This window comes from Stenella coeruleoalba (assembly GCF_951394435.1).
Source record: "Stenella coeruleoalba genome assembly, chromosome: 19".
NCBI classification, from domain to species: Eukaryota; Metazoa; Chordata; class Mammalia; order Artiodactyla; family Delphinidae; genus Stenella; species Stenella coeruleoalba.
Genome location: NC_137165.1, coordinates 11294013 through 11574964, shown reverse-complemented (window position 1 = coordinate 11574964; position 280952 = coordinate 11294013). Strand labels below are relative to the sequence as shown.

The 280952-nt window shown below is 48.2% G+C and overlaps 12 protein-coding genes and 3 pseudogenes across 33 annotated transcripts in view; 6 read left to right on the top strand and 9 right to left on the bottom strand.

The window, feature by feature from the left end:
- MYBBP1A (MYB binding protein 1a) overlaps positions 1-5891 on the bottom strand; it is a 15405-nt gene extending 9514 nt beyond the window's left edge. The window contains exons 1-9 of the mRNA XM_079904512.1: positions 5372-5891; positions 5080-5178; positions 4266-4349; positions 4102-4176; positions 3902-4009; positions 2722-2897; positions 2394-2561; positions 2170-2287; positions 624-919 (exon numbers count right to left, since the gene is read on the bottom strand). Of these exons, the coding sequence (XP_079760638.1) occupies positions 624-919; positions 2170-2287; positions 2394-2561; positions 2722-2897; positions 3902-4009; positions 4102-4176; positions 4266-4349; positions 5080-5178; positions 5372-5635 (1388 nt within the window). The 5' untranslated portion in view covers positions 5636-5891. The remainder of the gene's footprint in view (positions 1-623; positions 920-2169; positions 2288-2393; positions 2562-2721; positions 2898-3901; positions 4010-4101; positions 4177-4265; positions 4350-5079; positions 5179-5371) is intronic.
- A 974-nt stretch (positions 5892-6865) lies between these two features.
- GGT6 (gamma-glutamyltransferase 6) lies at positions 6866-20859 on the bottom strand (the record flags this gene model as incomplete). The annotated part of the gene is given in 11 exon segments (XM_079904499.1): positions 6866-7043; positions 7045-7089; positions 7091-7322; positions 7325-7458; positions 7460-7547; positions 7550-7743; positions 7745-7811; positions 8139-8252; positions 8334-8506; positions 9065-9408; positions 20809-20859. Coding segments are annotated over 11 exon segments (1620 nt in total).
- TEKT1 (tektin 1) lies at positions 11062-39393 on the bottom strand. Of its 4 annotated transcripts, XR_013825101.1 has the most exons (10): positions 38459-39392; positions 36949-37155; positions 33491-33656; positions 31246-31374; positions 30564-30707; positions 28183-28405; positions 23051-23247; positions 22392-22613; positions 11854-11998; positions 11062-11302 (listed from the first exon to the last, which is right to left on the bottom strand). XR_013825101.1 is itself a non-coding variant. In XM_079905314.1 (9 exons), the coding sequence occupies exons 2-8, from the start codon at positions 37136-37138 to the stop codon at positions 22406-22408; spliced, it is 1257 nt and encodes a 418-aa protein (XP_079761440.1). In that variant the 5' UTR covers positions 37139-37155; positions 38459-39392; the 3' UTR covers positions 11806-11998; positions 22392-22405. The 4 variants fall into 4 exon arrangements, 3 of the variants coding, with proteins under 3 accessions (XP_079761440.1, XP_079761441.1, XP_079761439.1); XM_079905314.1 differs by lacking the exon at positions 11062-11302 and having other exon boundaries at positions 11806-11998; XM_079905315.1 differs by lacking the exons at positions 11062-11302; positions 11854-11998 and having other exon boundaries at positions 22101-22613; positions 38684-39393.
- A 137-nt stretch (positions 39394-39530) lies between these two features.
- Positions 39531-79475, bottom strand: SMTNL2 (smoothelin like 2). Of its 2 annotated transcripts, none has more exons than XM_079905484.1 (8): positions 79041-79475; positions 71709-71799; positions 70971-71207; positions 70226-70301; positions 69128-69307; positions 67661-67778; positions 67204-67355; positions 39531-39805 (listed from the first exon to the last, which is right to left on the bottom strand). In XM_079905484.1, the coding sequence occupies exons 1-8, from the start codon at positions 79428-79430 to the stop codon at positions 39781-39783; spliced, it is 1269 nt and encodes a 422-aa protein (XP_079761610.1). In that variant the 5' UTR covers positions 79431-79475; the 3' UTR covers positions 39531-39780. The 2 variants fall into 2 exon arrangements, with proteins under 2 accessions (XP_079761610.1, XP_079761609.1); XM_079905483.1 differs by lacking the exon at positions 39531-39805 and adding an exon at positions 59566-60638.
- Positions 79476-86725: 7250 nt separating this feature from the next.
- On the top strand, positions 86726-101286 carry LOC307177394 (proteasome maturation protein-like; annotated as a pseudogene). Its single transcript has 2 exons — positions 86726-86741; positions 100754-101286. The product of its transcript is annotated as a proteasome maturation protein-like (transcript).
- A 10944-nt stretch (positions 101287-112230) lies between these two features.
- Positions 112231-121006, bottom strand: FBXO39 (F-box protein 39; the record flags this gene model as incomplete). Of its 3 annotated transcripts, none has more annotated exons than XM_079903753.1 (3): positions 112231-114103; positions 114481-114657; positions 115536-116574. In XM_079903753.1, 3 exons carry the CDS (start codon positions 116559-116561, stop codon positions 113975-113977), a joined length of 1332 nt encoding a protein of 443 aa, XP_079759879.1. In that variant the 3' UTR covers positions 112231-113974. The 3 variants fall into 3 exon arrangements, with proteins under 3 accessions (XP_079759879.1, XP_079759880.1, XP_079759881.1); XM_079903754.1 differs by adding an exon at positions 120937-121006 and having other exon boundaries at positions 113962-114657; positions 115536-116603; XM_079903755.1 differs by having other exon boundaries at positions 113970-114083; positions 115536-116561.
- XAF1 (XIAP associated factor 1) lies at positions 116582-201180 on the bottom strand. 3 transcript variants are annotated; one of them, XM_079903756.1, is made up of 15 exons: positions 200867-201180; positions 194363-194526; positions 136573-137169; positions 135432-135566; positions 134531-134768; positions 131436-132816; positions 131063-131136; positions 128361-128496; positions 128038-128166; positions 127765-127821; positions 127210-127405; positions 125957-126042; positions 122749-123090; positions 120937-121009; positions 116582-116641 (listed from the first exon to the last, which is right to left on the bottom strand). In XM_079903756.1, the coding sequence occupies exons 7-14, from the start codon at positions 131092-131094 to the stop codon at positions 120953-120955; spliced, it is 1035 nt and encodes a 344-aa protein (XP_079759882.1). In that variant the 5' UTR covers positions 131095-131136; positions 131436-132816; positions 134531-134768; positions 135432-135566; positions 136573-137169; positions 194363-194526; positions 200867-201180; the 3' UTR covers positions 116582-116641; positions 120937-120952. The 3 variants fall into 3 exon arrangements, with proteins under 3 accessions (XP_079759882.1, XP_079759884.1, XP_079759883.1); XM_079903757.1 differs by lacking the exon at positions 116582-116641 and adding an exon at positions 120764-120823; XM_079903758.1 differs by lacking the exon at positions 128038-128166.
- SLC13A5 (solute carrier family 13 member 5) lies at positions 149042-173607 on the top strand (the record flags this gene model as incomplete). Of its 5 annotated transcripts, none has more annotated exons than XM_079904673.1 (12): positions 149042-149143; positions 155160-155288; positions 155569-155705; positions 158100-158236; positions 159215-159380; positions 160874-160996; positions 164239-164454; positions 165292-165392; positions 166459-166577; positions 168504-168665; positions 171709-171846; positions 173005-173607. In XM_079904673.1, 12 exons carry the CDS (start codon positions 149042-149044, stop codon positions 173128-173130), a joined length of 1656 nt encoding a protein of 551 aa, XP_079760799.1. In that variant the 3' UTR covers positions 173131-173607. The 5 variants fall into 5 exon arrangements, with proteins under 5 accessions (XP_079760799.1, XP_079760798.1, XP_079760800.1 ...); XM_079904672.1 differs by having other exon boundaries at positions 158049-158236; XM_079904674.1 differs by lacking the exon at positions 155160-155288 and having other exon boundaries at positions 158049-158236.
- A 6-nt stretch (positions 201181-201186) lies between the features above and the next one.
- LOC307177393 (uncharacterized protein C17orf100) lies at positions 201187-201564 on the bottom strand (the record flags this gene model as incomplete). The annotated part of the gene is made up of 1 exon (XM_079904498.1): positions 201187-201564. One exon carries the CDS (start codon positions 201562-201564, stop codon positions 201187-201189), a length of 378 nt encoding a protein of 125 aa, XP_079760624.1.
- On the top strand, positions 201562-208756 carry MED31 (mediator complex subunit 31). The gene is made up of 4 exons (XM_079903759.1): positions 201562-202027; positions 202928-203005; positions 203475-203571; positions 208359-208756. The coding sequence occupies exons 1-4, from the start codon at positions 202000-202002 to the stop codon at positions 208549-208551; spliced, it is 396 nt and encodes a 131-aa protein (XP_079759885.1). The 5' UTR covers positions 201562-201999; the 3' UTR covers positions 208552-208756.
- Positions 208757-209793: 1037 nt separating this feature from the next.
- TXNDC17 (thioredoxin domain containing 17) lies at positions 209794-212720 on the bottom strand. The gene is made up of 4 exons (XM_079903760.1): positions 212317-212720; positions 211664-211745; positions 211161-211236; positions 209794-210020 (listed from the first exon to the last, which is right to left on the bottom strand). Exons 1-4 carry the CDS (start codon positions 212459-212461, stop codon positions 209952-209954), a joined length of 372 nt encoding a protein of 123 aa, XP_079759886.1. The 5' UTR covers positions 212462-212720; the 3' UTR covers positions 209794-209951.
- A 145-nt stretch (positions 212721-212865) lies between these two features.
- Positions 212866-273672, top strand: KIAA0753. 7 transcript variants are annotated; one of them, XM_079905911.1, is made up of 20 exons: positions 216375-217092; positions 217763-217925; positions 225110-225734; positions 227732-227838; positions 229911-229973; positions 230377-230592; positions 232502-232712; positions 242171-242406; positions 243652-243818; positions 245906-246025; positions 247092-247181; positions 247427-247516; positions 250738-250816; positions 251870-251953; positions 254812-254997; positions 256111-256192; positions 261377-261497; positions 261998-262222; positions 271730-272867; positions 273112-273672. In XM_079905911.1, the coding sequence occupies exons 2-19, from the start codon at positions 217830-217832 to the stop codon at positions 271845-271847; spliced, it is 2916 nt and encodes a 971-aa protein (XP_079762037.1). In that variant the 5' UTR covers positions 216375-217092; positions 217763-217829; the 3' UTR covers positions 271848-272867; positions 273112-273672. The 7 variants fall into 7 exon arrangements, with proteins under 7 accessions (XP_079762032.1, XP_079762033.1, XP_079762034.1 ...); XM_079905906.1 differs by lacking the exons at positions 216375-217092; positions 247092-247181; positions 247427-247516 and adding an exon at positions 212866-212903 and having other exon boundaries at positions 273112-273669; XM_079905907.1 differs by lacking the exons at positions 216375-217092; positions 247092-247181; positions 247427-247516 and adding an exon at positions 213459-213547 and having other exon boundaries at positions 273112-273669.
- On the top strand, positions 213211-216205 carry LOC307177392 (uncharacterized protein; the record flags this gene model as incomplete). Its single annotated transcript, XM_079904497.1, has 2 exons — positions 213211-214616; positions 215496-216205. The coding sequence occupies exons 1-2, from the start codon at positions 213224-213226 to the stop codon at positions 216203-216205; spliced, it is 2103 nt and encodes a 700-aa protein (XP_079760623.1). The 5' UTR covers positions 213211-213223.
- LOC307177352 (large ribosomal subunit protein uL1-like) lies at positions 220385-224241 on the bottom strand (annotated as a pseudogene). Its single transcript has 2 exons — positions 224235-224241; positions 220385-221426 (listed from the first exon to the last, which is right to left on the bottom strand). The product of its transcript is annotated as a large ribosomal subunit protein uL1-like (transcript).
- Positions 267475-268339, top strand: LOC307178149 (small ribosomal subunit protein eS1-like; annotated as a pseudogene). Its single transcript has one exon. The product of its transcript is annotated as a small ribosomal subunit protein eS1-like (transcript).
- Positions 273673-280952: the final 7280 nt, after the last annotated feature.

Here is a 280952-nt window from a genome sequence, read left to right as displayed (position 1 = left end):
AGCCGTTTAGAGGTGGTGAAAACAGTGCCCCCTTGCCCCGTCTTGGAGACAGGAAAACCAATAAAGATCCCCCAACGCCCTTATCACCAGCACGGGGCCACGTATGAGAAAACCGAGGCCTTTAACAGCGATGGCTCAGGGGCTTCCCTAGCAGTGCAGTGGTTAAGAATCCGCCTGCCAACACAGGGGACAAGGGTTCGATCCCTGGTCCAGGAAGATCCCACATGCTGCAGAGCAACCAAGCCCGTGCACCACAACTACTGAGCCTGTGCTCTAGAGCCCACGAGCCACAACTACTGAGCCTACGTGCCATAACTACTGAAGCCCACACGCCTAGAGCCCGTGCTCCACAAAAAGAGAAGCCACCGCCATGAGAAGCCTGCGCACATCAGCGAAAAGTAACCCCCGCTCGCCACAACTAGAGAAAGCCCATGCGCAGCAACGAAGACCCAACACAGCCAAAGATAAGTAAATATATAATATATATATATATTATATATAAAAAGGAAAGAGTTAAGGCTTAGATCTTCCCCACCGCTCCCCGCTTGGGGAACCACGGTACCATGCGAGGGAGGATCCAGGCCTTTGGGGCCAGCAGGCCCCTCCCCACCAGGCCCACTCACCCGTGGAACAAGGCGTCCTGGGCTTTCTTCTGGTTGTTGGTGCTGAAGTCCACCAAGGAGTCCAGGTTGGGCTGGAGAAACATGTCCCGCAGCCAAGCCACGTAGCCCTTGAGGGCGGGGAGACTCAGGAACTGCGTGACCCGCCAGAAGGTGGGCACGACGGGGAGGCCCTGGTTGGTGACGGACGTGAAGCCCACCACCAGGGCCAGCTGCCGCTCGGGGTCGTCCTGGCAGCCCTTCAGGAAGGCCCCCACGTACTCATTCATCTCTGGAGCAAACTTGAACTGGCTCGGGAGCTGCGAGAGGTGGGCACAGCACCGGGGTCACCAGCCAGGAGGGATCCAACAGCGCCCCAGCTTCTTCCACAACAGGCTATACTGAGGCCCAGGAAGCCCCTCCCTTGTACCAGCTGGGTTGCCCAGGCGCCCCAGAGTTTAATCTTTGTAACAACCCTTTGCCCTGGGCCCCTCTCTTCTGCAGATGAAGAAAACGAGGCACAAAAAAGCTTGCAAGTAACTTCTGAGGGTCACGGGGCTCCACGTGGTGCAGCTGGGATCCGGCTCCAGTCAGTCTGGCCCCCCAGTCCGTGCACTTAAACTACTGCTCTGTCCTTTCTAAGCCTGTCCTTCACCCAGGAGAGAGGAACAGCAGCTCTCCAAAGCTGGTTATAAAGATGAAACGAGCTACTAACAAACCCAGCAGCACCTCCTGTGAACAGGGCACTGCTTTAAGCGCCTGTGGACAATATGAGCCTGGTCATCCTCACAGTGACCGAGGAGGGTCCTGCTCCTCTCATCTCACGGGCAAGCAGAAGCAGGCACAGAGAAAGGAAGCAAGCTGCGGAAGGCCACACAGCTGCGGTGGAGTCAGGAGGGAGCCTGGCCGACCCAGGTCCGGGATTCCGTGCTCTTAACCACCAGCTGATTCTCCTGTGGCGCACTTAGCTTAGTGTGGGGTGCACAGACTGCTCAAAATGGCATCGGTGATGATGGCTGTTCTCACTGTAGCACTAGCTGGGGGTGGAGGGAGGTCTGGACAGACTGCTGGTGGGGTATATAGAGGCGGGGGAGGGGTATACAGCTATAGAGGCAGGGAAAGGGGTATACAGCTATAGAGGCAGGGGGAGGAGTATACAGCTATAGAGGCGGGGGGAGGAGTATACAGCTATAGAGGCGGGGGGAGGAGTATACAGCTATAGAGGCGGGGGGAGGAGTATACAGCTATAGAGGCGGGGGGAGGGGTATACAGCTATAGAGGCGGGGGGAGGGGTATACAGCTATAGAGGCAGGGGTTGCGGGGGGCGGGGGTCGGCCCTCAGGTAGCTCACTTTACAGAGAGAAGGGACACCCAGGTCCCAGGTCCCTCCCAACAGCAGTTGTGCTTGCCCATCCCAGCAGGACCACTGACATGGAGAGGAGAGCAACCCTCTCTTCTGGAAGCCAGCTGACCCCAGAGGCGGCCCCCCCCCACCCCAACTTCTTGGCAGGAAGCAGCCCAGTCGCCTGGCCCTTTCTGGCAGGGCTGGGCCACAGGGGGCAGCGCCTACCTTAGCAGTGACCATGTGCTCCCCGTAATGGCGGATCAGGTCCCCCTGCATCACCAGCTGCAGCTGCTCCTTGGACAGCAGGGGCAGGGCCGCGCCCAGCAGGCGGAAACACAGGTAGCTAAGGGGGCGCAGGACAGAGCCTGGTCAGAGCCCTCGGACCCCTGGCCCATCCCTGCTTAACAAACCTGGGAGAAGGGATGGAGAGAGGTCAAGCACTCACGCACCTGGCCGGCCAGAACTGCTTCTTCAGGAGCCCTTGTTCCACAACTTCCTTCCAGAACCGTGGGAAGCGGTCTTCCTGGAGCGCCAGGCGGAGCAGGTCCAAAGCCACAGCAGGCAGCTTGCGTTCCTTCTTCACAGAGGTGGCCGCCATCTTCAGCACAGTCACCAGCCTGCAGAGGAAGGCGGAGGGGACTCAGGGGGCACTCCCTAAACAGACAGGGCCAGGGGCCTGGGGCCACATGGACACCCGACCCCAGGCCACGGCGCAAACCCGTGGATGGAGAGGCAGCCCCGAGGCCCAGAGAGCCCATCTCCCCGCCTTCCTCACACCTGGGGATGCTCTCATCTGAGAACAGGTTGACCGGTCCCATCAGCTTCTCCAGCTTCTTGGGCACCTTCTGCTGGGCCAAGAGGAAGAGCTCCAGGTGCTCAGGGGAACCAAGTACTGAATTCAAGTCGGGCTTGAGGACTTTTGGCAGGACCTCCTGCAACATGGCCTCTGGGACCTGGCGTGGGGACATGGGTTGAGGGATGGGGGCCTCCCTCATAGCACCCTTTGTCTCTCCCCAGGGGGTGAGTCCTTTGGGCCCCGTTCCACCTGCCAGCCCAAGGAGGGACAGCCACAATCCACCTTGCCAGGCATCAGAGGGTGTTCCTCAGAAAGCTCAAGTTCCCAAGTCCCTGAAGCTGGGTTTTAAACAAGCACCCCACTGATGCTAATTGGCCCTGGACCACCCTTTTAATTATTCCTCTCTTGGGTTTTGCAGAACTAGCCCATTTCTTATACAACGTGCCCCACATGAAGGTCCTTTTGGCTCTGTGGCCAGGGCTGTGCAGAAAGCCTTGGCCTGGGATGTACCGGTCCCTGCCTTTTCCTCAGCAGCAGAGGATTCTAGGTACCAGCCCACCTCCATTTCCCACATAGGGCAGTGGGGGCCCCTGAGGGGCCAGCTCTGCCCAAATCAATGGCAAACACGTTGAACCCACCGGGCACATGCCAGGCACTGTTCTAAAACGGCACCATCCAATATGGCTGCCACTGGCCACATGTGCACCCCACGCACTTAGGATGTGCTAATCTGAATGGAAATACACCGAGTGTTCAACACACTAGATTTTGGAAACTCAAAAGAACGTAAACTACCTCTACAGTTTTTTTGTACTGACTGCACATTAATACTTTAGACACAGTAACATGTTTTATTTAGTCTAGTAAACCACACCTATTTCTTTCTCACTTTTTTTTTTTTGCTGTACGCGGGCCTCTCACGGTTATGGCCTCTCCCGTTGCAAAGCACAGGCTCCGGACGCGCAGGCTCAGCGGCCGTGGCTCACGGGCCCAGCCGCTCCGTGGCATGTGGGATCTTCCCAGACCGGGGCACAAACCCGTGTCCCCTGCATCGGCAGGCGGACTCTTAAATTTCCGCAGGACAGTGCTGTGTTTCCACGCGTAAACTCGCGTCGTCTCCGTTTCCCTCTACAACAGGCAGCGTTACCCCAGGCCCCGTACCTGCGAGAGGATGTCCACCAGGGCCTTCTGGGGCTGCTCCTGCAAGTGGCTGTAGTGCTGGCCCAGGATTTGCAGCAGCTTCACCGACTGCATCAGTGCCTCCGAGTCCTGGTACCCCCAGAGGCAGAGAGGGTGTGAGCAGGGCATGCCCCTTTCCCCCCACCACTCCAAGCCAGTCCACACACCCCCAAAACCCTTACCTTCACCAGCCTGCCTGACTGAAAGAGGGCTAGCACCCCAAACAGGTTTCCAAAGAGAGCAGGTCTCACCATCCCCTAGAAAAGGATTCCAGGCACTGGTGAGAAGGATCCAAGTGTTCCCCAGCCCTGGGGCCGCTGACCTCCCCGGGGCCACTAACTCTCACCTTCTTAACCTTCTGCAGGTCATATTTCTCTTGTATCTGCTGCAGGATGCTGCACAAGGGGATGTCTTCAAAAGCCTGTAACAGCTGCCAGGAGGAAAGGAGGAAAGGAGGGGTTCTGGGGGAGCGGCCCAGCCACATCCCAAAGGCCTCCATCGCCTCCCACTTCTCCCTTCAACTTCTGCCCAGAGGCCGTGGACCCCCGCTCCCACCCCAAGGATGCCTCCTAAACTGCCTACCCGCTTCTGAGCAGTGCTGATGATAGAACACAGCTGCGAATGGAACTGAATCTTGCCTCCCTACCCCATGCCCAGCTGGGGTTCAGAAAGTACCTCCTTGGGCCGCTAGATTGCTCGACTGCGATTCCCAAACACTCTGTCCCCACAGCCTGCTCTGAGCTCCCCCCAGGCAGACCCTCAAGGACCAGGTCTCTACAGCCCTTCCATTTGTTCAGACTCCTTAGAGATAGCCTATAATTAGCTGAAGTGCCCCTTGGGAGAAGAGGGCCCCGAACCCTGCAGAGGTAAGAGAACTCACCCCAAAGCTTACTACCCCCGGTTAATGTACCTCAGGCTGGTCAACCCATGTACCCCAAAGCGCACTCAACCTTCCACTGCACCTGCCTGGGCTTCTCTGCACACAGGCCGTGCTCATGCAGTTTTCTCCGCGTCCACGTGGAGACACCTCCCATCAACTCGGATGCCACCCCATCAGTTTCTCAGCTGCCACTTCTCCTACAGCTGGGACATCTGCCCTTCTCACTCCCCCACCGTTTTGATCAGCAAGGCTGAACCCATTCCAGGAAGCACCACCTCACCTGCGCCAGGGCCAGACTGTAGCAAGGCCGGGCTGTTTCTCGTCCGACCCCGAGCCCAGTGATTAGGCGCTTCAGGGAGTACTTCAGCTCGGATGATCCCTGAGGAACCAAGCACATACCCAGGTGGGGCGGTGAAAAGAACCGTCCGGCACCCGCTCATCCCTTTTCCTCGGCGCGCGCTCACCTGGGCCTCCGCGTTCGCGACCACATAACCCCGGGCCCAACTCCTGGGGCCCGCCGCTACATCTTTGCCGGGAGCTATACAGCCCCGTCCCAGGTCCCGCCACCATACCTCTGGCCTTGCGCGCAGATACTCCAGCAGCTTCTCCGTGGCCTCAAGCCGCGTCTCCTGCTGCGGCTTCGCAATGTCCCAGAAGAAATCCAAAAACTCGCGGCTGTGCTTGAGCAGGCCATGACGGTCGACAGGCCGGGCGCCACTCTTCGGGGCCTCTCCCGGAGCCGGAGGCTCAGCAACGTCCGTACTCTCCGTCTCCGCCATGCTTGTCGAACACGTGGGCTCTGAAGACTGCCTCTTCCAGGTCGGGTCGCGGCGCATGCGCACTGAAGTGGGTCGGCTGGGGGCGGGGCGGCCTGGCTCTTCTGTTCTCAGGGAGATCAGGAGTTTGAATTTTATTCTGATTGTGATGGGGAATCACTGGAGGGTTTTACGCAGGGACGAGGCTTGATCTTACTTGCACTTTTAATAGATTATCCTGCTGTGTGGAGGACGGATTGTAGGAGAGCTGAGTAGAAGCAGGAAGACCAGTTGGATCGGACCAAGGTAATGTGAGAAAATTCCAGCTAATTTAGAGCTGGTAGTGGGTGATGCAAAAGAGGGGGATGTTAGGTTTGGGGCTAACATCAGCGGGTAGGCTGTGGTATCACTTAAGCTGGGGGAAGAATTTTCTTCGTTGTGGGGAGCAGTAAGGGGGAGGTGGGGGGGTTGCGTTCTTTAAATCAGAGATACCTCTTACAGGGCGGCTGAGGAGTGCTACTGGCCACGCCTGTTGCTTGGCTTGAGAAGCTGTCCCTGGAGGATTGTCGTTCAGAGGCCCTGGCGCTCTGGGATGCGGGGAGGTGAGGGCCAACGCTGGCCTTGAAATTCCACACACCCAGCTCCAGCCCCTTTTGTAGCCCGAGACACCCAACTACTCATCATCTCAACCACTTCCTTGCTCTGCTGTTTCAGAAAGTGAGAATAAGTGGTTTACCTTGTACATGTGGTGCCCCAGAAGGTGAGCAGAAAGACAGCAGCCCGGCTCTGTGTCCCTGGGTAGGGGTCTCCTGTGTCGTCCATGGGCGAAGCCCAGACACCAGGTGCCTAAAAGGCTGATGCGAAAGTAACCAAGAAGTAGGAATGGCACGTGGCGTCCAGGAGGCTTGATCTTTATGTTGTTTCCAGCCCAGATGAGGGAGATCAGTGGAGTGTGGCCTGAAGGGGAGCACAGGGATGCCAACAGTGCGCCAGGATCTGCCTGCCCTGCCCGGAGGCCCAGAGCTTAGGGAGGGGCGTGGCTTTTTTCCACCTGTCCTTCCCGGAGCTGGATCAGAACTCAGGGCCGTCCCCAGGCCCTGGTGTTCCTTCCTCATTGTCCTCAGGTTCCTTAGCTGAAAAAACTCAAGTCCAGGCGACTGATCAGGCCAGAAGTTGAGGGCCTAAGCCAGCAGTGGGCACAGGATTGGTGCACACTCTTCATGTACTCCATTGGTACTGGGCCTGCTCTGCCCTGGCCTCCAGGCTTGAGACCCCCTACTCCCACCCACCCCTGCCAGGCACCGCCCCACCTTAAAACCCCTGAAAGGAGCAGCAGCCACTGGGGACACTGGAGACATGGGCATGCTCTGCGGGGGCTGACACCTGAAGCAGGGTCCCTTGGCCACAAGTTCCGGGGCTCTCTATTGGTCCTTGCTGGGCCTGGGTTTGGGGCCCAGCCAAGTGGCTGAGCAGTGAGTGAGTCATGACTGGCAGCTGCAGGGGTCCCTGAAGGCATGAGCCCCAACATGTCGGCTTGTGTCATCTGAGCTGTCAAGAAGGATGAGGGGACAGGCCCAGGCACTGTTTGCAGACTCGGCCACCAGCTTGCTGAGTAGAACCCCGGCACTTGGGGACAGGCGTCCAGAGCTGAAGGAACTGTTGAGCGAGGAGGTAAGGAGCACAGAGCCGCTGCTGTCCACGGTGGCCAGGACACTGCTCCCAGGGCTGACGGCAGCTTGTAGGGGTGCTGGGCAGGGCTGTGCCCCCCGGACTGTAGAGCTATCTCCAGTAGTTCCAGGCCAGCTGAGGGGCTGGGGGTGGTGAACAGGATGCCCTGGGGCACAGGTAGCTGCAGTGCTGGCTCCAAGGTGGGCATGGGCCTAGCTGAGGGGCCCTCCAGCCCGCAGACTCAGTAGAGCATCCCTGGCAAGGTCTGGGGTGGGAGCAAGTGCAGCCCGGTGGAGCACAGCTGCCAGTTTGGGGCTGGTGGCTCGGGCCCCAGGGGAGTCCCATCAGCGTGGCAAAGTAGGGGACAGAGGCCCTTTGTGCCCTGGGCTGCGTCTACCAGAAAGCCCTCTTGAGCCAGCATGGCGGGGCCTACCAGCAGGTGTGGCGAGGGCAGGCGGGCAAAGCCTGTGTGTGGCAAATGCAGGGCAGGCAGAGCCGAGGGTAGCCCCAGGCCGGGGGCCGGGGTCTGACGTCAGGGCGGTTGAGTTGCCTGAGGAGCTACTATGGAAGAGGCCCCAGAACACAGTGCCTGGGAGGAGACAAAGGGGTCACACAGGGGTCCGGGGCACTGACTGGTGTCAGGGGCACTCAGTAGTCCCAGGTGAAGGGTCACTGACTTAGCCTGGGGTTAGTGGTTACTGACTAGGCCTGGAGACAGGCATCAATAACCAGGCCTGGGGTCAAGGTCATACTGATCTGGGATCAAGGGTCACAGCCTAGAGTTGGGGCTACTGCCCAAGTCCTACGTCCTGCTCACCAGCCAGCCTTGAAGGCCAGGGGCCACTGACTGCCTGAGTTCCAACTTACTGATCATGCCCAGGGTTGGGGTCGCTGGCTGGGGTTGTGGGTCACTGACCTAGCCCTGTGGCATGAGGATGCACCACCGCCAGACACAGAGCTGCTCCAAGTCCAGCATCCATGACGTTGCCCCCGGCAACAGACAGCTCTCCACCCAGGTGGGAGCATGTGGCTGCAGCAAGAAAGGGACTGTCTTGGGACTGGGACCCGTGACCCCGGCCCTCCCCTCCCCCGAGCTGCTCCTAGCACTGACCTGTAGGGCCGATGATGCTGCCGCGGTGGTACACGCCAGGCCTGTGGGAGCGCCCACTGGCTGGAGGGGCCCCAGAGCCCAAGGTTCCTGGAGAGGCACAGCTCTGTGGAGTTGCCTCACGGACAGGGAGAAGCCAACGGCCACCAGCCCCGGGCAGACTGCCAGCCTTGTTCCTGCAGAGAGGGATGTCCCGAGCCAGGACCAGGCAGGCAGACACCCAAGAACCCAGCAAACAATTCCCAAAAGGTTTGGTCTTGCTTGCAAGGAGGAGTATAAGTTTGCCAAGGAGAAAGGGCCTCCTGGCAGAAGTCACAGCCTGTCTGGAGACACAGAGATGGGAAAGAGCTTGGGGGAAACTGAGTCTCTGGAGAGGAGGTTGGAGGGACGCCTGAAGGGGGCTTGGCAGGCTTGAGGAGCAGGGCCCGGCCAGGTGTAGCCAGGACCAGCCTGCCCAGCAGGTGCCTCGTGCACCAGCGGGTGGGAGCTGGGAGCCTTCGGCAGAGCAGCCGGCAGGGCCGACTTGATACAAATGTCCCTTCAGATGCACAGACCTTGAATTGACCGGCACAGGCCAGGCCTGGGGCTGCAGCCGGGGGTCCCCCCACTCAACCAGAAGTTTCCTAGAGCTGGCCAAGCACGGGGTTGTCTGGCGCTCCTTAGGGGCTCCAGAGGGAGACACTTGCCAGCCTCAGTCCTGAGTTGCTGGGTGCCCAGACCCCTCCCTGCCTCACCCAGAGGAGTCCTGGGGCCCCGAGGGATGTGGAATGAGCTGCTCTGATATCTCACCCTCTTCCTCCTCAGACTCCAGGCTTGGTTCCCAGACCAGCAGCTTCTGGTAGAGCACAGGCCCTGCTATGGGTTCCACGGCCCACGGTGCCGCCCGCCGTCCGGGCTGAGTCTCTGGAGGCCCTGCCCAAGCCTGAGCCGGTGGGGAGGAGGTGGAGCCACCCTTGGGGAAGGGTGGTGGGCAGGGCACGGGGCCAGGGAGGCTGTGAGTGACCCTGCCCCACCAGGGCACAGGGCCCGAGGAGCTCTTGTGGCAGGGGACCCCGTCAGGGGAAGGAGAAGCCCAGTCCTAGGGCCACAGCCCCTGAGACCCAGGGCACCCGCAGGCCGCTCCTTTTAGGGGATGCTGCCTTTGGATCCCGGTCCCGTTAAGGCTCTAATCTAGGGACGGGAAGCTTGAGTGAGAACTGCAGTACATTGGCTTGGATCAGGGCTCAGCATGTGACTAGTTTCTGGTCTCTGGCTTGGGTCAAGGCTCAGCCTGAGGCCACTCCAGGGGTCTGGGTGGGGAGCAACTTGGGTGGTGAAGGTACCTACCTCCCTGGGCGCGTCATGCGGCCCTTATCCAGCAGGTGGCGCCATAGGGCTCCTGGGGAGCTGCAGCCTCCTTCACTCTGGGTTTCACTTCAAGGAGTTCTGTGGGAAAATCATAGAACTCCAAAGAGTGCTGCAGTCTCATCTGTTCTCCAGTCATCTCTCTGCTGACCACGCTCTGCTATGAGCGCCTCAAACCCCAAACCCTCCGCTGTGCTCTCAGCGGACCATCTGTCCTCCCACTTCACATATCAGAGCCAACACAAAAAGCCCTCTAGATCCACCCCCAACTACAAACCCACCTTCCACCCCACTCCAATGGAAAAGCCTATTCCCTGCCTCTGGTTCTGGCCCCGACCTCTCCCCCACTTCTTACCTCCTGCTTCCCCAGGGACCTCACTCAGTGACCCCCTTCTCTCCCGTAGCTTCACATCTTCTCTGTGGGTTCCTTCGACAACATTGAAGTGTCGAGTCTCCAGAAATTCCTCTCCTAGGTATGCACCCAACAGACATGTACTAGAATGTTCATAGCCGCACTAGTTGGAACAGCCCCAAATTGGAAAGCTCACACCCCCATTATCAGTAGCACGATTGTAGTTACACAGTGCAATACTTTGCAGCGGTGAGAATGAGGGGTCTACCATTGTATGCAATGATCTAGATGGATCTTACAAAGACACGACGACTGAAAGAAGCCAGGGACGAAAGAGCACACCCTAATTGCTTCCATCTGTATAAAGTACAAGAGCAGGTGAGCCTAGTTCCTGCCATTACAGGTCAGGAGGAGGCAGAGAGGGCTTCTGGGATGCTTGATGTTGTTTATCAATCTGAGGTCGGTTGCGTGGGTTCCTGATTGTGAAAGTGCATCCAGCTGTACGTTTGTGACACGTGCACTTTTCTGGAGGTATATTGCATTTCAAGAAAAAGTTTTTTAAAAAGCTGGAGTATTTTCTCCATTAAAACCACAGCCACACTCGGTGCTTTGTGACCGCCTGGAGCGGTGGGACAGGGAGGGTGGGAGGGAGGGAGACGCAAGAGGGAAGACATATGGGAACATACGTATATGTATAACTGATTCACTTTGTTGTAAAGTAGAAACTAACACACCATTGTAAAGCAATTATACCCCAATAAAGATGTTAAAAAAAAACCACAGCCACAAAAATCGTCCTTTCATCTCACTTGGCTCTCCAGCCACTTCTCTTTCTCTCGGCCTCTTCACAAGCAGGTAGAGTGGTTAACTTGGTGTGCATTGGGAGTTTTTAAAATCAGATTGCTGGGCTCCGTTCCCAGAGGTTCTGACTTTGTAGGTCTGGGGTAGGGGCCAGAAATTTGCTTTCGGAACTCCCAGGTGATGCTGCTGCTACCAGTCCTGAATGAGCACTGATCTACAAAAGATACACACCTGCTGTTGCCACTTCCTTGCCTCCCATTTTTTCCCCCTCAGCCCACTACAAGCTGGTTTCCATCCCCAACCCGCCAGAGAAACCTTCAGTTTCTAGGCTTTCTGATTTCTTGGACCAATAACTTACCAACCAACTGGAGATACCAGCATAGGGTGGCCAACTTTTTATTTTGCCATGGATTGGGTGTGGGAGGGTCACAATTACCATCTATGTTCATTTCATAAAATAATTTGATTTCACTTCCTGTTAATACAACGCGGGAAGGTTATAGTGTCGGAATGAAGGTCAGGCCTTCCTTCCTGAGAAAACGCAGCTGGGAACCTTATGTGTCTATATGCCCCATCCTCAGACTGGCCTCTGCGCTCCTAGCACTGGCTCCCTTTATCCAGCAGACAGTCTGTGGCACCTGTCCAGCCAACATTCCTCTGTCCTTAGAGCTATGCCCTGGCAAACTCTTTGGGACCAAGACCTCCACTGACTGGGTCTGGGAGACCTCTCCCTGTGTGGCCTTTCTCATTCCCACAGCTCTGGGCCGGGATAGCACTGCCCCACACCTCCGGAGATGCCTATTAGCTAAGCTCCAGTTAGACGCCAGACAGGCTTCGGGGGTGAATAATGGTCAGGCCAAAGGGCAAATGGTGCCAATCATTTCAGTGGGAGTTGGGAATGGAACTAGGTTCCAGAAACCTGGGTCTGGTCCAATCTACAAGCCTTAGCAATTGCCCAGGTATGAGACCAAAGAGCCCGGAGACAGTGACAGAGATGTCAATGATTTATTGGGTAGGGAAACTTACAAGTCTGAAGCAAAGTCCTGGAGGGGCACCCCACCACGGATGGCGGACGGCAGGCGGGCGGGCAGTCACCCCACCATGGAGAGCGAGCGGCGAGCAGGCGGACCGGATACGACAAGCTTCGTTACTCAGGGAAGAAGGAGGCTACCTTTTATAGGGGGAATTGACGTCAGGTTGACTCATCAGTTACCAGGGAAACCAGCGGCTGGGGCAGGGGGCAAGTATGTAGGTAGTTACTGATTAAGTAACTATGATTAAGAGGATTGGGTAGTCGTGTGAGTAGGGTGTAGGTTAAGCAGGGACTGGTCAAGCAGGGGATGTACAGAGAGCAAGAGAAGCCATCTTGAGTGGCCTGACCACAGAGCCTCAACCTACAATGCTAAGATGATAATGGATAAGCCTCATCACTGCAACTATACACACACACGCACAGGTGTCTGAGTGTGAAGTGTAGGACTATAGGTTGATTCATGCCTTCATCATTTATTTTTAAACTATTATTTATTTTGGCCACACTATGCGGCTTGCGGGATCTTCGTTCCCCAACTGGGGATTGAACCCGGGCCCTAACCACTGGACTGCCAGGGAATTCCATATTTTTAAAGTTTTTTATTAAAGTATAGATGATTTCCAATATTATACTAGTTTCAGGTGTGCAACATAGTGATTCAATATTTTTATAGGTTATACTCCATTTAAAGTTATTACAAAACAATGACTATATTGATGATTTCATTCTCTTAAAAGTTCTCAACTTTATCCTAATGGTTCTGTACATTAGAATCACCTGTAAGCTTTAAACGCTCCTAATACCCAGGCAGACCAATTAAAAAATTAAATCAAACTCTTTAGGTTGGAGATTCATCAGTTTTTAAAAATTAATTAATTTATTATTTATTTTTGGTTGCCTTGGGGTCTTTCTTGCTGTGCGTGGGCTTTCTCTAGTTGCGGCGAGCGGGGGCTACTCTTTGATGTGGTGCGTGGGCTTCTCATTGCGGTGGCTTCTCTTGTTGTGGAGCACAGGTTCTAGGTGCACAGGCTTCAGTAGCCGTGGCACGCGGGCTTCAGTAGTTGCGGCTCATGGACTGTAGAGTGCAAGGTCAGTAGCTGTGGTGCGTGGCCTTAGTTGCTCCACGGCATGTGGGATCTTCCCGGACCAGGGCTCGAACCCGTGTCCCCTGCATTGGCAAGTGGGTTCTTAACCACTGCGCCACAGGGAAGGCCCTCATCAGTTTTTTAAAAAGCTTTCCAGGTGTTTTCAACGTGCAGCCAAGGTTGAGAACCACTGCCTTATCTAGCCCGCTAGTTCAGTGATTTCTGCAACTGGAATCGTTTCCAGGGACTTAAAAATGATACCAATGTGCTAATCCCTCCCCCTCTCCAGTCCCACACCAATGGAGTCAGTATCTCTGGAAGTGAGCCTCAGTTATCAGGAGAGTTTTTAAAGCTCCTCAGGTGATTCTAATGTGTAGCCAGAATTGAGAACTGCTGCTTCTATTAATACCCTCCTAGGTGCCTTTACCAGGCATTCCCTGGGTATCTCTTCTGTGCTGGGGGAGGGTGGGGAGGAGCCTGGGAACAGCCAGAGGTTGGTTGTCCTCCAGCAGCCCTGGCCGCTCCTACAAAAAGAGGCAAGGAAGGATATGGGCCCAGCAGTCAGCTTTTCTCCAGTCCCCTCGAGCTGACGTTCCTGCTCATCGTCTCTGGCTCAGACCTGCCGTGTGTGTGCATGCACACGTGCACATGACTTTATGATTGGACCCTGGGACATGCTGAGGTTTGACTCTGATTATAAATTTGGAGGCAGTGAAGTGTGGTAGGCGTGGAAGAATTGGCTTTTCCTTGCAAGGTGATTCTGTGATGTGACCAGAATATGGGTATTACAAAAAAAATTACAAAAATCAGCCCCGGTGATTATAGTTGCAGATATCACCAAAAAGGGTTTCTGAGCAAGCCAGGAACAGCCTCAACAGGCAGAGGAGGCAGTGTTAGAGTGGGTGTATTTGCTGAGCCATTTGCTAAGACAACTGTACACTCGGGAAAGACAAATACCTTTTTCTTTCAGGGATTATTAGATGCTGGCTCTGAGCCAATAATACCTAAATCGTTATTGCTGTGGTCCACCTGTTAAAATGAGGACTTATGACAGTTAAAGGGAAATTTGACCAAGATAGAGCTGGTGGAATTCTTCACTCATTCTGTAGCTATTTCCACACTTTCTGAGTGCACAGTTGGAATAATATACTCTGCAGCTACCACAATCTTTACATTATTTCTCAGATTCATAGAGTAAGAGCCTTTATTGTGGTAAGAGCCAAGTGGAAGCCTCCCTCTTCAATGCTCCCTCTATAAGCAGAATACTCAGATCAATACTGGAAGAATTGCAAAGATGAGTGCTACCATTAAAGACTTGAAAAATGGAGGGGTACGGATTCCTATTTCAACTTAATTTAGTGGTCTGTATAATGCAGAAGACAGATAGGTCTTGGGAAATTACAGTAGGTGTAGTAACAAGAGTTAAGTCAAATTGCAGCTGCTATTCCAGGTATTTCTTTATTGAGGAAAATGAACACAGCCTCTGGCAAATGCTCTATTCTCTACCCCAATAAGCAGAGAATCCAGAAGTCTTTTGTTTTTACCTGGTAGGGATAGCAGTACACCTTCACCTTCTAGCCTCAAAATGATGGCAGCACGGCTTCTAATGTTCAGGGTCAGGGATACAAGCTGGGGCATCTGGTTCCCAGATGAGATGGAAACAGTGGTGCCTTCACCAGACATTTCTGCCCCATGATTTTGAGCATTAGCCTCTGAGGCAGTTCTTGAACAGCTCCCCACGTCACCCAACCACTTTCTGTGCCCACAGACCTTTCATAAATTTCTTTTCTATTTAATGCAGGCAGAAGTATGTCTTTTGCTTACAACTAGTAACACTGACTGAGGCACATACCTCTAGAAGTCCCTGGAGGGCAGCAAACATCCTACACGGCTTGAAGTGGGGACCAGGGACGTGTCTCTTGATAGAACCAGGATTCTCATCTCCAAATACTGAAGTCACTCACGCAGATGAACAGACGTGAGGTCAGTTATCTCACTGGCTGAGCTTAGGCCACATGTGTGCCCCTTGCCAGTAGAGGAAGAGTATGTCTTAGAGCCAGACTTAGAATTGGGGAAGTTCAGCTCCAGTAAGAGGTCATTACTTGGTCAATTTCTTTTCTGAATATTTCTAAAGCAAGAAAGCCTGGGGGCTTCCCTGGTGGCGCAGTGGTTGCGAGTCCGCCTGCCGATGCAGGGGACACGGGTTCGTGCTCCGGTCCGGGAGGATCCCACATGCCGTGGAGCGGCTGGGCCCCTGAGCCATGGCCTATGAGCCTGCGCGTCCGGAGCCTGTGCTCCGCAACGGGAGAGGCCACATCAGTGAGAGGCCTGCATACCGCAAAAAAAAAAAAAAAAAAAAAAAAAAAGCTTGAATCAGGAAGCACCTCCGTTGCCCCTTTCCTGGCAGCATCTAGTTCTTTATTCACTGCTTTAATCTCTGTCAAAAGTGTTCCAGTTGCCTCTGGGTACCGGTCTTCTCCTGGTGCCGAGAGCCTCACATATCTTTGACGATACTTCCTGTAGTGGGTCTGTCATGTTTTCGAATGCCTCCTCTCTCCACTCCTTCCTAATTGCATCCAGATTTTCTACTGGGGAATTATTCCTCCCCACCCCTCATAGCGTGGAGTCCTAGTGAGAAGTGGTGGTAAGTTCAAATACCTGGGACTGATCAAGCAAAAAACAAAACAAAACAAAACAAAAAACTCGTGACCACTAGATGGTAGTGGCACACAATGAGCTGTATGAGCGTGGCTCTGGGACAGGACTGCGGTCACGGGAAGTCCCCCATAGCGGGAGAGGTTCTAGGGATAGCAGTGCTGGGCCACCCCTGGAAGGGAAGAGGGCAAGGGACCTCCCGGGGGAGAAGGGACTCCAAGAGGGGGTTTATGTGTCTAGGTAGGTCTCTGGGTCAGACAACTCCAAAGGGCAGCAGTGGCTTGGGGTCTCTTATAGCTCTGGGGTTTGTCTTATCTATGGCCGGCAGATGTTGGGTGAAGTTTTGCAGGGTGTGTAAAGCAGGCAGGTGCTAAGGGGCTGAAAATATGCTTATTGGGGCTATACTTAAAGCAACTGGATGTGTACAAATTTGAGTTTGGCCCCCGGAGGGGGGGCTTTTGAGCAATGGATCCCAGCCTGCTATGAAGTAAACACCATAGGGGTCACCACACAACACAGGGGTTATCTATAGCCCTTTTATTGATATATGACAGGCTAATAATAACGAGTGCCTGGCTCCCGCCTCTCTCTTCCACTACAGAAGGGGAGGGAGCAGATCTTTCCTCAACCCACCCTGCTGGTATAGACAAGGGGCACTGTTTTCTGGGGCTGACAGTTGAGAGAGACAGAGAGAGATACAGAGAGAGAGAGAGACAGAAACAGAAACTAGAACCCTGTACTAGCTGATAGGTCTCTGGGTCCACACTCTAGCTCTGAGATGGGGTTATCAGTCAGGCTACATTCTGGTCCAAGCGTCAGTGCATCCAACAATGGTTTGAACAAATAAGGGCTGATTTTTCTCACTAGTTTAGAGTTAACCGGCTGCTGCTTTTGCTCTGGGGCTCCCCAGCGTTGGGACTAATTATCTATGTGCCCTTCTTGGTCTTTCCCCATGGTATCCAGGGGCTGTTTGAAACACCTCAGCCGTTGCCCTGGCAGGAAGGAGGGGAGGAAGGGACAGCACCAGTGGTGGAATTTCCTGCTGGATGCCCCCGGCCGATTTCTGCTTTTGCCTCTGTGGCCAGAACTGAGTCACACAGCCACCCCCACCAGCTGCAAGGGAGGCTGGAAACGTAGTTCATGGATCCTCTGTAAGGGAGGAGAGTGAGGGAGAGGCTGGGGGCTGGGCACGGCTGTTGGGTTAGGCAGCCTGTGTGCCCCGCCTCGGGGCACTGTGTGTAGCTGATCATCCTGGAGCACGAAGTCCAGGGGCTGTACGGGGGCCCCAGCCCTTTACTGACAGGATGTGTCCCCAAAGTCTAAACCAGGTTCAACAAGTAGTCTCAGATGCAGGTGGTTAGGAGATCTAGAAGGCAATGATTGATTTCATGATTTCCCTAACTCTTCCACATTTGGGAAACTGAGTCCCTGGCTGTGGTTCCTCAACACGGAAGACCACTTTGGGCATTATTCACCTTGGACCTGAGGTCACCAACCCCCTTCCAAACTTAGAGGCAAAGAGTAGAGTTTAGGTCATCACAGGAAACAGACTTCCCAAGATCAATTAAGGTATTGATCTCTCAGGTCTGATTTGGGAAACTTGAGCTCAGTCTCTAAATCTGGGACTGAATCACTCTGAACAAGTTATTAACTCTGTGCCCAGGTTTTTCCATCTAAAAAATCTCTCCTTGCTACTAAATGATGGGGCATAATGGTTTCAGGAGCGCGTGTGCTAGAGTTAACCTGCTTGGGGGTGAATTCTGTGTGACCCCCTCCAAGCCTCAGTTTCCCCACCTATAAAATGAGCATAGTAACAGTTTGCATAAGTAACTCATTATAAGCACTCAACACGTTAACAGTTGTCATAACTGTTGGCATTACCAATGGTATACCTGTCTTGCAAGGCTCTATAATAAGTCCTTTTGGTTTTGCGATCGTAGCATCCTTTATAGAGACCTACACACAATTCCTCGGGAAATATATTCAGCTCTGAGACCCCTTGCGTTTGTGTGTGCTGTGCCACTGCCTGGAATCCACCCCTGCCCCAGCTTTCCGCCCAGCAAACATCCATTCCTTCATCAAGATCCCACTCAAGGGTAACTCCCTTCATTACCCAGCCTTCTCCGCCCACTTGTCCAGCTGAGTGGCATGGCCTGTGAGAGTTCCAGCTCTCCTGGGTGGCAGCCACAGAAAAACCACTGGGCATCACTGAGCAGTGTAAGGATGCTTGAGTGTCTCGCGGAACCCGAGGGCCTCAGAAATGGCCTGGAGCCCAGAGAAGCAGGGCTGCTGGAAGCACCTTCTTCTCTCTTTCTCTTGGGGAATCAGCTTCTACTTTTTCTCTAGTCGCAAACTGGCTGTTACCCGTCCACATGATAGACAGCAGCTGTCACCCACCCTCCAAAGCCTACATCTAGAGAGCAGCCGGATGGAACTGAAATCTCCTGGTCCTACGTCCAAATTCCTCAGGAGAGGGGCTCATTGACCCACCTTCCGTTAGCTGCTCACTGACCCAGCCAGCCGGGGCGGGGCGTGGGGAGGAGCAGGGCTAGATGGTGCAAATACGGTGGTTCCTGCTGAATTGAGTTGAGGGGGGCAGTCTCTGAGAAGGGAAATTTGTGCAGGAATTTGAATACAAGCAAGAAGCCACCCTGTTGCCTACTTAGAGCCCTCTGCACATTCAGAAGGTGTGTTGCCCGCATGCTCTGATCCCAGCAGGGCTACTCACGCTTTCCTTCAAGGTGTATATATATATATACATATATATATATTTTTTTTTTGCGGTATGCGGGCCTCTCACTGTTGTGGCCTCTCCCGTCGCGGAGCACAGGCTCCGGACGCGCAGGCTCAGTGGCCATGGCTCACGGGCCCAGCCGCTCCGCGGCATGTGGGATCCTCCCGGACCGGGGCACGAACCCACGTCCCCTGCATTGGCAGGCGGACTCTCAACCACTGCGCCACCTGGGAAGCCCTCCTTCAAGGAATATTAGTTAAGGTTTTTAACTGAGCAAACTTATCAAAAAACTTCTGAGAGCTAAAGCCAAGAGTGGGACTATACTGGGGCATCTCATAGAAAGAGTTGGTTGTTCAACTCTTTGCATGAGAGGACCCAGGGGAGCTCTGGGGATGTGGCCACAGGAGTTAGTGACCCTCCTCTCTAGATCTCTAGATCCTCTAGTTATTTCCTGCCTCTATGCGTTTCTGTTTCAAAATCCCGATTCCCAGGAGGCCGACTCTGACCGGCCCTGATGGGTTGCTGAGCAGTTTGGCCGGGGAGGGCAGGGTATGTCTATCACATGGACACGGTTGTGGAGCCCTCCCTGTGTATGCTGGCGTGCAGTTCTCAGAGAAGAAGGTTTTGGGAGCTGGGGAGTTAGTTCAGGCCATAGTGAGAAGAGCCCTGAGTTTGGGGCCAGGCGTTCAGCCTTGCCTGAACCTTTACAGGGACCTGGGCAAGTAGCTTGCTTTCCCCCAGTTCCCTGTGAACCTGTTTCCTCATCTATAAAACTGGGGAGTTGGGCTGAAAGACCACAGGAATCCCATGACATTCTGTCCATTCACACGTTCTCTTTTTCTGGAACTCACCACCCAGTAGCTAAACTTTTGAGACGTCCCCAGAAGGGTCTGAGAAATGTAAGCAGATTCTTAGAGTGATCAACTCCTGCCAAAGACTTAGCCCTCAGGGACCCAGCACGTTTCACTCTGTGCTGCTCACAGATGACACTTATCCACGAATAGACCTCAAACGCTCAAATGCTAAGGATTTTCCTGTGGTATCAGGAGATTGTGAGAGAACAGGGTGCGTACCAGCTTGAGAAAAAGGCGCTCTTTGTTTTGTCTTACTACTGACAGGTTCATCTCTGTTAACATAAAGGCATCCTTTCCTTAATTTTAACTGTCTCAAATTTGAGGGATGCTAACTCCCCCCATTAAAGAGTCTTCGTACCTAATTGAGATCGTCCACTTAAGTGCCAATTATGACCTAAGGAATGCAATGGGAAATAGTTCATAAAGAAATTGTCTTCTTCCAGGATTTCCAGAACATACCAAGGGCCACAATTCTTCAACAAGGCTCAAACCAAGCCAGCATCTGGTTCTCTGTGATAACTTCATTACGTAATTCACGTGTAAAGGTAAACACAACAGTAGGTGTGAATGTTGCAGGACAGCTGAGTCTAGCACTCTGCTACTTCCTTTCTGGGCTTCAGTTTTTCCAGATGTACAATGATTGAGTTGGACTAGATACTTTCAAAGTCTGCACTCACAGCTTCAATGTTTAGGACTTCCAAGACACACTGATTTTTCAAGGACACAGGCCAAGTTGAAAGAAATTAACATGGCCTCTTACTGCCGGCTCATGTGTGATAAAAGAAGAAATGTTTCCCTATTTCTGCTCCCACCTCTCGGCTTCTTGGTCCTTGGGGCAGAATGCGTACCAGCAGAGAGCAGAGGTTACCAATTTTCTTTCCAAAGACATCCTGAGATAAGATAAGCATCTTTCAAAAATCGGCATCTACACTTCTTGACTTCCTCCAATCCTCTATTGAAATTGCCTTTGGCAAAGTGTCATTGGGGATTGCCCAGCTGCCAGACCTAGAGGATGTTTTCCTTTCTTGGCCTACGCTGGAGCGTTTGACCCGCTGACCACCAGTGCCTCCGAACATTCTCCTCCTGTGGCACCTGTGATGCTACGCTTTTCTGGCTTCCTTCAGCCCCTCGGAGGTTCTTTCTTAGCCTGCTGGTTGGTCCGGTTCTTCGCTCAACCGGGAAGTACTGGTGTCTTCCGGGGCTCAGGCCCAGACCCCTCCTCCGAGCTCTTCAAACTCTCACGCGCTGCTTGGCTTCCACTGCCGCCTGTCTGCAGATGTCTCCCCGCCCTCTGGCTGCCGCTGGACCTTCCTCCCCACCACAGGGTCCTCGCCCTCAACGTGTGAGCTCGTCACCTTCACTCCCCGACCCCCACCCTCACTGCCCAGCCCTCTGCCCCCTAAGTTCCCTCTCAGCAAAAACGGCGCCCCGATTCGCTCTGATACCCAAGCCAGAAACCGGGGAGCCGTCCTTGGCCCCTCTCCCTCCCTCGCCCTGTATATCCAAGCGGTCCCCAAGCCCCGGAAGCCCTAGACTGTCCGGACTCTGTCCCTCCTCTGCTTGCTGCCCCCCACCCCCGGGACGGGCTCTGTGTGAAGCGCTTCTCATGGGTTATCTCACCCACAGGCGCCCTCGGCGGCGGGTGTGACGGGAGAACTTGAACTGAGCCATGTGTGACTCCAGAACCCACACTCGTAGCCACTGACTTGAATCTGTGGCGAGAACGGGAGGAATTTTTTTTTCTTTTCTTTTACTGTCACTTGAGTGTTAAAAAAACCACTACGAATGATTACTACCTGGTCAGAAAACCGATGTCAGATGGTTTACATTCAGCAAAGAAAACAAAAGCCAGAAATCCTTTTCACGCGGTGGTGCGACAGGACGGCCCACTGGAAAGGCTTACCTACTGAGCCCGGGAACCTCGCCTTCCTCTTTCCCAGGCTGGCAATCCCGAGACTAAGGTCTGAATGGATCTGAGTGCCTGCCCCCCCCCCCAAGTAAGGGCACCTGTGACTTGTTTTCGCTCCCTCGTGCTGCAGCATGAGGCCCGATCAAGCCTTGCCTGAATTTCTCGTCTGGCCTTTTATCGACTTCTAGTGATTAAAGAGTCCAGGGCCCCGAGTCAGTAACCATGACCCCAGAAAACAGCAACCTGGCTCACCCGCTCCCCAACCCCTAACTTCCTAAGAGCTGAAGGGCCCTTGGGTCCTATCCCTCCTCTTTCATTTTGTTACTGACACAGGTTAATCAACAGAAATCAAGAAGAAGTCAGATAAGAGACAGGCGAGGCTTTACTGGGATTAGCGCTGCAGCACGAGGGAGTGAAAGCAAGGAACAGGTGCCTTTGCTCGCTCCCCGAGGGGGCTCAAGCTGCTTCCTTAAATGGGTAACAATGGGGGTGGGTCAGTGGGTTGGGACAGACGGCTGGCTTAGGTGGTCTGCCCAGCCCCCTTGGTGGTGCCTTGGGCAGGGATCATGCTCAGTTCCCTGTTTTTGTTCCCGGCACCTCAGAAATAGCAGTTGGTTTGTGGCCTTTTTGTGCAGAGTTATTTTTAGGCCCTTCTAGTTTCTTTGTATTCTGTTGCTCGGGGAGATGTTTGCTCAGGTGCAATCACTCCACTAGAGGGTCTCAGGTCCCAGCCTGTCTCAATTACACCCGAGAGAAAGAGGCCCAGAGAGACGCCCACAGGTGTTGGGAAGGCTTACGGGGATGGGGGTGGGGAGACTCCTGACCCAGGGCTGCTCCTCTCTCATCTAAGTTCCGTATGAACTGAACATGCATCCCGTGGACCAGCCAGGGGTCTAAGTCAGCAACCACCACATTGTTTTCTAGGGAAAAGGAATCTTGAGGGCCAGGAGAAGTGTTCGCCGGTCCTCTCCTGAGTAAGATGGGCATGGTCTGAGTAGGGGATCCAGCCCAACTTCTGAATTGACATAAATCTGAACTAAAATGTCTTGGACCCCTCCCCCAGGCCTGAAGTCCTGTGATGAGAATGGCCTGTGCTAACTCATGGAACTTAACCCTTGAACAACCACAGCACCACTAGCAGTAGCAGAATAGAGCTTTGCACCCAAATCTCAGGCCCCGAGCAGGCCTGGAACCCCAGCCAAGGCTTTTTGGTGGGCTGACTGGAAGTTCTGCCCACCTGAAAGGAGAGTTCTGTGCTACGGTTTTATGACTCTGTTTAATGAGAGTGGCTTACTGAGAATCCGACTTTCAGCAGACAGTGTCCGGGTCGAGGTCCCCGGCCCACTTCCCGTGGTCATCCCCGCCCCTTGGAGGGATGGACTTCCTCACACGCATACACAGCACTTCGTCGATGTAGATGGTATTCTCCTTGACTTGGATCTCCTCCTGCAGGGCGAGCTGCCTGCCATTCAGGCCTCGCAGCTCTACCTGAGCTTGGGCTAACATTTCCTTTAATCTAGGAGAAGAGGAAGAACACTAGGGAATAACTTATGGCTCTACGTCACTATTTCAGGGGGAAACACGTATTCATATATTCAGCGCAGGATCCAAATTGAGGTGTCTTCCTCCTTTCTCCTCCTTAAGACAGAGATTTCAAATTGGCGGCCCTGGGCCATGTTCACAAGGCAGATAAACCCATGAACTGCCAACATTTAAAACTGTAGATTGTACCTAAACATCTGGAGTTGGACTTCAGGAAAATGTAAACATTGGGGTGCATTCCCTGCATGGCAGCAACTGGCGGGAGTTAGGAGAGACCGTCCTCTAGAAAAGAACCCCTCAAACGCGAAAGATGCAAAGGTCTTTAGGCCCGCCCGGGATCACCCACGATGACATTGCCTAACCCTGCTCACGGGCCAGGTTTAAATGGAGCCCCAGTAGCCCTGTGCCTACCTTGCGACGTTGTGGGTGATCTCATCGACCTCCTTGATCAGCCTGTGCTGTGCACCGTCGTGACACAGCTCCACATTAGGCCGATGTGTCCTGGTCTCCAGGCGTGTATGAGCCACCTTGGCAGGTCCTTCTTGGTCAAGGATGGCTTTTTCAAGAACTGCGATATTTTTCTCCTGGGAGGCAATCTCTTCCATGACCTTACAAAAAGGATTAGAGGAGGTGAGGCCAGGGTGTGTTCCTCAAAACTCAACAGCAGACACTCGTAGGAGATTAGGAAGAGGGGACCTCCGATACCTACCCGAGCAGGACCCCAGAAAGAGTCTGATTCCTCTTCACTACAGCAGTGATTGCTCATGGGCAACGTAACTCACCCAACCCTAGAACCTCACAGAGGGAACGGACACAGGTGGCCACTGTTGCCTTCCCAGATATGTGGATTCCCTCAGCAAAGGCTGAAGGCTGCCCATTTACCTTGGTATAAAGTACCTTTGTATCATGAGCGGAATGCTGCCTATTTCCTTACCAATCCACCCACTAGTACTGTAACTGAAGGTGGGGTCCGGCTGCTCGCCGCTCAAAAACCATTAAAGAGGCCAGGTTGGTGGAAAGGAAAGTTTGCTTTATTTTGAATGCCGGCAACCAGGGGGGCGGGCGGGGAGGGCAGACGCCTGTCCAAAGGCCAACTCCCCAGCACAACCAGACGATCAGTGGGCAAGAGCTTTTATAGACGGAGGGAGGGTGCTACATGCAGAAACAGCACAGTCACCTCTGACAGTCACCTTGGTATTGGTCATCGGTGGTCTGACCAGCGTCATCTTGATTGTTTTGAGCACAATTCATCTTCAGTTCCAGGGTCGGTTTGTTCCCATTTCCTTGAGACCAATTCTCAGAATTGCGGCAGCTTATGTCATGGCTACAGTCTGATCATCATGTCGTTAACTTCTTCCATCTGCTGGGGGTTTCAGTACCTACAAGACAGCTCACAGGCTACGGCTCAGAATATTATCTACAGCCCTTGAGGAGGAACTAAAGGTCCTTGACTTTGCTTAATGACTAAACTATTATTATTTGGTCTCCTTTGACTGTTTTCCTTTGTTTCTGTATCTTCTCACTTCTCTGATTAAACTTATTCTTTGGCTCAAGTTTTTCCACAGATAGATGGCAGGCTGAGGACACAGGGGGAGGGGAGCAAGGACCATAGGGTCCTGCTCTGTTTCAGTACCAGTTCTGCCCCCTAGAAGCCTGAAGAAAGGGTGAGCAGTTTAATCCGAGTTTTGCTGGTTTCTTTGATGGTGGCTTTGTTCAAAGAAAAGATTCCTTTGAAGCTACTCGGGTTTTTAGATTAATATTTCCCTAGTTTAAAATTTTATTTCTTCCTTGTTTTTCTTTTTAAACTTCTCATCATGGGAATTTCCAAACATACATGAAGGTAGGTAGTATAATGAACCTCATGGACCCCTCATCAATTTAAGCAATGATCAATACATGGCCAATCTCGTTTCATCTATAATGCCCTCTATGCACCCCTGCCATCAGCTTATTTATTTTAAAGGAACTCCCAGATATTATATCATTTCAGTCTAAAATACTTGAGTATGTGTTTCTAAGTTATAAGGACTCTTTTTTTTTCTTTTAACATAACGACAATACTTTTTATCACACACAAACGAAAGAAGGATTCTTTATTATTATCTAAAATCTAGTGTTCAAATTTCCCTCAGTGTCCTTTTTTTTTTTTCGGTAAGAGTTGGTATGTTTAAATTAGAATTCGAATGAGGTCCACACATTACATCTGGTTTTCATAATGTTTCTTTTTTTTCTTTATAAATTTATTTGTTTTTATTTTTGGCTGTGTTGGGTCTTCACTGCTGTGCGCGGGCTTTCTCTGGTTGTGGCGAGTGGGGGCTACTCTTCGTTGCAGTGCGTGGACTTCTCATTGTTGTGACTTCTCTTGTTGCAGAGCACGGGCTCTAGGCGCGTGGGCTTCAGTAGTTGTGGCACACGGGCTCAGTAGTTGTGGCTCGCAGGATCAGTAGTTGTGGCACATGGGCTTAGTTGCTCCACGGCATGTGGGATCTTCCTGGGCCAGGGCTCGAACCCGTGTCCCCTGCATTGGCAGGCGGATTCTTAACCACTGTGCCACCAGGGAAGCCCGTCCCTACCCTTTAATTTGGAGGCCGTCGCCTCCGTTTGCCGAGCCTCTTCAGGACCGCGGAGGCTTCTGGCCAGGTGATACCCAGCTGGAGCCTTTTCTCATAGAGCCTAGGTTGGTATCTCCAGGTGGGGGCAGGGAGTCTCACCCGATTTGTTTCAGTCCATCATTTGAGCCTGTCCAGACCATTTTGGATGCTCATTTTATTTTACTTTTTAAAGACATTTATTTATTTATTTTTAGCTGTGGCACGTGCGATCTTCGTTGCGGCATGCGGGCTCATAGTTGCGGGATCTTAGTTGCAGCATGCGTGTGGGATCTAGTTCCCCGAGCAGGGATCGAACCCGGGCCTCCTCATCGGGAGTGCGGAGTCACACCCACTGGACCATCGGGGAAGTCCCTGGATGCTCGTTTTAGATGTTGCTGCCAAGGCCTCAGCCACACAGCTCCCAGCTCCTGCAGGATCTCCTCCGGCAGGACGGGCCTCTGCAAAGCCCAGCTTCTTGCCTCTTCTCTTACGGTGGGGACCCTCCTCCCCGCTGCCTTCCTATCTCAGATTCATCTTTCAAGGCCTGGACTAAGTTCTTACTCCACCAGGAAGCCTCTTGACTAGTCTTTGGCTACGTTTATCATTATTACTATTATTGTTGTTGTTGTTCCTATTATTAGCTGCTGCAGCAGCCAATTTTGATTATCTATTATATTGATTATATGTATAAACTACGTAAATGTACGTATATATGTGTGTGTGTGTGTATAAAATCGGTATGTGCCAGGCATTGTTCTAAATATTTTATTTGGGTTGTCTAATTTTACCCTAACCAACTCTGGGAGGTGAGTACTGTTGCTGTCCCTATTTTATCAATGAGGAAACCAAGGAACAGGGAGCTTTTTTTTGTTTTGGCCGTGCAGCGTGGCATGTGCATGCAGGATCTTAGTTCCCCGACCAGGGATTGAACCTGTGCCCCCTGCAGTGGAAGTGCAGAGTCTTAACCACTGGACCGCCAGGGAAGTCCCAGGAACAGGCAGCTTAAGTGTATTATAAATGTTTTAAATTTTCTATACATTATGATGTTCTGACATCATAAAAAACCTTTCTGGCTGGGAGAAACTGCCCCTCCCTGGGCTCTTCGATACTTAGAGACGGCGAAGGACCAGCCTGAGCAGGCTTTGGATCTGCAAGCCCAGAGCTCTCCCTCCTCTCTCTGCCCTTTCAGCCCAGGAGGCCATCTTGCTCTGCCTCAGTCATCCCAGGACCGGGTGCCAGGCACCTGGGGACCATTCCATAGCCCAGAGCCCACTGAGGTTATTCACACTAGCTGATCCTAAAGTGCTACCTTTGCCCTGCCTTGGGGGTCCTGAGGAAACCCCAATAAAGGCCGTGGCCTCCACCTTCCCCTTGCTCCTGTCATCTGCCGCCTGACCACCCTAGTGTGTTCTCCACGTGGCCCTGCGTGGGGAGCCCTGCCTCCTGTCTCTAGGACCTGTGAATACGATATAAACTTTGTTTTTTCCTGAGCCCCCTGTCTCCTTATGGCTACACTTGACTGACCATCTCATAAAAGAACACAAAACGTTAAGTAGCCTCCCCAAGATCACACAGCAAGTGTTGAAGCCCCATTTCGAACCCAGGCTGTCTGGCTCCAGGCTGTACACGCTTACCCACAAGGCTCTTCTACCTGTCGTTTTGAGGACTATTGCAGTATAACTTTTGATGACATTCTGGTTTGCCCTGCTCATCACAGAGATAAATCTTTTCTGACAATTAGACTCTGGGCTCATGGAAGGCAAGGGAGGAATGCAGCAGAAGGACAAGGTTGTGGTAGTTGAGCAGGCCTGGGGCTAGAGCAGTGATGCACCTGCCACCTGGGGTCCCTTCCGCTCTCCATGGCTGCTTCACCATCAGTGAAAAGCAAGGAGTGGGCCAGCAGTGGCCACATCGGGTAGCTGTAGCTGTCCCAGGGTTACAGGTGAGGCGGAAGGCTCAGAGAGCTTGAGGCGTCCGCTTAAGCCACTCAGCTGGTCTGTCGCAGGACTGGAATGTGGGCCCACAGATCCTCAGTCCAAGTTCAGCCCCTGTTCCACTGGACTCTACCCAGTGTCCCTGAGCTTAGCCTGCGGATGGTCCCATATGCTCAGGATCCAGCGGTCCTTGCCGGTGAGGGACACGGGCTACAGCCAGCTGATTGGGCTCCAACTGTTAAGCATTCAGGAATTCTGCCAGACCTGTGTTAAATGGGTAACTTGAAACTGACCATGGTGGAAGAATTTACACCACAGAAATCTGCAAATTCTATACAGCAGGGGCTTTTTTTCTCCTCTGGGAGCCAGTTACCAGCAAACGGCTGGATAACCAGACAACAAGCCAGAATCCCAAAGTTGCATCTGGGTTTGGAGAAATCGGTTGCACTCAACTCACGGAACTTCAGAGTCATACAGAACGTATAAGGGACTTCCCTGGCGGTCCAGGGGGTAAGACTCTGCACTCCCAATGCAGGGGGCCCGGGTTCAAGCCCTGGTCGGGGAACTAGATCCCACATGCATGCTGCAACCAAGAATCCACGTGCTGCAGCTAAGTCCGCATGCTGCAACTAAGAGATCCTGCACGCCGCAACGAAGGTCCCGTCTGACGCAACTAAGACCTGGCGCAGCCAAAATAAGTAAATAAAAATCAATCTTTTTTTTTTTTTAAAAAAAGAACGTATAAGAGCATACGGTGCATCTCTATGCTCCACAGAAGGACGAACTAAGGCCCAGAGAGGGGAGACAGCCTGTTCTTTGCAGCAATGAGTACGAGAGGCCCAGAGCGGGGCCAAGGCCCGCTCCAGTCCCCCAAAGCCCAAAGCCTGCTGCTAAGATGAAGAGAGCTGAGTGACCTCTACTCCTTAGTACACAGGATCACAAGCCCTGAAGGCCATTCTAGGTTTACAGGGTAAAACCTTCGGAAGGTGCCCTTCCATGGTCCCCCCAGGGAGCTCACCTTGGCCAGATGAGCAGCCAGCTTGTCCCTGGCGTCCTTGGTCTCCTTCAGCCCATTCTTGAATGCGGTGTCCACCACGTCACATTGCCTGCTTAGGTCGTTGGCCGTCTGGGACAAGGTTCGGTCCACGAGGGCCTTCAGCGTCAGAGAGTTGTTCCTCTGCTTGTCAGCCTTCTCCACGTTGGTGTTGGAGAAGTCCATCCAGTCTTCCAGACTCACAGAGCTGAAACAGGACCCATGCATTCGTTCATAGCATGTTTGGGCTGGGTGTGTGGGTATGGCGGTAGGAGAAGCTACTGGAAACCCACAGGAAGTTAAGCCTCCCTCCACCATCAGAAGCACCTAGAACGTTTCCCCATCTCTAGGCAGAGCGAATGGTGGTCTGTCAGTGGCAATAACTGTCACTTTGGGGAAACCTACTTACTCTGTGCCAGGCTCTGGGCTGGTACTTTACAGACATCCTCTCATTTAATCCTCACGATGGCCTAGTGAGCTAACTTTCATACCCCCATTTGACAGATGAGGAAAACTGAGGCTCAGAAAGACGGAGTACCTTCGTCAAGATCACATAGGTAGAGACAATTTAAGTATCAAAGTAAATTATAATAGTAACCGATTATAACACACTGAATAAAATAGGAGAACATGAGTCCATACTGGAATGCTATAAAGAAATGAATAAATTGCTAGTTTGACAAGGAACTGCTTTATAGAACACTTGAGGAATCTCAAAATAATGTTGACTGGAAGGAAAGGGACACACGAGATACATAGTACATGATGCTATTTACTAAATGCAAAAGTAGGCACAAGAAACCTATTAGAAATCAGGAATGTGGTTCTCTTTGGGGAGCAGAGAGGAGGTATTCATCAAGAGGGGACAGGGTGGAGGTTTTGGTGTTGGTGGTAATGTTTTATTTCTTGGCCTGGTTGGTGGTTACATGGAGACTGTTTGCTGTGTGACTAGAGGCAGCCTCTGAGATGGTCCCCAGTGACCCCCTGTGTCTCCTGGCGTTCACACCTTTGTATAGTCCCCTCCCCTTGAGATGCGTGATGAACTCATTGATTCATCTCTCCTGAATAGACATAATGAGAGGTTATTTCTAGGATTAGGTTGAAAGAAAATTGTGGCTTCCGTCTTGGCTGCCCTCTCTCTCTTGCTTCCTTTTGGATGACTCGCTGTGGGAGAAGCCAGCTGCCACGTCCTGGCACAGCTCCATGGAGCAGCTCGGGTGGCAAGGCCTGTCATGACCACACGAGCCAGGTCAGAAGTGGATCCCCCTCACGGTTGTGCCTTCAGATGAGACTGCAGCCCCAGCAGACCCCTGGACTACAACCTCATAAGATGTGAGCCAGAGGCGCCCAGCTGAGCCGTGCCTGTGCTCCTGACCCACAGAAGCTGGGAGGTAACACACGTTTATTGTTTTTAAGCTGCTAAGTTTTGGGGTAACTTGTTATACAGCAAAAGAGAACTAAGACAATGATAAGTCGTTAAACTGTTTACTATTATTTGTGCATTTTTCTTTTCTTTCTTTTTTCTTGGCTGCACCGCATGGCTTGTGGGATCTTAGTTCCCCGACCAGGGATTGAACCCGGGCCCCGGCAGTGACAGTGCCAAGTCCTAACCACTGGACCACCAGGGAACTCTTGTGCAGTTTTCTATATGTATGTGTTACTTCAAAAAGAACGTTTTAAAGATTAGAATGAGTTAGGTCTGTGATGTAATGTTACTTGAAAAATGTAAGTTAGATGTTACAGAAAAGGTACATGGTACGATCCCATTTTTGTAAAGAAACAAAATTTATTGGTGTAGGTGAGTGTATACATATGTTTGTAAGAACATAGAGATAACACTGGTTATCTCAGGGGGTGTAATGATAGAAAGGAGTACACATGGGGAAATTAGTAACTTGCCCTTTCTACATTTTTAAATTCTTTTACTTGTTAAAAATGCAAATAGGTAAATGAATAAATTTGAAAGGTTTAAAGATTTTATATCAGGGACTTCCCTGGCGGTCCAGTGGTTAAGACTCTGCGCTTCCACTGCAGGGGGTGTGGGTTCAAACTCTGGTCGGGGAACTAAGATCCCGCATGCTGTACAGTATGGCCCCCCCCACCCCCCAATTTTTTTTATATCAGACTTTCTTAAAGTGGGGGCAACCCGGAGGACCGAGGCGCCTGTGGGTCCTGTGTCAGGGTACTCACTGCTCAGCGCCCGCTTTTGCCCCAAGCCTGCCTCTTCCCAGCTCTCAGCCTGCATTCAGGATGATGTGCTAGGTCCTGCCTGCCTCTCTGAGAAGCACTACGATGACACGCAGCAGGGAGGAGGACACGCAGCAGGGAGGAGGACAGCAGGGCCAGGCCAGCAGGGACCCACTCACTTTGCTTCAACCCTCACGACGTTCTCAGAACATTTGATGTCTGGCGAGTTGTTGTTGAGTGAGAAGCAGATATCATCAATGGTCAGGGCTGTAAACTTGTCCCTCAAGTCCTTTTCAAGACTGTACTTGGCAGCGCGGTTCAGCCTGAAGGGAGAAGGTAAACTGGGTTTCTCCCTCTGGAATGCCGAGGTGGCACCTATACCAGGTTCTTGGGACACCATGGAAAATGAAGCCAGTCTAGTGCAATATGGTGACACTTCCTCCCACCTTCCCATCCCCCCAACACACACACACACACACACACACACACACACACACACACACACACACCATTAGACACTTGGTGACAAATTAACATATCCAAGCCGGGACTTCAAGATCTTCCCTCCAGATGTGACATTTTCTGATGTCACCACTGTGGCATCCTGTTTGTGAGAGGTCAGCTCCAGTGTCCTCCAGTTTACAATCAGGGGTGAAATCTGGCCGCACCCCAACCCGCCACCAGAGGGTGACTGTCACGCATGAGAGGTTGTCTTGGTCTCATTCTGAGTGTTGCCGGGCCACCTTGGGGCATGGGAAGTGCTTGTAGGGTATTAAATCCCATTCTTTCTGGGCCATGAAGCACGGCCTTTTCTAGATAACGCCCAGTGGAGATGCGAGGGCAGGCCCTGCATGGCCATACCTGATCTGCTCGGACGTCTCCTCCAGGGTGCGGGTCAGCAGGGCCATCGCCCCCCGGATGATCTCCGCCTCCTTGATCAGCTCCTGCTCTACCTCATCGTGGACCAAGTCAATGCCAACTCGCTTCTCCCTGACCGAGAGAAAGGGGGATGGTCATCCCACGCGCGGAGGAAGGCAACGCAAAAGCTGCTGACTTTTAAAACTGTCTGGACAACTGGACCAGATCCATCCGGATGATGTGATGGGGGATGGACATTAGTTGGTGTCTATGCGACTTCAAAATATCCAAAACATAATGAGGAAAAATTAATCGGTGACTGATTACTTGGTCTGAAGAATCCCAGCTGGACTTTGGGCCTCAATCTGGCCATCGGTTCTGAAGCCTTTTACTTTTTACCTGTTTATTGGAAACACTGTCTTCTGACTTAGAATTTTAAAGACATGTTTCCTTCCTTGATCCTCTGACAAGGATTGAATCCACAAAGATGCTCTATAGTAACAATAGTAATAGTCATAATGATGCCAAAATTAATAGTGCCCCCGCCACTGAGCACTTACTATGAGACAAGCATCGTGCTGAGCTTTTCATGCGGATGTTCCTTCTCACGTAACCTCTCAAGTACAGGCGAGGAAACTGAGTTTCAGAGAGATTACGCAACTCACCCCCTGTCACAGAACTAACTGGGCATCACTCATGTTTTTAACCGCTTACTCCCAAAATTGATCAGTCACTGTCTGACAATTTATTCGTTTCCACCTGCATGACAGTGCTAGGGAGGAAGTCTCCACTCACCAGCTGTGTGACCTCAGGCACGCTGTATAACTTATCTGTGCCTTGGTTTCCTCATCTGTGAAATGGGCATAACTATTAGTACTTCCTAGGGCTGTGGCAAGGGACAAAGGAGATAAGAAAGCAGATGGCACTGTACCTTCCCCAGGGGAGCATGTACTCAACCCATGTATGTCCTCTGCATCCTAGTTACCCTTAGGTGTAGACTTGAGCCAACTGGATGTTGGCCTCTTTGATCACCTGCTACTTCCCTTTGCCTCACAAACTCTCTACATCTGGCTGGGAGGTTGCTGCCTGGTTGCTGCAGAGGGGGTCCTGGCTAAGCTCACTGAGGTAACAGGGTTTTCTGGGAAGGAGGAAGAGTATGGACAGAGTCACAGTGCATTTGGGAAGCCGCAAGCAGCTCAGCACCCCTAAGTACCTCTCACTGTTGGGGATGAGATATGGCCCTGGAGGGATCACTGGGGCCCCAACCATGATGGACCTTGTTTTTGAAGCTAAGAAGTTTGAATTTTATTTTGAAGGTACTAGGGCAAAGCATTGTAATGAAAGGATTTTAAGCATGGAGTGACCTGGAAAGATCTGCATTTGGGAGGGTTTGCTCAATAGCTAGTGGGGAGGATGCACTCGATTGGAGGGGGCTGTGCTGGCAGAAGGGTGCCCCACCTAGGGCTGTGACAGGCATCAGGTCTGCAAATCAGCATCACCCCAGAGCAGAAAGGATCATCCTACTCATAGGACTTACCGGAGGGAAATTATAGTAAGAAGGTATGTTTGCACAGCGCTCTCTGGATTACAAAGTGCTTCCATGTGGCTCTGTGTATAGGAGCAGACTTGCCCTCTAGTAACTGTACCTGCTCTGCCTGCCCAAAATAAAGACCACCATTTCCCAGTTTCTATTGGTGTGGCCATGTGACTAAGCTCTGGTCAACGGGATACAAGTAGAAATGGTGAATGCCAAACCCTTATTATTACTACTTGTTGGCATGTAGATGTAATGGCTGGAGCTCCAGCTGCCATCGTGAATCATGAGGTAAACTTGGGAGTAAAAGCCACGCACATGGAGCAACAAGATAGTGGAGCAACACGACAGAAAAGGTCTGGAAGCCTGACACTGTGGCACACCATGCCAACCCTGAACTATCTCCAGACTCCTTAAATGTGAGAGAGAAAGAAATTATCTAAGTTCAATGTTATTTTGCCCTTTTCTGATTACCCACTGCCAAACCTAGTCCTAACTTATATTTAAGTTAGTCAAGAGCAGAGTTTAGACATGAGCCAAGTCCAGTGCTCCTCCCACTGCCCAGCACCCTGGGCATGCGAGATAATTTCAGGCTCTAAAAGAACACTTGCCCATTTGTCTCATTCTAACCCATCACCTAGCACAGTCAGCTTTTACCTCTTCGCAATTCATTGCTTACAACAGATGATTCATTAGAGGAACCTTCCCTCCTACCTGTATTCCAGACACTTCTCAGTGATGTCCAAGGGCTCTTTAAAGCTCTCCAGGGCTTTCTCCAATCTGGTCTGATAGATGAGTAGATCTTCGGTCGCGTGCACCAGCTGCTCAAGTTTGTCATCTAACTCCTTCTTCCAGAACCTGACTTCCTCAAGCCTCTGCTCTGAAGCACACAGAGAAGTCACACCAGGATTAATCTATTTCCAATGTAGCCAACTCTTAGATTAGAAACTTGAAGATTATTGTAAACCTACCCGAGATACTTTCTTTTCTTCTTAGGGTTGTGCTACTTGGGGCATTTTTACATCTCTGAGTTTATTAGAAAGAAAGAAGGAAGGAAGGAAGAAAGGAAGGAAGGAAGGAAGGAAGGAAGGAAGGAAGGAAGGAAGGGGGGAGGGAGGGAGGGAGGGAGGGAGGGAGGGAGGGAAGGAAATAAGAATATATTTCTTCTTACATTCAACATCAAATTAACCCAAAGACCATTCTAATTCACCACTCTAATTCTTCAAAACCCATTGTTTTTAATAACTTTTAATTTTGTCAAAGACACATATATTGTTTGAAAAGTCAAATAGTTTTGCAAGTATTACAATTCTCTGACCCACCCCTACCCACTCCCACTTTCTGGAAGCAACCTCTTTTTAAACACTTTTAGTATTTCTTCTGGCATTTGCTTACATTGCTATTTATTCATTATCAGTTTTAAGATTACCTATTGATTTCCTATGATGAAAGATAAGAGTTTGCTCTTATACGACTTATACAACACACTTCTGATCTTTCAATCTTCCCAATATAGCTGCGTCACCATGTTGTTAAATAATAATTTAATGTTTGTTTATATTATTGTAGGTATGTAAATATTATTTACACCCAAACCATGATATCATGATACTATGATAAATTTACTTTCTTATACAACTTTTAAAAAATTTTTTATTGGAGTATAGTTGATTTACAATGTTGTGTTAGTTTCAGGTGTACAGCAAAGTGAATCAGTTATACATATACATATATCCACTCCTTTTTTAGATTCTTTTCCCATATAGGCCATTACAGAGTACTGAGTAGAGTTCCCTGTGCTACACAGCAGGTTCTTATTAGTTATCTATTTTATATAAAGTAGTGTGTATATGTCAGTTCCAATCTCCCAGTTTATCCCTCCCCCCCCATCCTCTGGTAACCATAAGTTTGTTTTCTACATCTGTGACTCTATTTCTGTTTTGTAACTAAGTTCATTTGTTAGATTCCACATATAAGTGATATCATATGATAATCTGTCTTTCTGTGTCTGACTTACTTCACTCAATATGACAATCTCTAGACAACCATGTTGCTGCAAATGGCATTATTTCATTCTTTTTTATGGCTGAGTAATATTCCATTGTATATATATATACCACATCTCCTTTATCCATTCATCTGTCAATGGACATTTAGGTTGCTTCCATGTCCTGGCTATTGTAAATAGTGCTGCAATGAACATTGGGATGCATATATCCTTTCAGATTATGGTTTTGTCCAGATATATCCCCAAGAGTGGGATTGCTGGATCATATGGTAGTTCTATTTTTAGTTTTTTGAGGAACTTCCATATTGTTCTCCATAGTGGCTGTACCAATTTACATTCTTGCCAACAGTGTAGGAGGGTTTGGAACGCCTATAGGTACTGAGCCTCCCAGATGGATCCTCTAATTTTGTCTTTTCTCTCCTGTTTTCTATGTAGCTCTTTGTCTTTTTTTTCTGCTTTCTGGAGATACTTCAACTCTATCTTTCAACCCTTCTTTTGACTTAAAAAAATATTCTGCTCTCATATTTTTAATTTCCAAGAACACTTTCTTGTTCTCTGAATGTTCTCTTTTTTAAGAGTCTTCTTGTTCCATAGATGCAATGTCTCTTCTAAGTTCCCTGAGGATCTTATAGTGTTATTTTTTCTTTTGCTCTGTGTACTTTCTTTAGTTTTGTTTGTTTCAGTGTTTGCCATTTTAGAACCTTCCCTCACATGTTTGGTGATCCTCATCTGGTCATATTTGAGAATAAAATGCTAAAATATTAACTGGGAGCTCTGTCTGCAGGGACACGGCTTGTCAACCAGAATGCTTTATTGTCTAGTGTGATCAGGCCTATCTATAGGCTGGTATCAGGAGTAAGCATCAACCCATCAGGAGAAGCCTAACATGTAACCCTGCAGGCCTGAATGAAGTTTTGGTTTATTGGAGGTTGAAAACTAGCAGCCCTTAGACCAGGTTTTGCTTATAGATGTGTTTGTTCATCCTGCCCAGTGTTATAAATATATCAAATCAATTGCTAGCATTTAAAAAGTGGGTAAAATTCCAGCTTTTCTAAAAAAAAAAAAAAAAAAAAAATCAGGGAACTCGGCAACACTGGGCCCATATTCTTTCTTGGGAAAAAATGGGTTGAAATTGATGGAGAACATGTTCTCCAGGAACCCTCAGTCCCCACCACTCCCTATTGTCTTAGGGGTCTTATTCAAACCCTTATGTTACCTGCCCAACTCTGATAGACTGTTGAGTTTGTGACCTCTGGTTTATCACTTTTCGGCATTTGGGACTTTTGTTTGTTTCATCTTATTTTTATTCTTGTTTTGCTTATTTAAGGGCACCACCTTTTACATTGTGTTCATAGGAATGGGATTGTCAAGAGAGCATTACTCTTTCTTTAAGATTCAGCTCAGGGCTTCCCTGGTGGCACAGTGGTTGAGAATCTGCCTGCCAATGCAGGGGACATGGGTTCGAGCCCTGGCCTGGGAAGATCCCACATGCCGCGGAGCAACTAGGCCCGTGAGCCACAACTACTGAGCCTGCGCGTCTGGAGCCTGTGCTCCGCAACAAGAGAGGCCGCGACAGTGAGAGGCCCGCGCGCCGCGATGAAGAGTGGCCCCCACTCGCCACAACTAGACAAAGCCCTCGCACAGAAATGAAGACCCAACACAGCCAAAATAAATAAATAAATTAAAAAAAAAAAAAAAAGACTCAGCTCAAGTGTTCCTCTCTAGGAGGTCTTCCCCAATTCTCCAGGCAGACTCCACCCTCACTTCTGTATCCCTTCCCCCAGCTCCTATCTAGTTATATTTTGATTATTCATTTTTCTATCTTTCTCCTCCTCGATCCAGGAGCCCCTCAAAAACTGAGGCTCTGATCATCCTCTGTGATATTCCCAGGGCTTAGTCCACAGATGCTCTTAGACGCTCAACAGATATGTATCGAATCAGTAAAAGAATGGCTGATGAATGGCTGAAAATCAGACTGGGTTACCATGTCTCTACCTTAGGGCAGTGAACTTAAAGACAGAGCCCAGAGAATACACATGTTTCTCCCTAATATTTCAAGATAATACGTTGCCATTCCTGAACATGAAATGCAAATGACAGTACCACCATACCTCAACAGTATCATCCAAACATGTTCCCAAATATACCAAATATGTTATCTTACCTAGTTTCTTGTTCACATCGCTTTGAGATTTTCTTGTGGTCTTTTCAATTTCATTCACAAGCCTCTGGCTTTCTGCCACCAGGCGTTCGGATCGGGACCTTTGGGCCTCTGCTCTGTGGTACTGGTTCTTGTTAGCAATGTGCCACTCTGAGGGCAAGAACTTGGGTGGATGTTGTAGTAGTTTGGCCATTTGAGGTTTCTAAAGTCCTGATTAAAAGCAGAATTTTTTTTTTTAGATTCATTGAAAGCAAGTTGTCCTTTTTTTAATGTCAGTTTTTATTAAAGTGTGACATTCAGACCAAAAGGTACATAAATCATAATCTGTACACAAAATGAAAACCTCTGTACAGCCAGCACCCAGATCAAGAAATAAGCATTACCAGCACCTTACGTCTCTTTCTGATCACTATTCTTCACCCCCTCCCCCCAACAGGAACCACTATTCCAACTTTTAACACTGTAAATTAGTTTTGGTATTTTTGAACTTAATATAAATGGAATCACTATGTACTCTTCCATATCTGACTTCTTTTTGCTCAGCCTTATGCTTGTAAGACTTATCAGTACTGTTCATATACTTGTAGTCTGTTCATTCTCATTCCTGTGTAATATACCATTGCATGATTATACCAAAATTTGTCTCTCTTTTCTACTGTTTATGGATATTTGGGTTTCCAGTTTGGTGCTATTATGAGAATGCTATGAATATTCTCATTTAGAGACAATGTGTTTTTTGGTGAACATATGCTCGCATTTTTATAATGCATTAGAATTGCTGGGTCATAAGGCAGTGTTCAGTTTTAGTAGGTATTGCCAAACAGATGAACCCAGACATGTTTTCTTAAAAAAAAAAAAAAAGAACAACTGTGACATCTGTAAACTGACAGCCGGGTGTTGAGCCTGTTCAGCAGATGAAAGAAACAAAACCTTCCCAGGACAAAGAAAAGGAGAGAACAAGGAGAGGAACACATGAGGAGGCAGCAGGCAGAGACCAGCAGCAGCAGAAAGACCAACACTTCCCCACCTCATCTGCACACAGCTCTGACTGTGAGAACTGCCGTCCTCAGACAGGGCTAAAAACTGCCCCCACCAACATCTCACCCAAAATATATACCTGACCGCCTGCTCTTAAAGGCTTCTGGATCTCTGAAGTCCTTCAAACATACAAGGAGCGACCCGGAGTCAGAGCTTGACCAGGCTGAGCCCCAGGCCACCCGGCTCCCTCTGACAACACGGGGTCTCCTAGTCCAGTCCCTCCTATGGCTTCGGCCAAGTGTGAGTGTGGGGCTCAAAACTTAACCCAAGATTTCTGGATAAGTCTGAGTAGCTCTCAGAGAAATCTAAATTAGGGCTGAGGTCGAAATTAAACCTAAATTCGGGCTGATACCAATGGGCACAAGGTATTGGGTAGGTCTGTGCGCTGCAGTTAAGGGTTGGTGGTGTGGGGCCGGGGTTTACCCTCAGCGCCACAAAAAACCACTACACAACTTCGGGATGGGAGCCTCCTTACCCCAACCGGAGCTCCGGGTTCTTGCAGAACTGGGCTGTAAACAGCGCAGTCTCCATGGCAACCGGAGACGCGTCACCAGGGCAAAAGGGGCGGGGTCTGCCGCGAAGCTGCTTTTTCCTCAGAAGGCTCTAGGCAGGCGCGAGTTCTGTGATTTCCCCCAGCGCCGGGGACAAGGGGATGTGGCCTGGGAGCGCTCAGGCCAGATGCTCGGCTATCTCAACCTACCACGAAGACGCGGGACACCAAGCTGGGAGTCAGGAGACCTGCAACTGGCCTTGGTCCTGCTGCGGGCTGGGCCACCTCGGGCCGCACTGCTCTCACTGGGTCCCGGACTCCCCAGGTGTACAGCGATGTTGGGCTGGACGATGGCTTCAGGTCCTCGCAGCCGCAGGCCGTCCCGGGACCACTAAGCCACAAGCCCGGCGCTGCGTGGAGTTAGCCACGAGAGCTTCCTGGGGTTGCCCGGGCCGCGAGGAATTAATAGGAGGAGATAGGAGGCGGGGTCGGGTCTCGCATCCTGGGCCCGCCCCTCAGCTTCCGGCCGGGGGCGGTGGCCGAACTCAGGCTAGGACTCAGGAGTAATTTTTCCATCTAGAAAATGAGTGGATTGGAGCTCTCAAACTAAGAGTACAGTGCTCGGAATATGTTCTTTATGGTTGTAGTGCTGGTAAAAAAAAAAAAAAAAGCACTTCCGCACAGCCTGGAACACAGAAAATGGGTATTCAAATCTCCCGCCCTATGCCAAACTTGCAGCTCCACCTTTCACACCCCACAATCGAAGGCAACCTCCAAGAACAACCAATCAGAGGAGGCTTTGCCTCGTGGAGCCCGACCCCCTAACATCTCTTGATTCTTTTGTTAGCGTCCTGAAGGCCCACGAGGCGTCATGAATATTAAACAGGCCGCCTGTCCAGTGGCGTCTGGAGGAGCTCGTGTTGCATATTCATATTCCCCATCCCTCAGAGAAGGGGCTATTTAAGGAGCGAAGTGGCCTCGCCCGCCACCCGCACACCAGCGGGAGAGTCGCCAGCCTTGGCTACCAATGGGTATTCAGGGCCTGGAGCCCGGGTTTCCCACTAAGGGAAGGCGAGCCGGCGGGAATGGGCCAGAGTCCCAGCCCCAGCAATGCATTCCAAGGACACCTGAAGAAGGTGGTCTGGCTCCTGAGCGTGCGGGGCAGCTGGGCCTCGGGGGAGGTGCTCGCTGGTGGGCGTCCTCTCCTACTTAGGCGAGAAGAAGGGGCGGCATCCTGATGGAGCAACCCTGAATGACCCCTGTGGTTACCTTTGGAGGCCCCGACCCTGGCGTCCCCGCACCTCAGGTTACAGAAGGGGAAATTTCTTGGACCTGTTGGGAACATGATACAATTGGCCAAAGTACATGAAATTAGCTATATGAATTATGATCGTAGGTCACCATTGTATTTTGCATCCGTATACAAATTTAATCCTCTCCCCCTTCCCCACGGCATGGAGAGGGATAGAAAAACCTTGAGACCCTCACCGAAGAACTAATGCTTGTAGTTGAGGCCAGCCAGCTGGACTCTCTTCTGCTGGTTTTGCTCTCTGAAAGGCCTAAATTTGGATGCTGTTGCATCTCTTGATATACTTAAAAAAAAAACCACTCTGCAACTATTTATTTATTATTTATTTACCTTAATTAATTAAAAATTTACACAATTTTGATGGGCTTCCCTGGTGGCGCAGTGGTTGAGAGTCCGCCTGCTGATGCAGGGGACACGGGTTTGTGCCCCGGTCCGGGAAGATCCCACATGCCGGCTGGGCCTGTGAGCCATGGCCGCTGAGCCTGCGCGTCCGGAGCCTGTGCTCTGCAACGGGAGAGGCCACAGCAGTGAGAGGCCCGCGTACCGCAAAAAAAAAAAAAAATCAGGTATTATGAACTTCTTGTTTAACTTTCCTACAGTGCTACCATGACCCTTGAACTGACCCATGACCCTAGCTGCAGGACTAGGACTAACTCTTACTCTGCCCAGAGTGCCTAGCCTCACTGCACATATAGTGTGTGCCCAATAAATGCATACTGAACGAATGTGCTCTAGTCAGTTGAACTGTCCAGCCGTTATGAGACTGAGCAGCATTGACATAAGAATGCAGCTCTCCTAAGTGGAAGGGAGATGTCTGAGAACACCCTGTTGCCTAAATTAATATCAGGAAACAAGCTACTCAGTAAAAGAACGCAATGTGCCAGCTCTGATTTATGTTACCCAATCACTGCTTGCTTACTTCTTATTAAGTACCATTTTATTCTATATAGGAAAAGCTATGGAAAACAGATTCTCTTTTTATGCTTGCTTTTGTTCTCCTACCAAGAGTCGATTTAATTATAAAGATGTGACAAAGATTATTATACATTTATGGATCCCAATCATTAAAAAGCTAAAATACTTTAAGACCTTAGAAAGCATACAATTTGAGTGTAATTTAAAGAAATTGCCCCTCATGATTACCTATTTGGGGCTTGTGAAAATCAGCAAAGGATGCTACTGCATTGTTCTTTGTCCCATACTCCTCTTATTTTGATGTACGTTTCAGATAGCTTAGATACATCTTAAGAGTTCTATTCCTTCAAACTTTTAAAGTATTCAGTGTATACGGTACTAGAGTTTCTACTCACCTTGATTCCATTATGCATGAAAGAATTTTGGAAAGCCACTTTGGTAGTTTTTAAGCCTATAGGTTTACTTCTGAATTTTTGAGTTATCCTTTAAGAGAATCTGATTCTTGGAACTGCAAGGAACTTGAACAATTATCTGGTCCAACCTGATGCTGAAATATCCTCTATAGCAGATATAGAGGATGCCAAATCATTGTCCAGTGCTTGAACTCTCCCAGTGATGGGGAACTCATCACCTTTCAAGGCAGTCCTTTGGATGCAGCTGTTCAATTTTCCCAACATCATTTATTGAAGAGACTGCCCTTTCCCCATTGTATATTCTTGGCTCCTTTGTCATATGTGCGAGTTTACTTCTTGGCTCTCTTCTTTCCACTGATCCATGTCTCTGTTTTTATTCCAATACCACATTCTGTTTGATTACTATAGCTTTGTAATATAGTTTGAAATCAGGGAATGTGATACCTCCAGCTTTATTCTTCTTTCTCAAGATTGCTTTAGCTATTTGGGAGCTTTTATGGTTCCATAAAAGTTTTTAGATTGTTTGTTGTACTTCTGTGAAAAAATGCCTTTGGAATTTTGATAGGGATTGCACTGAATCTGTATATTGCTTTGGGTAGCACAGACATTTTAACAATATTAATTCTTCCAACCCATGAGCATGGAATATCTTTTCATTTATTTGTGTCTTCTTCAATTTCTTTCATTAATGTCTTGTAGTTTTCAATATACACATCTTTCACCTCCTTGGTTAAATTTATTTCTAGGTATTTTATTCTTTTTGATGCAATTGTAAATGGGACTATTTTCTTAATTTCTCTTTCTGATAGTTCATTATTAGTGTATAATAATATAAGGAACACAACAGGTTTTTGTGTATTGATTTTGTATACTACAACTTAATAATGTTCTGTAATGACTGTTTCTTTTTTCAGTTTTAATATCTTTTATCAAGGTATAGTTGATTTATAGTGTGTTAATTTCTGCTGTACAGCAAAGTGACTCAGTTATACATATATATATACATTCTTTTCTAATATTCTTTTCCATTATGGTTTGTCATAGAATATTGAATATAGTTCTCTGTGCTGTACAGTAGGACCTTGTTGTTCATTCTATATATAAAAGCTTCCATCTGCTAACCCCAAACTCCCCCTCCATCCCTCCCTCAACCCCTTCCTCCTTGGCAACCACCAGGCTGTTCTCTACGTATAATGACTATGTCCTAATGTTCTATTTAAAAGTACAGTTCAGGACGTGAAACATATGTTTATTGTTTATAAATATCTATCTACTAGCATTTACATGGGCCAAGCAAAATCTGATTGAGCCAAACCCTGGAAAATGTAATTATACTTATCCTTTTACTATATTGTCATGGCTTCGTGCTCCTGATAATTTTAATGGTATCTGCTATTGAATCTTGGCAGGCACCATTGAGTATTTCTCAGAATGTGGGCAACTCTCCAGTAATCTGCATCAGAACCCCCCAGGAATGCTTGTTAAAGTATGGATTCTCAGTCCCCAGCCCAGACCTGCTGGATCAGAACTTAAGTTTAAGAAACGCTGCACCTTTGTGGGGCCTGCTGTGTCCTACCAGTGGTCTTCCCTTGGGTTTCACTTTTCCACAGGAAACAGAACATAAACCTCAAATTGTCTTTGCACTTGGACCCGTTCCCTTTGTTGATCTGATACAAGAATAGCTTTCTGTGCTGCAACAGTGAGCTTGTTGAATAGATCCCTTGTATTTTAGGAGAGGAAATTTAGTGCTTCATTGCTCACCATCCCTACTGGCCCGGGTAACTCTAAGGATAAAGTAGCTTGGGTTTCACCCTGGAGGATTAACATTTCATAGAGCACACAAAGCCCCATGAAAGTCAAGATGAGGCAGAGCAAAGTGTGCACTGGCTTCTTTGTGTGGTTGGTTTCTTGTCTTTAGCCATTTGTCAGGCACAGCAGCTGAAGGTGCTGAATTGGATGAGGTAGTAAATTCAAGAGTCAAACCAGCTGCCAGATGCTCCCTGGAGGCTTCCTGGAGGGTGCAGCAAAGGCTGCTAACCCACCTCCTGCCCTTTTCGCAATTATCTCCACACCTGGGATTGCAGGAAAGAAAAAAAATGTTTCCTCTACTCTCTTATATTCAGTATCTTGGTACGTGCAAACTAAACTGACAAAGTTTAGCAGAAGAAAAGGCATACGATTTTTATTGATGTTAATATTTTTGTGTGCACAGGAGCTTCACAATAAAAGAAGTGAAAACTCAAAGAAGCAGCTAGACTTGAGGCTTATATACCATTTTAACAAAGGGCAATAAATTGTGAAGAAGTGACTAGACAAAAGTAAGGAAATGTGAGCTTCTAAGGGTGATAAATTCTGGGAAAGTGACTAGGGAACGTATGGGGAAACTAATGGAAAATAAGGGTTATTTAAGTAAGGTCTGTTTATACAGGTTCATCTTGGTGTGACCCCAGTCTCTGGTGAAAAGAGTTAGTTTCTTCTTCCTGGTACAGAGGGACATCTTCCTCCAAGGAAAATTTATGCCCTACTTTTAGGCAGATAAAGGGAGGGCAGAGAACTTTTCCTGCATCTGTTGTTTCTCAGTTACCTCCAGCTCCGAATAATCCTTATGCCAATGTGGCATATTTTAGGGTGGCATATTCTGATCCCCTTCAGGATCATCAGCACATCCAGCTGGGGAGAAGTCGGACAGAAACTGGCACAAAAGGATGATTTCAGGCAGTTTCTTTGAGTTCTAACTGCGTCCCCTGTGCAGAGCAATTGGCCTGGGCCCTGTGAGGCCTGCTCTCCCTGCTCCATCAGAATTGCTGTGGACTAATTTGAGAGCAGCCCTCTGAACCCAGAGGAACCATAAGAGTGAGATTGATGTGCCCACCAGGTAGAACAGCTCTGCAGGAAGGTAGATTCTTAGACGGAGAAAACCAAGCCTCATAGTTCAAAGGACTGAGAATTAAATCATAAGTAATTTTTTTTAAAGTTTTGTAAAATATGTGGATAGGCCATATCTTCAAATGAGCCTAATACTATTAATAATAAATAATAAATGGGATATACACTACTGTATATAAAATAAACAACAGGACCTACTGTATAGCACAGGGAACTATATTCAATATCTTGTAATAACCTATAGTGGAAAAAAACCTTAAAAAGAATACATATATATGTGTGTGTATATATATATATATATATATGTGTATATATATATATATATATATATATATATATATAAAACTGAATCACTTTGCTGTGCACCTGAAACATTGTAAATCAACTGTATTTCAACAAAAAAAAAAAAAGAAAAAAAAATCTGCAACCTAAGACAAGGAAATCATCATGTTCCGCTAGAGGGCAGTGTGGCAACAATCTAGAAACTTTATAAAATAGGCTCGTGAGAACAGAGGGAGCTTGTTATTCGTTTATAAATTTATGATGAGAACTGCTTTGGGCAGAAACAAAAATCAAATACCGCTTTCAGCACATGGGGTTTGTCTAGATGACACGAAACCTACTCAAGTAGTTTTTTTTTTAAGTCAGGATGACATTAAAAAAAAACGCAAGTTGACTGACTTGAGCAAAACGGAATTGCTTTCATTAGTTGCTATGTTGTTCTGTTGCTATGTGGTTTAGTAGAAGCTATAAACAAAATCAAGGAGATCACATTTCCTCTGCCTCAGCCATTTGAAAAGCTTCAAACCCCTAAGAGTCCTCATCTCCAGTTGTGCTCGAAGTAACAAAGTTTGCCCGAGGGTTTAAACTGGGCATGATAATAAGAGTTATACCTAGCTTTTTTTGAACGCTGAGTTCAGGCTGGGAGATTCACATGGAGTATCTCTTTACTCCCCAGAGCAGTTCTACGAGTTTATTACCATCTCCACTGGAGAGATGGTAATTTTAATGGAGACTAAGCCCATGGAAGATTGAGTGCTTGCCCCTGGGACACAGCTAATCAGTGGCAGAGCTGGGCTTCAAACTTAGGCAGGTTGAATCTAGATGCCTCGTTTGAGCTACTTCTAAGCCATCAATGGCAAAGACAGAACTAGAACCCAGGTCTCTTTGTTACAAATTAAAGGCTGATGTTCATGTTGAAAAAGATGTATATGAGCAGGAATAGGAAGAAGAAAACTTTAAAAGAGGGCTGAGAAGAAAGACAAAGTGTCTGTGTTTGCAAAGAGATGGGTTCATGCCAAAAAACAAGAACATTTTGGGCTGAGCTGGGATGCCCCATATATGCCGATTACTCACGGCCAGAGTGGCCAAGGCCAGAGGGATTTCCCCACTGCCTCCTCAAAATCCAGAGCCCCGAGACCCATGGCTGGTGGATCTCCCAGGAGAAGCTCACAGAAGAACGCTCTTGCTTCAGGGCACAGAAGAGGAGAGTTGGAAGTTCACCTAAATCCTCAGAGCCCTTAGTCAAGTACATTCCAAATGATAAGAATAATTATACTTTAGGACTCAAATGCCAGGCACTGTACATTTTACTTGTCTTAGTTCACTGAATCTTCATAACAGCTCTAGGAGGTGAGTCCACCACCTGGGAATCGGATGGGCTGGCCCCTCGTGGAAGGCACGTGTGGATTATGAGCGAGAATGCACATCCCGCACGTAAATGGAGTATTTTAACCGCCCTCTCTTATCTTTGAGCAATACAGCCAATTCTGTTATTAGAATGCAACCCGCTTCTTAGGAAGCATGGCAGATGGCTGACTTCCCACTTCCCAAACCTCCCTAAAAGGGCAGCAAAGGAATAAAAATATATACACATAAGCCTGTAAGGGAGAAAATGGGAGAAGAGACAACATGGATAAGACAGTTCCACAAACAGTTGGAAAGATGGGGAGGATGGTAGCTGATCTGGTGGAACTGGGGATCACTACCTGGGCCTCTGCAGACAAGGAGACCAACAAGCAGAAGGGGTTGGCCTTGCGCAACTCTATGTTCTGGGGACTTGGAGGCACAGGTGGGAATGAGGAATGGCACTAAAATCTGGGGGGCTAAAGGGTCTGTATAGGGGGTGGTTAGACCTCCTTCCACTTTCTGCTTTGAAAATAAGCAGGCGTCACAGGCAGGCTTACCCCAGCCCTCTCCACACCCCCATCGTGCCCCTCTCACCCTCACTGCTAGAAGATTTGATAAAAGTTCTCTCTGGATAACTCAGAGAAAAGAACTCTCTTGTCTGACATTTTAGAGTCCCGCCCCCATTCAAAAGCCAGTTTGAGGCCCAGTCACCTTGTAGTAAGTCTTTCCCATTGACAAGCCCACCCACTCCCTCACAGCCTCTGTTCATCTTTTTAGCGAATCAGGCTTAGATAGAATGAGCAGTCCAGGACCACCCAATATTTAAGGAAAGCTTCCAACTTGAAAGATAGAGACCCAGACAAACAGGAAGAAGGAATCTGGAGGAAAGAAAGCTTATGGGAGCAGGAAAAAAATGTGAAAATAAAAGTCCTTTCAATAATTCTTTCAGAGAAGTAAAATAAGATGTTATAGACATTAAATGAGTTGGATGTTATTTTTAAAAGGATTAATGAGAAAACAAGAATGAGATTTTGGGGAATTCCCTGGCAGTCCAGTGGTTAGGACTCCGTGCTCTCACTGCTGAGGGCCCAGGTTCAATCCCTGGTCACGGAACTAAGATACCATAAGCTGTGCAACAAGGCCAAAAAAAAAAAAAGAAAGAGATTTTGGAAATATTTTAAAAGGAGAGTAAGAATAAAATACTTAAAAGAGGGACTTCCCTGGTGGTGCAGTGGTTAAGAATCCACCTGCCAATGCAGAGGACACAGGTTCGAGCACTCGCCTGGGAAGATCCCACATGCCCCGGGGCAACTAAGTCCATGCACCACAACTACTGAGCCTGCGTGCCACAACTGCTGAAGCCTGCGTGCCTAGAGCCCGTGCTCCTCAACAAGAGAAGCCACTGCAATGAGAATCCCGTGCACCACAACGAAGAGTAGCCCCCACTCGCCGCAACTAGAGAAAGCCTGCACGCAGCAACGAAGACCCAATGCAGCCCAAAATAAATAATAAATAAATAAATAAATTTATTTTAAAAATACTTAAAAGAAAGTTCAGGAGATAAAGTAGAACAAAAAGACAAAGAGATTTAAAAATAATAGTAATAACTGAGGAAAGATAAGAATGAGGACCATTCCAGGATGTCCAGTTTCCAACTAACAGGAAGGAATTCAAGAGAGAACAGGCGAAAAGAGAAATGGAAGGAAGGAAATTCTAGCAAAAGCAATACAATTTCCCAGAACTGAAGGACATGAGTCTCCAGATTGAAAGGCCCCCCTAAGTGTCTGACACAATGAATACAGACGCACCAAGATTCATCAGCACGAATTTCAGAAGACCCTGAATAGAGAAAAGATTTTCAAAGCTTCCAGAAAGGAAAAAGAAAAACATACAGAAGATCCAGAAGGGCATTAGACTTCTAAGTAGCCACAGGGAAGTTAGAAAATAATGGAGCAAAGCCTTCAAACTTCCGCGTGAGAATCATCTTCGGCCTCAAATACTTGTAACCAGATGATCAGTGAAATATGGAAGTGAAATAAAACATTTCAAACATGAAAGGACTTAAATTTTACCTCACATGTATATCTTCTCTGAAACAGCTACTGCAGGATATACACCAACAAAATGAGAACAGAAACTAAGAAAGAAGACGTGGAACTAGGATTCGTGGGATTCATGTTTGAGGACAGTGAAAGGAGATGCCAGGATGACAGTGGCTAGAGAGCAGCCAGTCCAGCGGGGACCAGGAGGGAGGCACTCAAGGAATAAAAGAAAATGACATGTTTGAGGACATAGGAAATAATATCCAGAAATACTGAAGCGCTTGGGGGAAAAATAAGCAATTGGTATATAGAATGCTAAGCAAATAGAAAACAAAAAGTAATTACTAGTTCCAGGAAATAAATGAAAAGAATGACTTGTGTAAAGGGCCTAAGGTAGAAGTGAGCATTTGAAGACTAGCAAAAAGAATGGGGCCGGGGCTTCCCTGGTGGCGCAGTGGCTGAGAGTCTGCCTGCCGATGCAGGGGACATGGGTTCGTGCCCCGGTCCAGGAAGATCCCACATGCTGCGGAGTGGCTAGGCCCGTGAACCATGGCCGCTGAGCCTGCATGTCTGGAGCCTGTGCTCCGCAACGGGAGGGGCCACAACAGTGAGAGGTCCGCGTACCGCAAAAAAAAAAAAAAAAAAAGAATAAACTGTAGCAGGCAGAAAGGTAGAGGCAAGATGCTACTGCAGTTAGAAGGCTATTGCCATGATCCAGGTAAAAGACAACCATGATGACCCAAGAGGATGATGGTGGCTTGGACCAGGGTGTCAGCATTGGAGGTGGTAAGAAGTGAGTGGACTCTGGGTTGACTTTGAAGGCAGAGCCAGAATATTTCTTGACATAATAGATGTGAGGGGTGAAAGAAAGAGAGAAGTCGAAAGTGCCTCCAAGATTTTTGGTCTGAGCAGCTGGAAAGATGAAGTTGCAGTCAAATGAGATGGGGAGACTGAAGCTGGAACAATGATCCTGTTATCCATTACTGAACCAACCCAGACTTAGTGGCATAAAACAACAACCATCATTTATTATCATTAGCTGGGCTCAGCTGGGCATGTCTCACTTGCTGGTTGGGGCTAGGGTTACTAGAAGATTAGAGTAGCTGGAGGATGGACAAATTGGGGCTCCTCAGACATCCACCTCTCTCTCTCTGTCTCTCTCTCCATGGTCTCTCCACATAATCTCTCCAGCATGGTGGCCTCAGAAGAGCCAGACTTCTTACACAGTCACCCAGAGCTCCACAGGGTATGTCCCAAGACAGAGAGGGAAGCCACGTCACCTTTAATGACCCAGCATCAGAGGCAACACAGCATCCCTTCAGCCACCTGCTATTCCTTAGAATCAAGTCACATATCAAGTAGGCAGGGGATCCGTTTCCCCTCTTGGTAGAAGGAAAGTCAAAGGGTTTGTGAACATGTTTTAAAACCACCACGGCAGGTTTGGGGAAGAAGATAATTCAGTTAGGGGACGTTCTGAGATGAACACTATTAGCATAGTTGTGACAAAATAAACACCGACCATTGCTTTAGCCAAAAATTATGATGTGACCACATTGGGGGGGATTGATGGGGAGAAAGTGATGGGATCACAGTGTGGGAGGGGCACCTTATCATCCCCTGTTGTGGGAAGTCAATGGATGTATACAAAGGGAAAATCGAGAGAGAGGAGTGAAACAATGTCCATTAGAAATACAGGGATAGGGGAGTTCCCTGGTAGCCTTGTGGTTAGGATTCTGGACTTTCACTGCCACGGCCTGGATTTGATCCCTGGTCAGGGAACTTAGATCGTGCAAGCTGTGTGACATGGCAAAAAAAAAAAAAAAAAACCCAAAAAAACAAAACAAAAAACAGGGATAAATACAAAGGGAGATATATAGAAGAAGGAATCCCAAGATGGGGTGAGGCTGTGGGAAGGGAAGGGGGCTAGTGTTTTTCAGTATGTCTTTTAGTACCCTTTGACTTTTTAACCTATGAACATGTACTACTTTGATAAAACAGTTTTTTAAAGGATGTAAATTTTGTTTCACTAAAATTGATTTCTTTGTTTTGGCCGCTCTGCGCAGCATGCAGAACTTCCCCGACCAGGGATCGAACCCATGCCCCCTTCAGTGGGAGCACAGAGGCTTAACCACTGGACCACCAGGGAAGTCCTAAAATTGATTTTTTTTTTTTTGCTTTTTATTAAAAAAAATTTTTTAAACATCTTTATTGCAGTATAATTGCTTTACAATGGTGTTAGTTTCTGCTTTATAACAAAGTGAATCAGTTATACATATACATATGTTCCCATATCTCTTCCCTCTCTAAAATTGATTTTTTATTTTATTTATTTATTTATTTGATTTTTTAAGTGTACAGGAAAAATACCCAATCCATAATGCAAGGGCAGTTTTAGAAACTATCCCAACCCAGCCACCTTTCCACTCTGCCTTCTCCTTCACGTCTCTGGCCTGAAAGAGCGCTGAGACCAACCCGGGGCTCCATTCCTGTCCACACTGTCCCAACAAGGACCACCGCGGCTTCCCAGGTCTTGGATCATCTCACTAATCCCCCTCTCCACCCCTTCCACACCAGCAGGGCAGGGCTGATGCCCATTTGAAAGAAGAGAAAAGTATGGCTTGGTGAGTTCACCTAGTCATTAAAAGACAGTAGAGGCTTGAAGCCAGGTCTTCTGGTGTTACTCTCCTTCAGGTGTTATGGTCTCTCCACGCTAAACATGGTGGTTGCCATCACCGAGGGTTCTCCTGGCAGCGTGAGATGGGGGTAAGGGAGAGAGAGAGGGAACGTTCTTGGAAGGAAAGTGCATTATTTTTCCTGAATAAAAACACACCTGTCATGAAATCCACCTCTCCAAAAGATATTTGATACAGTGACTGTGATGGCCCCTGACTGAAAATACTCCATTTCCCCTTAGTCACTCTCCTTGGGTCAGCGTAAGCCTGCTGGATAAAGTAACAGAAAGAAACAAACAGATCTCCTTTGGGATGAAATTCCTATGCCCAGAGGAAGACTGTGGCGAGGGTGCAGGGGACACAGTTCGGGGCAGAACCTTGGGTTTTCCTCTGTGGAATTGGTCCCTCTCGGGGGGCGGGCCTGGTGTGCTGGAGCCCATCCCTGCCCTGGGGAGCAGAGGGAAAGTCACCAGTGGGAGGCAAGACCGTTGTAAATCAGTTACTCCTTCAGAGACTGAGGACTGCCCGCAGGGCTGACTAATTAACCCCTGATCTGTGGTTAGTTCTGCGCAGAACCTGCTCTAGTTACGTCAAAGCCTTTATTAGCGGCATAAAGTGGCCTGGCGTCCACCAAACTTGCCAATGTGCAATGCGATGGTAACCATGACAGTGGAGTGGTGTCAACAGGTGGGCAGGTGACCTGTCCCAGTCAGGTCAACAGAGCCCGCTGAGCACCTATGTGCAAACTCTGTCTGAGGCCAGGATGGCAGTGGGAACGGATGGGCACACAGCTCTGCCTCTGTCCCCGGGGGCTCAGTGGACCAACTGAGTGGCTCAGGATACTTCAGTGTCATCGGTAGGAGTTCGCTCTGTGATTCTGCCATGTGCCATGTGGTTAATGCCATTTGCTTAACTACGCTAGGACTGATCTGATTCTGGGCGGCGTTTTAGTCCCTGGAAGGTGCCACCCTGTGGGTCCTTCTGGGGGTCCCAGAGCCAGGGGAGGGGCTGTGGTCTGCTTTCCCCTCCCCGGCTTTGCTTTCTAACCGATCACAGCAGATGCCCCGAAGTGTTCTCAACCCTTCTCTGTTCTAACCGAACTGGATTTTCTTTCTTTCCAGTCTCGTGATAATGACTGAAGGGAAGGTGGCCTTCGTAGTGGAAAACCCGTAACACTGATCACCACCCCTCGTCCAAGGCCGTGACGCTGAACTCTGGGGGCCGAAATCTGAACCTCTGAACCGACGGTGGTTCCAGTCAAGCCTGGAGAAGCTCAGTTACAGCTTGTTACCTTCGGCTTCATGTATCAGCATCACCTCAATAAACAAATGCCTGACTCTGCTCCTCCCGTGGGCGCTTGAGAGTCTCTGGCGATTGGAACTGAAGCAATATTGGATTAGAATGTCCCACTGGAAGGAGAGGCAGCGGCACCTGATTCATTCTGAAAGGAGGCACGTGACCTTCAGAAACTTGGGCGGGGTCCCGGGGCCCAGAACAACTGGTTCATTTGGCCTGTTCCTCCTGTGCTCGCCCAGCTCAGAGAAACCTGCCCACCTGGCAGCACTGCCCATCCGTTCAGAAAGCACTCGTGGAGCACGTACTGTGTGTCAGGCTCTTGTGAGACCATGGGCACCCAGTAGGGAGCCGGGCCCACTCTCTGCCCTCCTGGCACTTACGGTCTAGTGATAAAACAAGAGTGGTGGGTGACAGGACAAAATGAGTTTATGGTGCTCTGGGGACAGAGGTGGCGGAGGGCTGTCAATGAAGGCCTCCCGGAGGAAGTGATATTTAGACTGAGCTCTGAGCATGAAGTAGGAGAGATTCAGGTGAACAGGGCAGAGGGAACAGTGAGGGATGAAGATAGAGGTGAGAGTTGGAGCCAGGTTGGTGGTCTTCAATGCCCTGTTAAGGAATTGCTTATCCTAGGGATGACGGGAATCCATTCAGTGGAGGTGGTGATGCAATCAGATTTGCATTGGAAGATCACTCTGGTGGCTGAGGGCAGAGAATGGGTTAGAGAAGGCCAAGAATGGAGGCCTGGAGGCCAGTTCTAGGAGGTAATTGTTCTAATCCAAGTGAGAAGTGATATGCGTTACATAAGGTTACCAGGCAGAGTGGATGGAGGAAACTGGGATCAAGAGATAAGAACCCCAATGTTCACAGCAGCACTATTTACAATAGCCAAGATATGGAAGCAACCTAAAGGTCCATCGACAGATGAATGGATCAAGCAGATGTGGTATCGGGCTTCCCTGGTGGCGCAGTGGTTAAGAATCTGCCTGCCAATGCAGGGGACACACGTTCGAGCCCTGGTCTGGGAAGATCCCACATGCCTTGGAGCAACTAAGCCCGTACACCACAACTACTGAGTCTGCGCTCTAGAGCCCACAAGCCACAACTACTGAGCCCGCGTGCCACAACTACTGAAGCCCGCGCACCTAGAGCCTGTGCTCTGCAACAAGAGAAGGCACCGCAATGAGAAGCCCACGTACCGCAACGAAGGGTAGGCCCTGCTCACCGCAACTAGAGAAAGCCCACGTGCAGCAATGAAGACCCAATGCAGACAAAAATAAATAAAATTTAAAAAAATTAAAAAAAAAAAAAGAATCTGCCTGCCAATGCAGGGGACACAGGTTCGAGCCCTGGTCCGGGAAGATCCCGCATGCCCTGGAGCAACTAAGCCCGTGTGCCACAACTACTGAGCCTGTGCTCTAGAGCCCACAAGCCACAACTACTGAAGCCTGTGCGCCTAGAGCCCGTGCTCTGCAACAAGAGAAGCCACCGCAATGAGAAGCCGCGCACCGCAACCGACAGTAGCCGCCACTCACCACTACTAAAGAAAGCCTGTGCACAGCAATGAAGACCCAACGCAGCCATAAGTAAATAAATAAATAAATAAATTTTAAAACATGAAGATGATGTGGTATCTATATATAAGGGAATACTGCTCAGCTGTAAAAAGAACGAAATTTTGCCATCTGCTACAACATGGATGGACTTGGAGGGCGTTATGTTAAGTGAAATAAGTCAGAGAAAGACAAATACTGTTCAATATCACTTATATGTGGAATCTAAAACATACAACAAACTAGTGAATATAACAAAAAAGAAGCAGACTCACAGACGTAGAGAACAAACTAGTGGTTACCAGTGGGGAGGGGCAATTTAGGGGTAGGGGATTAAGAGGTACAAACTATTAGGTATAAAATAAGCTACAAGGGCATATTACATCATATGGGAATAGAGCCAATATTTTGTAATAACTGTAAATGGAAAGTAACCTTTCAAAATTGCATTAAAAATATAACATTTTAAAACATTTTTTTTAAAACCTTTATTTTATTTATTTATTTTTTTTTGCGGTACGCGGGCCTCTCACTGCTGTGGCCTCTCCGGTTGCGGAGCACAGGCTCCGGACGCACAGGCTCAGCGGCCATGGCTCACGGGCCCAGCCGCTCCCCAGCATGGTGGGATCCTCCCGGACCAGGGCACGAACCTGTGTCCCCTGCATCAGCAGGCGGACTCTCAACCACTGCGCCACCAGGGAAGCCCTAAAAACATTTTTAATAAAATAAAAATTTAAAGAAAGAGATACAGAAATCTTCCTCATATAAAGAGTTCTTAAAAAATCAAGGGGGGAAAGAGAAAAGGGACAAAAGACACGAACAGAGAGTTCACAGAAAAAGATACAGAAATAGCCCATAAGTATAAAAATATTCTCATCTTCACTCTTCAGCGAAATACAAATTGAAATTATACTGATACCATCCGTCACCCATGAGATTGACAGAAGTTCCAAAGTCTGACAAAGTCTGGGGAAAAAGTGAGCTGGAGAAGAAGCAGGTACTCATGGTGGGAGTGCAAAATCCACCCGTAGGGAGGGGAATTTGACAATATCTAACGAAGTAGGCATTTACCCGTTAACCCAGCAACCTCATTTCTGGGATTTAACCCTGAAGACACACCGCCACAAGTATAAAGCAGCACATACACAAGGCTGCTCACTGCTCGTAACAGCTGAACATCAGAAGGACCTGGATGCCCTTACACAGGAGACTGGCTGAAGAAACTGCCACTACCCACACAGTAGAGGACCATGCAGCCACCTTTTAAAGAGGAGGACGAGCTCTATGAAACGATTTCACTTGCTAATGAAAATTAAAAAGCAAGGTACATAGCAAGTATTGGCTACGCCATCCTTTATGTAAGAAAGAAAGGAAAATAAAAACATAGCTATGTATTTGCTTATTATTGTGGATGGGAGGGAGGGAAGGGGAAAAAAAGAAGGAAAGAAAGACACAAAGGGAGGATGAACCAGAGAGTAAAGGAGGGAACAGGAATGGATGGGGGAACGTGAATGGGAGGATACCTTTTCATACAGTTTTGATTTTTAAACCAGGGAAAGAATTTGCACATTTAAAAAATAAACTAAACTCATGGAAACAAACCCTCCATTGAATGCAAACAGAAACAGATGAACCTAACTATATATCAAATTCATAACATGACTTCAAAGAGAAAACAACTACTGCAAGCAGCTTTTGAGGGAAGTATCTGTGCACCCTAAGAGCATTTATTCGGGGTGGGGGGAGGGAGGGAGGGCTGCCAAGAAATCCTGAACTTTACTTAGTGGATTCGTCATTGGCCTCGGCATCAGTTTTTAAATTATGGAATTCTTGTCTGTGTATTACAGCATAGAAGACAGTTGTAATACATCGAAATTGTCGGGGATCAGGATTGTTGGAGAAAAAGAAACGTAAGTATGGAATAGAGGAGGGTGCAGATGAATCCTGTGGTCTCGGATTTGCTGGTATGCTTGGAGGCATTTATACATAAAATTTCTTAGCTCTGTTCACTGAAAGGGCTTAGAAGCAAGACACCCAGTAGCAATGAACATACCTGGTTCCCGGATCCTGACTGAAAAATACGACTCCCCACTAAAAGAGACCAGGATCCCTTGCTGCTGATTCCAGGATTACGGCAAAGAAAATAAAAGGTCAGCCTGGAACACCCTGTGCCACAAGGCAAGGAAGTGCTCAGAGGCTGATGGGGACACATCAAAAGGACACAAGAGCTGTCTTCTCCCCCTGGACAAACTGGACGGTTTTGAGTATCAAAAATAATAATGACAGGGATTTCAACACATTGCATTTTTTGAAAAAGAATCATAAGTCCCTAGTAATACTCAAAAAAAGGAGATATGAAGAGAGAATGGCCTTCTTTACAGAGGAGTGTCAGCTATTAAATATAGAAGAAATGATGGAACTCAGAAATCACCGCTTTCAAGAAACGTATGGTTACCAAAGGGGAAAGCAGGGTGGCGGGGCTGGGCAGGATAAATTAGGAGCTTGTGATTAACAGAGACACACTGCTATATATAAAATAGACAACCAACAAGGACCTCCTGTACAGCACAGGGAACTATATTTAATATCTTATAATAACCTATAATGGAAAAGAATCTGAAAAAGAATATGTATGCACAACTGAACCACTTTGGTGTACACCTTAAACTAACACAACATTGTACATCAACTATACTTCAATTAAAAAAAAAATCACCCTTTTCAACTCCCAGTCTAATCACAGATTCAGGCAAAAATCATCAGCTGATAATTCTAAAGATGTTGGGGAGAAGGATACTCACAGGGTCCCAAGAGCATCACCCAGATTTCTAACTAGTTACAGGGGGAGAGGGTGCAATGGAGAGGCCTGGTGGACACCCTTCCCCACACCATCAACCCTCCCATGGCCCAAAGGGGGCTACCCCGCACCGTGTGCTCCTCATGTGATGCTATGGAAACATCCATCACCTGGGCTGTATTCGTGCCAAACACGTTTCACGTGAATCTACTCAGGAGGAAACAAACGACAGCAGAGTGGGCAACAGTCTACAAGGCAACCGGCCTGGGCTCTTCAAAAGAGTTAGGTTAAAAATAGGCAGTAAAAAGTGGAGGGACGGTTTTAGATTAAAAGCAATTAAAGAGACACAACCACCCAGTGCAGTGTGTGAACTCTGATTGGATCCTGGATTGTTAACAATTTTTAACAGCCTAACAGGCATGTGGAAACAATTAGGGAAATGTGAATGTACACTGTATACAAGTAAATGTTCCGTTTCTTAGGTATGCTGGTATATCGTGCTCATGTAGGAGAATGTTCTTATTCTCGGGAGACGTCTGCTAAAAAGGTATTCAGGGCCAAGTGTCATAATGCACCTTACTTCCAAATGGCTCAGAAAAATGGAGACAGGACACAAACATGGCAGAATGTTATCAAGACAAAAGAATACGCGATGTTCACTGAACTCTTCTTTCAACATTTCTGTACATTTGAGGATTATCAGAATAAAACCTTGGGGAAAACCAGTAGCTCTGATGCGTCAGGACACTCAATAGAAATCATGAGGCTCTGCTAGCAAGAGTTTTGCAAATGCCTGGTGTACGACACACGAAAGGAAACAGGTGAACTGCTTTGGCAGTTGGTCCGTGATGCCCAGGGACAAGGTGGCTTTCAGGTCCCTGGCATAGACAATGGGTAGTGATCATGCTGCCGTTTGCTGACGCAGTCAACACTGGAGAAGGAGCCAGTTGTGAAGGGAAAAGGAAGGGAAAACATTCTATCTGGACATTCAGGCTCCCAAAGCCCACACCAGTCCTGGGTTATGAACCCCTGATGTGGAAGACAGGGCACAGAGCAGAAGACACAGCACAGGGGAGTGACGGATGGAGGGAAAGGAGGCCATGGTGGAGACTGGGAAGAAACAGCCGGACAGGTGGGGGGAACCTGAGAGTGTGGGTGAGGTCACGGATGCCAGGAAGAGGGGTTTAATAACGCACATATCACCGAGATATCAAACACGCTAAGGACACTTGTAACTGTGAGTGATGAAAAATTTGGTTTGTAAAAAATATAGATCTTTGCCCTTTGCCTATGTGACAGCATTGGATCAACTCAAGGGACCAGGGTGGAGTCAAGATGCACCCAAACACTGGCATGTCTCGGGTGTCACCACCCATATCGTCTTGCCCTACTGGTTCGGGGCCTCCATCAGCTCTTCATTACACCCAGTCGGACGGTCTCCCTCCTGCAGAGGCTGCCTGGATACCCCAGAGAGCGCAGCATTCTTGGTTCGTCCTTCCCAGGTGTTTTTTGGTTTGTTTGGTGCTTTCTAGGGAAGAGGCAGGCCTATGCATTTTTAAGGTGCCCTTTCAAAGGACGATGAGGGCTGTTTGATGTCAAATCAAGTCCAAAAACCAAGAGATAAGACATCAAAGGCTTTAAAAGCAAGCCCAAACCAAATCTCAAAAGCGAGACAGATAAGACGGATACTAATCCTACCGAGAACATTCGTCACTCAGCAGAAGGGGATGATGGGTGGATGTGAGAGCGTAGCTCGGAGAGGGGAACAAAGGCAAATCAAGTTGGCCGTCTCGACAGGCATAATCGATTCACCAGGATGCGTTGGTCACCTGTCCCTAAGTTCGAGAAACCCAATTCAGAGTTGGTTCTTCTGGGTTGCACAGATGTCCCACCTAAAACTGACCAACTTACTCAGCATTTTTAGCATGCCATCCAAGTGCCTGGAGTCACATAGACCTGGGATGGTAGAAAAGAAAATATCCTCTCACACATGTCTCCTCCAGTTAGAGAGCACTGACCGCTGCAGCAGGGAAAACTGAGAGCTTTTCGTCATCGAACACATTTGCGAAATTCGTTGGCCTTCACAGACTGTTCCCTGAACACCTGGCCTGAACGTTCTCCTCTAACCAGCATGTACAAGATCATATTCAGAAAGTGCTTATGAGCTCTCCCTTGGCTAGAAAAATCTCCATCAGCTGTCAGAGAAGCTAAAGCCCATCTTGGCTCTGGAGAAACATTCCCTTCAGGGAAAAACGCACAAGCCAATCTGGTCACTTAATAAGTTTTAACAAAATCCAGGTGATCTGGGATCTGGGAAAGCAGAAGAATCTTATGGAACACAAGCAGCTCTGAGAAATCATTCCTCTCGGGAGGTGTCGTGGGGATGGGAAATAAACATGTGAGACCATCTGTACCATGGTAGAAGGCGACTCGACGTCCAACTGCACAAATGGGAACTTTCCGTGCAAGACTGATCTAAAACGATGGCTTCCAAATGTCTTGAGACTGGGCGGCTTGCTCGCGTTCCGCCCACCCCCCTACTTGCCCCACACCTTGGAACCCTCAGGCTTTGCCTTGGAGATAATCAAGTTTCAAACCCCTTAAAGCTTATGAGCCCTCATTTGCCCCTCCCCCCCAAACCACAGACGAGAACATTACAGGACCTACTTTAAAGATATCTAGCCTGGATTACTCTGAATGTGAGACATGAGGGACACCACGCCTCAATTTAAGAGAAATTGTTCATTACGCCAGCAGGGTCTGCTCTATTTTATGTGCAGAGGTGCAAGACCACGTGTGCAATTCAGGAGCGCTCCGCTTAACATGTGCAAGGACTCAGGAATGTATAGGCGTGCTTTTTATAAAACCCCTGTGTGCTTGGATTGGCTTTAGGTTTGAAACCCTAAACTTCAGTAAGAAAAAAAAACCAGGTGCAGTGTCTTTGCTAATAATAGGGCTCACCTTCCCAAGCCTCCACGAGACAAGAGCTGGAAAGGGAGTGGTTCCCACTGTGGAAGAATCCAAAGGATGGGACAAGGCTGCAGCCCGAACAAACAAATCTGCTGAGACTACCAATCACCCACTTGGCAAGCTCTGCCGTGGTCCTCCCGACACCCCCAAAGAGCTCTGTCCCCCAACAGAAGGGACCACGGGTGATTCTGAGAAGGCACAGATGCTGGTGGTTAGAACCCACTGCACGAGCTGAAGACATACATTAACTCCTTAAAGGGAAGTCCTCCAAGTTCATGGCTAAAATCCAAGCCGATTAGAAAATGCTTCTTGAATAAGAATAAGCTAATGGCGGCGGCTTTATAGAATCTAAAGATGTTCTACTAAAACCCTAACAGCTTTTTTTGTACCACCGAACAGCTGTGAAAATAAACCAGTGCCCCTCGATGGGCTCCCCCACGTGCGGGACCACCCCACTGCCGATCACAGATCTGTCAGTCAACTTCCAGGGGACAGAACTGCAAGGGGGGACTTTCTGTTCGTGCTCCTTCCATGACACGGAGACGGGTGACTGACAGGCAAACGCAAGAAGAGCAAATGTGATTTTGAACTTTCTGAGTGGTGATGTTGGTACAGAAACAGTTAAGTGGGGGGGGGGGGGGATGTAAGCAGATTTTCATTTGAAATGGATGACAAATCTCTTATTCCCAGGCACCCCATCTCCCAAACAGAAATAACAAATCCCAAGCGAAGTGCGACACATCTTTTTATGTACAAACGGTCAGTGGTACAGATGGAGTTACTTTTTATAAATATCTGCAGCGAATCCCTTAAAAGAAGCTGTGACTAAAAACCACCTCGCAGCACCAAATGCCCGTCCTTCCCTAAAAGTGTTAACTTCCCGAGGGCCTATTCTCAGCCAAACACGTGCGGAGCCCTCCTGGGAAGGACAGGACCACTTTGGGACCCGGCGAGAGCCCTCCCATTTCCCCAGAGAGCCGAGGTGACTTGCAGGTCAGCTGCTGCCCAGGACCTGGGAGTGATTAAACAGTTTCTTCCCAAGACTTCAGTCTTCTTTGTCAAGCTGCTGATTAAGCGTCTCTATATTTCCTGGCAGTGGCCCAGAGCGCGGGAGGAAAGGAACCTACAATAGTGTGAGGAAGTAGAAAACTCTGGGTGTTTGGATTAAAAAACACTTGGTAGTCAATGCAACCCTGTAAAGCCAATGGATCCAGTTCAGCAGAGGGAACACTGATTCAGGCTTCCAGAATCTACAGACAAGCATTATTATTATTATTATTTTTAAGGAAGGTAATTATTTAGCACCAATTTCTCTCTCTCTGGGAATACTTCCTTTTCCTTGGAGCCCCTGGCTGTGATCAGTGCAGTCAGTGCACGCAGCTCAGCGGTACTTTCCCATCAGGAACGCAGCCGGGCAGGTTGGGGAGCGCGGTTACGAGGCACAGAACAAATAGCTCTCTCACACCAGAATGCAACTCTGCTCGGGGGGCATCCTGACTCCGGGACACAGGCGGCCCCACCGACTCCTTCGGGGCTTGGCTCTCCAGCCCCGAGGGGCTTCACTCAAAGCGACGCAGGTGGTTGTACAGAGACTGGACGTAAGTGAAGACGCACATGGGGTCTGGCTTGCGGCCCATCACCATCATATCCTCCACCTCAATGAGGCGCTCACAGTTGGCCAGATTCCTGAAACACAGAAGTCGCATCAGAACGCCGGCCCCAGCCATCAGCCCGGAGCTGGAGGCTCCCAAGTGCTCTCCAACTGTGAATTCACATCACCCCAGAAGAGCCTTTGCGGTTGCTTTCTCTAATGCAGTGTTTCCCAGACTCCCACATCCAGGAACCGCCCTTACGACTCGTGTTTTTACATAACTAGACTTACTTTAAAATTTCAGTGAAATTCAGCTTCACTTTAAGGTTTCACTAAATTAAGTTCTGCTAAAAAATTCAATTTTATTAATTTAGACAAACTTATATTAATCGAAAAGGTTAGTTTCATTAATAAAAATTTAGCTCCAAAATTAAATTTCACTAAAAAAATTCAACGTGTATCAGCAGTATATGGAGAATCAGCACAGGCTATAAATGTAAAATGAATAAAGTAAAAAATAAATTCACCCATATACTTCCTAAAACAGTGTCTTTGGGCTTCCCTGGTGGCACAGTGGTTGAGGGTCTGTCTGCCGATGCAGGGGACACGGGTTCGTGCCCCGGTCCGGGAAGATCCCACATGCCACGGAGCGGCTGGGCCCGTGAGCCATGGCCACTGAGCCTGCGCGTCCGGAGCCTGTGCTCCGCAACGGGAGAGGCCACAACAGTGAGAGGCCCGCGTACAGCAAAAAAAAAAAAAAAAAAAAGAAAAACAACAGTGTCTTTCACCTTTTTTTTAACCATAACCCATAGTTAGAGGTGTTTCATCGTGATTCATTCAGCACGCACATACATTTATGTGGAAATAAAGTTTCATAAAGATACTGACCTTTTCTACTACTCATATTTTCTCTAGATTTCATCTTTATTTCTCTCCCCACCTCCTTTTTTTTGTTTTTCTGTTTGGTTTATTTTAATGCTGGTCATGAGCCACTAAATTGATTTTATTATCTACTCAAGGGTCACAACAACTCAAAGTTTTAAAAGTTGCTTCAAATCATCTTGTGAGCCTCCCCTCAACCTCGCCCTGGGCCCGCCTCATGCTCTGGGAAATACTGGTTTAACTTCTGGCCCACTGGTGTAGATGCACGTGGAAACTGGGGCCTTTCACTGCGCTGCAAAAAAAAGCTCTTCCCTCTGCCGTTCCCAGCTGGGAGGGGGACTGAAGTTCCCGGCTTCAAGGTCTCATGGAGGTGGGAAGACGGGCATCCACCTGGGAGGTAACAGCAGGGACCCTCGCCAAGCCCAGCAAAGCCCCGCCCTGTGCCGAGCCAGACGCGTCATCAGGCCGAACCCAAAAGGCCCAAAGCAACTGCACTCGGTCCAATCAGCTTCAACAGCTGTGTGCACTCTTGTGGTTCCAGGGTCTCCGGTCTTTTTGCCCCCATATCCATAAGTCCATGAGTGACACTGTTCACATCCCAGCTGTATCCTTCCTAGCGATATGATTTGAGGACGACACTTAACTTCTCAGGGCCTCAGTTTCCCCGACTGGATAACAGCCACTTCACGGGGAGGTGGGAGGATCCATGAGCTCATCACACAACCAGCAGGAACGGTGTCTGGCTCGTCAGAAGAGCTCAGTAAACGTTAGGAATGGTCACTGTTGCTGTCTGTATTATCATGGTTCGCTCCAAGCAGCAGAGTGGGTCATCCGGGAAAAGAGGCCTGAACTGGAACTCTAAAGAGCTGGGTTCAGATCCTGGCTCTGCCCATAGCTTCACCCTTCCGTGCCATTTCCGCGGTGGAAAGTCAGCCCCCGACCTCCGCTCCCCCTCCCGGTGGGCTTGTTCTTGTTGGGAGGTGGTGCCTTGTACCCCAAGCACTTTCTACCAGTCCCTGCCGGCTCCTGGGCCTGTGTGCTCTAAAGACAAGCGCTGTAATCTCAGCACGGGGCCCATCCTGTGGTGCTGGCCTGACGCTGGGCCTCCTATCAGAAACCGAAAGTCAGGGCGAAACGGAGACGCCGGTCCTGGATCCCGTCGGCGGGCTCCCCCTCGGTTTGGAGCGGGCAGCTTGCAAGGGAAGCCGAGGGCTTCGTGGGGTGGCGAGTGGCTCTGGCCCGATAAGCGGGCACCCTGGCTGCCCAGGATGGGCCGGGGTGAGGCTCGGTGTCAGGGGAGTGGACGCTGTGACGAGGATATGCACGCAGAGGTGCTTTGTTGATAGTCAAGGACTGAAAATCTGAGTTCCTGGGGAGGCCGTGGACCTGAGTTCACCTCCTTGAGCTATCAGGTGGCGTCTGATGCCCTTCTCCATACCTGCAGCGCAGGGAGAGCTCCTCCTACCCTCCCAGGGCTGCAGATGGAGAATGCCAGGTGTGTGCCCAGGTATCACCACTGACAGCAGTGGCCTGAGTACTCAGTCCCCCAGGAAACGTGGGCACCGTTAGAACCCTAAACCTCAGCCTTGGAAGAGAACTGAAATCCCACCCTCCAAACACCCCCCTCAGAGGCACCAACCACCTGGTGAAGGCCCTGCCTCGGCCATGCTCCCCTCCAGGTTCAGGGAAGGGGCCCTGATTTCCTCCAAGCACCGTTCCGATCCCTCTGCGGGTGGCCCTGGCCAGGAGGAAGTTTTCCCTCACGTTTCTTACGCGATTTTGCCTCCTGGTACTTTCTACCTATTGGCCTCACAAGGCTATTCTCAGTCTAATTGCTTTTCCCCCCACAAAAAAGCCCTTCACGTGTTGGAAGAGAATCTTAATATCCATCTTTCCCTGAAACTAACCATGTCTGGTTCCTTCGCTGTGCCCCCAGTGGGTACCTGGGGGCCCTCCTCTGAGCGGGTTCTGGTTTCTCTCTAGGATTGCTGGCACGTCCCAAGTGTTGTCCAACTTGGGCTGGCCCCCCTTCTTCATTCTAGAGGCTGCACTGACCCTCCCACTAATGACATCCCTGCCCCTGCCCAGGGTGGCAGTCAGGACGGGCGCTAAGGCCTGACCCTGGTATCACCCTCTACCCCGCAGACAGGAAGCTATGGGCAAGGTGCTGGCTTCCCCAGAAACCAGGGGACTGAGCCCCTAACCATCTGGTCCCCACCCCACCCCAACCAGCCGTGACAGTAATGATAAGATTTCTAGAAGCTACGGACACAACTCCTGAGACAGGATGTGAGTAAAGGAAAATGATGATGAACACTGACTTTTATAAAAACATTTCAGTCTCAAAATATTAGAGGCCCCAACTGCCTTTTAAATGAAAACAAAACCGCTTTTGTGAAAACACAAACTTGTTTTAAATAGTTCAAACAGCATGGAATCATCATCCAAAGAAGAAAGTACAGGTCATTTCAAATGTCGCTGCGCAGCAAGAACCAGAGCTATCGGTTGCCTACTACCAATTTTAGATGAATTAGCCCCACCTTGTTTGGGGTTAAAAAAGGGTCAGAGGATTTTCTCCTACTACTATCCTATTGTGATCTTCGTCACTCCAGGGCTAGCCTGTCAGGCAGGCAGGTGGAGGAGGTGCCTGAGGGGTTATTTTTATTTGTCTAAGCCTTCTCTAAATGCAGCCTGGGATGCCAGGGCTCGGACTACAGCCTCCTATCTGGTTTTAGAGACACATGGGCACTACAAATAGCCTGGAAGCTCCCTCAGCTGGGCTGTAACCTGAGAGTAGGACACATTCCCCGCAGGGCAAGCGGGCTCCTCGGCTACACTGGCCGGCCCCGGGCCTACACCGCACCCTCCATCTCGGCGGAGAACCGCCCACCACAGGAGCTGGTCCTCCTGCTCTCCAAGCCCCGAACGCCTGTCGGAGGAGGGGAGCTCACTGTGTTGTCGACACCGCATCACTCACAGATTAGGCCCCGGGGAATCTTTGGGGAGGTAAATTATCAGGGGGAGGGGCATCACAAACCCCTCTTACTCCCCAGGTTCTAGATGCGTCTCTGTGCTTTGAAGGCCCCTTGCTCGCTGAAGGGTCTGGAAGCTTCTCCTTCCTGATGTGCAGGGGCCCTGTCCACGGCTGCTTTTCCTTTCCAAAGGCTGTGTCTTCATCAGAGCCCAGGCTCCCGTCACCCTACACCGCCCACCGCAAACTGCCTTTCTGCTGCCTGCGTGGCCCTGGACGGCTTTCCCCCAGCCCCGCATGTCTGCTTGGCTTTTGCTGGCAAAACTAAGGAGTAGGCTGTTAAGACACTGGTAGCCAGTATCCTCGAGTAGGTGTCCCTGTGCCTTCTCTCCAGCTGTTCTAACCAGCTTATTGTCCAAGAAACTAGGCGAGCCCAGCTGCCATCCTCCCAGGAGGCCTCGGGCAGGCAGGCCCACCCTCCCAGCCCTGTCCCCCACATACCTGTGAGCTGAGTTCCCGGATGACTCAGGAGGGGAGGCACCTTCCTCCCCCTCAGGCCGGCTGTGGGCGCCCCTCCCTGCCCTCTCTCGAGTCAGCAGATAAGCCAGAACTCATCTCAGGGGCCCGAAGCCCATCCTCCCCTCCCCTCCCCTCCCCTCCCCTCCCCAGCTAGCCAGAGCCGGCTCAGGCGGCAGGAAGGCGGGGCCCCGTTTTTACCACGTCCTTTGCCCTGGGTGGGAGGGAGGTACAGCCTGAAGCAGGCTCCCACGCCCCAACCCCAATGTGGGAGTAGAAGAAACATCTGGTTGGAGCCTGGAGGCTCTCTGAGCTCACACCTCGTGCTGGGAAAGCACAGCCACGAACGGCTCTGGCTCCAGCCGCCAAGGGAGGTTACGTTCCCTGCGAGCTGGGGTGCAGGGCCACCATCCTGGGGCCCGGGGCACCCCTCTCCCTGCCACAGCCCAGCCTGGTCCAGGGCTGAGGGTGACCGAGGCGGCCGGGGCTTGAGCGGGCACCGCCAGGCCCACTGGACTCGATGGAGAAAAACTGTCAGACAAGCGTGGCCTCACCCAGCGGTGGGGGGGGGGGGGTCTTGGGTGCCCACATCGGAGCCCGGGCCCTGTCCACTCTGAGCATCTGCTTTTCGACAGTCACCCTTTCTGGGCTTCCAAGCAGCTGGGGAGGCGCCCCCTCCTCAGCATCGAGCCGTTACCCTTGGCGCTACTTCAGCACCGTCTGGATTCGGTTGTGTAACGCGCTCTGCCCAAAGCTGTTTCCGCAATTAGGACGACAGCTAATCCTAAACAGCCAGGGAAGGGACGGCTCCCAAAGCATACAAGGAGTTCTTACGACCCCACGGGGCGAGAGGCCACGCGGGTCACCCGAGACCACACAGCGGGGGCCACGCCGGCACGCCAGCAAGTCAGGGTCTCCGTTCTGCCCCTAGAGCGAGATCCGCAGGCCCGGGCACGGGGCTGTAACCTGTGAGCTCCAACTCCTTCCCCGGCCGGGCTTGGGGCCAGGTGTGGGGCGGAACAGACTCGGGGTGGGGGGGGGTGGGCAGGCCAGGCTTCAGGGAGGGCTCTTCCAGCTCCACCAGCACGTGAGAGCACCTCCCGGACGTGGGCACCGGGGTCGCGGACAAGACACGAGGGGGGTCAGGCACACACGGGTGGCCAGAGGCTCACTCCACCAGGCACAAAGGTGGGCGGCCAGGAGAGAATGAAAAATGTTCCCTCCAGGAAACTCAGCTCTGGGGAGGTCCTCCTGCCCTCTGACCTTCCTCCCCCTAATTCCACAAAGCCCAGCAACGGGCAGCCCTCAACGCCCTCATCTCTGCCCCGTGCCTGCCCTGGACCGGGGGCACGGACTCGATGGACCGCCCTCTGCCTTCCGTGTCCAGCCCACGTGAGGCCCTGGCATGAGGGCAGGAGGTGGGGGAGGGCGGAGGGTTTACTCCCTCAGCTCCCTTCCTGCCGGGTCACTGTGAGCTGGTCGCACCCACTGCCCCAAAGTACGGCTCCTATCAGCCAGCCCTCTCCGCACAGCTGTTCTCCCCAGCCCGAGGGTACCCCACGGCGCCTGGCTCATCGCTCACTCCTGCCCACACGTTTGCAAGGAAGCCCTTTGTTAAACCCTCCTGCCTACTCGGTTTGAAGGCACCTTCACCAGAGCACTCTTTGACACTCCCCTGAGGCACGGGGGGTAGCCCTCAGCCTACGACCAAATGCCAAGCTCCCCGAGCACCTCCTGAACCCAGAATCACCCCTCACCCGATCTTCTCCCTATGAGCAGGTCTTAAGAAGGTAGGCAATTTCATGTCAAACGCTTTTACGACATTTAGGGAAGCAAAGTGTACCTACTGGCGAAGTCTGAAATGTCCCCCAGGCAGATATTCAGTTTCCTGCTGCTCAGCTGCTGGGCTCTCCCAAGCAACTGTCTCTCTCACCAGCCTGGAGAGGACAGGCTCAGTGCTCCGGCGGACCCTGCCCCACTGCCCCTTGCACCTTGTCTGTGGCTGGCCTGGCAGACCGCACACCAGAGGCCGGGTACCAGCCAAGAGGGCAGGTGCACGAGAAGAGGAGAGAGCCTGGCTCTACTACTGAGTGCCGGGGGGCCCGGGGAAAATCCCCCCTTCCCGGCCATAGTCTCTCCATCTGTACGGGAGGCGACAGACTGGGTGGCCTCAAGGCTCTCAGGTCTGCGGACAGCTGCCCCCGTCCTGCCGGCCCCTGTGCTGGACGCAGGGCAGAACTCGGGCTTGGGGACTGGGAGGGGCTGGCAGCCAGGGGACCCGCCATACTTACTCGGCCATGGTGAAGGCCAGCTCGAAGTTCTGCCGCCGCTGCGCGGGGCTCAGGGCATTGTAGTCGAAGGCATCGGGGAAGAAGGAGTGCACCAGGGCGCAGAAGGCCATCCCGTCGCTCCAGCTGGAGGAGAAGTTCTGCAGGTCCACGTGCTGCGAGGCCAACGCGGGGAGGTAAGGGGGAGCACAGCGCCGGCCTCAGCTCCTCCACCTGATTCGACCCGACAAGCAGGTCCTCCCAGCCCCTCCCCAGGCCCACCATCCCCCCAGCTCAGCAACAAGCCGTGCCTGCTGGACGCCACCTGCAGCGGCTGGGGACCGATCGGGAGGGTACAGTTTCTCCAGCTCCTACCCCTCCGCCCCACACTGGGGCTCCCGTCCCGGCCAGGGGAACAAGAGCGGGGGGGTGGCGCCCACTCCCGCCTCTGCCGGGGTCCCGGCGGCCGGGCCGGGCTCACCTGGTAGCCGAGCGTCTTGTTGCGGCACCACTCGAGCAGGATCTGCTTGATGCTGCTGGCGCTGGCCACGCCGAAGCTCTGCGAGCGCTTCAGCTTCGCCCGGGTCTCGCCCTTCCCCCTGCAGAGAGAGGCCAGGCCTGCTGGGGGGCTGGGGTCTCGCCCTTCCCCCTGCAGAGAGAGGCCAGGCCTGCTGGGGGGCTGGGGTCTCGCCCTTCCCCCTGCAGAGAGAGGCCAGGCCTGCTGGGGGGCTGGGGTCTCGCCCTTCCCCCTGCAGAGAGAGGCCAGGCCTGCTGGGGGGCTGGGGTCTCGCCCTTCCCCCTGCAGAGAGAGGCCAGGCCTGCTGGGGGGCTGCCCTTCCCCCTGCAGAGAGAGGGCAGGCCTGCTGGGGGGCTGGGGTCTCACCCTTCCCCCTGCAGAGAGAGGCCAGGCCTGCTGGGGGCTGGGGTCTCGCCCTTCCCCCTGCAGAGAGAGGCCAGGCCTGCTGGGGGGCTGGGGAGCTGCCCCTCGGCTGCCATCTACTCCGAGAACGTGCCGCACCTGCTCACCCAGGTAGCACGCAACCCTCCCAGCCCTACACCCACGTCCAGGCATGAGTCCCCCATCCCAGGGCACAGTCTCCCTTGATGGAGTCTGGCCCGACCAGATCCCTTCCAGCCTCCAGGTCCCCTGTTTACTTCCCACATGGGCAATCCTGGGGCAGAGGACCTGAGGCTGCATGGCCCGTGCCGCTTCCTTTCATCCCACCCCTCCTCTGAGCCTCCCTCCGGGGCCGCCCTCTTTCCTAGCCTGGAGCAACGGTTTCTTCCTCTGGGCCCCAAGGACACTCCTTAATGGCCAAGCACAGGTTGTCTGGGTCAGCGGGACACTTCCTGGGTGTCCCTTCTGACTCACTAGAGTCAGAGCCTTGGGAGCGGGACTGGGGGTGGTCATCATCAAATATGCCTGGGCCGCACCCCACAAGCAACAGGCATCAATACCCCCAGCGGACAGGAGCGCTGGATAAATGTGTGCAGAGGTGGGTCCCATCTGGGAGCGGGGGTGGGGCGTGATAGGGGGCTGGTCTCACCGTGTCACCTCCAGCTACTGCTGGGCATCCCAGTGACTGCCCTCTGGCCTCTCCAGTCACGCCCTGAAACCAACTTCTCCAGTTGGGTGAGGAATGTGGGTGTGAGGGCAGCCGGGGCCCCTCCAGGACCAGGGGAAGGGGGCCTAGGTTCTCCCCAGGCCTTGCCTGGCCCCCTGCCCGCTCCTCTCCTCCGCACAGCTGGGGCCACCTATCCCTCAGCCTGCTCCGTAGCTGGCCCTGACCTTGTGTCTTGCCCAAGAGGTCACATCTTGGGGAACTGCCCCCTGGGGAACAGGACAGGGCCGGCTTTGCGCGCTGTGCCTGCCTGACCCTAGTCCGGGCCCAGGCCTACTCTGGGGGCCCAGACTGGTCTGGGGGGCGGGGGGTGAGAGCATCCGTACTTGCCAGCTGTATCCTGCTCCCATTTCTCAAATAACGCCTTCCGGGCCTGCGCCCCCGAGGTGCGGGGCAGCGTCTGCGACCTCACCAGCTCCCGGCGACGCTCCCCCTGCCGATGGGCCTGGGTCGTGGCTGGCGGCTGCGGGGATGGGAGAGACTCGGGTGGCGTCACCAGAGGTGGGCTGAGGAGAGAAGCACGGAGTCAGGAACACAGACCCGCCCATCACTAGCTTACCTGGGCCCCGGGCCCCCCACCCCACTGAGTGTAGAATGAGGCAGCAACCAGGCTACAGGCAGGGAGGAAGCACCACTTGCTCTAGTCCCCAACCGGTTCTGCAGCTTTTCCAAACTGAGCTGCTGTCCGAGGCAGGCCTGGCCGGCAGTGGGCCCCTCTCTGAGCATCGTCACCCCTCGCAGGTGTCCGTGCCTGGGCTGAGCGGGGTGGGGGTGGGGGCATCCTCCTCGCGGGAGGTGTACGCAGAACCGGCTTCACCAGGACCAGGCCCCCTCCTCACCACCACGAAAAAGACCCCCTTTGTTTCTCCCCTGCAACAGTTTTCCAGAAAGCCACAATTCTCCTTTTATTACTGAAAGGGGGGACAAAAGCCAAGCCAGCCTCTATCCCCAGCTCCGATCACAATCCGGTGGGCCTGGGGGAGCATGGGGACAACCACAGGCCAGGAGGCAGCAGACCTGCCCCCGCCTAGAGACGTCCTCAGCCGCGGGCGGAAAGCAGGATGGGTGGAGAGGAAAGTGGGAGATCGCCCCACGCTCCATCCTCCTGTGGGGACTGAGACACCCCCTCCAATCTTTGCACAGACTTCCTTTCAAGGGTCCTAAGAGAAACCAGCCCGAGGCCCTATATATATATATATTCTCCAAACAAAACCCTCCACCTAGCCCCGCGGCCTCATGTCCTCTGCTCAAACCCCACCCATTGACGCTGCTCTCCCTTGGAACCAAGCCCAGGAGGGTGCCTCATCCTGGGTCAGCATGGGAGCTCCCTGCAGGGGCCCGGGCAGCCCGAGTTCAAGGCAAAGTCCAGACGCTGCCTGGGGAGGGCTGACCTGCCCCCACCGGGGACTGGGGCCCCGACTCACCTGCCGTTGTTCCTGCTGGCCGTCACTGCCCCGTAGCCAGAGCTGGATAAAGACCGTGGGAGAGAAGAATTCTTCTCTTCGGGACAAAGCAAGGGAGAGAAGTAACAAACCCTGGCCTCGCAGAGGGTCACCACTGCCAGCCTCCCTTCCTCTGACCTGGCCCTGTGCCGTTTACCCAGCGTCACTCAGGGCAGGGGCAGGACCCCTGGGCTAAGCTGGCCCTGCCTTGGCCAACAGTTGAGGAGAAAGGATGCTGGGAACATACAGCAATGACATAAAAGAGGCCTTTTAAAGTGTCCCCCGCCCCCAGCCCCGCTTCTGAGAGCACAGAGCCCAGGGCCTCTTGTGCTACGTATCCAGCAAACACTTTGTTCCCGAGCCCTCATTCTGGAAACCCAAACAGCCCAACCCCAGGACACACCACTGAGGCCTGACCCCAGGCCCAAGACAGGCCCCGGGGACCATGCCAAAGTGTGCAGGGTAAGAGGCCACCTTCTAACCACAGCCTCGACCTGCAGTAAAAGCCACAGTCGTCTCCCGTGGGGGACGAGGCTACTTTACAGCATCTCTGGGGGGAGGAGTCGGGAAAGATGAGCCCCATTTGATGGAGCAGATGAGCTAGGGAAGGGGGTCGCAGTGACAGCAGAGGGGGGCTGGGGCTTGCCCAGGTTTCCTGAGTCTCTTGCCAACTGCCCCCAGCCCCTGCCCTCCCTCCCAGTTTGAGGCCATGCCCTCCTGCTCCTACCAGTGGGACTGGGAGTCCAGGGTGTGGTGGCCTCGCTGGGGCTGAGGCCCCCCAGGACGGCGGCAGACGTGGGCGAGAGAGCTGCGGCTGACGTCTCCCCAGAGAACCTCTCGGAGACTCGCGTGATAGCCGTGACTGGCTGGTGAGGCAACCGCAAGGAGAGGCTCGCAGGGCGAGGCTTGGGGGGTTCTGGTGCCGGGACAGTTTGGGTGGTCTCAGGGGGTCCATCACCTGGACCTGGAACATGGGACCAGCAGGGTTGGGGGTGTGAGCCGTGGCATCCACAGGGGCCTCAGACCCTCCCAGGAGGACTCCAGTCTCTGTGAACCTTCCTCCCACCTCCTCCAGGAAGGCCTCCCTGACCACTCCAGCCTCCCTGACCTCCCCCTGCTGCGGACGTCTCGCTGCTCCAACCAGAGCTGGCGTCTGCTCCAACTTTCCCTCATAGACAGTTCAATAAATAGTCACCTATCAGTCCACTTTCTACCCTGTTCAGTGCTTGGACAATTCCTCAGCCCCTGCTTGCATTCCTCCAGAAACAGGGAAGCTCACCACCTTCTGAGATCTCTCATTTTCTTCTGTGTTTACACAGTTCTACTTCACACTGAATGAGGCTGCTCTCCTGGCAGCCTCCCCACCTGCTGGGGTTTAGGCTCAAGTCCTCCATCCCTGACAAGGGGTGGCCAAGGCCCTGACCCCAAAGCTACCCAGCCCGCTCTCCTCTGCCGTCAGCCCTACCTGCCCCAGGCTGGTGCCCGTTCTCGACGATGCACGAGTCTGAGGTCCTTCTCATCTCCGACTCTCCGGCCTCGTCATGGTGATCCATGCTCTACAGAGAGACAAACACCACCGAGGCCTAGTCAGCCGGGGCCAGCTGCCCGCACCCCCTGTGACCCCCTGGTTCTGACAGGGCAAACAACACTCAGTTTTGAGAGAGACAGCCCCAGGAAGGTACAGTGATGGGCCAAGGTCACACAGGACTCAGTCTCACAAGTTGAGCCCCCAGGATCCTGGAGGCAAACACCTCCACAGGGCTCATCCCAGACCCCCCAAATGCTAGGGACAAACGTCAAGACTGGGAGTTCTGAAAGCATGTGCAAGGCGCCCTACCCCTTCCCCCAGGCTGGACCAGATGCCTGGGGTCCGGAGAGCCTGGCCCTTGCTCGTCCTGGGGGCTGCCTGTGTGGGAGCAGCCCAAACCCAGCGACATAAGGTCCTTCCGGGCCAACAATGGGCCCAGGAGCCCTCACGCTGCAGGGTCACAAGATTTGCCTGGATGTCCAGAGCACAGAGGCCTGATTGGCTCCATGGGGCCCCTCCATCTCCTCTGGGCTACAGCAGTGGGGGGTGTCATGCAGAGAGAGAGCCAAGACCAAGAGCCAGCAGGCAACCTGGCATCCTGGCTGTGCCGCCAGCCGCCAGGTGACCCAGGTCAGGTCGTGCCCCCTCTGGGTCGGTTTCCCTGTTGGAGATGAGGGAGCAGGTTATGCAAAGCCTTGCCAAGCGTCAGGTCCTTTTTCTGGGCATGCCACTTAGACCAACTTGCTTCTGTCCCCCCGGGAAGATGCCACTACACCCATTTTACAGATGGGACCTGAGGGCTGAGAGAGGGGATGTGTGCAGTCCAGGTTACACAGTGAGAAACAGCTGAGATGTGTGGCCAGGAGGGATGTTGTCCTCAACCTTGGCTCTGCCCTGGTCACAGTGAGGAAGGCTGGAGGGCTCGGAGCATCTGTGAGGCTGGTAGGGTCTGCCCTGCAAGAGGAGAACACAGGCAGACCCCGATCCTGGGCTCTACTAAGAGCCCATGATGAGTGCCTTGAGAGGTGGCCATACCTCTCCTTAGACGACTCCAGACTACCTAGCCCCCTTGTCTACCAGGTTCCCAGAATGACAAAGGCCCATCCTTGGCCCCCGACGGCTCAGCTATCACCGCAACCAGTGCAAGAGGTGTCCTCCCCGCCATGGGGGGGATCAGTCTGGTGGGGGAGCCAGGGCTGTGAGCAGATGATATCAAGCCAGCATGAGGGTGTGTGCCTAAGACAGACTTCATCCAGCCCCGTGGGCCAGGAAGGGCCTCCCAGAGGCAGGGGTAGCTGAGAGCCAGTCTAGAGTAAGCTAGGTGGGACCAGGAGTGGAAGCGACCAGTATCTGCCAAAGCAGATAGACAACAAGGCACAAAGCATTCTGATCTGGTGGCTGGAGAAGCACCATGCAGCCCAAGGTGCCAGCCTGGAGAACGTGGACTTGACCCCTTGGACAAGAAGGAACTGCAGGTTGTCAGCTGTGTTTTAGGAACATCCTTCAGAAGCCAGTGACATAGTGCCATGGAAGGGGTCGACCAGATGGCCAGTCACCTCACTAGTCCCACATGGGGACCTGGGGAGGAGAGATGGGGCAGTGAAAAAGGACTCAAAGGTTTGGGGAGAGTAAGTGGATATGGAGGGATGGGGGAGTCACACCTCTTTCAAGCCTGGGCTTTGGGCCCAGCTGACTTGACTATGGCGGTGGGGGGGGATCGGTGGGAAAATAAGAACTTCAATTTGGGACATGGTGAGTGTAAGGCGTCCTTGGGGCCTCAGGGGGTTGAGGTCAGGAGGCAGCTGGATATTTGAGTCTGAAGTTTAAGAGGAAGGATGGACAAATGATGCAGAAACAGGGGTCTCACATCTGGAGCACAGAGGAAGAGCAGGCTCGGGGCCGATGGGGCCTGCGATGGGCACCACACCTGGGGGCAGAAGAAGCACCTGCAGAAGAGAATAAGAAGCAGCGGCCAGAGAGGGGAGGAAGAAAACCAGAAGAACGTGGAGAAAGGCAGGTGGAAGTGTGTCGAGAAGGCTGGTGTGTCAGCGGCTCCAAAGGTAGCCTCAGGTCAAGAAAAAGAAGGTCAAGACGAGATCTAAAAAGGTCCTTTGGGTTTAGCAAAAAAAAGAGGTTCTTGGTGACAGTTCAGGAGCTGAATCAGAGGTGGGGGTGGGTGCAGGAGACAGCCTCGGGGAGAGATGGAGACACGGAACCTGCAGCCATGAGGGGCGGGGGGAGGGGCTCTGGACGAGGTAGAACAATGTTTATAGGCTGCGAGAAAGGCTCCAGCTGGGTGATGGGACCCTCTGTGCGGTGGGGACCCTGGGGAAGTGGGAGAGGACAGGACTCGAGCCTGGGGCGAGGCTGGGCTTGGAGGGGAGGTGACTCCTCCAACTTCCGATTCAGGAGGATGGAGCGGGACAGGCCGGCCCCACTCGTGGGAACACTGGAGAAGAGGGGGCAACTCCTGGCACCTCAGAGTGGAGAGGGCACCCCTAGAGCCTAACCTGAAGCCAGCTCGGCAGAGGGAGGAGAAACAGCCAGTCCATCCTGAACCCAGCCCCCACCCGTCACCAGGGCGCTCAGCTCTGGGGGCTTCACGTCCTGCCCGCCCACTCTACTCTGGTCCAACAGGTTCCGCAGGTCTAGGCGGAGGTCTGGAGGGCCCGGCCACTGGTGAAACCATTTTCCCAGGAATGTGGGTCTCTCTGGGCACCCCCCCCCCCCGCCACCGCAGACGCCTAGCCCCCCGCACATTGCAGGCCCCGTACCCACCCCATGATGCCCCAGGGGGACCAGACGCCACAATCAGGCAGGAAGAAGGTCCTGGACCAGCTGGATTCCTGCCAAGGGGTCTCCAGCAAAGCAGGAGGGAAAGGGGATGGGACTGACTCACGCCGGCAGGCCAGACTCCCCTCACTACGCCATCCCCGAGACTGGGACCCACTGCTCGTTCAACCCATCCAGAGATCCCCCTCCAGCCCCTCATAGGAGCCTGGTGGGTGGGGGTCATCCCTAACCTCACCCCGTGACCAAAGGCAGCGGCAGAGTCAAGGTTTGGGTCTCCTACCCCAACCCAGGGCTCTATCCACAAAGTGCTCATGCTTTCTAGGAGCAGGAAAGACAACTCAAGACAAATTTGTGAGGCCGGGCCCTGGAGGGGGAGGGGAGGGGGAGAGCGGGGTAAGTGCTCCAGCAGGATCTGAGTCCCTGAGCCCACCCACAGGGCCCCCAGCATGCCTGCTCCCCCAGTGGTCTTCCTTTGGTGGGGGCAGCCTGATTCAGCCACAGGGAAGGGAAGGGGGTGGGTTCTGTGTGCTGGGGTCAGAGTAGAAGTCACTGGAGAGCCCTGGGGATGAGACGGGTCCTGGGGAGCTGGCTCTCGCACTCCCAAGATCTGGGCTTTGTTTGAAGAAGGGGGAGGCTGCCTGTGAGGAAGCCCAGGCCTGGGAATGTTCGGGGGAGAGGCGGGGGGTGCTGAGTCTTATTTCAGGGACCCTCTCCCTGGGGAAGTGTTTAAACACTGTTGTGAGGCCAGGAATAATAGTTCAGGCACTCTTGGGGCTGCCTGACCCCACGTGGGCTCATGCGCCTGGGCAGGGGAGCACGTCTGCGTGCCTCGCACAGCCCACAACCCGCCAGAACCCCCATCCTGAGCCCCTAACACGGCTGCTCCGTCCTCCTCTCTCACACCACAGTTTTAAAGACTCAATTCAAACTTCTACCCAAAGCATTTAACTCTCTTATCACACAGTGTGTCTGGGAAAGGAAGGCAGATAAGGCAAGTCTGGTTTCTTTCACGCCGGACCTCGATGCTGCTCCTGGCTGTCTCACGTGGGGACCCGGTGGCTCCAGCTCAGCTGAGGACATTTCCAGGGACCAACCCTGGCACAGCCTCCCGGGCCAGGCCTGGCCTCAGGCTACCCTCCACTAGCCGGACCACAGCTGTGGCTCCGTGGACACTCTTACGAACCGATCGGGTTGATGTCACTGTTATAACTACGCAGCCCACTCGGTACAGGGGCCAGACAGGGATGGGCCAATCCCCCTTGGATGCAAGGAGCCTGAGGTCCAGCTGGGAGATGTCCCTAAGGCCTCACAGCAAATGTGCCCAAAGCAGTTCCTATTTGCTGCAGGGTCTCAGGCTTCCTACAGGGAGTCCTCCTGATTATTCCCACTCTACTGCCCTGCCCTCTCCCTCCTCCCAGAGCCTCCCTGGCTACTCACTACCTAGCAAGGTCAAGGTTTGTGCGCTCAGAACTGGATTACTAGATCAACCCTGCATTGAGTTCAGGGCATAAGTATATGCTGAATATGACCCACCTCCCACCCCTGCAGTCCCTGGTTTGAAACCGCAGGAAGCAAGAGGGTCTCAACCAAGGGTCTCTACAATTCATTGCCTGTTACAGAGGGGCAGTGGAACACCGGCCTCCGCACTGCCTGATGACTGCCACCACTGGCTCTCGTGCGCGGGTGAGACCCTCCTACCCAGACCACCCTGCCCCCCCCGACCCCCGGCAACACACACGTGGGAATATGGGAGTATGAGAGGCCAGACAGCCCCGGCGCCCAGCTGACACTTTCCAGTCTCACCCTGGAGCCCCGATTCCTTGTTCACGACCAAGTGTCCGCTCACAAGCTGCCAGTAACAGCCCATGAACAAGCACGTGTGGATGACTCTGCACAGCACCCTCCCTGCCAGAAACTGGCTCGGAGCCCGGGTGGGCGAGAGAGAGGTGGGCTGCAAGAGGAGTGGGGACCAGCGCCTCTGGTAGGGCAGGGAGAAGCTGCCTCGGGCCCAGGGAGCCTCTGATCCCACTGGAGGCCTCGACCATCCTCTACCCGCAGCGCTCAACTCTGCTGGCTGTTCCACCTCCCTTCACTTTTTTTTTTTTTTTTTTTTTTTTGCGGTACGCGGGCCTCTCACTGTTGTGGCCTCTCCCATTGCAAGAGAACAGGTTCTGGACGCGCAGGCTCAGCGGCCATGGCTCACGGGCCCAGCCGCTCCGCGGCATGTGGGATCCTCCCGGACCGGGGCACGAACCCATGTCCCCTGCATCGGCAGGCAGACTCTCAACCACTGCGCCACCAGAGAAGCCCCTTTCAGGCTTTTTTGAAGTCCAGAACCTACTCCTCAACTGTGTCTCCATCCTCATCCCTCAACGAGGGGCAGCATCCCTGCTGACCCCCAACCTCTTCTTCCAGGAGGACTTCCCTCTCTCCATGTCTAAGAATGGGCTTTCCAGGGCCTTCCAGCCCCCTGGCAGCTCCCCGGACTCTGCCCAGGGCTCTGGCCTCACCCTCTCCTTCTGCATGGCTGCCCTGAAGACCTCACCCATTCTAGGGCTTCAACCACCAGTTCTGCCCCGATGTCCCCCTGACCTCCAGCCTCGACCGGATCTGTGACTCTGCCTGCTCTGGGACACCTTCGCCTGGATGTCCCACAGCCTCACACCCTCAGCACAACCCAAATGGAACCCAGCATCTCCACCAGATGTGTGACTCAGGAGTCCCCCAGCAGGGCTCCCCAAGCTCTGGCTGTCCTCTCCTTGGACCACCACATTTAAGTTATCCTGTCTCCAGCCACCCTCCAACCTGCCATCCATCCATGAGGGACCTTGCTGGATACAAGGAGGACCCTGTCCCTCCCCTGCCCGGTGCCCCGCGCCCACCAGCTCCATAGCCAAGAGGACTAGCCCACCCCACGTGACTAATTCCCCACTGAGAAAACTTAGATGACTGGAGAGATTCCTCTCACATATTTGCGTGAATTCATGTACCTATTTACATGACTCTGAAAGCATTTTTCGAAAACTTGGACAGCTGCTTCCACGAGCAGACAAGTAGCAAATGTGTGTTAAAATAAAATCTCAGAAGCAGCCCATGACACAGTTTATTAGGTGCGTGTGAGCTCACAGTGGTGATCTTATACCATGGCCAAACAGTGGTCATGCTTATAGGACAGAATTAAGTGTATCCATTTCTAGCCACTTCACACGGAGCACCGGGACACCCAGGAGCTCTGCCACCAGCATGTTTAAGAACCTCTCACCCCAGCCCCCCAAGGCAGAGCCCAACTCCCCGGCCCAGCATCCAGGGGCCTTCACAACTCCTCCCTCTGCTCTCATACCCACCAGGCTCTCCTCTGGCCGGTGAGTCCTTCCAGCCTCTCTGAGGCGGCAGACACAGCCCCACACACCGCCCCCTGCACAAGCAGCAGCAGGTCCTTGGCCTCCAGCACAAAGCCAGCCTGAGACACCCACCGGGACGGGACAATCGTGTTTGGAGCAGAACATCTGCTCTGGCTGCCCGCGATGTCGGTACTGCTCGGTCTGGGGCCATCGCCCACCCTGGCTGGGACCCCCAGGGGCAGGGGCTAATCTGATCCCCCTCCTCCTGGCCCCTGGAGGTGCAGCCCAACCCACACAAGAGATCTGAAGGTGTGATGGATTGAACCAAGGAGGGACTGCAGGTGCACACTACCCAGACCCTGGCACCCCAACCCCGGAGCACACGCCAGGCAGGGTGGGAAATCCCACCTAAGGGCCACTGCACACACCACGGGAACCTTCTTACCCGCCGCTCCAGGAGGCCCCAGGCTCAGGGGAGAGACCTCCGCCCCACACCCACGCCGTGTGGGCCTCTGGCCGGTCATTGACCCCGGAAATCTAGACTGCTCACGACTGGTTCCCCCTGGCCCCCACCGCCACCCCGTCTCTCCCTTCAAGGTGAGGATTTACCTCCTGCGAGTTCCCAAACGCCGCTGCCCCGGCTGCGCCCCAGCAGACGGCGTCCTCCTGCCCCCAACACACACCCGGGCTTGAGTTCTCAATCTGGGTTAATCAATAACCTGAACCGTCAGGCCTCAGTGAAGCGGCATCGCAGGGGGCGCGTCAATGGAGGTGTGGGAGTGGGGGGTGGGGTGGGTTGCTGACCACCCCAACACGCCGGCCGGGCCCCGGGCGGTGTTAAACAGCGCCCAAGCCCTTAGTGCCACGGGACAGCAGAGAGAGGGGGACAGAACTCGGGGCGAACAGGGCCCGGCTGCAAAGAAGGGAGGGGGCCCAAGACAGGTGCAGCGGGTAGACTAAGCCGGTGCTTCGCAGGATGGTGGCCGGACCCCCACGACGGAGTCGCAGCGGCGGGTGGCAGGGCAGCGCCCAGTCCCGCAGGCGCACGCACTCGGGACCTATAGGCGCGGCGGGGGTCGCGGAGCCCTCCTCCCCTGGCGCACGCGCACAGGCGCCGGCGCTCCCCGAGGCTCACCTGGCCTCGGCCGGACAGCGAGAAGGTGGCGTGGCTGGCAAAGCGCGCGGTGCCCAGACGGGGCGCGCGGTCCGGGACGCCAGGCGCGGGCGGAGGGCTGGGCGTGCCGGGCGCGGGGGCCAGCCCGGTCGTCAAGCCAAGCGCCTCCACCTGGCGCGTCAAGCGCTCGAGCTGCGCCTGCAGCCGCTGGTTGTCGCGCTGCAGCTCGGTCACCGTGCGCGCCAGCGGTCCGGCCAGGTGCAGCGCCTCGGCCACGCGCTGCTCCACGCCGCGCTGCAGCCCCTGCATGTCCTCGTGCAGCGCGCGCACCGCGCCCTCCAGCGCCGCCTCGTAGCGGCCCAGCGCCTCGCGCACCGTGCGCGCCTCCTCGGCGTCGGGGGCCGGCTCCATGGCGGGGCAGAGCGCTTACGTGTGAGGGAGATCGGGCCTAGCCGGGCGAGCAGTCGACCTCCGCAGCTCCGGGCGGCAACTGGACGCCCGCAGCCGGGTACGCCCGAGGGTTGGTGGGAGGGGCGGGCAGGGGGCGGGGCGGGCCCCGCGAGCCGGGGGACTGGGCGCCGCGCGGGGGCGGGGCCGCGGGGGCGGGGCCAGGCGGCTCGGGGGGACAGCCCCTGTCCAGTCGACCCGAGGGATGCAGTGAAGTGGGGGAGGGGGGGGGTTCCCCGGTGGCGCCGGAGGAGAAGAGCTCACTCCGCCTCTCCTCTTCCGCGGTGCGGAGCTGCACAGGGAGTGCGGAGGCCGAGCCCCCCTTGACCCTGGAGGAGCGGCGTGCGGCCTGGGGGAGGGGCTGCGGGCCACCTGAAGAAGGCCTCGATCCCCAAGTGGACTTGACCTCGGAGACCGCGGACGTGGGTTATGCGTTCCATCGGGGCTCTCACTCGCAGGGCCCAGGTCCTACTGGGGGTAGGGACCCCCTCACTGCTCAGGGAGACCTGAGAGCCACAGCAGTAATTCCCAGAACCCCGACCCTCACCCTGTGCCCGTCACTGCCCACTCTACGCCGTGCACACGGCCCTCACAAACACATACTCACCTGTGGGATCTTTGCCTGGAATTTCTTGCACCTGTTATAAGACCTAAGGGAGGAGACAGGTGGTGAGGTCCCTCCCTGACTCTGCAATTATGTGCTCTCCCCTCCCAGACCCACTCTGTGTAGCAAGATCTTTGCATCCTTATTGCTGGTGGTCATAGGGGCTCAGGGCTCACTGAGGGGCCCCTGCTAGGGGATCCATGAGTGACTGAGGTTAGAGACAGAGGAGAGAGCGTGCTTAGGGCCCAATATCCAAATCCTAGGATCGGCGACCTTGGAATCAATCACCCTCTCCCTCCATCAGAGCCTTGGTCCCTGGCCTCTATCCACAGGCCGGGGCTCCCACCTCGACTCCCTCTCAACACTCCTTTCATGCCTGAACCCAGATATTCCTCCCTTCCATACCCCCCATCCCCCAACCATCCCAAGAAAGGGAGGAGTGAAAACAGCTGTTGCTTCAGAATGATAGGATGATGGGCAAAGATGCTGTACGTTCCCAAATATATTGTAAAATTGATTTAAAATAAAAATGGGAACATCCCATCCTTCTTTGTGCAAAACAAATCTTTCCTGATTAGCCTTCTCCTTCCCAGGCATGGCCCACCTGGAGGAGGCCCGGTGGCTGGCAGGCAGAGCCAGATGACTGGGGAACGAGAGGTCCGAAAGGCTTGTTCCCATCACACTAGGCTTCCAAAGATGTTTGCAGCCACAGACCTCCTGGACTGGCCTGCTCTGCCCCAAAGGAACTGGATCAGCCTAACAGATGCTGAACGCTGGTTCCCCCTTTCCCCCCTCCACCGTGGGGACAGGAAGGAACGCTGGGTTACCTAATCCAAGGAGCCTTCCAGCAATTATTTCATGAGAAAGTCAAGTGCCAAAAGGCGTTCATGTTGTGTGTGTGTGTGTGTGTGTGTGTGTGTGTGTGTGTGTGTGTGTGTGTGTGTGTTCCAAGTAGCTGTGTGGACAGGGTGAGCCAGATTGCTCCCTGCATTCTTTCTCGGGGTAGAATCTTTGATAGAGACTAGGAGAGAGGCTGCTGCTGCAGCTTCTGCCCCGAGTAACACTCAGAGCCCCTCCAGGTCTGAGCCCGGGAGCCTGGAGTTCAGAGACCCAGCTCTCAGGCAGAAAAGCCCAGCCTCTTCTTTTGCAGGACCTGAGGAAGGACCAGGTGGGGAAGTCTGGGAGGGGCTGGACAGCTTGGTCCCTGGCCCTACAGTGGATGTGCATCTGGGCCTGTGCCTGGACCGGCAGCATAGGTGAGGGTGGTGGTGGTGGGGGGCAGGGGTCCAGCCTTCTCTCCCAGCCTCCAGGAGAAGGAAGGCTGGCTAGGTCTCTAGAGTGGGACCCCTAATGGGTGATAGAATCTAGAGCCTGGCTGCCCAGGATCCATCCACACTCTCCCACCTCAGCTGGGTTATCTCCTGATCCACTGTGACAACATCTGGGTAGGGCTGCTCGGGGGCTGGGCAGGGCTCCATCTGCGGCTGCAGTAGGAACTCTGTCAAGGGCAGAGATGGGGCTTACGGTGGGTTCTGGGCAGACAGTACAAGAAGCAAACCATCTCCCTTGGCCCCTCTCCTGATGGGGCTCACGGTGGGTTCTGGGCAGACAGTACAAGAAGCAAACCATCTCCCTTGGCCCCTCTCCTGATGGGGCTCACGGTGTTCTGGGCAGACAGTACAAGAAGCAAACCATCTCCCTTGGCCCCTCTCCTGATGGGGCTCACGGTGGGTTCTGGGCAGACAGTACAAGAAGCAAACCATCTCCCTTGGCCCCTCTCCCTCGGCAGTAAGACCACTGAGTCAGTAACTGGAGATGAGCCTAGGAGAGGAGAGATGAACCAGGAGTGGGAGGAAGAGGGGCAAGGGGTCAGGGAGAGGAGAAGGGAGGGAGGAGGCGCCGATTCTGGGGCGGGGAGGGGGGCACTGAAGACCAGCGCCACCCAAGGGCTGGCTCCCTGCCAGTTCAGCTCAGAGGGTGATGCTCATCCCAGGCCCCAGGGGCTCCTCTCTGCTGCCCCCTCAAGGCCCCTCCTCTCACCCTCCCCCGGCTCAGCTCCTGCCCAGTACCAGACCGGGGCGGCGGGGGGGAGGTAAGGGCTGATGGACCCAGCTGACCTCCCTCCACATTCACCAGCCCTGATGTCAGCAGGCTAGCAAGGACGACCTCCTGCCAAGTCCTGGGGTCTCTGGCACCTGCCCTTCCAGCTCCCCCTCCCCTGGTTCTGACCCGTCCACTGTCTGCTGGTCCCTTGATCTGCTCTGGTGCTGGGCTGGGGGCAGGATTCGGGACGAGCCTTCCTGTGTCCCCTGCCACTCACCTCCTGAAATCAAATCCCAGGCAAGCCTAAACCATGAAGCCAGGGACCTAAGTGGGGAAACTGAGGCCCCAGGAGGGCCAGGGACAGGCCCCAGGTCACACAGCAAGGGATGCAAAGACAGGACTGGAACCCAGGGCCCTGGCTCTGCTCCCAGCACCCCTTGGAGGCAACAGTCCAATCCAGCCAAGTCTGGGCAGTGCCTCCTGTTCCCAGGTTGCCCAGAGGCTCCAATCCCCTGGAATGGCTCCTCGGAGCTCTCCAGAACCACCCTGATGGCCCTCTGGCAGGAGCCCCTGAGGACCATCCCTCCTGCCTCCCCTCCTGCCTCCTCCGCTTCTCCTCCCCGGTGACCTTCCTGAGTGACTGTGCTTTCATTCATCCCTTAACTGTGGTCCCCGGGGCTCTGAGCTGGGCCTGTCCCCCTTTCAGCCGCAGACCCTTTCTGGGTGGTGTCACCCCCCCACACACACCCATACTGATGACTTCCCCTCCTCCACCTCCAGTCCAGCCCCTCTCCATATACCCACCCGCCTCCAGCCCTCAGCCCTGAAGGTCCCATCCGCTCCCCAGACTCCTGACGTTCTGAGAACACACATAGGGCTTACGGGGAGGGGAAAGGACTTAAGAAGTGGGCTGGTGCAGTCCTCTGCCGCCCTGGGCCCACCTACCTGGGACCGCTCCTCACCCTCTGCACCCTGGTCCCCGTGCATGGGTGAGGTACGTACATACGCTTGCGTGCACGTGTCGGAGCGCATCCTCAGGGAGCAGGGTCTGTCTCTGCTGTGCATCCATTCCCACAACTGGGGAGGCAACTGGCTTTAGAAAGTACTCCATAAACACTGTGTGATTGAATGCCTGGGAAAGGGGACTCACTGGAGAGCCAGTGGAACCAACAGGACTAGTGGATGGATGGACTCAGTAAGATGGGTCACAGAGAGGAGGCATTAGAGGGGGCTCACAGGTACTACACAGGGCCTGTCTCCAAGGTCACATCAGCCTTTGCACTGAGTCAAAGGCAGCTGCCGACCTCACTGGTCATCTCACCCCTCCAAGCCCCTCTGCCAGGAAGGGCTCAGGTTGCAAAGTCATGGGGCAGGCCAGACCCATTGTCTGTCAGACCCCGACTGGCCCTGCCATGGCCTCCATGTAGCCCTCAGCCTGCTGGGACGGGCTAATGGGCCTGGCAGTCTGGCTTTGTAACTGGGAAGGTGTGTGAAGGCAGCCGCACCACACTCCTCAGGGTCCCCAGCTGCAGGCACCCACAGGGAGTAGGCTAACAGGGACCCAACGGAGAAATACACTCCAGGACTGGACCCCTCCCTCCTGGCAAGCATACCATCCCCGGCTCCTCCTCCCAAATCCTGAAATCCAGCCTCTGCCCTGGAAACCATTGCCTTGTTATGAGACCCATAGGGGTGTGGACACAGGGCTTGCGTTTATCTTTTCCTGACGGGTTGCTGGGTTCAGGAGCCAAGGGGAGTGCTAAGCAGGGAAGCAGGAGCGTGGTACAGGCTGTGCAGGAGCCCGGGGTGGGCCAGTCTTGGGGGACCCGGGCCTCATCTCCAGCCAGGACCCAGGAGAGGGGCACAGAGGCTCTGCCCCCTGCCCCGCAGCTCTGCCTGCCTGAATCGGAGCCACTGGGGCCGATCCTGGAAACTGAGGTCCCTGGGAGGGAGGACAGAAGAGACCTCTGCCCCCTGGGTCACTCCAACTCCCCGCTACCGAACCCTCCTTTAAACTCCATCCCAGGGACACGCTGCCGGACACACGTGCAAATTTGTAATGTTCCTCTTTCTCCCGTGTATCTGAGGATGCGTCTGTGCACGTATCAGGCTTGCGTGTACAACACCTGTGTGGGTGTGTTGGTGTAGAGGGAAGATGTGGAAGGCACAGAGTCTACAGTACCTGCACACTCACCTGCACGCTCACCTGCACACTCACCTGCACACTCACCTGCACACTCACCTGCACGTGTATGTGGTGTGGGCACATTTTCCAGCACCCGTGGTGCTAGGAGGGATTTTTATGCATTTGCTCCTAAGTGGTGAATGTGTTTCTAGACACACATGTATGCATGCTTGCGGTACATGTGTCAACACAGGATGCGCACGTGCCTGTATGTGTAGGTCGAGTGTCTACCTATGCTCACGTATATCAGATGTTTGTGTGCATATCGTGTGAGTTTGATCACACGTGTCACGTGCCCTATTTCTCGCTGCTTCTTTAACCAGACCTGGAAGTCTGTCTCTAGAAGGTATGGATCCTGGGTGCTCTGCAGAGACTTGCATAGAAGATTCTAAGGGTGGTCTTGATGGGGGAAGGGGGTAAAAGGGTGGAGCTTCCCGCCCTCCCGGACCAACACGGTGCCCTCTTGGTCCCAGCGGAGGAGCATCTCCCACGGGTCTCTGTTGAAAGCCAGGCTACACAGAGAGAAAAGAAAAAACAGCACACAAGCCTGGGTGGAGACGCCTGCCTCTTCCGGCAAAGGCAGGGGCTGCAGAGAGTGTGGGGTGGAGACAGCTGCTTCCAGCCCAGATAAGGCTGTGGGCTCACATTTTCCATTTCCAGGAGCCTCCCCCTCAGGGCCCGGAAAGGTCTCCGCTGACTCACCCCAGCTCCCTGCCCCCACCCGGGGATCTGCAGCGCCAAGAGGGGAAAACGAGGTGCTGGAAGAGCCGGCACCTCACCATAGCTTGTCCTGTGCCACCGGGGACTGGGGAAGTGGTCCCTGGGGCAGGACAGGCCCAGCCTGGGGCCCCTCACAGCTAATATCCTGCCCCTTGTGCCTCTGAAAAGCCACCCAGGAAGGAGGAGGGGTCTCTCCTGACCTCTTAGAACAACAGTCCCTGCCTGTGCGCGCTCTGTGCTCTGCCAGCCTGGCTGCCCCGGCCCAGAGGACCCTGAGACCCAGAGGGGCGAGCCGTCTTTGTCAGGGACAGAACGGGGCCTCGCTCGAACTCTGGGCTTTTTCTCCCTTCTCCCCGCGCCTCCGCGCCTGCCCACCCAAAGCCTGCCCCCTCCAGCCCTGCCTGGCCCGCTCCCCTCCCCCTCTCCCTGCCCGGGCTATTTATAGGGCCTGGCTCAGTGGCCTCCAGGAGAAGGGGAGCCAGAGCTCCAGGGCTAGAGCTCACTGGGCCTTCCCCAGGCTGGGCAGGGTCCGCTTTCAGCCCAGCAAAAGGCCATGTCACTCAGAGTGAGCAGGGGGGCTGGGGAGGCCAGGCCACGGCAGGAGGCTGGGCTAGGACCCGGGCCAGGGCCCCTCTGGAGTCCTTTGCAGTCCACAGACAAGCTGGGCTTCCTCAGAAGTGTCCTGGAGACTCCTTGGGGCTGGGGCGGATAAGGGAGGTGTACAAGGGCACGAGCCATCCTTGGGAAGGCCTGGAGTGCGGAGGCCAACACGAGGGCCCACCAGGCTGTCGCCTCCCTTGGAAGCCCCCAGAGTCTCCTTCCTCTAACAAAACGGTCCCTCTGGCCCATGGATCTGCTCCGCCAACAAATGAATGGCTTAGGGTGCCATTCAAGGCCCTTCCAGCAAAATGCACAAACTCTCACATTTCTGCCATTGTGGCTGCACTGGTCCCGCTGTCTGAAGCATCCTTTCCACTTGTCATCCTGTCTGACAACCTCCCCACTCCTTCTTTAGACCTTCAGAGCCCAGTTAAAATGCCACCTCCTCTGGGAAGCCTGCAGCACTCCCCGTCTCTCCTCCCTGCCCCACACTGCCCACTGGAATACATCCCTCCTCTCCCGCCCTGGCTCCCTCCTCCAATGTGTGGCTTGTGTCTCTCTTGAGCAGTGATCTCGGTTTGGGGATCCTGAAAGGTCAGGGCCCCACCTCACTCAGCCCTCTGCCCCATCGCCCAGCCCGCAGCTCCACAGCCAAGGCCTGTTGAATGAGTGAGTGACAGCGAGGGGCACTGGATGCGTGAGCTCAGGAACTAGTGATTGAACAGCAAATGGAGATGAAGAGAACCAGCGGGCAAAGAAAGCAGGAAAGATCCCTTCTGTGTCTCCTGAGCCCTGGAGGGACTGCCTGGTGTCCCAGTGGGCAGGAAGGTGACAGGGACAGCCCAGGCCAGGTCTCAGTGACACTGCTCGGCCCTGGGCAGCAGCCAGCTCGGTCACTCTCATTCTTTCCAGATCAAAGTTCCCCCCAGGGAACAGCCCGGAACCTGACACTGGCCCGGGGTGGGGGGTTGGACCAGCTGGTGCTGTTGAGGAGGACACTGAGAGGCAGGGCATTTGTCCCCAGCTCCACAGACACCAGGTTAGCAGCCCAGGGAGGAGGCTGGAAACGCTTCCACACACCTACTCCAGCCCCAGCCCCACTCTCGGATGAAGGGCCGCACCGGTAGGTCGGGAACCCCTGGCTCTAGGCCCTTCTGTTCCAGAATCCCCAAGGACCCCAAGCCCCTCAGGGCCTCAGGGGCTCGGCTCCCTGTATTGCCACCCCTCCACACACATCGGTTCTGACTCACCCCCACCCCATCTCCCAGCAGCTCCCATCTCAGACACCCTCCAGGTGTCTGAAACATACGTTTCTCTGTCTCCCAGCATCTGCGTCTGTTTCTGTCTTTGCACCTTTCTGTCTAGACTCTCCGTATTTCTGTGTTTCTCTGTATTTTTTGTTCTCCCCTCAGTCCTTGCTCCTGTGTCTTTTTCCATCTCTCTGTTCCCTGGACATGAAGTGGAACTATGGAGTGGTGTGTTAGCCCTTCGGTCTGCAGTGAACAGATTTTTCCTGTTGCTGGGACTGGGCTGGGAGAGGATGGGAGAGAACAGAACCCAGTGCCCCTGCTGCAGCTAGGCCTCCCTGGTACCCTCAGCTGCTGTTGTCTGAGCCAGACCTAGGTCAGCCCCACGGCCACATGAGCAGACAGAGAAGAAGTGGGCAGAGCTGGTCTGGGGCGGGAGGCTGTGTCAGTGGGCCAGATCCCTGAGTCTGCCACTCCTCTGTCCCTCTTCCTCATTCCACGCCTAGTTGTGGAAAGTCATACCACAGCCAGAGTTTGACTTCCTAGCCCCCACTCCCATGTGCAAGCTGGTGTCACACACACACACAGCATAGGGGAGTGGCTCAGAGCATAGGACTCTGCATCTCAGTCATGGCTCACTCATCTTTGGACCTCAGTTTTCCTATCTGTAAAATGGGGATTATAAAAATAGTATCTGTGTTCTGGGATTGTTAAGAAGCATTCAATTCGTTCATGTCTGTAAGGCCCTTACAAACAAACGCCCTGTGTCTGGCACACAGTAAGTGCCCTATCTGTCTGTCTGTCTACCTATCTGTTACATAAAATTAATAAAATTAATAAATATGCATGCATGCTTCAAACTTGACTCTCAATAAAAATTACACGTTGCTTTCACCTTTATCCTGTTGCCCCAGGCTGAGCCAGACCCTGGTCACCAGCAGGTCCAAACAATCTTGATGCGAGTAGTTGTTAATTCAAGTACAGGAAAAACATATAGCTCTGGGTGTGTGCATTTCTACAGATCTGCTTGTGGAACCACATGTCATTAATAGCAGCTGTATGACATGTGGAGAAGTCGCCATTGCTTCTGGTTGAAGACGGTGGAAACCATCTCCTTCTGCTCCAGACACGTAGACGTGAGATTGTTAAAAATTAATGAGGGGGACGTGTCTGTAGACAAGAAACGGAGACTACTCCGTAAAAGAAAGAAGATAGGAGGCCGCAGGGAGAGAAGGGGCTGAAGCTGGCAGTCCCCAGGGGCTGGGAAGAGAGCAGGGCTGTAGGGTGTGGGCCACAGTGTAAATGCTAAGCCAGGCTGGGACCTAAGCCTGGCTCGTGTCAGGACCTGTGGTGCCAGTTGTGATGATAAACCAGAGCAGCTCTGTCCACACTTCAAGGTCGTGGCAAAAACCGAAGCCACATACCTGTGGTTGGGCCCTCAGCAGAGCCACTAGGCTTCAAGGGACTGTCCCAGAAATGTGTCATCCACATGAGGTTGGAGGCCCACAGTGGATACTTCTGAGAAAACCCTGGTCTGGAGCCCAGCCAGATACAGACCAAGCTGAGGCCACTAGCAGATGGCCTTGGGTTTTGCAGAACCTCCAGATAACCTCACAACCAAGAATCACAGAGCACTGAGGAAGCCAACACACTTGGCAAGTGGAAGAACTGATAGCTGAGAAAACAAAGTTTTAGAGCAATCTGAAAAGCCTTTAAAGTAGGTATCTTTAAGGTCCTCAAAGAAACCGCAACCACAAAACAACAAAAGGAGGTCGTGAAATAAGAGTAGGACAGATGACAGAATCCATTACAAACATGGGAAATTAAAATTACAGATAATAAAAAACTGAAAAGGTGAGCTGAATATCTTAACTGAATAGAGCTGGAGAGAGACATAATGAATTAGAAGTTTCGAGTTGAGGAAATCTCCAAGAACATATGACTAAGAGATCGAGAGGTGGAAAATATGAAAGAAAAAAATTAGACACGAGGAGAATAGAAACAGATGTATCCGGAACAGATATATAGAAAGAGTGATGGAGAGAATTGCTAAAGAGGTCATGGCTGAGGACTTTCCAGAAATGAAAAAAAAAATCCATAAATCCTTAGACTGGGAAAACTCTTAGCACATCCTAAGCACGGTGAACAAAAAACAAAAAAATCTATACTAGTTTCACATTTTAGTAAAACTTCAGAACATCAAGGATCAAGACAAAAAAATCCTAGTACCAGAAAACAAGGAATAAGAATATGACACCAGAGTCTTCATCAACAGTACTAGAAGCCAGAAGACGATAAAATATTTTCAAAGGAGTAAAGGACAACAAAGCTGTACCTAGAGTTGTGAACATGGCAATACTATTGTTTAAGAGTAATGGCAGATTAAGTACATTTTCAGACATCACTTAAATGGAAAAATGAACTTGGAAAGAAGCAGTGGGTTGGAATAAGAAAGAGTGAGAAGGGCTTCCCTGGTGGCGCAGTGGTTGAGAGTCCACCTGCCGATGCAGGGGACACGGGTTCGTGTCCCGGTCCGGGAGGATCCCACATGCCGCGGAGCGGCTGGGTCCGTGAGCCATGGCCACTGAGCCTGCGCGTCCGGAGCCTGTGCTCTGCGACGGGAGAGGCCACAACAGTGAGAGGGCCGCGGACCGCAAAAAAAAAAAAAAAAAAAAAAAAGAAAGAGTGAGCAAATAAATCAGTTAAATATATTGGCAAATCTAAATAACTATCATTAATGTTATTATGTTTAGTTCCTGGTCCTAAAATTTCAGATCACAAGAACATGGGAGCTGGAAGGGAAGAGTATGGAGAGCAGTCATGAGTATCATGTATCCCAAATGAACTTATTTACAAAACAGAAATAGACCCACAGACACAGAAAGCAAACTTATGGTTACCAAAGGGGAAAGGTGGGGGAGGGATAAATTAGGAGGTTGGGATTAACATATACATGCTACTATACATAAAACAGACAACCAACAAGGACCTACTATATAGCACAGGGAACCATACTCAATATTTTGTAATAACCTATAAGGGAAACTAATGTGAACATTTATATATATACACAACTGAATCATTTTGCTGTGCACCTGAAACTAACACAGCATTGTAAATAAACAATACTTCAGTTAAAAAAAAAAAAGATTTCCATGTATCAGATGCTGCTGGCGTCCTAACTCACATCCTCCCTGCCGCTCCTCTGATTTCAGCTAAAGCTGCAACCAACTCTTCCTGGGGGGCTCTGGATGACAGGCTCAGTTTTTGCTCCAGGGCTTCTGGAGTTAACGCCTCCAGAGGCGGCCCTCAACCTGGGGGCATGGGAGCTGACGGATAAATGCTTCTCCCGCTAGCTCTTCATGTGGACAATTTTGAGAGGCTTTCTACAGGCTCCTCAGAAGGTCCCCACTGGAACTGAGCCCAAATTGCCCACTGCAGAGACCTCAGTATCACACTCATAGTGGTGCTTTCTCCATCCCTCACTCTCCCGGTCTCTCTCTCCAGCTTCCTGCCGTGATTCCCAGATCAACCTTCTAACGCAAGAGTCCTTATCACAAGTTTTGCTTTCAGTAGGACTCTGAGCTAAGACACTAAGGTTCTTGTCTTCTTCAGAAGGATCATAGAGATGCAGATTGCTTTTTTACTGAGATAGTTTACAGCCATTAAGTAAATTTTGCAGATGTAAAGTCAGTGGTTTTTCATATATCCACAAAGGTGTGCAACCATGACCACTATCTAGTTCCAAAACATTTTCATCACTCCAAGCAGAAATTCTGTACCCGCTAGCAGCCATTCCCCAATTCCACCACTAACCTACTTTCTGTCTCTCTGGATTTGCCCATTCTGTATATTTCATATACATGGAATCATAGAACACGTGGTCTTACGTGACTGGCTTCTTCCATTTGGCATGTTTCCAAGGTCCAACCATGCAACATGCATTGTGGTCCTTCATTCCTTTTCATGGCTGAATGATATTCCATTGTATGCCAGAGCAAAATATGGAGGACAGGATGAAGCTGCAAGATAGTTTAATAATCAGGAAGTAGTAACACAAACATGTCATTTAGAAATACAGGAGTAAATATTTTACTTTATTTTTTACACCAAATTCAATCAAATTCATTAACAGACATTTAAAATGCGAAACTATCAAAATGATAGAGATCAACATAGAAAATCTACATGACCTTGGGTTTGGTCTGTAGATCATGAGTTTTGAGTTTTAATACACAACACAAAAAGCCAATCCACAAAAGAAAAAAGTAATATTGTGGACTTTATAAAATGAAAGATTTCTACTGTGTAGGAGTAAATATTTCAAAAATCAACTCCAGAGGAAATAAGAAAGTGATTGCCAAAAAAAAAACCCGTAACCCAACAAACATCTTTTTCTAAACAAACATTGAAGGAAATGACCTCATTCTTTATGTGCATGTATAACTAATGGAAATAAAAACTAAAATTAGAAAAAGAAAAGGGAAAAAAACATGGTAAATAGAAGATACAAAATAAGATGTCAAAGTAAGTCCAAATATACCCATCACAATGCATTTAAGTGACTTAAATTTACCTATTAAGAAAACGAAGCCTTTCAGAATGGATAAAATCCAATCATATTCCACTAACAAGAGCAAACTTGTTGCTAAAAAGCAACTATAATATGGAAATACTGACATAGGAAGGATGGACAAAAATATCCTTCCCAGGCAAGAACAAAAGAAAGAGGAAAGCTGTTGTGGCAATAGTGAGGTCAGACAACACAGAATTCAGAACAAAAGGCATTAAGATTAAGGTGGATATTTCATACTGATGAAATGAACAATCCGCTAACAGGATTCAGCAGTCATGAGTGCGTCAATCGTGTTCTTGTTTTACTGTGGTACAAAACACATAACAAAATTTACCACCTCGGGGCTTCCCTGGTGGCGCAGTGGTTGAGAGTCCGCCTACCGATGCAGGGGACACAGGTTCGTGCCCTGGTCCGGGAAGATCCCACATGCCGCGGAGCGGCTGGGCCCGTGAGCCACGGCCGCTGAGCCTGCGCGTCCGGAGCCTGTGCTCCGCAACGGGAGAGGCCACAACAGTGAGAGGCCCGCGTACCGCAAAAAAAAAAAAAATTACCACCTTAACCATTTCTAAGTGTACAGTTCAGTGGTGTTAAGGACATTCACATTGTCGTGCAATCACCACCACCATCCATCTTCAAACTCTTTCCTCTTGCAAAACCGAAACTCTGTACCCGTTAAACAATAAATCCCCATGTCCCCCTCCCTCTAGCCTCTGGAAACCACCATTCTATTTTCTGTCTCAGAACCTGATTGCTCTAAGTACCTTATGAAAGTGGAATCGTACAGTATTTGTCTTTTTGTGACTGACATATTTTACTTAGCATAATGTCCTCAAGTTTCATCCACATTCTGACAGTGTATGTCAGAATTTCCTTCCTTTTTAAGGCCAAATAATATTCCACTGTATGTACGTACCACATCTTGTTTATCCATCCTCCATCCATGGACATGGGCTGCTTCTGCCCCGTGGCTATTGTGAATAACGCTGCTATGAACGTGAGTGTGAACGCATGTGTCCATCAGTAGTCAACCAACGGTCACTTATTGAAACCTCACTGTCTTCTAGGTATGGCTCCAGGCGTGGGGAATACAGCAGTGAACAAGACAGCAGTCTGCCCTCCAGAGACTTATATTCTAGTGGAGGGACTCAATATGCAGACAAATGGTGCAGTCACGTGACAGCAGGTGCTGGTCAGTGCCATGAGGAAGATGAACCCTGTGGTCCATGAGCGACTGTAGTGAGCTGGGGGCTGTTTTATCCAGGAGGGTCTGAAAAGGCCTGTCCAAAGAAGGTGAAATTTGTGTTGAGACCTGAAAAGTAAGATGGTGGCTAACACCTGTATAGGAAAGAACATTCCAGGCAGAAGCAGCAGCAGGAGCAAAGAAGCCCGAGCCTGGATCCAGTCTGGAGCGTTAAAATGCTTTGAGGACGGTGAGGCTGGTGGACAGCAGAAAGATGGGCAGAGGCTTGAGGACGGAGAGGGAGGCAGTGGTGAGGGGGTGGGTCCATAGGAGGGATGGCCTTGAGGGCAGTGGTACAGGGGAGGGAGCTCTGGAAGGTGTCAAGTAAGGGGAGGACCTGGTCTCCTTTACTGCCACGTGGAAGGTGGATTTCAACAGGGCCAGCGTGAAGGTGGGGACTGCAGTGAGGCATGTACCTAACTCAGCCCTGAAGTGGGGAATGCCACAACTGGTAGCTCTACAGGGAGAAGTTGAGAAATCCATTAATCACAGCAGGCAGTTTTAACCTCTGGGTGAAAGAGAGTCTCTCAGCCCCGCCCGTGTTGCCCTGTAGCCCCCACTTTTTCCCCGGCCCCCGTCTTCATATCACCTCTCTCTTCTTCCCAGAGCCTCTAGCGCCTCCCAGCCCCTGAACGTCACTGACGGTTCTTCCAGGCCCTAGCATCCTTCCAGTGAGCCCCCAGCCTGCCTGGCCTCTCCCAGGCTCTCCCAATTCACCTCTTCCCTCCTACGCCCCCTATTACCCCTTTTGGAATCTCAGCTCCTCTCACCTCCTTAGTTCCTTCCATTCCCAGTCTCTCCCTAGCAACTCAAATCCCCAAATCACCCCCAGTTCTATTTCATAGCTCCCCTAGTCCTTGCCTAACCCTCCCAGACACTCAGTCTTTTTATACCGCCAGCCCTGAGCCCCACCAACTTCCTCCCATTTCCCAGAGTCCCTCCAGGACCCCCGCTCCCCGTTTGGTCCGTCTGCTTAGAGACTCATTTTCTAGTTCCTCATGTGGGACCAGAGCACCTTTATTTATTTTCCAGTATTTCCCACTTGCCAGAAGGGCCCTCACACTGAGACCCTTGGTTGGCCAGACACGAGTAAAACACAAACACGGTTTCAATGCCACCTCCAGCCACCCCCGGACCCAGTGAGGAGGAAAGGCAGGGTCGCCCAGGCTCCCTTTCATTTCCTACCCCAAGCAGGATGAGAGCATGCTGATCACAGGGTGGGGACAGGGCCCATCCTGGCAGCCAGGGAGCTCCAGGTCCAGCCAGCGGAGACTCCTAGCGGCTGCCACCACACAGACCCAGCCAGAGCATGGGGCCTGCTGCAGCAGGTGGCCACAGAGCGGGGGACCAGAGGGGTCTGTTTTTGGAAGGGCTGTGATTTATCAAGATGGCCAGCCCTGGTTGCCTCCCTTCCCATCTGTCCTATCACCACGCAATTCCTCCAAATTCCTCCCAGCTCCCCCATCCCTTCCCAGACCCCCAGTCCCTCAACCTCACCCATCCTCCCAGTCTCTCCAACCCTCCACAGGGCTTCCTAGTGTCTGTCCCACCCCCCCATTTCCCCTCCGGTCCCTGCCATTTCCCCCAGGGCCCCAGACCTCCACCTGGGTTAAGGCTAGGGGACTGGGATCCCCAGAGGACTGGGGCTAAGAACTGATGTGCTTGTGTGTGAGAGGAAACTACCCAAGGCAAGGGAAAGAACCATCATAGAGGAGTAGACCAAACATTTCTGGGGCTCACACAGGAGTAGGAATAGTCCCTGTTTCCACCAGTCAGAACGGAGAGGCCTCGTAATATACCAAGCATTGGGTAGAGTCTTCAGATGGGTCATGCATTTCAACAAAATGAAAAGGCAACCCATGGAACGGGAGAAAATATTTGCAAACCACATATCCAAAGGGGTTGATATCCAAAAAGGATAAGGAATGCATACAACGCAAGAGCAAAAAAAACCCAATTATAAAATGGGCAAAGGACCTGAATAGATATTTTTTCCAAAGAAGATATACAAATGGCCAATATGAAAAGATGACTGACATCACTAATTATCAGAGAAATGCAAGTCGAAACCACAATGAGATATCATTTCACACCTGTTAGGATGTTTATTATCAAAAAGACACGAGGGACTTCCCTGGTGGCGCAGTGGTTAAGAATCCGCCTGCCAATGCAGGGGACATGGGTTCGACCCCTGGTCCAGGAAGATCCCACATGCCACGGAGCAACTAAGCCCGTGCGCCGCAACTACTGAGCCTGCTCTCTAGAGCCCAAGAGCCACAACTACTGAAGCCCACGCGCCTAAAGCCCAGGCTCCACAAGAGAAGCCGCCACAATGAGAAGCCTGCGCACCGCAACAAAGAGTAGCCCCTGCTCGCCGCAACTAGAGAAAAGCCCAGCGCGCAGCAGCAAAGACCCAATGCAGCCATTAAAAAAAAAAAAAAAAAATGAGATAACCAATGTTGATGAGGATGTTGAGAAAAGTGAATTCTAGCACTCAGTTGGTGGGAATGTGAACTGGTACAGTCACTATGGAAAACAGTACAGGGGTTCCTCAAAAAATTAAAAATAGAACTACTATATGATCCAGCAATCTCACTTCTGGGAGATTCACATCCAAAGGAAATGAAAGCACTGTCTCTAAGAGATAACTGTACTCCCATGTTCGTTGTAGCATTATTCACGATAGCAAAGATATAGAAAGAACCTAGGTGTCTGCTGACAGATGAATGGATAAAGAAAATTACACACACACACACACATATGTGCGCGTACACACGCACACGATGGAATATTATTCAGTACCTCGAGGGGTGGGATAGGGAGGATGGGAGGGAGGCTCAAGAGGGAGGGGATATGGGGACATGTGTACGCATGTGGCTGATTCGCTTCGTTGTGCAACAGAAACTAACACAGTATGGTGAAGCAATGACACGCCAATAAAGATCTATTTAAAAAAAAGAAAGGAAGGAAATCCTGTCATTTGCAGATTCATGGATGAACCCGGAGGGCATTAAGCTAAGTGAAATAAGCCAGACAGAGAGAGACAAGTACTGCATAATATCACTTACACGTTAAAAAAAAAAAAACTCCAACTCATAGAAACAGAATACAGTGGTGGTTGCCAGGGGCTGGAGAGAGGGGGGGATGGGGAGAGGTTGGTAAAAGGGTACAAACTTTCAGTTGTAAGATGGATGAGTTCTGAGGATCTAATGCACAGCATGGTGACTACAGCCGATAACACACTATTGTATAGTTACTCTCTCAGCAGACCTTAAGCTTCCCCCCCACCCCCAACAAAGGTAACTATGTGCGGTGAAGGATGTGTTAATTCGCTTGACTGTGGGAATCCTGTCACAATGTCTATGTATATCAAATAATGTTGTACACTTTAAATATATTACAATTTAATTCGTCAACTATACGTCAGTAAAGCTGGTGGGGAGGGGAATAAGGATGATGCATTAGTAGTAGGGCTAATTAGTCCCAAAATAAAGGCTTCCTGCCATAACAAAGTATAAAAAGAAGCCTGAAAGGACAACCTGAGTCACAGGTGAGTTAACCGTATGCCAGAACAACACCCAGCACTCTTTAAAGGAAAACAATAAAACACAGCACGTAAGATTCAACAAGATAAAATCCACAATAGTCAGCACCCATTAGAAAATTACAAGACATATGTAACGAAACAGAAAATTCTGACCCGTACCTAGGAGAAAAACGAATAATAAGAAACAGACCCAGAGATGACAGAGATTATGGAATTAATAGATAAAGACTTTAAAACAGCTATTTTATTTTATTTATTTTTATTTTTTGAAACAGCTTTATGAGAGTATAATTGCTTTACAATGTATGTTAGTTTCTGCTAAAACAGCTATTTTAAATCTTAAAATATAATCAAGGAAAATCTGGCCATGATAGGGACAGAAATAAAAGATATCTAAAAGAGACCAGGGCTTCCCTGGTGGCGCGGTGGTTGAGAGTCCGCCTGCCGAGGCAGGGACATGGGTTCGTGCCCCGGTCCGTGAAGATCCCACATGCCGCGGAGCGGCTGGGCCCGTGAGCCATGGCTGCTGAGCCTGCGCGTCCGGAACCTGTTCTCTTGCAACGGGAGAGGCCACAACAGTGATGAGGCCCGCGTACCGCAAAAAAAAAAAAAAAAAAAAAAGAGACCAAAATGGAACTTCTAAAGCTTAAATACACAATATCCAAAATGAAATATACACTGGATGGGCTTAAGAGCAGATGAAATATTACAGAAGAGATCAGTTTCCTTGAAGAAATTGCACTACCCAAGATAAAGCACTACGAGAAAAGACACTGAAAAAGAAGTCAGCAGAGTCGTGGTGGGCTGTAGGACAATATCAAGCAATCTAACATACTCCAATTACAAACTGGAATCCCAGAAGAAGAGGAGAAAATGGGGGAACAGAACAAGTATTTGTTTGTTTGTTTATTTATTTGGCTGCGCCAGGTCTTAGTTGCAGCATGTGGGATCTTTTAGTTGTGGCAGGTGGGATCTTTAGTTGTGGTATGTGAATTCTTAGTTGCGGCATGTGGGATCTAGTTCCCTGACCAGGGATTGAACCCAGGCCCCCTGCATTGGGAGTGCGGAGTCTTAGCCACTGGACCACCAGGGAAGTCCCCAGAACAAATATTTGAAGAAATCGTGGCTTAAAATTTTCCAAATTAGATGAAGACTATAAACCCATAGATCCAAGAATCTCAATGAAACCCAAGCAAAGAAACAAAGAAAACCACACCAAGGCACATCGCAATCAGATTGCTAATACCAATGATAAAAAGAAAATCTTAAAAGCTGCCGAAAAGATTCGACTTCTAACCAAGATGGAATAATGAGGATTGGATTTACCCTCTTACTGAAACAATCTAAGAACAGACAAAATATATGAAATAACAATTTTCAAGACACTTGATTTCAGGCAACAAAGGACAGTGATCTCTGAAAGATGGGGAAAAATTAGGTGAACTCTACAGTTGCTCCAGTTCACGGATTTGGATGTACTATTGTAAGGTTCTTATGCTATACATGAGATGGTATAACATCACCGTAACCTATAACCCTGAAACCAACCAGTAACAGCAAGCTATAGCCAATAAACTAACAAAGGGGATAAAATGGAATCATAAGAAATATTTGATTGATCCAAAGAAGTCACAAAAGGACGATAAATGGGAAAAAGTAAAGTGTGAAATAAGAAGAAAATAATATAACAAGCAGAATTTAAGTAGAAAACATAACAACAATAAAGTCAGTTATGTCAGAAATGAATTCAAAAGCTGATTCTTTGAATTATCTATAAAATGGGGTGCAGGTGGGGGAATATAGGCAGATTGATCAGGAAAAAGGAAAAGGAGGGAAGACACAAATTATCAGGAATGAAAAGAGGACATTTCTACAGATCCTACAGACATCAAAAGGATAATAAGGGAATATTATGAAATACTTCATGCCAATAAACTTGTATAAATTGTATACCTTCTTTGAAAGACACATGCTATCAAAGTTCACTCAAAAAGAATAGCTAACCTTTCCAAAAAAAAAACAGAAACAAAAAACTCAAGGCACAAATGACTTCACAGATGAATTCTACCAAACAGTTAAGAAAGAAATACTAAAAATTGTGCACAGACTCTTCCAGAAATCTGTAGAGAAGGAAATACTTCCCAACTCACTCTATGAGGCCAGCTCCTGGCCTGGTTTTTCCTGATACCAAAACCAGCTAAGAACATTACAACAAAACTACAGAACAATATCCCTTATGCACATAGATACAAAATCCTTAACAGGATTTTAGCAAATCAAATTCAGTAATATATAACAAAATAAGGCATCATGACCATAAGGGGTTTATCCCAGGAGTGCAAGCTTGGTTTAACATTTGAAAATTAATCAATATAATCCAAATTAACAGTGCAAATAAGAACTACAGGATACTCTCAAAAGACGCAGAAAGAACATTTGACAATATGCAACATGCACTAATGATTTAGGGGGAAAAAAAACCACCTCAGCAAACTAGGAACAGAAAGGAACTTCCTCAGCCTTACAGAGGACAGTCAAGATAAGCCTACAACTAACATTATACTTAATATAAAAGGCTGAATGCTTTTCCCCTAAGATTAGGGGAGAAAAAAATCAGGATATCCGATTTTTTTCCTCCCGCAATTTCAGATATCTGTCTCACCTCTTCTATTCAAAACTGTACTGGAAGTCCTAGCCAGTGCAATAAGGCAAGGGAAAGAAAAGGCATACAGATTGGATAAGAAGAAGTAAAAGTCTTTGTTCACAAAACATGATTGTCCAGGTAGAAAATCTTAAGCAATCTACCAAAATACTACTGTAACAACTAAATGAATTTAGCAAGGTCTCAGGATCAAAGGATCAAGGTTAATATACAAAACGCAACTGTATTTCTTTATATTAGTGAGACATTAGTGGGACATTGAATTTTTAAAATATCATTTATATAGTATTTACAATAGCAGACAATGCAATACCCTACACAATAGAGGAAAACTCAAAACACTTAAGAATATATTTAACAAAATATATACCAAACATAGAAAATTACAAAATATTGCTGAGATAAATTAAAGAAGTTCTAAATAAACAGAGAGATATACCAAGTTGATGAATCATAAGACAGTATTATTGTTGATTCACCCCAAATGGATCTGTAGAGTATAACTATCCCAGTCAAAATTCCTGCATGCTTTCTTTCTTGAAAATTGATGAGATAATTCTAAAATTTAGCCAAAAAATGTTTTAAAAAGAAGAAATATATTAGAGGACTCAAACTACCCAATTTTGAGAGCTACCGTTATCAAGATAGCTCAGTATAAGGGTACAGAGACATCAATGGCACAGAATAGAAAGTCCATAAGTAGGCTCACACACACAGAGTCAAGGCTGGGACATGGGACCTGGGACCCTTTACTGGAGTGCTTGCACTTGCAGCTGGACAAATCTCACCTCCTCTCCTGGAGCAACCGAATACAAAGCAACTATAAGGGACTAAAAATAAGTTCATGCATGTGCAGTTGGGGCGAATTATGAACAATAAGATACAAAGAGGCCACAAACCAACTGCCACTTCTGAGGTGCTGGGAGAAAAGCAGGGTACTACGCATGATCCCTGCATACAGCACCACAAAGGGGTTGGTGGACCACCTAAGCTACACCTCCTGCCCAACCCATGGACCCACCCCTATTGTTATCCAATTTAAGGAGCCAGCTCGCGGCTCCTCCAGGAGTAAGCAAGGGCATCTGTTGCTTGTTTTCGCTCCCTCCTGATGAAGCCTGAATTTCTCATCTGGCCTCTTTTCAATTTCTATTGATTAAAGAGTCCAAGGACCCGAGTCCGAGTCCGTAGCAAATTGATTTTCAACAAAGGCTGGAAAGTGTGAAAGGGATTGTCTTTGCTACAAATGGTGCTGGAATAACTGGATACCTATATGCAAAAATAAAATGAACCTTGATCTGTACCTCACACCATACCCCCAAATTAATTCAAAACTAATCATAGACCTAATTATAAGAGCTAAGACTATAACACTTCTAGAAAAAAACATAGGACAAAAATCTTTGTGATCCTTTTTTTTTTTTTTTGGCCGTGCTGCATGGCTTGCAGGATCTCAGTTCCCCAACCAGGGATTGAACCTGGAACACAGCAGTGAAAGCCTGGAATCCTAACCACCAGGCCACCCCCTTGGCAAGTACTACTTAGATAGGAAACAAAAGCAAAATGATAAATAGAACTTTATCAAAAATAAAAAATTCTGATCTTCAAAAGATATCATTAAGAAAAATGAAAAGGCAAGCCATATTTGCAAAATACATTTATCCAGTAAAGTACCTGTATCTAGAATGTACAAGGAATTCTTAAAACTCAATAAAAACAGCTTACTTTTTTTAATGGGCAAAAGATGTGAATAGACACTTCACCAAAGAAGATATATGAATGGAAAATAAGCAAATAAAATGATGTTCAGCATTATTAGACCTTAGGGAAATGCAAATTAAAACCACATGAAATGGAAGTGAGCAGCAGGGCCGGCTGACAGTAATGGTGCTGAGAGGCTGTGTGCAGGGTGACTTGGGCTTGGATCTCAGCTAAAGGACAGTATTCCAGTTACTGAACTTTCAGCAAGTGGACATTTTGAAAGCCATGATCTTCTGTGAAAAGGTTTTTTTCTTGTGTGAAAAATGAACGTTTTCCCAGTCATCCTCTTAAACTGTCAGAAATAAAATTTCCAGCTCAACCAAGCCAAAATGAATTTTTCTACACTGAGAAACTCTGGGGTCTATTTGCTCCACTAAATTTACAAATGGAATGCAAAGCAATGCAGCATCTTCCATTTCTTCCAAGCTCAAACCTTTCACTGGATATTTGAGGAATAATGACGAGCCTATTGGATTTGAAGATATTTTTAATGACACATCACAAAGTGAACTAATGGGAGAACCACACTTGGTGGAATATAAACTCAATTTCCTGTAACGCAGTGTGCTATTCATGAAAACAGAGGGACTTCTTCTTGTTTATAGTCATCTATTTACTATAATTTGGTGTACACAACATTAAAAGTACTGACACATTAGAAAAAAAAAAACCAACAAACCCACATACACATACCCTAGAGTGGCTAAAATTTTTTAAAACTGACGATACTAAGTGTTGTCAAGAATATAGAGCAACTGGAGCTTTCATCCATTGCTGGTGGGAATGCAAAATGGTGCAGTCACTCTGGAAAGTAATTTGGTAGTTTTTTTGTTTTTTTTTTAAATCAAGTTAACCATACACTTACCATATGAACCAGAAATCCCACTCTTAGATATTTACTTAAGAGGAATAAAAATATGTATTCACACAAAGACTTGTACACAAATGTTTATAGTAGCTATATTCGTAACGATAAAAATTTGGAAACAACTCCATCAATGGGTGAATAAACAAATTGTAGTATATAGATACAATGAACACTACTCAGCAAAAAAATCTAGTAATACATGCAACAATATGAATGTTTCTCAACATTAATGTTAAGAGAAAGAAACCAAATTTGAGTGATTATTTGTTGTATGATTCCATTTATAATCTGTAGATCCTCAAAACATGATTCCTTTGGTGAAGGCAAATGTATAAGGATAGAAATCAGATTGGTGGTTGCTAAAGGCCAGAGGTGAGAGGTGAGGCAAAGGGCACAATGAACCTTTTTAGTCGAGGGAAATGTTCTTTATGCTGATTGTGGTGTTGGTCAACGGTGGTATATAGTTAAAATTGGTGAATTTTACTTTAAGTAAATTATACCTCAATTCATCTGATTTTTAAAATAGAATGCATGACAGACTTGCTGGCTACCACTGGTTTTTGTTTGTTTGTTTGTTTTTTAACATCTTTATTGGAGTATAATTGCTTTACAATGTTGTGTTAGTTCTACCACTGCTTTTGATAGTAAAGTGAAGACAGTTTGCTGCACTGGAAACGGTTCCCCTAAAATCTGTAGGAAGGAAAGTATGTGTGACTGTTTCCCTTGGACCAGATGTGAGCCATTGGAGAGCGAAGACCTGCATAGAGCGATAATAAAACCTGTCCAAGGGCGCCACCAGGAGGGCAGCTGAGACTTAGCAGCAAGAAGCTGAAGCCTAGGCCTGCCCGTGGGCCTAGGAGAGGTCAGCTGCCAGTCCAGACCAAGGATGAGACCTATGGGTGACAGACCCAGGTAATGGTGTGGGCTAGAGGGTTGGGAAGAACTTACAAAAGAGCCCCGCTAGATGAACAGTCAGCTTTATACACATGCCAGACCCGGGGAGATTGTGTGGCAGGTCACACAGCACTAGTCAGAATAAGACCTTTCTTGCCCCTTTCCTCCTCCCTTTCCCTCCCTCATTTCAACTCCAGAGAAAGCAAAAGCAGCCTAGTGAGTGAGTGAGGAAGAGGATCTCAGGGTGTAAGAGCAATGGGGGAATGGAAACAGGCATTTGTCAGACACACACATTTCCCCTCCCCCCGCCACCACTTATGCACACTTTTTCCAGCTGCATGCTGTCTACCCAAAACACATCGGGAAGGTGCAAGGGAGACATTTTTAACCTTAAACTTTTAATTTTTTTGACTTGTACTTTTTTTGCATTTTTTATTGTGGTAAAATATACACAACATAAAATTTACCATTTTAACCATTTTAAAATGTATAATTCAGTGGCAGCAAGTACACTTACATTGTTATGCATCCATCTCCAGAAGCTTTTCTTCATCCCCAACTGAGACTAAAAAACTAAAAATAGAACTACCATATGATCCAGCAATTCCACTTCTGGGTATTTACCAGAGGAAAACAAAAGCACTAATTCCGAAAGATACATGCACCCCTACATTCATTGCAGCATTATTTACAATATTATTTACAATAGCCAAGACATAGAAAAAACCCAAGTGCCCATCAACAGACAACTGGTTTAAGAAGATGTGGTATAAATATATACAATGGAATATTATTCAGCCATAACAAAGAATGAAATCTTGCCACTTGCGACAACATGGATGGACCTAGAGGGTATTACGCTAAGTGAAATAAGTCAGACAGAGAAAACAAATACTACATGATTCCACTTATATGTGGAATCTAAAGAAACAAAACAGACAAACAAAACAGAAACAGACTCATAAATACAGAGAATAAATGGGTGATTGCCAGAGAGGAGGAGAGTGGGGGAATGGACAAAATAGGTGAAGGGGTTTAAGAGGTACAACTTTCCAGCTATAAATAAATAATTCAGGGGTTTCCCTGGTGGCGCAGTGGTTAAGAATCTGCCTGCCAATGCAGGGGACACGGGTTCGAGCCCTGGTCCGGGAAGATCTCACATGCCGCGGAGCAGCTAAGCCCATGCGCCACAACTACTGAGCCTACGCTCTAGAGCCTGCGAGCCACAACTACTGAAGCCTGCGCGCCTAGAGCCTGTGCTCCGCAACAAGAGAAGCCACTGCAATGAGAAGCCCACGCACCGCAACGAAAAGTAGCCCCCACTCGCCACAACTAGAGAAAGCCCGCGTGCAGCAACGAAGACCCAACGCAGCCAAATAAATAAATAAATAATTCACTGGGATGTAATGCACAGCATAGGGAATATAGTCAATAATATTGTAACAACTCTGTACGTTGACATATGGTAACCAGACTTACGGTGATCATTTCATAAAACATAAAAATATTGAATCACTATGTTGTACACCTGAAACAAATATTGTATGTAAATTATAATTCCATTTAAAAAATAGAGATATACAGTCCGGGGCTAGTACAACAGGTTGAAGAGTCCTCAAAGCGCAGGCTCCTTACCATACCATCCTAGTGTAGCTCCACCATCCCCATGGTCTAGGTCTAGAGTCTGGGTCCAGGCAGGAAGAAAGAGGAAAGGCAAAGGCTTTTGGAAAGATGGGGGAAATTGTCACTCAATCATTTTCTGTGTTCTGTGGTTCAGAAGAGTGTCCTGGTTGACAAAACCTGTTCTAAAAGACCAAGAAGCCAGAAGCATGGCAATGTCTCTCGGAAGGGCCAAACTGGTCCATGATCCTCATCTCCAAATACTGAAGTCACTCACACAAATGAAAAGACCTGAGATCAATTATCTAACTGGCTGAGCTTAGGCCACATGTGTGCTTTGTCAAACACAATCTTATGGGATAATTGTGGTTAAGCAAAAATTGGAGGGAGAGCTCCTTTGCCCAAAGCAGGATGTCTGAGAACACAGCTTCACCAACAGTCTCTCTCTGTAGCGTTCCCCAGGGGAGCCCAGGGAGCACAGTTTGAAAACAACTTATCCATCGTCCTCATTGTACAGATGGGAAAACTGAGGCCTGGGAAGAGGCAGGGGTGTGCACCAGGTGATCTGGGGCAGAGGTGGCAAGGGATCACAGGCTCCAACTGTGATCGGAGAGCTCTCCCATCCAGCAAAAGAGCTTTACAATTTGTAACGCGTTTTCACTGACAGGATCTGAAATGATGAAAGGAGGGCACAGAAGCAGGAACTGACTCGCCAGAGGGCACGTGGCTAATGAGTGACCGAGGCTTACTTGGACCTCGGGCTTCCAGATCCTGAAACCAGGATCTGTTGCCTAAAAGTATTTTTTACTTCAAAATTCATCTATAAATTTTTGCAAGCCTTTAAAAAATGTAAAAATTAGGAAGAATCTCACCTACTCCCTTGAAGCGGGAGGATTCGCTAACTGTAGCTGGGTTGTCACCTTCTCCATAGGGAAGCTACTATAGACCTCGATGCCTCCAGCAATGCCCCCTGCACAGGGAAACCCACTGAATCTTCGGCCAGTCAGCACTGGTATACTCATATCTATTGCACATCACTGGTGTGTGTGTGTTGGGTGGGGTACGGTTATTTGTTTGTTCAGTAACATCAAATACTTGCTGGGCTCCAATTTACAGTGTCAGGGACTGTGTTAGGCACTGAGATTAGAGATGAATTAGACAGAGCTTCCTGTCCTCGTGGAGCTCAATCCAGAGGCAGACGGTACAGTTAAACCACAAAGTCATTTTAGATAGTGGAAAGTGTGGTGATGGAAATACGATGATGAGATACCAGTGACAGGACGGGCTGCCACTTTAGATTGAGTGATGGGAGAAGGCCTTTCGGATGAGCTGAGATAAAGGTGAACAACAAGAAGGTGGCAGTCATGTGAGTATCTGGGGAAAACAATCTCATCTGGCCTTTTTAGTGAACAGAGAAAAGGCCAATGTGGCTGGAGAAAAGGGGAAGGTGGTACAAGAAGAGCCCAGGGAGGTGGACTGGGGTCACATCATGTAAGACCCTGTAGACCACGGTCAAGTTCAAGTTCTGGAGAAAGGCAAGTAATTAGGCACGGGCGACCTAGGTGGGGCTTCCCAGGAGGCAGTGGAAGAGCGGTCCAGGTCCATTCATTGAAATGCTCCCGCGAGTGGGCGGCGCGGCCCGAAGCTTTGGCTTTAGCCAATCAGAGCCTGGGGGCGGGGCCAGAGCCAGCAGCTAGTCGGCGACCCCTGCGGCCTACCTGTTCCTCGTCGCTTCTAACTCTCACCTCCTCAAATGAAACTGGTTGTTCTCCGGTTTCCTCGACCACCACGAAAGGAAACCCTGGTCTTCAGCGTCCGGGCCCCTGAAGCAAGCAGGCGGACGCTGGCTCCCACCCTCCGGGATCGCTTTCCCCGGTGTCTGGTCTTGTCTGCGGTGGGGGGTCGAGGCGGCGGCCGGGGGCGTCGCAGGGAGCTTGATGAGCCCCAGAGCCAGAGGGGCTGCAGAAGCCCGAGGTGGGAGGCCACGGGACAGCCCTGTGGCCTGACCCTCGCAGGACAGACCTGCAGCTTGCTTTTTTCGCTTAGTACGTCTTGAAGGGTGTCCACGTGGAGACATGAAGTCCCACCTCCGTCTTTAAATTGCTGCATGATGCAGAATTACCAGTGCTTATGTCACCCACTCCCAAGCTAATGGACTCTTTAGTTGATTTTACTTTTCTGCTATAACTAATGGTCCTTCAGGAAACATCTTTGTCATTCTTCTTGTACCTGTATTTCTCTACAGTTGTCTAATTCCTCAGTCACAGGCAGGCCATCAGTTACATAGGTGAGTGACAAAGTTAGGCTGTGACTTAGAAGGTTTCCCCTGGGGAGGAGGGGAAGGGGGTTGGATAAATTCCCTAGGAATGGTTGTGGCCGAAAAAGCACAAAGGCCTTGGGGTTAGACATGCTTTTGCTTCCAGTTTTGATAGTTACTTATTGAAGACTGGTAGGCGAGACCCCCAACCCCCCGGGGCCTTATTTTCCTCATCTGTGAAGAGGGGACACTGGGGTGGTGGTGAGAGGGGCTGGTAGAGTGATTTGTAAGGTCTGTTGCACTGAGAAGGCCTTATATTACCAGCCTGTGGTCTAAAAGTACACGAGAGAGTTGACTAAAATAATTGCACAGGTGTATCGGTACAATGATGTGTGTTCTTATTGGTGGCTTAGAAAAGAAAGAAGACATTTGCCTTATTTCTCAGTAAGGTGGGCAAAACAAAACATTTTACTTTGGAGTTCGGGCAGAGAGCCTTCTCCCGTGGGGCCCTCCATCCAGGTCCTCGGGCCTTCGGCCAGCAGGTAACCTGAGGGCCGGGGACAGGCTGCCCACTGGCTGGGCCCAGACCTCTCCCCTGCCCCCATCTCCTAGCCAGACCCTGCTGACTGCCTGATCTCTCGGCCCAAAGCTGGGGGCTCAGATGAAGCCCCCGCCCAGCCGCGGCACTTCTGGGAGTTGGGTAGGGCAGGGCGAGAACAGTGGCCACTCGAACCCCACGGGGGCTGTCAGAACTCTGAGGGCCCGAGAAGGTGGGTCTACCTGGACAACAGCTTGGCCACCCTCAGGCCTTGGAGCTGTGTAGGTCCTGGAGCTGGGGTGACCACTCTGTCCCAACTGGACGAGACCTCTCCTCGTCCGGACACCTTAATGGGCCTGTCAGGTGAGTGGAGCCCTGGTCGACAACGGGTGCCTCACCTGGACCAGACAACATTTGACAAAGGCCTTAATGGGTGAGCAGAGCCCCGGGTGAGGAGGGGTTGAAGGGCAGTGGTTGTCATTTCTACCAGACCTTGATCTCAGGAGATAGAAATGGTAGAATAACAGACCATATTTGGCCAATGGGAAGTGCGCACCACCTTTTGGCTGGCTGTTTATAGAAGGCCTGTCTATATAATACGAAAAAGCTACTCACAACTCACCACCCTCCACCCGCCACCACTTTTCAAAAGAAAACTTGCCCCATCTAGGCCTTCTAGATGTAAAGAGGTTGCCCACGGATAACAGTTAGAAAATCGCACACCTTGTAAATGCCTATTTGTTTTTTTAAAAAGTCGTAGGAAAGAAATGTCTTCTGGAAATGACATTTTGAAATGGAACAGTTAAATCACCTCTAGAGGTGACATCGGGGTGATCCAGGTCTACGTACGTCCCACACATACGTGGGTTAGAGGACATGGAGTGGCAGACCTTGAGGAGGAAGGAAGGAAGCTCTGTGCCAGACTGGTCACACTTGGGAGACATTTCCATGTCATAACCATTGTTCTGTGTGTGCAATTTATTCCTCACTGCTGTATAAATAGTTGACAATGCTAAGTGCTTTTCTGAAGTATCTAGTGGATGTTCTGAAGTGCCTGATATATGTTAAAAGTAGAGGTAGTAAAAAGACATTTTGAAAGTATCTTTTTGTTAAGATTCATATGAAATACTGTTATTTTAGGGGGGAAGGGATTGGCCAAACCACCTTTCTGAACAGTAAGCACTGTGGCTGTGCGCTGGCTCGAGAGGGAGGGATGTGTGTGGATGTGTTCATATTTACATTTTGAGGCTGACCACTGATGTGTGTGTATCTCTTTCGGCTGTACTATAGAGATACATTGCTGAGTAAGTCAATGGAAACATATCTCCTTGCTAATATTTTAATAGTATACATTGGATAATGAATTCTCTTAGAAGCATTATACTTTGTGTACTCTGTTGCTTTATCTCTCTTTTTTTTTTTTGAGGGGGGAGGGTCGCCAAGCCACGTGGCATGCAGAGATCTTAGTTCCCCACCTAGGGATTGAACCTGTGCCCCCCGCAGGAGAAGCATGGAGTCTTAACCACTGGACCACCAGGGAAGTCCCTATATCTCATTTTTAATTGAACATGAAGGGACTGCAGTATTTTAATCATAACTGACAATATCTTTAGCTAGAGGCCTGTTGCCAATTTTGTCTTATATGAAATGTTTGTCGCCAAGAAAGGCAGGATTACATTTTTTTCTTCTTGATTGAGTTGGTATAGTGTATTCTTGGTTATCAAAATACTCATATATTGAATAGCTTTGGGTCTTTGAAACAGTGATTATTCATGATGTGTGAAAAAGCGTGATACATAACTATACAATCTTAATTACATAAAAATGGATGTTTAGTTGTGTAGGTACATACATGGGACCTAGAAGGACACGTCAAACTGTAAACTGTGATTATGGGTGACTATTTTTGCTTCTTGTGTTTTTCAGTTTCCTATTACGCACATTAACTTTTAAGAAATATTTTTAAAATCTGTAAACATTTTACTTTGAAACAATTATTTAGGGACTTCCCTGGTGGTGCAGGGGACTCCATGCTCCCAATGCAGGGGGCCGGGGTTCGATCCCTGGTCAGGGAACTAGATCCCGCATGCATGCCACAACTAAGAGTTTGCATACCACAACCAAGGAGCTGGCAAGCCGCAACTAAGGAGCTTGCCTGCCGCAACTAAGACCCGGTGCAACCAAATAAATAAATATTTTAAAAAGCAATTATTTACTGTAAACGAAGGTGGACTCACACCCCGACAAGATCTTATTTTAAATCATTCAATGGTGAGTGCCTCTGCTGTGCCTGGCACAGTTCTACGCACGCAGGATACACAACGAACAAAGCAAAAATGTATGCTCTCAAGGGGCTTACACACCACCTGAGCATTTGAGATTTTCTGTGTGGCTGTCTAGACTGTTTTTTAAAATCTGTACTTTTGCAAATGTAGAGGAATAGGAATCAGATTAATTTTCTAAACACCACCCAGGGAAGGCAGGCAATCTCTGTGTGTGATATTCATCCAGTGAACTAATACAATTCTGTGGCCTCCAACTGCAAATCCAATTTTCTGTAGGTCCCCTCTCTGGAATAGCTCTTTGGGTCACTTGTATAAAGGCGTAAGTATCCATCAAAGAAGCGGACTATTTTGTGTTAATAAAAGATTGTTTCTATCAAGTTACCGCTGGTGACGTTTTTTTCTGAAACAATGACATCATCCTAAAAACATCATAACGATGAATTCATATTGTACTGTTTTACTCCAATACTTGGTTCTTAAGAGATCTGTTGGACCCGGCAGCATTTCTAAGCTAAACACAGTAAAACAAAAGTTTTCATTGCTCCTCTCCTCCACATGCTCCTGTGCTCAATGGAATTACAGTATGATTGACTCCAAATCTTTTTGCTGTGGGAGGCGATACGTGGTAAGTGAGAGAATGGCTTTGGAGTTGGGCTGGGTTTGAGGCTCACTTCCAAAGCTTCCTAAGCGTGTGACCTTGGGCAGGTTCATCATGCTAAGCCTCAGTTTTCTTCTCTCTCTAAAAGAGGGATATAACAGTCTCTACCTTCAAGAGCTGTAGTGAGGACTAAATGAAACTGTGAATTAATACCTATCGCATAGTAAACACTCAACCAGTGATCACGTTAATTATCTGTCTGGCATGGGCTGAGTAGGGACGGGGAGGGGAACTGGGTTCTTCCCGTTTTATCCTTAGGGTTGGGAGAAAGAGTTCTGGGTTCTGAATCAGAAAACCGTAGTATTGGTTCTGCCACGAAATGGCTGTATGACTTTGGGCAAGTGACCTTCCTTTGCTGAGTCTGTTTCCTCATTTGTTAAACAAGATAAAAGCCAACATTTGTTGAACGTCCAAGGGATAGGCTTATGTGTGGCATTACATGTATTAAATCATTGATCCCTCACAGCAGACCCGGGTGGGAGGTGCTATTATTTTTCCATGCACAAACAGAGCTGTTAACACTCGGGGGGACAGGGAATACTTGCCAAAGCGCACACAGCAAGTGAGGGGCAGCTCAGAACTCAAACCCAGGCAGCCTGGCTTGGAAGCCCAGGCTGAGGAATGTGGCTATTCACACCGGGTTCAGTGTCACACACCCCATCCCAGCATTATTAGTCTTTCAAGGACCTTAGTGATACACTGTTCAGCTTTTCCCATTTGACAGACAGCAGAAACTAAGACCTGAGCAGGATAAAGAACTTATGCAGGGTCACACAAATTAGTGGCCTAAGTGGACCAAGAACCCAAGTCTCAGAACCCTTCCAGCCCAGAGAGTCAGAGGTCCGCCCCTGAGAGTCTTTTCAAAAACGAAAAACTGCACTTTCATTGTCAGTTTGCCTGGGGTAACCGTTTACACCTTAGTCTGATCACAGCCCTACTTTCCTCCTATTTTCGTAAATTCTGAGGAGCTGACCCCAGTCACTTGGTGGCCGGGGCTTCATCAGCCCCGCCAACAGCTGAGAGGAGGCACTGGGGAGTCAGAATGTGCTTCCTGCTCGTCCATACAAGACAGGACGTGCCAGTTTCTTCTGCGCGTTTCTGCAAAGAACCGCATGCTCTCTGTGGACCCTCAGCGGGGGAGGCGTGTGGGAGCAGCCCTCCGGCCTCTTGCCCTGCACTGGAGGACAGGCGTGGATAAGCTGTCACCCAGCCAGGCCACAGGTCTGTGTCTCCACCTACCACGGCGCCTCTGAAAGCGGTAAATTAAAAAGCGGATACCTGTTAAAAATCCGTGGGTTCGGAAACCTCGTGTGCTCTGCACGTTCCCACTAGGACTCTCCCGGGCTTGTTGCTGTTTCGATTCCTCGGGGAACAGGAAGGTCTGTGCGGTAGCTCTCTGTGTGGTCAGGGGAATCTTTGAGGGTCCTTGAGACATGTTTTCAAGAGATCCACTAATAGCAAGACGTTACGTGCCTTTTTCACTTTAATTCTCTCTGGAGTTTTGCGGAGGCTCCCCGCACGGCGTCTGACGTTACGACAGACCACAGAAACCCGGATGAGAACACAGCTGTCTGCTATTAAGCGGGATGTGCAAGAGATTTGCAAAACTGGAAAACAAATCCACTCTTTTATGGAAAACGTGTTCATAAAAATGTTACTTCTGTTAACATGTTTTCCATAAAAGAGTCCTCTATGCTTAGATCCTGTGTTTGGGGACGAAAGGAAACTAACCAGAACTGGTCCACAGCATGAATAAATCATTACACCAATCAATCAATCAGTCAGTCTCCCAGGTGGTCTGCACTCCAGCTGAGCCTTCCCTCTCCCCTAAAGCAAGCTGCCTCATCTCTGGTCCACAGGCACTAGATGGCTCCCAAGGGCCCTTCTGGCTTCAGCAACTAAGACCTGGGAGCTCTCCTTAGATTATAACCAAGCAGGACCCTATGGGGCCTTTCTGGGACAGATGCCCCTTACCCTCTGCCACCTCTTGTCTGTAGAAAAACTTTAGCCAAAGAATAAATTTAATCAGACAAGAAAATGCAGAAAGAAATGCAAACAGTCAAAGAAGACAAAATAATCATAGTTTAACCATTAAGGAAAGTCAAGGACATATAGTTCCTCCTCAAGGGCTACAGATAATATTCTGAGCCATATCCTTTGAGCTGTTTTACAGATACTGAAACCTCCACCAGGTGGAAGAAGTAACCTACATGATGACCAGACTGTGGCCATGACATGAGCTGCTCCATCTTGCACAATTTCAAGAACTGGCCTCAAGGAAATGGGAACAAAGCGACCCTGGAACTGAAGATTAACTGTACTTAAAACAATCAAGATGAGGCTGATCAGACCTCCGCATGACCAATTTCAAGGTGACTGTTGGAGCTGACTGTGCTGTTCTGCATGTAGCCCCCCACCCACCTGTGCACCCCTAAAACTCCCCTTTAAAAGCTCTTGCCCCTGATCAACAGTGGGGAGTTGGTTCTTTGGGACATGAGTCCACCTTCTCCCCAGGATTGCTGGCTTCCTCAACAAAGCTATCTTTCCTTTTACCCAACACTTGTCTCTCAGTATTGGATTCTTGAGTGACAAGCAGCAGAACCCAAGTTTGGTAACAAGATAGGGACTCCACACCACTTGCCAGTGTTGATCTTTTCTGAATGTTCATGAAACAGGAACCATAGGCACCCAACAGCATTGCGGGGACATTCAGATATGACAGTGAATGTGGAAATCCTGTGAAAATTGAAAAGCACTGGATAAATATGAACTTGAACAAAGACCTGAAAAGCTAAGCATAAATATGGACACAACATACAAAAGATAAGATAAAATCGCAAGTGAGACACTTGTCAAAATGTTCTGAGATACATTCATTTTTATCTATTGGAAACCCCCCCATAAGCAACTATATGCACAAAAATCTCAAAAGACCAAAAGCAATCTATGTCAATGGCATGGGCTCAGGAATTTACCCTTATTCCCCGTTTAAAACCCATCAGATTTCCCTGTGACTATAAAAATAACACATGGTCTTTGTAGAAAATTTGAGAGATAGGGGAAAGCATGAAAAGGGAAATAAAAATCACCCATAATCCCACCACCCAGAGATAACTATTAAGATTTTTGGTATATCTCTTCTATGCTTAAAAAAACCCCTGTAGGGCTTCCCTGGTGGCGCAGTGGTTGAGAGTCCGTCTGCAGATGCAGGGGACGCGGGTTCGTGCCCCGGTCCGGGAAGATCCCACATGCCGCGGAGCGGCTGGGCCCGTGAGCCATGGCCGCTGGGCCTGTGCGTCCGGAGCCTGTGCTCTGCAATGGGAGAGGCCACAACAGTGGGAGGCCCGCGTACTGCAAAAAAACCCACAAAACTGTGTTTGTGTTTTTACATGATCGGTATCACGCTAAACACAGTTTCACTTAACATCACATTAGGAATAGTTCTCCAGGACATTACAGATTCTTTGTGAATATGAGTGTAAAGGCCACTTCTGGTTCAGCCCCACATGAGAACTGAACGTTTGTAGCAGGCTGGGCGCCATGCTGCCTGGATGGGGAATAAAGGAGACCCCAGAAAAGCAGATGTGGGAGACCCAAGTCCACAACACTGATAAATTAGGGGCTGATCTCCTGTGGGAGGGAGTTCCCGCTCTGAGCAGGCTCCTTCTAAACAAGGGAATTTCCCTGCTTCACTCTAGGATGTGCTGGTGAATTTCTTTCATCTGAGATCAGGCCTGGCCAGCGTCAGTGGCAGAAGGCTCTCATGTGAAGGTCAGCCGGGATAGAAAGTGTTTCTGAACTGACGCTGACAGTCAGTGGAAAATGCAGCTCCATTTGCTCTCTGGCTACTTACACCTTTTCCGGAGGGAGATTAGCAAGAGTCAGGGTCCCCGAGTAAGACACTGCTCCAAGCGGCTTTGGGCTTTCAGTTCTGTGGCTGAGTGAGGGTCAAAAAGCAAAACCAAATGACAAAAAAAAGAAATCACACCCAGATAGTTGGTAAATATAGCACTTTAAAGTCACCTGGGGTCTTCACATGACCAGAAGTCCCAGCCGTTGCTGGGGTGTCATGTTGGTGTGAAACTAGCAAAGAGGAGAGAGAGGAGAAAGAGGGCTGGGGGTAAGGGATGCCCGAAGTGTCATTCTGTGAGGCTCGGATTGTCAAGGTCAAAGTGCTCTTGGCTTTCTTCCTCTGGAGAGCGCTCCTTACGTCATGCAGTAAGCGACGGAAAAATAGTTAAACTCTGAATCGATCAGCATTCTGTACTTCCTGTAAATATGCCGCAGTGTCCTGTCCTCTTCAGGCGTCTCATATCTGTTTGTATAAATTCTCACCTGTGCCGATAGACAAACACCCCCGCGTGTGCGCACGCACACACACACACGCGCACACACACACACACACACACACACACACACACACACAGTGGCTACATCACCCAGACCCCAAAGACAATCTGAATGATGTACACGTACAATTGTTGGCAGAACCAGGAAAAGCCCAAGCCCAGCTAAGGATGAAACCTCCAGATTCCCTTCCGTGAGATTGTTAACTTCCAATGGACGGACTTGTGAGACATCCAGCCCCCATGCCCTGCCTCGCTCCTGACCTTCATCCCAGAGCAGGAACGCTGGGGCTGGACGCCTGCCCGCCCAGGGGCCTGGATGCCCTTGCCCGATCCCCGTGGAACCCACCCCGGGCGGGCTCTTACCTTGAGTGTGCGCAGGGCACACCGCCCTTCTTCCTGACTCTTCAGGATCTGCTCCACAAAGTTAACATCAAGGAAAGCCCAGATGTTGAAGTAAAACAACTCCCTGCAGGATAAGATGAGGAGGTGCAGCTCCTCGTCCAGAGACTCATGGTTGTTGTTGAACTCAAAACTTAGTTTCTGGAAAAGCACCAGAGGGGAAGACGGATGTGGACAGAGATGCTGGGACTGGTTGGATCATTCCATAACACTTTCATGACCCGGCTTTGGCCTGGTAGCCCATGGTGGTTCAAGTGCTTTAGATAAGGGGCACTGGACAAGCAGTGGTCGGAAGAAGGGATTTGGGAATGAAAGTGATCTCATCCAAATTTATGAGACTTGGAGTTTCAAGGCAATGTATCTGGAGTCTGGAGACCAAAGTGGTGGTCCTGGCCCTGCGATGGACTAACCAGGTGGCCATGGGCAGCACCGAATGGCTATGATGTCAGCCTGCCCACTGCAGGGCTGTGTGAGCATCAATGAGCTCTTAGCACTCTGTCATCCCTCACTGTTCGTAGTGGTACTTATACGCTTGAGTATCAACCCTCACAGCTGAGAGGTCTTCGGCGTGGGGACAAAATGATCCTGATTTTATAGATGGGGAGCTGCCCACACCTCTGAGCTCTTCTGTAACTTGGGACAAATTTGGCTTTTTGCCTGGTGTGGAGTCACACTGGGGCCTGTGTGCTGCTGTGGCTGGGTGGAGAAGCAGAAGCTGCTGACCTGCTTCTCACCTGTAGAGGCACCTGCGCGCTCAGGCCTCACAGCTCTGAGCCAGGGATATAGGCGCTCTCCTTGGTTGACAGACAATCAGGAATTGGTTCCACGTCTAGGAAGTGAGCAGTAGCTTTTGTCCTCTGCTGCGGTCTTGGGGACCGGGCGAGGCTTAGTTTGGTGACGTTTCCCAGAACCTCAATTTGACCTTGAGTGAGTGTGTGCAAGCCCAGGCAAGAGCAGGGAGCAGGAACCTGAGGGGCAGCCGCTCCTCACAAGCCTCCCAGCCCTCAGCTCATACCTACCTGCAGAGTGTGCCGGAAGGTGGGCAGGAGATCCGTCAGAGTGGGCTTCATGGACCAGTCGGGGTTGCTGAAAGAGCAGTTTCGCAGACTGATGCTCCTGATCGGGATCTCCTGTAGGAGGATCCGGGCCAAGCGCTCATACTGCACGACTTTCTCAAAGACGAAGTTGACTTTCAGCTTGGTGGCGTACCTGGCCAGCTTGGCCCAGGACATGCCCCAGACGACCTGCCCGTGGGGGTCATGAACGTGGCACTTGATGTTCATGCTCCAGAGGGTGCCGGCATTGTTCTCACCCAAGTTCTCCAGCAGCTCATCGGAGATGCAGTTGTAGTTGAGGGTCAGGGACACCAGGTTGCGGAACGTGGCCATGGTCTGGTTGAACTGGGGGCTGCTGTAGACAGCGAGGCGGTGGCTGAAATAGTCCTCGATGTTGAGCTCTGACACCGCACTCTCTGTCCGTAAGTAGCTCAGGGAGTTGAGGATGTCGCAGCCCTGCTCCACGGTGAGCCTGGCCCCTTTTAGGTTGAGATGATCCAGGTGTTTGCCCATTTTCTTCAAGAAGGAGCTCAAGCTTTTCAAGAACAAGCTTCTGACGCTGTTCCTCCAGACCAGGCGGTCCAGTTCCAGGTACTGGATGGAGAGAGATTTCAGACGGTTGTTTCTCTTGCCCAGACACGACAGAAGGCCTTGCATGGTGACCTGGAACTTCTTGGTCAGGACAACGCTGTAAGGAGTCAGGAATTTGATCTCCAGGTGCTCCAGATAACGACCAAATTTCTTAACATACCAAACAGCCGACTCAAATTCGTACGCGTGTACCCTGGAATGTCTCCCACTAAATGTGATGGCCCTGTATCGCCAGAGGTCGGCCGAATACATCATCTGGTTCCACCTTCTGCAGACAAGGGCTGCTCTGGACCTGTCCTTGTCTCCCAGCCACCAGAAAATACGATGTAGGCACACATCGGGCAGGGTGGCCCAGCAGCTCTGGTCTTGGGGCTGGGTCAGTTGGCCTTCTTCGTCCATCAAGGAACCGGGATGTCCACTGCAGCTGTGTGGTAGGCAGGGCTTCCAAAAATGAGGAAAGAAAAGCAATCACTTGTTTTCTGTGGGGAGTAAAAAGGAAGAACCATTACCTGCCAAACACGTATTAAACCCAATGGAACAAACTTGCACTATGGCCCCATGTGTTGGTACTGGGCTGGTGCAGGGGATGCAATGATAAATCCACCATACTGTGCACACCTGCAAGGAGTCACAGCCTATCAGGGGTCTGTCAGGGACATAGACCAGGACTCAATGACAGCACTGTGGGAGGCATGAAAATCCTCAGGCATATTCATGGTGCAGGGTGGCACAAACGGGGGTATTAGTTCTGTCTGTGTAAGAAGAAGTAGAGAGGGCTGCTCAGAGGAGGTGGCATCTGAGCTGGGTTTTGCAGGGTGAGTAGGATTTGCAAGGCAGACAGGTTGGTGGTGGAGGAACTGGTATATTCCAGGCAGAGGGAACAAGATGGGCAAAGCCACAGAACTGTGAGTATGCGTGATGTGTTCACATTCACGGAACTAAAAATTGCTTGGAGCTTAACTTGTGAGGGTCGGGGAGTGATGGAACTGGAGCTGGAGCAGTGGGAAGTGCTGGTTCAAGGGCATCATTCAAGATGTTCTGAATGATGTGATAAAGGCCGTGTCCTACAGCCAGGGATTCTCACTGTCCCCTCTCCCTAAGACTTTGGAATTCTGACATCTTCTCTGGATGAGAATCAGTGTCTGTGTTGAGCAACATTGCTGATGGCTCTGTTTATATTCAAAAGGTGCAGCAGCAGAACAAAAGTGGAGAACATCAGCTGAGGTCAGGGCAGGTCGAAGGATCACACGCCCAGAAGCGACGTGGTCAGTCTTGAGGTAAAGAAAGAATACTCTGGGGGAATGGAGGAAGGATGGTCCATAGTAGAGGCCAGGCTTGAAGCCTGGGACTAGGGTGGCATTATAGTGGGAATCGGGGTGGGTAGACATGATTTGGTAACTGGTGAACACCTGAACTGGGAGGACTGAAAGGTCTCTGACTTGGCTGTTGGATTGCAGGTGGTATCCCCAGCCAGGCTAGGGAGTCCCAGGGAAGAACTGGGCTAAGGCCCCGCCAGATACACTGAGCCCTCGGTCAGACTTTTCATAGCCATCTGCTGTAATCTTCATAGCTTTGCTTTCAATGCTTCCCCTGCCTGAGAACTACCTTCCTTTTCTTTATGTCTCCCAAACCCCCCATTTTTAAAGTTCAAGCCCTACCACTCCATAAAGCTTTTATTGGCTTCTTTACCAGGTAACCCAAGATCATTCATTGTGGTTCACAAAAACTCAGAGCTGGAAGAGATCTGAAAATTGATTTTTTTTTTTTAACCCGTGGAAACTAGGCACAGAGAGGTGAAGGGGCTTGCCTATGGTCACACAGCAAGTTAGTAACAAGACTCAGGCTAGACCTGGGCTTTCTTACTCTTTCTCTTATACTTTTTTCCTACGTCCACTTTTCAGGCCTTGGGTTCAGAGGGACAAGTTAATCATAATTTTCAGTTCGGGACAGACACTTGTCTGTGCAAGACCGCTCTTTGATTCTATTTATTCATTTATTCCCTTTTAATTCTATGTCCCACTCCATTGCTCCCCACCACAGGCAACTATTCCAGCGTGTTTGATGCGCTGCTTTTTGGTTGTGTGCGCGCTTGCCAAATGTGTGTTCAGCGTCCGTAAGCATCATTCACGTTGCCCTGCGTACGGCTCACACGGCATCTGTCATCTGAATAGACCCGGCGGTGGGTATCCCCTTCTCTCTCTTACCCACTCTCCCTGTGATGGACCCCCAGGCCTCTTCCAGCTCCCCACGACAGCACAGTGGCGATGAGCATCCTCAAGCAAGCTCCCGTAGGGGACCTATTTGGGGGTCTTCCCCTGTGCCTCTGTCCTCCCTACCCCATGATCACCTACAGAACAGTTTGGTCCCTGCCTCCAGCCGGCCCTCCCATCTCCCACCCAGACAGACTTCCACACGGGAACTGGTAGCAGCCTGCCCCCACCCAGGACACAGGGCTCCAGTGGGGTCAGCCGGCTCCCCTTCTCTTTCCCCTCTCTCTGTGTCCATCCTTAGTATAATCTTAGTATAATCTAAGCCTTTCTCTCCCAGAAACCCACACACTCCTTGAGACTAGGGACAGCCTCATTCTTCTTTTGAGGAAGTTCTTAAACATTTAACTAATGAAGAAATAAGATTGTGTCTTCAATCACATATAAACTGCCCGGGGCTAGGGGACTCCACGGCACTTAGTAAGGAGCCAGTCACCTAAGAGATGCTCAAGAAAAGCTAAACCAGGGACTTCCCTGGCGGTCCAGTGGTTAGGACTCCTCACTTCCACTGCAGGCGGCACCAGTTAGATCCCTGTTCAGGGAACTAAGATCCCACAAGCCTCCCAGAGCGGTCAAGGGAAAAGAAAAGAAAAGAAAAGAAAAGAAAAGAAAAAAGAAAAGAAAAAAGCTAAACCAGTTAGAAAGCTAATCGAAGCCCTTTGACCCAGCAAGGTCACAGGGTCTGAAGAATTATACGACACTTTAAGCCATGGGGGGCAGGGGGATTGGAAGAACATCTTTGGTGGGCTGGAAAAGGTGTTGCAAGTGGTCCAAAAGTCATGTCACCGCCTGGAACCTCCCCTCTTGCAGCTTAGTGGGTTGGATCCTGGTTCTGTCAACTGCGGTATGTGACCTTAGGCAAGTTAATTAATTTATTTATGCCTCAGTCTCCACATCTGTAAATATGGGTAATAATAGTACCTTTCTCCTAGCGTTGGGGGGATTAAACGGGCTGATATACGGAAAGCACCAGAACAGTGCCTGGCACACAGTAAATGTTATTATACAAGTGTTTGCTGCCATCAGAATGTGGGTGGCAAGGTGCTTCCAAAACATCCCTGTAGGGAAGGTATTTACAAATGGGAGGTTAGGAAAGTGTCCCGGTGAGATGGCGTGCTAGGTGGGGAGCGGGATTCCAACCCAGCCTAAGGACGCTGGAACCTAGGCTGGGTTTACCACGTCACACAGCTGCCGAGCCTGGGAGGAAACCTACGTGTCCGATCACCCGGGGAGGGGAGGTGGCCCAGGAGCCTTGCGTGGGCGGCAGGTGAGGAGGGCAGCCCCGCACCCCCGCGCTGGCCTCGGGGCGTTCTCGGCCTGCGCCCGCTCGCGTCGCCTTACCCGCCGCTCGCTGCTCGGGCTGCTGGGACCGCGAGCGCCGGCCTGCTGCGCCCGCGCCGCCTCGGCTCCGACGCCACCGGCGGTGGGCTCCGCGCCCGGCCCCGCAGGGGCTAGAGGCCGAGGGGCCGGCCGCCTTTGTGACGCGCCCCCACTTGCCGGGCTCTGCTCAAGCCCGCGGCCGCGGGGCCCAAACCTGGGGCTGCCAGCTCAACCGATCGTGCGCGTGCGGGTCAAGACGGGTCCCCGCGCAGGTGGCCCGGGAAGGCGCCCTGGCCGGGGGGACCAGAGGCGGAAGGCTGGGCCCCGCGACCCCTGCCCGTCCCTCCTCTTGCGAGGAAGAGGTTCTGCCCCCAGACTTGGGGCGCAGGCCCGCGCAGTCGCCACCTTTCCTGTCCTGACCCATCCTCGGGGTCCTGTCCAGTCCCGGGGACCCAGCATGCGGGGCCTCTCTTCGGGAAACCACTGTCGCTGCCGACCTAAAGAAAGTCTTAAGCAAACCTGACTTCGACAACTTGACAAAGCTTGAGAAATGCCCCACTTTTCCAGTTTCGGGAGGGTGGGGTGTCCTGGGCCCTTCCTTCCCTGGTGGGGTCTGGGGTCTCCCCACGGGCCAGGCAGAAAGGTAGCGTGTGCTGTTTGCTGGGAGGTGGGCTGCATCTCTAGGTGTCTCCCAACTAACAGCCCTCACTAGCACGTCTTTGTGCTTTCTGGCTCTCCCCTGCCACCCAGCCTCATTTTTCTCTTCCTTTCTCCCCTTTCTTCTTTGCTGCCACTCCCCTTTCCTTGCCGTGCTAGCCGCTGCCATCCGTGGCCCTGGAAAACCAATGAAAAATCTACAAAAAGGTGGAGGACAAGTTTTCAGGGAGGGCTTTTTTATTCTTCGGGGACAAAGCTGGGTTCCCTAAGGTGTCCAGGCTGTGTGGAGCCTAGACGCTTGATCAGAATTCTCAGGCAGAAGGGTCAGAGCCCTTTTTTCTTCTGGTTTATCTGGAGCTCTTGGGGAAACCAACATCTCGGCTCAAAAGGAGGAAAACAGAATCCAAACCTTTTCTTCTACAAGAAAGAAACCCAGTGAATAAAACCCATCTCTTTTCACAAGGAAAGACTAGCACAGAAAGCAAGCAGAAAAACCAGGGTAAAAACAAAATCTTCTAAATCCATTGTACCTTTTCTTTTCCAAAGCTAGCTGGAACTTCTCGCTTGTTTTCCTTTTGATGAAGCTAACCACCAGCATTTCTCCTAAAGAAATGGACATTAAAGAAGGTCAGTGTGTTTAAAGTGGGGAGTGTTAGTTCCTAGGATATCTCTGGGCAATCCTATCCCCAGTTCCCGGAGCAGGAACCCTGAGCTACAGATGGCATAGAAAATGTATGGAGCCCAGTGAGCCATGAGGGGTCTATGGGAGGCTTGGGACAATGTTTAATAGAGGCCTATCTATCACCATGAGGCGGGTGGATGAACAGTTTAGAGGATACCCACACCATGGACTCTTATGCCATTAAAAAGCGGGGGGCAACATCATTTGACTTGGAGGGATGTCCTTGGGTATTGATGAATCATAACATTAAGATGCAAAGAAATGTGTATAATTGGACTCCAACTGTGTATGTGTGTGAGTGGTTATACAACAGAGTTGCCAGATAAAATACAAGATGTCCAGTTAATTTCAGAGAAACAAAGAATGTTTTTTGTATGTCTCATGCAATTATTTTATAGTTATTTCTGTCCCAAGTAATGAATTTTTATTTGCTAAATTCGGCGAGCCTATTATGTAAGGATGGAGGGAAGTACGGAAGGAAATTTCAAAGTGTGGGAGGCAAGGAAATACTGCGCTAATAACACCCCCAGCAAGTACGAAATTCACTCAGCTTTGTAAAATCAGGTGCTGTGTGCATACAGAGAAGAAGTTAGAAAAAACGAGATCTAGGTCTACTTTTTTGTAAGGAGTGTGCATCATATATTCAGTGAAAAAGGCAAATGGCAGAGTAATGAATATAGGAAGATGATATATAGGGGAAAAGAAAAAACAATTCAAACCCCATAGAGGCTTGCTCGTGTTTGTGTGAACAGTTAAAGCTTTGGGAGGACACCCACCAGGATACTGAAACTAGCATCTCAGGGCGTGGGACTGGGGAAGGGGGGTGGGGGTGGGGGAGGATGCGCTTTATCTTTCTATTTGTTTGTATGGTATCATGTCAACTGGTTACAACAAAATCTAGTATTTAGTAGTATCTAGTACTTTTGTATTTTGAAAGACATCAAATAATGAAAGCTTTTTTTTTTTTTTGAGTGAGGCATCCTGTTTGGGGCTTAAAAGCATAAGCTTTGGAACTATATACACATGTATTTTAGGCTGGATTCTGCCACTCTCTAGTTGTATAATCCTGGGGAAGCTACTCAACCTTTCTGTCTGGCTTCCTTATCTGTAAGATAGGGATAAAATACCTGCATGTTTTTTATAATGATTAACCATTTGTAAAGAGCTTTGCATTGTAACTGGTGCATAATGGTTAACTACCTCATACTAATTCTTATTATTATTGGAAAATAATCTAGGATGTAAAAAATCAGGCTTTTGAGGCTGCAAATCCTGATCTGCTGGAGGTAAGATACCAACTGACTTAGTATCTTGACCAAGGCTCTCATCTCTGGGCCTGGATTGCCTTATCTACGCTATGACCTAGACAGCTAGATTGGGTATGCTCTGTCCATTTGTTTGCTCCACAGTTTTGGGGCATTTGCTGTGGTTATTCCCTGGGCTGCGAACTGGAGATACAGAGATGAAAGATCTGGCTCTGCCTTCAGAGGTGGGAGATGATGCACATATATAACCAGGTGATAGGTGCTATGAGAATGGATTTGGACACACAGAGAAAGGGGAGATAAAGATGTCTGAGAATATCCTGCAGGTCTTGGATTTCTTTAAACACTGTCCAGATGGCTCCCAGCCGGATGAGGAGAGAATGGAGGCTGGGTACCTGATGTTGGGTTAGCGTTGGCAGGGGAAGTACGATGCCACACTGAGAACACCTCCTCAGAATGTCATAGGCTGTCTCGTCTTCTACAGGAGAGGAGCCCCTGAGCTTGCCATCAGACTTCAAAGGCAGATCCGTGGTTTTGTTTGTGCCTCTTGGTGCCTGCCGCGTTGACTTTTCAGAAAGAAGGGGAAATCTGCTTGTAGTTTTCGTCTTTGGACGGACGTCTTTCTCTGCTGTGGAAGTTTGATCTTCAGCAGCCTGACTTGAAAGGGATGAAGGAGGAATATCTGGTTTCCCAACTGGAGAATATGTCACAGAGTCTGAGATTGGACGGCATCTGTCCTGCAATTATGAGTCATACTTCAAATATTAAAATGACCTCAGCTTTAATGGTGGACAATACAATAGGCAAGACAACCTGAAATATTCCCACTCTGAAATGCTGGATAAAATACGACATTCACTGAGCTGACTTTGCAAGCAAGCAAGGTCCATGTTCCAGGAATGAAGACCTGACCTGTTAAGCACATGAGCTGACACTTCAGGAGGAGATGTGGGGCCAATCTTGTATCTAAGAGCTTGGATAAGAGAAGAGTCCCATCCACACAAGATGTGGAATTGGAAGTAAGATTCCCCTTTCCCTGCGTAAAGCTGGGAACCTTGAAGGCTAACCTGTGGTGGCTAAGAGAAAAGAATCGGCTAATTGGAAAAGGAAAGTGGCAAGAGAGCTTGTCTACCTTGGACTAGAAATTGAGGGTGCGGAAGCGAAACTGACACTCCTGAAAACTCAAAATCCAAGGCTCATGCCATTCTTGTATTTGGGGTTCAGATTTACAAAATCCTCAGGCTCTGGGAATACCCAAGCAGAAGAATTCATGTAAAATTTGGGATGTATGGCAGAAGCAATCACAAAATCCCTCTGGAGGTTACATAATCCCAAACTAGGTCATACAGGATTCTCACAGATAGAGTCTCACCAAATTGAAGCTCGTGATTCAAATGTACACACAAGGAAACACTCTACCTTGGGTAAGAGTCACAGACACAACCATTAGCAGGATTAGTCTCCAAGGAGTTCAGATAACAGAACTATAGGAGAAAGACTGTAAAATAAATTAATTAAAAATGATTCAAACAAGAGAAAAGAATATGACCCTATGAAAAAAAGAGTAGGTGAATTTGAAAGAGAGATAAACAGAACTTTTTGAAATGAAAAATACAGACACTGAACCTCAATGGATAGGCTTAAAAATAGCAAGTTAGATTTGGCCAAGAAAGAATGAACTTGAAAATAGGATTTGAGGAAATTATTCAGAACATAGGAGAGAGGAAGAGAAAATGTGAAAGGTTAAGGGACACGAGGATAGAACGAGAAGGCCTGATGTACATCTAATATGTTCCACAGAAAGAGCTGGGAGAACATGGAGGGGTTAGGGAAGATTGGGGATTCCAAGAGATTAGAGCTGAGACTTTTCAGAACTGATTAAGGCAGAACGAAATCTTTAGATTTGGGCAGGAGAAATTCTGAAGAAGAAAGAAAAAAATAAACACACTTGAGCATATTGTTTTAAGCAGGATGAATAAAAAGAAATCTTCTCTTGGATGCATTGCAGTGAAACCAGGAAGATCAAAGGCAAAGAGGATCTTGAAATCAACCAAAGAAAAAGGGTTATCCACAAGAGAATGGCAGTTACACTGAGAGCAGACTTATCAACAGCAATCATGGAGGTGGGAAGACGGTGGAATAAACTTCAAAACGCTAAGAGAAGATAACGGTTAACGTAGAATTGGACACCCAGTTAAACTACCATTCAGTAATGCAGGAAAAAAGTACCTGTGCAGGCAACTAAAAATTTACTCCTCGCAGCTTCTTGCTGAGGGAACTACCTAGACGTGTATTTCAGGAAGGGAGAAATCCTACCCAGACGGAAAGCTTGGGATTTAAGAAAGAACGTGAGCAAAGAGAAAGGTGAATGTGTGAGTATATCCAAGCAGGCATGAATTGCATAAAATGACAATGATAATAATGACTAAAGAGGGATAGTATGAAAACAAGGTGAGGGGCTTCCCTGGTGGCGCAGTGGTTGAGAGTCCGCCTGCCGATGCAGGGGACGTGGGTTCGTGCCCCGGTCCGGGAGGGTCCCACATGCCGCGGAGCGGCTGGGCCTGTGAGCCATGGCTGCTGGGCCTGCGTGTCCGGAGCCTGTGCTCCGCAGTGGGAGAGGCCACAGCAGTGAGAGGCCCGTGTACCACAAAAAAAAAAAACAAACAAAAAAAACAAGGTGAAACTAAATTCCATAGCATTTACATATAAGGCGGGAATAGAGAATCGGAGTCAACATGTTCTCAAATCCATATATTGTTTGTAAGGAGGGTAGGGAATATGACTAATTTAGACTTTATTAAGTCAAGTATTCCTATTAAAATGCACTAAATGTCACTAATGGTAAACTTTATATGTATTGTCCCACAATAAACAAAAAGGTCTAGATCATCCCTAGGGTCTCTTTAGTTCTGATATTCATGTTTGTCTGAATTGAAGGGTAAAGAAAGAACAAACAGCGCTCCATCGAAGCAGAAGGAAATGAGTTCTTTGGAGAGAAGCCTTAGGAAGTTTCCCCAGAAAGAAAATGCTCCATCCTGCAAAAGAAGGGAGCAGCTTGGCACGGGCTAATGCACTAAAACGTGCTCCGAGTGATGGAGGGAGGAGTCTGTGAATGTTCCCAGGCAAAAGCAATCAATCAATCAATCACATCGTGACATCTTTACAGAGTCCCCCTTTTGGTACCTAGCCCTGATACCAGTTTCACTGTGGGAAGATGGAGAAAGTTGTTAACTTTTTCGAGGGAGCTCACAGTCTAATTGAGAAGACTCCCGCATGGGACAGAAAATAATAAGGCAGGTCCTGTTAAGGACCAAATTGCCATGGCCAGGCCCTGAAGGCTGAAGATGTTTGGAGGTGATCAACGATAGCTGGACTGGTCAGGGAGGCTCCTTGAAGGGCTGGCACGATGGGAGACCAATGATGTGTGCTAAATTAGCCTACACCAATTCACAACATCCCTTTTTGAACAAAGCAAAACTAAATATGGGAACCTCTGTTATCCATGCTGTGTAAAGTTGGACCCGGAATCTACCTTTCCTATCACTCTTTTTGGAATATAGACTAGCTATTGGCACCATTAGAAAATAACTAATTTCTACTCACCACATGGTGGAAATACTTATTTCCTGGGATCATTTGGTTGCAATAATGACAGCAGATGTTGCTTTCAGGAGCTGGAATTCTCTTCCCTGAAAAAGCATGGAAACAACAGCACAAATGATTGCCCTTGACAATGGCTAGCCCGACTGTCCCACAACCGCGTACATGGCCTGCAGTCCTGATGATGAACTGTCCCCGGCCTGCCGTGAGTGTCCTGCACGGCCAGGGTCCTTGGCCACACAGGCCACCCACAGCAGGAATCACCCACATCATTTCCTTTAAGCTGCAAAAGTGCACTCAGGGCAGCACACAGCCCTGATGAAGAGACATTTTCCTGGCGCAGGACTGGTTTCTAAGGAGACAGAAGGAGCCGTTACCGCAGATGCCAGCCCCGTCCGGTCTGACTGCTCTTTCATTTCACCGGTCTCTGAGCTCTGTGATCAAACGAGGAGTTATTGCACACATCTTTGTTGACTGTGTTGAAGCTGTGTTGTGTTGTCTTGTTGAAGTTGTGTTGTGTTGGTGAAGTTGTGCTGAAGAGCCGTTTGTGGGCTGTGTTGAAGCCCAGCCATGCTGGAAATGTCCACGCATCTCAAGCGCTCCAGTTTTTCATTTGGCGATTTTAATAAAATCGTTTACCAGGAGAGACTTACCATCCAAAGCATTTTAGGCTCTCTCCATGTGTTACTGTGTTACTAAAACAACCAGTGAACACAAGACCTGTCACATTGCTGTCCTCCGTAAACACATCTCATGAAGAGGTAACCAGGTCAAGACAACACACAGTGCTACCAGGCGGCCAACACATAGGCTCGAAGGTCAGGAGTTACAACTAGATCCCTTCTGTCCGCTGCTGATGGTGGTGAAATCTCCTGATTTGGCGTCAGGGAACTTGGATGTCCTGTCTGGTTTCTGCCTCTAGCAAGCCCTGTTTCATTCTATGCATAGGTTTCTCATCTGTAAAAGGATGCAGGTGGGTCTCTGCCAGGCTGGAATTGTGCTTGAGGGGTTCCAAGGAAGCCTCCCATTTTGTCGGGCCCCCACTGCCTCTGCACTCATCTGTGTAGCTCCCAGCCCCGCAGCTCCTGGCGTCTTGGTGTCCCTGGACCAGTCATTTAGAGACCACAGCAGACACACAAGAAGGCCACTCTAGTACGTGGTCCAGAGTAGCCAGATGAATTTGAGACACGTGTATCTGTCATCACACATGTCACCTGTCCTGCTGAGAGCTTACATCCCTTGCCACCCCTGCTCACCTTTCTGGAGCCGGGTCTGCTCACCGCAGCACTCGTCTCTGTGCCGGGCCAGCATGTGGAGCACGATGCGCTGGCCGCAGTCTGGGCAGACCTCCGTCCGCCTGCCGCAGGGGTGCTCGTGGATGTCCACCTTGTTGAGGCGCACGGCCAGCTCACGGAACTGGCACTCAACGGGGCGCTCCTGGCATTCCTTGGCCTGCGGGGAAGCAGGCGGGACGGGCATGGTCACTGGCCTGCAGTGACTGCAGTTGCGTTGGGGATATGAGCTTATTTCCCTGGGGGACTGAAGCCAGTAAGAGAAAGCAGGTGGGAAAGGCCAGGGGGTGGGGGGACTCTCCTTGGCAAACACGAGCTCTCTTGGGCTTGTGGACCATGGCAGGCCCTTCTGACGGGCATCTGGGGGCAGGAGGCCCTGTGATGAGCTAGTTCCCCATTGTGCCCCAGGCCTCCTTGGGCAAGAAGAGAGAGCTGGGGGAGGGGGAGGGGGGAGATCTTTATTACTGGCCCCTTCCCCTCCTCCTGGGCTTGGGAGAAGAAATCACAGCTGACTCTCACCTCGTGAATCTCCAGCAAGTGCTTTGGCAGGCTCTGCTGACACGCTGCGCACCCCACCTAAACACGGAGGGAGACGCTGGAGTCCCACCCAGCTCAGTGGCCCTGGCTGTGCGTGTCAGGTGCGGGGCTGTGAGCGCCTGGGGGCAGGAGTCAGGTTCCCTCGTCTCCCTGCAGCACCAGCCCTGTGCTCAAGGCACATCTGTGGGACCCGCTGAGTTGAAATGGGTGCCTGAGCTTGAGGATCTCCAGAAACAGCAGGAGAGAAAGGTTAACCTTTGACCAGCCTTGGCCATGAGTGCCTTCTAGAGCTCTCCTTTCCTGTCTCTCCTCTTGACGCATCTCGACGGAACATTTTACCTTGCCTGAAACAGGGACTCCCTTGCCTTGGCTGGACCCATTCGCCTGTAGGGAAAGGATAGGGGATGGGAAAACCAGGGTTGACTCACTGCAGTATAAGAAAGGCAGATTTAACTACCCTTTCCACTTCACAGTGGGTGCTGGGTGCGGGGTGCCCACCTGAGACGGGCTGCAGTGCGGGCCGGGCTCCGGCTGGCCACCTGGTGCCCCCACCCCCATCCCTGCTTCCGCCTCCCCACCTGCTGGTGCCCGCCCCCGCTGTGCTCTTCCATCGTATCCTGTAGGACCGGTTCCTTGCACTCCGGACAGAGGACCTTGAAGAGCAGAGAGTGGGCCCCGTGGAGGGCCAAGTGGCCAGGGGCCCCGCTTCTTTTGCTGCAGGATCAAGAGGGAGGAAAAACAGGCTTATTTCATGGTAGAAAGCATGGAGCCGTATTTCGTCTCCACGGCTGCTGGATTAAGATCATTCAAGGCCTCAAGCGCTGAAAATATGATGACGATACCACCTGCCCCCCTTCCCCATGTTGGTCCTAGATCAGAACAGTGCAAAATCATAAAATAAGTGTAAGGATGCTCTGTAAACTCTTCTACTGCCTGGGGTGAGAGGGGGCGGGCAAGGAGGGGCGGGAGGCAGACGTTACAAAGCGGCCGGAGGAAACTTTTGGGGGGAATGGATACGTTCATCATCTTGATTGTGATTTGATGAAATATAATTTATATTTTGAGGCAGGACAAGAAAAAATTAAACATAAAATTCTCTCTGTGTTTGTTTGGGCCTCCTCCCTCCCTAACGTACGGTGTGCATCTGTATTACACATTAACCAGAGCTCCTCAAAGATGGGAGTGCCTGCTCGACGGTAAAGATCCATTTTTTCTTCCTTTCTTCTGAAGCTGGCAATGGAACTTCATAAAAGAATACGGTTCTTTCCCAGCCCCGTAGGGGTCCTAGTGACCGTGACTCGCTGTTTGCTTGGCACACTTTGTACGTGCTTACTTGGACTATGTATCCTTGGTGAATTTTTTGTGAAATATCAGTATATCTTTTTTTTTTTTTTTTTTTTTTTGCGGTACGCGGGCCTCTCACTGCTGTGGCCTCTCCCGTTGCGGAGCACAGGCTCCGGACGCGCAGGCTCAGCGGCCATGGCTCACGGGCCCAGCCGCTCCGCGGCATGTGGGATCCTCCCGGACCGGGGCACGAACCCGCGTCCCATGCGTCGTCAGGCGGACTCTCAACCACTGCGCCACCAGGGAAGCCCCAGTATGTCATTTTGATGTATGATCCTTTGTCTCAAAAATGTACATGACTGTGCCTTCGACTTTTACCTGGTGGGACTGTTCTCAGAGCTTTCTGAGAATCTGCTTCCTGGGTCATCACTCTCAGTGTGGCTTGAATAAAATTCCCTTTTGTTCTTCCTAACTTGATAGTTTATTGAATTTTAGTAGTCACGGTGATGGTTTCATGGGTATATATCTATGTCAAACATGTCAAATGGCGCACTTTAAAAGTGTACCACAGGGAGTTCCCTGGTGGCGCAGTGGTTAAGACTCCGCACTCTCAATGCAGAAGGCCCTGGTTCAACCCCTGGTCAGGGAACTAGATCCCACATGCATGCCACAACTAAGAGTTTACATGCCACAACTAAGGAGCCGGTGAGCGGCAACTAAGAAGGCCACCTGCCTCGACTAAGACCTGGTGCAACCAAATAAATAAATAAAATAAATATTTTTTAAAAGGTACCATAAATGCAGTTTATGTCAATTATACCTTGGTAAAGCTGTTTTTAAAATGAAATAACAAATATCAAATTCTTTCAAATATTTTGTCTATTTTCAAGCACTCCCCTGCTTGGCCCACAGCCAGTTGGAAATCCAGGCCTGCATGCCCACTCAGAGCCTTGCAAGGGCAATGCCAACTTTCAGAATCCCCATAGGGAGAGCTTCCCAGGTCTCCCAGAACGAGAAGCCATCTACCTTTCCCTGCCTTAAGGCTCACCTGTGCAACCCACAGAGAGGTTGAGACCCTTCTTGGAGACCCCAAAAAACACAAGCTTCTGACCCTCCCAGTTCCCAGGCAGGGTGTTTCTTAATACTCCTGCTTTCATTTCAACCAGCTCTTGCTTGTGGCAGCTTGGGAGAGAGGACACGTAGTGGCCACAGCTCTAAAGGCCTAAAGGATGATGAGAGCTGCCCGCCCATGTCCTGGGCACACGGGATGTGGCCAGAGGGGAGTAGCCAGAGCCTCACTCTGCTTGGTCTGAACAAGGTCTTGGCTTCTGCACAGCCCAAGCAGGTGGCACAAAAGCTGCTTCCCACTCCCTTCCTCTTCTTGCCCCTCTGCCCGGCCTGGCCCCTTTCTCCTTCTGTCCGGCCTGGCCCTTCAGCTCTTCTTCCTGAGCCGGTTCAGCCAGGAGGGTCTGCCTGGAGGAAGCTCTCTGGGAGGGATCCCCCTGGTTCCCACCACAGGTAGGGAGCTTCGAGAGTGAGGTACTTCAAGGGGCCAGGTCTCCCCGAGTTAGACGTGTGGTCTGGGACTCCTGCTCTATCCCCTCACCCTGCTCCACAGCACCCTCTCAAGGTGAGGGCGGGTGTGGTCCCGGACAACCTCCGTGGGCCCCTTTCTGTCTAAGACTGGTGTGAAGAGCATATGATCAGAACTCCAAGTTAGGACCCAAGTTCTGAAAAATATGAATAGCCCAGCAGGGACAGTTAGCCTGGCTGTCTGGCTTTAGAACTGTCCCAGAAAGACTGAAATATCTGGGGTGGGATGTTAGCCAACCCTGACCATCTCTCATCATCTTCCTACATCTCCTGAGTTTAAATCTTCCACCCTAGCCCTCCTGGGTACAAGGGCCCTTTTCTCTTAACTTCAGAAACAGCCTTATCCTGTCTGCCCCTCTCACTAGCCAGCCTCAGGTCGGCCGCCGGGAAAGCAACTTCTTACCAGTTCCTGCACGCCTGGAAGTTTCCCTCCATGTTCTGGTCTGCGGAGTCTTTCTGTTTCGAGGAGTTTTGGTTCTTGAGGGCAGAGAAACAAAACTGAAAGTGTTCCAACAACCCGGCCCACAGCCCGGGAAGGGAGGGGTTTTCAGATTTCTCAGCCCAGGGCTGCTCCAAGGTACCTGTGGCTGGACACTCCAGGAAGCCCAGCCAGCCCCTGCCGCCTCCCTCGGCCTGTGCTGCTGCCACCAGCTGTTTCTACGACCCCTGGGGTGGGAGCCAGAGGCCAGGCCTCCCACTGGGCAGCAGCCCCTCCCCTCACCCAGGCTGGCCTCACTGCATGCATGTCTCTCCATCCCCTTGCATAAAACACTGACCTCCCTCTCCTTCCTGGTCCTCTTGCTGGTCCTTTCTCTGCCGGGGAGAGAGCTGGCGTGCCCTGTTGAACTTGAAGGTTGTTCCCTGAGAGTGGCTCCTGGACTTCCTGCATCCTGCTCCGGTCCCGGTCAGGGCCGGGAGAAATGGGGGATGCAGCGTGGTATGTGCCAAGACTACAGGCTTTGGAGACACATCGCTTAGCAGCTTGGTGACCTAGGGCAACTGCCTATCCCCCGAGCGCCTCTTTTCTCGCTTGTAAATAATTACAGCAAACGCAACAAGCGGGCAGGCAAATGAGGACGTCTTCAGACACAGAAACCACTGCACTGAGGGGCGATATAACTCACACACATCGCCAGCCAACAGGCAGAAGAATCAGGCTTTGAACCCAGGCAAGGAGGCCCTAGGCTTGTCTCTCCCAGAATGGCCAGAGGGTCGGGAGATGGGAGTTCCAATCCTGAGAGTGGAACTGACTGGCAGCTTGAGTCACTTTAGCCTCTGGGCTTGTTTCCTCATTTTTCTGGACTCAGCTGGGGACCTGGGGGACTTTGGGAGTCCAGGTGCTCCCAGAAACTGTGTGAAAAATTGCTTTCATCAGAGTACGTGGACTCAAAAGGAGTCCAGGACCCAGACAGTTATAAATGACTGGACTAATTGACCCCAAAATTTGAGATTCAAAGAAATCAAACTCTGCTAAAGGCAACACATGTCCAAAATTATACACACATAATTGGATCAAGTGAATATAGAACAGTTGTTTGTCTACTTGTGTTCTTTTCACGGGGAGAAGCAGGATGTAATTAGTTAGATAAATAAAAATGATAAAACAGTGTATCTAATCGCTCAGTGGGATTTGAAAAATTTGCAAATAATTGCAACCCCATCAGAGACATTTGGATTTTATACACTTCACCTTGGCATTTTTAAGGAGATTTAATTAGCTTCAATATTCACCTTTATTTTTTATAAACACGATTAAGATATTAGTGAATAATTGGAGAATTTTGATCGTGGCTTTGCACATTTGTCTAAGCATATTAATTTATTTAAACTTTAGTGAGCATGCCGACTACATAACTCTACAGTACTTGCTCAACGTGTAGCAGCTTCTCACTAACACATGAGTAAGTCCCTCCTGATGTTCAGAAGGTCAGCAATCGAAAAGGGACCACTGAGGTAATGGGTAATCCTGACTCAGGGCACTTAGCCTGACGTGTGGCCATTTATCGGGATTCTTGGGGCTGCAAGGACGGTAGCTCCAAAACTTGCCCACATATTGGAATCACTTGGGAAACTTACCTGCCCAACTCCAGAGAGCGTGATTTCCCTGGTCTGGCACGTGGCTGTGACTTTGGAGTTTTTGAAAGGTCCCAGGTGATTCTAACGTGGAAAGAAGTTGGGAGCCACTGATGCAGAGGGAAGGGGCTGGTTCTCAGTTCTAGCCTTGGCCCTTTGCCTTCTCACATGAACGATAAGAGGATGGGGCACATGAGCTTCACTCAAGATTCCAGAAGTGTGGGACCCACCATGGAAGAAAGACGGGGCTGGGTTTCTGCAGGAGGAGAGCTGGGATCTGTGGGTGGAAGTCCCAGGAGGCCCCGAACTTCCTCCTGGTTACGACCCAGTCCCTGGATGAACCTGTCAGGGATGGAGGGGACCTGGCCCCAGCAGTGAGGCCGGGAGGGTCTAGGATTCAGTGAGCATGCAGCTCTCATGTTCCCCTGCGGGTGAGCTTGCAAGAAAGCCCATCTAAGCCAAGGTGCAGACAAGCTCTTCGTCCGGGCCAGCCCTGGGTAGCACACAGGAAGAGAAGGGGTGCCGGCCTGCCAGACAGAGGAACAGGATGGGAGGCTGCTAACATACCCCCCACCTCCACTTGCTCGAGAGACCCTCTCTCATGTGCATCTCCCACCCCCGGGGTCCTCAGAGCTTTCCCAGACCCCAGACACAGCTGTGCTAACAGAAGGATTCCAAAGCACCATATTGAGTGATGGCACAAGCAGGCTGAGAGAATTCTTGTGAAGTCTGCAAATGGAGTGAGAGCAGCTTTTCTGAGGAGGATAGTGGGATTAAGGAAAAGGTTCAGACGTGGTCTCCAGCCAATTACCAGCCTCCAAAATTCAGGTACCGAATGAGAGACAGTGGGTGGGGACAATAACTATCAGTGATAGGAGATAGCAGTGGCGAATGAATGCTTAAACATTTCCTGTGTTCCAGACATTATACTAAACATTTTACAGGCAGGATCCTTTTTAATCTGCCCGATGGCTCTGGTGTAAGGATTATTACCCCATTTTGTACCAATGGAAATGGAGGCACAGAGAGGTTAAGTACTTTGCTCAAGGTCACACAGTGATGTCAGAACTGGGATTGAAACCAGGGTGATCTCACTTAGGGGTCTATAAACCCAGACACCATCTACCTTATTTGACAGCTGGTGGGGATGGGGGTGACCCGGGTTAACTTCCTGATTCCCTTCCTCACCAGCTGGGCAAATTCTTTTTTTTTTTTTTTTTTTTTGCGGTACGCGGGCCTCTCACTGTTGTGGCCTCTCCCGTTGCGGAGCACAGGCTCTGGACGCGCAGGCTCAGCGGCCATGGCTCACGGGCCCAGCCGCTCCGCGGCATGTGGGATCTTCCCGGACCGGGGCATGAACCCGCGTCCCCTGCATCGGCAGGCGGACTCTCAACCACTGCGCCACCAGGGAAGCCCTGGGCAAATTCTTTAATCCCTCTGACCTTTGCTTCCCACTTCTGTCTATCTCCAGGCAGTTTTATGAATAGCAACAACAGTGGAAAAAACTGTGCTTTCACACACATTGTCTCCTGTTGAGATCCCCCAGAATGGAGGGGGTGGTAGAGATGTCAAAGAGGGCTGCACAGGTGAGATGTTCCAGGGGCACAAGGATCAGTGATGGGGGCTATGGCGGTGGAATTGGAAATGACCATGAGTTTTTTCACCTACATCCTAATTGTCTTCCAAGATGTTTCCTCTTCCCGGGCTGGCCCACCCCTGCACCATCCCTTCCTTACATCTCAAAATTCCACAAGTTCTTCAAGGCCAACTCTGACATTATGACTGATACAGGACCTACCTCCTCTGCCTCTGGTTATGGTTGGCTGCTTGTCTGTCCGTTGCCCCAACTTGCCCTCAGCCAACCACGGGTGTAGGTGATTTGAGATTCATCACCTCTTTCATCAGACTCTTTCTGATTCATCACCTTCTTCCAGAGGGTCCCGTGTGCTTGTGCCTGGTAGGCCGTGAAGCCCTGGGCTGTGCAGTAGCGGGCAGGTAAACGCTGGCTGAGCTGAACGGGTGTGCACAGTGCGGGTCTGAGATAATCAGAGCAGAAGTTAGAAATCTCCCTGCACCCTCACCTCCACCCCACCCCACCCCAGAACCCAAGGGCCCTCCAAACAGCAGCGGAGGCCATTTCCTTCTGAATTTTAAAGATAACTTATATTCTGTAACTAATGCAGAAATATGTTTGCTTTGAAAGCAGTTAGAATATTACAGACGAAGGAAAATTTCTTTTGGACCACCATGGCCGATCCTGAGCCATCACTATTTTTAACTGGAGTGTGTAACCAAGGCACATTCTGGTTGGCACAAAAGCCTGTCCCCGTTCCCACCGTGACATGAATCAGTGCTGCGGGCTTGCCTGATTTCATCATTCTGCCACCCGTCTTTGGCTGGTCACCAACCCCTCCCCAACCCCAAACCCATAAAAAAACTAGATGAGAAATGCTCTGTTGTGAGCTGAGAATTCCTCTCCAGGGCACTGCGGCTACCGGCTTGGCAGCGGTCAGGAGTTTCCGGCAGCCTCTTTTGTGTCCGGCCTGTGGGTCAGGGGAGTGGGGGAAGGGGTGTCACAGGGAACTAATCCCTCCGACGTGACTTGGCTGGGTTGCCCAGCGTGACCTTCCAACGGGAGGACGGAAAGGGGGAAGCAGAAATTCTAGGCTGGCCCAGGAAGCAGGAATAATAGTACATACCTCGATGCGTTGTTTTGAGGATAAAATGAGAAATTGTGTGTGAAAGCTGTACGAGGTCACGGAAGACAGGAGAGAATATTAAAATGTTATTTCCATGGTTGACTTTGAGAAGGGATCTTGGTTAGGCTTTCTTCTCTTAAGGGATCGCTACGCTAAGGAAAATGATGTAACGACACACGTATTTTACCTCCCAGACAAAAATTACACGGTGGAATTGTGCACACTTCTGTCGGTCATGCCTTTAGAAAGATCCTGTGGTCAGAGTGGGCCTGAGTCCTGGGAGACATGATCATTGAGATTGCAGTCTCCCCAGGTACAATACGTTTGGGTGGGAGTTTGTTTTTCAGACCACAGGCAATTGCATCAAATGACTAGTCTCTGGATGGACTTCAAGCCTTGGGAATATCTGTGATTGTGTTTGGGGCAGATTCCAGGCCTGGCTGGGCTGCATAGTCAGGGGATGCCCTGCCGGCTCCTGCTTAGTTGGCATCCAAAGGGGAGGAAGCTTGTCATTAAACTCATGGGCAAGAAACAGCAACTTCATCGCATTCTGTCTGCAATTGTGGTCCCAAGTATTTTTCCCTTCCATTCCTTCGGAGGTCTGTTTCCACACATTCTCAGCTCTTTTCCTGGTCAAAGCACCTCCTCACCTTCTCCCCCTACCGATCCGCATGCAATCGGCAATCCCAGCTCTCCTCTTTGTCTCCAGATGGTCATTGCTTCAGTGCCCCGAAGGCACATCTCAGGGTCAGTGTTCTGGGGCTTTCTGCCTCTTGCTGGTGACTTTCTAAATCTCAATCACGGAATGGCCACCTTAGTTGCTGCCAAATCTCATGTGACCCAGGACAAATGACCATGTACATTAAATCTTTTATTGTCACTTTTCTGGGGGGGCGGGCGGGGAAATGAAAGAGAAAAAATTTAGACCCTGAGCATCTTTCTGCTATCAGAAAAGCTTACTTCGTATAAGTCATGCTGACGAACAGCCACTCGTTTTAGAGAATAATTAGTGTCTTTTAGTTTTTAAAAATGGACCCCCCCCTTACGACCTCATTTAACATTAATTATCTCCTAAGAATCTTATCTCCAGATACAGACACTTTGGGGGTTAGAGCTTCAAAATATGAATTTGAGAGGATACAATTCAGTCCTGACACCATCTGACAATGTTGTAAATTGTGCATTAAAAAGCCATAGGAATTCTAAAGAAATCAAGAGGGAGAAGAATGGTCTTTTGTATTTATCCATACACAATACAATTCTAAGCCTAACTACCAGAGTTAGATCAAATTTGACCGGATAAAGGCACATTCCCCTTGAGCCCCACCTCGCTTCAGTCACTAGTTGCAAGTTCAGGGACTCCAAACCCTCCCACACTCCTGACTGGCTACAAATCCTGGGGTTCCCACTAGCTACTAAGGATACCAGCCACAAGCTTGGGGGTCCCCAGGTTACCCTCACTTCTTATCAGCTGGCTACAAGTCTGGGAGTTCCCACGACTCCCTCAGGTACGAGAATCCACTAGAATGAATCATAGAACCCAGGAAAGTGCTATACTTATGATTACAGTGTATCATAAAGGATACAAACCCGGCCCAGCCAAATGAAGAGACGCACAGGATGAGGTCTGGAGGCTCCCAGACGAAGAGCTTTCATGTCCTTAGGGATGAGCCACCCACGCAGCGGGCAGGTGTATGATCACCAGTTAGAACGTTGATATATAAAATGTTGAGAAGACCTGGAGAGGGAAAGGAGAAATGGCTGGCAGTGATGTGGTAGGATTTGTGTAAGAGGGCTGCATGCTCATCTTTTATGATAGGAAGTCAAGAAATATTTTATAAACTTGGGAAGTCGCAAGATCGCAGTTTATTTTACTCAGAAATATGGGGAATTCCCTGGTGGTCCAGTGGTTAGGACTCCACCCTTCCACTGCAGGGGGCACGCGTTCCACCCCTGGTCGGGGAACTAAGATCCCACGTGCTGCATGGCGCAGGCCAAAGAAAAGAAAAGAAAAGAAATATAGAGGTAAATACTGGAATAAAGTGCTAGAAGTAGTGTTGCAAGTGTGTACTTCTGGGGGATGGGAAGAGGTGGGGTAGGTAGGGTGATTAATTGGTTGTTGAAATATCTGTTTAGTGTTGTTGAACATCTTGCTTTAGTTCCTTCTTTTTATTTTATTTATTTTTGGCTGTGTTGGGTCTTCGTTGCTGCGCGTGGGCTTTCTCTAGTTGCAGCGAGAGGGGGCTACTCTTCATTGTGGTGCACGGGCTTCTCATTGCAGTGGCTTCCCTTGTTGTGCAGCATGGGCTCTAGGCACACAGGCTTCAGTAGTTGTGGCATGCGGGCTCAGTAGTTGTGGCTCATGGACTCCAGAGCACAGGCTCAGTAGTTGTGGTGCACGGGCCTAGCTGCTCCGCATCATGTGGGATCTTCTCGGACCAGGGAACCAACCCACGTCTGCTGCATTGGCAGGCAGATTCCCAACCACTGCGCCACCAGGGAAGCCCCTTTAATTCCTTCTTGTCGCCATCTTGGCCCTTTCTAGTGGTACGAGGGTGCTGGGAGAGCCAAAGAGATAACAGGTTGCCTCAATGATGACCGTCAACAGCCAGATGGAAATGTCATTAGGAAAATGAACTCTGTTATCCTTCATTCCAGGGCCACTTCCATGTATGGCCGCTGATGGGAAGAGCAAGTAAGGCAAGGCAGATCAGACCACACTGGCTGATTTGACCTCAACAGTAGCCTGCTTGGCAGGAAGAAACACCAGATATTCAGGGTAATCAAGAAATTCTAGGGCACACAGTTGGGAGAACACTCACATTTATATACAATCCAAAGCTCCACCTCTGTCTCCTTCCTCCTCCGCCCATACTTGGAGGGACGGCTGTACCATCCTCAGGGCAGATGAAAAGAACCACACATACAGACTTCCAGATTAGGTCCATATAACCACCTTTTGCAAATATAGTAAGGGAAGTCGTTTAGGCATACTGGGAAACCTTCCCTTCTGCTTGCACAATTTCCCTTCTGTTGCATTCCTCTTGTTTTTTTTTTTTAACAGTTATATTCCAGTCTCTGTCCCTTTTTGGTTGGAGTTAAGCAACACTAGATTATTTATTTACATATTGTAAATGACAGCTGGGGTTCTGTTGATATCTTCTCTGCTATCCCTCTATTTTTTTCTTCTTTTCTGAAATTTCTAAGCAAAGACCTGACTTTCCAGTTTCCTAATTCTACTTTAAATAAAATTTGATCTTTCTATAAATTTTGTTTATTTTTTGAAATAATCCCCTCACTTATTTTATATAAGTAAAAGCATTATTATTAATATTTTTAAATGTCAAAGTAAAAAAAAAATCTGTTCACCCACTACTCAGCTTAAGAAAATATTAGAAATAATAGTTGAAGTCCCCTGTGTCCTCCAGGTCTGTTGCCCTGCATTCCCATATATAACTACTCTCCTAAATTTGGAGCTTATTATTCCTTGGCGTGGCCTTTAGACATTTACTACATATGTTTGGACCCATAAACAACATATAATATTGTTTTTGCATACTGCTAAACCTTGTATAAATTGAGTTAAAATGTATATAATACTACAAATAAACAAATTAAAAACTCCTTTGACCCTCTAGCCCTTTCAAGTAAATCTCTCTTTTTTTTTTTTTACAATTGAACTTCTGTAAAGAGAAGAGTCTCATCTTGCTTGTTTCCATGCGTCATCTCCCGTCCTCTCCTTACCCTACTGCAGTCTGGCTTCTGCCTCTGCTGAACCCCATTCCATCTACAGTTACCTTATTGTCCACTTGACAATCTGCACTGTGGAGATTCTGAACAACTTTATATAAAAAGAATTATACAACTTAATTCAGAGGGATAGAACTCTATACGGCATCTTTTTTTTTTTTTTTTTTTCCGGTACGCGGGCCTCTCACTGCTGTGGCCTCTCCCGCTGTGGAGCACAGGCTCCGGACACACAGGCCCAGCAGCCACGGCTCACAGGCCCAGCCGCTCCGCGGCATGTGGGATCTTCCCAGACCAGGGCACGAACCCGTGTCCCCTGCATCGGCAGGCGGACTCTCAACCACTGCGCCACCAGGGAAGCCCTCTATATGGCATCTTTAACAACGAAATGCAATGTGCTATAAAAGGGGCGCATTTTACTAAAGGGAAGACCCTCCCAACAAATATTTTTATCTTTTCTATTGATGGATGTATCGGAAAGAAAGAGAGAGGGGGCAAAAAAGGACTTGCCATTCAGCAAGAAGGGAACTGAATAATTAGAGCAAAGGGGAAATTCTGAATCCTCACTCAGCAAATCTGTGTTTTCAGATTTGCCAATCAAGGCCACCATTACTATTTCATGGCACAAAACTTTGGACCCAGCATCCATTTGGAAAAGGGATCAAAGTTCACATTTTCATTCAGACCTCCCTTGTATACACAGTGATAAAAAGATCCCTAACTTAAAAACACCCAGTTCTTTTTCATCCCTATGCTGCTCTAACTATCCCTCTATACCCCTACCCCCAAAGATGACCTTTGGAGACTAAATACTCAATAAGTGGGACATTAGCTATTCTTTGTCTGAAATATTTTTTTTCCTTTATTTTATACCTGGAGTCTCATGAGTGTTTTTCTAGTGTTAAATATATGCAGGCCCCTTTAAAAATATTATGAGCATTTATTTTGCAATATTTAAAATACGTTAAAAACTATAAAGGATGGGCTTCCCTGGTGGCGCAGTGGTTGAGAGTCCACCTGCTGATGCGGGGGACACGGGTTCGTGCCCCAGTCTGGGAAGATACCACATGCCGCGGAGCGGCTAGGCTCGTGAGCCATGGCCGCTGAGCCTGCGCGTCCGGATCCTGTGCTCCGCAACGGGAGAGGCCACAACAGCGAGAGGCTCGCCTACCGCCAAAAAAAAAAAAAAAAAAAAACTATAAAGGAAAATATGATAAACATCTCTGTATTCACACACAGTTAAAATGATAAAACATTTCAGATATAGTTGGAGCTCTCCTCTCTATCACAGGCCTCCTCCCTACCAGGTTAAAACCAGACTGAATATGGTGTTCATTTATCCCTCTAGTCTTTATACTTTTACTATTTCTGTTTGTATCCTTAAGCAAAATATAGTATTATATTGCATATTTAAAACGTTATAAGCATTATCACTCTGTAAGTCTCCTTCTGTAACTTACTTCTTTCACCAAATATTATAAAGTTTTCACCAAATACTTATAAGCTTCATTTATATTTATACCTCTAATTCCTTCATTTTTCCTGCTATGTAAAAATCTGGCATGAAAATATCCCAATTTATTTATTTATTCTCTTGTTATTGGAGTTTTCAAATTTTTTGTTCTTGAAAACACTATTACCATAACTTTCTTTTATATGTCTCCTGTACATATGTGCAGATTTTTTTTCCTAGGACAATGATCTTTGAACTTCTTGTGCACTCATTACCCTAAAATTACCCAAAATTACCCTAAGGTAATTTTGAAAAAATTATGTATCTCTTTCCACATTTTAAGTTGTCATCTAAATTTTTTATCATAAGTTTATTAAAAAATGTTTTTATTTATTTTAAAAAATTTTATTTTATATTGGAGTATAGTTGATTAACAACGTTTTGTTAGTTTCAGGTGTACAGCAAAGTGATTCAGTTATACATATACATGTATCTATTCTTTTTCAAGTTCTTTTCTCATTTAGGTTATTATAGCATAAGTTTAAATACTAATTTGAGCCATATGAATCTGCCATATTTGTAGGTTGAAAATGGTTGAATATTAACAATTTCATATAGTTCAAACTGAGAGTTGCAAAGAATATCATGTCTGGTTATTATAAATATCATTTAAAAATAAAATTGTTACTTCACTTTTCAACATGTCTCCAATGGAATCTAAATATCATAGTAATTTGATACATGCTATTATCCACTTTATTTATTTATTTTTTTAAATTTATTTTTGGCTGCGTTGGGTCTTCGTTGCTGTGTTCGGGCTTTCTCTAGTTGCGGCGAGCGGGGGCTGCTCTTTGTTGCGGTGCACGTGGGGTTCTCACTGCGGTGGCTTTTCTTGTTGTGGAGTACAGGCTCCAGGCGCACGGGCTTCAGTAGTTGTGGTGCACGGGCGTAGTTGCTCCGTGGCATGCGGGATCTTCCCGGACCAGGGCAAGAACCCGTGTCCCCTGCATTGACAGGCGGATTCTTAACCACTGAGCCACTAGGGAAGCCCTCCACTTTAAAATTACTCAAATAAACTCTTCCTTGACAGACCAAAATTTTATCTAGTTATGTTTCTCATTTATCTTATATTTCCATTCCATTTAGTTAATAAAATCTCTGTTAACATATTTTTTATTTGAAGTCTTCTACTGCTCTCCCAACCATATTTTTCCACAATAAAAATATGTGTACAAATTGAAATACTCATGTTTCAAAATTTTTTATGAAAGTAAGGCTCTAAGAGTTAAAATTTTCTTCTGCTTTAAGTTATGACAGTAATTATTAGTATATACTTAACCAAAGCAACATAAATATAAGAGATTTTTATAAATAATTATTATATATAAAAAGTGAAATTTGATTGCAAAGGCAGTTCAATAAGGTCGATGGCGCTTGATTTGTTAGCGGTTAGCCATGGATGAATGTTACTTATTACCTGGTGGAGGCAAGATTCAGCATCAATTCTATCCTCATTTTCTGTTATAGATGTAGGCTCTGAGCAACTTTGCTGAGGTAAATAGATAGGAATAGAAGATTTTTAAGAGCAGAGTTTCTTACTTCAATGAACTTTCCCAAGTTGCACCAAATTCACTAAAAATCGCATAATGATCTATCATAGAAAATTGTTTTGGATGTTGTATCATTTGGCAGCCTGATTTGGTTCTCACTCAATTTCACTGACAGCAAAGAACTGGAAAGCACCTGGCTCAGAAAAGCATTTGCTGCTCAGACTTTTAGGGTCATTTTCCTGTTCAACTTTCAAGAATTCCACCAAAAAGTCTTTATTAGGATTTTCAAATGATAATTAAATACCTCTTTCACCATAGAAGCATCTCTTAAGACTCAATATACTCAGAAAGACTTGGGAAAATGAAAATATTGTTAATTGTAATACATCTTACAATTTCAATACATCTGTTACAATGGACAGTTATTTTCTGTTATCATGAGATTCAACTATACATGTGTCAAAATATTGAAGCTACAAATTTAGCACAGTTGGCTTATGGGAAACATCCTCTATATAACCTAATTGGCAAAGTCAGTATTTATTGTCAAAGTAATCATCCAAATAAGACTTATTTTGTATGAAAAAAAGTCTGATTTCACTTTCCAGTTTGAAGAGCTATGTTAATTTATATCCCTGTAACAACCATCTCACTTCTGAATTCTTGTAACTCAAGTAACCAAGCTCATATAACTCAAATAAGTTGATCCCATTTCCACACACACCGCTTCTAAAAGATGTTAAGTGTAGTGCCCTGGACTTAACATTTATCACGTGTGGTAGGTCAGATTATTTGTGCACAATTATTAATTCCCTTCCCATCTTTGCAATCCTTCCCTGCAGACAGAGTACAATTCCCACCCTGTTGACTTTGGACTTGGCCACGGGACTTGCTTTGGCTAGTGGAAGCGGGGAGATGAGGTACGCTGTACCTGAGCAGAAGCTCTAGAGGTGCTGCGAGGTCCCACCAGCACTCTTGCTCCTGCTCTCCGCCTTGGGAACAGCGTGTCCTGAGAGCGTCCTCTTCCTCAGTCTGGGTCTCGGAATGAGAGAGCAAGTGAAGCAGACCCACAGTTCAGAAATGAGAAGAGTGTGGAGCTGCCCACAATCTACCCACAGCCGGGAGCAGAGTTGGAAAACCGCAGACTCCCAGCCGACTTGCAGCTCTGGAGTAAATATTTGCTGTTGCAAGCTGAACCTGGCGAAAGCTGACCAACGCTCTCTTCTAATGGCAACATCCTATACTCTGAGCGAATCAAGCTGAATTTTGGTTGCTGAATTTTTAGCAACCAAAACTTGTTTACAAATAAAACAGTGTTCCCAAGTTAAAGCCTGGAGACAAGCGATGCCTGCTTTTAGTAGCAGTGACCAGTCCTTGTAGCTGCTCTATCCATTGAAATACTTACACACCCTGCCCAAATAGACACAAATAGACTCGAATAAAAGTATCTAAAGTTTAAGAAAAACTATTCACCAATTGCATTCCTAGGCATGTTTTATGCATGTCACCCTCTCGACAGTAATACCATTCTCTTTGCTACAATATCTGCCATAAAAATATGAATTGGGAGGGATGGGATTCATTAGTCTAAAGTTTATTTTTTACCTACTGCAATTTTAAAAGGGTTTTTAAATTTTAACATAGTTTAATTTATAAGGAGTTGCAAAAAGAGTACAGAGAGTTCCCATTCTGCAGACTGCCCCACCACAGCATTCCATACAGACACAGCATGCTATTAAAAGCAGGAAACTGACATTGGTACAATCCTAACAACTCAACTACAGACTTTATTTGGTTTTAATGATTTTTACATGCAGTGTGTGTGTGTGTGTGTGTGTGTGTGTGTGTGTGTGTGTATGCGGGTGTGGGTGTAGTTCCATGAAACGTTATCACGTGGATAGATTAGTATGTCCATCACTACAGTTAGGATATAAAACTGCTCAGTCACCTTTTTATAGTCACATTCTCCCCCAACCCTGACCCCTGGCATCTACTGGTCTGTTCCACCTCCCTCTAGTTTTTTTCACTTGCAGAATGTTATATAAATGGAATGCCGTACGTAACATTTTGTGATTGGCTTTTTACTCTCCGCATAATGCCCTTAAGATCCATCCAAGTATGTTCTTTTTCTTTCCTTCTTCTTTCTTGTTTTATACTGCTGAGTAGTATTCCAACCACGTGGATAAAGTGCAGCTTCTTTACCACTCACCCGCTGAAGGGCACGTGGATTGTTTCTAGCTTGGAGCTATTGTAAATAAAATTCCTCTGAACATTCACATATAGGTTTTTGTGTGAACATGAGTTTTCATTTCTCTAGCATAAATTCCCAGGTGTGTGATGCTGGGTTTTATGGTAAATGTATGTTTGACTCTATAAGAAACCACCGAACTATTTTTCAGAGTGTTTGCACTATTTTATATTCCCACCAGCAATGAATGAGAGACGTGGTTGCTACACGTCCTCATCAGTACTTTGTCAGTATTTTCTGGTAGATAAATTTGCACGTATCAATTGAATTCCCATTTCAATTGATGAGAATCGGGAAAAACTGAATGACTCGTGGATTAAAAAATCACAAATAACTTTATTAATTTGTTACATATTATGATCAAACTTTTGTTATGTGTTTAACATATTTAGTGAAAGAAAAATGCCTCTACTGCTAAAAACTAATTAGTTTAGCAGCTGCCAGTAGGCACTGGTTAGTCCATGTAATCTTTCTTGCGTAGCAAGTTTCCATCTAAGCCTGGGTCTACTTCTAGGCTCTTCATTTTACGCTACTCATCTATTTTTCTATCTTCATGTCAATAGCTAACGGTTATGTCAGTTACTATCACTTAGTGAGTCTTATTCTGATAAGACTCATTTCCCCCCTCTCCTCAGAAGTGTCTTATCTATTCTCGGCTCCTTGCAAAAGTTTGAACTTTAGATTTAGCTTGTCAAATAAAAATTCTGTTGGGATTTTCATTGGAATTGAAATGAATTTATAGATTAATTTGAGAGGAATGCATATCTTTACAATGTTTAGTCTTCCTACCCATGAACTTGGTATAATCTTTCCAGTTATTAGCTTATTTTTGTTGTCACTGCACTTTAGTCTCCAGTATTCCTGAATTATCTCGGGATTTTTCTCAACGATTTGAACACTTTATCATTCATTGGTGATTCTGACTACCTTCCACTGCTGCCTGGCACATTTTTATTCAGCCTTGAAGTCTCAGCTCAAATGCCACCTCCTGGGTGAAGCCTTCCCCATTGTTCCTGACACTAAGAGTATTTTGCACATAATTGCAAGAGCAAATATTTCCTGATTGTTGATGATATGCCAGGGCACTGGTAAGCATTTTCTGAGCATTAACTCATATAATCTTCAAAGCAACCTTCTCAAATCAAAGTTGGTGTTATTTGTGAAAAAATAAGCTCAGAGAGGGCAACTTGATAAGGCACACAGCCAGGATGAGATTAGGGGCAGGACATGCATCCAGGCGGTCCAGTTCTAGAGTCCACGCTCTAGCCACGTATACCCCCTGTAAAGTGAAATCGAGTCCCCTTAAAACCGAGTTCCCCTGCTGAGTTTATGATTAACCTCTCTATCCGAAATTTTATTCTCTTTCTTGTCCTGCCCCTGTTCCCCTTAGGATTGAGGAGGATCAAAGAAAAGGGGGATTGAAACCGAGCAGGACCCTGTGGGGTCCTCCTGGGTAAAAAAGCCCCTCCGTACCCATTTCTTTTTTGTAGAAAAAGGCTTTGGTCTCCTAGGTCTTCCCTGAATTCCAAAGAGCAGACTCAAGCAGTTATTAATTAGGGAAGTGAGGGAACGCAGGAACAGAGGAAAAGCAGTCAAGAAACAATAGGTCAGCAATAAAACAGGGTACTAGTTCCTCCTCGAGGGATATATATACAATCTGACACACATCTTTGAATTGTTCTGCAAGAACTAAGACCTCTCCCCCCCGCCCCCACCCAGGTGGAGGATGGGGTACATGTTGACCACAAGCACATAGACCCCAGACTAGTTGGAACCAGAAGGTTGACGATCAAGAGTCGCAAGACCACCTTGTTACCCCACCACCAACAACCAGTCAGAAGAAAGTCATGTCCCCTGCAACCCTCATCCCAAATGTTGCCTTTAAAAACTCTTCCCCAGGCTTCCCTGGTGGCGCAGTGGTTGAGAGTCCGCCTGCCGATGCAGGGGACACGGGTTCGTGCCCCGGTCCGGGAAGATCCCACATGCCGCGGAGCGGCTGGGCCCGTGAGCCATGGCTGCTGAGCGTGCGCATCTGGAGCCTGTGCTCCGCAACGGGAGAGGCCACAACAGTGAGAGGCCTGCATACCGCAAAGAAAAAAAAAAAAACTCTTCCCTGAAAGCCATTGGGGAGTCTGGGTCTTTTTGAGCATGAGCTGCCTATTCTCCTTGCTTGGCACCTGCAATAAACACCACACTTCACCACAGCCTAGTGTCAGTGGACTGGCTTTGCTGAGTGTTTGGCTAACGGACCCAAGTGCGGTTGGGTAATAAAAGCAGTTGTATTACTGTAAGGAACTGGTTTACTTAGAGGAAATACAATTATTTTTAAGGCAGGACAAGAAACATTTTAAACATAAAATTCTCTCTCTGCCTGTTTGAGCCACTACTTTCGTCCCTTTAATGTGCATTGTGCATCTGCATTATACATTAACTAGACCCCCTCAGAAGACACAGGAATGCCTACTCGCCAAAAAAAAGGAGGGGGGGGTATTTTCTCCTGGCGCCAGCGAGGTAACTCCTCAGGAGATAACATTCCTCTTTCAACGCTGTAAGGGGTCACAGTAACCCACTACTTGCCTTGTTGGACTACGTAAACCGTCAACATGTTACTTTGATGTATAACCCTTTGTCTCAAAAACTTAAGTGCCTGGACCTCTAACAGGAAAAGCAGTGCTCAGAGCTTTCTGAAAGACTATTTCCTGGGTTTTAATCCTCAGGTTGGCTGTAATAAAAATTTCCATTTCTTTCTTAGATTGACTATTGATTGATTTTTTTCATTGACAACTTGCATTCACTCACGCATCCCAGAGAAGAAGTTTTGAGTGCACATATCAGATCAGGCACTGTAAAAGGTGCTGGCTGGACATATGGTGATGAATAAAACAAACGTTAAATAAAAATCACACCAATGGGGCTTCCCTGGTGGCGCACTGGTTGAGAATCTGCCTGCCAGTGCAGGGGACACGGGTTCAAGCCCTGGTCCGGGAAGATCCCACATGCCGCGGAGCAACTGGGCCAGTGAGCCACAACTACTGAGCCTGCGCGTCTGGAGCCTGTGCTCCGCAACAAGAGAGGCCACGATAGTGAGAGGCCTGCACACCGTGATGAAGAGTGGCCCCCGCTCGCCACAACTAGAGAAAGTCCTCGCACAGAAACGAAGACCCAACACAGCCATAAATAAATAAATAAAAATTTAAAAATCACACCAATAATTAAACAGGTACAAACAGTGCTAAGTGCGCTGGGATGGGGGGAGGCAGGGAAACCCAGGTTTAGATGAATGAGAATTACAAAGGGGGAGCACAGAAGAAAGATACAGGAAGGGTTTGGGGGAATACCTGTCCTTAGGTGGAGGTCACAGGAGGAGACTCGTGAATTTGATTTAGGATGTGTTGAGTTTTAGGGCCTGAGGCACATCCAGGCTGGAAAAAGGTGGAAATATGGAGAATCTGGGACTCTGGCACCAGGGCTGGGTTGAAGACACAGGATACTAATCACTAAGGAACAGGCTGTGGTTAAACCACAAACAGGGGTAGGCCTCCCCCAAAGAAAGCTACAGAATGTGAAGCCCGGCAGGCAGAGGAGGAGAAGGGAGGAAAGAAGAAAGTGATGGGGTGGTGGTGTCTGCAACCTTGTACCTCCAGCGCACAAAACAGGGCTTAGCACAGAATAGGTGCTCAGTACTTGTCCGCAGGAGGCGGGCCGAGTGAATGAACGACCCTCTCAGGGCAGCCTTGGTTAAGTCCCTTCCTCTTGGGACTCTCGTTTCCCCTGTAGAATGGCAGTAGCTGCCGCTGTCAGGCGGGCTCAGTCCGCCTTCCGCGCACGCAGGGCCAGCTGGGCGTCGGCGGGCTGCGCCAGTGTCCGCTGGAGGGCGAAAGCACGCCGGGCTGCGGAGGACGGTGGCCTCACCTCCTCCGCGATCGATGGAGAGTGCCCGGGATGCGCTGGGTGGGAGACGGCGCGCTGGGGACGAGTCCTGTGCCCAGAGCAGCGCGGACACTGCAGGGAAGCTGAGGGGGGGGGGGGCGGGAGGGGAGGCCCGCGGAGCAGACGGCGCTGGGCGCGCGGTGGGTCCCTGCGGGAGACCCCTCCAGGGTGAGAGTGGGAGGGGCAGGAGTAACCAGGTGAAAAGGAGGGAGAGGTTGGGGAGACGGATCCGAAAGACTCACAAACCGCTAGGGACTTTCGCCTGGGACCCCGGCAGGGCCCAGGAAGGGCAGGTGCGGATGCAGGGGGGCGCCGTACGCCTAAGCCCGCAGACTGAATGACCAGTCACTCCCGCTTGGCCGTCCGCGGGAGCCTGTCTAGGGCACCGCAGAAAAGTCTCGGAGAGCCAGGAGGTGCCAGGGTCCAGACCACTCCTGGAGGGCCCGTCAGAAGCGCTGGAGTCCGTGGGCGCCGCCCGCCTCCGCCCAGAGGCAGAGTTGGGGGCAGGCTTGTCCCACCGACCCCGCGGGATTGGCCCCGCCCCGGGGCCGCGGGGAGGCCCCACCATGGGAGGCGGAGTTCCCGCCGCCCCCTCCAACCCCCTGGACTGCGGCCCCTTCTTAAGCCCGTGAAGCTACTGGCTGCCCCTCTCTCGCCTCTCCCGCCAGACTCCCTCTCCGCGATGGCCTCCGCACTGAGCTATGTCTCCAAGTTCAAGTCCTTCGTGATCTTGTTCGTCACCCCGATTCTGCTGCTGCCACTCATCATTCTGATGCCCGCCAAGGTCAGTTGCGTCTCTGGGCAGCCCCTTGGATTCTGGGCGCCGGGTGCCCAGCAGCAGGCACCGAACCCGGGAGCATTAGGTGGAGCGCACGGATTCCCGGGGGCGGGCACGGCTCCCCTGGGGCACGGAGGCTCAGGAGCTCCGGGTGCTATGGGAGGTGCCCTGCAGAGAATTCTGACAGGCATGGATCTTGGGGTTCACAGATCCCAGGGCGCAAGAACTGTTTTGGCAAGCACAGAAACCCAGAAGTTAGCACCGATCTTGGCCACACAGCCCCTCTATAGGCTCAGAATCTCCCCAGACTGCATAACCCGGTCCCCAGGCCCCCCAAATGCCACCTGTACCAAGAGGGAGCCTGGGGGCTTGTCTTTCCCTTCTTGCTCCTGTCTCTTCCCTTGGGGAATGGGGACTTCCCAGCTGTAGGTGGCTTCCGAGGCCAGTCGGGGACCTACACGGAAAGATCATCACCTAAGTGACCCGAGTGCCATCTTTGTCCCTCTCTAGCCCTCCTTTGAGCCTCGGTTTCCCTGTCTATGATCCACATTTCTTTCCAGCTCTGAAACCTGGGCAGCCACAGCTGAGTCAGAAACCTGCTCCCAGCTGAAAGGCAGGTCAGGTCTGCCTGCTTTTGCTCACTGCCCGCTGTGGAGGCAGCAGGAGGTGGGACACGGTCCCAGAGCTCACGCCTTGGGTGGCACGACGCAGGGTCTCTGGGAAGCCGTGTCCCAAGCCCTGGCCTCCTGGTGCTCCCAGGAGGGAAGCGGAGAATGAATGGCCTTGGCCACAGGGTGGGGGTGGTGCGGGGAGCCCGGGCCCAGGCCCTGCTGGGCAGTGTGAGGCCTTTTTGGCAGAGGCCCGAGCCCTTTGAAGGCTTTTGGCTGCTGGCTGCTCCTTCCTCATTCCCTCTTTCCACCTTTCACTCTCAGCCCAGACAGGAAACCTCAGCTCCCCCCAGCCCAAGCAGGTTTGGGAAACGGAGGAGCTCTTTAGGGGATGTTCTGAGGGCAGTCCTAGAGGAATGGGGTTGTACTGGGGTATCGGGAAGCCAATCTTTGAGAGAACTGGACTTCCACCTTTCACCCATCCTGTGATTTTATTATTTATTTATTTTACTTTTGGCTTTGTTGGGTCTTTGTTGCTGCACGCGAGCTTTCTCTAGTTGCGGCGGGTGGGGGCTACTCTTTGTTGCTGTGGCGGGCTTCTCATTGCAGTGGCTTCTCTTGCTGCGGAGCACGGGCTCTAGGCACGCGGGCTTCAGTAGTTGTGGTTTGTGGGCTCTAGAGCGCAGGCTCAGTAGTTGTGGCGCACGGGCTTAGTTGCTCCACGGCATGTGGGATCTTCCCGGACCAGGGCTCGAACCCGTGTCCCCTGCGCTGGCAGATGGATTCTTAACCACTGCGCCACCAGGGAAGCCCCATCCTTGTGATTTTAGCCAAGCCCCTGCGTTCTCTGGGCCTTGGTGTTCTTGTCTGTAAGATGGGGCAAGGTGGTTTGGTTGTTGACATTTTATGGCTTTTGGTGCCAAAAGAGATTATGCTGGTTCCTAGGATGGGGGAGGGGGAGGCTGGGAGGAGCCCTTGGGTGGGCTGAACACAGACCCTGGATGGGCCAAGGACAGCAGATCCAACTAGAGTGGTTCTTTAGTTTCCACACCAACTGTGATCGGCCATATTTCCTCTGTAGAAAAAGATTTGGGGCTGTTATCATCTGTGGGAGGGAGCCAGGCAGGAGAGTTGTGATTTTAGTTCTGCTGGTGGGGAATGAGATTCCCTGGACATCAATTATGGTAGCTTTGCTGACCTTCCTGCTCCAGAAGAGTATGACCGAGACCCCACCACCACCCCTGCCCATCCCATCCCCCCGCACACAGGTGGCCCTGAGCTGGGACCCTCAATTCAGGCTGTGAATGCATGTCATTGACCTGCCCCGGGAGTGAGAATCAGGTGAGGGAAGAGGAGGTATCAGTAAAGGTCGTTCCAGGGGCTGACTTCATGTGATTTCTCTCCCAGTGGTGCAGGTGACTGGGAGCCAGAACCCTGTCTGCTTGTTTTCTCCCTGTGTGCTTCTGTTTTGGTCACCCTGAAGAGCTCCCCGTCCCCACCCACGGCCACAAAGTTTGCAAGGAAACCCAGGGCAGGGGCAGAGCAGCGGGGAAGCTGGCGAGAACTTGGCAGCCTGGGCGGCACTGTCCAAGCGGGGCGGCGACTCCCAGGGCATGTCACCCTCTGCCAGTGCCCGGGCCCCTCTCCTGCAGGCTTTCTTCTTTTCCTCTTCTCCTGCACCTTGCTTCCTTCCTGTCTTCATCTCTGCTCCACTTTTCTGCCTGTTCTCTGGGTTCTTTCTTTAATAAAAATAGCTTTTTATTAAATAAAAAAGTAGATTCATTGTGTTATTAAAGTTATGTATTTTTTAAATTTATTTATTTATTTTTTTGCAGTACGCGGGCCTCTCACTGTTGTGGCCTCTCCTGTTGTGGAGCACAGGCTCCAGACACGCAGGCTCAGTGGCCATGGCTCATGGGCCCAGCCACTCCGCGGCATGTGGGATCTTCCCAGACCGGGGCACGAACCCGCGTCCCTCACATCGGCAGGCGGACTCTCAACCACTGTGCCACCAGGGAAGCCCTATATATTATTTTTAAAGTCTGTGAAGTATAAAGTAAAAATGAAAAGACTTTCAAATCCCATAAGACACAGTATGTTCTCTTAGCTACAATTTTCCATTAAGCACTATGTCATGGACGCCCTTATTTGTTAATAATTAGGTAAATAATGAGCCATGGTTTTCTCCAGTTGTGCACTTAACGTATTTTTTGAGCCCCACTATGTGCTCTCCACTGTGCTGGGTGTGGACTTTTAAATCCCACTGTCCACTGTGAGCTCAGCTTGCAGTGCTCCTCCGGCCACATTCTCAGCTGCAGGAAAGGCTCTGAACTGACCAAGAACTGGGCTCCCATCTGCAGGTAGAATCCATCTCATTCTGCACGGTGACCAACCCCTCCTCAGGCTTCCCCAAGGTCACCTGTCCTATTCTGCTCTCTCCACAACACTCTGGGAGCATTCTAGACGAGGGAGGGTCAAGTTTGCTGACTGGTAGTATTCAGGGATGGGGCACCCTCCTGGGCCTCCTGATAGGAGCATGGAAGTGAGAGGGCAGTTAGCCTGTGTCTTTTCTGTTGGTTACTTCTGGCGCCTCTAGGAACTGTCCCGGGAAAACTGGTTACACATGTCACCTGCCGCTTCTGAGTTCAGATAATAAAAAAATCACTTTCTGTGTGCCATATGTTAAGAATGGGTACTTTTAAATCCTCAATTTACAGGTGAGGACATGAAACAAGCAGGGAGAGGGGCCAGGGTTGGGAGTGGGAGGAATATTTTATCAAAGACATTGTTGGGAATTGTTCTCACATGATGATAAGGAGAGAGGGCTTCCCTGGTGGCACAGTGGTTGAGAGTCCGCCTGCCGATGCAGGGGACGCGGGTTCGTGCCCCGGTCCGGGAAGATCCCACATGCCGCGGAGCGGCTGGGTCCGTGAGCCATGGCCGCTGAGCCTGCACGTCCGGAGCCTGTGCTCCGCAACGGGAGAGGCCACAACAGTGAGAGATCCGCATACCGCAAAAAAAAAAAAAAAAAAAAAGACATTGTTGGGAATTGTTCTCACATGATGATAAGAAGAAGGAGAGTGAGTTTTAGACAGTATTACCGTTTTAAAATTCTCTACAGCACACCCTCTTATTGCCCCCCCCTGCAGCGGACCATTCCTACCTCTCTCTCCTTTGACACCAAGGCCCAGAGAAGGCGGAACTGAAGGCCACACAATGGCAGAGAGGCCTGATCAGGCCTGCCCGGTGTCAAAGCCTGGTCTTCTAACCACGTTGCTATCCTGCCTTGAGCCCAGAGGCTTCAACCAGCATTGATTCTCCCCTCCTTCCCAACAAAGGCACATCTGACAAAGTTTGGAGACATTTTTTGTCGTCACAACTGGAGCGTGCCACTGGCATCTAGCAGGGTGGAGGCCAGAGATACTGCCAAACATCCTACCATGCACAAGACAGGCCCCCACCCCCCACCAACACAGAACCATCCAACCCAAAATGTCAGTAGGGCCGAGGCTGAGAAACCCTGCATTAGACAGTAGAGAGGTGTCCTGGGGTTCTCATGGGCTGCCGGAGAACGATTTATTTTTATCACTGATAACACAATCCAGACAAAGAATGTCTCAGCCTTTGTGTGATGTTCCATGCGTATAATATGTGTTATCTCGGGTGGTGATAAGCAGTGATTGTGTGCAGGGACGTTTTCCCAGCAGTGTTGTCACAGCCCGTGCTGTGCTGGTCCGTTTCTCATCAGCATCTGCACTGTCCCTGGGGTTTCAGGCCTGTGCTGGATGCCGAGTGACACGGATTCTGCCCTCCACTGCTCACTCCACTGTTCAGTGTTCAATGGTGGGTGAAATATAATGCCAACCCAGTGTGCTAATTGCTGCGGGTGGGGGCGTGCATAGAGGAAGGACACAGACCCAGACTAGGGGCAGCAGTGAACTGAGCCCCAAGCACTCACTCCAGGCCAAAGGAATGATGTCATGTGTGAGAGCAGCTGTGGGAGGCGGAGCATCTGCCTCAGTTCCCACCAGTGCCCTGGGGTCTCAGGAGCTCGGGGTGGGAATGGGCATGGGAGATGTGGCTGGAGGGCCCTGCAGGGCCTGCTCCATCACAGAGGGTCTCCCAAGACAGGCTAAGGCATTTGGCTTTTGTCCTGAAGGCAAAGGAAGGCTTTTAAACAAGGCAGTGATATGATCCGGTTTGTAAAAAGAGAAAGAGGGAGCAGCAGTGTGGAGTGATGCAAGTAGAAAGATCGTATTAGAAGATAGCTGTGCTGTACACCTGAAATTAACATGATATTATGAATCAACTATACTTCAATTACAAAAAAAAAACTACAGTGAATAAAACAGCAAATAAAAAAAAAGATAGCCGCAGTGATGCAGGCAGAAGATGTGGCCTGAGCAAAGGCAGGGCCACAGGGTGAAGGAAGAAGGGAAAGAGGAAGATTTTGGGGTAGAAGTTATAGGTTTTGGAGGCTGATTAAACTGGAGGGGGCTGGAATGAGGGAGAGGCAGAGCCTGGTTGGTTAATAATGATTATAGTAAAAATGCTGATGAAACAAAAAACAACCCAGGGAGGTGGGCATTATTATCCCTATTTTATTAGGCGATGAGACGGAGAATTAAAGTCCTACAGTGAGTAAGGGGCCGGGGCCGTGAGCGCTTGAACCAAACCCAGGTCTGTCTCACTCCAAAGCCAAGATCCCAGTGGCTAAGTAGCTAAAGGGTGTGAACAGGCGGTTCACACAAGATTAAATACGAACAGTAAAGCTTGAGACCCTTGTAACTAGAGAGGGTAATAGACACCAAGACTATCTTCTCAGTTATAATAAAAAACAGCCCTGCAAATCCTCAGCGCTGGCCATTCTCTGAATGAGCTGGCTTAGAACACACATTTCTGGGAGCCGAGACAGTTGGAGCAGCCTTTTGAGAAGGAAATTAGATAGAGATACCAGGAGTTTGAGGATGTGCTTTGGGGAGCCTTCCCTAAGAATTGCACTTACTTTGTAAAATGATTTAATTTTTAGAGCAGGTCATCAGAAACAGTATTTTCTTGTTTCTTCTCTTCTTCCTCCTCCCCCCTTCCCCCCACTTGCACTCCTCCTCCTTTTCCTCCTCTTCCTCCTTTCCCCCCTCTTCTTCCCTGTGAAGACGTGAGGATGGATGCAAGGCTTGGAGGGGTGAGAGACCTGCCCAGGACCGCACAGCTGGGGGGCAGGGGCCTCTTGGTGACGGGTCCTGTGCCCTCCTCACTGTCCTGAACCTGGAAGGCTGTGCTGACGGGGGCAGGGAAGCAGCGGTCCCCACTGACATGCCACCCTGTTTTGACAGTCCATGCCCTGCTGTCCCGAGCGTTCTGGGGTGGGGAGCAGGGCGGCAGCAGCTCGCCAGGCCTCAGTGCCGTCTCTTCAGTTTGTCAGGTGTGCCTATGTCATCATCCTCATGGCGATTTACTGGTGCACAGAAGTCATCCCTCTGGCTGTCACTGCCCTCATGCCTGCCTTGTTTTTCCCGCTCTTCAAAATTCTGGACTCCAAACAGGTGAGCAGCCCCAGGGCATCCGGGCGGCTTCCTGCTTCTCTCCCAGTGGCTCCTTCTCCGAGCCCTTCTCTGAGCTGCCTAGGACCCGGGGGACCAGATAATACCCTGTTTGTGGGCTCTCTCTGGCATAGAGACATACCCTTGACCCTCCATCCCCATTCCAAGCTGCCCTGAAGTCAGCATACTCTGCTCGCCTATCTCTGGGGACTTGGGTGACCCTGAGCCCAAGTAGTGTGTGGTCAGGGGGCAGGCCTGATGGGGCCTCCATGCCGTCCTGCAGGTGTGCGTCCAGTACATGAAGGACACCAACATGCTGTTCCTGGGTGGCCTCATCGTGGCTGTGGCCGTGGAGCACTGGAACCTGCATAAGAGGATCGCCCTGCGCACGCTCCTCTGGGTGGGGGCCAAGCCTGCCCAGTAATTACGCCTTCTCTCTTACCGCAGGGCTCTGCAGTAGGCCCCAGGGCCAGGGAGGGGCATGTGGCACAGGCCAGATCCCCCACAGGCAAGGACTGGCCATGGCCTTATCTGGGCTTTGCAGCCAGGCAGACCCCTGGGTGGGTGGAGGCTGGATCAAGCCATGCCTGATACCCCTAGGGGCTTTGTGGGGAAAGCGGGAAAGAGATGGCTCAACTATGCAGCTCAGGGGGGAGCAGAAAGGTCATCCCTCCAAGGCTGGCACATCTACTCCCTCTGCAAAGCTGCTGCTTACCCCACCCTTCCCCCATTACTCAGTCGTCTCACCCCTCTCCAGGATCTCCCCTGACAGTCACAGGCCATTCCGACCAAGCCGTGGAGTTGATACAGCAGAATCACCTGGGTGTACTGAGCGCCCACAGGGCCCCGGGCATGATACCGGGGGCTTATTTACCACCTCATCTGACTCTCACCGCACCTCTGAGGGTTGGGGATTATTCCCATCACCCACGTTCTGTTCTGAGGCAGAGAGGGGTTAAATGGTTTGCTGACGTCACATGGGGATTAGACCGGGCCTGTCTGATGGGGCCTTGCCCCCTCTAATTGGGAACTCAGCATGCACCTTTTTTTGAGGCAACATGCTCCCTAAATGATGGCGTGACCCAGCCCAGCCCTGGGAAGGCAGGTTGGTAACTCACAGTAAATCCCTCCTGCTGCGTCCTCACGTCAAGGGCCATGCTGGGCTCTGAGCACACAGAGGCCCCGGCCCGCCCGAGCACCCCTGGCGCCTCAGCAGCCTGAGTGAGGGCTTTGTGACTCTCCGACCTGTCACCCGAGCCCCTCCAGTGACTGGTTTACAGTGTCAAATCAGAAGCCGTTGCATTTTCTAGAGATGTGAGGCCTCAGAGTTCCTGTTTTCAGGATCCTCTGAGTGGTTGGCTTTTCTCCGTCAGCAGGGGTGGGGGGGGTGGGGCTCATTCTGGAGTGTGCTGGAGCCCCTTTGCTCCCAAACCCGGGGTGCCCAAACCCACACGCTTCTCTGCTCCTTCCTGTCACCTGGCTCCTCCTCCGAGCCTGGCTTCCAGCTGTCCAGGGCACTGCCTGTGCTGGGGGCGACCTGTATGTTGAGGCTCCCTTGATGCCTCGGAGCATCATGTTGAAGCCTCATTCATGTGAACTCTGACCCTCATCCTAGCCTGGATCCCAGCCTTTGTACTTATGGGTCCATGAGGTCTACCTGCATGGATACCAGCTAAAGCCCAGTGCAGTGCAGCCCCGAGACCCTTCTTCAGGCAAACAGATTAGTGGCCCTGGGGAGGAGCCTGCCTGCAGAGGGGCATGGAGACCGAGAGGTTGAGTTCCATTTAGCCAACCACCCCTCCCAAGCTCCTCTGCTCCTGGCCTTGTGCCAGGTGTGTGGGACCCATGGAGAGGAATCAGACCTTCCCTGCTCATGTGCTAAGGAGAGAGCAGACATGGAAACAGTTTCAAATCCAGCCAGCGAGAAGTGTCCTAGAGAAGACTGAGGAGGGTGTGGTCAGCCCTACCTGGTGCGCACTGGGAAGGAGGTGACAGAGAAGGGATGCTGCCTGAAGGCTTTGAGAGACCGTGAGGAGTTTTCTAGGCAGATGACACAGGTGGCACAGAGATGGAAGGTGGGGTGTTACACGGAAACGGAACGTTTTCTGAATACTGTTTGGGGATCTGGTCCACTGCAGAGCGGAGGGCGGCAAAGAGTGTGAATGGAGGGAGGTGGGGCAGGGGATCAGCCGTGAAGGAGGTCCCACTTCCCAGGGCCCTCCCCGGCTCATCCTACCCTTGAAGGCTGACTCCTCACAGCCCTTCTGAACTCATGAGGGGAGAGGTGGGGTCAGGGTGGGTGGGAATCTTCTAGATAGAAGTGGGAAGTTTGGTCTGCCTGCACACAGGGCTGCTCAGCGCACCCCTACGTCATATTAGGGCCAACTCTCCACACTGGGTCCACACAGACTGGATGCTGGTGCTTCCCTGGCTAGAAGGTGAGCGCCTTAGGACCACGACTGAGGCTCAGGCTGCCTGGTGACCCGGTAGCCAGCAGAGTAGATGTCAGTAATGTTTGTGGGAGAGAGGGGCAGAGGGAGGAAGGGAAGGGAGGGAGGGAGGGAGGCAGGCAGGCACTAAATCTGCAATCCCCTCCTGGATAGCCAACCTTGAACTGGCCTCAGCACCCTGGCCCTGACCCCTGGCTTCCCTGCAGGGGGCGCCTAGCGCACCCCCCCCCCACCCCCACCCCGCTGCTCCCCAGGGGCTGTGAGAGGTGGGGGCGGGGATTCTCCGGCTTTCCTCCCTGCCCCTCCTCTGCAGGCTGATGCTGGGCTTCATGGGCGTCACGGCCTTTCTCTCCATGTGGATCAGCAACACGGCCACCACGGCCATGATGGTGCCCCTTGTGGAGGCCGTGCTGCGGCAGATGGAGGCCATGAGCGCAGCCACCGAGGCCAGCCTCGGGGCTCTGGAGCTGGCAGACAGGGGCAAGGCCGGCGAGCTGCCAGGTGAGGCCCTGGCCAGGGCAGCCTTCCCCTCTGTTGCCAACAGCTTTAGCCACCTCCCTGCTTCCTGGAGCCCTCCTTTTAGCAGGCACGTAGAGAAATACTTAGAAGACGCTGTTTTCCTAAGTTTTAGGAATGTGATTAGTGCATAAAAGTTAGATCCTTGAGTAGAGCTTATAGCAAGTTCCTGCCCTCCGTTCCCGCCATCACTGAAATGAATACGTGTTGATTTGATCATTCATTTGGGTATCTTTTGAGCACCTACTGGATGCCCCTCAACCCCTTCTACCCCTACTCATCCTCAGGGCGGCCTCCTCTGAACAGGCCAAATCCCTCCACACTCTGTTCCCGCAGGTACTGGGGTTGGTCGTCCCACCTTTGCTTCCCCGCTAGGCACCGAGCTCAGGAGAGTCAGAGAGTGCCTGTGTTTTTCTCTGTCTTGTTCGCTACCCCATCCCCAGGGCCCGGCGTGGGGCCACTCAGGGCCTGTGCTGACAGCCTGATTGCCGGACCCTGGGCCAGGTCCTGGGGCTGCAGAGATGAAGCAGACACACTCCTATCGTGCAGCCCAGTGGGACGGAGTCAAGAGGCCCCTCGGAGAGTTCGTCTGACTTGGGGGAGGCCAAGGGTTGCCATTAGCCAGACACTGAGGGAGCGCAGAGAAGGGAGAGGCCTTGCTAGGAGGAGAGGACATCTGGGATGGATTTGGGCCCCTCCCTCCAGATGAAGGGAGCAGCTTGAGTAAGAGCAAGAAGGCAGGAAAGAAAGGAGTGTGTCTGACGTCGCTGACTGGGCTCGCCGAGGGACGTAGCTGGGGGTCACGTGGGGCCGGATAAGAGCACTGGGCTGGAGGCGGGGGACAGAACCTGGGCGGGGACCCGGCAGACCTGGCATGCCTGGGTCCTCAGGTCAGCGGCAGGGTCAGGAGCTGAGGCTGGGCAGGTGGTCCCCAGTGTGCCCACGGCAGTGTGCCCACCACAGGGAGCCAAGAGAATTTTGAAGGTCCCTCCATGAGGCAGCGGGAGGTCGACAGGAAGAACATATGCAAGGCCATGACCCTGTGCGTGTGCTACGCAGCCAGCATCGGAGGCACTGCCACCCTGACCGGCACGGGACCCAACGTGGTGCTCCTGGGACAGATGCAAGAGTGAGTCGCTGGCCATGCCTTTTGGGGACAACAGTGGGGGGAGGATGGGGCTGGAGGGGCCCACCCACCTCTCCCTCCTCTTCAGCTGGGCTCTGGAGCCTCGATGGGGGTGGGGGCCGCCTGGCAGGGGTGAGAGGGTGGGCCGCCATCAGCCTCTGTGGCCCAACCTCCCTGCACATGCTCAGGACCCCACAGCACAGGAGCTGATGTCCACAGACCGGGTTGCTTTCTGCTCAGGACAAGTCCTGCCTTTCTTTCCTGGGCTCAGGATTCTCGCTCAGACAGGGAATGTGGATTGAACGTGGAGCTAGTCATGGGAATTGACAGTGTAATCCGAGAAGCGGGGTCCTTGGTTAAAACTTGTAGAAAATAGATGCCCCTAAAGATGCTCCCCTCAAAGCTGGCTCACGACCTCGGTTGTTAATGGCGATGGTCCTATGACACCTGGAAAGGTTAGAGGTTAGGTCACCTGGTGCCTCACCGCCTCTTTCACTATGGCCCCTCTAATTGCCCTTGAGAGGGACGTGTGCCCCTGTGAGGCTCCAGGTAGACCATGGGGTAGTTTAGAACTTTCCAGCCTTGGCCACAAAGGGACCCAGGCTTTGAGGACCCAGTTCTGTTCTTGGTCTTGTGCCGGGTGGGGCTTGGGTCACAGAAGTGAGAGGAACCTGGGCCCTGCCCATGGGATACTCGTGGGCAGCTGAGGGTAGCAGACATCCAGAGAGTTCTGGCGGGTTGTGTAAATGAAAATAAGTACAAATTGCAGTGGGCGCAGAGGGAAGGAACAGAAGTACGACGGTGCCCGTCCTGTGCAGACAAACACCCTGGACAGGGGTCGGGAGGGCAGCTGGGAGGTGGGAAGGGCGGGCCTGCAGACACTCGAGATCCAACAAGCAGACTGTTTTGCTCCTGCGAGTGTTTTCTGTAATGACAGCCTTATGGTTTCCCCTGAAGTTCCTCTGGGCTGAATGGGAAAAGCTCTGTGGCTAGTTTGACACCCTTGGGCTAAAGGAAGCAGTGCCTGGGGTTGGGGGCGGAAGTGACCCTCCTCCAGCCCCCAGGGAACATCTTCTGGTCCCACCCTGGGAAGCTTTTGAGATTTGATTTCCTAAGGGGGGGGCCTTCCCTTGCAGAAGCCCACGGGGTGAGGTTCTGAGGCATCTGTGGACCCCCTGAAGCTGTTGGCCAAAATCTGTGTGTACAAAGGGGTATTTTTCTGGACTGAAGGGCCATGCCTTTCGCGAGCTTCTCAGCGGGGTGTGGACCTCCAGGAGGGGCAGTTGGTCGCTCCTCAGGCTTGCCTTGTGCGTGGCTGTGTTCTGGGGCCCTTGCTTGACTGGGGTAATGCTGAGGGACGGGTGTGGGTGGCTGGACTTCAGGAGGAGGGGGCCCCACTCCAGACCCCCTCTCAGGGCCCGGCAGCTGCTCAGCCTCCGCCCGCTCTCCGCAGCTCAGTGTCTGGTAGAGATGTGGACCAGCATTTTCCCCTTCAGATTGTTTCCTGACAGCAAAGACGTCGTGAACTTCGCCTCTTGGTTTGGATTTGCCTTCCCTAATATGCTGATCATGCTGCTGCTCTCCTGGCTGTGGCTCCGGTGTACTTATATGAGATTCAAGTAAGTTTGAGATGCTTATGGCACAGAGGATCTAACCGTGCCTCGGCTCAGCAGGGGAGTCTAGAGAGTCCCTCCTGCAGCCCCATCTCCTGCTAGTTTGCCCTCCAGTTCGCGCTACCCCTGCTGCTCACCGTGCCTCTGCACATGCTGTTCCCTCTTCCTGGAATGCCACTCCCTGCCTTCCTACCTTCCAACCTCCTCAGTCCTCAAGGCCAGTTCAAATGCTCCTTCCTCAGCGACACCTTTCCCAACTCCCCCTACCCCCATTCTGATTCTGACGGATTGCCTGCTCGCTGTTCCGGACTTCCCTGGGCACACCACGCCTTGCCCCTTGGCACCTGTAGTCATGCTCCAGTGCCAGCCCTCCCCTGACCTGAGCTCCTCTGTGGCCTGCGGTAAGTCCTCTCTGACCCCTACACCCGGCCGGGCTCCCAGCCCAGGGAGAAAGAGTAGGTGTATCGTTGTCAAAGCAATTAACAAGAAACTTTGTTCTTGGTGCCGGTCAACACTGCTGGACAGACTTCCACTTGGCTGCCAGTGTCTGTCAGGCCAGGTCACAGCAGACCTCCTGATAATATCCACGTCAGTCCAAACCCAGATTTACTGAATGCTTACAATGTTCCCAGCAGCGCACAGCTTCTGCAAAGTTTACCTTCCAGTTCCCAGCACACAGTTGACCAAGAGTCAACCTTGACAGCAGCCAGACTTTGGACAGAAACCATGATGTGTGGCTGACAAATACCTCAAAATGTTGTTGTCATTTTTAAATGCACAAACTTCTCTATGGCGTGAAGGTGACCCTCTCACACTGGAGTATAAAGTACCTAGCTGTGAGCCATGTGCTCTGTGCCTTAATTCACACGGCGCTTGAGCCCAGCAAAAAAACAGAGGCCTATGCGGCCCAGAGATCTCAGAGCTGACAGGTAAAAGCGCCCACGAAGACCTGTGCGTTAATGGGAAAAAGGGGCACTCTGGTTAAGTCTTCTCCTGAAGGAGGAACTGTTTTCAAGACTGCCGTTCAAAAAATCTCTGTCCATAATCAAAGCAGCCATAATGACGACATAACGGTAGCTGTAGGCATTCGTCACACACCCCACCCTGCCCGGTGTCCGGGCCCCCGTGTGAAAGGGAAGCTGCTCCTACGGGTGCTTGGCTGCAGTTTGAATCCCTCATCTGGTTGGTCGTGGAGAGCAATGTCAGGGTCATTCCCTCCAGCCTAATGCTGAAAAACTCTAGCTTCCTGAGTCTATGGGCAGCTTCCTAGGCCACATCCAGCCAAGGGAGCCACAGACCCTCCCAAGAGCACCCAGGACTCTTGGGATATTCCTGCTGGCTTACATCCAACTTTCCTCACCAGGCTAAGCCCTGAGTTAGGCATGACGGTTCTTCTGGCCCCTGCCAAGGGGCTCGGGGTCCCTTTGCCTCTCCTGCAGCGCACTGACCCAGTTCATCATGCACCCACCCAGCTCCCGGGGCCCCCACAGGAAAGCTGGATCCATCTGCCTGCATCCCGTGCCAGCCCAGCGGTCACCAGACGGATAAACCCAAAGATGAATGTGAAACCACTTAGTGTGAGAGGGACCTGAAGGCCCGGGGGCACCACTGCAGGGGGCCGGCACTGGACAACTGCATATATGATGCAGCCCCCGGAGTCTGCAGCCAGTGTGGTGTCGGGATGTGTCTCCAGCATCAGACAGGGGCTGGGCAGCTACCAAAGTCACCCCTTATCCTGGAAGCCTGAAGCCTCTGGTCCAGCTCCCAAGTCTCGAGAACGACAGGTGGCAGCAGATCGGTAGTGGGTGGAACACAGACGCTCTCAGGCCAAGGGGGCGAGGACAAGGAGGCCAGCTCCCACGCCAGTAGAGCCATCCCCATGCTGGATGATCTGGAGGTGTCCCTGGCGGGTGACCCTGAGGACAAACGTCCTTGCCCCTTGTCCAGAACGGAGATCTTGGCCGGCGGTGCAGACCTGAGTCCCCATCACTGCCACTTCCTTTCCTAACCCCCGAGCACCACGGGAAGCTGTGTCCCAACCTCCTTGAGTCCCTGCTCTAGGCCGTGCCCCATGCCCTGCATGGCCTTCACCCTCTCAAGCGTGGTTCCCGTCCAGCCCTGGCTTCAGCATTCGGCACCTCAGCATGTATTCCATTAACCCCTGTGCTCCTGGGAAGCCTGTTTTAGGGTCCCAGGAAGGACTCCCACAAGGGAAGCCTCTCTAGGGATAATCCTCTTGGCCTTGCCCCCCACCTTCAGGCTGACGGGGGCTGGAACGTGTGATTGGAATCCTCAGCGGATCCCTCGGGGTTGGCATCCTGTGTGCCAGTGGCCCCAGTCAGCCCCTCCCCAAGGCTAGGTACCCTCTATAACTCCTCCGAGATCCCTCCTCCTTCCTGCCCCCTCCTGCCAACACTCCCCAGGGAAGTCCTGCAGGGTGCCCTGGGCAGGCGTGTTGGCCAATGGGCACTGGTTCCTAGGGAGCCCATCCAAGAGCAGGACCTGGCTGGCTTCCCTCCTGCCTTAGCCACAGCTACTACGAGCCCCGGAGTCTTCTGGGTCCTTAATCCTACATGTCAGCTCCTTGCAATGCAAGTACCCACCCTGTTCCTGCCTGACCCAGTCTGCTGGGACCTGTCCTTTTCCTTGTGTCCTCTTGAGCCACCTGCTGATGGGGACTGGCATTCTGGCACCATCGAAGGCAGCTCCAGGCCGCAGTGGGAGGAGGAAGACGGAGCACGTGAAGGAGCCTCGGCCCCACCTTGTGCCGGTTCCAGATTTCTCACGGCCACCCCCAGATGTCGGCAGCCACCGGTCTCTAGGCGACTGGCACCTGCCGGGACCCCGTTGCCAGCAGTGGCCTCGGCTCTGCTTCCTTCTGCTTCCGATGCTCCTGTCCATCCCCTGTTCCCGGTTTTGCTCAGCCTCCCACCCTCCTGACCATCCTCTCTTCCTACCTCCACTGTCCCTGACACCCTACCTGTGCCATCTCAGGCTTCTTCTGGGGGCACCCTGGGGACATATGCTGGGCCCATAAAACAGAGACTTTGCCCCACTATGTCCTGTGAGGTAGGGTAGGCAGATGACAGAATTGGGGAGTGGGAAGGGACTTGCTCAAGGGCCCCCGGGTGACAGGCAGCCCTGTGTGGCTTTCTATCATGTTCTGCTGCCCAGTGTTCACGCTTCCATTCAACCAGCCCTGAGTCAACCAAGACGCCCCGCCATCCTCTTGTCTTTGCATTCTCTAGTATTAAAGAGTCCTGGGGCTGCGGGCTGGAGAAGAAGAGTGAGGAGAAGGCTGCCCACGAGGTGCTGTGGGCGGAGTACAGGAAGCTGGGGCCCCTCTCCTTCGCTGAGGTCAACGTCCTTCTCTGCTTCTTCCTGCTGGTCGGCCTGTGGTTCTCCCGGGACCCCGGCTTCATGCCCGGCTGGCTGTCAATCACCTGGGTGGAGGGCAAGACAAAGTAAGTGGCTCCTCCCACAGCACGCCCACATGGCTCTCCTCCTTTTCTGCTGTCCAGTTCTGGAGCACTCTGTTGGTTTCTGGACTCATTTTTGTCTCACCAGTCTTCCTGACAAGCTCACAGATGTGTTCTTGTGGCCCCTCTTGCCCCAACAGGCTGGCAGGGTAGCCAGGCTGCTATAGAGAGAGGTCGGTTGGGCTGGGACTGGGGCTCTCAGCGCTCTGGTTTCCAAGTCTCTGTTCTGCCATCTTTCGTTTCTCATCTTTCTTCAGGTCCGGGCGAGTCCCTCTGAAGACACACATCCTGGGGTCCAGAAGCTTCTTTAGACAGAGACTTGGCAAAAGGGGGGATATGAAGTTTCTCTCCTGGCTGTTATGTGGTCAGAATAGAAGAAAGGTTGAGAAACATGCATATCCTAGAAAGGGCAGGAGATGTGGACAGGGAGATTGCTGCCTGTTACTGCTCATTCCATTTTGAAGGTCTGCTTGGGGTAGCCCCAAAGTCCTTGTGGCCACCCTGGTGAACCCAGAATCCCAGAGAATCTGGCTGGGAAGAGCTCATGAAGTTCACCTATGGAGCAACACAGACAGAGAGGGAAGTGAGCCGCTCAGAGCCACTCGAAGTTGGTGGCAGAGCTAGGCCAAGAACGCCGGAGTCTCGGTGTCCAGCCAGGATTCAGTCTACCTCACCCCTCCTGATCTTGGCCTTTGGGGTTCCAGTTTTCTTACTCAGATGAGCCTGTTTCCTCACGTGGGAGCATTCAGACACAGAGCAGGCTTGCTGCATGACTGTCGTGTAGCCAAGATGGGCTAATCCCGTGTGCTCCTCCCTGCCCAGGTATGCCTCTGATGCCACAGTGGCCATCTTTGTCGCCATCTTGCTATTCATTGTGCCTTCGCAGAAGCCCAAGTTCAACTTCTGCAGCCAGACTGAGGAAGGTAAGGCTCCTGTCCTGGCCTCCCATTCATCAGGGTTGGGGCCCCGGCAGCAAAGGATCTCCATGGTGTTCCCTGGGCCCGGGAGGGAGAACATCTCACCCTGCTGAAAAGGACTGTGGCTAGATTACAAAGTCTGGGCACAGCGTATTTTCCAAGGCTTCTCTGCATATTGTTTAGTGCAAAATCTCCTCTTTTGCTTTTTAAACATTTGAAATCGTATTTATTTTACAACAGGAACAGAAAGAGATTTCACATTTCCCATAATGCCATCAGTATTTTGGGGGTTTCTCTCTCCCTCCCAGTCTTTGTTAATATGCATATATATTATATGGCTATAATCAAAACACACATAATTTCAATCCTGTTTCTTTACTGGTTTTTGTTTTCATGTTTTTGCTCGTGGTTATGCTAGAAACATTTCCTGCTATCGCCACAGTCTTCCAATTCATTTTCTCTAATAACGGCATTATATTGTATCGGGGGCTGTAACCATTCCCCTGTCATGGAGCATTCTGGCTGTTTTGAATTCTTCATTATTATAAATAAATGTTTTCGTGAATATAGCTTTTTCTTTGAGGGTGTTTCTTCTTTAGGATAAATTTCTTGCAGTGATTGCAGCTGGGGTAAAAGAGTATATTTGTCTTCAAGGCTTTTAAAATGTATTGGTAAATTGCTTTTCAAAAAGACTGCACCAATTTATAACACTAACAGGAGTGTGTAACAGCTTTACCATACCATGTCTTTACCAGCAGCGGGTGTTGTAGTGATTACCGTAAATTTTAGCTTATTTACAGATATGAGACGGCACTCATTGTCCTTTTATTGCAGGCTTTTATTCCCCTGCATTAGATCTGTTTTATCTCTTTTGCTTGCTAATGCTGCTCTGGGCTATGTATGGGTTTTTGTTTTGTTTTTTTTCCTGGCCACGCTACGTGGCTTGTGGGATCTTAGGTCTCCAACCAGGGACTGAACCTGGGCCCTCAGCAGTGAAAGCACGGAGTCCTAACCACTGGACTGCCAGGGAATTCCCAATGTATGTGTGTGTGTTTTTATCATCTCTTCTCAGAAATGAAAACACCATTTTATCCACCTCCGCTGCTGAATTGGAAGGTGGCCCAGGAGAAAGTACCCTGGGGCATCGTGCTGCTCCTGGGGGGTGGCTTTGCTCTGGCTAAAGGATGCGAGGTAACTTCTCCACTGTGGGCTGCCTAGGGCCCCTTCCTTCACCAAGAGGGCAGCTGAGAACTGCTGCACCCCTCCTTCTCGGCACCCCAGGCCTGTGCCTGTGTGTTTCTGTGTCTGTCTTCTCCATGTAACTGTTCATTTCTTGAAGACAGGGCCTCTGCCTTGTCATCTAGGTACCCTGCACCATGAATAGTGCCTGGAATAGAGAAAGTACTCCCTGAGTGATTTTCAGAAATGAGTGAATGAGTGACCCTGGTTAGCCAAAAGGGATGGGGGATGCTGGGAGGTCTCCTGTGGGGTTTGGTAATAACAATCTCTGCTTTGATTTATTCTAGGCAGATCTTTCTTTCAAGTCTTTGTGAATATTTTCACCATTACCTTTGGTTCCTCTTCCTGCTGAACTTTGTTGATATGGTTGCCATTAAAAATTTTTTTTCTCTAGCTAGGTATGTAGTGACATAGGAGGAGAGGAAGAGCTTTTGGGGGAAAACACCCAAAAATGCAACTTTCTTACCTCCCCCCTTCCCTGATAGGGAAGAAATGAGCCAGAGGGAGGGATGCTTGGTGCTGCTCTCCTCTGTCCAACCGTTCATCCATCTATCCAGGAATAGAGCGTAATACACAGACTTGGTCTATCTTACTATTGCTGTTTCCTCAGCATCTAGGACAGAGCCTGGCACATAGTGGGTACACAACTATTATTTGGATGAACAGATCCATCCATTTAGTCACCTCTCCATCCATCTCTCATTCACTCATTCATTCATCATCAAACCTTCCTATCATGTCTGTGTTAGGTCAGGCACAGGAATTACAGAGGAGATTGATATATGGTCCCTGTTCTTGAGGATTTCACAGCCTAGAGAGGGGGGCATGTTTGGAAGAGCATTTCAGAAAGAAGTGACACATGAGTAAAGAAATCAGCGTGTTGTATCCAGCTGAGGAACAGCAGACGATAAGGCTGGTGAGGCTCACAGACGCCACTTCACTGAGGGTCAAGATAGGGAGTATGGACCTTATTCTGAAGGTGGTGGATAGCTACTAAAGGGTTGAGGCCAGAGAGTAACTTGGTCAGATCTGCACTTGGGAAAAATCTCCTGGATGTCTGAAGTGGAGGCCTAGGCCGGACAGGGGTTGGGGAAGACCCAGTAGATGCTCCTTAGCCTTCATCTAACACAGGCTCAGAACACTGGACTCCATGGACCACTGTCTCCTTCTTGAAACTCCTTCCTCCTTTGGTCCCCAAGACATCATTTTCTCCTGTCTACTTCTAACTCTGACCATTCCTGCCCTGCCTCCTTGGTTGACTTTTCCTCTGTTCTCCCTTAAATATGAGTGTTCCTGAAGGTTCTGTCCTTGGCTGCTTCTTTGTTCACGTTTCATTCTCGCCCTGGACAATCCATTCTTAGCCTAAAGCCCCAAATCTAAATTCCCAATTTCTGGCTCAAATCACTCTCTTGAGCTTTAAGAACTGTGGGAGACAGAGAGGAGATGATAGACATGAGATGTTTTGGGTGACATGGTGACTGGGCATAAGAAATAAGGGGGACAGAGACCCCAGGATGACCCCCTAGCCTTCTAGGTTGGACACTAGGTGAGTCTAGTCACTGGGCTGGGGAGCCCAGGGGGAGCAGAAGATGAATTCAGGTTGGGGCATGTTGGGTCTGACACGCTCATGGGATATCTGGGTGGAAATCCAGACAGCAGACCAGCTGGGCTGGAAACGAGGATTTAGGAGACAGCAGAGTGAGGATGGAGATTGAAATTGTGGGTATGAATTAGATCACCTATGGTAATGTATGCAGAGAGAGAGAATCAGAAGTGAAGGTGGGCTGAGCTCTTTGGAGACAGATGAAGGTCCCTCCAGGCTCTGGAGGAACTGTGAGCCACGAGCCCTGTGGTGACTGCCCTCCCTGTATTTCCCAGGCCTCGGGGCTGTCAGAATGGATGGGGAAGCAGATGGAGCCCTTGCATGCTGTGTCCCCAGCAGCCATCACCTTGATCTTGTCCACACTCATTGCTGTGCTCACAGAATGCACAAGCAACGTGGCTACCACCACCCTGTTCCTGCCCATCTTTGCCTCCATGGTAAGTAACTCTGCTGGGGGTGATGACCCTTAGTCGTCATTTCATAGGAAGCTGACCATATCCTGGGTCCCTAGAGAGGCAGTGACACCAGGGGCCCAAGCCTGGCCAGGTTCTGGAGACCTGGGTCCTGAGCCCTGCTCCAACACAGACTTGTGTGCCCTTGATGGCCCTGGGCCTGCGCTCAATGCTTTGCTGGTTCTTCTTTGTAGCCTCCACGCTGACCAAAAGTGCTAAGCAACAACCAGGTGCCCTAAATTTATTTATAAATGTAATAGATTATTTCTCAAGCTGGGGAGACAGGGCTTACACCAAGGAGGCCATGGGGGAATGATAGAGGGTCTCTCAGAATATAGCACAGGAGAGCAGAAGGCCTGCAGGACAGGGGGACACCATTGGCTGGAACCCACCAGGAAGAATCTTGGGGGAAATGGAGCCTGGGAATGGTGGCAGGGGAGAGGACGTTCTGGGAAGATGGAGTAGCCCACATAAAGGAAATGAAGTGCACGACTGAAAACTCCCACAAGCCTTGCTTGGCAAGCTCAGGGACTGGGGATCAGTGGGCACTGAGCCCAGAGAGGCTGCGGGTGGTGGTGGACGGGGATGCTGAGTGCCAGGCTAAAGAGCTGTGTTCCGTGGGCAAGCATGTTTTTGAATTGGGACTAAGAAGAAAGCAGAGCTTACAGGAAGCTCGACTGTGACCTTCTCTTGCATTTCCTTTTGTCACTCATCACTTGGCAGTTCCAACCTCAAGGTGGTACAGAAAAAGCCCTAGGTTCGGAGTCAGAAGACCTGAGTTCAAGTTGTGGGATCCTCAAACCCGTCACTCGAGTTCTTTCTCCTACTCTTGTGCTGAGGGTCAAGTAGGATGAGGCCTATGAAAACCCGCTGTAGATGTAAAACGAGCTGGGGAGAGGCTGGGGCTGTCATTCTGGAGTTGGGAGGACAGACTTACAAAGGCCTCAACACAGGATTTTGAAGTTGGTAAATTTTCATTCAGTTGCCAGGGTGTCCACGTGTATAAAAAGCAAACCCAAGTGATTTTCTCCTTTTATTCCAAGAGAAGATGGAAGTATTAGAAAGAGCAAGGCGGCCCATCTCCCCCTCCCCTAAGCAGGCTGCCCAGGGCGAAAAGATGCCGAGGAACGTCTTCTGATGCTGGTCATGCCATAGTGAGGACTCCTTCCCCTAGTAGAGGCCTGGCTTTGTCACCTCCAGACACTAGTCAAATGGGGGTCTTCACCTGAGAGGGTGGCCAGGCCCTTCGAAAACAAGCTTTTCTAGAATCCGAAGTCCTGACTTAGATTCCACACAGACCTCACACTCCTGCCTCAGCACCCACCTGCAGGCAAAGGGAAGGTGGTGACCCCCCAGCTGGGTCACAGAGGCACATGGGGTACATACCCCATGGGGAAACCAGGAAGCAGACTGGTTCCTCTCAGTTACTCCTAGGAGTGTAACTGGCGCAGCCTTTTCAGAGACCTGTTTACCCATGGGAACCATAACCTGAAACCCGCTCATACCCTTTGACTCTAGGAATTTTTAAGTTTTTTCCAATAAAAAAAAATATTTATTTTTTCCTATGGTTTAGAATATATCAATACAGTGATACATGTATAGATGTTATAATAAAACCCCCTATATTAAAAGTATATGCTAAAATACTTTCCTGATAGTGGTGAAAATAAAGAAAATTGGAGGCCACTGGTAAAAAAAATATTATGTACATATTTATATTTTGTGCATAGAAAGGTTTAAGATATAAGGTTTGTGAAAATAAAATGACAAGGATTTAAAAAAACCCTACTGCTAAGAGATTATACCGGACTCTGGGAATTTTATGTCCAGGAATCTCTTAGGAAAATCATCAGAGATGCCTACAAGCTTAAATTATAAAGATGCACATCAAAGAATTATTTGTTATAAAAATACTTCCATAATAGCAGAGATTGGTGAAATAAGTTATCATATATTCATACAATGTAATACTATCAAGCCATTTAAAAAAAAAAATCACAGTCCTGAAGGGTATTTCATAAAATGGGAACACATACTTTTTCAAAGCTGAAAATGTGATACATACACGTAGCCAGAAAACGTCTAATCATACCAAAGAGTATACAGACCCTTACGCTCTAGCTTCCTCCCTAGAGACAACTCCTGTTATTAATTTCTTAGGTATCTTTCTGGACGCATTACACATGCACACACAGACACACACACTCTCCTTTTAAACAAATGGCATTGTTCCATGGTCCTGTTCTGCACCTTATTAAATCTAATCATATATCTTGGCGATCCTTCCATTGTTAGCACATAAGACCTACTCAATTCTTCTTTTCAGCTGCAAACTATTCCATTGTTTGTATATATGTATTTTATTTGACCGTCCTGCTATTGATGGCCGTCGAGTCTGTTTCCTGTGTGTTTTGCTGTTACAATATTGCACTGAACATCTCTGCATATGTGTCTGCTCTCATGTGCAAGTAGATCTGCATGATAGATTATTAATTTTGGTATTGACAGACATTACAAATTATTATATCATTCATTCATTCAACAACTACTTATGAGCATCTGTCTACTCTGTGCTAGATGTGGCTGAATTTTAAGCTTTGAACAGATGGATACCAAATTTCATACACAAAATGATCCCAAATGTGTACAAAAACACACCCATCCAGAGGCACACACACAGGTGAGAGATGTGGTCCCTGCCCTCTAGGCTCTCTCTGTGTCAGGACAGACAGACATGTGCACACATGGGCTGCAGCAGTGCCCGGCATGGTCTCTGGCACATAGTAGGTGCCCAAGAAGTATATGCTGAGTGAATTGAGGGGGTTCAGAAAGGCTTTCCGGTAAGTTTAGCCTTCAGGGTCCAGCAGAGTTATCATCCAGCTGTGGCAAAGGGTAGAGGAGCCAGCAGGACAAAGGCACAGAGGTGGGAATGTACACAGTACATCAGGGAAAAGCTTTTTAGAGTGATGGTCCCCAGGAGCTTTTGTTTTCTGCATCTGTGACGTTGTAGTGCTGTGTTTTTCCCCAGTCACGTTCCATTGGCCTCAACCCGCTGTACATCATGATCCCCTGTACCCTGACTTCATCCTTTGCCTTCATGTTGCCCGTGGCCACCCCACCTAATGCCATCGTGTTTTCCTATGGACATCTCAAGGTTTCCGACATGGTAACGCAGCCGCTTTTATTCACTCCTATCAGCTATGATGCTTTTGTCATGAGGGATGCCCCATTTATTAATGACTTGTGGTGTCAAACAGTTTGGGACCAAATGTCCAGACCCAACTCATTATTTGCATTTATATGCAGCTTTTTTCTTCTTTTTTGACATGATCTCTTATTTCATAGACTGTTCTGTCTCCCAAAGCTGAGAGGTGGGTTACAGAATCTCCCACCTGGAAGTGCCCGAGCAGCCACCAGGGGAGCCTTCACTGAGCACTTGGAAGGGGTGAGGGTGGGAGTCCCACATGGACAAGATGGACTTCACAATCTAGTAAGAACCCGTGAGGACAGTCAGGAGGGGCAAGGCTGAGATGAGGGGAAATGTTAATGACAGCCAGAGAGACTGACAGAGGTGTCTACAGACGTGGAAGCAGGCAGGGGGAGAGACACCACTGCCTGGGAGCAGATGCTGCCTTGGAAACAAACGCTGCCAAAGGAGGAATTCTTCAGCTCTGCTTTGGCTTTATCCCAGCCTCCGGTGGGAGGAGGGCGGCTCTGCAGCTCCGGAGTGGGGAGAGGCAAGTGGGCAAGCAGGGGAGGCCAGGAAGGCGTTAGCTAACTCAGAGCCTCCGCTGGGTATCTTTGGGACTCCATGGAGCATTCTCACCCAGAGGGTGGGTCCCAGAAACCAGGAATTGCAAACTCAATTCCAATCCCCAGTGAAAACTCTGCCACAGGGTTTGAAAGCAATGGTTAGTGAGCACCCAAAGAACGCAGAGCATGCCCTAGAAAGGCCAGCACGTGCCTGTGGGACGGTGAAGGCGCTGGGGTGAGCGCTGGACCTGCAGTCAGACCCGGGCCCCTCCAGTCACTCCCTCGCCTCCCTGAGGCCCAGGTTTCCAAACGTCCCAATGGGCCTGAAGAGCCCACCTGTCCTGCCTGTTTCCCGGGCTGCTTTAGCAGTGGTGCTTCTTACTGGACACCAAGTTGCTCTGCCTGGGGGGTGGGTGAGCACAGGGCCTGGCCCGGGGACGGGAGGCCCAGCAAACAGTCTGTCTGTCCTTTGTTCCCTTCTCCCAGAGTGCTGGTTCCCAAGGCCCATTCACCTTTGTTCTGACAGCCTGGCAGACCCCAGGGTGCTGACTCTGACCCTGTTTTTTTCCAGATGAAAACAGGACTAATAATGAACGTCATCGGAATCACCTGTGTATTTTTGGCCGTCAACACCTGGGGCCGGGTCATATTTGACTTGGACAGTTTCCCTGACTGGGCTAATGTGACAGCACACTGAGACTTAGAAAGAGCCGCAAGACCACGCCCAAGGCCCCTGCCCTCCTGAGGACACCTGAACCTTCCAGTACAACTCATAGCAGAGCTTTGGGGTTCACGCCCCAAGGTGACCCCATGATGCCCACACCCCACGGAGACCCAGCCAACGGGCCACCTCTTCCTCCAAGCCTGGGGTCTCAGCTGGGGATGGGTGTCTGGAGGGCAGGCTCGGAAGTGAAGGGAGCCTCCCATAAGGCTGCTGGCGTCCATCTTTCCTGGGGGCCTGCCATCATCTCTGGGACAGGCAGGGTCCCACCCCCACTAAGCCTCGAGCTGGCCCCATGGCTGGGCTCTGGTGTTCTCTCGTCATCCAAATGGCAACCAGATCCCAGCTCTGGAGGTGAGAAAACAACCTTCCAGAGCCTGTGTCTCTCCCAGCTTACCTCGGGCTGCCTCAGATTCCCTCCTGTCACTCGGAAGGGACAACCCAGCCTGGGGACAAAATGTCTGGTCCTGGGAAGCTTTCCACTGCTGGAGCGAGTGGGAATCAGCGCCTCCTGGGACCACCAGGAGTATGGTGCCACCCCCAAAGGATGAGGAATTTAAGTCGATAACTTCCGGACGATACCACCTGCAGCACCCCACTGACAGTTCACTGCTCCATTTGAACTGACAGTTTGGACCCCCTTCCCAGCTCTGTGGGGCACCTCCTTCAGCTCCTAGGCCCCTCTATTGTCTGGCCGACATTTGCTGGAATCTGCCCCTTTTGTCCCAGGCAGGTCAGTTTGGCTCTTCCGGGAGATGCTTCTCCTGCCCCACGACAGCTGGGATCACACTCCAAGTATGGGCAGTGATGGCCTCCTTTGGGGCCACAGGCAGAGGTCTAGGTCCTCCCTCACCTGCAGACCTAGAAGGAATACCTGTTAACCGCCAAAAGCAGGGTTCCTTTAGGGTTTGTCTGTCATGCCAGAGTTTGGGCACCTCTGGGGAAAGCCTCCCTCTGCTGACTGGTCTTGGCAGTCTAGCCTGCTGCTGACAGAGCATCGTTGAGAACAAGCAGTGCCCGGCGGTCCCTGAGCAGACAGCCCCTGCCCATGAGTGAATCTCCCTGAAGTTGCTGGACAGACTCCAGAGTGGTCTGGGAACCCTCAGAACAACCTGTGAGAGACACATGAGAGAATCCTATCCTCCTACCACCAACCCAATTTCCCTTCCTTCTTGTGCTGCTCCATTGATGGTATTTTTCAGAGCAGGAGAAAGTATGGGAACCCAAGGAACCCCCATGCCCCACCCGAGGACCAAGCATACGCCACCTGGTTCCTGGGTGGGACGAAGTCTGAGCGCCCAGTCTGTCTCCCACGGAAGGTGCACGGCGCTGTCTCTGGCTTTCTGCTGTGTGTAGGGTGGGGGTGGGCAGGCAGGTGGATGAATGAACACTTACTGCCCACCTCCAGTGTGCCAGGCCTCCCCGGCCCTGGTGCATCAGACAGTTATCTCATTCAGTCTTTGCAGCAGCCTGTGAGATAGGCAGGCATTATTAACCTCCTCTGTCTTTCATTAATACTGGGGCTCAGAGAGGCCAGGCCATGTCCAAAGTCACACATCAAGTTAGTGGTGGCTAAGGTTCCAATATGGATCTTCTGCTGCCATGTCCACTGCTGCTTCCTCTAGCCATTAAGGGCCTTGGCCTTACAGGGACGGTAGGGAAAGGTGGGTGGCCAAGAGCACATCTACCCCAAGGCCCTGCCTGCTCAGGGATCATTCACAAGAGCCCTTTCTGCTGCCTCCTCTGCGATGGGCTTAGGTCAGTCCTGGAACAGACAGGGCTGGTCTTTGCCCAGAGAAATAAAGCCTTTGGTTGGAGAGAGCAGTATGGAAATGGCTACCTGCTCCCCTGCCAAGATAAAACCGACCCACCCCTCTATCACTACTCCCTACACCGCCGCTGCTGATGTGTCTGCCCCACCAGTGAGGGCTCCCAAGGACTTGCACTCCCTGCTGGGTCCAGTGCTAGCCCTATGGCTAATCCACAGCACACCACCACAAGTGTGATTGGTAAATAAATGATTGATCAGTGTTGTCAATCAGATGTATGCCTGGTGGTAGTGAGCAAGGTCAGTGAAGGTCATCCAACGTGGGCAATGAAGGATGAGTAGGACTGGCCAGGCTGATGGGGGAGGATGTGGTGGGGTGGGTGGAAGGGTGGGGGGATTCCATCTGGTTGAGGAATGACAAGAAAGCTGGGCAGGGGTTCAGGAGAACAGATCCCAAGGTGGAGGAGGCTGACCAAGGGCTGTTTCTAAACAGCATCTCTTGAAGTTGGCTGGAGCTGCACTAACATTTATGGCCAGTGCAGATCAGGATTGCTTTCGGCTGCAAGTAGGAGAAAACCTAGCTAACAGCGGCTTAAATCATAAGGGCATTTAATATCTACTTAACAAGAAGTCTGGAGGTAGACGGTTGCTGGCACTGGTCCAGCAGCTATCTCGGGCCACCAAAGACTTGGGATTGATCACCCACTTTGCTATCTTAAGGGTGCTATGCCTTTGCTGTCATGCTTGACCCTCATTATACACATCTGCATTAAAGGCAGGAAGGAAGGTGTGCGAGATGGGGGCATGATGGCGCCTCCTGCATCTTTCCCTTTCATTAGAAAAGCAAAAGCTCTCTCAGAAGGCCCTACAATCTTCCCTTTATGTCTTGTTGGCCAGAACTAGATCATATGCCCACCCTTAGGCCAATCACTGACAAAGGGGAACTGGAATACCATGAGACCAACTAGGACTCATTTCTTGGGCTTGGGAAATTGGCCTATGTTTCCTGAAATCAAGAGGTTTTCACCTACTACAAAATATGGCTTCCGGCAGGGGAAGAAAAGGGGGAGCGGCTGGGTAGGTGATGAACCAGGGTCTGCTATTATGACCCCTTCAGAGGGCTGCCCTCACTCCAGGCTACTTGAGTGGCTCCCTTTCCATGGAATTCAGTAGAAACACATTCCTAGGTAGGAAGAGAGTATGTGTTTGGTCAAGGGCTTCACCTCTGCCTCCACTTCCAGGAGAACCACTGGATTGGGAGGCTAGAGTCTGAGTCATGGACCAAGCTCAGTCCTGACATTGGATACTGAACAAGTCAGTACACTCTCTGGGCCTCAGTTTCCATTAGGAAGGGGCCGGACTAGAGCATCTGTAAGGGCTCTAGAGTCATGAACACCCTTACCCCACTGACCCTTCATCTGCTTGGGCCAGATGCAGCCCCTGCCACATCCCCATGATGTCTTGGTTTAAAGTCTATTACATGGCCCACTCCCTGCTCCCATCTGGGTCTTAGCCATTTGCTGAAAGCCCTCTGAGACCTTTTCCCCACTGATATTTTTGCCTCTTATATTTTGTAAAGAGGTTCTACCCAAGACCCTTGATTTCCTTCTTCTTTGCATACATCAAACATTTGGGCCCAAGGTTAGCTGAACACATAATCCTGACCAGGATTGCTCTCTGAACTGTTTTGCCAGGGACTTATGACTCCACAAGGATCCCATGCATTCCAGGGTTCCTTATCCTTTGATCTGGAATTGGGATCCTTCCCTGTCCCTCTGAGCTGAGGACTTCCTTAGGGAAAGACCTGGACTGCCTCCTCTGGCAAAGCCAGTGAGCAGGGCATCTCCCTGGGACAGGAAAAGTCTTCCTTCCTCCCCACCATCCCTTACACACAAGAATAATGGATAATGAAACTTTTGCTCTGGACTTCAAGCAGGGAGTCAGCTCACTAGCACAGAGTCCAATTCTCAAAATGAATACGGACATTCCCTGGTAGGACCCTTGATGGCATGTTCTTGTTTGTGGAAATAAAGACCAAATGCTGGACTGTCTGGTTAAAAATTACACCTGGAAGTCCTATTCTTAGCTCAGAACTCCTTTTTCTGGGGTACTCTCTCCCCTGGTCCCACATCCTCTTAAAAGCCTTGTCTTCCAACCCACCAAAGAAGCTTCTTTTCACATTAAAAAAAATTCCATCATGATAAATCTTCCACATCATGGGATGGCTTTTGACATTCTCCGACAGAAAGCTTATCATTTCCTGCCCAAATCCTTGTGCTCCGATAGATATTCAGTTTACTTCCTGTGGTGTCCTGAGCCAGGATTCAGGTTCTCACTTCCCTGCCCCAGAAACGCCTTCCAGGCGCTTCCCCTGATATGCTCGTGCAAATGCCCACTTCTACTCTCAGAGACATAGGCCCACCCCACTGCTGGCAGTGTTAGAGTAGCATTTATGTCCCTGCTTCCAGCTATCAAGGGTAGAGAAATATGACAATTCAACCTCAGAACACCCTGTTATCCAATCAAGAAATTTTAATTAGTTTTTATATCTAAAAAGTTACCATGAACACAGTGAAAAAATTCCAACAGTACAAAAAAGTACTGAGACATGTCCCTCCACTTTAGACCTTGAAGCCTCCAGGCCCTTCCAGAAAGGCAACCATTGCCCAACATTTTCTTACATGTCCTTCCAGACATGTTACATATACAGTCAGCCCGCAGGGGTTGGCTCCAGGACCCCTGAGGGTACCAAAGCCTGCAGATGCGCAAGTCCCTTGTATAAAATGGCCTAGTACAGTTGGCACCCCCGTATCTGTGATCCTGCATGGTGGTTGGCTGAATATGCAGATGCAGAACTCGAGGATACAGAGGGCCAACTGTATACAAGCTTATGTAATAGGTATGTGTCCTCTTTATTACATCTGGGAGCATACGATACACATTTTCTGTCCTTGTTTCCACCCCTCCCCCTTAATTTATTTGGAGATCATTCCATTTCAGGACATATTAAATTTGACTTTATTTCTCCATTCAATAGTTAATTTTGTTTTTATTTTTTCATTTTTTATTTTTGGCTGCTCTGCAGCTTGTGGGATCCTAGTTCCCCGACCAGGGATTGAACCCAGGGCCCGGAAGGGAGAGCACCAAGTTCTAACCACTGGACCATCAGGGAATTCCCAATTTTGTTTATAAACTGAGGTAAAATTAAATTCAGTGAATTGCACAGATCTTAAGTGTACAATTCAGTGATTTAGACAACTGTATAAAAGGTGTAAGCAACACCTCATTTCCATCTCCTTAACCCCTGACGGTTCTCTTGCCCCTTCCAGGAATCTGCACCTTCTTGAGGCAACCACTGTACTGATTTCTGTCAGCATGGGTTGGTTTTGCCTGTTGAAATTCATGTAAATGGAATCATACAGTACCTACTCTTGTGTCTGATTTATTTTGTGCAACAAAATGCTTTAGAAATTCATTCCTGTTGTGTGTATCCATTCATTCTTTTTATTGTTGTTGCTAAGTAGTGTTCCATTGTATGAATATGCCACGGTTTGTTTATTCTCCTTTGATGGACGTTAGGTTTGCTCCAGTTGAGGGCTATCTGAATAAAGCTGTTATAAAATTCTCTGCATAAGTCTTTTTGTGGACATGTGTTTTCACTTCTCTTGGCTGTGTGCCTAGGAGTAAGCCTCAGTCTTTTTAAAAGCTGCATAGTATTCTATTGTAAGTGTATACCGTATAATAAACAAGACCCCTGTTGATGGGCATTTGGGTCATTTCCAATCTTTTGCTAGCACTGTAATAAACATGTCTGTACTTAAATCTTTGTAAACATACCTGAGTAGAATACTTGCCTAGAATGGCATGCTGGATGAAAACATATATGTATTTAAATCTGGGACAGAGGGGAATTCCCTGGCAGTCCAGTGATTAAGGTTCTGCACTTTCACTGCTGAGGGCCCGGGTTCCACCCCTGGTTGGGGAGCTAAGATCCCACAAGCTGTGTGGCACCTCGGCCCCCCCACCCCCCCAAAAATATCTGGGACAGATATTGCCAACTTGCTTTCCAAAAAGGCTATGCCAATATATATTCTCAAGAACTGTGCATGAGGAATCCCTGGTGGTGCAGTGGTTAAGAATCCGCCTGCCAATGCAGGGGTTCGAGCCCTGGTCCAGGAAGATCCCACATGCTGTGGAGCAACTAAGCCCGTGCACTGCAACTACTGAGCCTGCGCTCCAGAGCCCATGAGCCACAACTACTGAGCCCGTGTGCCACAACTACTGAAGCCCGTGCGCCTAGAGCCTGTGCTCCACAACAAGAGAAGCCACCACAATAAGAAGCCCACGCACTGCAATGAAGAGCAGCCCCCAGTCGCCGCAACTAGAGAAAGCCAGCAACGAAGACCCAATGCAGCCAAAAAAAAAAAAAAAAAAAAGAAATGTGCATGTGGCCATATTCTCACATATCCTGAATAACTCTGTATATAATCAAATTTCTCAATCATTGCTACTCTGATAGTTGCAAAATGCTATCTCATGATTTTCATTCTCATTTCTTTAAACTGCAAGTAACATTTATAATTTTTTCACATATTTATAATCCATTTGTGTATCCTTACTGGGGGGGTAAACTCCTTTTTTCCTATTTTTAAGAGTTTTTTAAAAAGGCCTTTTCTTATTCACTTATAAGAACTCTTTATATATTAAGGAAATTAGTCATTTGTCGTAAGAATATTTATAGTGTATGCTAAAATATGGTAAAACTCTGTTTATTCTTCTTTTTAATCCTCCCCACCTCCTGCCCCCAGCTATTATCACATATTTTTCCATAAGAATTTCTGAATCAGCTTCTCTAGTTCCAAAAAAAACCTGGTTGGCAGTTTACCTCTCTGACTATCTCTTTGCTACTCTGCCTCACTCTCCAGGGTTTCCTGACCTCAGCACAACTGGCATTTCAGACCAAATAAATCTTTGTTGTAGGAAGCTGTCTATGCACTGCAGGATGTTCAGCAGCATCCCGGCATCCATTCACCGAAGACCAGCAGCAACCCCGCACTTCCCACCCCCCCGTTGTGACAATGAAAAATGTCTCCAGGCATCCCCAAATGTCTAAGAACCACTGACTCACTCTGATCTAACTACACAGGCCTCTTTGCTGCTCCTAGAGCACACCAAGTACACTCCTGCCCCATCACCTCCTTTAAATCTCTGCTCAAATGTTACTACTAGTCAGCCTGTTTTAACTTATAACTCCCCACCCACCCCACACTCTCTATAATGTCTTTGATTTTTCTCTATTGCATTTTTCATCTAGCGTACTATATAATTTACTTCTTTACTTCTTTATCTTGTTTGTCTATCTCTCTCCTATCTTTAAGACTGTAAGCCCCATGAAGGCAGGGATTTTTGCCTGTTTCGTTCAATCCTGTATTCCCTGTGCCTAGAACACACCTGGAACACAGTAATGGCTCAATACACATTATGAATCTAAATGAATCAGAACAGGTTTATAGATTAGGTTAGATGAGAAATGACATCTTTATAATATTGATCCATGCTACACAACAAAATGTCATTTTTTCATATATTAAACTTTTATGTCCTCCTGTAAAGTTTTCAAGTTTCTTACAAATAAGATATATTAAATGTTTTTTGCAGTAAACATTTGCCCAGCCTGTTTTTCCCCATTTGTGGACTTGGGAAGCCAAAATACCTGACTCAAAAGGGGTGAGGACAGGCTGCCAGCTGCTTCCCTGGCCAGTGACCCTTGGGCCTGGCGTCATGTCTAGAAGCCCTTGCTGTCTCTCTTGCCCATCACCCAGCCCAGAGTGCTTCCTCCTGGCAGGGCCTCCACTGCGGCTGATGGCACTCCCTAGGTATCCATCTCTTGTCCACCTCCCTGAGGGGCGCCAGCTAAGGGATATTGAAGTGATATCGCTCAAGACAATCCCACTGTGTGGGGACTCCCCAGAGACCCAAGGGCTCACCTCTGAGCTCTCGTGTGGGGCAGGTGACAGACACACTGAGGGTGACTTCACCTTTCCTGGCCAGCTCCCTAGCCTAACAGGAGGGGCCTGTGCTAGGGGACAGATTGTCCAGCAGAGTAGGGGTATTGGAGAAGAGGCCTGTCCTTGACAGGCTCTGAGAGGAGAGAAAGAGGGGGCTTCCTTCCTGTCCTCTGTTTCCCCAGACCCTTCCAGATGGGCCCCTACTCCCCACCTTGCACTGCACTCCTGCCCAGGTCTGAAGTATAGGAGTGGTGGTGAGACCTGAGGCACAGCCGAGCTCTGGACTTCCCCCCTGGGTGTGGTCTCTCACCTGTGAAACAATGACCCTTCTATGGTCTGAGAGCTCTGGGCTGGGCACAGGGTGGGCACTTGGTGAAGGGGCTGCTCTTATTTTATCAGGCATCACTGCCGCTCCTGGGGTCTCCTTTTTGGCAGGGCCTATGAGGATGCTCATCAAGACCACATGAGCCCCAGGTCCACCCCAAGGTCACCCTGACTGTGCCCAAGGTAGCCTCCAGATGGATCTGAAGTTGTGACTCAGTACCACCCAGGGGGAGGAGTGAGACCTTGAGAAGCAGGAAGCTTCAAAACGATTACGGGCCCCCCTCCTTTTGCATAAGTCAACATAAAATAAGATGATGCTTGTGAGGTAAGACCAGAGGCCCTGACTGCTGGTGTACAAAGTGCTGTGTGGTGTCCTGCCTGCCCTGTCCCCAGCCGGGCCTTACACTGTGCCTGGGACCTCCCGGGGGTGGGAGTGGGGCAGCAGCCTTGCTCAGAGCCCAGAGCGGAGCCGGTGGACAGGCCTGGGCTGTCTCAGAGGGCTGGCGGGGCCTGAAGCTTGCTGGGAGGCAGGGAGGCTGGGCGGGGGGGGGGTGGGCTCCTGCCCACTGTGGGGCTGCGGCAGTGTCCCATGGTTCACCACTTCACATTTATAGCTCCAGTGCTTCTCAGCTTACTGTCCCTGCGGTGGGAGGCCCGGCTCTCTGGAAACCGCAGCCGTGGGTAGTTGGATGCCTGCCTGAGTGCTGAGCTGTGAGGGAGGCTCACAAGTTTCCCAGGACGGTGGGCCTCAGACCCAGCCCCCGCCTCAGGCTTGCCCTGGTCTCTTCCTAGAATCTGGCTGGAGGCTGGAGGGAGCTGCCAAGGTATTGAGGGTCCATCACCCTGTTGGCCCTCTGTGAGAAGCAGGAATCTTGCCAAAGAGTGGGGTGCTCTCTAAGGCTCCAGTGGGACTCTGGGACAAAGGAGCTAATGGAGGAGGTGAGGATGAGCCAGAATGAGGCTCACAGAACAGGGCTGGGGTGCCTGGAGCTTCTTTTTTAAAAATAAATAATTAATTAATTTTTGGCTGCGTTGGGTCTTCGTTGCTGCGTGGGCTTTCTCTAGTTGCGGTGTGCGGGCTTCTCATTGTGGTGGCTTCTCTTGTTGCGGAGCACGGGCTCTAGGCACGTGGGCTTCAGTAGTTGTGGCTCACAGGCTTAGCTGCTCCGAGGCATGTGGGATCTTCCCGAACCAGGGCTCGAACCCGTGTCTGCTGCATTGACAGGTGGATTCTTAACCGCTGCGTCACCAGGGAAGTCCCCAGAGCTTGATTCTTGATGAGCACACAGGAAGCATGGAGTTGCTGCTCTCCAAACCAAACTTCTCACCCTGCGAGAAATTCATCGTGGCGTGGCCCTCAGCAGACCCGTGCAGCAGGTCTGGCTCTGTTTGGCCAGGGAGGGGTCTGAAGCTGGGAGAGGGTGGGAGGTAGGCGACCTGCCTAGATGCTGGCAGCCGAGGAGGAGGAGCCAGGCCCAGGCCCAGCACCGCGACAGTGACACCAAAGCCCCGTTCTCTTCACTGCGCCATGCAGACCTCGAGTTTTGTCTGAACTAGGGAGAGGGGCCCTGCTGGCTTGACAGAGACCTGGGAGGAGCACGGCCTGGCTCCTGTACCCCTAGCTGTGAAGCTGCCCTGCTCTGGCTCAGTTAAGGGGCTGACTCCCTGCCCTGCCCCTCCTCCACCCCCCCCCCAAGGCCTGGGCCCTGACAAGGGTAGGTCAGGGAGGGAGGGAGACTGGGGCCGGCATGAAACAGGCCTCTGGGGCGTCTGGAAGCTCTCACCCTGCAATCGAGGGAAACCCCAGAGAGCAAACAGGGGAGGGGATGGGGGCAGGTAAGGCCATGATTACCGGGTGCGGTGTAGAGGGGCCCTGTGGGAAGGCAGGGCCCACCTTGGGGAGGTGAGGCAGGATGGCAGTTACCTAAAAACAGAGCTGATTTTCATAGAAATAGAACACCTATTGGGTGTGTTTCTTTTTTAAAGTTTGGCTTTATTTCGGTGTTCCCTTCCTCAGCAAACATCCCTAGCATGCCAGCCCTTGGTGGTTTCAGCCAGGTGACTTGGGCAGCTGGCTGGTTCAGGTCATGGTGCCCTTTATCTGGGACTCTGAAGCAAAGAGCAATTCAGTTCTACATGTACTGACCCCTGCTAAATGCCTGCCCTGTGCTGAGAGACAGGGTCACAGGGAAGAATCGGGTTCTGTCCCTGCCCCCAAAGGGGTACCCAAGTAAACAATCCTCCCACTGATTGTATAGGAGCAGACGGGGTTAACTCAGCTTGTGTGACTCAGGAAAGCCTTCCCAGGATCTATCCTAGGCATACTTTTGAAGGATGAATAATTTTTCAGACTCTCCTTTTTTCTTGCAACAAACAGCAAGCAGGGACTTCCCTGGTGGCGTAGTGGTTAAGAATCTGCCTGTCAATGCAGGGGACACAGGTTTGATCCCTGGTCCGGGAAAATCCCACATGCTGCGGAGCAACTAAGCCCGTGCGCCACAACTACTGAGCCTGCGCTCTACAGCCCGCGAGCCACAACTACTGAAGCCCACGCGCCACAACTACTGAAGCCCACGTGCCTAGAGCCCATGCTCTGCAACAAGAGAAGCCACCGCAATGAGAAGCCCGCGCACCGCAACGAAGAGTAGCCCCCGCTCGCCGCAACTAGAGAATGCCCGCGTGCAGCAACGAAGACCCAACACAGCCAAAAATAAATAAATTAAAAAACCCCCAAAAAACAAAACAAACAGTAAGCAGCCACTACGTGCCAGGTGTCAAACTAGTAACAAAGAGACAGGACACAGGCCCTGCCCCCGAGAAGTCTAGTAGGAGAGTCATGTGAATGGTGACAATAATGTCTTAAATGTCAAAATAGAAGTACAAGATGCATCAAAGGCCTGAGCAAGGAACTGTCCGTTCTTCCTGTGGGACACGAGAGCAAGGGTCCGTGCAAGGAGCTGGCTGAGGCAAGGAGCTGTGTGCTGCAGAAAGTTGTGCTAAGACAGGTACTGGGATTGAGCTTTCTTGGGCTCAAGTGCTTAGCAAGTTGCCGGGCGTGTGAAACCACCAAGCAGCAGCTGGGAGCAGGCCTGGTGGTTTCAGGCAAGCTGCCTATGGACGAGCCGTGTGATCTGAGGGAGTCTGACAAGTGGGTTCCAGCTCCCACTCCTTCACATATGGACTGGGTGGCCTGGAGCCCCACACTTTACCTCTCCGCGCTCCATTTCCTCATGTCTAAAGTGATGATTACGAGATGTGAGTAAATGGGATGGTACATGTGAAGGACCTCCGACAGAGCCCAGGCCTGCCTGCAGTTTATGGATAAACGGGAGCTAGCCTATCTCCCCCCCAGGGTTCCCTGGAGGCAGGACTGGGTGTGTGGGGCCACGTGGAGGAAGGGGCAGTGGGGCTCCAGGTCTGTGAGGAGGGACCCAACCCCACTCTTGCTCTGTTAGGGGCGTCTTCGTGGCGCTGAGAGGTGGTGTTCTTTGGTGGATCCCAAGATGGGGAGGGGGCCTTAATTAGCCTAGGCCTGGTTAGTCACAGGGGCTGCCTGTGTAAGCCCAGCTGGCTTGTGCTCCCTTGGTTTCCTTTTTCTCGTCTTTTCTAAATTAGGCCCCTTTGGGCAATGGCAATGCCAGCTTATCTGTGACAACTGTGCCCAATAGCCAGGGCTTGGCCTATCTGACCCTGGGACCCTGGGAAGGGTCTGGGGGAGAGCAGCATTCAGGAATCTTCTAGAGTGCAGAGGCTCTGAGATGGGCCTGACCAAGGGAGGCTGGCCTGCTCCAAGGGTGGTGCTCCCTCAGCTCTCCAGGCCCCTGGCTCAGGCCTGAGGCTCAGGTTGGGCAAAGCATCACAAGTATCGGGGGTCTTTTCAAGAGCCCAGTGTTGACCTGGCCTTCGTGCAGGCTGCCCCGAGAGGGGCTCCACCAAGACGAGCCTTGTGAAAAGCCGGTTACCTGACAGTGCTTGGTGTCTAAAATAGAATCTGGAGAAGCAGCAAAGCCTTTAATTCAATGTGTCTCAGCAGCGGGTCGGTGTGAGGATAACTATGATCTGACTGGTCTTGAGTTATAATTACGGAGTCAGAATAAAAAATTACAGGCATTGTGTGGGCTTGTTTTAAATATAACGTAATCCATACCATCCTCTCTCTTATTTGCTAGATTTGAGGTGGAGTCTTTGGCCGTTGGCACAGGTTCTGCCTGACATGTAGCAGATAAAAATGGCCCTTGCCCAGTGAAAAGGGCACAGGAGGCCTCCCCAGACGCCTAATGTTTCCAACTGCCCACAGCCCGTAACCCACAAGCCCACGTGCGCATGGGTCTGTGCAGGCCTCTTTGTTGTTCACATTATCTGTGTGCTGCACCTCCACAACCAGCCTCCCTGTCACCAGCCTCCCCCAGCCAGTCTACCAGAAACATCTTTGTAAAACACAGTCTTGAGGCTTAAGAAACCCATTAATGGTGCCCCTCTGTCTATAGGGTAAATCCAAACTCCAAGTCCTTTCAGGTCTTGGCCCCAAACCACCTTTCAGCATCATATCTGGGAACGAACAGCCAAAGAACAGAGGTGAAGGGCCCTGGGTTCCAACTGTGGAGGATTAAACTCAGGCTCCACGTCTCATGCGCTGAGTGAGAGACTGGGCAGGTTACCCCATCTGTGTGCTTTAGCTCCCCACTATCATAGGTTGTGAGGATGGAATGAGATAACACACTCCTGGGGTGACCCCAGGCAGGTCCCTTTTCTCACTGAGTCTCAGTTTATCTATTAAAAGGAAGCAACAGACACACTGCTTTTCAAATAAGTAAATTTTTAAAAAAATGATATTTTTTCATGTAGCTGTGTGTAGTGAGATAAGCGTGTGTTTTTTTTGTTTGTTTGTTTTAGGCATGTGTTATTGGTTCAACCTTTCTGGAAAGCAAAATAGAAAGACTAAAAACATGTTTATACCCCTATGAGTATGAATTTAATCTAAGGGAAAATTCAAAATGTGGACAAAGATTTATACTTAAAAGATGTTTACCTCAGCGTTTTTTTTTTCAGTGTGTTTTTACATTCTTGAAAAATGAAAAAACATAAACGCCCAACATTTGGATAATAGTAGGTATTTATGGTGTGTCCACTTAAAACTCTTATTCAGGAATTAAAAGTGTTTATGAAGAATATTTTGGGACTTCCCTGGTGGCACAGTGGTTAAGAATCTGCCTGCCAATGCAGGGGACATGGGTTCAAGCCCTGGTCCGGGACGATCCCACATGCTGCGGAGCAACTAAGCCTGTGCGCCACAACTACTGAGCCTGCCCTCTAGAGCCCGTGAGCCACAACTACTGAGCCCATGTGCTGCAATTACTGAAGCCTGCGCACCTAGAGCCCATGCTCTGCAACAAGAGAAGCCACCGCGATGAGAAGCCCATGCACCGCCACAAAGGGTAGCTCCCGCTCGCCACAACTAGAGAAAGCCTGCACGCAGCAACGAAGAGCCAATGCAGCCAAAAAAAAAAAAAAAGAAGAATATTTCATTATGTTGAAAATACTTATATCTAATTTAAAGTGAATAAAGCAGATACAAAATTGTATATACTATATGATCTTGGTGATAATAAAAATATACACAACCATAGGAAAATATGTTGAGATGGAAATATAACAGCAGTTATCTTTGATGACTCTGTAGTATTGCATTTCCTTCTTTACTGTTTTCTGTATTTTTCAAATATTTAAGAATGGGCATATGCACTTCTTATATAATAAGAGTTTTTAAAACAGCTGAGCGTTGGACTTCCTTGGTGGCGCAGTGGTTAAGAATCCACCTGCCAGCTCAATATCAAAAAAACAAACAACCCAATCCCCAAATGGGCAGAAGACCTAAATAGACATTTCTCCAAAGAAGACATACAGATGGGCAACAAACACATGAAAGAATGCTCAACATCACTAATCATTAGAGAAACGCAAATCAAAACTACAGTGAGGTGGTGGGATGAATTGGGAGATTGGGATTGACATACATACACTAATATGTATAAAATGGATAACTAATAAGAACCTGCTGTATAAAAAGTAAATAAAATAAAATTCAAAAAAACAAACAAACAAAACTACAATGAGGTATCATCTCACACCGGTCAGAATGGCCATCACCAAAAAATCTACAAACAATAAATACTGGAGAGGGTGTGGAGAAAAGGGAACCCTCTTGCACCGTTGGTGGGAATGTAAATTGATACAGTCACTGTGGAGAACAGTATGGAGGTTCCTTAAAAAACTAAAAATACAATTACCATATGACCCAGCAATCCCACTACTGGGCATATACCCTGAGAAAACCATAATTCAAAAAGAGACATGCACCACAATGTTCACTGCAGCACTATTCACAATAGCCAGGACATGGAAGCAACCTAAGTGTCCATCAAAAGATGAATGGATAAAGAAGATGTGGCACATATATACAATGGAATATTACTCAGCTCATAAAAAGAAATGCAATTGAGTTATTTGTAGTGAGGTGGATGGACCTAGAGTCTGTCTTACAGAGTGAAGTAAGCCAGAAAGAGAAAAACAAATACTGTATGCTAAAACATCTATATGGAATCTAAAAAAAAAAAAGGTTCTGAAGAACCTAGGGGCAGGACAGGAATAAAGACGCAGATGTAGAGAATGGACTTGAGGACACGGGGAGGGGGATGGGTAAGCTGGGACGAAGTGAGAGAGTAGCATGGACTTATATATACTACCAAATGTAAAATAGATAGCTAGTGGGAAGCAGCCACATAGCACAGGGAGATCAGCTCCATGCTTTGTGACCACCTAGAGGGGTGGGATAGGGAGAGTGGGAAGGAGATGCAAGAGGGGATATGGAGATATATGTATACGTATAGCTGATTCACTTGGTTATATAGCAGAAAATAACACAACAATGTAAAACAATTATACTCTAATAAAGATGTTAAAAAAAAAAAAGCAAACAAAAAAGAATCCGCCTGCCAATGCAGAGGACATGGGTTTGAGCCCTGGTCCGGGAAGATCTCACATGCTAAGGAGCAACTAAGCCTGTGCACCATGACTACTGAAGCCCGTGTGCCTAGAGCCCGTGCTCCACAAGAGAAGCCACCGCAATGAGAAGCCTTCGCACTACAACGAAGAGCAGCCCCTGCTCGTTGCAACTAGAGAAAGCCCGTGTGCAGGCCCTGCTCATTGCAACTAGAGAAAGCCCGCGTGCAGCAAGGAAGACCCAACACAGCCAAAAATAAATTAATTAATTAAAAAAAAGAGAAACAGCTGAGTGTTAAGAATATTAGATGAAAGGGTAGAAAACTTGATGTTTGAGTTCCTGTCTGGCTTTTAACAATCTCTTGGATTCTAATGTGCTAGGACCATCCATGGAGTCTCAGAGGTGACTGCAGGAGCCCAAACTCTCAAGGCCTGTCTGCCTCTGTGACAAGTGGCAGCAGGCAGGTCCGGAGCCTGGATTCAGCAACCCACCAATCACGGGGGTTCATCAAGGGCACCTGCACAGCTTCCCTTGAGGTCAGCTGCCTTTCTGAAATCTTCCCAAGTGCCCATGAACCTTCAAGGCCATTGGCAGTGGAGCAGTGTGCCAGCCCCCCGTCCCTGCCACACTATGGAGTGCTGGGGGCTCCCTATCCACTTGGGGCCAAGTGGGTTTTGTGCCTGAGAGGTGAGCTCTTTCTGCCACTTCAGGCAAGGGGCTCACTGGAGCAGGAAGGCAGGTCAAGCTGCTGTCACTGCTGTGGGCCCCTCTGCTGTCCACACATCTGGACTCTGGGGGCCCCACTCACTGGCTCTGTCAGACCACACATTCCCAACTGCCAGGATGTGCACGTCTGTTTGGCGAGTTGTCCTGAGGCTGGAGAGCCTGGAACACATCATTGGAGGAGATCACTGAGGGACAGCCTGGTCATTACCAGCTGTTCCTCGGGAGGTCAGCCCAGATAAGCCCGCTTTGTCTGAGTTCACTGGGGAGGGAGGGAGGCCTTAGAGGCCAGGGGCCAGTGTCCAGGTCCAGCCAGCAGCTTGTCAGGGCTCGTCTAGGACCTTCATAAATCAGCCATATGTCTGCCCAGTTAGAAACCAGAGAAAGACAGGATTCAGAGGCTGAAAGACTGAGACAGACAGGCTTAGAGAATGAGGCCGACACTCAGTCAGTGAGAGGCAGGGAGGTGGAGAGAGACAGACACACAGGGCCGGTGACGCAGCAGGAAGGCCATCGCAAGAGTGGACCAGTACCTACAACAGGCTCATCCTCGATGCAGTCAGGGAAACGCACACTGGAGTAGCAATGTGCCACTCCACACCTCCTAAATTAGCACACATTAAGGAAATGGTAACATCTCATGCTCCCGTGGCTGTGGAAAAAGCTGCTTAAACACAGTCAGTGGCCCCATAAATTAGCACAGCCTTTTAAGGAAGGAATTGGGCAATACGGCTCTAGAGCTATTTTAAACGTTCATCCCATTTCCCGTGGTAATTCCACTCCTGGGAATGGGTTGCAAGGAAATAATAAACAGAAAAATAACAGCTTTGTACATAAAAGGTGATGAGCGCAGTGCTATCCATATGTCCAACATGCTATAGTATGGCTGCTGTGAATATTTTTGCAAATAGGGAATACGAAAACCATGGTATGTGCAAATAAACAAAAATAAAACTATCTGTACATAAAAAGTAATAATTACATAAAACAGCCACCTGGATGCTTGGGTGGCCCACCGTACCTGGTGAAAGGTGCTCCTTGACTCCTGACACACTCCTGTCTTCCCAAGGGACCTACCCTGTCGCTCCCTGTCTGGAGCTCTCCAACTGTGAAGCCTAACCCGCAGACCTCAGACTGGTTGGGAGACAGTCTCAGCTGAGGCTGCCCACCTGGCCAGCTCACTCTGGTGGCCCCAGGGAGTCTGGGTGATGCCCGCTGAGTCACTCCAAGGTTATGATCAAGAAGCCAAACCAGAACAGACATGGTAGAGTTGGACCTTCATTTAAGAAAAGGCATAAAGTGATTTTGCAGGCTCTGAAGTGCCTTGCTATTTGTAAGCACAGCAATCTGTTTAAGCAGCTGAAGTCCGGACTCCCAGCGGAAGCAACACGGGGTGAAGGCAATTTATAACAGACTGAAGGCAAAGGGAGGGAGGGGTCGTGGGGTCACCCCTCCTGGCCTGCCCCAACGGTAGGCACAGGTCTGATTCTGAACTTGAATCTTCCCGTTTACATCTTCCCCTAGCTCCTGGAGGCCATCTCAGAATCACTGGGCGGGATTTCAGTAAATCATGGGTGAATAAAAAGAAGCGGAAACGACCATGTAGTATATGAGTGAGCGTCTGTCACCGAGCAATTCTGTCTTTCTTCAAAGTCTGTATGGCTTTCCAAATGTGCCCTTAATTGTGCTCTAGAGAAGCTACACCCCCTGCTTACTGCCAGGGGATGCCCTGCCTCACAGGGGCTGAGAACATTCAGTAATCATACCTGTGTCCAGACAAACCTAGCCTTGTTCATTCGGTCTAGGCATAGCTACTGAACACAGAGGCTTTGTGATAGTCCCTGTCCTTGATGTGCTTTCAATCTCATGGGAGAGACAGGAGTAAACAATGAGAGTAATTTAAAGAGCAATCACATGGGTGCCGTAAAAAGAGGGAGCTGCAGTGGGGAGGGACAACACTCAGGAAGTGGGCTCAGGGTGGGATGGAGGGGAGGTGGAAATGGAGCAGGGCCTTGAGGACAGGCAGGATTTTACCTGGCAGAAGGATCATCAGAGGGCCAAGGGTAAATGTGAGAGTTCACCTGGCCTCCCCCAGTTCCTCACCCTTGAACCTGCCAAAGACCTGGGCTCACCACCAGCCAATCCTGCCCAGACTGACAGACGGCAGTGGCAGTCTCAGTCTGAGTCCAAACTGCTGAGGGTCCTGAAATTCATCCTGACCATTCATTCATTCTCTCACTCATGTTTACCACAAACACTTATTACACACCTGATCTGTGCTAGGTGTCATTACAGGCTTTTGGGGATATAGTGACAAACAAGTCAGGGTCCTTGCCTTTCCAGTGGGGAACCCAGACAGTAAACCAGCAACAAATAAAATAAATTCGCATTGTGGAAAGTGCTACAGAAAAATGTGAAATAAGGGTTGGGGGTATTTAATCAGTAAAATCAATATTTTATGTAATACCTAACTGATGTGAAGAGGCAAATCATTAAAAAATCTGGGGAAGAGCATTCTAGGCAGCATACATGGAAAGTGCAAAGGCCCTGAGGCAGGAATAAACTTGGCATATTTAAGGATTAGCATGAAGGCAAATAAAGTGAAAAGGAATTGGGGGTAAGGGGAGTGATAGGAGGTGAGATCAGAGAGGCAATGGGGAGCCCGGCCTGGTCATGATGTTGGTTCCTGGGAATCATAGCATCTCTTGCATCACAGCCAGGCTCCCGCCTTGAGTTAAAGAGGTCTCAGGATTGGACGCAGGCCCTGCACACTAATGTGCTTGACAGGGTGTTGGTACATGACACACCCTCATCCAGAAGTGCCCACTTGGTCACACAAGGACAATGGATAAGCCACACCTGGTGTATCGTCCTCACAGAACACCAGGTCCTGCAGCTGCTTTGGCTTCACCTTCTCCCATTCCTCTGTTCCTCCTCTTGCTTCTTCAGGGAGTGGCGCTGGAGTCCCAGCGTAAGTTGGAAAGAGGGCACAGCAAGTGTGCTTTCAGGAGTGAGCACAAGCACAAAGTGGCCATAGCACAGAGCGCCTAGAGGGACCTGGTGGCAGAGATGCCAGAGAGCTGAAGGCCAGGCCAGGCGTAGCACAGGAGGTGCAGAAGCACTGAAAGTGTCTGAGGGAGAGGGGAACGAAAAGAGTGAAACGTGTTTCACAAAACATAATTTTGGTCGCATGCTGGAGATGGATCAGAAGAGAGAAAAGGAAAATCAGGCAGAGAGATGACAAAACTCTGAACTAAGGCAATGGCTGGTCTCAAGAGACAAAACAGACAGATCCACTGGACTGACTTGTATGAGGGTGTAATAGTGAGAAGTCAGAAGTAACAGATTTCTGCCTGGCAGCTGGGCAGATGACGTTATTCACTGAGGAAACGCAGGCAGAGGTGTGTGGGAATATGCCCGAAATTATGGGGTGGAGTTGGGACAGGAGGCAGATGGGCCAGTTTTGGACATTTTGAGTAGAAGATGAATCTAGGCCGTCAAGAGCAAGATGTCCAGGCCAGTTGCTCAGGAGAGACGTCTGGGTGGGAAGGCCGTCAGCTCTCAGGCAGCAGTTGGCACCATGAGTGCTGGGGTGAGGTATGCACAGTGAGAAAAGAAGGCTGAGGAAAGAACTCTGGGGACCGCTGATGTCTGCAGGGTTTCAGGGGCAGGGAGAGGACTCAGTGAAAGAAGACGGGGCCAGAGTGCAGCTCATGGAAGCCAATGGGGGAGAAAATTTCCAGAAGGGGATGGTCCTTGGGGTCAAATGCTACAGAGGGGTCAGGGAAGATGTGGACCAAAGACGCCACTGGATATGACACTGGGAAGAGCAGGCAGAGACTTTGGGAAGGCTCTCTAGCCCTCTCTTAGAGCACAGCAAACGCTAGTGGCGAAGAGCACAGCAGAGGAGCCGGCCTGGGTTTGGGGCTTGGCTCCTCTTCCTCCTGGCTGGTAACCTGGGGTAAATCACTTAACCTTTCTATGCCCCAGTGTTCTGATCTACCACATGCAGATGTGAGGAACAGGAGTGCTTTGAACGGTGCCTGGGGGAGAGTGAGTGCTCAACGCGTGTTGGGTGCTCTCCAATAATCAAGGCGAAGGGAATGTGAAACACGAGAGTGTCGCCTTAAATCAGTGTGGGCACACAACACGAAGATACTGTGACTTTCCAAGATGAACACGGCTAGGGCCGCATCCTGAATCACAGGGTCTTAGTCTAGACACCGAAGCATCCCCAGGGTGTTCTGAAAGTCCAGAGATGAGAATGCAATCTGGGGATGGAAGACGGGAAGTGGCTGCGGCAGTGCCACCTGGAGTGTCCCGCTGCAGGGGAGGACCCGGGTGCTTGTGGAGCTCTGGTCGCTCTCAGTAGTGGTCACCCCTGAAGGCCAATGAGCTGGATTTTCTGTTAACAACTGTCACCTCAGGCCTGGCGTCAGGCCTCTGTGCCGCTTGGCATTCCCTTGAGGTTTCTGCTGGGCTAAGGATCAGCCTTTGCTGCCGTGCGGGGATTGCCTGACCTCTGCTGTCCACTGTCTGCCATGGCACAAACTCAAAGATGGTCACGGACTCACAGGATGCACTTTTCTCCAACCTTCTGGACAGTGACTTTCAATATTAACATATTTTACACTGTGACAATACAGAAAAGTTTCACAAAGAAATTCTTACCTTTACTATGTGTGAACACTCTGATATATTCTACATTTTTCTATTTTTATTTCATTAATAAGAAAAATGCTGATTACAATCCACTAAATTGATGTCACAGCCCCAGGCTTTCTCATGGAGTTCAAAAAACATTCCCTTAAGGAACTAAATTAGTGCCTCGTTTCCCAAACATCGGTCAGTGTATTCCATATTACTTTCAAACTTCTGGCCACACCCAAGGCCGATTGTTTATGGAATCTGATTATTTTTTCTTTAAATCAATTCATTTAAACATTTAAAAATGCCTACTATAGGGCTTCAATGGTAGCGCAGTGGTTGAGAATTTGCCTGCTAATGCAGGGGACACGGGTTTGAGCCCTGGTCTGGGAGGATCCCACATGCCGCGGAGCAACTGGACCCATGAGCCACAACTACTGAGCCTGCGCGTCTGGAGCCTGTGCTCCGCAACAAGAGAGGCCGCGATAGTGAGAGGCCCGTGCACCCGTGCACAACTAGAGAAAGCCCTCGCACAGAAACAAAGACCCAACACAGCCAAAATAAATAAATTAATTAATAAACTCCTACCCCCAACATCTTCTTTAAAAAAAAAAAAAAGCCTACTATAGCTGAAGTAAAATATTGGTGAAATAACAAGTTTGAAGGCTAGTTATATTTTTAAATCTAATACACACTGAAATAAATATTTAATTATCAAAATAAAAAATGTTTCCATACCTCCTAAAATCCTCTTGCACACCAGCAACGTTTGCATTCCTCACTTTGGGAATCACAGATCTAAAGATTAGTCCAAACATCTCATTTTCAGTGGGGGCAGTGAGGCCCAGAGGGGTGAATTCACTTATCCGAGGTCCAGTTTTTCAGTCAGTGGGAAGGTCAGTCTGGTCAAAGGAGGGAAGAAAGAAAATAAAGGAAACTTGAGATCTCTAGGCTGCCCCCGGCCAAAGTCTTATCAGTCTTATCATTTTTGGAGAGAGGCCCTACCTTGTCATCTCACCAGAGTCCAGATATCAGTTTACAGTTACCTTGGCAGAGCCATTTTAAGACCTGGGTCTTAGATATTCTTATTTTTGGAGGTCCTGACCCGTATCCTATCACATATATTACAATGTGTGCACATTGGCACTTATTAATTTTAATTTTGCTATTTTCTTCTTCTTGTATTTTGAAGCCAATGAAGTTTTCAAGCTTCAACCATTGTGGCAGGCCCTTACAAAGTTCACAACCTGTAGGGTTAGAGCCTGCCACGCCTAATGGATGAAGTGGCTCTGGATGTGGTAAAGGAATCTGATCAACGAAGACACACTAAAGAGCAATTTATTTACTTTAGCCCTTTCTCCTGGTGTATTTAAAGGGTAATGTGGACAGGCCACTGACAACTAAATGAATGAGTTTCCAGTGGCAAAATCTTTGCTATTCTGACAGAGCAGTTGGGGCAGTGCCACTGCAGGTAGGCTAAGTGCCATGTGACTGGCAAGATGTTCTCATTCTGTGCCTCAGTTTCCTTATTAAGTAAAACAAACAGATTAGACTACATTGATGATTTTCAAAATATATTTCAAAAATGAGGGCAAAATCAAGACTTTATTGGACATATAAAAACTGAAAGAATTCATCACCAGCAACCCTGCACTAGAAGCAATGATTAAGGAAGTCCTTTAAGCAGAAGGAACATGCTACCAGATGGAAATCTGGATCTATACAAAGGAGTGGAGAGCATCAAAACTGCTAACTATGTGAGCAGAGCTTTTAAAAGTTATCACTTAAAATTCTTTAAAAGACAATCAACTGAATATTTAAAATAGATAACCAACAAGGACCTACTGTAAAAAAATTTAAAAAAAAAGACAATCGGGGCTTCCCTGGTGGCGCAGTGGTTGAGAGTCCGCCTGCCAATGCAGGGCACACGGGTTCGTGCCCCGGTCTGGGAGGATCCCACGTACCGCGGAGTGGCTGGGCCCGTGAGCCATGGCTGCTGAGCCTGCGTGTCCGGAGCCTGTGCTCCACAACGGGAGAGGCCACAACAGTGAGAGGCCCGCACACCGCAAAAAAAAAAAAGAAAAAGACAATCGACTGTTTAAAGCTAATATGCTAACAATGTACTATGGGATTTGTAACATGTATAAGTAAAATGTATGACGACAATAGCAAAAAAAGTCAAGAAAAACAGAAGTATACTCTTGTAAGATTCTTATACTATGGGTCAAAGAGTATAATATCATGTTAAGGTAGAATATGAAAAATCAAAAAATGTATATTAAACCCTCATGAAACTACTAAAATGAAAAGAGTAAATATGCCAACAAAGGAGATGAAATGGAATAATTAAAAGTACTAAATTAGTCTTAAAAAAAAAAAGGAGAAAAGGCAACAAAGACCAGAGGGAATAAATATAAAACAAACAGCTAGATGGTAGATTTAAACCCAGCCACGTCAGTAATTACAGAAAATATAAATTGTCTAAACATCCCAAGTAAAAGGCAGAAATTATTAGGATAAAAAAGAAAAACCAACCAAGATCCAACTATAATACTAACAACAAATCTACTTTAAATAAAGACACAAATAGGTTGGAAAAAGATGCACCATCTTAACAATAATCAAAAGAAAGCTAGAGCAGCTATATTGATATCAAATAGATAGATTTCAGAGCAAAGAACATTACCAGAGATAAGGTTATTTCATAATGATAAAGGGGCCAATTTATCAAGAAGCCATGATGATGCTAAATGTTTCTGCACTTAATAACAGAGCTTCAAAATAATAATGTTTTCGGAGTCTCACATGAATGAGAGTGTTCTGTAGAATTCAGTATAAATGTTACTTCTGTCTCTCTTCCTTTTCTATTTTTAGTATGATCCACTATGCTCATTGTAAATTAAATTTAAGGACACTAGACATACCTTCATTTGGTTATCAAAAGAAACCATCCTAGGAGGCAGTCAAAAGTGGTTGCTAGCACCTCTGCTCCTGGCCAAATTACTTTTGGCTTCTATGGACTTCAGTTTTTCCATCTGTACCATGAAGATCAACCGTTCGGAAAAAAAGTTTTTAAACGGTGAACTGTTTCTCCAGCCTAACAGTTTGTGGAACCCCCTAGAGGCTGGGTCAAGTACCAGCTATGGTGGGATGGGAGCAGCGGTAAGAATGGAGGAACCGGAATCCTGGGAGATCTAGATGGGCCCTTGACCCAAATATCTTGCTGGTTGGGCTCCTGATTCTTTCCATGGCTCATGTGATCTGGGGAAAGAGTGTTGTAGTAACAGAATTCTTTCAAGTATTTTCAACACAGCTGACAGAAAATACATATGCTGAACTTTGTAAGCTGCCTTCAGCTTATATATAAATGAATGGATTATGAGAATGACAGGTGCTGACAGGTACTTAGTCTTTCCAAACTAACCTGGTTGGCAACAACTGAAGGCAGGTCACGGCTACTACCTAGACCAGTAAGTCTAACGGATTAGTAGATGGAGCCATGCGACGCCTTCTTGGCTGGGAATAGAGGGACAGCACTGCTCTTCCTTCTTCATTGCACGCACGTTGGGCTAGCGATTGTATACCATTTCACAGATACAAAAGCACCCGCGCTCCTTTGGAGCTTCCAAGACAAAGTGGGAAGGATGATGACACACAGTATGGGTAGCACACACTTAACAATATGCAGCAGGTACCTTAAAAATTACGACAGATATAAGCTCCTTTAACATACAGGATCATTTTAAAGCTGTGGAATCTGATATACAGTACATATGACAAGTATCTTGTCACATCCTTTTTTTTCATGTCTCTTGTCTTTTTTGACACTTTCTTGTTCTGTGTATATCTCTTTGGATTTCAGTTTGGAAATATGAGTAAATGAAACTGGGAGGAAGAAACCTAGGTAAAAACCTTTCTTATGATACAAGTGTAACAACAAAAAGAAAGAGCTACCAGAATCCTATATCCTTCCAAGAGAATCAATCATCTAGAAACCAAGTCTTTGGCTTTTTCACAGTAACCTTCCAACCATTTTTCCAGGTATGACTAAGAAGGGGGTTAGGAGCACTTAATGCAGAAAGGTCTAGAAGGATATACACCAAGTTGCTGACATGAATTATTTCCAGAGGATGGAAATGGACAAATTACTAAAGTTTTCTTTACGCATCTTGAATTATTTAATTTGTTACATTAAGCACCTATCGCTTTTGTAATAAAAACATTGATAAGGAACATTGTTAAAGAAAAATAAACTACTTTGTTCACTTAAATAACACTTAAGAGAGTGTATTTAATGCATGTGGTCTGTCACATTAAAAAGAATGAGTAAGCTCACCAAAGACTAAAATTCCGAAGTCTAATTGTTAGTCTACGGCAGAAGTTTTATGAGGCAGAAGCATTAGGGTAGCCTCTGGGGTTTTCTAACGTTCCCCTGGCCTGAGCCCCTATCCGCCAGGGAGGCCCAGTGCACTCCCCCATAATAAAATGAGGTAACGTGGTAATGACTGAGCACAGTGCCTGCCAACAGAGAGTACTCAGCCTCACAAGGAGGTCCCACAAAATCAAGGTCTTTACATCTTGCTAGATGGGACGGCCTTTCCTCCTGGGATAAATATACATTGTTGAAAGCAGGGATGTAAGTTCTCCTCAAAAAGCCACATATCTCTCCCCTCTGACAGTTCCTGCCCTGACATTTGACAGAGGCCACTACCTCTAAACCTTTTCCCATAGCAAATCTGTCATGAAGTGGGGTGCTTCCCCCAATGGACCATGCTCTAGCTTTCCAAACTGCTAGAATCTTCAGGGTTTTTCAATGTTGGTACTATTGACACTTTGGGCCAAGTGATTCTTTGTCGTCGGGGATGGGGTGGCGGATGACCCTGCGCACTGTAGGATGTGTAGTGTCATCCCTGGTCTCCACCCACTAGATGCCAGTAGCATCCAACCCCCACAGTTGTGACAACAATGCCTCCAGACATTGCTAAGTGTCCCCTGTGGGGAAAACTGCCACCAGTTGAGAACCACTATTATACATCAGTTCAGTTGTTCAGCCATCCCACAAGAACCTGGGACACTGATATCCATGTAACAACACCCCCCCACACACAAAACCCCCGAAAAAGTTGAACTTCTGAACCTTTAAGAACCCTCTTCCCAGGAGCAGTGTAATGTTGTCAGTCAAAGTCAAGTTTTCAGAAGCATTTGTCTCACATTTTAGTGCAAACTTCCTCCCTTATTGGTGGCTACCAAAGGGCTACAGGCAAGGACGAGTTAGGTAGGTCAAGCCAGACCCTGCGGGGGTGAGAGGGGGGAAGAGGTGTTTAGCCAGCTGGTGTTCCCTGATGAACAAGAGTTCTAATCCATTCACGGGCATAAAATGAGCGAGACAGACTGGCAGATGATTGTCACTCAGTCCCCTGGCTTTAAATACCATCTATGGACTGATGACCCTACATTTTATATTTCCAATCCTCACCTTTCTCATGGCAGCCAGGCTCTTACAGTCAACTCCACTTGGGTATTTGATAGGCATCTGAAACTCAATACGGCCAAAATGGAACTGATTTTTCCTCCTAAACCGATCGTCCCCTAGTATTTCTCAGCCTAGTAAATGGCATCACCATACACCAAACTGCTCAAGCCAAAACTTAGAAGTCATCCTCGATTCTTCTATTCCTTTTTTTTTTTTTTTTTTTTTTTTTTGCGGCACGCGGCCCTCTCACTGTTGTGGCCTCTCCCGTTGCGGAGCACAGGCTCAGCGGCCATGGCTCACGGGCCCAGCCACTCCGCGGCATGTGGGATCTTCCCGGACCGGGGCATGAACCCGTGTCCCCTGCATCGGCAGGCGGACTCTCGACCACTGTGCCACCAGAGAAGCCCTCTTCTATTCCTCTTTCCCTCACTTTCCATACCCATCAGTCATGTCAGCTCCACTTCCAGAACACATCCCTAATCTGCACTCTTTTCTCTAGCTCCACTTCTGCCACCCTAGTATAAGCCACTATCATCTCTTACTGGACCACGTTATTAGCTTCCTAACTAGTTCCTGTTTCCTCTCTGGTCCCCTACACATCACGGTTTCTCACCCTCACACTATTGACATTTTGGACTAAGTGTGTTAGTCCAAACGTAGTTCCCTTTGCTTGGGGGAGGGGGGCTGTCTTGGGCACTGTAGGAGGCCTAGCAGCATCCCTGGTCTCCACTCACTAGATACCAGTAGCAACTGCCCCCCCCCCATCGTGACAAACAAAAAAAAAGTCTCTAGACATTGCCAAATGTCTCTTGGGGGATAAAAATCATCCCTGAGAACCACTGTCCTACATCCTACACACAGGAACCAGGATATTTTTTAAATGCAAAATGCATCATGTCACTCCCCTGCTGAAAACCCTTCAGCGTCTTCCCACTGACCTTAGAATAAAACCCAAGCTCCTTATTGTGGCTTTCAAGACCCTCTATGAACTGGCCACTGCCTGCTTCTCTAACATCCTCTCTTCCATACAACGCTCTCCCTCCCTAAGCTCCAGCCACACTGGTCTTTTTTCTGCTCCTTGAACAGTCCAAGCTTGCTCCCCTTCACCCCTTGGACTTGGCTGATTTCCTCTACCTAGAATGCACTCTCCCCAGACCTTTGCATGGCTCACTGTTCACTAAACAAGTCCCAGATCAAATGCTGCCTAATCAGCAAGGCCTTCCCTGACCATCCCATCTAAACAACCCCCTTACATTCTCTATCACACTACCTGTTTTATTTCCTTCATAGTGCTAATCACAATACAAAACTCTTGTTTTGTCATTTGTTGTCTGCCTTTTCACTAGAGTGTAAGCTCCCCAAGAGCCAAGACCCTATTCGCCTTGTTCACTGCTATAGCCCAAATGCTAAAATAACACCTGGCACAGAGTAGGTGCTCAATAAATATTCCTCCCCTGTACCTCCTCAAATCACAGGTCAGGTTTCCTTTCTAAGATTATTCTTGACTGGTGATGTAGTTTCACTTTGAGCTACATTTGACCTATGTTAAAATGCGTGTGGCTCGGGCTACCATGCACGAGGGCTTGGCATAAAGAAAGTAACAATTTTGAAACATAAACACAGGCCAACTAATTAAGGAAAGTCTGCTCCTTGCCCCTCAGGTTTGCTGCAGGCATATAATCATTCCACTGGTCATGACTTCAGTTTGCTCCTTGTCCCTAAATTTGAAGCAGCAAAGGTCGTTCAGGGGCTAAGAATCCAAAACTCACCTGCCTCAGAGGTTCAAACAGACTCTTTGTCCATCATCTCAATATATACAATATATAGGGCCCGAAAACTTTTTGTGCTGGCTTCAAGTTAAAGTAGTTCACTGGGTCAAAGGCAGGAAAGGATGGTCCAGGGTGCAGCAGGGTCAATGAATGTTGGCTGAGTCCTGAAACCGCAGCTTGGCTCTTAAATTGATTTGTGGTCTGCTTCCAGGAAACCAAAGATGATCGGTCCACCTGGCAGCAGGCTGGCTGCGAACTGGAGGCAATTCTGCCCTGGCCAAGGGCCATGGCCCTCTCGTGGCCCCGAGGAAGGAAGCATTTCATCGGGCCTTTTGGACATTTTGGCGAGCGTCTGGCTGCTCCCGCCGCGGCGGGCTCCCCACGTGGTGCAGAGACGTCTCCACCCGCAGAGACAAGGCCCTGACGCGGCGGGAGGCCGTCTCCGTGCGCTGCGAGGCGGTTTCCACGTGCTGGTAGGACACCTCGAAGACGCGAGGGGCCCGTTTCCCAGAGGGGGAGACGGAGCACCCCTCGCTGCGGCACTGGGTAGTCTCCACCTGCCGGGAAGACCTCCGCACCTCACGGGAGGTCGTCTCCACGCAGTGGGACGACGTCTCCACACGGACCGTTGCCGTCTCCTCAGAGCGGGTGGCCTCAGCCCGGGGCGGAGAGGGCTTTCCCCCAAGGGGTGAGGCCATCTTACAGGGGTAACGGAACCAAGCAGGCCTCGCGAGGCCCCACTGCCCCACGCTCCTCGACGGGTTACGTCACACGGTGAGGAGTGACATCACATGGCACTGTGACGCAGGCACAGCGGTAGCCGAGGATCCCATGACACAGCCACGTGCAGGAACAGTGGTCCTGGCGGGGGCTGGTGACGGTCCCTCTGAAACCCTGGGTTAGGCCCCGCGCTAGGTCAGCCCCTGCATCGCCCCCTAACTTGTCAGGAGCCCGCGCGGGCGGAGGCGGGAACGGGCCGAGCCGGGGCGGGCCTTGGATGAGAGGAGCCGCCCGCCCCCCGCATCCCACACTGCACCGCGGCAGGAAGGGGGAGCCGCGGCTTCCGGCACCTCCCCCGCCACTCCCGGCGTTCGCGGTGTCGGGCTGCTGGCTGCTTAGCTCCTTTGCTGGTGATGGCAGCAGCTGTCGCTATGGAGACAGGTGAGTGGCGGTCCGAGCCGTGCGTTTTGGCAAATAGAACTATCCTGGGCCTAGACACCTGCTCCCGCTTCCCCAGGTTCTCCTTCCAGGCCTAACTCCCCGCAAGGTGATTGTTCGGACCGGGAGGGGCGAGGGCTCTTCTAGCGTCTGGAAGGGCGAAGGTAGTTTGGCCTTTTCAGAGTTTGTTTTGTTGGTGTATCCTTTCTCCTCACTTGTTATTCAGACACCGACCCCGGCGAGGGGTCGGCTTCCGGCGAGGCTAAAGGAGAGATTTTGGATCTTAAACCGCTTCCTCGATTTGTTTTCTGCGTCTTAAATGAGCTTGCATAAGTTTCAAACATCGTCGACAAACTCGTGTATTATTTTGTAACGGACGCGTCTCACCGAAGCAAGCGTTCCCTGATCTTGCATTCTCACCATGGTCTCTTTCAGCTTGCATTCTGAACTTTTCTTGATAGGTTTAGCGTTTGCTTTGTTTTTGCTTAGCTTAATCACTTAACAACTTGTAACACATTAAAATAAGGCAAGGCACAGTTACTGCAACTTACCACAACAGTGGTCAATGTTAAAATGTTAAAATCTCAACATAGTGGCTCACGAGTGATAAATGTTCTGACCCCGTGTGTGATCCTGTTTTCTTTAATAACTTGTCTTTAACATTAGAGAATTCATTCATTCCTGATTAAACATTCCTTTTAATCAGGGCTTTGCTTTCCTTACACTTCTAAGGAAGATTTTTCTCCTCCCTCGCCCAGTTTAGGAAAACCTTCACGTGCCCTTCTTTATGTAGAAACGTATCTCATCATTAGTCAGGTTTTTTTACTGCTGTTTTCTTTCTACAAATCAGTATTGTATATGGTGACGTTTATTTTGGATGATTTTTGCTATCTTCTCTCCTAGATGATGCTGGAAATCGACTTCGGTTTCAGTTGGAGTTGGAATTTGTGCAGTGTTTAGCCAACCCAAATTACCTTAATTGTAAGTTGTTGAACACCTCATTGAATTGAGTAGCTATTTATAATTTCTGATAGAAGAGTTCCAATTCATAGTTGGCCCTTTGTATCCTCGGATTCAACTGCAGTTGGTTGAATCTTCCCATACAGAGAGTGACAATACTGTCATTGTCATTGCGCTATGTTATTTTATGTGAGACTTGAGCATCTGTGGGTTTTGGTGTCTGTGGGCTCTCTTAGAACCAGTCCCCTGTGGATTTGAGGGATGACTTTCGTATCTGCTTTTGTACATTCTCAATTGAACAGAATTATTGCTACACTTACATTGGTATATATATAATTGAGCAAACTGGGACTTCTGTTGTGAATTCAATGAGTGTCGGTGGTGGGGATGTTATGTAAGTAAATTCTTTACTTGTATGTTAGGAGTCACAAATCAGTAGTCCAAGGATTGATTTGCTCTACAGGTGTATTTTTTTTTTTATGCCTTTCAGTTCTTGCCCAAAGAGGTTACTTCAAAGACAAAGCTTTTGTTAATTATCTTAAGTACTTGCTTTACTGGAAAGAACCAGAATATGCCAAGTATCTAAAGTAAGTTTAATTTTTATAGTCCTAAATATGTGTGTACTTTATTATACTCCAAAGCACTGATATTTAATAGACTTCTTAGTTTCACATTGGAAAAAATACAGTTTGAATCTCTGCACTTCTTTTAGTTGTCTCCATTTTAATATGAGACACACTGATCTCTAACTTAACTTGGATTATTTCAGTGATATACTCACCAGTATCCCTGCTTTCTCCCCACCATTCCCCGCCCCCAAGCCAAACAAAGAAGAACCATTTTCTACACAGAAGCCGACTTGGTATCTTAAAAATAGAAATCACAGCATTCCATTAGAACTCTTCAGTTGCTTCTCATTGCATGCAGAGGAAAATCTAGTCTCTTTTCTCGAGCTAAAGACCTGTATGATCTGGCCCTGTCTTGTCTGACCTTACCTTGTACCACTCACTCCATCTCACCGGGTTTCTGACCCAAAGGAACCCACAGTCTATATATGCAATGACATAGCCATAGCCTGAACATGAAAGACCATAGAAAGGGGTACTTACTTGTAAGGAAGGTTTTCTGGAGGAGGTACCTTTACCTGAGTCTTAGTAGCTGCTTATTTTATTTTATATATTTTACATAATATATGTATTATTCAAGTTGTGCAATAGATGCTTTCTTTTTAAGGCTTATGAATTGCAAGGAGCATACTATAATCATGAACTTATTCCTTTTTTTTTCTGCTAATTTGCAGTAGTGCTATAGCTTACTTTTTTTTTTTTTTATTTTAAATATTTATGGATTCATTTGGCTGCACCAGGTCTTAGCTGTGGCATGCGGGATCTAGTTCTCTGACCAGGGATCGAACCCGGGCCCCCTGCATTGGGAGCATGGAGTCTTAACCACTGGACTGCCAGGGAAGTCCCTGAACTTATTCCTTTTTAATGGAAAAAAAGAAACCGTGAATTCCCACCTGTGCTTTGTCTTAACTAGGTAGTCAAAAAGCAATGGTGAAACTTTTAGTCTTTCTTTTTCCTAAACAAACACAAGTTTGAGAGGAAAACGTTTCAAACGTGTACTCCCACTTTTCTGATCTGTGTCTTATAACAAGGAGGATGTATGAAGCCCACATCCTCCTGTAGCTTGCAGGACCCTTGGCACCCTTACTGGCCCTTTATAAAGAACCATTATTCATTTAATAATCCAGAGAAAAGACTTTTTTTTATTAGATTGCAACATGTTATATGTATGTAGACTTAGAGACTCAGTGTTGGACACTGAGCCCTAGACACCATCAAGTTCAGTTTCACCCACAACATTGCTGAGATGGTCATCTACATGCTGGCTGGAGGTTTCCAGTGAGCCCATACTACTCCATTCAGGGGCAACCAATTCCATTGTTAGCTAGATGCTAGAAAGTTCTTCCTTGTATAATAATATGATATACCTCCATGTAACTTCAACCCATGTTGAGTTTTATCCCTGAATTAATCCAGAACCAATCTATGCCCTCTTGAGGAACAGCCATTCAGATATTTAAATTCAAGAGAGGTTGCAAATTAACCCCCATTTCATTTCTGCACAAGGTTTTCATTTAATAGTTGCCAACATTTGAAGATTAGAAAGTTTCATATTTTAATCCAGATTTCTAGCTACTCTCTAAAATTCTGGAGGATCTGGTAACCCCAGGTCTTTGTTCTCCCACGTCAGCCACTGGCTAGAGCAGAGGAGCAGTTGCCTCTTCTAGACAGTTTCCACCATTTCACTAATAGCCACGACTTGCAACTATAATTTATCTCTTACATCTTTTTTTCTCACCTACCTTCAGCCATTTCTCATGTGCCCACCTTTGGATATTTTGCACTTACGCCTTATGTTTTTCAGCCAAGAGCTAAACACAGGCCTTCAGATGTCAAGGTACAGTGGACCAAATAGCTTTTTATTCTTCATATGGACATTATACTTCTATTTGTTCAACTTAAGTTTACATTACCTTTTGGGGGGGCAGGGAATGAGGGGGCAAGGATTCATATTGTTGACTTGCTGGGAGCTTTATGTCAACTAAAATCTTTCAGTTCTTATTTTCATCAATGCTGTTAGTTTAGTTCTCCATTTATTTCTTATTTATTTTTAAAAAATCTAATTGCAGAACTTTCCTTTTGTACCTCTTCTATTTCATCTGGTTGGTTAATGCTATAATTGTAGCCTATTAACATATTTATAATTCCTTATTTTGTCATGTAATGTATTCTGAGCATTGACTCTACAAGTCTGATAAATGATCACTGTGTGTCTAAGTTCCAGTTACTAAATGCTACTTGAAGACCATTCTCTTGGTCGTCACATTAACTTATTTTACAGTTGAAGAAACTAAACCTTAAGGGAGTTTAAGTACCTTGTTTGAGGCCACTCAGCTGGAGAATGGCAGAGCTGGTTTCAAACCTAGGTCTTTTTAACTACCAACAATGTCCTCATGAAAAGGAAATAGCCAGGGTAGGTGTGAGTAGGGCTTTCCAGGCTTAGCTGCTGACAATTACAAGCAACTGTGAATCTTTGGAGTATAGGAAGCAAATCTGTAATAAGGACAACATGGTGTAGGGCCCTGCTACTCAATGTGGTTCTCAGACCAGCAACATTGGTATCACTTGGGAGCTTGTTAAAAATGCAGTCCTCAGGCTCCACCCCAGACTTCCTGAACCAGAGTCTGCATTTTAAGAAGTGATTCACGTGGGCTTCCCTGGTGGCGCAGTGGTTGCGAGTCTGCCTGCCGATGCAGGGTACGCGGGTTCGTGCCCCGGTCCAGGAAGATCCCATATGCCGCGGAGCGGATGAGCCCGTGAGCCGTGGCCGCTGAGCCTGCGCGTCCGGAGCCTGTGCGCCGCAACGGGAGAGGCCACAACAGTGAGAGGCCCGCGAACCCCCCCCCCCAAAAAAGAAGTGATTCATGTGTGCATTAAAATTTGAGAAGCACTGCTGTAGTGTACTGTCCCCAAACTTTAGTCATTTGAATACCACTTGTACAATTTTGGCTCTATCTGTGTACTCCCTATAAGACTCACCGTTTTTTAATTGACTCATTTAAATTTTATGTCTTTTCTATTTGAAATAATTTTACTTAAAAACAAATGGAAAAACAGTAAGAAGAATTCCTGTATATTCTTCCCCCAGATATTCTAAGTGCAAACTTCTTATATAATCATAGTACAGTGATCAAAATCAGAACATTAACATTGACATATCATCTGATCTTGTTATCTAACCAGCAGACCTCACTCACATTTTGCCAGCTGTCTCACTAATGTCCTGTTTCTGGGGCAGTGTCCAGTCTAGGCTCAGATGCTGCATTTTGTTGTCATGTCTTAGTCTCCATTAATCTGAGTTCATCAGTCTTCTTTTTCTTCCCCCCATAAGTGTGACACAGAAGTGATGTTATATCCTTCTTGGTATATCAGGAGTCATAGGATGTCAATTTGTCCCTCTACTGGTGATATTAATTTTGGTCACTTGGTTGAGGTGGTGGCTGCCAGTTTTCTCTGTATCAAGTTACTATTTTTCCTTTTGCATTTAATACATATTTTGTGAGGGAATACTTTGAGACTATGTAAATATCTTGTTTCATATTTCATTCTTTTACCTAACTTTAGCATCTATGGAAGATACTTGCTTGAAACAATTTTTACTGTGGAGATTTTCTAATTCCATCATTCTTTATTCATTTATTAGTTGGTATTCAGTTGTAAGGAAGGAACATTTCCTTGTTCCTGATTTATTTATTCATTTAAAAAAGTTACATCAATATGGACTCTTGGATTCTTTATCTTGTGGGTTATAATTATGTATCTTCTTGATCCCAGATATAGCCAGTGGGAGCCCCTTCACATTGGCTCCTGAGTACTTTTGACGTATCCCTATAATTTTCTGAGCATTTTTCTTTCTGGCACTACATAATATTCCAGGCTCATCTTGTACTTTCCCTCTGCTAGCCTTAGAATCAGCCATGTCTCCAACCAACCTTGGATAATTCTATATAAAACCCATGATCTGGGCACTCAGTGTGCTCATTGGTGTCACTGCTTGTAGGCCCTCTCAACACACAAAGCTAGAAATTGTGTGTGTGTGTATATATAAATATCTATTTCTATATCTGTGTGTGTGTGTGTATATATATATATATATATATATATATATATTAAAAGCCATGAGTTCATACTGATGTTTTCAATTCCAACTCAGTAACAAGATTCATTCTAGCCTTCCCCTTCCTTATCTGAAACTCGTTTTCTGAGAGCCAGAAATTTGGCTTTCTATCTACAGCATATTTACTTACATATTTGCTCAACCTTAGAGTATATGTACTTAATTTCAGAATTGTTATATCCCTATGGAAAACTAGAATACAATATTTGTGCTTAGTTCTTTCTGAGATTGACTCAGTTTTAAAATAAAAGTTGTCTTATTGTTTATGGAAAACCAGTAGGTATTAATTAAACACATAATTAATTACTAAAATAAAAAGTGTTCGTGTTCCTCACCTTGGAAACCACCAGAAGAGAATAGCATGATTTGTCCCCCAATGTTGACTCCGTTTACCAGTTACTGTGTGGTCTTAGGCAAGTTATTTAATCTTTCTGAACTTAAGTTTTCTCACTTTTGAAAATTTTGCTGACTTTTGATGCATAAGCAGGGAAAAAAAGAACTGTACTACCAAAGTATACTAAATTAATGTTACAGAAATGGTAGGCTGCAAGATCGTTTTTAGGTGAGTGACTGAACTAGAGCGTGGTATTATTACGTTATGTCGCTCATTAACTTATAAACTTAACCCCAGGTACCCTCAGTGTTTACACATGTTAGAACTGCTCCAGTATGAACACTTCCGTAAGGAGCTGGTGAATGCTCAGTGTGCGAAATTTATTGATGAGCAGCAAATTCTGCACTGGCAGCACTATTCTCGGAAGCGGATGCGCCTTCAGCAAGCCCTGGCGGAGCAGCAACAGCAAAATAACACATCAGGAAAATGAACAGTTGGATCCAGACCAGGCTCTTAAGACATGTATATATTGCTTTTGTACAGTGAAGACAAAACAACTCTTCCTATGTACCTTTACTGTGGTGGCACCTAGAACCGTTAGTGTGCTATTTAATTGAACTAACTTTTTCTTGTTAATAGATTATTTCTGTTAAACCAGAATTGTTTTACTTTGATTTCCCTGTGGCTTTGTAAGCTTTTATTAGTATTTAGCAGTCAGCTGAGTAAGAATAGAAATGTTAGGTGTTTCAGACCAATTTAAGGCAGCAGGGGGCGAGGTAAGGGGAGGGCCACTGAACATCCCAAACTCTAAGCCGAGCTCTGTTTTCATGTACAGTGGGGCCTGGGACAAGTCTGTCTCCTGGAACCTTGCTGTCCCTCAGATCGGCTATCCTGCCCTTCATCTACAGAGTGAGAGGTGTGGAGTAAGTGACCTCTTTACGTCAGGCAGCAGGAACTGCATAAAGGTTCTTAAATTCTGCAGGGCAGGAGACATACCTGTATCGCCAGTTGCTTTGCAAGAGAGCTTTAAGGAAGAATCATTGGTATGTCACTGACCTAGTAATGGCAGGGAGAAGATTGGTGGTTAACTACTAATTGGACTCTTGGCCTTAAGACTAGAACAAAGGTGAGGAGCCTCAAATATTTGTGCTCATTTGGGAAAGCTGACCTTTATTTGGCAGATACCGCAAACCAGGCACAATGTTAAGTGCTTAGTTGCATTCTCATTTTATCCTCAGAACGATCCATGTTCATAAAGGAGGAGACTGAGGTTTAGACAGGTTAATGGTTACACAGCTAGGAAGTGATAATCAACGAGACTGACTCACAGGCTGGAGTCCTTCCCATCACTAGGTTATACGGTCTCTGACCTCTCTGCCACCCGCCTCATCCCAAGTAGTGAAGCATATTCAGACAGCTGTGACGAACCTGCCAGCATTAAGCAGAGGCTGGATTAGATGTGCTGTGCTTCCCTTCAGTGGTTAGGTTAAGTTCTACATTCTAAAGCCAAAGAAGGAGTTTCAGGAATAACAGCTCTTTGTAAATTCGTGGAATTTAAGGTAAAAGATCCTAACTCCTTTAGAGATTTGGAAGCTGTCTACTGCACTATTAGGGGCTTTTAGGTATTTCTGTCATCTCCAATAATAGCTTCCTTTGCTATTACTGCCACTCCTGAAGAATTATTCTACCTATGGTGGCTTAAATATACCCGTATATTAAAGCAAACTGAGGGTTCATGAGCATTTTAATAGCACTCTCTATTGTTTAGACATGTACCAATTTTTTTACAGCATCATTTATTTATTGCCAACATGAATTCAAAGCAAGTATGCAGATTCTTTTATACTAGAGCAAATCAGGAAATAAAGACACAATTGCCATCGTCAAATCTTAATCTTCAGAGAACAACATCCCCACGAGGTTGGCCTGAAGACACTCAGATTCTACCAGTTTTTGAGGCTGTAAGAGAACAACAGTCATATCTTAACCCACAGCTACAAAAATGTTATTAGGAGGGGAATGAGTTGTTCTACCTTGAATGACACAAGTCTTGGAACAGAAAAATTATGCTATTCAGAAACTATTAACTAGTTGTAACAAGCTTTATGAAATAGTTAAGATATTTACCTTAAGGTGAATCACTAAAATACTTGGCTCCGTGGACTAAAACAGGAGACAGGAAGCCCGATGTCACCCCTTCCCTTTAACTCTTTAATTTAGAATCCCAGGGCCATGACTAAACTAGAGGACATGCCCTTTCTTTTCATCCAGAATTATGGATTAAGTCGAAAACAACTATTGATGCCACTGTTTTAAGGAATTGTATGTTAACCAACTTTCTTCAACAGTGCTTACAGAATTTTAAAATAAGGATGGCTTTTAAAAGGCATGAAAAGGGGCTTCCCTGGTGGCGCAGTGGTTAAGAATCCACCTGCCAATGCAGGGTACACGGGTTCGAGCCCTGGCCCGGGAAGATCCCACGGGCCACGGAGCAACTAAGCCTGTGCGCCACAACTACTGAGCCCGCGTGCCAAGAGCTTGTGCTTCACAACGAGAAGCCACCGCAATGAGAAGCCTGCGCACTGCAACGAAGAGTAGCCCCCGCTCGCGGCAACTAGAGAAAGCCTGCACACAGCAACGAAGACCCAATGCAGCCAAAAATAAATTTAATTAATTAAAAAATAAATAAAAAAATAAAAGGCATGAAAGGGCTTCCCTGGTGGCGCAGTGGTTGAGAGTCCGCCTGCCGATGCAGGGGACACGGGTTCGTGCCCTGGTCTGGGAAGCTCCCACATGCTGCGGAGCAGCTGGGCCTGTGAGCTATGGCCCCTGAGCCTGTGCGTCTGGAGCCTGTGCTCCGCAACGGGAGAGGCCCCAAAAAAAGAAAAAAGGCATGATAAAAACCCTAATATTTGCATTATTAATAACTTATTGGGGTAGGCCATAGGGATGGACAGCCATGTGTATTTTGAATACATTCTGAAGAGCAATGTGATGGGATGAAATGTCAAGATCTTTTCAAATTTGAATCCAGAACAAGTTAAAAGAGTTTTGATAGGGTGAACTGTATCCCCAACACAGTTAAAGAAAGATACTCACTGTTCCATATTTAAGTAGTGTAGGCACTCCAGTTAATTTCAACTTTTTCCTGAAGTCATTATTTGGCTCTTTCCAACTATTTCAGAAGGAGAAAGTGATCATGAAAAATATTTACTTGGTTTCTTACATTCTGCTTTGTATTTGATATATTCCCACTTTCAGTCTTTCAGTAATCATTGTTTTTGTTGTAAACATTTTAAAAACCTTGACATCTACAACATATATTCTCCTGTGCAAAGTTTTCATTTAAGTGAATATATACTAAGATATAAAATAAATGTAAAGACAAGTTCTGAACTAACATCAGGCCAAATTATTGAATTACCCTTACCTAATACAAATGGCTGAACATTCGAATTTTTAATTCGTATTTAATATATTCTAATTGCTTGACTTATCCGACTGTATCTTAGAACTCAGAACCTGAATCACAAGACCCTTCCTGCCTAAATTTGCAAGAGTCTAGTGCATGTCTGGGAAATAGAGTACGCATTGCCACTTACTAAGGTTTTTCTCCTACTTGGCAGTAGATGAACACACATCCTTCACCAACATGCTTCAGCCCCTCTCGTACGACCGGTTCAGCTTTTTAAAAAGTTGATAGAAATAATTACCAACTTTACAATCAGGCACTGATGAACAGCGTCCCTCTCCCCTCCCCTCCCCTCCGTCTTGGTAAGTACTCAGACTTTATCCTGCAGTTAACTGAGGAGATAAACGGAAGTCACGTGTTTTTTTCTGATTTTTTTTTTTTTTTGAGAGCCACTTTAAGGGTAAGGACCCACTTTCAGTCCTGATTTGTCCCCAGGCCACAGCGCCCAGAACAATGAAAGACAAATATTTGCTGACTTACCATAAGGAGACCAATTCACGTCTCCTGTAAGACACTAATCACATTGGGGAAGTGAAAAGTTCTAATGGACTAGATTCCAAGATTACCTGGGTCGAATGGTAGAAGAGCACACTTGGCGGGGCGGGAAGGACTTAATAGGAGGAGAGTCGGGAACAGGGTAGGAAAAGGCAAGGTGAGAGCTCAGATCGCCCTGCGGGACTCCGGTAACAAGACTCTCTCCGCTTCCTCTCCACCCCACTCTGGCCATAGCCTCGGCCTTCCTGCCACTTACTCTGGGCTGCAGCCCCCGAATCCCGGCCTCACCCTGCACGCAGTCGGGGCACCAGCTTTTGCCTTCGGCGTCCTTAGAACCAGAAAAATAGGCGAAAATGGTCTTGCCACTGTGCTGCTCCACCGCCTGCATGAACTCCTCGTAGCCGTACACGCTCACCTCTTCGTAGCGGGCCATCGGGAGAGCGTGACTCGGACAGCTAGAGGTGTCTTGGGCCGCTGGGAGAAGCTCCCTGCGGGGTGGGGCGAAGCTGTTTCCGGGTGGGCGGGGAGCTGGGCAGGGCCTGAGAAAGCAAGCCCGGCTCTGAGGTGCTACGGGAGCCTCTGACGGCCAAAACTCCTCTGCACCGTTTTTCTATTCTATTTTCTCAGGTCTCTCAGTGCTGACTGCACCCCGAAACCCCGGCTTTTGCCCCTGTCTGGTCCCGGCCCCAGCCCATGTGCAGTGGCTGCAAAACCTGCCGCCACGCAGCCCCTGGACCCTTAGGTGGCTCCGGAGCCTTAACGGCTCCCAACCCGCCCTGCGCCCGTTGCCATGGCGACTGGGCGAGCGGCCGGAAGGGAGGCCTAGTTGCGGACCCCAGCCCGCTTTCTGGTAGGCGCGCCGCGCCCCAGACCAGGTGGGCTCTGGCCAGAGCTGGGGGGATTGTGGGAAGCCGCGTTAGGAGTCATGGATCTGCGGGAGAGGAGACTCTGACCCAGCGCAGATCTTGCCGCTCGTCGGGCCTAATTACCTTTTCTCCTGCCGAGGCTTTAGTGGGGCCCCGGGACCGGGGGGCGGGCGTCCGGCACTGGGCGGGGGCAGGGGGCTGGGAGGGAGGAAGGCTCAGAGGGCTAGAGCTGAGTGTGTGAGTGCGTGTGTGGAGCCGCTCTGGGAGCCGGTGCTGAGACAGAAAGTGCCGCGGGGCTGCGTTGGGAAGGCGGGAGTCGCCCTGGAGCGATGAGTGGGGCGGCTGGCCCAGGAGTCTTGCCGGGGCTGCGCAGGGGCGAGCTAGCGGCGGAGACGCAGGGCCGCTGCGTGGGGCCCAGCAGGTTCGGGCGCGGAGTCCGGCGGCCGTGGGAGAAGAGACGGGGTGCAGGGACGTCCCGAAGCCGTGGAGGGAGGCGCCGGGCGAGGTCCTCGGTGCGGGAGACGCGCTGTGTGAGTGCGGAAAGGCTGCAGGACTGTCGGCGGTCATGGGGGAGGAGACCTGCAGCGGGGACAGCCCAGGCCGCTGGGGCGAACAAGGCTGCGGGGACACCTGGCACGGCAGTCTCGATGGAGGTAGCAAGGGACCTTGGGACTGTGTGGGTGAACGGGGCAGTGGGGGAACCCCAGGTGGTGGGGCCTGTCGGCTCTGTGTGGGTGACTGGCACTGGGGAGGAGGAGGAGACGGCTTATAGGAGCCCCCGAGGCTGTGAGAGAAAAGGTCGTCCGGGATCTACGGGGCATGAGAGCATTCTGGAACTGTGGTTGAAGGTGCAGGCTATGAGGGCAGCTTCAGGATGTGGGGAAGGAAGCAGAGTCGAGCTCCATCCCGTGTCTGCAGAAGGGCCGGTTGAAAGGGGGGTTCCTGGCCGGGCTTCGTGGGTAGAGACCAGCTGTGGTGGTCTCACCGGACCATGGGTGAAAGGACAGGCCAGGCCAGTCCCCCGGGCCGCAGGAGTAGCCATAGCTCCGGACCTAGGGGCAGGCTGTGAGAGGGCCTCAGATTGGTGTGGGCAAGGCCAGGCTGTGAGGATGCCACCTGTGGCTGTGCCTGGGGCTCTGGAGGCAAGTTCTGGGATTGCCCCACACCCGCGGGGGAGAAGACAAGCCGTGGCGGTGCCTGGGCCCGTGGAGGGGATAGGCTATGGGGTTGCCCCGGGCTCTTGGGGAAAAGGGTCGACTGGGGGGGTTCCCGGGGCCACTGTGGGGTGGCCTGAGGCTGTGGAGGTACCCAGAGCTGTGGAGGGAGAGCCAGGCGGCAGGGCTGCTCCAGGTCTGCGGGGGAGGGAGCAGGCAGCGCAGGCGCCTGTGTGTGGGGATACCCCAGGCTTAGGGGGAAGGGGGCGGACCGCAGGGGTGCCCAGAGCTGCGCGGGAGGAAACTCCCTCTGTGGGTGCCCCAGCCGCGTGGCGGAGGAGACAAGCCGTGGAGGAGACAGACGCCGGACGTCTCCCTGGCCTGTGGGGCACGGGACAGCCCATAGGGGTGCCTTGTGCGACTGGAGCAGGAACGAGATGTCGGGGTGAGCCAGGATTCGGGGAGACGGGGCAGGCTGTGTGGGTGGAGACAGGCTCTGGGGGCGACTTCGGGTCCCGGGAAGCTGCACAGCCTGCAGAGGTGTCTGGTCCTGATGAGCAGGAGGCAGGTCCTGGGGGCGCTCCAGGCCTGTGGGACATAGGACAGGCTATGGGAGTACCTAGGACTCCGGGGCCAGAGACAGGCTGTGGGAGTGTCTGGGGTCTGTGGGGAACGGAACAGCCTGTGAGGGTGTCCCAGGCTCCGATGGTAGCGGGAGCCGTGGGAGAATGGACCATCGGCGGTGGTGTCCCAGGCCTGTGGGCTAGGCAGCAGGCTCTGGGGGCGCCCCCGGCTGATGCAGTGACGGGGGCTGTCGGGGAGGAGACCTGCGGTGGGAATGTCTTGAGTTTGTGGGAAAGGAGGCGGGCTCTGGGGGGGCAAGAGGCTCTGGGGGGGCAAGAGGCTCCAGTGCCTGCAGCTTTAGGGGGACCCGGGTCTGTGGATCAGGAGGCTGGCTGTGGGGATGCCTCATGTCTCTGCATGAGAAGACAGGCCGTGGGGCTGTCTGAGGCAGTGGGGTCGCCAGAGGCAGCAGGTGTGTCCAAGCACAGGAGTGCCCCAGCAGGGGCGCCCGCAGCTGTGTGTACGTCTGGGTCTGGAAGCGTACCTGCCAGGGTGCCTGCCGCTGTGTGGGTGTCTGGCTCTGTGTGTCAGGAAGGCGGCTCCAGGGATGACTTGAACCTGTGGGGAGAGGTTTGTACTCCCAGGATACCCTTGGCTTCAGGGGTACCTATGGCTCCCCAGGAGCTGTGGTCTGTGGGAGAGGATACTGGTTGTGAGGCTTCCCCAGGATCATGGGGAAGGAGACAGAGTGCTAGGGTTCCTGTGGCTGCTGAGGTGCCCATGGCTTCTCGGGTACCTGGTCCCCTGGGGGTGGAGACTGGCCTTGGGGGTTTCTCACGCTTGCCAGGGAGGGGACAGACTGCGGGAGTACTTCTGACCGCAGGGGTGTCCACAGCTGCTGGGGCCCCTGGACCGCTGGTGGGTGATGCCAGCTCTGGGAGTGGCTCAGGGGTATGGAGAAGGAGACAGGCGACTGAGGTGCCCACTGCTGCCAGGGCTTCAGGACCTGGGAACGGGGAGACTGACTCTGAAGGCATTGCAGGCCTATGGAGAAGGAGAGCCGATGGAGCTGTCCCTGGGGCTGTGAGGGTACCTCTGTCTTTGGGGGTGCTTGCAGCTGTAGGAGTTCCCACGGCGGGGTGCCGGCCTGCCGCAGTGTGGGTGACTGGGTCTGCAGGAGAAGATCCCAGTACGGCTGTCTCCAGCTTCATGGCGGGGAGGAGGCCGTGCACAGAGGGCCCCGGGGCTCCAAGGTGGGAGACAGGAGGTAGAAGTGTCCTGGGGCTGCCGGGGGGCGTGTCTTACACCTGTGGGCGTGGGACCAGGTTATGGAGCTGCCCAAGGTCTGCGGGGGAAGAACCGGACTCTGAGAACGCGCCAGGGGTGTCCAGGACAGGCACGGCTTGGGGGGTGAATGAAGCCGAGGAAGTGCCCCCGGTTTCAAGGGAGGAGACAGGCATTGGCCACTTGAGAGATCATGCACAGCAGGGTGGGAGGAGACAGGCTGCAGGAGGGTCTAGAATCAGAGGGAGGGGGAACAATTTGGGAGAAAATTGTGAGGGGGAGGACAGATTGAGGGGTGCATTCCAGTAGTATATATAGGGAACAAGTTGGGGGACCCTGGGGCTCTTTGGGAGGGAACAGGTTGGGGGGAGATTTGTCCTGGGTTATGGATGAAGGCACAGGCCGTAAGGGTGTCTCAGGATGGGGGAGACAGATACTTCCTGGAGATGCCTCATCGTATATGGGATAATACATTGGGAGGTTTTCTGGCGCAATGGGAAAGGGACAGGTTGCAAGGAGAGGGGTGTCCCAGGACTTTGTATAAGGGGAACGGTTCGGGGTGGGTGTCCCTGGACTTTGTGTGTGTATGTGCTTGTGTGTGTGTGTAGATCACTCGAGGTATCCTGGAACTGTGGGGATCACCTAGTTTCTTCCTGTTGGAGAATGGACTGTTAGGCCTTTGGCATCCAGGGGGAAAGTACTGACCACGTACAAGCCACAGATGCCCAGGCCCCAATTCTGCAGGCTCCTTCATTCTGCGGCTCCGGCCCCTGGACTGTGGTGATGTCAAGCCAGTTGGGATTGCCTCACTCGGGTGCTTCCTCCCATCTCCGCTTTTGATCATGTCTCTACAGCCTTAGAAATAAGGAATCTTTATATTTCTACAGATGTGTCAGTCTTTAAGCAAATCCAGTCTACAATCCTTGAGTTTATTCAAAAGCTTAAATTAGGGATCTTTAAAAAAACCTGAATTTCCCAGTTGAGTTCCTATGGGATTCTTTGAGAGGGCAAGCTCCCCCATGCAGTTAACACTAGTCAGTTTATGGAAAATCTGCTTAATTCGACAAATGTTGAGTTAAATTGTCCACTATGCTCAAAGCACTGTTGTGGGGAATCTCAGAGAAGAGCAAGACAAGGCCCTAACCCTCCAGGAACCTTGTCTAGCTGGGAAGATGAGACAGATACCTGTGAAATAGGTAAATAACGACATGAGCAAGTGTGTGAGTGCAGGGGCAGTAGTGTCTATAAGGAGGCATTCAGAATAGGGAGAGGCACTGATGCGTGTGTAGTTTACAAAACGCTCTTATCTGTTAGACACTGTATGTGAATATAGGGTGGGGGGAGTTTGGGGGAAATTGAAGATGTACAGAGGTCATTCAGCTAGTTAATGGCAGTTCCTGGCGTCAGTCTAGGTAGTCCGATGCCACAGGTTTACTTAGAGTCATTCAGAGTTATGTCCTTTTGAGCTACCTAGAAGAGTGAAGTGTACTGCTCTTTGGTTAGTAGTTAGGATTTATTAATGTAGGCTGTATATCCGTAAAACTTCCTTGCGGGAAAGTGCTTGTTTACCGTAGCAGAGCTCTGATTTTGGTGACCTTTGAGATGTGAAATTTGGAATGAAAAGGGCTCAAGAGATAGTCATTAAGCTAGTGTGTCCCCTATTCGCTTGGAAGGTAGAATTTCAAAAGTGTAGTTGCTTTAGTAAGTGGAAGAAACTGTCGTATACCTGTCCTTAAGCATTCACTCTGTAGTATGAGGTGGCTGGGGGCTACTACAATATTGTTATATGAGCATGGCACTGTGTTTTACTTACTCTTTCCTTTCGTTTGAATACAGTTGGTCTGAAAGTACTTTCTTTTATTTTAGGCAATGATTTTAGGAGAGAACTGTTGGCTGATAACTGAGCTTTCACTATTGTACTACACTTTCTGACATGATGGGATCAGGCAGACCAGCCTCAACCTGTGTTCATCTAGCATCTAGCGTCCAACTGGATGGGAGGAGTGACCCCAGGAAACTTCAGACCCAGGTAGTTTCGTTCTATTTTTCTCTTCAGAGTTTTGTTATGAAACATTTCAGACAAAGAAAAGGGCAATGAACACGTTTTAAATCACCTTTTAGATTTAACCATTATCACACCTAAGAAAATGGACAAAAAATAATTCCCTAATATTATCTAAGATGGTTCTTATTCAGCTTCACCCCGTTGTCCCCAAAATGTCTTTTCTCCCAGCATTGTATTTACGCAAATCTTCAAACATAAAACAAACAGAATTTTACAGTGAACCTGTAGATTCCATTACTATTTCATGTGTTTGTTCCATTGCATATCTATCCTTCAATCCATCCCTCTAGAATCCATTCATCAATCCCTCATACTTTTGGACTCAGATCAAAATAAATTTCAGGGGCTTCCCTGGTGGCACAGTGGATAAGAATCTGCCTGCCAAGGCAGAGGACATGGGTTCAGCCCTGGTCCAGGAAGATGCCGCATGCCACGGAGCAACTAAGCCTGTGCGCCACAACTACTGAGCCTGCACTCTAGAGCCCGTGAGCCACAACTACTGAGCCCGCGTGCCACAACTACTGAAGCCCACATGCCTAGAGCCCGTGCTTCTCAACAAGAGAAGCCACCGCAACGAGAAGCCTGCACACTGCAACGAAGAGTAGCTCCCGCTTGCCACAGCTAGAGAAAGCCCGCGTGCAGCAACGAACACCCAACACAGCCAAAAATAAATAAATAAAATAAAAATAAAATAAATAAATAAATTGCAGACTCTGAGTACCCTGAGTACTTGAGCATGCGTATCATACACTAGAATTCATACTTTTTTAAAGATTTTTTTTTTTTTTTGATGTGGATCATTTTTAAATGGTCTGTATTGAATTTGTTACAATATTGCTTCTGTTCTGTGCTTTGGTTTTTCGGCCCGAGGCATGTGGGATCTTAGCTCCCTGACCAGGGATTGAACCTGCACCCCCTGCATTGGAAGGCAAAGTCTTAACCACTGGACCACCAGGGAAGTCCCCTAGAATTCATCCTTTGTTTACCATTTTTTTCTTTTGATGTACATTTTACATCTGCAACAAATACACTGAAATGTATACATCTTGTCACATTTGCTGAGTTTTGACAAGTGTATACACATGTGTATACACATGTATAACCCATGTATAATACCACTATCAAGATACAGATCATTTACATTACCCCAGAAAGTTCTCTCGTGCCCCTTCCTAGTCAGTCCCACCCCGGCCCTCCACAGGCAACCACTATTCTGATTTTTTTTCAACATAGATTAGCTTTGTTTGTTCTAGAGCTTCATGTAAGCAGAGTCATATACTGTGTACTCTTTTGTGTGAGGCTTCTTTCACTGGGTATGATGTTTCTGAGATTTGGTGTAATATTTCTGAGATTCATCCACCTTGCTGCATGTATCAGTAGTTTGTTACTTTCGAATACTGAGTAGTGTTCCATAGTAAATGTGTACCACTGTTTATTCATTCTCCAATTGATGGACACCTGCGCTGTTTGGGTCACTATGAATGAAGCTGCTATGAACATTCTTGTACAGATCTTTTTGTAAACATGTTTTCATTTCTCTTGGGTAAATACCTGGAAGTAAAATTGCTGGGTCATAGGGTAGGTGTATGTTTAGTTTTTTAACAAACCAACACCCCTTTTTCCAAAGTGGTTGTACCATTTTATTTTCCTACCAGTAATGAATGAGAGCTCCAGTTGCTCCACATCTTTGCCAGCATTTGCTGGTGTTTTTTAATTCTATATATTTTTTAATTATACCATTCTGGTGGGTGTATAGTAATATCTCAAAGAAAAACTTTTTTAAAATTTTAACATAATTTCAGACTGACAGAAAAGCTGCAAGAATAGTACGCAGAATTCCTGGATACTCTTCTCCCAGATTCCCCAAATGTTAGCATTTTATTACATTTTCCCTCCCTCTCTCTCTCCCTCCTTCCTTTTTTTTCTCTCTCTCTGTCTCACTACACACACACACACACACACACACACACACACACACACACTTCTAAACTGGTTAAGAGTAAGTTACAAACATGATGCCCTTTTGCCCCTAAGTACTTTTGCTTGTATAATCATGGTACAGTGATCAAAATCAGGAAATTAACATCAAATGATGCTATCATGTAATCTACAGACCTCACTGAGATTTTGTTAGTTGTTCCGATAATGTCCTTCAGAGTGAAAGAAAATCTAAGATCATGAGTTTCGTTGTCATGTTTCTTTAGTTTCCTTTAATCTGAACGATTTTTGAGTCTTTGTATTTCATAACATTGACATTTTTGAAAACTACAGGCTTGTTATTTGAGGATTTCCTCTCATTTTGGGTTTGTCTGAAATTTTCTTATAATTACGTTCAGGTTATGCACTTGCGGTGGGAAAACCACCGAGGTGATGCTGAGTTCTTCTCAGTGCATCATATCAGGAGGTACACGCTGTCGATTTAGTCCCATTACTGACAATGTTAACTTTAATTATTTGATTAAGGTGGTGTCTGCCAAGTTTTCCATTGTAAAGTTACTCTTTTGCCTTTTGTAATTGGAAGGTATCTGTCTTTGAGACTATGTTAATATCCTTTTATTCCCCAAACTTCATTTGCTAGTTTAGCATTCACTGATGATTTTTTTTTTTAATGGTGGGAGTATGGTTTATTAAGCTGTGCCTTAGTACAGGCGCTGGGGCTTGCTCATGGTGCTCTGAATGTACAAAGCCCGAACGTTCTGCCAAAGCCCGAACGTTCTGCCGGTTTTTCCTGAGCAACGACACCAGGAAGCTGACAGCTAAGTGGATGTTGTACGCAGGCTCATCATCTGTCATTTTCATGTGGCCAGCAGCCACCGCCAGACACAGCACCTTCTTCATCTGGAACTTGATTGCAGACTTCACTTCATCAACTTGGCCACCGTGTTCTCATTGTGGGTCAGCAAGGAAGGGAGCTTGCCAGCCTTATTCAGGCCTGGGCCCAGGATTTGTGGGATCTGCTTGATCATAGATTCTGAAGCCAAAAAGGCATCATACTTCTTGGCCAACTTCTTGACCAGTTTCTTATTCTTGCTGAGTTTCTTCAGGGCCTCAGTGTCCACGGGGGGGATATCCACAGCCTTGGCCTCATCACAGTGCTGCTGGTCCCCCAGAACACATACGGAAAACTTGGGGTGGGGAGTGGACTTAAGCCTGACGGTGCCTGAGAAGCGTTTGTCCTTCTGAGAGTCATAGTTCTTCAGGCTGATCTGAAGCTCCACCGTCTCCAAAACTTACCGCGTTTGCGCTGGTTCTCGTGCAGGACTTCCTGCACCACCTCGTAGAGGGAGTCTCGGGAGACTTTGCTGCTATGGCCCCTCGCGCCGCGATAACCGGAAAAGAGCTCATGGATGATTTTTGCCTGAATCAATTTTGTATTATGATGTGGTGGTGACTTATTTATATCAGAGCAGACTTTGAGAGTGTTACTTAATTCAGTATGATATTCAAATTGTCTCTGGGGCCTCCCTGGTGGCGCAGTGGTTGAGAGTCCGCCTGCCGATGCAGGGGACACGGGTTCGTGCCCCGGTCCGGGAAAATCCCACATGCCGCAGAGCGGCTGGGCCCGTGAGCCATGGCCGCTGAGCCTGCGCGTCCAGAGCCTGTGCTCCGCAACGGGAGAGGCCACAACAGAGAGAGGCCCGCGTACCGCAAAAAAAAAAAAAAAAGGGTCTCTGATTTGGCCAGTGAAATGAGAGTCACTTCAAGCTGATTCTAGTGTCCCTTTCACGTTTCCATCAATCTTCGACCACTTTTTGCTATAAAAAGATATTCCAGGCTCAGCATAATTTTCCCCTGTCCCAGCCCTAGAATCAGCCATTTATCAAAGGAGACTTCATCCCTTTGGTGGAGAATGGATTTTAGGAATCAGTATCCGGGTACTAGATGTGCTCATTGGTTCTTGGATGTCAGTGTTTCTCTTATATGCCCTCCCAGAGGACATAATTGGGAAATAGATATATATACTTGTGTGCCTGTACACACATTTGTATGCAGATCTGCACTTCCTCCTTCCTTCTCCCCTCCTCTGTCTTACTCCATTCTTTCCTCCCTTTCCGTGTTTCTGTTTGTCTGTCTACCTATCTGTCTATATTAAACCCATGAGTTCACACAGGTATCTCCAGTCCAATCTAACACTTCCCATTTGTAACTCCCGTATTCAACAATGTGAAACCAGTCTCCAGTTATCCACAGTATGCGTACTCATTTGCTCAATCCTAGAATGTACAAAACTGTTTGAGAATTGCAATCCATGCCTCTGCAAAAAAAGAACCCTACAAATTAGAGTTCAGTATTTGTTTAGAGAACTTTTTGTCTTTAGCCTGAGGGCATATAGTCCAAATGCTATGTTCAAAAGTTAATTGGGTTGATTTTTTTTTTTTAAACCTCCACTTTTTCGTGTGGTTATGTTAGTCGTTTGAACTTCATTTTGGTTCATAGGTTTCTGTTGGTATTTATTTTTAGGGTTTTCCTTCATCCGTATGAATTTTATTTATTATCTTCCTCCCTTTCTCCCTCCCTTCTTCTTTTCCTTCCTATCTCTCTAGTACATGGGAAACATTAATGTGGTTCCAAACAAACGTGTGCAAAAAGGGACATTCAGTGAAGTATTACCGCCCCCCCATTCCCTCTATCCTTTCCACCCAATTTCTACCCACACCCTGTAGATACCTAATCTTATTATTCTCTGATTTTTCTTCCCTTTGTTTCTTTCTGCACAAATGATCAGATGTGTATGTGCTTTCTCATGAAGTACTTCTCCCCTTTTTTGAAGGGTGGAGTATTACAGATACTCTTTTTTGCACTTTGCTCTTTTCACTGAACAGCATATCTGAGAAATCCCTCTGCATGAGTTCATACATATCTTCCTCATTCTTCTTAACATCTTCATAGTACTCCTCTGTGTGGATGTAGCATAGTTTCTTTTGTTTTCTTTTCTTTCTTTCTTTCTTTATTCATGTCTACGTTGGGTCTTCGTTGCTGAGTGTGGGCTTTTAGTTGCAGTGAGTGGGAGCTACTCTTCGTTGCAGTACACAGGCTTCTCATTGCAGTGGCTTCTCTTGTTGGGGAGCACGGGCTCTAGGCACGTGGGCTTCAGTAGTTGTGGCACACGGACTCAGTAGTTGTGGCTTGAGGGCTCTAGAGCACAGGCTCAGTAGTTGTGGCACACAGGCCTAGTTGCTCTGCGACATGTGGTATCTTCCTGGACCAGCGCTCGGACTCGTGTCCCCTGCAATGGCAGGCGGATTCTTAACCACTGCGCCACCAAGGAAATCCAGGATATAGCACAGTTTGAGACATGCTTCTACATAGGCATTTAGGTCAATTCCAATACTTGGCAGTTACAGTAGAGCAGTGAGTAACCCTGTGCATCTGTATTGTTGGGGGTGTATCTTCAGGATAAATTCCTGGAAGTGAGACTGCTGGGTCAAAAGGCAAACACATGTGTGGTTTTGTTTGCTGTTGCCGGAGTCCCGTCTCTGAGGGTTGTGCTCCCACCAGCATCCTGTGAGAAGGCCTGTTTTCCCAGTCTTGCCAACAGCATGTGTTGTTATATCTCTTAATTTTTGCTGATCTGTTGCTGTCTCAGTGTAGTTTTAATTTGTGTTTTTATGAACTTGACGAACTTTTCATATATTTAAGGGCCGTGTTTCTTTTTTTGTTGTTGTTAGTTGTCTGTTATGTGTTTTCACCATTTTCTACTGAGTTTTGGTCTTTTTTCATCTCAATTTACAAATATTTTTCTTCCAGTTTTTCAGTTCTTTGACTTTGTTTATGGTGTTTTTAAACCATAAAAAACAAATTGTTTTAAATTTTTTTATTTTAATGTAGTAAAAATTATCACTCTTTTATTGCATATGGATTTTGAGTCACAGTTAGAAAAGCCTTTCCCTACACCCAGGTTAAAGAGGAATTCATTCTTTCATTTTTTTTTTCCTAGTACTTACATGAAATCCCCTAGGTATTTTAGGTTATTTTTACTTTGGGGGAAGATTTCTCCAATAAGGCCATAAGTTCCAAGTATTGTTCCTCATTCTGTGCACCTTTCAGATGGTAATTATTTTTTTTCTCTCTCATCTCTACTTTTTTTCCCTAAAATACTTTCCTGAAGTTTTATCACACTGGGTTAGTTTAAAATAACTCTTTATACACATGATTGTATAAACACATGTTCTTGTGTGTGCTGTGAGAGTTGGGGAGGCCGTCTCAAGAATAAGGCATCACAGCACAGGCTGCACTGGGTTTGCATGCACGGATTCTCCTAGTGCTATTTACCTGCCATGGACAGGTCCAAAGCCACAGAATTGTTTGCTCCCTTTGACCTAGTAATTGCAGAACAGATCATTTATCCTAAGGAAATAATTTAAAAAGAGGAAAAAACTAAATGCATGGGACTATTAATTGAAGTAATATTTCTATTAGTGGAAAAGCTGAAACAATCTAACTGTTTAATAATAAGGTTATAGTTAGGTTAAGCATGAAAAGGCCATTCATTGGATTTTGGAAAGTGCAACTGTGAAAAATAATGAAAACTGGGGGAGTATGGAAACATGCCTATGTTTGTTAAGTGAAAAACAAAACCTGTGTCTATCATGATTATAACTAACAAACACTTAAACTTGCATAAGAAGGTGAAGTGGACTGTTTAGAGCAAGATGCACTTAGGTGTAGGATAAGAGATGTGGTCTAACCACCAGATGAAAAATCTCAGGAAGAGTATTGTCAGTGGCTTAGGTTCTGTGTGGTGCATCTGTGGAGCAATTTTCAGGAACACTCATAATGAATTGTACTGATCACTTGCTGGAAACTGACATTTTGATACAGGGCAGAAGTCCATCACTGGGGAGTTGAGGAACTTACTGGGTCTGTTTGAAGCTTTCTGAGTTGACTTTGTGAGGAGGATTCTAGTATGCTGCTAGTAAACCAGAAGTATAATACTGGGGACTGGGTGATGGTAGGATAGAACCAGGGGTGTGTGGTTAACTCAAGGGTGTGTGAGAGTAGCTGATTCTATCAGTACAACAGGAAAACACCTCCTAGCACTAATAATCGTGTGGGTGAAATGTTAGAAACTTGATTATAGACATATACTAACTATGCAATATGTTCTTTTTCTAATGTGTGCTTGCTTTTATTTATTTTTTTTGAAGAACCAGCTGCAGTTTAATAGGAATGTTCCTACACATTCAAGCAACTTGGCAATCCAATATTCTTGCCCACATGGAATTAGAATTGAAAAACTAAAGCACTCATACAATGAGTCATACCATTGTAGAGATTCAGGTTTTAGAGACGGTCCTGACCTGGGCAGTTCTGTTTCATTTTCTGTCATATCAGAAGAGAGACTTAGCTATGCCGTCCATCTAGCCAAAAGAGATGTAAAACGAAGACAACTTGAAGAACATATAAAAGAACACCATCTCAGAAGTCAGCCCCAAATCCTTCAGAAATGTGGACAGTCTAACCATAAAATATCTGACCATAGAGTGGAAAGGAAGGAATCAAAGAGTCGGGAAGTCTGTCACGGCAGCAACCAGCCATCCAAAGTAGAAATTTCCAGCTCAGGTGCCAAGGTATACCTGTACACATCTCATCCAGGACAGTCAGACCTCACCATGCCAAACTCGCCACCCACTCGTGATCCAGGACTTCAGCCACATGCCAGGATAGGTGACCACAAAAGCCTATGTGGACACAAAAGCCTGCTGGAAGTTCAGCGACTCCAGAAAGAATTGAGCAGTTGTATCCATAAAATTGAAGAATTAACTAAAAAAGGTGAGAAAAATTGGACTCTTGACTTCGAAAAGATGCTATGAGAGGGTATAGTCCAAATACATTCTTCAGGACCCTGCCCCCTGTCACATTCCATTCTCTCCTGTCACTAGAGTGAGCACTCATGACAAGACAGGTGGACTTTGAGTTTGACCAGTGTCTTTTTTTCTGACAAGTTTGTTCTGCCCTAGCCCCTCTTTCCAGCAGAGGCACCTGAAAGAGCCCCTTTTCCTTAGGCTGTTCTTGGTAAGTCGACTGACTGAGGGCCCTGCCTAGTAATTGCAGTACCTGTTGTCTGAAGCTTAGGTCTTCTAGCACCTGAGTGCAAATTATCCTGTAATGTTTTGCTTCTGTATCCAGAAGTCCTTCTGGAAAAATTAATTTGTTCAGAAAAGAGCATAATACCTGTATATTATAGCTAAAACCAGTTCTAACTTAGGCAGTGGTTAGATGAGTACACAGCAGTGATGGGGGGTTATGGATATACGTATAAAATATCTGACCACAGGGTAGAAAGGAAGGTGTGTAATCCTCATATACTGTTCTCTACAGTTTTTCAGTGTTCCCTATGCCCTTGCATTTCCCTGGGGAGTAGAAGAGTGATTGCACATGGAAAATTTGGGGTTACCATAGCTAAGAAGTAGGGGGATCAAGCCCAGCTTTCAGACTGCAAGGAATAGGGAGTTAACATCAAAAGGAGCTACTGTGCTAAGATAACACATAGTCTATAATGATCTTTTGCACTATAAAGTCAAGTAATGTATGCATATGTGTGCGTATGCATGTTACGTAAGGAATTTAAGGTGCCTTACAAAAACATTGAATAAAACAGAACGAAATATGTAAATGAGGATATTTTGGCACAGGAAAAAATAAGGAAAGGAAAAATAAGATTTATTAGGAACGGGTTACAGATTTGTTTCTGAGCTTCCTCACAGCTCACCAGGAAAATGTGATCAATTGCAGAATTTACAAAGAAAAAAACAGTTGTATGAGGAAAAAAATTATACCACATATTGAGGCTGGAAAAAATTTCTCTGGTGGGTCTTCATAAAGAGAATGTTGTGTAATGTGAACAATTTGAAAACATTCCTACATCAGAATAGCAGCAGTGTTGTGGCTTGTTTCTCCTAACATCGCTCAGTGGCGGTCTGTGGCATGACCCCACAGTATAGTTTGGTAGAAACCATGATACCAGGGGAGCAAAGCCACGAGGCCCGCTGCTCTGGTGATGGGGCCTCATACAGGGGACCTTTAGAGCTGAGCTGCTCAGGCAGTCTTCCAGAAACAGTTTCTTTGAATGAATCTTTTGAAAATGTGGAGCAGCAGTGTGTACGAGGGTGTGCTTCCTGACAAATAAATGAAGACTTTGGACATGCAAATAATTTTAGCCCTTGGTGTCTTAATATGTTGGAGAAAGGACTTCTCATCTGGGTTCAAGATAAGAGAATGCAAAAGAAATCTTGCTAAACATAAAAATAGGTCAATAAATGGTTTTTTTAAAAAATAGAAAGCACGTGACTTCCCTGGTGGTCCAGTGGTTAAGACCCTGCACTTCCACTGCAGGGGGCATGGGTTCCGTCCCTGGTCGGGGAACTAAGATCTTGCATGCCACGTGACGCGACCAAGAAATTTAATTAAAAAAAAAATAGAAAGCATTATAGATTTGGGTTCAATAGAAAGAATTTAAAAATAGTAAGAGATGCATAACTGTGGTATAGGCTGTCCAGTGGGATTTGGTTCAGGGAATTCCTGCCTGGAGGGGAGTTTGATCTAGTTAGTCTTCATGTCTCTTCCATCTCTGAGTCAGGACACAGGCCCACTTGCTGGTTCCTAGTTTTATGGCTGAGGAAAACTGAAATTTTTGGTTATGACAGCTTCATTTTTTTTCTTAATAAAACTAGAGATTGTCAACCTCATTATCTCTTTGAGTAATTGAAGTTTTTATAAGTTTTTAATGTGTGGTTTATAATCCACTCTTGGGGGAAAAATATTTTCAGATCGCATGGAAGAAGCTTTGGATCCAGATGAAGAGCGGAGAATCCGTGTCAGGAGGAAGGAGCAGGCCGTCCGTTCTGCCCGAATGCTCTACGTCCTCCAGCAGCAGGTGAGGAGGCTCAGGGACCGGGGACCTTCTCAGGGAATTCCTGTTTTCCTTTTGTCTCAGGAATATCAGCACCAGGTATCCTACATGAATTCTGATGTGTTTGTGAGGCCGAATTTCCTGAACACGTGGACAAATAATTCTGCTTCTCGTCCTCAGCCTTTATGTGTGTTTGTGTATTATGTGTATATGGCCAAACTCTTTATTTTATTTTTATCTTTTTAAAAAATTTTTATAATTTATTTTTGGCTGCCTTGGGTCTTTGTTGCTGCTCACAGGCTTACTCTAGTTGCTGCGAGCAGGGGCTACTCTTTGTTGCGGTGCACGGGCTTCTCATTGCGATGCCTTCTCTCTTTTTTTTTTTATAAATTTATTTGTTTTATTTATTTACTTTTTAAAAATTTTTGGCTGTGTTGGGTCTTCGTTGCTGTGCATGGGCTTTCTTTAGTCGTGGTGAGTGCAGTCTCACCACGTGGTGAGTCTTCATTGTGGTGCGTGGGCTTCTCATTGCAGTGGCTTCTCTTCTTGCAGAGTGCCGGCTCTAGGCACACGGGCTTCACTAGTTGTGGTGCGCGGGCTCAGTAGTTTTGGCTTGTGGGCTCTAGAGTGCAGGTTCAGTAGTTGTGGCGCATGGGCTTAGTTGCTCCAAGGCATGTGGGATCTTCCCGGACCAGGGATCAAACCCGTGTCCCCTGCAATGGCAGGCGGATTCTTAACCACCATGCCACCAGGGAAGTCCCTGGCCAAACTCTTTAAATACTGGGGGATTTTTTGTTTTTGTTTTTTTCTTTACTTTTTGGGGTCATAGACTCTTGAGAATCTACTAAGAGCTATGTGTCCTTTCCCCAGAAAAAAATGCTTATACAGCCCATATTTTTGCAGATAAATTTAAGTGGATCAGTTACCCTGAAACCTGTGGTCCCCAGTAATGCACCTTATAGTCTTAGAGGATAGGGACCTTGTTAGTTTCCCATCTGTCTCATGTTTATTGTGTATTAGAAGCTTAGTAGATAGTAAATAGTTTAATTGTCTTTACTAAATAGTAAAGAGTGAAGAATGTGTTAAGTGTCTTTCAGGACACATGGAGTGGCCGATAAGCAGGCATTTACATTTTTTACATTGTGGATAGAATTTTTAAATGTTTGTTTTAACTTTATCGCCTTACTCATTAGTAAGCCTTGAACTCATTTCTGGCCACTTAGCTCACGTGTTAGCCTTATTGCTGAACCCGAAACTGGACTGTTTCATTTAAAAGATAATGCCTGAGTTAGATTTTGTTTTGTATTCTTGTTGGGTTCATTTTGTTTTTTACTCTGCGCTGCTGCCGTAAAGATTGTTCTGAATCATGAATCAGAGCTGTGCTTGAAAGGTTTGATTGGCTCGCCGTTACTTAGAGGGTGGAAGCTGAATTCTTTAGCCACAGCACTGAAGACATCCTGATCTGGCCCTCCTACCTTTCCAGAGTCACCTTCACCTTCACTCCTTCACGTTAAATTCCTCTTACATTGGGGACCAAGGGATGGAAGGTGAACCCTGTGCTCTAGTCACCATCTCGAACTGGAAACCAATAGCTACTTTGGGGGTGAATGAATGAAGAGCCTTGTTTCATTTTCAAGTGACTTGAATTAATAAGGGTTATATTTGGGACTTCCCTGGTGGCGCAGTGGTTAAGAATCCGTCTGCCAATGCAGGGGACACGGGTTCGAGCCCTGGTCCAGGAAGATCCCACATGCCGTGGAGCAACTAGGCCCGTGCACCACAACTACTGAGCCTGCGCTCTAGAGCACGCGAGCCACAACTACTGAACCCCTTGGACCTAGAGCCCGTGATCCACAACAAGAGAAGCCACTGCAATGAGAAGCCCACGCACCGCAACGCAGAGTAGCCCCTGCTCGCCACAGCTAGAGAAAGCACGCAGCAACGAAGACCCAGCGCAGCCAAAAAATAAATAAATAAATTTATAAAAAATAATAATAATAATGGTTATATTTGGACAAGACAAAATGTATCCTTTTCTACAGAAAAGATCAGTGGAAAGGTACGAAGTTTTCATTTCTCCCCCCTTTACAAAACAGGTTAAAGAAATCCAGGAAGAATTGGATAAATTGAGTCCACATAAAATTAAACATACTAAGAAGGTATGATGCAATTTAATTATGATTAATACTACTTATAAACTACATTTCCAGTATTTTGTTAGTATTATGTGTGGGTTCTCTGCACTAATATTATTTTCAGTGCTTGTAGAAACCTATTAGGGAGTGAACATCTTACATATTCTGAATATGGGCTCATCTTCCAAGAAACAGGTTCTGAAAATAGATTTTTGTTGTTGCTCCTGGTATAAGAAACTGAGCATGAAAGGGAAAAGACTTTTTCATTAGAAAACCTTTAAGCTTTACAATTCCCTTTACTATGAAAAAGTTTTTACAGTAGAAGTTGTTCTTACATAGAAGATTGGCTATAAATGTTCGTAAGGGTTGGGTTAACGTTTAGAAGTTGTGAGTATTGAAATAACTCTCGCATCTCATTTATTGCCAGTCATGGGCAGTGTCCAGGCTGGCAGCTGCCCATCGAGGAGCCATTCGGGCCTTACAGATGTTTGTTACTCAGTTTACTGACCGGGTGGAGCACGCAGTTCCTATTTGGTGCAAGGAATTGGGCAGTCTCATCCGCCAGCTTTCACTCTGTTCTGCCAAGCTGGAGGCCAATTCTTCTGTCCCTGATGTGGTGATAGATATCCTGCAACAAACTGAGGTATGAAATTGACTCCGATTTTTGTTTAAAGTGCATTGTTTCTAAGCAGGGAAGTAATGTTTACCATTGCCTAATTTCATTGAGATTTGTGGAGAATACAAGACAAAGCTGGTACCTAGTAAATTCAAGCTTTGCAGAGGGCAGAAGAAGCACTTCATTTTAATTTTGTTTTTACAATCTAGTCTATATTGTATTTCATTGCTTTGAGAATTGGTGACTTGAGTCTAGAACACATAACAACTCTTAACCAGGTCCATTAATTAAACAGAATGTTCCATACCGTGACCAAAAGAACTTATTAGCATACAAAAGGAAAACAGTAACGCACTGTTTAGATTAGTGCTTAGATTAGAATATCAGTGTGCAATCTAGATAGATTTTTGAAAAAAAGAAACACAAAAATATATGGAAGCAGAGTCTAAAGTCTTGTGCTATGGCTAGAGACTTCTGGAAATCACAACCGGTATGTACTAGTCAGGAATGGATAGTGTTTTTAGTTTTATTGGTGACAAAGACAGCAAAAACACTGTGTCCTTAAATCTTTATAGTTCTTTGAAGTTTGTGGAGTGCTGTCATTTCATCCTTACTGCGTTGCTGTGATTTGCAATAGGTTTTATTACTTTTATTTTACAGATTAAAAAAAAAGGTCAGAGACATGACACAGTTACTTCTCTCGATAGCTGGAAATCCAATGCCTGTCTTCTGACTCCCATGCCACTGTTATTTCCACTGCGCCACACATTTTCATCCACAAATAGAAGGATGGCCTTTCTGTTAGTGTGACACAGTAAGCTGTTGGCTGTAGAGGAAGGATGCTGTAGTGGGAAGAGTTAGAGACTAAGTGACAGACCAGTTCTACCATTAACTAGCCCTTGATGATCTTTAAGTCCCCTTCTGCCTTTACAGTTTCATTATCCAGCAAATATGTTTGTGATTTACGTTGGTTACATTCGTGTGTATAGAACTTACTATCAGGAATGTTATTGTCAAATGGAGACCTTTAGGTAGCATATCAAGTTATGTGGTGCTTTTTAAACTTATCCATACGAAATATTTATTGGCCAGATGATTTCATTTAGAGGACGTATCTTGCTAATCCTAGAAAGGATCTCAAGAGATATAGTCCCTTTCCCAAATTTTGAGCAGAAGTGCCTTAACATAATGTTTCTTAAATATAATGTTTGTCTCCTCTACATTTGAAAATATTCAGTAGCACAAGAAATTTATTCTTTCTTGTTGATGTCTACGGCACCAACCCATAGCTTATTATTTTCTTATTGCCTTACTGTCATCTGAACTAAATGTCCCTGGCTGTGTTCAGTTGTCCTTAACTTGTACTGACTGGAGGGAGACTGGGCCCTTGCTGCCTGGTGACGAGTGGGTACTTGTTAGAGGACATACCTCTCTTAGAAGGGGTAGAGGGGCACAGATCTCCCCCGTTGTGGTAGATGAGTGACCAGAGCCACTGGGCATGGTAGGTTTCCTTTAGTTTATGAAGATGTGCATTAAATACAGTCTGTGTGCCCACTTAAAGGATAATTTAAGTTTATGAGGTTTTCATTGAGAATTAAAATGCTTATATAGCATATAGGATTATATTCTGAAGACTGTCGTTAGTTTTTAAAATAGGAATCCTTAATTTTAGAATTTGGATGCCGTTAAGAGTGTTCATATTCTTTATTTTTTTGCTATTGATTTTAGTGAGCTAAACATGTAAAAGAACATGCAGAATTCTTTTATTAATTGGATTCCTAAATAACCAAGTTTTAAAATTAAGTGATGTTTCATTAACAATTAGAGATAGCCATTTAATAATGAGTTTCTCTGGAGTTCCCATTTTCAGTTTTATAATTGAGAAGTCAGACTTTTGTGAGATAAACTAAGAGAATGATTAACTGTTTCATGGCAGGCTTTGGAATCCCTCCTGGAAAAGACACTGTCACCAAAAAAGGCAAAGAAATGTTTCAGTGAAATTCAGAGCAGATTTCCTATTGGTAGCCAAAGGGCCTTAGAGAGATGGCGAAGTACATCACCAAAGAGTGAGAGGAGGCCCTTTGTAGCAAAGGAGGTATTTCCACAGGAAACAAGAGGACCTTCAGTGGCAAAGAAGCTTCTTGCTGGTATGTGTCCTAAAGTGTTTATTACAAGATACTTTATTCTTTGAAATTGTCTGGACTGTAACAGTTGCTCCCCTGGGTCAGGATTTAAAGCCTAGTCCACAGTAGGTGCACTTGAACTAGGATAAAGGAATAGCAGCCAAAATGCTTCCTTAGGCTGGAGGCCGGAGTATTTTTCCTTAGAGGAGGGTGGAGAAAGTAAAATTCCCTTTTCCTGCACCATAGCATTTGGGCTAACCAAAGTAAATCCCTGCAGAGCTGAAAGTTAGAACCCTGCTTTTTTTTTTTAAGTTTCTTTATTTACATTTTAACGATAGACATATACATATCTACACAAACACACGTTTGGTTGATACATATGATCTTTTTTTACGTAGGTAATAAATTCTCGTTATTCCAATAAGCAGAGTTGCAAGCTTACGTGGTGTGCACATTTAAACAGATACTGCCAGCTTGCCCTTGAAAATGTTTAGCAGTGACCATCAGTATGTATTTCCCCATATCCTTGCCAAGTACTTTATATAATGAAATATAAAAAATTTCCAGTCTCTTGGTGGAAAATGGTACCTTGCTGTCTTATATTGTGTTTCCCTGATTCCTAGTCAGGAAGGTTTTTCTTTCATGTGTTCCTTAGCCTTGTTTATTTCCTCTTCTGTGATTTATCTGTTCATATCCTTTGCCATCTCCCTGCTGGGTTCTGTCTTTTGCTTATGGGTATATAGAAGTTCTTTATATATTTTGGATCTTAATCCTTTTCTGGTTTACATGTATTGTAAATATTTTCTCTTAGACACTTACTTTTGAATTTTGTTTATGATATCTTTTCTGGCACAGAAGATTTTATTTTTATTATTTATTTTATTTACTTTTTTCAGCCGTGCCACGAGGCTTGCGGGATCTTACTTCTCTGACCAGGGCTTGACCCGGGACCCTGGCAGTGAAAGCACCAAGTCCTAACCTAACTGGACTGCCAGGGAATTCCCAGAAATTTTTAATTTTGTAGGCAAAATCATCATTCTTTCCTACATATTTTAATATTTTAAGAGGTAGTTCTTTCCTCTTTGTTGTTGTGCTTTTCAAAATTTTGCTGATGGTGATTGCTTATCTTCAGAGGAATTTAGAATGAGCTTGTCAAGTTCCATGAAAAGGGCTGTTGGGAGTTCGATTGGTATTACATTGAGTTCATAAATTAATTAGGAGAGGAATGACATCTTTACAATATGATCTATCAATTTATTCATGCCCCTTTTCCATCCCTTCAGTGGAATTTTATAACTTTCTGCATATGATAATCCCTGACGTAGGAATATATAGGAATTCCTAAATTTCTTGTTAGGTTGATTTCCAGTTTTTATTGCTATTGTGAATGGGATCTGTTTTTAAAATTCATTTTGAAATTGGTTATTGCTACTTATAGGAGAGCTGTTGGATTTGTACATTGCTCTTTTATCGGACACCTTGCTGAAATCTTTAATTTGTTATGGTACTGTATTTCATTGGTTCTAAGGTTTACATTTGAACATTTCTGAAATTGGGATGCATTCTTAAATTGATGATATCTTACAATTACTTGACGATATTTTAAAATTTCGTATTGGTACATAAAATAATGATATGTCTTATACTTGATACTTCAGATTTGATGAAATATGAGGTTTTGTTAACTTTTATGTATTTTTCCAGATAGATGAGCTCACTTAAGTTTTGCCTCTCTCTTTGCAATTTTTATACCTCTCTTTTTTCCTCTTTCTGCTTTATTGAATGGATTTTAATTCAGGGTAATATTGAATAATAGCTGCAATGGTGGACATCAACTCCCTGTGCGTGCCCCCCCCCTTACCAGTTTAAAGGGAATGCTTTTTCATATGTGATGCTGACTATTGATTTTTGGCAAATCTGCATATGAAAGTTAAGGAAATTTTCTTCTGTTCCTGTTTTGCTAAGAGATTTTCTTTTCCTCTTTTTTTTTCCTTCTTAAACTGACATATATACATTGATAGTATTTTAAAATAGTTTTAAGATTTTAATATTGAACTTTTTAATATGCCATTTATATCAGAGTGTGGATGAATCCAGTAAACTAGTTTTCCTTCTGTTAATTGAAGTGGAATGTACAGATAGAAAAGTGCACTATAAATTTACAACTCAGTTATCAGAAAACAAACATTTGTGTATGACCACCACCCAAGTCAAGAAATGGAACATCACAAGCACTAAGAAATCCCCCTAGACTCTCCTCTTCCAACCTCCTTCCCCAGCTTCTTCCCCTCTATTAACTATCACTGTGATTTTTAATGCTGTACTTTGGTTTTGCCTGATTTGGAACTTTATAAAAAATAGAATCACACAATTGGTATTTTCTTGTGACTGGCTTCGTCCACTTAACACTTTGTGAGATTCATCTGTTCTGTTTGTGTAGCTGTGATTTGTTTATGTTCATGGCTGTATTCCATTGTACGAATATATGGCCATTTATCTCTTCTGTTGTTTTAATCATTGGGTTTTTTCCAGTTTGGGGTGATTATAAGGGAAACTACTGTGATCGTTTTTATATATGTCTCTTGGTACATGTGTGCCTGTGTTTCTGTTGGGTTTATTCCCAGGAGTATAATTGTTAGGTCATCAGGGTATGTATTGGTTCAACTGTAATAAAGAGTTTTTTCAAAGTAGTTTTATCCTTTTATATTCCAACCAACCGTGTATGAGAACAGTTGCTACACATCCTTGCCAGCCCTTGTTATTAGTTTTTAAAATTTTGGCGACCTGGTTGATGTGTAAGGCTGTCATTGTGGTTTTAGTTACGTTTTCTGGATGTTTAATGGTGAGTACTTCTTCATATATTTATTGGCCATTTACATGTCTTCTTTTGTGAAGTGCCAGTTCAAGTCTCTTGACCAGTCCTCCCTCCCTCTCTCTCTCCCTCTCTCTCATTTTCTATTCCCTTTTTTCCTTTCTCTCTCTCTCTCCTTTTCTTTACTGATTTGTAGGAGTTCTTTGTAGGAGTATTCTACATAGGACCCTTTCTCAGTTACCTGTGTTGTAAATATCCTCATAGAAATAAGATGTAGCTTGCTTTTAAATGTTGCCGAGGTGTGTTTTGATGGACAGAATTCTTAATTTCACTGTATTCCAATGTAGCAATCTTTTCTGTATAGGTTCTTTTTGGTGGTGGTTGTTTGTTTTTTGGTTTGTTTCTGGATCCTGTTTAAGAAGCTTTTCCTTATGCCAAAATTAAGAAACTATTTTCCTGTGTTGTTTCCTAAAAAAGGTTCATTTTCTTCCAGGTGGATATGTAGTTGAGCTAGCACTCTTTGTTGAAAATATTATTCTTTCCCCACAGTGGCACACAGTGGCGCTTTTGTCATAAGTTGTGTCCACATACGTGTGGGTCAGTTTCTGGGTCCTCTTTTCTCTTCCACTGGTTTATTTGTTGGTTCTTATGCTAGTGTACACTATCTTACTTAACTATTCTAAGTCTTGATATCTGGTAGAACAGCTTTTGTCACCTGTTCTTCCAGAATGTCTTGGCAAATCTTGACCCTTGGTATTTCCATAGAAATGTTAGGATCAGAATTTGTTAATTTTCATCCCCTCCCCCTCCAACAACAAACAACCTATTGGAATTTTGGTGAGGAATTGTTATGTTTACAATATTATATTTCCCAATCCACCAGCAGGGTATATATCCCTCCATTCATTTAGGTTGTCTTTAAATACTCTCAGTAACTTATAATGTGTGTGTGCATTTGTTCATCTTTATTTACAATTATTCCTTGGTATTGCTATTTTCAGTGCTCTCAATGCTTTCAGTAAATGATATCTTTTTAAAAAGTTGATTTTTACTGAATATTGTGGATATACAGACATATGGTCAATTTTGTGTGTTGATCTTATATCTAGGAACCTTGATAACCTAATTTATTTCTAATAATTTATGGGCAGATTATTTGTGTTTTGCAATGTATATAGTCATGTCATCTATGAATATAACCATTGGTTTATTTCCTCCTTTCCAGTCTTTATTCCTTTTATTTCTTTTTCTTCTATGGTTTTCTGGTTTTATTTACTTGATCTGTAGATGACTGATATAAAGGTATGTTAAAGTCTCTTGAGACTTTTAAAATTTCTCTTTGTATTTCTATTCATTTTTGTTTTGTACATTTTGAAGTTGTGCTGTTAGATGCATAAGTGTTCCTTACTGATAAATGTGTGTGTGTGTGTGTGTGTGTGTGTGTGTGAGAGAGAGAGAGAGAGAGAGAGAGAGAGAGAGAGAGAGAGATACGCGGGCCTCTCACTGTTGTGGCCTCTCCCGTTGCGGAGCACAGGCTCCGGACGTGCAGGCTCAGCGGCCATGGCTCACGGGCCCAGCCGCTCCGCGGCATGTGGGATCTTCCCGGACCAGGGCACGAACCCGCGTTCCCTGCATCGGCAGGCGGGCTCTCAACCACTGCGCCACCAGGGAAGCCCTGATAAATCTTTTTTCTGTGGATTTTGTATGTTATTATTAAATATCTCTCTTTGCCTTTTTAACGTCATTCGCTTTGGATTCTGTTTTGTTTGATATTAATATTGTTTCATCTACCTAACTTGTTTGACATTTACCTAGAATAACATTTTCCATCCCTTTATGTTCAGTTTTTCTTCGCTGTTTTATTTTAAGAATGTCTCTTGTAAATAGTTTATTGTTGGTGTTTTTAACCCTGTTGTAGAGTTCTATATTTAACCTACTTACATTTACTGAGATTAATAGCACCTTTGAACTTCTTTCTACCTTATTTTTTGTTTTCCACTTGCCACTTTTTTTTTCTTTGTTGTAATTTATTATGTTAATCAAGTTCTTGTTTCATTTTGTTTCCTCTACTGATTTGAAAGTTATATATCAGTCTGGTTTTCATTTATGTCTCAGTCTAAACTAATTCTGTGGAAATCTGTAGCTTAATGCACTGCCTCTATCATGAATGTAACAAAACCTAACTTACTCAGTTACTATTAGATATTTACTCACTGTAATGTGGTATTCTGTTCCCTTCATTGGTAGACAGGTAGAACTAGTATGGCACCTTCTTTCTAACCAGAAGGCTGCCTTTGCCAGCCTTTCCCTCAGGACAGGTGTGATGTGTATTTGCCGCTGTATCCTCTGTGGTAGCCCCAAGGCCGACACATAGTTAGGCATTTAAATGAGTGACTGTGAAGAAGTGAAATAGAACAAGAAAAGGCCTCTGAACTGCAAATCACAGTAACCTGAGATCTGGGTGCTCCTTTATGATACTCTGGAGGGAATGTGGTGAACTTTCCAGGCCTGCACACAGAGATATGTTCCCTAAATGAGTTAAAAGATGAGAGGCGCCCATAACTGAGTTGTGAAAGATGAGGACCAGATTCAGAGAGAGAAGTTGGGAAACCTGCTAATATAAAACTCACTGTAGGCACCAATGTGGGAAAGCAGGAAGACAGACCACAGTGTGAAAAACGGGGACCAGAAAGACCTCACTCTAGTCCCAGCTCCGCCAGTTTGTGATCCTGGGTTGATGACTTAATCTCTCTGAACCTTCATTTTTTCATCTGTGAGTGGGGATAATACAGGCATACCTTATTTTTTTGTGCTTCACTTTATTGTGCTTCACAGATACTGTGATTTTACAAGTTGAAGGTTTGTGGCAACCCTGCGTTGTCAGGTGATGGTTAGCATTTTTTAGTGATACAGTATTTTTTAATTAAGGTATATACATTTTTTAAAGACATAAGGCTATTGCACACTTAATCGACTACATACTACATAGTGTAAACATAACTTTTATATGCACTGGGAAACCAAAACATTTGTGTGGCTTGCTTTATTGTGATATTTGCTCTATTTTGGTGGTCTGGAACCGAACCTGCAAGATGTCTCAGGTACACCTGTGGTCCTTATCCGATGTAACTGACTTAGTTGTTGTAAGTAGCAAATTAGATAATTCATCAAGAAATAAGAGAGCTTCAGTTATCTGGAAAATGTGTTTATGTGGAACAGCTCCGTAGTTCCTGACAGGGCAGAATGAATGGGCCTTGCCCTGGACTGAGAGAGTCAGAAGATGTGACTCTGCTGCTTGCTGACCTTGTGACCTTGAGTAAAGCACTTAACTGTTACTTCCTCATCTGAAAAACCGTAGTAATCATTATTGCCCCACCTGCTCTGTGTGTCATGGTGAGCCTCAAATATGAATGCGAATTATGTTAGATACTGAAAATGTGTGCAGATGTCAGGGCAGGTCATAAAATCACTGTCGTTATCATCATTACAAATTGAGGTATTATGGTTAGCTACTTTGCAAATTTAATACAGTTGCTCATGGGGAAGGATATGGTAGCCCCCTTATTTATTTTATTGGTATTTTTTTGGTCTTTATAATCTGGATTTCAGAAGGTTGCAGTTTCTGTTTCTGTTTTAGATCTCACTCTACCTAATACCTCCATTCTGAGTTCCTAAGGTCCCTTCTTCCCAACGCCCCCCCCAAAAGTCATAGGGAGCCACTTGGGTGGAAAACCCCGTCTTTTCAGTTGGGATATATGTGTGAGCCTGACTTGATCTTGTGATTTATATAATTGTTGGCTGGCGTGTTTCTTTAGCAGCTTCTGAAATGTTCTTGCAGTGGTTGATTGCATTAGTATAACTTGTCAGATGTAAGGATGCTGGTTCCCTCCCCATCACCAGCAATGTCCTCAAACTCAGCTGCCCCTGGAACTTGTACTACATTTGCAGTTGATTTATGCAAGTCAGAACTGAAAAGGCATCAGGACCTAGAGGTCAGAGTTGCCTTGCTATATGTAAACTTGGGGATTAATAAGTTTTAGACTGAGGATTTAGTCTAAGCATTCTTTCCTTCCAATTTATGTATCCTTGCAGCATAACTTCCATGACCTTGAAAAGTACCAGATTAAAAAAGTGGTGCAAGGAGAATCTGGCCTTTGGCCGGATTAAAGTAGTCTAAATGTAGTTTAGACTACTCTTAAAGTAGTTAAAGTAGTCTAAATGTAGTTTTCCTTTTATTATGAAATATTTAAAATATATAGAAAAAGAATGAAAATAATAAATACCTGTATATCTACTAGCCAAATTTAACAAACTTTAACATTTTTGTTTTATTCGCTTCAGAATTTTTTTTGGAAATAAAATATGACAGCTACAGCTGAAGTGCCTTTTATATTTCTCTCCCCATTCTATACCCCTCCCTCCCTCCCTCACCAGAGGTTACTCTTGTTATTATAATATGGACCTGCCCTGTTTTTATACTTGTACTGCTTATGTCTCTATCCATAAACACTATAAAGTATTGTTTCATATGCTATGCGTTTCATGTCAGTGATATCTTACAAATGCAACATTTGCAGTTTGCTTTCCCCTCCACTTACGTTTGTAAGACTTGTTCATATTTATACATGAATTCTAATTTATTAATTCAACCACTGGATAGGTTTCCCTTGTATGAATATACCATAGTTTATTCTCAGTTCTTATTGATGGACATTTGGGTCGTTTCCACTTTTTTGCTGTTACAAACACTGATGAAGTGAATATCTGTGTTCATGTCTTCCTGTGTAAGCGTGAGGGTTCCTCTAGGCTGAGTCTGTGCCCAGGAGTGAAACTGCTGGGTGACAGTGTGGATGAGGCTTCAAGTAGCTGTGCCAGTTTACTCCTGCACTAGTAGCTTGTGAGAGCACTTGTTTTTCTACATCCTTGTTTATACGTGGTATTGTCACACTAAAAATTCCCCCCTAATCCGATGGGTGTGAAATGGTACCTCATTGTCTTAATTTCAGTTTTTCTGATTAGTGATGATCATCTTTTCATGTTTTTATTGACGGTTCAGATTTTCTCTCTCAATTGCCGTTTTCTATCCTTTGCCTGTTTCTCTGTTGGATTGTTGGTTTTTCCTACAGATTCATAGGCGTTCTTTACATATTCTGTATATTAAGCTTATATTAGTTATATGCATTACAGAGATGTACTTCCAGACTCTGGCTTGTCTGTGACTTTATGGTGTCTTTTTGTCAAAAGGAAGTTGTAGTTTCATGTAATTAAGTTTAAATATGTTAACATTATTTGACTTTAAGAAAGCCTTTTCTGCCCTGATGTCATAATCATATTCTCCTATATTTTCTTCTAAAATCTTTAAAGTTTTCCTTTCACATTTAGGGCTTTGTTCCATTTATAATATAAGCGTTCAGTTTGAGGCAAGGATCCTCACGCTGAACAGTTAAATTTTTATTTTGTTACCTGTGGATACTAATAATTTCAGCACTATTTATTGAACAATCCAGTTCATATTCACTGATTTGTCATACTGCCTTTGTCATATCCATCCTGTTTCATTGGTTTCTGCCTCTTCCTGTATCGCTCCCACACTGCCTTCATTATTACAGCTTTATCACGAACACTTGATCTCTGGGAAAATAAGACTCCCACCCCTGCCCTATTCCCCACTTTTTTGTTCTTCAGAATTATTTGGGCTATCTTGGGATTTTACACTTCATAAGAATTTTAGCATTAACCTGTTTAGATCCCCAGAAAAATCTGTTGGGATTTTAATTGAACTTGCATTTGAAATTGTAGATCACTTTGAGGAGAATTGACAGCTTTACAGTATTTTTTCATTCATGAATACAGTTAATCCAAATTTTCTTTCATGTCCTTTAAAATACCTTTGAATATTTTCTGTAAAAGTCTTGTACACCTTTCATTAGATTTCTTCCTTAGTGCCTTACAGTTTAGTTGCTAATGTTAATGGCGTATTTTTTCTTTTATGTTTTCTCTAATTAGTTATTTTGATGTGTGGGAATGATATTGACTTTTGTATATTTTTCTTCTTTTATCCAGAAACCTTGCTGAACTCTGTTCTTAGTTGTAATTGCTTATCTGTAGATTCTCTTGGATTTTTTTTCTATGTAGGAAATATCTCATCTTCAAATAAAGACAGGTTTACTTTCTTTTCCACTGCAGGTTGTATGTCATGTATGGAGTTCAGACTTTATTCTCTATCAACTTAGGAGCCATTGAAGGTTTTGAGAAGTGATATTTAAATATTTACATTGAAAAAAATAATTATGGTAGCCAGGAGAAGGTGTGATTGAAGATGAAGCAGGGGTCAGTTAGAAGATGCTATTGTTACAGTCACAGGATATTGCAAGCCTGACCTTGGGTAGTGGCAGAAGGGAAGGAAGGACAAGACATATTTAAGAACTGGGATCTGAGGGACCGGGTGAATAAGTAAATGTGGGAGGTGAGATTCAGGGAGTCAGCCATGGCACTTAGGTTTCTGCTTGTAGAACTGCAGTAGGAGTCATAGGATTAGGAGCAACTTGGACAGCAAAACACCTCAGTTTTTAACAGGGTATTATTGTGAGCTTATCTGTCTCTAGATAATCACTCTCACTTGATTTGAACAGCATTTCCCTCAATTTGTCCTTCTGAAATCTCCATGTAGATAAGTATCAACCTGATATAGAGCTTCCAGTGACCCAGAGGTTGGAAAACGAGCTTGATGTATTAGATGCGGATATCCTTCCGGAAGAAGCTCCATCTGTTGTAGACCAAAATGCGAACTTCAAAGAAGAGGCATTAGCCCTGGCAAAAACAAGAGCAGGGAAAAAGAAGCTTGTGACTGAGAATGTGCCACCCTTTAGGAAGAAAGACACTGTGGCACCGGCAAGACTCCAGCAAGTATGAAATCACTCCTTTCTTCTGGCCCATTTGTATTAATCTGACATTGTCCAAGGTCACGCAGGCTGGTAAGAGGTGGAGCTAGGATTTGAGTTCTCAAGCCTTTGAATGCCAGAGCCCTTGAGTCCAACTATCTAAACTAAGCTTAGCTCCAGGTCATTTTTATCTTTTAACAAAAAACAACAAGTTTTAATACTGTTACTAAGGGCAGGGCATTCTTTCTTGTCCTGGTTTAATTAGAGCCTAACTGTTTTGACACCAAGGTCTTCACTGGGTAGGCTATTTTAAAATTCAGGTTTTTTCTGCTTCTGATTTGGAAGTGTGAAATTTGAGGGGATTAAGATTTCCTGCTAAAGATAAATATCGATAAATATTTGATATTGAAAGGCATCTTAGGGTGAGTACTTTCTAATATGGCTTTGGGAGCCAGCTGGCTTGAAAGTACATTATATTTTAAGCTTCTATCTAAAAGTTAACTTAAGGCCCTACCAGTGGAGAACTGGCCACAAGACCACCTCCTAGTCTAAATACCCTTAATGTAGTTACTTCCGTCTGATGGGTTGTCCAGAGGCTTATGTAGCAAACCTGCATATTGTCAGGTGATCCCAGAAAAAGGATATTGGCAATTATCACCTGTTACTGAGAGATCATGGATTAAGATCGTCTTTATTCCTTTTCAAACAAACTCTTAAGGGGGGTCATTGGGAAATCAGGATTCAGCCTGTGTAAATTCAGCCTGGTGCTCTCCTCCGAGGCAGCCTCATCCTCTACAGTGTTTTACAGTAGCCATTCTGTTTAGATGGCGTGTGCCTTTCTGCCTCCACCATCGTGCTCCTCCTCCATTAGCCCTTTTAATCTTCTAGAAATTCGTGAACACATTAGCTCCCATTTTACAGATGGGAAGCCTAAGACTCAGAGATGCGTTTTAACCAAGAATGTTTTACAATTTACCTCTTTTGTTTAGTTAGGAAAAATTATTTTTAAAAAAATAATATATATATATATATATAAAGACGGCCAAGCCAGGGATTCCAGTTTTATGCCTCCACCCCTCTCCCCACAACCAAAGTTGTTTCAGTGTAATTTGTACCCTCCCCAAATTTCTGCTACAGTGCTTTCCACTTAGGTTTTTGCTGAATGGGTGTACGAACATCATAGGGCCATTTGAAGCTTCAGTAAGCCAGAGGTTACAGCCAGTTTCTTTGATATCCGTTTGGCTTTATAATTCGTAGTTATCTCTTGCAGGGACTCCACAAAGCTGAAAAAAGTAGACCACCCCAATCTTACAGCAAAAGCAGGTTGCAACGGACAACAGTCTCCTCCAGGTTAAAAATGAACCAGCAGCCTGTGAAGGACCATAAGGCTCCTTGGATACCTCCAAACCCCACATCCCCACTGGCATCTCCTAAATGGTATGTAAAAATTCACGGAACCATTTGGGTATTTGACTTTATTTTCCTCCACAGATCAAAGGCGACCTACTCCTTAGAGCAAATAAAGCAGCAGCCTTAGTTCCCATTAAGGAGAAAAGCTTATTTGCATGAGTAATAGATACATGAGACATTTTTTGCTAGAAGCCTATTGGTTCCTCTTTCCTACCTGGCTATGGGTAGAGTAACTCCCACGGGTCACCCCAATACCCTGTGGACATGTTCACCGTATGGAGGATCATGGGCTGCCCTTCACTTGTCTCTTCACCCAGTGGATCCTAGTTACTTGAGGCCAGGAACTGTGCCTTCCTTATATCTGAATGTACAGTGCCTGATGTAGTAAATCTTAGTAGACATCTAGTAAATCTTTGCTGAATGAATGAATATTTAAAAATAATTCCTATTCCAAGTCAAGACAATATGAATTATAAAACCATGCAAATCTCATAGGCACTGTCCTGACCGCAGGGGACAGTTAGGATAATGCTGACGTTACTGCCTTGTCACCCTCACTCATAGCACATGGAGAATGAGGACCCGCCATTCCACGGAGCTGGGGAGAAGGCATTGTCCTTCAGGGGCTGCAGAGTCCAGTTAGGTGGAAGTAGTCTTTGGGGAATTGGTTAAAAGTGAAGGGGAGGACTTCCCTGGTGGCGCAGTGGTTAAGAATCCGCCTGCCAATGCAGGGGACACGGGTTCGAGCCCTGGTCAGGGAAGATCCCACATGCCGCGGAACAACTAAGCCTATGCGCCATAACTACTGAAGCCTGCACTCTAGAGCCCGCGAGCCACAACTACTGAGCCCATGTGCCACAACTACTGAAGCCCGCACGCCTAGAGCCCGTGCTCCGCAACAAGAGAAGCCACCTCAACAAGAAGCCTGTGCACTACAATGAAGAGTAGCCCCCACTTGCCACAACTAGAGCAAGCCCGTGCGTAGCAACGAAGACCCAATGCAGCCAAAAATAAATAAATAAATTTATAGAATATATATATAGAAAAAAAAATTTAAAAGTGAAGGGGAGCGTGTATACTGTGGGACAGTGGTTCTCAAAAGCACAATGGAAAGGGCCAGGAGGTAGGACAGTAAAAGGAAGGCAGCCAAAAGTAGTAATGGGGGGAGGAGAACAAGTGAGAAGATAGGTGACTTGAAGGGTTCAGCTTTTAAGAGGCAGGCAGGAGACACGGTGAGAAGCCTGGTGGGATGGAGTCCCCGAAGACTCTGAATGACTGTGAACGGATAGTTAATGCTTATTCCTCGACTCTCACTTTAAAGCTGAAGAAACAGTGTCCAGCGAATCTAATGTCTTGCTTATATAGCAGAGCTGGGACTAAAATCAGGTCTTCTGATTTCACAGTGCATGTGCTTTTTTGCTTTTGTTTCTCTGCTCTAAATTCTTTGTTTTTGGGGAATTCCCTGGCAGTCCAGTGGTTAGGACTCCGTGCTTCCACTGCAGGGGGCATGGGTTCGATCCCTGGTTGGGGAACTAGGATCTCGCATGCCACCCAACGTGGCAAAAAAAAAAAAAAAAAAAAATATGTATTTTTATATACGTGTTAGTATAGAGATGTGAATTCAGTTGTAAGCTCATAAAAACAGCAGTTGGTTGGAGTTTATATTGCAAACCAAATATACAGTGGACTGTCTTCTAGAGTGTATGTGTGGTCGGTGGGGGAGGGGAGGGCATAAGGCTTACGGGCTCAAAGTGCTGTATTAGGCCTCATAAAGGCACAAAGTTGCTATGTAACGTGGAATGTAATCAGTGACCCAAAGCTATATATTAAAACAGGGTTCTGTTGAGGTTCACCCATTATTCTGTAATGGACAGTTGCTTTTTCATTTACAATAGTGATTGCTTCCATGAAGCAAAGGAGGACTTCTCTCCTTTGACACTGAGCCTGAACCCTGGAGGATCTCACTCTGCTTTACATTCAGTTTCCAATTCAGAGCCCCATCCTGTAGATCACCATTAATTTAACGCTCTTGTCTTCTCTGAGCTGGCACCTTTTACGAGTCATTGGATGTGGAGTGAATGATTACAAAGGCATAGTTTTCCATTTTTTTGCAGTGCTGCCTGGCTAAAGGTGAAATCTAGCCCCAAAGATGCCGCAAAAGAACAGTCTCTCCAGAAAGAAGATACTCAAGAGGAAAGTCAGTTGAGAGGTGCTGTTGAGCACGAAGCAGTGAGGTTTGTCCTGGCGTTCGTCAAGTCTTTGAAAAGTAAAGGCCCCCTTTCACGAGGATTGTAAAGTGAACTCTTCTCTTTCCCATGTATAAATTTGGCTATTTAAAATGGAAATCACTAAACTTTTCTGTCAAATTATGCAGCTCAGACAGTGAACCCCTTTTTTATTCCTTGTCTAATTCATTCAAAAATTATGTATGTGTCAGTTGTCTACCAATTGCTTGTTTTGTATATGGTACAGTTGTGAGCTCTCTGGAGACTTTTAAAAAGGGGGGCAAAAAGGACAGAATCCCAGGCGCTGCTTAGTAGAGAGGACATATCACTGACTATAATTTAAGATAGAACATCGTATGTCCCCTGAGAACTGAAGAGTTAAGAGCTGAGAGAGTTCAGAACGGGGACAGGACACCTCTGCAGAGATCTATGCTTTGTGGAGGGAGATGGAAAATCAATTAGGACTTAAAGAATAGGCTTTAAATAGGGGGTGATGAGGTGAGGCCATTCCATGACAAGAGAGCAGTGAAAACAGGTTGCTCTGCATTCATTTGGCTGGAATTGTTCTTGCAATTATAGGGAAGCCAAAGCAAAAGTGGACCATTAGATAATTTGATACTATTCACGTACCCTAAACTGAAAGCATCAAGCCCTAACACATACAGTAAGGTTGTTCCGAGTCAGCTTTTCCTTTCTGTTTTTATTTGACTTTTCTCTGCCTTTAGGGCTCTCCTGGGAGCCCATTTCTTTGAGCTGGAAGATACAGGAACAGCTTTGTTTTACAGCTGAGCAAGAAGTCCTAACTGCAGCAATGGCTAGTTTTCTCGAGAATATTCGTGGGTATTTCTTTTTTGTGGCTCTGCACACTCACTAGGAGTGCTCTTGCGGGTGAATGTCTTTTTACATGAAACGTTACACGGAGAGCTATACTGGCCCAGAGGCTGCGTTACCTCCTGAGTCTTTAATGGGGCCAGGATTGGTGCTCTGGGGGATCCTGACTCCTGGTCTCTTTATGTGGTAATGCTACCTGCAGGTCAAGGCAGAATTGGTCTGAGTCTTTTGTACTGTCTGCTAGACTCACTTGGCTTGATGCTGAAATTTCCAAAAGATTAAAGGAATTAGAAGAATTAAAAGCCGAAGAAATGGACAAAATGCAAAAACAGAGGTAACTGTATGTTTCTGAGGTAGAGAAAAACCAAAGCAGCAGGGCTGTTCTACGTCATCTAGTCATTTTCACAACTAGTTGAGATTGTTGAGTGGTGTAGTCACACTTCTTATGTTTATTGACCATCTGCCTGCTTAAAGTACTTCGAAGTCACCTAAGAAGCCAACAGTGGAGCCCAGACTGGAGCCCCAGGGAGTCCTGGCTGGTTTGAGGAGAGTTAGGGTGACTCTGATACCATCCTCTAGGCTCAGTTGGCTTGATGCTGAAACTTCCAGAAGAACAAAGGAATTGAATGAACTCAAAACTGAAGAAATGGATAGACTTCAAAAACTGAGGTATGGGACTTTCCTGGTGGCGCAGTGGTTAAGAATCCTCCTGCCAATGCAGGGGACACGGGTTCGAGCCCTGGTCCAGGAAGATCCCACATGCCGCGGAGCAGCTAAGCCTGTGCGCCACAACTACTGAGCCTGTGCTCTAGAGCCCGCGAGCCACAACTACTGAAGCCTGTGCGCCTAGAGCCCGTGCTCTGCAACAAGAGAAGCCACCACAATGAGAAGCCCATCCACCGCAATGAAGAGTAGCCCCTGCTCGCCGCAACTAGAGAAAGCCCACGCGCAGCAACAAAGACCCAACACAACCATAAATAAATAAATAGATAGATTGATTAATTAATTAATAGGGGGGAAAAAACTGAGGTATGTGTTTGCTTCTGAGGAAGGACAGTGAATGCTTGCCTATTCTAATTGGTCTAGATAGTTTCACCACCAAGCTGGACCATTTGGGCCTAAGCTCACTAAATGAATGAATGAATGAATATCTGCATGCCTACGTGTATTTTACACAGTATTTTTGCTAGGAATTATTTCTTTTGTGTGGAGTTTGAATGATATGATATCTATAGTTTCGGAGGAGTTTAATCTGAAAGATCAGTATTATATCTGTTTGTCTGTACTGCACTCAGAGGTGCTTTTCTCCTGGCTTGGTAGGGTAGGAGGTTGACATGCAATCTGCTCTTGTGAGTGGCTGTGTGGATACTTTTGCTTCACATGTTAGCTTGAGTGCAGCCTAAGGTTTTTGAATTAGTTTGCTTTTCCCATTTGCCCCCAAGAGTGTTACCACCTAACTACGGGCACGAAGAAGTTCATGAGAAGGTTTAGTTGATACTACTGCAGTTGGCTCATTTTTCTAGCTCTGATAATGATTCACCCTGAAGTCACGTGAACAGAATTCTCGTTGACACAGCTGTGCATGCTGTCACTGGTCATGATAGAACGTTCACTCCCAGGCTGGAAGGGCTGTGGCTCTTGCTTTAGAGGGTGAGCACTGTGAACCACCACCCCAAACCAAGACATAGGTCAGCACCCCTGCTCTCAAACTCCCTGTGAGTCCCTCTTCAGTTGCATCCCCTTCTTTCTCCCCAGAGTTCACCACTGTCCTGATTCCTGTGTTAATCTTTTCATTACCCTTATTCATAAATCTGTTATATAAGTGTGTATCACTAGCCATATATTGTTCATCCTGACAGCTGAGAAGCAAGCCCAAACCTAGCTAAACAAGGAAAAGGCCACGCTGCTGGTAGTAGATGAAGATTCCCAGGGAAAGTAGGCTGCACAGAGTCCATCCTGCACTTCCCTAGGAGTTTTTAGGTGCCCATCCTGGGAAGTTAATGGGCAAGGTCATGAATGAGTCCTTGCAAATGTAGGGCTTACCCCATTTGGGGCATCTGGAAGTGAACCAAGTGCAGTGGACTTCTGGAAGAAGCCTGGTCAGGGGGACAGCGGGCTGCCTTGCATAGTTTTCTGTTTTATTGCCAAGAAGTATTCTATTGCATGACTGTCCCACAGTCTGTTTATCCATCCTCCTGTGAATTAACCTTTGGGGTATTTTCCATTTTTAGTTAGTATGGGAGTTACTTTCTAGTTTTTCCACATCCTAGCTGACATTTGGTAATGTCTGGGGTTTTTGTTTTATTGTTTTTTAATTTTAGCCATTCTGGTGAGAGTGTGGTGGTATCTTGTTGGGATTTTAGTTTGTATTTTCTTGAAGTCTAATGATGATGAGCATCTGTTTTAGTGCTTATTGTCATGTGTCTGTTCAAGTCTTTTGCCCATTTTTTATCATTTTTTTAATTACTGATTTCTAAGAGTTTTAAAATATATTTTCTGGATTTGAGGCCCTTTTCAGAATATGTGCAGCAGATATTTTCTCACAATACTGTGGCTTGCCTATATATTTTCTTAATGGGGTCTTTTGATGACTAGAAGTTTTAAATTTTGATTAGGATCAGCTTATCAGTTTTTTCATTTTACAGTCTCTTCTGTGAAACAAGTAATCATTGCCAATGCTGACATCTCAAAGATGGTCTGTGTTTCCTTCTAAATGCTTTATAGTTTTAGGTTTTATTTTTATGTCTGCAATCCATTTTTTATTAATTTCTGTGCATGAGATGAGATGCTGACGCAAGTTCATTGTTTTCCTTATGGATATCTGGCTATTCTAGCACCATCTGATGGAAGGATTATTGACCTTGAGCTTTACTCTAGGGTCATCTGGGTGGACTGTTGGCTAAGGACCCTCATGTGGGTCTTTAGGTCTTTCCTTTGGGGTAGGTCAAACTATCCAGAGATGAGTCTTTTGATCTTCTGCCTGGAGGGTGAGGACCTGATGCCAGTGTCCTAGGAGCTGAGCTGGGCAGGAGGGTGGTGAGTCTTACCACTTGGCATTCAGCTCACGTACATGAACCCCCTCTTTTCAGTAGGGCACCTCCTGTCTCAATGTAATTGGCATCCCCTGGTCAAGAGGCCCCTCCAGAGAATGAGCAACCAGACTTCCCTCAGAGCTGGAGAGAGGCAGTGGTCCAGTTGTGCGAAGGAGGGAAAGGGACCTCGGGATCTAACTTCTCAAACATCATTTGACTCTTGTCTTTTATAGTTAAGCCACCGCCTCCCAGCTCACCCCCAGGCCTAGGCATACCTGGTGCTACCAGTCTTGGGCCTCTTTAAGTCAGCAGTACAAATTGTGTAAGTTCTCAGGTTTCCCCATTATGACCCTAGAATTCAGCTTTCTCAGGCCAGTAAGTTACTTACCACTTTTGTCCTTCTGCTTCCAGCACCATTTTCCCCCCTTGTCTTTGTGAGTTTATGTCTAATTGTGTTACTGTCGGGCTTGGAAGGGAACAAAATTGGTTTCATTTGTCGAGTCTTCTGCCCTCTTTAGTTGTTTCAAGGCAGCCATTATTCTTTCAAAATGGATTCAGAGCCTAATATACTTCTTCAGATGTTATCTCAGCCCTTGGCCTCAAAGTTAGGTTCACGACCAGCATTATTGCATCACCTGAAAGCTTGTTGGAAATGCAGACCCTCAGGCCTCCCTCAGACCAAGTGAATCAGAATCTGCATTTAACGAGATCCCCAGGGATTTCATATGGCCATGAAAATTAGAGGCCCTACAGTTTTTATAATCATTTGGTTTCCCTTTGGCTGGGGTGGTAAATAAATATGCACAATAGGATATTTTCTTGCTTTTGATTTTAATTTTCAGTTTTATTTCTAAATAGTGTTTCTGCCACCCAATTAGCGGATAAGGTAGAGAAGGCAGTTCTGGAGCGTTTGAAGCCTCTCCTGGTCAAGGCCCAGGTAATCTAGTTCATCCCGTGTGCTTGCCTTTTGGAAGTTTCAAATAAAAAGAGTTGCTCCAGAGGTCACACTGAGCCTTTGCAGGGCTGAGTGTCTGGCAGCTGGAAGCTGTGGTGCTGCTCCGTGCTTCATAGCGTGTGTGCAGTGCTGCTGGGGCCCCTTTGGGGCACCCACATGGTTGATGTGTCTTCTATTGTGAGGAAGGGAACAAGATGGGGGAAGAGAAAGTACCACTTTTGAGAAAGGTGAGATTTTAGTTTGGGGAATGAGTTTCTATTGCAATTTACGTTCTTAATCAAATAGAGCTATTGGTGGTGTTAGTGTTCCGTTCACTGCTTCCACTCTAATCCCATCACTGCTCTTTCACCTCAGTGATTTGGAATGATTTGCTCTATTTTTCCCAAGGAGAGAGATGTTAGGACAGCTTTCTGTGCACAAACCGGTACTTTCTTCAAGATGAAATTGCATAGAGCCTCACCAGTAGGTTGTGCCATCCTCCTATGAGCGGTGAGCTGAAGGCTACGGCCAGACCCTCTAGATCCACCCCGTAAATGGAAATAATCTTGTTTGTGTGAGTAGATGAGGCCACAGAAGAGCACTAGAATCTTAAATAGAATGAAGGACATTCTGGGACCCTGAACAGACCACTGAACTTCTGTATCTCTTGGTCTAAGAAATGTTAAATCATTTTTAGAGTCCATGGAAATCTCAGGACTATAGAACTGGGAGGGTTCTTAGTGGCCAAACCGTCCAACCTCCTTATGTTATCAGTGAGGAAACTGTGGAACAGAGAAGTTGAGTAATTGCACAAAAACACACAGCTACTCTGACAGTGTTTACAAAGTTGAGGGAAGACAAGGCGCAGAAAGCCAAGATCAGCACATGGCATTTATTTTCATGAAGACAGAGTGCTTTGAATTCCCGCAAAAAGCCTGATATAGCTAAAGCTGATGAACAGTTCCACACAGAAGTTATTCTGGGAGCAAAATCCATTTGTACTAATATGGGTTGTAAATGTTCATCATTCATGAGCATGCTTGTCTGTTTTAATAGAGAGTCAATTCTTCTGTGGAAGCAGATACTCGTTTGAAGGATCGACTGTCAGTGATCGCAGCAACAGCCCAGCCTGCGGAGAAGGTGTGTGTTGTGTGGGGCTGGCATTCTGGCCTGACACTGGTATTATTGCATGATAATGTCCTGGGTTGTAAGGAAAACTGATAGGCGGATTACCCTGCAAACACTAGACTATCCCGCTCCAGAGGGTGGAGGTTGTTTTTCATATTTGGCATATTCATTCTTACAGTGTATATTTAGCATTATGACTTAGATGAGCCTTGCAGACAGCTCACAGAAATCTCTAGAGCCACAGGTTTTTGTCAGCGTCTTTTTCCTTTCCTCCTGATGACAGAATGTGGGTAGACTGCGTGACCCTGAATGTTGATGGCCTGCGGCAGAAGAATGGCTGCCCTCATTTCCTCTGATTCAGCCTACTTTTGCTCATTACTGACCTAATTTCCTTTATACTGAGGGCCTAATACTTCTTGTTAGGCAAGCATGTTTTGAGTGCCTAATAATGACCAGTACCTGGCCTGGCAGAGAGAAGAGGTGGCTCAGGAGCAAATGATAACATTTGAGAAGAATGGAAACATATCTTGTGGTTGGCCACCCTTGTGCTCTTCCTCCAGAGGACTTGTGTTCAGCATCTGTGGGAATGTTCCCACCCTGCCTAGGCGTAGGGACGGGGAGGTGCAGGCTGCCTCTAGTGGGTCTTTGTGGAGGTTGGAAAGAAGTTACTGCTTTACATGCTCAAAGCAAGTAAAGGGCAGAGCAAGGGTGAAGGTCTCAGAGTTAGAAGGAAGTTGGAATGAAGTTCCACCAGCCCAACCTTAGGAACGGGAAGAAAGGAGATTTTGAGAATGTATCCCTGTTCTAATTTATTAAGCAATAGTTTAGTTTTGGTGTATTTTCATAATTTCTGCAATTGTAATTTTATTGTACCAATATTTTGTGACAGAATCTCACGTGAGGTGAGGCTTCTGAGACCGGAAGCTGAAAGCCTACCTCTGACTCGTACAGACTGGGCACGCTATAGCTGGATGCTTTGTGCATCAGAGCCGCCAAATACCTTTTTCCCTAGCAAAAAATGAGACTAGCCACTCATCTAGGGAGGCAGCTCCATAAGGCATATTAATATGACAGAAATATGAAGTGGCCATAAACGCTGTCAGTGAAGTAGACATGTTTGAATATTACTAGAAATGATCATTCTTATATATAAGAATCATTCTGGAGGCATTAAATGGGCTTTAATACAATTTCTTGAAATAGAAAAGTAACTCTATCCAGTATTCAGTGTTCTGGGCTGCTGTTACACAGCATCACTGCACAGAATTTCCCAGGCAGCACCGTCAACAGTCAGTTTTTATAAATAACTGAATAAAAACCAACTCATTGAAGTTGGCATGATGAAGTAAAAAGAGTTATTTTGCTGTGTTACCTTATAAAAGAGCTGTGGGACCTTGAACACATATTCCCAGAGTTCTCATCTCTCAAATGGAGAAGACGTTTGCTGCGCTTTGCAAGTAAACTGAAGCTCTCGGTAGTTTTCTTGCAGACAAGACGATCCCTGGTATCAGGAAAAAGGTTTTGGAAGGGTGCCATCATAACGTGTTTGTCTCCTGCTGCTGCTGCCGCCACTAACTGAACTTGTGTGTAAAATGCACTTTTCCAAAGTGTGGTTTTTTTAATTAAAAGTTGTATATGCACGTGGCTAAAAATGCAAACGATTCAGAGAAAGTGTAATGTAAAAAGTAAAAGCCCCCCACAAACGGATACCATATGCTCTTCTGTATCCAGCTTCTTCCTTTATATTTTGGTGATCTTTCCATAGCAGCATATTGGGACCTTATCTCTCATCTCGTAGTATTCTTGATATTCAATTCTTTAAATATTAAGAATGAAAATACAAATAAACACATCTTAACCAGACCTGTATTATTGGTTTAGTTGTCTCTAGATTTTTTTGTTAATTTTATTGTATTGGTTATTCAACTGATATTCATTTCTTTAACTTTGGTTAAGGTTGAGCATTTCTTTATATCTTGATTGGCCATTAATATATTTTCTTCTGTGAACCATTGATTAAAAGGTTTTAAAAATTACTATGGCGGTAACTGTTCTTCGTGCCAACCATTGTAAGTGTTCCAATGTGAAAATGCTCATGTAATCCTTACAACTCTGAAATATAGGATTATTATTTCCATGTTACAGACCAGAAGGTTGAGGCCCAGAGAGGTTAAGTAAACTTGCCCACACTTGGAGGCATACCAGTAGGCAGAACCAAGATTTAGTCCCAGGAATGTCTCATTCCAGAGCCTGATATGATTATTCCCCCAGCAGACATTCTTTGTAAAAGCCTCTTTCAGAGCAGATTATAGACATATATTAGAATCAAAAGAAATAACAACACGTATAAAAATGCTTTGCAAGCTGTAAAGTGAATGTAAAGAATACAAGGTCAAGAAAGGCTGGACAAAGCTCTTCCAGGTTACAGGTAGAAAGTCTCAAGCAAAGACAAGAATCATGAACTTTTGTGATGTCATGAACAGATGTTTTTACAAAGCACTGAACCAAAAAGAGAATACTGTAGGTATGTCCTCTGTAGTATGTGACATGTGAAATATTGGACGTTCTTCTGAGTATAGCACAAGGAATATATTTGCTTTACCAACTGGCAAAACAGGTAATAAAGATAATTCGCAGTAATGGTACTCCTCAGTAATGGTACTCCTCAGTTGATGTTGCTGTTTAAATGACTGTGGTAGAAATTGTACTGATGTTACTGCTCTTGACGTTTACTGACTTAGGAGAGGTTAGATGTAGTGTAGAAACTGCGTGTTGGATCACTGCGTGGTTGGTTTATTATGAGTAGCATTAATCTTTAAGATCTCTGTTATTTCTGTATCGCCTCTCCATCCCCTTCCCTTGTTTTGCAGGCTACAGCTGTTGATTGTGAATCCAGTAGCATTCAGCAGCTGGATGATTTTTTGGAAGATGCCGCTCACGAGCTCTGGGCTGTGACTCACTCTAAGATCTCGGAGCCTGAGGCCTTAGCCACCTGGGGGGGCAGCAATGACGGCCCATGTCTGGAGGCCATGATGCTCCGCATGGAGGAAATGGAGGTAAGGCCGGGACTGCCAGCTCTGGTCGGCGGCTGGCTGCTGACTTCTGCCGAGCGCCACTTCTTCTCATGGCTCTGTAGCTTAGAACTTCAGAGTCACCTGGTCCTGAGTTTAAATCCCAGCTCGACTGCCAGCCCAGTGTACGGCCTTGGTAAAGTCCTGTACTCTCTCTAATAAGTAGGGTGCTTTTAAGGACAAAATGAGGTATGAAGTATCAGCACCCTGCCTGACACATAACTCATCTTTGGTATGGGATACGAAAGACACTGGACCGGAGCCCAGGCCCACCGATGCGACCAACAACTTAACTTCTTCATCCCTCAGCTTGTAAATGCTGTTCAGCTGCCTCTTCTGCTCTGCTAGCATGTGATCCCGGCAAATCACAGCTAACTTTACCTTCTCTAATTCCCATGATACTACTTTAGAACGCTTTTCTCAGAGAATTTTAGACCTCAAACATTACTCAAGCCAACCCCTGGATTGTTCTGAGCAGGAAATTGAGACCCAATAAGGGAGTAAGTGACGTGGCCAAGGTCACACAAAAATTCCCACCAGAGGTGGGCTGAGAATCCAGGTCTCCTGACTCCTAGTTCAGCATTTTCTTTTTAACTCCACCATGATGAAATCTCATTTTGGCTTTGCTGCTAAACAGAAACATTCTAGGGAAGGCAACTTTTAGTTGGTTTTTGAACATTTTAAAATGTGTAGTTCATCCTAGTCTTGTAACTGATTACCCCTCGTTAACTGTCTAGACCTGAAGCTCCAAAACGGTAGTCTGTAGCCACAGAGGCCATTTAAGGTAAATTAATTAAGAGTAAGTACATCACTCACATTTCAAGCGGTCAGTAGTTAGCTGGCATATTGGACATGGCAAAAATAGAACATTTCCATCGTCACTTCAAGTTCTAGTGGGCAGTGCTGGTCTAGATTAGATTAATTAGATTAATTGCTTCATTTTCTTTTACATTTCATCTCATGAACTAATCACTTCCTGGCCCTGGGAGATGCCTGTTTCTGGTAATGGGTCTATAGGAAATGTCTGCTGTACTGTCTCTGGTTTGTAATGAAACTAATTTTTTTCCTCATAAATTATACTTTTTTTTTTTTTTAAAGAAATACCAGGAGACGGTTCGCCAAAGATATAATAAAATTGTATTTACTGATCCTCATCTTTGGATGCAGGAAGAAAAAAATGGTGAGTGTTTCCCCACTTTTTCCCTCGACATTGTATTCTGAAAAATTTCAAACATACAGAAAAGTTGAAAAAATTCTGCAGTGGACACCCATATACGCATCTTCTAGATTCTACAATTAAAATGTTGCCGTGTTTGCTTTATCATATGTCTACTTATCCTCTGTGCATCCATCAATCCATCTTATTTTTGGATGCATTTCAGAGTAACTTGAAGACATCAGTACATCTTATCTGAAATATTTCAACATTTGTTATCACTAACTAGGGCTTAATATTTATTTATGGCTTTTTTTCCTTTTGAGATAAAATTCACATATAATAAAATGCACAGATCTTAACTTATTAAGTGTTAACTTATTAAGTGTTGTTTGATGGGTTTTGACAGACGGGCATACCTTTGTTACCCAACACTTCTCTCAAAACAGAGCTTCTCATCACTGTGGAGAGTTCCCCTATGCTCCTTCCCTGTCAGTTCCGCACCACCCAGGCAACGACTGTGCTTTTTTTTTTTTAACTATAGATTAGTTTTGCCTGTTTTAGAATTTCATATAAATGGAATCATACATGTATTTACTCTTTTGTCTAAGGCTTCTTTCATTTAGCATGATATCTTATAAATTTATCTATTACTTGTTTCCTATTGCCACAGTAACAAGTTTGTAACAAGTTAAAGCACAAATTTAGCAGTTTAAAACAAATTTTTTCTCTTACAGTTCCTGGAGGTCAGAAGTTTGAAGTGAGTCTTAAAGGGCTAAAATCAAGGTGGTGGCAGGGCTGGTTCCTTCTTCCACCTTCTAAGGCTGCCTGCAGTCCTTGGCTTGCAGCCATATTACTTCACACTGCTTCTGTTGTCACATTGCCTTCTCCTCTTCTGAGTCAAATCTTCCTCTGCCTGCTTGTTATAAGGACATGTTGATTACACTTAGGGGCCACCCCAGTGATCCAGGTTACTCTCCCCATCTCAAGATCCTTAAAGTCCCTCTTGCCATAGAGGGGACATTAACAGGTTCCAGGGAATAGAATGTGGAGCCAGTGTGCAGCCTACCACACTTTGTATCAGCGTTCATTCCTTTTTATTGCTGAGTAGTATTCCATTGTACGCATGTACCACATCTAGTTTATCCATTTGCCTGTAGATCTGCATTTGGTTATTTCTAGTTTGGGGCTATTAGAAATAAATCTGCTATGGATGTATTCATGTATAGTCTTTGTATGGACATAAGTTTTCATTTCTCTTGGATAAACACCTGAGTAGACTTGCCAGGTTATGGGATAGGTACATGTTTAACTTTATAAAAAACTGCCAAACCTTTCCCCAAAGTGGCTGTACCGTTTTACACTCCCATCTACATTGGGTTCCTGTTGCTAGAGAGCTTTGCCAGTATTTGAATTGTCAGTCTTTTTCATTGTAACCATTCTGGTGGGCCTGTAGCAATATCTCTTTATGGCTTTAATTTCATTTCCTTGGTGAATAATGATGTTTAGAACATTTTCAAGTAGTTATTAGTCATTTGTATGTCTTCCTTTGTGAAGTGTCCAAATCTTTTGTACATTTTAAGAAATTGGATTGTCTTTTTATTTTTGAGTTGTAGGAATTCTTTATGCATTGTGGGTTTGAGTTCTTTGTCTCATATATATATATATATATATATATATATATATATATATATATATGTATATATAGTTTGTTTTCAAAACAGCTTTATTGGATGTAATTCACATACCATAAAATTTACCCTTTTAAAGAGTTCAGTAATTTTTAGTATATTTACAGAATTGTGCAGACGTCATTGCTAATTCCAGAACGTTTTCCTCACTGAAAAGAAGCCCTGCATCCAGTAGCATCACCCCTCATTCTCCCTCCCCTCATCCCAGCAGGCACTAATCTCGTCCAGCGGATATCTGCAAACATTCTTCCCCATCTATAGCTCACCTATTTATTTTCTCAAATGTGTTTTATTATGAGCAGACATTTTAAATTTTGATAAAGTCTAACCTGTCCATTTTTTCTTGTATAGTTTTTGCTTTCTCTGATCTAATAAACCTTTGCCTACTCCCAAGTTGAGAAGAGAGACTTGTTTTCCTCTAGGAGCTTCATGGTTTTAGCTTTTATGTGTGGGCCTGTGATCCATCTTGAATAAAAGTTTGCCTGTGGTTTGAGGTAGAGGTTCTTTTTTTTTTTCCACTAATGGATATCCACTTGTTCTTGCTCTGTTTGTTGAAAAGACTTTCACTTGTCTCTTCCACTTTAAAAAATTCATACATATGCGTTCTGGCTGCAGTTGCTAGGCTACTATCACAATTTGGGCTGGGAAGTGTTACTCAAATTCTCTTTGACACATGCTTATCAGTTATTACTTTACGCAGTGAAAGGAGGAAAATAAAATGTGGTTAAACATTACCTCTAAAGGAATTTCAGTACTATGAGTATTAAGAGAAGTAAAGGAAATTGTGGATATAGAAGGTTTACAACAGCAGCTTATGTATATGTACTTTTTTTAGAGTATGAGTTTGGGGTATTGTCTTAGGAAAAGTATTCTCCATGTCAAATTCTGACAGAAAGATGAGCCATCTAAACAAAATAACAAATTTGTTCCTTTTGTCTTCTGTAATTTTTCCAGCGCTATTCTTTGTTCATGTCATTCTCTCTTTCCCCGATTCCTACTCCAGCTTCCATTTTCATCCTCACATGACAGTTGAACCATTCTTTGAGGCCCGGCTCACGTGATCCTACTCGGCCGTGCTTTTCCTGGCTTTCCTAGGCTGGAACTTTGCTCCCTTCCTGTGAACTCCCGTAGACTTTTGGCATGTCCTACCCTGTTAGAGCTCTTTATCTCTCCCAAAGAAGCCACAGAATCTTTGAGGCCAGAGAGTTTTGTCATATTCAGTTGTGTCCCGACGGTACCTAGCATGGGCCTGGCACAGGGACCCTTCTAATCATTGCTTAGTGAATCAGTGGGCATCTTTTCGTAAGGAAGCAGAGGAGAGGGAAGTGTTGAAGGGTGACTGTTTCACTGATGGTTTGGCCAATGGCCACAGTCAGGTTGCATCATGCAGAAGACAGCCTTACCAAGGACTCGGTGTTCTCTTTTTCAAGGACAATTTAAATTGTTAGTCACTATCTCTGACTCTGCTAGAGTCTAGGTTTGCATTTAAAAGGAGCTCTGAAATGAATTTTTGGACACTTTAAATCCAGAATCATGAAATCCTCATAAGAACCCTCTGTTTCTAATTGTTCTGATTGTATGTTCAGTTGCATCACAAAAACCAAATTTAAAGTGATTTTTGAATTGTGCAGTGTCGAACCTATATCTCTTATCTTCTCTTTTCTGAAATCAATTGAAAATTGATTGTACTCTCAGTAATATTCTCTAATATTCTTTTATTTTTTAGATGTTGGGGGTAGGAGTTTATTAATTAATTTATTTTTGCTGTGTTGGATCTTCATTTCTGTGCAAGGGCTTTCTCTAGTTGTGGCAAGTGGGGGCCACTCTTCATCGCGGTGCACGGGCCTCTCACAATCGCAGCCTCTGTTGTTGCGGAGCACAGGCTCCAGACGCGTAGGCTCAGTAGCTGTGGCTCATGGGCCTAGTTGCTCTGCAGCATGTGGGATCCTCCCAAACCAGGGCTTGAACCCGTGTCCCCTGCATTAGCAGGCAGATTCTCAACCACTGCACCACCAGGGAAGCCCTTCTCAGTAATATTTTTACAAAAACTGACTTTTGCAGTATTTCTGAGCATAAAAAATCATAAGCATATAAATATGTGAGACAGATTCTACATTTTTTAATTAGTTATCTATTTTATACATATTAGTATATATATGTCAATCCCAATCTCGCAATTCATCCCCCCCACCCTGCTTTCCCCCTTTGGTGTCCATATGTTTGTTCTCTACATCTGTGTCTCTATTTCTGCCTTGCAAACCGGTTCGTCTGTACCATTTTTCTAGATTCCACATAAATGCGTTAATATACGATATTTGTTTTTCTCTTTCTGACTTACTTCAGTCTGTATGACAGTCTCTAGGTCCATACACATCTCTACAAATGACCCAATTTCATTCCTTTTTATGGCTGAGTAATATTCCATTGTATATATGTACCACATCTTCTTTATCCATTCATCTGTTGATGGGCATTTAGGTTGCTTCCATGACCTGGCTATTGTCAATAGTGCTGCAATGAACATTGGGGTGCATGTGTCTTTTTGAATTATGATTTTCTCTGGGTGTGTGCCAGTAGTGGGATTCTACATTTGAAATGCATTTAAAATGATAAGTAATCCAAAACTCAAAAGAGCGGTCAAGCCTGCAAGGTATAGTTAATAAGGTAAATGTTTTGACTATCATCATGCAGATTTTTCCAACGAAGCCCAGAGACAAATCAGCTAATTAAGTGTTCAGGTGTGAATGGTTTTTTTCCTTCTCCAGCAATCAAATCATTTAAAGGTTAAAAAACAAACCCAACTGCTTAAGACTCCTCGGAATGGGGGCTGGATCCTAATGGAACCTGGCTTTGCACAGACTTCTTCAAAGAGTCTTCCGAAGAGCTGACAGCAGCTTTTAAACAAGTTCTTTATTTCTTAAAACTGACTCCTCATTGGTTTGTTTCTTGGTAACTTTTATTTTTTTATTTTTTAACGACAGTCCCCTTAATATTATTTATTTATTTATTTTTTGGCTGTATCGGGTCTTAGTTGCGGCGTGCGGGATCTTCTGTTGCAGCACGTGGGCTCCTCGCTGCGGTGTGCAAGCTTCTCTCCAGTTGTGGCGCATGGGCTCTCTAGTTGTGGCGCGTGAGCTCCAGAGCACACAGGCTCAGTAGTTGCGGCGCTCGGGCTCTCCAGTTGTGGTGTGCAGGCTCTGCACTTGTGGCGCACAGGCTGAATTGCCCCGCAGCATGTGGGATCTTAGTTCCCCGACTAGGGATCGAACTGGTGTCCCCTGTATTGTAAGACAGATCCTCAACCACTGGACCACCACGGAAGTCCCTCTTGGGGACTTCTAAATTCCCCTTTTCATTTAAAACAAGGGCACTTTTTTCCCTTTGTACTGCTAATGCAACCTTTATGCTTAAGAGATGTGCCCATGACTTCCTCACAGGTTATTGGCCACCAAGACAGCTCTGATATATACACCAGCATTTCTTTATATGCAGTCATTTTATGCTTCTCCTTTTCTAGACCAAAAAATCCCAGCAGTAAGTGAAAGGCGTCTTTCTCCTCATCCAATCAGGATCACAAAGACAGCAGCTCGCAAAGACCCAGATGTGAACATCGTGTTAGAAAGGCCCTGCAATGGCACGTAAGTGGTAACGAGACTGTAAGATTTCATTGTAGTTGGTTGCCTTTGATGTTGTTAGATTTCACATTCCTTCAATTACCACAAGACAGAGAGAGATTCTCCTTTTGACCAAGATCTTGACAAACTCCAAGATGGCCCAGTAAAATAGTAGTGCTTATAAGATGGGCATTGAGTGTGTTGCATCTTAAGGATCCTTTCAGTAACGTTTAGCTGGTTTTTACGATTGAAAGCATCACACTGGCACAGGTGATTGTGCAGGTAATTACTGCAAGATCTGCTTTAAGAATTCTTTTGTCCGTGGGACACATGTTCCTCCTGTGTGGAGGGTTAGTCCGGTGTAAAGGAGAAACAATGAGTGGTGATAAGATGTTGCGTTTTGTTCAGTGTGAGGAAGGGAAATGGAGGTAAACCTTTGGTTGTCAAACCATCAGGGTGAATTAACAGTTTACCCTCGCTTGCAGATGATTTTGAATGCTCTCATCATTTTTATTTGCTCTCAGTTCCCTAGATGAAAGTGTGGGAACAGAGGAGAGACCGGAAAAAAGAGAGAATCCCCTTCTCTCCCTTTCAGAAGATGCTCAGCAGAAGGAAGGCCGAGCTGCTCTCTTTGTCCCGCGGGGCATGCGGCGCAGCATTGGTGACTACTGCCGCCGCTTCGAGCAGTACCTCCAGGTTACTGCGCACGAGGCCGTGGGCTCCTTCAACCCGTGGCTGATAGCTGAAAGGTCAGTAGAAGGTTTGTGCTTTGTTGAGGAACTGGGTGCCACGTGTCAACTTACGGAAAGGCTGGAGAAAGGCCTGGCCAGGGTCTCAGGCCGTGCTTTTGCGCCCTGGAGTTCCAGTGGCTGCTTCGGGGCTAGTGAACAGGCTTTCTCTGCTAAATGCCTCTCTTCAGGGAGAGGAGATGGGAAAACTGCATGGCTGATGGCATCCAAAGGAGCGTTCTGCAGACTCCCCTCCTTAGGTAGAGGCACAATATTCAAGACAGGACAGGTTTCCTGTTGCTGGTACTGAGGGCTGTGTCATCAGAGAACACAGATTATTACTGGGCAGGAAACAGTTATGATCATGAAATCTTCACGGTCGGGACAAACTTACAGTAGGGGGCTTCCCTGGTGGGCAGTGGTTGAGAGTCCGCCTGCCGATGCAGGGGGACACGGGTTCATGCCCCGGTCCGGGAGGATCCCACATGCTGCGGAGCGGCTGGGCCCGTGGGCCATGGCCGCTGAGCCTGCGCATCCGGAGCCTGTGCTCCGCAACGGGAGAGGCCACAACAGTGAGAGGCCCGCGTACCACAAAAAAAAAAAAAAAAAAAAACTTACAGTAGGAGCAGCAGGCCTACAGCCTTTGCTACACTTAACCTCCTCCTTCTGGCTGTCGCCTCCCCTAAGAAGGGGAGTTTTGTGGAGTCAGAAAACAGTCCCACTGCTACTAAATATTTGAAGAATGGGTAGCCTTCTTTTACGTAAATAGTTAATTGAAAGATGTGTGTAAATTCCTTCTCTTAAAATGGAGCCCAAATTTAAATTCCTCATGAGCATCACTTTATTACATACGTGCAGATAATCTTCATCATTGAGCCAAGCAGTATACCATGATGACATTTCTTTCTTGAACAAGTTTCAAACGTATTCCAGGAGTTAATAATTGCCTCTTTTTAATTTGCCTATTCTTTTATGTATTTGTTATCGTTTCCCACATACTAGCCAACACGTCTGAACATAATTTTCCTCATGATCAGATATGTTGATTAATCTCTGTTTCTCGCCTCCACCCCGACTCTTTCTCCTGAGGCCCTCTTTCCTTCTGCCTCAGTCTGGCCCAGCCGCTTTCTAGGTCTGCAGTGTGGTTCTGGTCCTGGGAACCACGCTGAGTATGCGATTCTCCCTCCCATGTTAGGATCCTTGTTTTCTGTTTGCACGTGTCCTCCTCTTTCTTGGTTTATTCTCTTACTCTGATGGAGCCTATACTGCTTTGTGTATTAGAGGACATTTCTTGAGACTTAAAATGTTTGAAGGTGTCTATCTTCATACTTGATTGATGATTTGGCTGGGTTTTAAATTACTGGTTTATTACTTTATTTATTTATTTTTGGCTGTGTTGGGTCTTCGTTGCCGCACGCGGGCTTTCTCTAGTTGCGGCCAGCAGGGGCTACTCTTCATTGTGGTGCGTGGGCTTCTCATTGCGGTGGCTTCTCTTGTTGCGGAGCGTGGACTCTAGGCGCACGGGTTTCAGTAGTTGTGGCTCACGGGCTCAGTAGTTGTGGCTCGCGAGCTCTAGAGCGCAGGCTCAGTAGTTGTGGTGCACGGGCGTAGTCGCTCCGCGGCATGTGGGATCTTCCCGGACCAGGGCTCGAACCCGTGTCCCCTGCATTGGCAAGCGGATTCTTAACCACTGCACCACCAGGAAAGCCCCAAATTACTGGTTTATTTTTTCCAAAGAATATACCTTCCTTTTATTGTGGGGGTCAAGCAGGGATCGTCAGGTAGCTGCCAGGAGCAGACGTGGAGACCCATCAGTCTAACTGCTTGTTCTGCAGATTCTCAGCCAGTTGGTTCATTTCCTACTGGATCCTTCATTCCACTTTCATGGTTCCTGGTTCTCTTACTTCCGGAGTCTTTCTGTGAGACGTGTTTTGTGAGACAGATCAGCTTGCTTTTCCTTGGCGTCTCCCTCTATGTACCCTAAGGTGTCGGCTTCCTCTGTATTGTTCCTCTGTACCGCTGAGTCAATTTTGATTCTTCCATGTGCTTTTTATCTTCCGAAAATCTTGGACATTTCTCATCTAGTTTTGTCTTTTTCTCCTTGCAGATTTCTGTGTTCATTTATCTCCTTTTATTTTGGTGGGCTTTTGGGTGAGATCAGAGATGATCACTTATGTTCTATCTCTCAGGCTTGGCCTGAAGTCCTGGGACTTCTCTTAATATACATACCCTTCAAAGCATATGAGACCCTTTGTTCTGTTGAGACGCGCATTTATTTTCTGGAGAGGAGAGTAGGTACACTTGACTCGCTTCCGTGTGTTAACACTTAGTCCTGTAGCATACTCACTGGTTTGCACAGAACCTGTCTGGATTGGTTAGGCTAACTGGCATCTTGGGAAGTCCAAAATAAGCTAAGGAAGATAGACTGTTCCTTGTATGTTCTTACCACTTGATTAACGATGCATTTTGCTCATAGTTGTTTTGTAGATGTAGGGAAAAGCTCTCTCAGTTTATAAGGACTAATAGGTTAAGATGTTGAGGTCAGATCTATTAAAATACGCCTGAATTTCACGGATGTTCTCTTCTCCTGTCCTTGACCCTCAAGTGACAGCACATCTAAATATTCTAGCTCTGTTTTTGATCTCCCTTGTTTTGTTTCTTAATTTGAGTGTTCCAAAGATGAGAAGTATATTGATCAAATCTTGAAAAAGTATCCAAAGACAGTTGACTTCATCTGATAGCCTCTGGGTGAGGGAGAAGTAAGCTGAGTTTTTCTCCTTCTTTTAATGTCTCCACTCCTCCCTCCACGAGAAAAGCACTGTTCCAGTGGTCAAATGGGGCAGGTGATATAAACTGGATGTAAATAAAAGAGTCATTCTGGAAGGGAAGGCTTAAGGTGATAATGCTTTTAATGAAAGCAAACTCTTAAAGGTTCCTTGTTTGAAAAACAAATCAGGAGACTTCTGGTTGAAAAGGTCAGATTGAGGGCTTCCCTGGTGGCGCAGTGGTTGGGGGTTTTCTGCCGATGCAGGGGACACAGGTTCGTGCCCCAGTCCGGGAAGATCCCACATGCCGCGGAGCGGCTGGGCCCGTGAGCCATGGCCGCTGAGCCTGCGCGTCCGGAGCCTGTGCTCCGCAACGGGAGAGGCCACAACAGTGAAAGGCCCGCGTATCGCAAAAAAAAGAAAAGAAAAGAAAAGGACAGATTGAACATATGATTTATCTCTACTCCCTATATCCCTAGCCTACTCTATGCCACTGAAAGACTAGATAAAAGGCATGAAACCATAGATGACAGCAAATAAGAAATAGCAAGAAAATTTTGAAAGCCACAAAGCAGTTAGAGAAATGGTAAGTGACTTAGCAGACCAGAGAGAGCCAAGTGCCTGATGAGGGTGGAGCCAAGACCCTGGCTGATTTGTGCAGAAGAACCTTGGTAAGACTCAGGAATGAGGAGCACTAGATGCGTGGGTCCAGGGGAGTCAGAAAGTAGGAGGCTTAGTTGAAACTCTCAGTCTTGAATATAGCAGATTGCTAAGCGATCCAGACATTTGCTGAAAACCATGAAAGCTACATAGGCTATTATAACAGAGAAAACATCTGCATAATAGGAGTTCCAGAATGTGAAAACAGGGAAAAAGGAGGAATGGAAAATTATTGAGGAAATACTATAGAAAAATCCCCAGAAGGTTGTTAGTCTCTAGATTGAAAGGGTTCGCCAGTTGCCCACTGTGAGTGAGTGAGTGAGTGAATAAATAAACAGAACAGAACACATCACGGCATGCTGTTGTGCAAAGGATAGGTGGGCATCCCAATGTAAGGAGAAGATGACAGAAGGTTCCAGAGAGTTAAAACTGGGCACATTCAAATAATCAGAAATGAGAATGGCATATTGTTGTCAGTAGCAACCCTGCTAGAAGATATTAGAGCATGCCTCCCATATTTACCCTAGAATTCTGTGCTCAGCTAAATTATTGATTAAATAAAAGGGTAGAATAAAGACAGTTTAAGGTATGCAAAGTGTCCAAAAATGTAGTTCCCATGCACTGTTTCTCAGTAAGCTACCAGAAGGTGTGTACCACCAGCACAAGGTGCACATTGAGAAAGAGGAAGACGGGATTTAGGAAACTTAAGACCCCAGCGTGGAACTTGCAAGAAAATGGGAAGAGCTATTTCTGAGAGAATTTTTCAGTGAGCATAGAAAGCAGCTAGTCTAGATTGGAGTCAGGAGGACAGAGGGCTCCAGGAGGAGTAGTTTCCAGCAGGGGAAGCCAGCGTGAGGAAGGTTAAAAAAGAAGAAGAAAACAGATACATTACCTCATGTGTTTGAATGTATTGGGAGCACCTTTGTGTTTCTCTCATAGTTTGAGGATGAATTAGTGATAGGAATATAGAAAGCAAAGCAAGCATAAAAACAAAGTAATCACTTCTGCTTCTAGTAATGACACAGTTGGTAATTTTGGACCGCCTCTCCCACTGAGGATAACTGTTAATAGAAAAGCTAGATTAAAAATAAAGCGTACATGCTTGAAGGCACCAGGAAGTTAACTAGGTAATGAAGAATAACTGGGCCAGGATCCTGAGGAGACAGAGACCCAGGGAGGTTAGCCCTTGTCTGGCACTGGATTGGCAGTTCTGGAGGAAGATGAATGGTACTTTCAGTGGCCTTTTCAGATCAGAGGACAGAGGTGGAAATTAAGGGCTTGCCAAGGGCGGGGAACTGGCCTGATGAACTTCCCTCGTTTCTGATTGGGACCCTGAAGGGTGGCACTCTGGAATAAGGGTGACCGGGAAGCCGGCAGGCCCTCTCAGGACTCCACTCGGTTCCACGTCATCTCACTTCCTGAGATTGCGTTGAGGTGATTCTAGATTGTTGCCCCACAGGCACCGAGCAGAAGCAAACTTAACATTTCTCTGAAGATTTATAATATCATCTTAGGATTGAAATTATTTCTGCAATTTTCAAATTCAGTGTCTGGTATATGGTAAAAAAAAAAAAAAAAGGCAGGCAACAGAGAGACATGACAATAACAAGAACCAGACCCACAGCAGCTCCACATATCAGAGCCACTGGGCACAGATATTGGAATAACTGTGCCTACTATGTGCACAGAGATAAAGGACACACTTTAGAATTTTAGCAGAGAACGGGGAACTGAACTAAATCCACGTGGATGTTCGAGAACTGAAAAATACAAATTCTGAAATGAGCAACTCATTGGATGGGCTTAATAGCCAATTAGACACATCAAAAGAAAAGATTAGAGCCTTTTGGCTCTCTGAGCAGCACCATGGCGTCAGCAAGAACAGGCGTCTTATGAAAGGCGGCCAAAAGGGAGCCAAGAAGAAAGTGGTTGACCCATTTTCTAAGAAAGATTGCTATGATGTGGAAGCACCAGCTATGTTCAATGTAAGAGATATTGGGAAAACACTAGACACGAGAACTCAGGGAACCAAAATCGCATCTGACAGCCTCAAGTGTTGTGTTTTCGAAGTGAGCCTTGCTATCTGCAGAATGATGAGTTTGCATTTAGAAAATTTAAGCTAATTACTGAGGATGTTCAGGGCAAAAACTGCCTGACTAATTTCCGTGGCATGGATATTACCCATGACAAAATGTGCTCCCATGGTCAAAAAAATGTCAGACCATGATTGAAGCTCACGTTGATGTCAAGACTACCGATGGTTATTTGCTTCATCTATTCTGTGTGGGTTTTACTAAAAAATGCAACAGTCAGATTCGGAAGACCTTTTATGCCCAGCACCAGCAGGTCCGCCAGATCCGCAAGAAGATGAGGGAAATCATGACCCGAGAGGTTCAGACAAATGACTTGAAAGAGGTGGTCAATAAATTGATTCCAGACAGCATTGGAAAAGACATAGAAAAGGCTTGCCAATCTGTTTATCTGCTCCATGATGTCATTGTTAGAAAGGTAAAAATGCTGAAGAAGCCCAAGTTTGAATTGGGAAAACTCATGGAGCTACTTGGTGAAGGTAGTTGTTCTGGAAAAGCTACTGGGGACGAGGCAGGTGCTCGAGTTGAACGAGTTGATGGACATGAGTGAAGGATCTGCTGAAAATTCAGACTTTTAATGGTGACAAATAAAAGATCTTATTTATGAAAAAAAAATTAGAGACTTGGGACATAGCACAGAAGAAAATATCCAGTGTGATGCACGGAGACACACAAAAAGATGAAAATAAAGAAGAGAGGATGAGGGACGTGGAGGGTAAAGGGACAAGGTCTAATATCCATGTGGCTGGAGTCACAGAAGGAGAGGAGAGAGGGAGAATGGGGCAGAAACCACACCCATAGAGAGGACGGCTGATAATTTCCCCAAATAACAAAAGGCATCAGGCCTAGATTCAAGGAGCTCTAAATGCCCCAAGCAAGAAAAATAAAAGAAATCCATATGTAGCATATCACAGTATTGCTGGAAAATGAAAGGCAAAGAGAGAATCTTAAAATCAGCCAGAGGAAGGAAAAAGGAGAAACAGAAACAATGGAAGCTGGATGACCTGGTGTATTTTCTAAAGTTCTAAAAGAGAAAGCTACCAATCTGGATCTAAGCCCAGTGAAATGTGTTTCAAGACGGAAGGCAATGAAGGTTCTAAACAAAGCTGAGAAAATTTATTACCAGTAGACCGTCACTATAGGAAACATTAAAAGGGTATTTTTCAGGCAGAGCAAAAACAGTCACAGATGAAAAGTCAGAAATACGGGAAGGCATGAATTAAGAAAAAGTCAACATGTAGGTGAGTGAATATTGACTGTATAAAACAAAAAACTGATGTCTTATGGGTGCGTGTATGTATGTATATATACATCTGAAATCCATGACAAAAATAGCATATGAATTGGGAAGGGGATAAATAGAGTTAATATTCTAGTAAGGTTCTTGCATTGTCTGGGAAAATGGTAAGAATATCAATTAATGTTAGACTCTAAGTCAAGGATGCTCATTGTAATCTAGAGTGGCCACTAAAAGAATAGTAAGAGTGTTTAAAATCCAAGTTAATGGTGAGGAAAGAATGTAATTTAAACAATCACAAAATCCTAAAAAAGAAAAGAAAGAAGAGAGAACAAATAGACAAATAGAAAGTACGTAGTATTCTAGTAGTAGAAGCTCAAATATATCAGAATTACATTAAGTGAAAAAGAACTATACCCACCAATTAAAAGACGAAAGATTGTCAGATTAGCCAAAATAAAACTGGGACAGGAATTGGGGTAGAAGGGATGAGAGAAGGGGAAGGACACTTATCTTCGTTTACCTCTTTTGTATAATTCTGACTTTTGGAACTGTTAATGTTTCCTGTACATCCCTCCAAGTCATCAAGGATGGGGGCGGGCAGTGAAGGTTGACCCTAAATTGGAATACAAAAAGAAATATGACACTAACTGTATTTCCAAGAAATAACCATACTAAAGGGATACATACAGATAAGGCCTTGTCTGAGTTACTTTTTTTTGTTTGTTTGTTTTGTTTTTTTTGCGGTATGCGGGCCTCTCACTGTTGTGGCCTCTCCTGTTACGGAGCACAGGCTCTGACGCGCAGGCTCAGCGGCCATGGCTCACGGGCCTAGCCGCTCCGCGGCATGTGGGATCTTCCCGGACCGGGGCCCGAACCCGTGTCCCCTGCATCAGCAGGCGGACTCTCAACCACTGCGCCACCAGGGAAGCCCCTGAGTTACTTTTGAATGCAGTATTTTGACTCTGTACCTTCTGGCTAAAGACAAAAAGACTGTAAACACATATTAGATTCTAATAAGTAGGTTTCTTTTACCCAGCAGCGTGGGTTAACAATTCTAAAACTACTTTCTCTATATTTTAGGGTTGATCAAATAAATAAGTATATTGTGAATAATGAGAGCCAGGTTTCTGGGGGAAGGCTAGAATGAATCCCCTGTTTTGAAGTGGGATTGGAGGTATTATGAATTTATGGTTTTTGTTAGATATAGAAATAGACATGGGGTGTGTGTCTATGTGTCTGTTTGTCTGTCCGAGTCTATCTGCTGAGAGGGCCTAGAAGCGATGGCACACTTAGTAGCAATGAGCACACTTAGTACCCAGATTTTGGTTTCTAAATACTCTTCTCCATGAAAAGGTACCAGAGCTCCTTGGAGAAATAGCCGATTCCAAGACTGGGGCTGGGAAAATGTAAGATGAGGCTGAAACATCATCTTGTGGCAGAAAGGAAGTGTTCAAAGAATGATGGGAACGTGTCAAGAGGACCTGGGAGCTGGCTTGAAGGGGCTCCTACTGGCCAATCTGGGACACTTTGAGTATCAAAATAAGTAATAATAGAAACAGATTACAAACTGTTGAATAAAATAAGAATGTGTAAGACCAAGCCGATATAAATACATAAATAAGTAATAGAGAAGGGAAAGCTCTTCCATGTAGTTGGGAATGACAGAATTAGAAGATCAGTGTTGGCAACCCTGGAATAATTGATTCAGCAAGTTTGATGAGAAACAGGATATTTACATAGTCTCGAAGTATCTCCCTGCAATATAAGTATTAATTACAAAGGGAAAATAGTGACTTTACAAGGGAGAAACCTGGCAGACATCAGCGTAACTGTGTGATAGAAATTAGCACTCATCATAGTAAGACAAATAGCTGTATTGAGGGACACAGTATCCCTTCTGGACATTTGTCCCCAAAATGTAGAACCTGAACCTGACAAACCCAAATTGAGGGACATTCTAAAACAACAAAAAAATAGCCTTTACTCTTCAAAAAATGTTCAGGTCATGAAAGACAGATTGAAGAACGATTCTAGATGAAAATTGACTAAAGAGATGTGGCCACTGAATGCAACATGTGATCCTGCATTGAATCCTGGACTAGAAAATGTTTTCTTTTAAAGGACATTTTTTGGACAGTTGGCAAAAATTTGAAAAAGGTCTGTAGGTAAGATTAGATAATAGTATTGTATCCGTGTTAATGTTAAGATTTTTATAATTGTGTCAGGGTTGTTTAAGAGAATGTCCTTGTTTTTAGGAAATGTACCCAGAAGTACCTGAGGGATATCAAGTCTGCAACTTACTCTCAAACAGTTTGGAGGCGGGAAAGTGTGTGTGTGTATGGATGTGTGGGTATGTGTGTGTTGAGAGGAACCTGGAATTTCCTGCCCCCCGCCCCACAGAGAAGGCCCACACCCTTTTCCTCTGTCAGGCAGTTGGGTGGCTGTAGGAGGGAGATCTGGATTGGGGCTGGGTTGCAGCTAGTTAGTTTCCAGTCACCTCTGGTTTCAACCATCTCAAGGGTGAGGTCCGCCCCGTGTGTATTACAGGCCCCTCCCTCTAGCCTGACTTTGGGATCTCAGCACCACCATTTTACTGTCTAGGAAAGCCAGGCTTCTCACCTTGTTTTTCTTCTTTAAAATTATCTTGGCTATTCTTGGCCTCTTGAGTTTCCATTTAAATCTTAGAAGTGACTTGGTAAGTTCCTCAGCTGAGTAACAGAATGGCTCCCATACTTGGCTGTATGTACCTTTAGCTGTGTTGTTTGTCTTCCAGCTTTGCAGAAGAGCTTGTAGATGAAGCTCTGGGGGCCGTGGCTGCTGAATTCCAGGATGTGTGTGAAGATTATGCAGAAGCCGTGTTCACCTCAGAATTCTTGGAGGCGGCTACATAAAGGCTCTCCAAGGCAGGGCCCCCAGTGCCACTGGTGAGGGGGCGGCACCACCCTTTCTACTAGCCACAGGAAATCTTTTTCCTCAGCTGTCCATCCAGACCCAGAAGGTGCTTCCCACTGAAAGGAAGGAAGTGACAGTGAGGCCATCCTCACTTTGCATCTTCTCATTGTCAGAGCAATGGTTCTGGTAGTTTAGGATGGACTGTGTTATATTTATCAGTGCCCAGGAAACGTGAATCAATTATGACAGTATAATATTTGCTGAATGTATAATTTTCCCATTGAAATACCATGTTCATTACACTGGCTCAGTTTGGTGATCAGAGCGTTTTGAAAGATAACAGATAAGTCTTCACACAGGGATTCAAGTTGCTGTTGATCTGTGGGTGGCCTTGATGCCAGCACAAGTGCAATTACTCTCTGGTCCCATCACCTGGCTCGTGTTTGCTTCTTTGACAGTTTCCTACCAGGACACCTGTCCTGCCGGGTTACAGACTTGTGTCGAGCACAGGACTTAGTTATGCTGCCAAAACTGCTCCATCATTAAAGTAGGAACCCAGCAGTTACCTGTGTACAACGATAAACACACATTTCTCTAACTCTCAGCTGCTAGGTGCTTCTTCACATTTGAGTTCCTCAAGTCTTTTGTCGCTGTGGGTTGACATATTCTGATATACAGAACTCTGAATTCAGAGGAAGTTTGAGGACATCAGGAGAGGCCGGCCTTCTCTGGGGCCTGGTCAGAGGTACAGAGCTCACCCCCCTCTCTGCTGAGGTCACAAGTTGCTATGTTTCCACACCAAAAAGGAGCCTGTGTGGGAGGAGAAAACAGATCTGGGTAGCGTGAAGACCACAGGGTCTCCCCCAAGAAAGGAAGAAACTTTAAGAACCACAATAGCTTGGTCCTCGAACGTCTTATAAGTCATATTTTACCAAGAGAAAAGCCTCTGTGTTTTCAGAAACTCTGGATTCAGAAAAAGAAAAGGAATGTGTATAAAATAAGGCCACTGCCTCGAAAAAGTTTCCCTCACTTTTTTTTTTTTTTTTTGGGTTTTTTTTTTTTTTTTTTTTTTTTCCAATACGCGGGCCTCTCACTGTTGTGGCCTCTTCTGTTGCGGAGCACAGGCTCCAGACGCGCAGGCTCAGCAGCCATGGCTCACGGGCCCAGCCGCTCCGCGGCACGTGGGATCTTCCTGGACCGGGGCACGAACCCGTGTCCCCTGCATCGGCAGGCGGACTCTCAACCACTGCGCCACCAGGGAAGCCCTCCCTCACTTTTTTGCCTGGGGCTTGGTGAAAGAAATGTGGAGAACGAGTGGCGTGAGACACACCCCACAGAATAATGTGAATCCTTTTATAGCACATATAGTGTTGTCATCGGGGATTTTTCTCTGAAGTACAAGAATTTCAGGTGATAATTTAAACTGCTTGATCACACTTACTTGTGCAAAATTGATTTTTGTTTAATGTTAATGTTTTCCTGCTTAATTTTATATAAACTCAGAATTTAAAAGACTTCAAGGGAAATTAAAGGTCCTCTATTTGAGGAGTTATATATGTACACTTGATAGGAGTGTCTGTTATTGATAATTTGTGTGGCAGTTTTTACTGTGCTCATTTTTTAAATAAACTCAATATTTTAAAGTATGTACATGTCGGTTTGAAAAAATTTACATCTCCTTTTTTTTTCCAGGCAAAGTGAAATGTGATTTACAGAAACCACTGAGAATACTTTTATGTTTAATATGAGCGTACTGGATTATTTGCCACCTCTCACCACCCCCAGAAAGAAATAAATGATAATAAAAGCTAACATTTTATTGAGCACATACTATGTACCAGGCATAGCTCTAAATGCCTTCCCTGTATCAACGTACTTACTCCTCATATCTGTGTGTGGTAGATACCATTAATACGCCCATTTTGTAGATGAATCAAATGAGGCACAGAATGGGGAGATAATTTGATCACATAAGCCTGTATTCAGCAGCACCGTGGTCATGGATTCACTTACTCCCATAAAGATAGGTGTCAGAGTTTTGAGAGTTCACTCAAGTGCATCCTCCTGCCTCTTCCTGTGTCCGCTCAACATGTCTTAGACGCTGTTGTCTGGACCAGTCCTTTCCTAAGCACCTCCTGTCCGCTGAAGAGTCAGGTCCAGACTCCTTTGCTTGCAGATCTTTCCAGTATCTCTCCTGCTCCTCCCACCGGCTGGGTCTCCCTGTCTCTGGCTCCTGTGGGTGAGGCTTACACCTACCTCCGTGTCTGCTGTCTACTTTATAGCCCTGGCCCACAGTGAACCTCCTCGTCCAAAGCATTCTCCAAAGATGCAAAAATAAATTGCAAGAAATAAAAACTTTCATTTGAAAATGGAAGTTGAATCCTTAAAATATAAATTTTCCTGTTTATAGCCTTGCAGTTATCCCAGACCTCTAGAATTTTTGTTCTTCATGAGCAAAGGCTGATCCTGTATAGGTTATTCTCTAATCCCCTCCAGTTTTCTCCTGACCTATTCATGCATTATTTTCAGAAACAGAGAAAGGCATGAGTGTAGTATTTCTGCGTTACATAGGCTGTCCCAATGGACGGACATGCTGAAATTCCTGATCTGTCCAGCTTCACAGCTCTGGCCCTAGGGGGTCTTACCTGTTTACATGCTTGCCTCTAGTCTGTACAGCTCCTTGAGGGCAAGGCCTCTGCCCAGCATGTAGTTAGTGCTCAGTAAATTCTTTTGAGTTAATGAAAGAAGGAAGGCACACTTTTTCCTGGGGTCGGTTTTGGTTTGCGATGGGGGTTCTATCACATCTCTGCAGAGTCCACAGACATCTCTGTTAATCTTTTGTGACCTGATGTAGGATGTCGCCTGTGAGGAGCTGCAGATCCCATCTCCGAGGTGCCGATGCATCGGGGATTCCAACTCAGAACTTCCAGAACTGCTGCAGAGTGGGCTTGGCGGGGGCCCAGGGCTCGGGCAGAGGGCAGAGGAGTGGATGCGGGACCGCAGCAATGACTGCCTTGATGCCGGGGTCCCTTTCCCCTCTGCCTGCTGGTGCTGGGGGCCGGAGGGGAGGCGGTGAGTAGCATCCTTTCTGCCTCTCCTCCCTCTCTTCCTTTGCTCGCAGTTCCTGCTTCCCTGAAACCGAGGGGAGTGTGTGTGCAGGGAGTGGGCAGCCAGAGGCAGTGCCTGGAGGAGGCATGAACTGTGCACTGGTGGGTCTGGAAGGCAAGAGTGAGCGTCGGAGCGAAGCCCCCAGGGCCCAGAGGAGAGGAAGGGGCTCTAAGCCCGGTCGGAAAGCTTCCGGTTTTCTCTGTGGTGCCATGTAAGTTTCCTTAACTCTTGAATGTTTCTGAGGGAGTGTTTCAGCAACTTGAGGGAGTGATGAGAATTCCCCGCAAACCCTGTAAATCAGGGGTGTCTGCTCACCACGCACGGGCCACCGCAGGAGCGTCCTTTAGGAGGGCCAGCGGGCTGGAGAGCTCTCGGTTCTGGGGGCTCATGAGAAGCAGCAGGAAGGCAGCGGTGTGACCACTATCTTCCTAAATAGTGGCCTCTCCCATTCGCCTCTGCTGGCTCAAGAGCAGAGACCTCTCATCTGTTTATTAGTTGGTTGAACCTAATAATGAGGGCTGGCCTGGAAGGGCTTCCACCAGACGTCCTGAGGGCTTCCCTCGGTCGGGGCCCCAGGGAATCCCATGTCGGCCCTGGGCTGGCTGTCAGGCCCACGTGATCTCAGTCGACTCGTCCGTCAGTGCGGGAACCACCCTGACCAGGCTCGCAGCTCTGATAATGACTCTGGGCTGGCTGTGTGGCCAGGCCTCCTCTTTGCTTTGCGGCTCCGGTTCTAGGTCCCTCTTGCCAGCCTCCCCAGGGCCCTGTTCCTGTGACACTGGGCCTGCTCTGCTCTCCCCAGTCTTCCCAGAGCCTCAAGTGTGGCCTCTGACCCTCAGCCTGGAACAGGGAGCCCCGAAGTTGCCCCCACCCTCTCTGATGAACCCCCTTTATCTGCTGCTCTTCCTAGAGTCCCCTTAACTGTTTCTGTGCTCCATCTGCCTGGTAACCCTGATCGATTTTTCTTGAACCAAACCTGCTGCCTCTCACCTTTTTCTCTGGCTGACTTTCCATCCACCCAGCGGGACTTTTCTTGTGGCTGAGTCCATCCTTCCCCCCACTGAATCAGATCCCCCACCCGCATGCCCCAGCAGGTGTCCGGAGGTTGGGCTACTCCATGTCCCGACGCCACGAAATGAGTAAGACGCCTGCGCCTCCTACCCTTCTCTGAGCTCCAGCTCTCCCGGGGGCTGACTGAGGGGCTGCTCCCCTCCCATTCTGCTCTGGATCCAAGAGAAGTCACCCTGTCCCAGAGCCCCTCTGTCACAGCCTTTGCCTCCCCAGGCCCTGTCTCCCTTTGCTTCCATTGCACCCCTCCCCCGGGCCCCTCGGCACCCCCTCTGGGTGTGTCTTCGCACCTTGTGCCTCGCCCTCCCCTCCCCAGCCTCCCTCACTGCCCCCTCCCTGGACCAGAAGCATTTCCCTTCTGCTCTGGTTGTCTCCCTGGAATCTTCCATCCACACACTGTTCCTCTGTCTTCCCTTGGGTGGGGGTGAGGTCAGCCTAAGGCCTCCCACTGTGGGCGCCATGCCTGTGTCTAGAAGCTTGCTCTGTCTCTATCCACACCCGGCATCCCATTTGGGAATGCGAGAATTCCAGCAGCGTCCGGCTCTTGACACACTGTGATCAGATCCTGGACACTTGGGCTCTGCCATCTGCCCCACAGCTCCAGGATTCCCTAAGCCTGGGCTGAATTACCTGGGAGGCCCCCAGCAGATGATTCCTCGAGATGGCATGGGAGGCTGGGAGTCCAGAGAGCTGGGGAGATGAGGCTGGCCACCAGCACCTGTGCAGCCACTTGTCTTTATGGCCCCTACAGACCGAGCTCCAGGGCCAGGCCCAGGAGGAAACATGGTTCTCCTTAGCCGTGATTGTCCAACACAGTTCTTGGAGAGTTACTGAGAGGCCGAGAGAGGTTAAGTGAATATTTGGGGTTTAACCCCATCCCACATCTACTCAGCACTTTACAATTCACAAAATGCCTTTCAATACATTCCCTTCTGTCTTTCAGTCACTGTAGCCACCCTGCATTGTGTACCAGCAGTAACACGGACTGCTTAAGAATGTGAGCCACGAGTTAAAATCTCCTGGGACCTCCATGCCTCAGTTTCCTCATCTGTGAAATGGGGATAACAGTAGTATCCACCCAGGGTTACTGTACGGATTAAGGGAAGTAATCCTTGCAAACATTGAGAAGAGCACCTGGCGGATAGTAAGTGCTCAGCAAGTGTTCACTCTTAGGTTTGTCACTGAGGACTTAGGAGGGGGATGCTTGTGGCTGTTCTCACAGCCTTCTTTCTGAAGTGCTCTCCTTGCCTCTTTGCTCTTGTTGTGTTCTTCCTGCCTACAGCCCTGTGTCTCTTCTTGCCTTGCCCTCGAAGCCAAACACTTGGCAACAGTTAGCCATTCCTTTGGCTGCCCTGAGCCACACAGCTGGTTCCCCCTCCAGCTTATCCCGCTGGGCCGCCTCAGAGAGATGTCCCTTTTGGCCACGGGACTAACTGCACCGTGGACAGTGGTCCTGTACGCTTTGCTCTAGGGCTCCCAGTGCCACCAGAACCTTCTGAACTGGACCACATCCTTAAGGGGCAGGCAGATGAAGTATTACTAGCCTTGGTTTTTTTTGTTGTTGTTGTTTTGTTTTTTGGCTGCGTTGGGTCTTCTTTGCTGCGTGCGGGCTTTCTCTAGTTGCAGCGAGCAGGGGCTACTCTTTGTTGTGGTGCACAGGTTTCTCATTGCGGTGGCCTCTCTTGTTGTGGAGCACGGGCTCTAGGCGCGCGGGCTCAGTAGTTGTGGCTTGCAGGCTCAGTAGTTGTGGCGCACGGGCTTAGCTGCTCCGCGGCATGTGGGATCTTCCCGGACCAGGGCGCGAACCCGTGTCCCCTGCATTGGCAGGTGGATTCTTAACCACTGCGCCACCAGGGAAGTCCACTAGCCTTGTTTTGCAGATGAAAAAAATAAGGTCTACCGAAATGAAGAGGTCATGTGGACACACAGTGACAGAACCAAAACTCAATCTGCATCTTTTGACTTCAGACCTAGTGACCTTTCCATTCTGTAACACCATTTGGTCTTTCTCTCAAGCAGATGATTCTTAGGTGGTCTAGAAAGTCTTAGCAGATGTAACTGTAAGTGGTCCTGCACTCTGGTCCTGCACTCTGCCAGACACTAGGCTTAGCTTGGGGCCTACAAAGATGACTAAGATGCGTTTCCCACCTTCCTGACACAGCGTCCCCGCTGCCCAGAGCTGAGCTGCTGCCTCGGTTTTCATCATCTGCCTCCCTCATCCCCTGCGCTCCTGCTGGGGCTGACCCCTCCCCAGAGCTCAGCCCGCAGAGTAATGATAATTGTCCACTGCTTGAGTGCTGACCAGGTAGGTGCTTTATGTACACGATCTCATCTGAGTCTCACACTAAACTGAAATAGAGATTATTAACCTGTTTTCCAGATAAAACTGAAGCCAAGTGAGAAGGAGATTTTCCCAACGAGACAGTGGTTCTGGGTCTGCTTACAAATTTGGGCTCTTCCCAGTGTACCGCCGTGGACCCCCCTGGGCCCTGGCATCCTGCCTGCCGCTCAGGCTCCTCCCCCAGAACCTCTGGCCGGCCGGAGGCTGGGCATCCGCTCAGAAGGCAGCTGAAGCCACAGCTGCGGCCTCGCCTCCTGTGCCCGGAGCATGTGCCGAATTGGACATCCTGGTACAACCCTCGCCTGGGCGGTACCTGGGCTTTTGCTCTACCTGCCAAGCACTGTTCCCAAAAGGCCTCTGCCCTGTGCAGGCCAGCCTCAGTGGCAAAGCCAGTGTCCCCGCCCTCCGGTCTAATTTCCTCCTTTGCCTCCTCAAGGCATCATTCTCAGGTAGCCCCTCCCCACATAGCGTCATGCGGGGCCCCAGCGGCCCCAGCTGGACATTTTTCCCCTTGGCAACCTCAGCAGAGAGAAGCCCTTCTCTCCCAGGAGTGCCACGAAGGCTTCAGGGTCACTGCTCATTGGTCTGATGGGCCCAACCCACGGAACAGACCCATCCCCGACCTAATGCCTGTGCTCTGATTGGTCAGATCTTAGTCACATGTGCATCTGGAAAAGAGGATGGATCAGCAGCATCCCAACCACATGGACTGAACATGGAGAAGCGGCAGCTTCCCAGAGGAAAACAGAGGCTGCGTTACCTGAGGCTGGAGAGTCTGCCAGTGCGCACTACAAAAAGTAGCATGTCTTCTTAAGACTAGGTCACAAGACACATTTTAATTTTCATTAACAGTCATGCAAAGTTTACTACATCTATGGAAATCCAGAGATAAGTAAGGCACAGACCCTCGTTAAGCGAATGAAAATTAAGGTGAAACAGAGGGAAGCAACAGAGCATGGTTGTGCGTTCAAAGGAGTGACTCATTTTTATTGAGCGAAGGTTGCAATCCTGGTGGTCTTCATGGAGGACGTGGCATTTGAATGAGACCTTGAAAGAAAATTGAAACTCTAGTAATTTTAGAAGTAGGGGAAGGCCCCTCCAGGCAGAGGGAACAGCAAGGGCAAGGATCGAACTCTCGAAAGGGAAGGGCATATGCGAATATAATGCGATTAGGCTAAGGTGCTAGAGGGGTTTAGCCAGAGCTGAGACGCCTGCACTGGGAGCCTGTGTGCCCGAGACTGAGTGCATCTGAGGCAGTGAGGAGTGGCCTTGGCAGCTCACGACTCCTGCCGACAAAGAATTTTTGTCCGGCTTCGAGAAGATGCCCTTGAACAGAAACAAGCAGTTTCCCTGGGAGAGCGTCCACCCTCGCTGCCCTTGAAAGCAGGATTTGCCCCAGATTGCCCCTTGCTCAAGCTTCCTAATCTTTATTCTGTTGGGGGGAGTCTACTGGGAGCCCCAGGCCCCTGCCAAGTGCTCCATCTGTACTTAATCAATCCCTCCTCTGAAATCCAATCCGTCATAAATTCCAGCCTCACAATAAATGTGCCGAGAGGTCCGGAGGGACGGGCTTTTCTAGTGAATGAGAAACAGAATCGCTGCCCAAACTGTTGAACTGAGAACAATGGGGATCCGAAGGAGGTGCCGCAAGAGGGGCAAATATGGAAGGCTGCGCAGCAGAGGGGGAGCCCGCGGAGCCCCGCCCGCCCGGGCCCGCTGCACCCTCGGCCTGTCCTCAGCCTGGTCTCCTCGCCTCTATTAGCTCTTGGTAATGGATTTTATATCTGCTCCGTGTGACGGAGGAGTCTGGGCAAGCCTCAGAGACCTGCAGAATTTCCTCCCGGCCCGCCAATGAGAAGCCGGCAGCCTCCGGCAGCCGCGTAGGTGGCTCTCCAGCCAACATTTACTTTAGTGTCAAAAAGAAACCCCAGGCATGTTTGGAACAGATGCAGGGCCCGCTGAGCCGTGGGGTCTTTGCGAGGACAATCTAGGCCGGGCCTCAGGGTGTCGGCCTTCCTGTCAGTGTTGATCCTGTCGTCCTTGCCTGGAGAGGGCACGCTGGGGCCTGAGACCCAGGCGTCGGGCACTGCTGCAGCCCTGTGACCTGTGGCAGGCGTGGCAGAAGGCCACCTTGCCGTGGGAGGACACAGGGATGCGGGCTTAGCTCTGCCAATGCTTTTAATTAACTCACATAATCATTCACAGGTCAGACACGAACATGCCCCAGACTCCCCACACTAACTCAGGGGGCCTGTATCCCATCTGCACAAAGGGATGGACGAAATAGGAGTTCCTGCTGTTTCAGGAAAAATCCCTTTAAAAATCTGGAAAAAGCTATGGGCCCTTTCCTCAGAAAACACACACACACACACACACACACACAGACACACACATGTACACACACAAACACGTGTACATACATATACATGCGCGCACACACATTATATGCACACATACACATATGTGCATGTACACACACACACACACACACACCTGCAGTGCCATGTCAGGGGGCTGGCAATCCCCAGATCCAGGCTGGCCCGGATGCCTGGTTAAGGAGCCCTGAACTGAATGATTCTGGGGTCCG

What these genes read in the sequence shown, in the direction of transcription:
- TEKT1 (XM_079905315.1), bottom strand. Translation starts at nt 37,138, where the DNA reads ATGGCCAAACTACTACAACATCCACCCAAGTTCTTGCCCTCAGAGTGG. An exon ending in TGGCTGCTCATCTGGCCAAG is followed by an intron (nt 23,248 to 28,182) that starts GTGAGCTCCCTG and finishes CCTTTTTGTAAG; the next exon opens with GTCATGGAAGAGATTGCCTC. An exon ending in ATCACCCACAACGTCGCAAG is followed by an intron (nt 22,614 to 23,050) that starts GTAGGCACAGGG and finishes CTCTTCTCCTAG; the next exon opens with ATTAAAGGAAATGTTAGCCC.
- SMTNL2 (XM_079905483.1), bottom strand. Translation starts at nt 79,430, where the DNA reads ATGGAGCCGGCCCCCGACGCCGAGGAGGCGCGCACGGTGCGCGAGGCG. An exon ending in CGGGCACCAGCCTGGGGCAG is followed by an intron (nt 71,208 to 71,708) that starts GTAGGGCTGACG and finishes CCCATGTTCCAG; the next exon opens with GTCCAGGTGATGGACCCCCT. An exon ending in GAGCAGGATACAGCTGGCAA is followed by an intron (nt 67,779 to 69,127) that starts GTACGGATGCTC and finishes CTCTCTCTGCAG; the next exon opens with GGGGAAGGGCGAGACCCGGG.
- XAF1 (XM_079903756.1), bottom strand. Translation starts at nt 131,094, where the DNA reads ATGGAGGGAAACTTCCAGGCGTGCAGGAACTG. An exon ending in GCGGGGGCGGGCACCAGCAG is followed by an intron (nt 128,167 to 128,360) that starts GTGGGGAGGCGG and finishes CTTTCCCTACAG; the next exon opens with GCGAATGGGTCCAGCCAAGG. An exon ending in ATGGCCAAGGCTGGTCAAAG is followed by an intron (nt 127,822 to 128,037) that starts GTTAACCTTTCT and finishes CTCCGTGTTTAG; the next exon opens with GTGGGGTGCGCAGCGTGTCA.
- MED31 (XM_079903759.1), top strand. Translation starts at nt 202,000, where the DNA reads ATGGCAGCAGCTGTCGCTATGGAGACAG. An exon ending in AGCTGTCGCTATGGAGACAG is followed by an intron (nt 202,028 to 202,927) that starts GTGAGTGGCGGT and finishes CTTCTCTCCTAG; the next exon opens with ATGATGCTGGAAATCGACTT. An exon ending in GAATATGCCAAGTATCTAAA is followed by an intron (nt 203,572 to 208,358) that starts GTAAGTTTAATT and finishes ACTTAACCCCAG; the next exon opens with GTACCCTCAGTGTTTACACA.
- TXNDC17 (XM_079903760.1), bottom strand. Translation starts at nt 212,461, where the DNA reads ATGGCCCGCTACGAAGAGGTGAGCGTGTACGGCTACGAGGAGTTCATG. An exon ending in GTGCCCCGACTGCGTGCAGG is followed by an intron (nt 211,746 to 212,316) that starts GTGAGGCCGGGA and finishes CTTTTTAAAAAG; the next exon opens with CTGAACCGGTCGTACGAGAG. An exon ending in CACTACTTAAATATGGAACA is followed by an intron (nt 210,021 to 211,160) that starts GTGAGTATCTTT and finishes GTTCTCTTACAG; the next exon opens with CCTCAAAAACTGGTAGAATC.
- KIAA0753 (XM_079905911.1), top strand. Translation starts at nt 217,830, where the DNA reads ATGATGGGATCAGGCAGACCAGCCTCAACCTGTGTTCATCTAGCATCT. An exon ending in CACCGGCAAGACTCCAGCAA is followed by an intron (nt 242,407 to 243,651) that starts GTATGAAATCAC and finishes TATCTCTTGCAG; the next exon opens with GGACTCCACAAAGCTGAAAA. An exon ending in CTCTCCTGGTCAAGGCCCAG is followed by an intron (nt 250,817 to 251,869) that starts GTAATCTAGTTC and finishes CTGTTTTAATAG; the next exon opens with AGAGTCAATTCTTCTGTGGA.